Source organism: Aythya ferina (assembly GCF_964211825.1).
Source record: "Aythya ferina genome assembly, chromosome: 23".
Lineage (NCBI taxonomy): Eukaryota > Metazoa > Chordata > Aves > Anseriformes > Anatidae > Aythya > Aythya ferina.
The window spans coordinates 6,299,552-6,509,425 of NC_140321.1; the positions used below are offsets into that span (position 1 = coordinate 6,299,552).

The 209,874-nt window shown below is 48.2% G+C and overlaps 9 protein-coding genes and 4 long non-coding RNA genes across 22 annotated transcripts; 8 read left to right on the plus strand and 5 right to left on the minus strand.

Annotated features, from left to right (window-relative positions):
* The first annotated feature begins 779 nt into the window (after window positions 1–779).
* Window positions 780–22,683, plus strand: LOC311422928. Of its 3 annotated transcripts, none has more exons than XR_014685536.1 (4): window positions 780–1,118; window positions 16,576–16,765; window positions 17,212–17,331; window positions 19,588–22,683. It is a non-coding gene; the product is annotated as an uncharacterized lncRNA (long non-coding RNA). The 3 variants fall into 3 exon arrangements; XR_014685537.1 differs by having other exon boundaries at window positions 17,252–17,331; XR_014685538.1 differs by lacking the exon at window positions 19,588–22,683 and adding an exon at window positions 17,422–19,158.
* A 3,448-nt stretch (window positions 22,684–26,131) lies between these two features.
* Window positions 26,132–30,324, plus strand: LOC311423089. Its single transcript, XR_014685576.1, has 3 exons — window positions 26,132–26,341; window positions 27,919–28,380; window positions 29,046–30,324. It is a non-coding gene; the product is annotated as an uncharacterized lncRNA (long non-coding RNA).
* NGFR (nerve growth factor receptor) lies at window positions 28,718–43,338 on the minus strand. The gene is made up of 6 exons (XM_084496691.1): window positions 43,219–43,338; window positions 39,612–39,753; window positions 35,391–35,750; window positions 33,139–33,382; window positions 31,885–32,045; window positions 28,718–31,808 (listed from the first exon to the last, which is right to left on the minus strand). Exons 1-6 carry the CDS (start codon window positions 43,258–43,260, stop codon window positions 31,507–31,509), a joined length of 1,251 nt encoding a protein of 416 aa, XP_084352817.1. The 5' UTR covers window positions 43,261–43,338; the 3' UTR covers window positions 28,718–31,506.
* On the plus strand, window positions 41,177–45,752 carry LOC311423090. Its single transcript, XR_014685577.1, has 4 exons — window positions 41,177–41,286; window positions 41,582–41,956; window positions 43,820–45,251; window positions 45,375–45,752. It is a non-coding gene; the product is annotated as an uncharacterized lncRNA (long non-coding RNA).
* A 22,334-nt stretch (window positions 45,753–68,086) lies between these two features.
* Window positions 68,087–75,558, minus strand: LOC311422705 (G protein-activated inward rectifier potassium channel 1-like). Its single transcript, XM_084496032.1, has 3 exons — window positions 74,774–75,558; window positions 69,064–69,280; window positions 68,087–68,733 (listed from the first exon to the last, which is right to left on the minus strand). Exons 1-3 carry the CDS (start codon window positions 75,422–75,424, stop codon window positions 68,255–68,257), a joined length of 1,347 nt encoding a protein of 448 aa, XP_084352158.1. The 5' UTR covers window positions 75,425–75,558; the 3' UTR covers window positions 68,087–68,254.
* Window positions 75,559–78,331: 2,773 nt separating this feature from the next.
* MPP3 (MAGUK p55 scaffold protein 3) lies at window positions 78,332–99,402 on the plus strand. 4 transcript variants are annotated; one of them, XR_014685539.1, is made up of 20 exons: window positions 78,332–78,449; window positions 80,889–80,999; window positions 81,980–82,098; window positions 82,683–82,760; window positions 83,202–83,282; window positions 84,023–84,160; window positions 85,129–85,210; window positions 86,714–86,799; window positions 88,329–88,403; window positions 89,465–89,661; window positions 90,494–90,558; window positions 91,744–91,764; window positions 92,712–92,753; window positions 93,107–93,271; window positions 93,925–94,005; window positions 95,204–95,297; window positions 96,077–96,185; window positions 97,016–97,138; window positions 97,770–98,393; window positions 98,846–99,402. XR_014685539.1 is itself a non-coding variant. In XM_084496459.1 (19 exons), the coding sequence occupies exons 2-19, from the start codon at window positions 80,975–80,977 to the stop codon at window positions 97,950–97,952; spliced, it is 1,764 nt and encodes a 587-aa protein (XP_084352585.1). In that variant the 5' UTR covers window positions 78,332–78,449; window positions 80,889–80,974; the 3' UTR covers window positions 97,953–99,402. The 4 variants fall into 4 exon arrangements, 3 of the variants coding, with proteins under 3 accessions (XP_084352585.1, XP_084352587.1, XP_084352586.1); XM_084496459.1 differs by having other exon boundaries at window positions 97,770–99,402; XM_084496461.1 differs by having other exon boundaries at window positions 97,773–99,402.
* A 954-nt stretch (window positions 99,403–100,356) lies between these two features.
* CFAP97D1 (CFAP97 domain containing 1) lies at window positions 100,357–105,692 on the minus strand. The gene is made up of 7 exons (XM_084496466.1): window positions 105,495–105,692; window positions 105,323–105,416; window positions 103,553–103,623; window positions 103,035–103,153; window positions 102,446–102,569; window positions 101,020–101,076; window positions 100,357–100,483 (listed from the first exon to the last, which is right to left on the minus strand). The coding sequence occupies exons 2-6, from the start codon at window positions 105,360–105,362 to the stop codon at window positions 101,020–101,022; spliced, it is 411 nt and encodes a 136-aa protein (XP_084352592.1). The 5' UTR covers window positions 105,363–105,416; window positions 105,495–105,692; the 3' UTR covers window positions 100,357–100,483.
* A 146-nt stretch (window positions 105,693–105,838) lies between these two features.
* Window positions 105,839–112,987, minus strand: LOC311422932 (ras-related protein Rab-18-B-like). Its single transcript, XM_084496464.1, has 7 exons — window positions 112,833–112,987; window positions 112,690–112,745; window positions 112,300–112,361; window positions 110,136–110,208; window positions 109,086–109,204; window positions 108,207–108,273; window positions 105,839–107,330 (listed from the first exon to the last, which is right to left on the minus strand). The coding sequence occupies exons 1-7, from the start codon at window positions 112,895–112,897 to the stop codon at window positions 107,158–107,160; spliced, it is 615 nt and encodes a 204-aa protein (XP_084352590.1). The 5' UTR covers window positions 112,898–112,987; the 3' UTR covers window positions 105,839–107,157.
* Window positions 112,988–113,033: 46 nt separating this feature from the next.
* On the plus strand, window positions 113,034–122,241 carry DUSP3 (dual specificity phosphatase 3). The gene is made up of 3 exons (XM_084496465.1): window positions 113,034–113,234; window positions 118,364–118,590; window positions 120,975–122,241. The coding sequence occupies exons 1-3, from the start codon at window positions 113,113–113,115 to the stop codon at window positions 121,178–121,180; spliced, it is 555 nt and encodes a 184-aa protein (XP_084352591.1). The 5' UTR covers window positions 113,034–113,112; the 3' UTR covers window positions 121,181–122,241.
* Window positions 113,386–133,016, plus strand: SOST (sclerostin). The gene is made up of 3 exons (XM_084496463.1): window positions 113,386–113,694; window positions 129,431–129,644; window positions 132,130–133,016. The coding sequence occupies exons 1-3, from the start codon at window positions 113,671–113,673 to the stop codon at window positions 132,549–132,551; spliced, it is 660 nt and encodes a 219-aa protein (XP_084352589.1). The 5' UTR covers window positions 113,386–113,670; the 3' UTR covers window positions 132,552–133,016.
* Window positions 126,068–128,111, minus strand: LOC311422935. Its single transcript, XR_014685540.1, has 3 exons — window positions 127,113–128,111; window positions 126,784–126,884; window positions 126,068–126,669 (listed from the first exon to the last, which is right to left on the minus strand). It is a non-coding gene; the product is annotated as an uncharacterized lncRNA (long non-coding RNA).
* A 27,023-nt stretch (window positions 133,017–160,039) lies between the features above and the next one.
* Window positions 160,040–166,917, plus strand: MEOX1 (mesenchyme homeobox 1). Its single transcript, XM_084496157.1, has 3 exons — window positions 160,040–160,682; window positions 164,829–165,001; window positions 165,583–166,917. The coding sequence occupies exons 1-3, from the start codon at window positions 160,247–160,249 to the stop codon at window positions 165,703–165,705; spliced, it is 732 nt and encodes a 243-aa protein (XP_084352283.1). The 5' UTR covers window positions 160,040–160,246; the 3' UTR covers window positions 165,706–166,917.
* A 22,445-nt stretch (window positions 166,918–189,362) lies between these two features.
* On the plus strand, window positions 189,363–206,034 carry ETV4 (ETS variant transcription factor 4). Of its 5 annotated transcripts, XM_084496468.1 has the most exons (12): window positions 189,363–189,457; window positions 189,676–189,770; window positions 189,874–189,970; window positions 190,146–190,193; window positions 195,382–195,435; window positions 198,273–198,399; window positions 198,685–198,843; window positions 199,201–199,445; window positions 202,221–202,289; window positions 202,652–202,848; window positions 203,892–203,993; window positions 204,108–206,034. In XM_084496468.1, exons 2-12 carry the CDS (start codon window positions 189,726–189,728, stop codon window positions 204,327–204,329), a joined length of 1,365 nt encoding a protein of 454 aa, XP_084352594.1. In that variant the 5' UTR covers window positions 189,363–189,457; window positions 189,676–189,725; the 3' UTR covers window positions 204,330–206,034. The 5 variants fall into 5 exon arrangements, with proteins under 5 accessions (XP_084352594.1, XP_084352593.1, XP_084352595.1 ...); XM_084496467.1 differs by lacking the exon at window positions 189,363–189,457 and having other exon boundaries at window positions 189,489–189,770; XM_084496469.1 differs by lacking the exon at window positions 189,363–189,457 and having other exon boundaries at window positions 189,489–189,770; window positions 189,877–189,970.
* Window positions 206,035–209,874: the final 3,840 nt, after the last annotated feature.

Consider the following 209,874-nt stretch of genomic DNA (forward strand, 5'->3'; position numbering starts at 1 on the left):
TGTGATGGGAGGAGAAGCTGGCTGCTGGTGGCAGCGGTGACAGCAGGTAAGGGAGGGCTTTGCAGGTACCCGTGGCAGGGTGCTGCTGGGCACCTTCCTCCGGTAACGCCCAGGGGGCTGCAGGCACCCAGGGGTAACAGGGATGGGGTCTGCTGCCCCTGCCAGCCACCCAGCTGCTCTTGTACAAGCAGAGCTGCTGCACGGAAAGCAGCGCTGTCAAGAACGTGAGGGCCAAAGAACAAAAAAAAATAAAATGAAAATAGAAAACACACCGCGAGGGAAGAGGCTCCGGGAGAGACAGCAAAAAGCGCGAGGTCAGAGAGCGGCTTGTGCAAAGACTTGAAAGAAGCAAGGGAGCGTAGCGAGAGTGGGAACCCCAGCCTTCAACAGCCTGACAGCTGCTGGGGGAGGCAGAGAAATGAATTCAGGTGTTGATTAAGAGGCAGACACAGCCCACGATGAATTTGGGTGTTGATTAAGAGGCAGACACAGCCTACGACGCTGCGCATCCCCCCTGTGCCACCCTTTCCCCTTCCAGATGCTCTGGGCAGGAGCCTGCCATCCTTACTTTTATTTCGCAGCCCAGCACCCCAAGGTTATTTGGCCACAGCAGTGAGATTTCAGCCAAGCTTTTCTGAGACACGGTTGGGTTCCCTGCCTCCTCCCCGGGAGCTGCTGCCTGCAGCAGGTGGGCACATGGGGAGCAGGTGGGGGCCTTTAGCACCCAGAAATAAAAGGAGGGTGGTTAAAGTGCCTTTCCCCCCTCACCAAGCCTTTTGTTAGGAGGTGGTAAAGCACATCTCCAGGCTGGTAGCTAGTTATTTTGCATCATTTTGAGCTCAGGAGCCCAGTGGTGAAGTCAGGGAGGAGGGCAGGTTCCTCGGGGTGCGTGCAAGGTGAGATTTCCCCTGGGAAGCTGCTGCCATTCCTGTCCGTAAAGCAGCTCTGCTATTTTGTGTGCAAGGGATGCTGGTGCTCTGGGCTCTGGCACTGTCCTGAGGAAAGGTCTCCTAAGCTCCTCACCTGAATTCAGCTGCCCAAGGGGGGGTTTGGAGCTGCTGCCCCCTCTCTGGCTTCGCTCAACCCTTGCACGGATCCAGCTGAAGCCTCCCGACCAGGTATGATCCAACCAGCTGGGGCTCATCAACCGGGTGCCTCCAAACACCAGTTGTTATTTTTTTGCAGCTGGATGCAAAACATTGAATACTAAAACATAAAATTACATCGCTCCCGAGAAATCCTGCTCCAGCAACCCCCCCTCACCTTCTTGCACCACCTCGGCTCCATTCCCTGTTGTGTATGTGGGTGTTTCCCCTCCCTTCCCCGGGATCGAGGAAGAGCCCTTTCCAAAATGTGTCCTTGAATTGCAGAGCGTTTGCCAAATGCGGAGACCTCTTGGCAAAGGCTGCGAGAGCCTGTTTGGATGTCGGAGTGGGAAAACAAATTAAAAGGTTCCTCCCCGCTTCCTTTTCGCCGCGCTACCTGCAGGCAGCGGGATTTTCCTAAAGAGCAGGGAGGAGGCTGCTTGGCGAGGCTTTTGCTTAAAATAAAAACCTGGGGGGTTGTGCAAAGCTGGAGCCAGCTCTGGGGATGTGGAGCCGTGGCGGGGATGCTGGCCCCGAGGTGTGTTTGGGGTGATGCCAAGTGGGGTAGGGCCCAGCCTGCAGCGGGAGCGTGGGCAGGGGAAGGACTGGGACAGATCCTGCCTTTGGGGGAGGCGGAGGAGGCTGCGAGCCAAGCGAGCCCTTCTGCCTTGTGACTGCAGAGGGAAGCAGGGAGCTGCTCTGGGTGATGGGACCTGGTGAGCAGGGCCAGATCCCCCCCCAAAGCCCCTTGAGCTGGGACAAGGCAGCTGCTGCCCAAACCACACCTCCAAAGCCTGGTGTTGTTCATGACCCGCGTCATGTGTGGGGCTTAAATAACCTAGAGAACTTCTAAAATTCCAGTCTGGAAGCAAAAATCATGGTTAGCCTCATAAACCAGCCGAACCCCAAAGCTGGGGATGTGGGTGAGTGTGTGCTGGGTCCCTCATCCTGTTCTGCTGTGCCATGTAGGGTTTGGATGTCTTTTCATCCCTGTCTCCTGGGGGTTTCTCTGTGTTGGCTTGTTTAGTTTTTTACAGGCCAAGCAAACTGGGGAGAAGAGAAATGTGCTTTGGCTCTAGGAGGATTTGGAGATGACAGTCCCCGTTCGCCTGGTGCGCTGGGAAAACCCACGGTACAGCTCCCTGCTGGGGGCTGCTCAGCTCCGGCGCGAGCAACCGGTGGCTCTAATTTCCCTTGCTGCCCTCTGAGGCTGAACAGCATTTCATAAAAATAACAGGAGAGACAACTAGACTCTCTCTGGGAAAAGAAATAATCCTGGGGAAAACAAAAGGGGCGCCGAGGGAGCTTTTCTGGAAAAATGGGGCTTGGCGAGGGGCTCCCCTGCGTATTGATTTCCCTGCACGGTGCCACCCGACATGGGGCATTTCCCAAGCACCAGGAGGCTTCAGTGCTCCTGGTTTTCTCAAGCGTTTCCCAAGGTTTCTCACTTCCAACCTTGTTTTTTGAGAGGTGGAGGGTTGCTTTGTTTCTGTTGCTAATTCTCGAGCCCACCTCTTAACCTACTCCTGCCACGAGCAGCCCTTCCCTGCGTTTTGGCTGCAGAGCGCGTGGTTTTTCTCAGAGCAAAGCTTTCATTTGTACCTTCAAATCCTCCTGTAGGAAAGCAGAGCACGTGCGGGCTGCTGATGCAACCCCGGTGCCTCGTAACCCCAAAGCCGAGGGTAGGAAGTCATCGCTGCCCGCTCGGGCGATGCCGGTGGATGCATCCCCTGTGGAGGGGCTGGTTTGCGTTGTGCAGCTCCTTCCTTCGGAGCAGGACAGAGATTAACAGCTCCTTTCTGCTGGGCTCAGCAGAAGGCTGCTGAAGGGCAACGACACCGCTTTGCCAGGGCAGATCTGAAATGATAAATTGGAGATGAAAGGGTTCGCGGCCCGGCAACGTTTTAGTGGGTCGTGCCCCGTGTTTATGTCTCGGCCCTCTCGTTGGAAGAAGGCAATACAAACATGCTGCGATTTATTGGCACGAAAGCTGCGGGGTTTGCAGCCATCAGGGTTTCTTGCCCGGCTATCAGAGCGGGGCAGTGCTGAATGAAATTAAAGCGATCAGTAAAATGCTGCAATGCCTCTGGCTGGGGCTGAGATTTTTGCATTCCTTTGAAAAGGATGGGGAAAAAAAAAAAAAAATCCGAGTGCAAAAGGCCCTCAGTGCTATTTCAGTCTGGACAGAGGAGAGGCTGAAATCTTTACAGCTTGCTGCTTGGAAATTCAAGCTGTAAGAAGAGGAAAAAACCTCTTAGCAGTGAGCCTCAGAGGTTCAAAGCCTTGGCTTGGCCCTGAAAGAGCATCTCTGCGTGCGCTCCACGAGCTGCTGCGTTGTGATGGGGAGCTCGGGGATGGACTCTGAGCCAGGGTGGTTGGAGGCAAGAACCTGAAGCATGAAATCAGCTGGAAGCAAGGCCGTGCTTTGCTTTCGGGGATGTGTTCCCACGTGTGCCCTTTCCAGCTCCATCCCCAGGGATTTCTCCCTCCTGAGTGTTTCACGACGCCCGGCTCGCTGCCTCGTGCGCCGAGCATCCAGCAGCTGCCAGGAGCCCGTTGTCTGGGAGGAAACCTTGCAGTTATCCTTCATCGCCTCGGCCTTAATTTCATGTTTCTACTCCATCAGTTGATGAATGATATCAGGCAATGCCGGCCGTCGTCAGCCCAGCTGTGCAAAATGGGCGACGTGGGGTGGTTTTGGGTTGCTTTTCCCCATCTCTCATGTCAGCTGGTGTTTAAGTCGCAGTGGCTGCCGTCAAGAGATTGATGCAGAAATCTTTCTTTGTCTCTTAAACACGCTGGAAATGCCTGATGTTAGCAGGGAGAAAAGGTGACCCGTGTGTGTCCGATGGCAGAGGAAGGAGCTGTCCCCAGCCGGCCCTTAAATCAACACTGAATGCACCAGGTGAACTTGCGAGGCAGGTGGCTCAATTTCTCAGCTGCTTCTTTTGAAGGAGGAGTTTTATGTTTCTTTGGCCAGCGGCGGCCTCCAAAATCTCTTCTTCAGGTCCTTGGCTCTTCTCTAGGTCAAAGCTGAGCCCTCCCAGCTCCTGTCCGGGCTCTCGTGGCTTTGTGCGTTCCCAGGCTGGTTGCAGAGGGGAGCTGAGCCCTGCTGGGAGCTGTGGGGTGATGTCGGTGGTGAATATTTCCTAATGCTGGAGTGGACTGGACGAGTGCTTCCCCTGCCCTGAAAATTTTGCCTTCTGCAAAAAATAAAATAAGGAAAAGGGGGAGAGTGCATTGGGGTGAGAACTGGTGAAAAAAGGAGGGGGTGGAAAAAGTTTTCTTCTGAAAAACCTGGGGAAAAGGACAAAGCTCTTCTTGGCTTCCTCTGAGCAGCCCAGCGGGCAGGGCTCCTGTGCTGGCCCCTGTTTTCCGTGCTGCCCTCTGGTTTTCAGAGCCCCTCGCCTGCAGGCTGGGCTGTGACCCCCACCCAGGGCATCACCAGCCACGTCTCCAAACGCCCCAAATCCCCCCCTTGCTGTCCCCATGCCCTCGGGCAGGACGGAGACCCTCGGCCACCCCCTAGCTCAAAGGCTGCAGCTTCGCCTCGCGTCGGAGCGTGATGAAAATCAAGGCGAGGGGCCCTGGTGCTAATGTTTTACATCTGCCCAAACGCTCAGAGCGCAGCGGGGTTGCTTGCGAGAGGTAATTTCTTCTACGAGACCAGCAGACTCTGCTCCTAGAAAAGGCTCTAAAGCTGATCTGATTTATTTTTTTCTTCAGTCGCATTGGCCTCTCCAGGAAGTAATATCCCAAATTTAGGGCTCCCCTCTGCTGCCTGGCATCACCCAGCCACCGGCTGAGATTTAACAGATTTTGCTAACCCGGTTATTACACGGAAAGGCGGTTTGGGGGGGCACGGCAGCGGCTGATGGTGCCAGCTGTGCTCTTGCAGATTTCTCTAACAACAACCCCAAATTTCTTTATAATGAAAAAATTATATATATATATTTTTAGAAGCCTGCTTGGAGGGGAGCGAGGTGGAGGCAGGTATCTTGTGCTGTGCTTCCAGCACTTGCACTCCATCAGGAGCTTGGGTTGTGGCCAAGGCGGGGGCGGCCGGCGCAGCCTCCCCGACCTCCGTGGGGTGGGAGTGCGGCCGCTTCCGTCCCACAGCTCGGGTTGCCCGCCCTGGGATGCCTCAGCCAGGTGCTTTGGGCTTGCTTCGGGGCAGAAAAAGGGGATTTGGCCATGGGGCTGGGGGCGTGCAGGATGTGGGGGGGAGTGGGGCACGTGCTCGGTGCTTTTTTTTTTTTTTTAAATAAGGAGACTTTTGTGCACGGTCATTTGTCTTTGTGACATCTCCGAGTTGCTCTCCGTGCTGTGGGGTCGGTCCATCATTGGGTGTTCAGCTGGGATCTGGTGTTGGGGGGACCCTGGGGGGTTCAGCCTGCACCTCTGGGTGCTTTTGGGTCAAACCTTGGGGTCCTTTGGTCCCATTCCTGTGGGGGACGTGGGCTCGGAGCAGCCGGATGGGTTCAAATGGGTACATTGAACCCAGACCTGTGTGCTGCTGTGTAGCCTGGGGTTGTGCTTGGTTTATTCCCCAGAAATAAGGCATCATAAGGAGCCATGAGTAAAATCACGGCCAAAATTGCACGTGCCCCCAGCACCCCCAGGCTGTGGCTGGTCCCCAGGCGCACGGGGCTGGATGTGGCTGTGATTGATGAGCGGGGCCAAGGCTGCAGCTTTGCTTGTTCAAGGGCTTTGGGGGAATTTCTATCTGCCTTTAGGCTCTGCCTTTTGGATTTTTAAGCCTTCCTGTTCTGCGTGAGAAGGCCAGAGGGTCAGTGTGGGGAAATGAGGCTTTCCTTAATGAGCAAAGAGGCCTTAAGGCTTTTAACCCCCATTCTTGTCTAAGATTCAGCTGCGGTGTGGTGCAGCTCGGTCCCCTGTGTCCTCAGCAGAGCTTTTTTTTGGTGTGTTCAGGCTGATAGCTCCCATTTTACCCCCCCCAAAACCCTTCTGTTGGCTCTTGCCAAGCCCCCTTCCCGCAGCCAGCAGGAGGCTGGGGCTCGGCGAGCGTGTGGTGACAACGGTGACAAGCTCAGGCTCCCTGGGGAACAACCCAGCTGTGCTTGGGCTAACGAAGCAGCTTCCTAATGAGTCTGACGGCCGGATCCCAGACAGCGTGGAACAACCTGTGGGGTTGCATCTCGTGGAGCGCAGCCAGTTTGCAGCAGCTGAGGCTCTGGGGCCTCAGATCCTCGGATCCAAGGGATGAGGCCACCTCGAACCTTAAAGCTTCCCAGTGAATTCAAGGGTTTTTTTTCCCCTTCCCAACTAACCGAGGCCGTAACCAAGCCTCTGTAGGTGCTGGGGATGCTCGCTGGAGAGTGGAAACCCAGACCAGCAAGAGCTTTGGGAGGAGCGCCCCAAAGCAGCACGTAAAGGTCGTGGGGGCTCTCAGTGCCTCCGCATGGAGGCTCACGGATTTGCCCCAGGCTGGAGGAGGCCCCAGCCTCATCCCTGCTGGCTGGGATCCCACAGGGCTCCCGGAGGAGGCTGCAGGGACCCGGGGAGGCTCTGTGCTTGCAGCCGCCTCTTACCGAAAGCTGAAATCGGAGCGCGTGCCTCTAGGGCTCGTGGAGCCGTGAACCCCGGGGAGAGGGGGACCTGCGTTTGGTTCCTCTGCCAGCGCCTGTTTATGCGTTTTATCCAATTACTGCTTAATGCAAAATGCATAAGGAGCCTTTGGAGCGGGGACAGAAACCCACGGCCTGGCTTTGCGGTCCTCATCGGCAGAGCCGACCCTTTAGGACAATTTCCAGTCTCAGCTGAATGACTTCATGAGAAGATTTCTCTGTCTCCCTCTCTCTCTCTTTTTTTTTTCTTCTTTTTCCAACCAGTTGCCGGTTAATTTTTGCTCTGATTTAGGAACAAAAGCCCTGTCTGGAGGCTGAATTTGCTTCACTTCAACATCCCACTGCTGGGTCCCGGTCAGGCTTTTGCTGCTGCTGGATTAAACGATTTGGGTGCTGGGGAATTAGGGCTGCTTCTAAGAGGTCTTGAGCTGGCCCACCTCAAACACCAAAAATCACGGGGAGGGCCTTTGGAAATGTTATGGCACGGTTGGCACCGTGGCTTCCCGGCCAGCCTTGACACGAGATGGGAGAGAAGCAGCTCGTACAGCCCAGCCGCGTTGTGGCTTTTGAGGTTTCAGCACGTGAAAGCAACAAATTGGCTGTTTAAGTGAAACCTACACTCTGGGCCAGCTCCCAGAGGAGCCCCAGATCCCGAGCCAAAATCTGAGAGAGCGGAGGGAGAGAAATCAATCATTATTATCGGAAATAAAGCAAACTCCAAGGCTCTCTTTCCCTTCTTCCTTTGGCGAATTCTCTTTTTGGCTCAGAATTTTGCATTCTTCTTTCTAAAGCGGCCAAAGAGATGGGGATAGATAACGGCTTTCCTTTCCCCTCCAGCCAGGTCTCAGCCTGGAGGAGATGCTGAACCCGGGACCCGAATCCCTCCACTGACTTTAACAGAGATGCACCACGCGAGCTGATTAACCACAGACCTTTTGCACGCCTGGCAAAGAATTTTTTTTTTTTTTTTTTCCAACCTAATTGGATTTGCTCTCTCTTTCTGCAGCTTTTGTGCTCCTTATTTTGTTATTTATAGAAAACATCTGTCAGCGCGGCAGGCGGCCCATGGGGAGCGTGGGGCCGGGCCAGGTTTGTCCCTGCGATGGTGTGGGGAGGCTCAGGTGTGAGAAGGGGACTTCAGCCCTCGGGGGGAGGGAAATCAGGGCTTGGGGCTGCCTTTCTTTTGCACGTCTTGGTGAAATTCCAGCTCTGCTGAAGGAAATGGAGGCTGGGAGAGGTTTTGCTCTCGATGAGCCACCCCTGGGAACATCCTTGAACCAAAGACTGGGTAAAAACCATGATGGCATGAACAAATTAGTAAATCCTGGCTGCAAAAGCCTCTGAGGAAGGCAGGAGCTTCCTGCACCCAGGTTCTGTCAGCTGGGCAGGGAAAAGGCAGGGATTGCATTTCCAGGTGAGGAGCAGAGCCACAGGAGCAGAGCGTTACGAGTGTCGGAATGCTGACTAAGCCAGTTATCAGAGCAGCGATTAACCTTGGTAATTAATCTCAGGGACTGAAGGTGGTGGAGGTCAGCGTTGTCAGAGCTAGCTGGGAGATGTGGTGATGTAATTGCTTCGGAGCTCTCAGCTCTCCCCATCCTATCCCCCCCTGCTCTACTTCTGCTCATCTTTGATATTTTTGGGGAGCTTTGCTTCGTATTTTCTACTTCCAAGGAGCTGAGCCTGAAGGGTGTTTTTCCAGCCGTGGCAGCACTGCAGCCAAACTCCTGCTCCCTTTCCGTGCCTGATGGGACTGGAACAGCTGTGCGGGATGGGTTATGGGGCCAGCTGGGTGCAGCTGATGGGCCGACCTGCCTGCAAATCCCCCCACCATAAAATTGTCGCAGGCTCGTTGCTTTGCTGGGTGGGAAAGTGGAGGGAACAGAGCCAGGGTGGTGACTTACTCGGGTAAGGTCATGCCATGAATTTCTGGCAGCTGGAAATCAGCTGCACCCTCCCCGGTGCTCCGCTAGCCCCAAAGCATCCTTCCTCCTCCTCCTCCTCCTCCTCCTCCTCTTGAGCAGCACGTGGGCGTCTTGCTGGGAGTTCGTCCCCATGCCGAATGGCAGGTGGGTCAGAGCCGAGCTCCTGAACGCCTCCTGTCCTCACAATACGAGTCAAAAAGCGCTGTGTGCTGGTAAAGGGAGAGCCCAGTTCGTGAACAAAGGATTGGCTGCTGATAGCAACGTGATTTACAGCGAGGCTTAGGCCAGGCAGCTCCAGGAGTGCTTTTATGTGACAGCCTAATGGTTATTAATTTGTCTGGAATTTGCTGTAATGCTATTAATCCTGATAGGCTTGTTGGACACTTAATGCAAATGTTTTAAGTGCTTCTGTGGGATTTTTTCCCCGGAATGGTGTGTTTAGGTGCACAGCCCACGTGCAAGCTCCTGTTTTGATGCAGAAGCCCCCAAATTCCTCCCGTTGCATGGGGGCATCACCTGGCCACGTTCTTCCCCATCCTCGGCAGGGCTGTGCTGAGCACCCGTCCCTGGGCTCATCCCGTGTCCCTGCCCACCCTGTGCAGGCTACAAATTCCTCCTCTTTACAGCTCCAAACATCTTTCATCTCCTCCTCTTTGCTCGAGCCACCAAATTGGCCGTGTCCGAGGCTGGCTGCCCCGCGCTGGTTCTGCCTCACCCAGCGCTCCCAGGGGCTGTTCCTTTCATTTCTCCCTCGCTTTGATTCCTCGCTTTATCGTCGCTGGCTGGCAAGCCGAGCTGCGGCCATGTGTTTCTGTTTAGGTGGCCTGACAGATTGAGGTTTGCAGCCTTCTTGGTGGGAAACGCGGCTCCAAAACCCTGGAAATGTGTGAAGGTTGCAATCCGATTCCGGCTGCTTTTCCCCGCTCCCCCTCCTCCCCGGCCCTGCAGGGAAAGCGCAGCTGATGCCAAGGGGAAAGCGGAGGGGGGGGGCGGTGGGAGGGAGGAAAAACTCCAAACCTCCCAGGGAAGCTGGAAATATATGTAGGACTCGATCCAAAGATTGATTAAATAAATCACAGGCTGGGACTGTGAGAGCGGCAGGTTGCTTCGGAGGGAGCAGCTCCCAACTTCTGGCTGCATGGGGGGGGGGTCTGGGCTGCTCTGCGGCGCTGCTGCCCCAGATGCTGGGGGAGGAAAGGTTTTGGTGTTAGCTTAAATCCAGGCAGCGCACATGTTTCTCATGCAAAACCCTCCAAAGAGGTTTGAGCCTGGTGTGGGCGAGCAGAGCTGCTCGGGGCTTTGCTGCCCACGGGGGGACGGTGTCCCAAAGGGGATGCGCTGGGGAGGGGGCCGGCAGCGTCCCCCGGTGCCAACGGTCCCATCCCCACGGGCAGGTTGACGCCTCCGCTCCGGGCGAGCAGGCTGGTGCTGGTGGGATCGCTGCAGACAAAGAGCCCTTTGAAGGCTTCGGGGATGGGAGTCAAGGGCTGGCCGTGCCCCTGACGCTGACGGGCGAGGGCTGGGGCGAGCTCGCCTCAATCGGCGGCTTTATCCTTCCTTACCCTTTTTTTTTTCTTCCTCTGCCCTGTCTGGAGCTCTCTCGCAGAAAGCAAATCCAGACGGCTGCGTTATCTCTGAACTCATTGCTTGAGATTGAGCTGATCGTGGCAGCACCCCTGCGTGCCACCCCCGTGTGTGGCGTGGGGCTCGGTGGGCACCTCGGTGTGTGGCTCGTGGCCCCGCTGCACCTCTGTGTGCCCACAGCAGGGCTTTCAGCCTCCCCGGGGGGCTGCAGGCGAGCGGGTCGCCTCTCCTGACCTTCTCACGGAGCCAAATCTAAGGGCTTGGCTCCCAAAGCGTCTGAGTGGTGCAACAGCTTCCTTCCCAGCTGAAAAAAAAGCCTTTCTGGCTTCTGGAAGCCTTTCTCTCCTTCTGGAGAGAGGCAGTTTCCACTCATCCCTTCCCGGGGCGTTTGGGAATAGGTGGGTCTGGAAATACCCCCCAGAAACCACGACGCCCATCTCGGCTCCAGCCGGGTGATGCTGAGCCTGTGGGGTCGAGACCTGCTGACACGGCAGCTTTGTGGACCCCACAATGGGACGGGGGTTTTGGGAGAAAGAGGGTTTGCGAGACGGGATTGCTGGTGCTTATAGGGTCAAACGTGCCACAGCCCTGCCCGGGATAAGCAGCGTGAGGTTCCTCCTGACATCATTTTACAAGGAAAACGTCCAGGGACAGCCCTGCCCTGCTGCTGAATGATTCCTGATGGGAGCTGAGCGTTTGCCAGCAAGAGGGTGGCCGGCTGAGTACGTTTGCCCCGGTGTGTGGCTCACAGAGCCCGGCTTGTTCCTGGCAGCCACTGCTTGGCTTTCACGGCCAATTTGGAGAGCTTTGAGAGCTCAGCACCGCGTGCCGTGCCCTGGGCGGCACCGAGCTGCTCCAGGGAGGTGCTGGGGGAAAAAAAAAAAAAAAACAAAACAGGGAGATTTTGGCAGAGGGAGGCGGGATGCTGGCTTTTGGGGCAGAGGAAGGAGCAGGGTCTGCTCCAGGCAGATGTTTTGTGCCTTAATTCTGCTCCGTTCCCAGCGCCTGCTCCCGCTATCAGCCTGGCCTCCGAGGCTCGCTCTCCGCTGGCGGCAGATTCCCCTCCTGCATTCGTAGAGGGGGGCCAAGAATAATACACATCCACCGCGATGTGCCCGGGTCTCCTCCGAAGCCCCCGCGTCTCGTGATTGTGGGAGGACGGGGGCCTCTACGTATGCAGGGAGGAAAAAAAGGAGGGAGAAGCAAACAGCGGGGCTGGGAAAAGAGAGACAGGGCTGCTGGAAAGATGCAGAAAGGGGGTAGGGAACGGTCAAGGGTATTTATAGGATTCCCATCCCTACACGGCCAGCATCTCACCCGTGTGGGCAGCCTGGCCCTGGCCAGAGAGCAGGAACGAGGGGTTAAATGTGCAGGGTCCGTGCCTCTCTGTCTCCAAGTCAGAGTGGGTTGTCAGAGCAGGATCTGCAGTGCCAGGCTGGGAGAAATGGGCTTGCAAAAATAAATAGTGCGGGTCACATGAGTTACTGGCTCTTGCTGGGGGGACGGAGTGTTTACACGAGGGCCTGGAGGTTTGGCTCTGCTTTATGCTGGCGGGAAGGGTCCTGGAGGAGAGGCTGATCTCCAGTTAATTGAGGTTCAGCTGTTGTTTGGGAGGTCTGGCTCTTCCCTGTGACGTTGCCTTCTGCTGAGGACTTTGCCCTAGGAATTGGGTGTTTCTGGGTGTTCTCTGCTTCCCCAGACCCCGCTTTAGCTGCTGGTGAATGGGTCCAGCGTGGCCATGCCCAGAGGCTGCCTGGGTCCCCCCCAAACCTCACCAGGGGGTCCCACACTAGGGGGGTCCCTGCCTGGTGCTGAGGGGAAGACCCTCAGCATCGCTGGCTGGGAGCGCTGCCAGCGTCTTCCCTGCTCTTCCCTTAACAGAATTATTTGGGCTTCCCCCCAGGGGTGCCGGGAGAAGGGCAGCGCTTGTTCCTGCTGCCTGATCTTCCTTTTGAAGCCCTCATCCCCCTGCACAGACATCACAGCCACCGGCCCACAGCTAATCGTGATGCCACGCGGGCAGCTGGAGCCCAGCTCGAACACCAAAGCCTGCCCAGCTGTCACAAGAACAGGGGGAGCAAACGTGCTATGGGGACAGAACTGATTTCCCTTAATGCTTCTTCGGGTAGAGCAGCGTCTCCTCGTCCTCTCCCTGCCCATTGCAAGCTCTGGCCCCAGGATGCTTTTTTTGGGGGGCAGCATCAGTCAGAGAAAGGCTCCCAGGTGCTGCTTCCTTGCAGGAGAAGCCATGAAAACTTTTAATCCCTTTCTCATGGCCGTGGTGTTGGTAAGAAACATCCTCTAGTGAAACAACATCAAGAGAGGTAAAGCCCAGATCTTGCGGTTCGCATCCTCACGCCCTAACCTTCTCCATCCCTAAATCCAACTGAAGGGCTTCCTTTATAGCACGAAGCGAGGCCCCAGGATTTCCTGGCACCAGGCACATTTTGTTGGCCCGGAGCTCGGCAATGAGCCCGTCCGATGGTGTGGGTGATGCTCCACGAGCCGCTGCCCCCCTGCAGGTCGCCCTTTATTCCATCAGCTGTGCCAGCAGAGCTCCGCTCCCTGCCTTGCTCTGCAAAGACAACCGGGAGGTGTTAAGTGCTTATAAACGGAGCATAAACACAGCCCTGCTGGTGTGCAGCCACGAACCTGTTTAGCACTTTCTAAAGTGCTTCAAGAAAGCCACTTCAGCTCAGCGCAAGGTTTTGGGATCCAGGAACCAGGAAGTCTTTAACAGCCCTGACTTCTTGCCTGTTTCCCCCATTAGGATAAAGCTAACGCAGCCCAGGTGCATCTGCGGAGGGTTTGGTTCCCCGTCCCAGAGCAGAGGTTGCAAGGAGGAAGGGATGGCGAGGAGACAGCAAGGGGAGGATGCGGATTTATTTCTTGCATCTTCTGGGGATGTTCAGGTGACCAATTCCTCCCTTATCCATTAGGAAAGCAGCTCTGGCTCGGGTCTGAGGTCCTTTGTGGGGCTGAGCACTTCTGGGCTGGCTTGGAGCAGAGCCATGGTCCCTCTGGATGAGGGAGAGGATGGATGGGGTGGCTCGGCTCTGGTTCTCTCTCCAGGTACCAATGTAGCTGCTGGTGCCAAAACCTGTGTCGGAACCACCTCCAGCAGCTCTGGTTTGGTGTTTTGCTGCTTCCTGTACAGGCACAAAGGTGTTTCCACGGCTTTGGAAAGTTCATCTGCCTGCTAGCAGAGCCTGAAGTTCTAAATGGAGATGTTGGGCTGCTCCCCAGTGATGTTGTTTTATCAGTTTTGAGGACTTAAGCTCTCTTCTGGAAATGCTGGGGCATCCTTAAAGATCCCAGCAAGTCCTGCTTTGGGTAATACACTCATTTTTTAACAGGTTTTTCCTTCTGCTGCGGCAGCATGGGTAAAGCTTTCTCCTTCCCCTGCTCTTTGGTGACTGGTGTGATAATTGGGTCTAAATTGATTCAAACCATTTCCTGTAAGTCCCCAGGGAATAAATTTCCCAGATCAATGGATGCCACTAGCAGTCGCTGGAAGCTCTGCTGCCCTAAGCAGGGCTTGGAGGTGGTTTTATTGAATCTGCCATGCCTCCTGCTTGAAATATTATTCCCTGTTTGAGCAAGGACCCCAGTTTTTCCTGAGCTCTGATGCTTTGGGCATGGATTTTTGGGATCTAGCAAGCAGGACGAGGCTGGGACTTGGGTCGCCACTGGGTGCAGGAGCTGCCAGAACCTCTCCGTCCCCAGCAGGTGGTGGCAAAAAGGCTCCGATTTGGGGGTGGAGGTGCTGGGGCCAGATGCAGGGTGTTTGGCTGTCTTGGGCAAAGCTTTTCTCTCCCTTGGAGAGTTTCTGCTTTCTTCTGGGCTTCCCCCCACGCGTGGCACAGCTTTCCCTGCTCTGGATAGACCTGTTTGGTTGTGGAAACAAACAGGCATCAAGTCCTCTTTTCCCAAAAATGCTTCAAAAGAAGCAAGAGGCTTCTGCCTGCCCTTGGTCACATTTCTAGGTGTTTTTTGCCTGCTTTTGCTGCAGGTATTGTCCCTTTGTTCGGACCTGCTGAGTTTTCCCAGGGATACTTCTTGCCCTCCGAGGTCCCAGCTGGAATCTCTTGGAAACCAGAGATGCTTCTGGGTGCAGAAAAGCTCCTGGCTTTGGCACGGACAGCGAGGGCTGAGCATCACCCCTCGGAAATGCTGCCACTTGGCTGCTCCCAACCACATCCCTGCAGAGGGGAAGGGTCCTGGGCTGCACCTCTTGAGCTGCTCCTGCAGCCGAACACCAGCCCGATTCAAATTAACCTGGGCAGGAAGAGGATCTGGGCAGATTTCCATCCTGGAAAGGAAATAAATCCCCGTATGCTCGTAGCCATCAGCCCCTGTCCAGCTCGATCCAAGGCTGCTCTCTGCCGAGCTCGGACCTGCAGCTGAGATTTATCGGTGCTTGGACGCAGCTCTCTCCTGCTGTGTGTCTTCCAGGGGCTGCTTGAAAATGATTTCTTGCCTTCACCTTCTCACCGGCTCTGCGGATGGTGTTTACTAAGTGTATTTTAATGTGGTCACCTTTCACCTCCTGCCTAGACGGGTATTGATCCACTATAGATCCCAGGGAAAGCTGCGGAGGGGACGGGGGCTGCAGCCACCCTGGGGCTGGGGAGAGGGGAAGGTGGCAGCTGGGACGAGCACGTAGCAGGGCTCAGCACGATGAGGAGGATCAGTTCCTCGTCTCGCAGCCCTTTTTGCTTACGGGATGCTCTGCTGGATGGCAGTGGGCATAGCTGCTTGGGAAAATACACTCGCGGAGCTGGTTTCTCCAAGGTTTTCCTGGAGGGCCAGTGTGCTTCTGTGCCCAAAAGATCTGCTGGAGATGTTTCCTTTATTCCTCAGGCAGCTTCCATGGGCAATATTCAGGCAGAATTTGTGAACTGGCACAGAAAAGCAGCTGTGGGGTGAGGGCAATGCATGCGAAGGTGCGTGGATATGGGGACGCCACCGAGCTGCTCGCTGCCTCAAAGCTGGGCAAATGGGTTCAGTCCCACTGTGTGCTGGGCAAATCATCCTGTAAAGAGCAACAGGCCGGGCTGCGGGAAGCCCTGGCTCTCCCAGCCCTTGGGAGCAGGGGCAGCGAGCAGCTCAGCCCAGCCCCGCACCGAGCAAGAAACATCTGCGGCCGTAAAACCCAGCCTGGGGAAAGGGGACCTGCTAATCTCAGACCCGAAATTGGGAGCGGTGGGAGGCAAGAGAGGGAAAAGAGGGAAAAGCTGAGATGTCCCAGCTGTTGCCTGCTCTTTCTAACGTCACGGGGGCAGGCGTTTGTTTGGGGGAGTGGGAGTGATTTGGTGTCTGAGCTCTTTGCTGTCTGCAGGGGCAGGTGGAGGGGAGCAGCACAGGCTTTTCCTAGGGGATTTTTCCTCTGTGTCCCCTCCAGCCCTCTCCTGCGCCTGCCCTGATGACACAGCTGGATTGCAGCCCCCGTGGCCCATCCTGCAACTAATTGGGGCCGGAGAAATTTCTTTCCTGAGCTGCCTCAGCCCTGCTGCAGGCTCTCACGGCCTCAGCTCCGATCACGGCTCCGTGCTGCAGGGAGCCGGCGGGGAATGCAGAGGGCAACGCTCCACAGCCCGCCCGCTAATCCACCCCAAATAAACAGTGCTCAGCAGTGGCACGGGAGCAAAGCCAGGCTCCTGCGGGGACGGGACCGACAGCCACCCCACAGGGGTCCCAGAGGTTTTTTCCCCAGGGGGTGAGCTCGTGGCAGGGTCCCTGTCCCTGCAGCTTGGGGCACCCCCTCTTGGAGCACCCTGGAGCCCTGCAGTCGTTTTTAACTTCATTGCTCCTCTTCTCCCTGTGGAGGGAGAAAAGGTGGAAGTTTTTTTTTTTTTTTTTTTTTTTTTTCCCCTTTATTTCTATTTTTTATTTTTTATTTTTTTTTTTGTTATTTTTTTTTTTTTTCTATTGGAGCTTTTAATGCTGTTGAAAACACGGGGCTGCAGTTGCCCAGAGGGGTGCTGAGCTGGTTGGGGTGATGGGGAGAGGCAGCTTCGCGGTGGAGAGGCAGCGGAGATGGTTGTGGGATGGAGAGGGAAGGGAAAAGAAGGGATCGAGCACGCCGCAGCCACACACTGGAGCATCCCAGCCAGGCAGAGGTGGCCGCATCCTGCTCTGGCTCCCAGGAAAGCCGGGCAGCACGACAGCTAAACCACGAGGTTGTCGGTGCAAAGGCAGCGCTGGTGGCTGGACTGGTTCTACGTTGGTCAAAAATGTTCCTCCCTCCCTCTTTTTTTTTTTTTTTCTTTTTTCCTTTTCTTCTTGTAAACAGGAAGCTGGGGTTTTATTTCACCCCAAATCTTTGCAGAACGTGTCTGTTTTTATAGCAGCCTTTATTTATTTGTTTCTTCCTTTCGCTGGGAACCAGAGAGTTTGCAGCTGATGGAAAGCAGGGGAAGTGTCGGCGGCTCAAATCCCAACCTCCGAGCATGAGCGGTGACTTTCACTGAAAACCCCAAACCTCCTCCCAAAGGGGAAAGACGGGGAACAGGGACGGAAAAAGGGATAATGTTTCCCTCCGTTCCCACTTGAACCTGCGCTGGACTTTGTTTAAGAGGAGGTGATGATTTACCCGGGGTAATCCCTGGGGCCGGGGGGGTGATTTATGGAGCAATAAAACCACGCAGGATTGTCTTCATCACAGGTTTTGGGTTGAATTTCTCATTGGAAAAGCTCGTATCTGTTATCTTCCTATCCCAGCTGAGCAGGAAAGCTTCTCGCAGCTTCCCAGGCCCTCCCTGGGGGGTTTTGCACCATGCTTGGGGCCGCGTCCCCCCCCAACCTGACCCCACTCACCTGCATCCGCTGCGGGATGGAGCCAGGTGTGGCCAGAGCTTAATTGCTTTTAAATGAACCTGGGGGAGCCCGAAAGGTGAAAGGAGGAAAAAAGGGGGGAAAATTGGCTTTCTTTGGGAAGTGCTCGCCGTTCCTGGGAGGGGAGCAGGTCTGCGGTTTTGCTTTAATTAGGGGTAATAAAGCTGTGTTTTCCTTTCTCCTAAATCCCAGTGAAGTGGGGTGTAACTGGTTTAATGCACTGCTTGTCCAGGTCAGCCTGCTGCCAGCTGAAACAGCCAAAAACAGAGAGAGGATGAGAGAGCAGAGCCGGGAGCCCCGGAGATGCAGCAGGTACAGAGCAGGGGGCTGGGTGTCGGGATCCCGTGCTGCCAGCCAGGAGGGGAGGAAACTCAGCTAATAAAATCCTGCCAAATCTTCCAGGAGCTCTGCAAGTGCATTGATGTCTTGGGGATGAGACCCCACTGTTGTTTTTTTTCCATTTCACCTGCTAAGGCTTTTGGAGGTGCTGTGCTGGGGATGCCCATGCCCAAACCCTTGGGGTCTGCAGGATGCCGCTCAGCCATCAGAGGGAAGGGAGCTGGGGAGCAGCGTATTTTGGGAGCACCGGGAAGGTGATGGGGCTGTTCCCAGGCTCTTCTCACTCTGGATAAAAACCAGGAGCTGTAAAAAGGGAAGATTCTGCTCGGTTACAGCAGAGGGGAAAGCACGTGGGGTGACGTGGTGGTTGAGCAGTGCTGAAAGCCTGTCAGAGCCATGGCGTGGGGAGAAGGACAAACAGCTGCTTTGCTGCTGCTCCACAGGATGCTGCCTCTCTGCCCAGTTTGGGGATAAATCCTCCCCATCTGTAGGACAAAAGGGCAGGCTGTGGGTCCAGTGGGTCCTGGTGCAAGTGTGGGGCTGATCCTGCTGCATGACCGGGCAGAGGATGCCAAGCTCCTTCAATTCAGTGGGCGTCTGGGGGCTGAGAGCTGAAGTGAAGGCCTGAAATCCAAACACCTGTGGATCCAGAGGCAGCCAGCTTGAATCCCTCTTCCAAAACCCTTCATCTTGCAGCTCAGGCAGCGCCGACCCTTTTCCAGTCCCAGCATCACCCCTTTTTTTGCCTGCGTCAACAAGAGCCAGGAGTAAGCAAGCCCCCAATGCAGTCACATCCTTGCGTGGTGTTCCCCTGCAGGCTGAGTAGCCGGATGTGTTTTAATTAACATGATCCCGGAATCACCTCTCAGCACTGAATTTAAGAGGCAGGGTTGGGAGCAAGCTGCTGCTTCCCCGCTGTGCCCAGAGGTGAGCGCTGAGCCCCGGCTTGCTGCCCACGACCTCCCCAGGGCTCTTTGCAGCGGCCGCCGTGGCCCAAAGGGTGGTCAGAGCTCTGGCAGAGGGGGTTTGTGTCGCTTGAATCGTTTCCCATCTGATTAAGGAAAGAGAAGTGTGACGGCGAGCGTTAGGAAATCAGCATCTCTGGCCTGATCTTGAGAAGATTCGCATCCGGAGGCAGGAAGCAGCGCGCCCTTGCAGCGCTCGTGCTCTGCTGCTGCTTCATTCCCCGGCCAGTTGCAGGGGGGGAGAGGAGCCGAGGGGCTGGGGAGAGATTTCTCAATCCCAGATAAAGCTTTGAGGTCATTTTTCAGGTCCACGTGAAATGTGTTTACATTGAACTCTGTTACCAGCACAAAACCCAGGCCGGATTTCTGCAGGGGTGGTGCTGAGCCTGGAAGCCTCAATCAGACCTGAGTTCTTCCCTCTCCCATCTATTTATTCATTACAAACTCCTCGTACGCTTATTTTTGAGAAGCTTTTGGGACCTGAGGCACCTGCCGGATGAAATATTTCCTATAAGACGCTTCCTTCCCTTTGCTTTGCTCCCCGTGGCTCCCAGCTGCTGGTCCTGGGGAAGATGCTTGCTACGACCGAGCGCTGCACAGCTGTTTCTCACTACAGAATTCTTTGGAGGTGGATTATTTGTCATTCCCCAGCTTAATAATAATAATCCGTTAATGCATTTTTGTCATCCACTGGGGAAACAAAACGCTCCCACGTGTTTTTATGGCCGCGGTGTTTTGCATGCACGCACACGGAGTCGGAGCTCGCCCTGCGCACCCTGGCCCGGCTAAAAGCACCGAGCAGCTCCCGCCGTGCCGAGCATTAAGTCTTACAACATGACAGGGTGGGTCAGAAGTGTCTTAAAACCGCCGAGTAACGAGCGTGTAAAAATAGATGTAAAAGGGGAGGGAGAAGTGAACGTTTCCGACGTGCCGGTGGCCGCGGGGACCCCACTCGCTTTGCGCTCCCTGGGAATCTTGTGAAAATATTTGCTTTGCGCTCAGCGCTGGATCCGACGCCGGCCCACAGGCCGGGGGGGCTGCGGTTGGCTCCGTGCACGCTCAGCAGCTGGCAGGCTGATGGAGGCAGATGGCCTCATCCTGCTCCAGATGTGCTGCACGAAGCTGTGCCTCTCGTCCTCCCCCTCTCCGGGGCTGTTCCCCTCCCTGCTCCCTTCCCTTCCTCAGGTGGCAGCTCTCTGTGCCCTCCTGCAAGCAGAAACGGGGTATTTAGCTTATTTTTTGTTGTTTCTTGCCCTTTCTGCAGGTTCTCAGAGCCAGGCAGGGGCTGAGGACAAGGCTTTCACTCCACACCCTGCCGTAGGATGCTCCTTTGCTCCAGCTGCCGCCAGCCCATGGGCTGAAAGAACCACAGCGTTGGGTGGTTACAGCCTGGCCAAAACCCTCCCCAACATCCCAGGACAGAGCAGGCTGCGAGCCCAGCAGTGGCTGCAACGCGGGGAGCCCTGGCAGAGTTGCTGGTGGGAGTGGAGAAGGCTGAGCCAGGGCAGTTTGCAGCTCACAGCGTGCCCCGGGATGGGGTTGGGACCTCGTTTGGGTTGCTCACACGGACGCAGCACCCTGGGGAGCGGAGGAGCGGTGGGTGCTCAGCTCTGCTCCGCTCCGTGCACGCAGCCAGCGCCGTCCCCACGTGCTCCCCACGTGGCCGGAGCCAAACCCTGAGTCACGGCCACCCACGCTCCCTCCTGCCTGGGGACCTGCTTCAATCAGCACCGGATCAGCCTCGCGACCAGCGCTTTGCAGCCAAAACGCTGACTTTCCCGGGGCCGTGGCCAGGAAGGTTTGCGAGCCCTACCTCAAGTTCCTTGCTCGGGCATTTCTTTTAGTGCTCAGCCTTATGCAAACCTCCCTGTGCCCCGTTTTGCTCCCCACTTCAGCTGGCAGCACCAGCAGGTTCCAGCCTGGTTGCGGCGAGGACGCGAGTGTTAAATTTTGGAGGTGCAGCTGGGATTAAAGGAGGGCACGGGATTGTGGAAAGCCCCCTTGGTGGTCATCGCTGAAGCTCTCTCTGTGGCAAACAGCTTGAAATGAAGTCTCAGATCCACCGAAATGCAACCTGCTGGGAGCTGGATGCAGAGCAAGCATCAGTGCCAAAATTTGGGCAACTCGCTGTGCTTCAAGGAAATTAAAAGGCACTCGCTCCGTTTTTTGCTTATCCAACTGCTCGCAGCCTCAGCTGACCCGGTGCGCTGAAGGAATCAGCATTTTCAGCAGGCTTGGGCTTTGATTTGTTTCTTATGGCTTCCTGTCCTGATGCGAAGGAAAAGTTATTTTGGGAACCTCATGAATGAAAACCGAGAGGTGACCGAAGCACCAGCAGGGCAGGCGGGGGCAGCCAGATACAATATTTCTCCTACCCACAGAAGAGATGCTCCGGAGGCTGTTTGCCTTTGATTCCTTCTCCCCAGTGCAATGAAGAGCAATTATCCTTCCCATAAAAGCCTCCTTCTTTCAGGGGACTTGTAGTGACTTCAAAGAAGGGGCAGGTCTCTCTCGGGAACAAAGTCGTCGTTTCAGTGGGTTCCGGGGCTCTGAAGAAGAGCTCTGCGTCGTGCTGGCTGCCCGGACCTCTGCTCCTCTGCTCCTGCCCCATCCCAGAGGGTTTTTTTCAGGGCTAACATCCCCCAGGGAAGGTGCTTTCCCTGCGGTAATCCCACGCCGCAGGACCCCACCTCAGCCAGGCTGGGACCCCTGGCTTTGAGATGCCTGCAGGACATCCCCCAGTCCTCTGCTGTCAAAGGGGTTGGTGGAAAAAGCAAGAACTCAGCCGCTTCTCCAGCTCCCATGTCCCAGATAAGCAGTGCTTCCTTTTCCGAGGAAAATGCAGTGTGCCTGGGGCTGAGCTTGGCCCGGGCTTGGTATGTCAGAGTGAGCAGAGCTTGGTTGGAGCGAGGTTTTTTCTTCCCCAGCCCCTCTTCCGAGCCTCCGACTGTGTTAAGAAACCTTCCCCAAAAGCCAAGAAGCTCTGCAGTGACCAGTGGATGCTTCTTATCCCACTCTGGCAGAGCCCCGGTCCTCCTTCCCGGGGCCAGGCTCCTTGGGTGAGGGCCGAGCAGCATTTTTGGGCTCATTCCCTGCAAACCACAGCAGCGTCCCAGGAGCTGCGGTGGCTGCGGGCAGCAGGCTGGGCTCGGGGCTGGTGGACACCGGGTGGTGGGGGGACAGCTGTGGAGGAAGGACCCTGCATTTAAACACTGCAGCAGCTTTTTGGGCAGCAGCTGGGTTTCTCGAGCCCTCAGCACAGCTCCAGGACCCACAGGATTGGAGCTGCTGCGCCCACCGCCAGCAGCCCCATGGGGATGGAGCGTGCCGGAGGCGGCCCCGTTTCATCCCTCGCCTGCAAAAGGACAACGATCAAGGCTTAGGGGAGCACAAAGAAGCCATGCAATCCTCCGTGGAAGGGGAGCAGCAGCAGTTTTGCTGGAGCCGGAGCTGCCCGGGGCTGTGCTACCCCACGCAGCGACGGGAGGAGCGGCTTGGGTTGCAAACAGGCAGAAGGCACCAGAAAAACGCTCCGGTTTCGGGTGTCCCGAGTGCTGTCTACCTGATCTTATCTCTCCAGGCAGGAGTTATCTCTGCTCCCCAGGCCGGCAGGGGGAAGATGAAAGCACCGTGGGCCAGGCTGGGTCCCCCTTTGGGAGCCCCCCCTGCCGCCAGCCCCTTTGTCCCAGGGGTAACCGAGCTGGCAGGGGGGGGCAACCGCAAGAGACGGTGCTGGGAGGGCGAGATGGGTGCGATTTGGTAACCCAACCCCTGCCTTTCATCCGGACAAAGGCAGCCCCGAGGTGTGGAAAGACCCGTGCTCAATCTGGTGTCCCCATTCCCTCTTCTCATTGTCCCCAGGTCGGGTGCAGGACGCCTCTGCTCCCCCAGCTCGCCCCCGCTTTTGTGCTGATGCTCTGCAGCTTCGACCTGCCGGTCAAAACCCAAATTCCCAGTCGCAGGATTCAACCTCTGCTCCTCCCCCACCTCCACAGTTTAGTCTCCATCCTCAGATTTCAGAGCCCAGTACGTTTGCCCAATACACATTTTTCTCCCACGTCCCATCTCGTTCCCGGTTTCCATTCGCTCCGGGCGTGAGAGGGGGGATCAGGCAACGAGGGGCTGGGATGCGAATCTTGGCAGAAGCCCACAGCCCCTCGTTAGGGGTTTCTGCCTCCCAGCGATGCTCCGATCTGCTAATTGAGTGCACGCAGCCCCAGCTGAGCGCCGGCTTCCAGCTTGTGCATCGCTCAAGCCAGACGCGCGGATGCGGGGGACGCGCAGCATCCTCGGGTCACGTTTGTGGGGAAGAGCCGGGCTGCTGAGCAAAGCCAGCCCTGCATGGGGACACCACAGGCGTCGGCCCCCATCTCCCTCTTTCTCCTCGTGCAGCTTCATTTCCCTGGAAAAAAAAAAAAAATTGCGGGGAAGGGGACAAATAATAACGGAGCTGGTGGCGGAGCCCTGCTGGCCCCAGTGGGATGCTGGTGGGGGGATGGGAAGGGAAAGGGAAAAGGGAGGGGGCGATAGGGCTGGGGAGTGCTTGCTGGAGGGGATTAAGGGCTCAATCTTGAGTGGAGAGAAGGAAATGAGAATCAAATCAGCTTCTAGCGCCTGCTGGACCTTGGGGGAGGATTTATGGCCGGGGTCAGGGCGGCAGCGCAGCTGGCGATGGGACCCTGCCCAGCCCCGGGGCACCCTGCAACGAGGGAGGGTCCCCGGGGGCGATGGGGGGCACGGTCCCTCCTTGCTCCTCTCTCACCCTGCTGAGGGCTGGAGGTGGTGCAGGAGGGATGGAGAAAGGGGTGAGCACTCGGCTGTGCTGGGTAGGGCCACCCGCAGCCTGCTGCACCCTAAGGGAACAGGTACGGTCGTGGGGGGGGCACAGGGATGTCCCGGGACAGCACCCTTGGGTGCCTGGGGGGGACTCCGAGCTGAATCCCAGGGGCTGGAGCAGCGAGATGGAACACGTCACCTGCTCCCTCTGACATTCACACCTTCCCCTTCCTCCCAGGCAGCTGTGTTTGCAAGAGCAGCGCCACGTCCCCCTCCTTCCCCGCTCCCTCCCTCCCCAAATCCCACCTTTCCTGACCCCCATCCATCACTCCGCTCTGCCTCCATCCTCTTCTGCCCCCCTCTGCCCCTTCCCTTTTCCTTTTTCCTGCCCGTAATCGTTCACCCGGAGGGATGCTGAGCTGAAGGATGCTCGTCCTCCCCATCGCCCAGCAGCAGGGCAGGAGACCCAGGCATCGCTGTGCCCCCCCACCAGCATCCTGGGGTGCCCTGGGGCTGTGCCCCCCGCACCGCAGCGGGGTGGCAATGGGGGCGCCTGGCAGGAGCCGCCCGTAAAATGAAGAAAGTTAATCACGGGGATAATTGAAACCAGCGGCCGCGGCTGGAAGGCGAGCGGCTTTTTTTCTGAGCCGAGGGGAGGAAGGAAGGGGGGTGGGAAGCCGGGGCTGGGGTTTGGGGTTTTGTGTTTGTGTTTTTTAAGCCACGGAACAAATCCATATGGTTGCGCAGGCAATTCCCAGGAACCCTTCGCCTGGGTTCAATCATGAAACGTTTCAATCCTTACACTTCAAGTGTAAAATTGAGGTTCTTTGGAAGGAAATTGTTTGTTTGGCGGCGCTTTCCTCGGGCTGTGCAGGCAGCCTGGCCTTGGTAGGGGGGAGGATTTACCCCCCCCCCCCAGGTGTGCGTGGCTGTGATCGACCCCCAGAGCAGTGCCTGCAGGGGCTGAAGAAGTTTCCTACCCCGTCCTGGAAATCAGGACCGTGCTGGGTGCCCAGCCCATGTCCCCATGCATGGTGTGGGTCCATGGCACCCACCACGGGCTCAGCATCACCCAGGAGGGCTCCTGAGCCGTGAGCCTGGCTGGGAGGGCAGGGAACGGGTGCTGGGGACCCAAAGCTGCTTCCCACGGGCTGATTCGGAAAACCCTGGTGGTGCTGGGCTTGGCTAGGGCCGGCTGGGATATCTGCGTGCTGCTCTGCAACTGTTCTACACCTCTGGTTCCCGACCTCGGAGCCGTGTGCGCGCTGCCTTGGGTGTTTTCCAGGGCCGCGCCGGAGCATCTCTGCAGAAAGCCCTGATTATTCCAGGCTGAAAAGCAGGTCTGGAGCAATTAGAGATGGAACAAACCCCTTCCAGCTACAAAGGGGAACGAAGGAGAATGTGCGTGGGCTGGAGCTGAGCTTTAAGACAGATTTTTTTTTTCCCCCGACCCCTGCGCGTGGAGGGTGGCAGGGCTGGGGAAGGGGCTGCTGCTGGCCGCTCCTCGCCACCTTCCCACGGCTCTCCTGGCACCAGCCCTGCTTGAAAAAGCAGCAAACTCCACTCCTGAGAGCTTCATCTGGCAGCTTCGTGCAGCACAAAGCCAGTGACCCTCGGCTGGGAGCAGGGGCTGAGCCCCGCTCACTCTGCTCGGGGAAGTCTCGGTTTGCCTCTAATGAAAATTTCATCCCTTTTTGTTTGTTCTTCTTCTCCTGACTAAAACAAAGAGGAGTTTCCAATCTGTGGCAGCTGGAGATAAAAAAAAAAAAAAAAAAAGGATAAAATATTTATTCTAAAATGAGACAGCAATAAACTAACCTGGGAGCTTGTATTTGAGCAGGATTTACGTTCGCTTTGTTTTTTGGATGGGGAAAATGAGTCACCGACTCCCGGCCACGGGGAACTGATGAGCTGGAGGGAACTGCACACCAGGCTTTTTTTTTTTTTTTTGGACTTTTCAAGGGAATTAAAACCCCTTTAGTCACCTTGCGGCACGGTTCTGGGGCTCAGCCAGGATTTGTCCCCAGGTGGGGACAAATTTCCCAGGACAGGACCTCGGAGCAGCCCCGTCCTGGCTGAGCTGAGGCTGCGGTGGGTGCGGAGCCGGTCTCCGATTTGCCTGGGAACGAAAATCCCCCTCATCTGTCCCATGCTGCCTTTGAAACAGGAGAAAGTCAACTCTTCCAGGCCCTTTGGAGGCTTTTTCCTGCTCTCAGTGATTTTCTCTTCAGCTGTGCTTGGAAGGGAACCAATGCAGCCACTTTCTCCCGGTCTCTGTAAATCATCCCCCCCCCACCCCCACTTTCCCCTTTCATGCTAAAATAAAGGAAATAATTAAAAGACCAGGAAAACGAGCTGCTGGCAAGTTTCCTACGAAGCTGCTCGGCGCTGCGAGGAGCTTGGAGCCTCGCACGGGCACAGGGCAGCCTCTGCTCGCCGGAGGGCTCAGCCCCATCCTGCGCTCGCTGCTCCCATCCTGCGCGGTGCTGGCAGCTCGCTGTCTGCTCACCAGAAGAAAAACAACAACAAAAAAGCTCTGCCTAATGCCCAGGTGGCTCCTTTGCAGCTTCACAGCGAGCCAGCCCTTGCAAACGGTCACAGAAGCGTGCGCTGCCAGTGCAGGAACCCGCCAGCAGCGATTTCCATTTCAGAGCCGCGCTTTGAGGGAAACCAGAGCATTTTTCATCCCCCCCCCCTCCGTTTATCCTCAGGCTCAGCCTGCCCGCGGGGTTACTACGGGGTTTTTGTTCTGTGTCCTTGCTGTCATGTTCCTGGGCTAGACTCGGGATTTCTCAGCGTATTTTGGACAATCTCACACCCCTTACACCCTGGGTCTTCCTGAGATGATTCAATAGTAGCTGTGCATGCACAGGGGTGGCGGCTGCTGCCTTATTTCGGCTGCTGTATTCACTCTCATATTGCCTCCCTTGCTAACTCCCCCCAAAAAGCCTCCATCTGGGGCTGTTTAACCTCTCCCTGCTTGCTCCTGCGAGGCCACATCCATTAAAACCCAGCCCCATCAGCACCTCCCTGGGCTTTGCCCCCAGCTGCAGCGCATGAGAAGCACCTGGGGGAAATTTAGGACTGAGGAAGGGCAGGATCCCCCCCTTCCCCCTGCATCGTGGTGTGGCAGGAAGGTTTTTCCCAGTGCTAAAGGGACAGTTGGGATGTGCTGGGTGCCTCGGTGGCCTGGAGGTGGCTTCTGTCCCTGCTTGTGGTGGCAATGTGTCCCTTCATCCCAGGTGGGTGAGAAATGCTGCCTGCTGGCTGCGGTATTTTAGGGGTGGCTTTGACCCCAGGGGCTCTGCCACCACTCAGATGTCCTTGTCCCTTGGTACCCTGTCCCAGGACACTTGTGCTCCGTTCCCCTGCATCCCCTACCCCATACGGGGCTGTGGGGATGCCCTGAGATGCCTTTATCCCACCTCTTCCCCCTCTTCAAGGAACCAGGGCGTATTGCTTCTGCCCTGCTCCCTTTGCCTTTGGGGCTGGGTTTATCCCACCCCGGGCACAGCCCAGCTTTCTGCTGGAGCTTCTGGGTGCTGCGACAGTATCGAGAACCCCTTGGAGGCACGGACCCCGCATATTTCCCTGAGCCCAGTGGATAGAGATGTGCTGATGGGCCAGCATTGCTGCCTGCTTCCCATTAGGTGGGAATGCGGCTGGCGCACGTGGCGGGCAGATTTTGCCTCGCAGGGGATGAGGAGGGGAGGTGAGGCTGCCTTACAGCAGGGGCTGCGGGGCTGTCTGCAGCTTGGGGTGGCCTGGAGGGGATCCAAGCACCCCAAATCCCCCCTTCCCTGCAGCCGCTGCACCTACAAAGCTGGGTGAGAGCAGCAGGGGGAACCTACAAAAAGCTTTGCTGGGCTCTTTTGGGGAGGGAGGGGGATCCTGGGGAAGGTGTAAAGGTGAGGTTAGGGTTTGGCTGGGTGCTGTGAGCTCTTCCACTCGCAGAGCCCTGCTGCTCCTCTGGCAGCTCCGCTCTGTTCCCATCCTATAAGGGAAGGTCACAGCTCACACGTGGGATGGAAGCATCTCGCCACGTTGTGGGCTTGTTGTGCTTTTTGGTGATTTTTTTTCCCTTTTTTTCTCTGTGACTGGTTTGGGAACAGAGGGATGTGACCTGGTGCTTATCCGAGACCCTGAGCCGGGGTAGCAAGGGGCTCAGCAAAGCTGTGGCACCCTGCAGGAGCTAACGGTGGCTGGAGAGGGTGTTTGAGCCTGTCCTTGTCCCCATGTCCCAGTGCTGGTGGCCGTCTGTCCTCCCTCACCTCCCTGCCCGGAGCCGGCAGCCCGCAGAGCCCCTCCAGAGCTCACTGCAGCAGATGCGAGATTAAGCCTGGGGTCGACCTCTCCCTCCCCAGGCACCCATAAACGAGGGGAAGGAAGTTTTCCAGGGCCTTTTCCCCAGCCCGATGCAAACATCAGGCTCCTTTTCAGGTCTTATTGCTCTTTTTTTTTTTTCATTCCCTCCTGCACTAACCGTAAATCAGGTTGCTCTCCCCCAGGACCGTCTAACGCAGCTGATCCCACACATGAAGACCACCTTGCAGAGCTCCTTCTTTCCCTCTCCCCTCGCTCCAGCTTCACCAAGGGATGCAGGGAGGGCTGGGGGGGATGTGTGGGTGTCCCCCCACCCCGGTCCCTCCTGTGCTTCCAGCTCTTCCCAGGTGCTGCAGGCAGAAACCTCCCAGCTCCCACTTTCAGCTCCGCTCCTCTTCTCCGCTCCAGCCTTTTTCCCAGGGGAGGACGGGGATTAAGAGGATGCAGATTAAACCTAATGGATTGATTGCAATTATTTTCCCCTGTTTATTTGCAGTACCGTGTGGGAGCCTGAGAAGAAGAAGAAGAAAAAAAAAAAAAAAGGGAACGCTCTTTATGCGCGTGTAGCCCTGCTCCTCATTACATTTCCTGCTAGAGAGCTACCCAGGCCAGGCAAAAAAATGAAACCAGCTACATTTGAGCGTCCTATTTCAAGCCCTTATAAACTGCGATGTGTAAATACTTGTGTGTGCAAACCCACACGCAATCCTGCGTGAAGCTCTTGGAGCAGCAGCCCCAGCCTCTCCCCACGTGCCCGTCTTTGGGAAGGCGCCAGCTGCTGCCGCCGGCAGCTCTTTGTTGCAGGAGCCAACCTTTTATTTATTTTATTTATTTATTTTAACCTGTCATGGGCTGGCACAGTGCTGGAGCTCCTCCAAAGCCTGGCCCTTCCACCCCTGTGTTTTGTTTTGTTTTGTTTTTTTCCCCCAAAAAATTTGGCTGCCTACGAGCCGGGTGAGTATCGAGCATCAGAAACGTGCCCCGCATCCCTTTGCCTCCCCAGGAGGGGAGCCCTCCTGCCCCTTCCTGAACTCATGGCAAAAATTGGCCCCTATGCAAATAAATCTGCCTGCTTTGGGGTTTTGTGTAGGATTTCAGGAGCCTGAGCCCGCATCTTGGGTGCCAGTGGCAGTGTTGCCAACAGCTCAAGGTGCGGGATCAGGCTCCTGGTGCCTAAGGCAGCACAAGAAGCCAAGGGAAACACCATCCTTGAAGGCCTTTGAGGTTCTTTCCTATCGTGGAAGCACAAATCTTGCTTCCTGGGGGGGTGGGGAGAAAAAAAACAAAAGCATGCCGACGCTGTGATGCTCTTTATTGGCATCCGACCGATACACAAGGATAGCTACCCACCGAGCTGGCCCCGCGCCCCGCCAGCCCCCGTGCAGGATCCCTCCCACCTCATGCTGCTCGCACCCCTCCCGACACCCCCACAAACTCCTTCTACAACGGCAAACCGTTCGCCACAAACCTCTAATAAATTGGCGTTGGTATCACAGGGGGAGTGGGGGAACAAGTGGAGAAAACACACGGTCTTTGTACAACAGAAACATTAGAAAAGGACACAAAACGTACCGACGAGCATTAACTTTGGCTTGTTTTCCCTCCTTTTTTTTTTTTTTAAAGTTATTATTATTATTATTAGTTTTCCTGCAACCAGGGATTTGAGGCGTCCCGCGGCTTCTCTTTGGATGCTGAGTTTGTCTCCGTTTCCTCAGCCGCGAGGCTCGGTCGAAGGGCGAGGAAAGGACCCCTTGCTATGGCAATAGAAACCTGAGACCATGGCAATATTGTCCTGAAGAAAAGCGATTTGCATCTGGCACGGTGCATCCCGGGTGGCTCGGCCAGGCTCACCCGGGCAGGTTTTTGAGGAGGAGTTGGCAGAACCCAGCGTAGGCGCTCGCTTCGAGTCGCTTCACCAAAAGAAGGGACCGAGGGAAACCACATCATGGTAACCAACGCTTGAGTTCATCCCAAAGCATCCCTGGGGATGGCTCAGTCTGGAAGGAGCTGGCACCCCAGCTGGAGGCTTGCAAGCCAGAGTCAAATTTGGGGTGTTTTCCTTGGATTTCAGTGCTCTTGGTGCACAGCTGCTTTGCGCCAGGGCAGGAGGCGCTCGACATCCCAGCCTGATCCAAAGGCAGCCCGGGCATTTTTATCTTCCAAAACCCAGGGAGCAAAGTTTCCAAAAGCCTTTATGGGATCGGGTGTTGAGTTTCCACCAATGTTGGCTCCAGGCCCCCTCGCGGGATCCCAGAATGGGCGAATTGGGCAGGGACCTCTGGGCCCATCTCTCCAAGCCCTGCTCCAGCAGGACCACCCGGAGCAGGGCACCCAGGACCGTGTCCAGGCAGCTTTTGGAGCTCTCCAAGGATGGAGTTCCAGTTCTCTGTGTTCCAGTGCTCTGTCACCCCCACAGTCCAACATCACCTCCTGATCTTCAGGCAAAAACAGGCTGCAGGGCACCAAGCTCTCCACCAGGATCAGCCAAACCCCTCGGTGTCCCCAAGCTCCTCGCAGACCCCCTGCAGTGGTTTTTGGAGCGAGCACGCGCACGTTTCCCCACTTCTCCATCGAGTCTTTAAGGCCAGAGGCGAGGTGGGAACGAGGACAGGGCTGCAAGAAGAGGAAAGCTCAGCCTGCAGGTGGGAAGCCAGGAGCGAGCAGCCCGGGGTGGCCGAGCAGAGGGTTTGGGGTGGGCACCATCACCCCATGACACGTAGAAACATCGAGCATTAGTAAAACAAGGCGGAATTATTTACAAGTCTTGCTTAGCTCTTTGAAGAGGGAAGGAAAATCTCCTCCTGCGCTCGGTGAGGTTTCTGGCTGAAGCAGGAGGCTAAAGGGGAAGGCTGGAGGCTCAGCCGTACCCGGCTCCTGCGTGGCGTGAGCTCACCTTGCAGTCCTTGCTCTGCAAAAAAAACCCTCCAGGCGAGGGAGATGGCAAAGCTGCCCCGTTTTGGGGGACATCCTCCAGGGCTGTGCTGGCCGGCGGCAGCTCAAAAGGAGCCCTGGGTGCTCACCTGGCAGCTGCTCCTTCTGCAGCCTCACTGAGTGCCAGGAGGGGGGGGTTGATGTGTGAGCTAGAAGGGTTAAAGGACCCCAGTGCCACCAGTCCAGGGCAGGTACAGGCCCAGTATGGGGTCTTGAGGAGGAGCTGCCCCCCCCAGTTGCCAGCCCTGTGCAAGGGGGACAGTGCAATCGCACCAGGGTGGCTTTGCTCCAGGGGCGCGCAGCGCGGGGATGCCGGGATTCGTGCCGAGGGGAGGATGAGCAAAGCCCTTTTGTCGTGTTCCCGCTGCAGGCAGGCACTTTTGTCAGCCCTTTAGACTTTTGGATCCCCCCCCCAGTGGATCTCCAGCACTCCTGGCACTGGCGCAAGGGTGGTGGCACCCGGACACCTGCTCCCCTTTTGGGGCTGTCCCCAGCATTTGGTGGCTGCTCCCCACCGAGGCCAAAAGCTGCCGGCCCCGGGGAGCGCACCCCAAATTTCACAGTGTAGGTTGGGCTGCTGGAAGCTGAGTCCTTTTCCCCAGCCCACCCCCCAGTTGCACAGCCCAGCTTAGGGACCAGCCCCCTCCCCAAATCCCGCCGCAGCGGCTCCGCTTCGCTGTGCCCATCCCAGCCCTGCCCTTTGCTCGCGGTTTGGGGGAAGAGGATGAATTTCAGGGTGGCGGAGGGGAGAGGAAGAGAACAGCAGCATGGGGCGAGGAGAAAGGGCAGGAGGGAGAGACCTGGAGCCCCGAGGAGGACGGGGAAGGGGCTGGAAGAAGAGAGAAGAGGAGAGACCTGAGAGTGGTGCTCGTCCCTGCGCTCGCCCAGCCGCCCTCGAGGATGCTCCGGCAGCAGGCGTGGAGTGGGACCGAGCCCGGCTGGGTCAGGGGCTGCCGGGGGGGCTCGGCGGTGGGAGGGGGCGATACCGAAACCAGGAGCTCAGTGCGTAGAGGGCCGTAAAACTGGGGGGCCCGGGGAGCCCTCGCTTCCTTCCCACCCTCCTCTCCAGGGGTCTCGGTGCCAGGGAGGGGAGAGGCGAGGGGGCGGCCGGGCACGGGGCCCCCGGCGGCACCTCTCCCCCCCGGGCCGCCCTTCAGACGGGCGAGGTGGCGGTGGACTCGCTGTACAAGCTCTCGGCGATGTCCCCGCGCTGGATTTTCCGCAGGGCCACCAGGAGGGCGTCGAGGGTGGCCGTCTCCTTGGAGGACCAGTCGGCCAGGAGGGCGCGGGCGGGCGATTCCTCCCGCGTGAAGGAGTCAATGAGGTCCTCTTTGTAGCCCAGCTCCCCGGCCAGCTGCCTCCACGTCTCCTCGGCCGAGCTGCTCAGCAGCTTCTCCACCTCCTCCTGCTTGCCCGGCGGCAGGTTGGCGTACAGGCTCCCGTCTCCCTTGGGGGCTGTGAAGGGTGAAGGGGGGTTAAGGCGCTGGGACGCGGTGCCCCCACACGCCCCGTGGCCCCCGGCTCGCCCTACCTGGCCCCTGCGTGCCCTGGCTGTTTGGCTGCTGGTCGTGCAGGCTCTGGCTGTCCACCGAGATGCCGCTGTCGCTGTGCAGCTTCTCCCCCTCCGGGGAGGGCGTCTGGTTCACCGGGCGGTTGTTGGCCCCTTGCTTGTTCTGCTTGCAGCTGTTCCACCTGCACGGAGAGGAGCAATGGGGCACTGTCCCATCCCATCCCATCCCATCCCATCCCATCCCATCCCATCCCATCCCATCCCATCCCATCCCTTCCCCACCCCTGGGGCAGCATCCCCTACGTGGCACCCCTGGCTTTAGGAGCAGCTTCGTTGCCTTGTCCCCTGCTGGGAACCATTTTCCCAAGCAGTGTTTCCCCCGTAACCTCTGGCTCAACCCCTCCGCCAGCTGGATCAGGTTAAATCAGCACCGAGTGCCTCTGCTTTTGCAGCTGCCCAGCTCCTGAGCATTGCAAGGGCGTGGGACGGGGTTCCCTCCTGCACAGCCCCGCTGCAGAAAGGCAGCTGCCGGGCGGCGTGCACGCGTGTGCGCACATGGAGCTGCGTGCGGGTCCCCACGTGCAGCGCTGTGCCCACGTGAAGGCGCAGCTGGGGCTTCGGCTGGGTGCACGCACCCACGTCGCCGCCTTCTCGTGGGTGGTGCACGTGGGGCTCGGTGCCCTCTGGGGCTGGAACGGGGCCACTGGGGGGGCTGGGGACACGGCAGGGACCGGGGTGCACGTGGGGCGCACGAGCTGCAGGCTCGCATCTGGGCAGCACGTGTGGGGCTGGGTGGCTGCGTGAGCCTGGGCTGAGGTCCTGGTGGGGAGAAGATGCTGCGGGGTCCCCTCAGGGTGCCTCCAGCCCGGGGGGGTGCATGGGGAGCAGCCGAGCCAGCCCTGACCTGCACGGGGCCAGGTGCACACCCAGGGATGAGCCGCTGAGTGTGATCGGCCACGACGGCTGCCCGTGGCGTGCCAGAGCGAGCGGGGGGATGAGCGGGGGGGTGTTTGTGTTGGGGGTGGCAGGGGAGCACGGCTTGCACCCCCAGCCTGCTGCGATCGCCCTTTTTCATCTCCTCAGCTGCCTTATTTCTCGTGCATTTCTTGGCAATCCAGCTCCTGCCCACCCACCCTGCTCCCCTCCCTCATTTCGTGGCGCTGTCGGTGACTGCTCCAAACGCAGGACCTCCAAGGGGGGTGGGCACGGGCTGCTTCCCCCATCCAACTCCCCCTTTTTCCAACACACCCCCAGGGCTCTGCCCTGCTTCTCTACCTTTTGAAGGCGATGTAAGCCACCAGCCCCACCACCACGGCCGCCAGGATGGAGCAGTAGACGGGGATGAGGTTGTCGGCGGTGCCGCGGCTCACGACGGGCTGCGAGCTGCCCATGACGGTGGTGCCGGTGTCTGCCAGGGTGCTGGCCATGGCCTCGGTGTTGAAGGGGTCCCTGGTGACGGGTTCGGGGCTCTCGGAGCCCGCCAGGGACGGGGTGTGTGTTGTCCAGCGAGGGTGGAGGTCTGCCAGGAGGGGAAAAAACAAAGGGAAGGGTCAGCCACGTAGCCGGCGGTGACTTGTAGCAGCTCTGGCACAGCCCCTTGTCCCCAGGCTTGTCCTTGCAAGCCAACCTGGGCCCCCAGTCCCTCTGGACCCCGAGACAAGCCAAAGCTGTCTCCTCTTCCGAAAGGCTGATGGTGCTTGGTCTTGGCTGGGCTGCTTGGACACGACTTTGAAGGTTTCCCTGTCCCAGCATGGCTTTGCTCAAGCCATTCAGCAAGGGACAAACCACATATCTGTGTGTCCCCATTGCCTGTGGGCATCCAGCCTCGCACAAGCAGGGTTTGTTTATCCCCACTGAGGGTTTGCTCCAGCCCTGGCACTGGGATGGAAGGAGCTCTGCCCCCAGACATGCAAACCTGCTGGCTGAGCCCCGGGCTCCTGTCGCTGATCCCAGAGAGCTGCTATGGGGCTCAGTCCCCAGGCTGCAGCCCCAGATGCCTCCCACCTACAGCACATCTGCACCGAGACCTGCCTAAGGCAAAGCAGCTGCCTCTGCAGCTCGCAAGGAGCTGGGTCTGCCTGGCTTCATCTGCTGCCCGCAGCCTGGATTCACCCCCCCAGGGGGGAGCAGAAAGGAGGAATCCTCGGCTTGTCCCCTTCCCCTGGCCCCTGCCTGCTGGGTGCGCCCCGCCAGCCCAGCCCCGATCTGGGAGTGACCCCGTTCCCACCCATACATCCACACCCAGCAGATGGATGTGCCTCGTCTTGCACTGGGAAGAGCTCTCACCTGCGTGCCCAACCCCCCCGCAGAGCCTGCCTCCCCCCAGACCTGCCCCTGCCCCTCTCCAGGGCCTTTCCCCGTGCCCGTGGGCAGCCTCCAGGCGAGCTCTGCAGGGCTGTGTCCCCGCTGTGCCACACCGGGGCTGTGCCACGTCCCCGGCCACCCGGTGCCCCAGGCACTTTGCAAGCTTGAGGCTGGAGCAAGCCCCAGCCAACCCCTCCTGGGCACAGCCCAATTCCTGCTCCCTGCTGCACCAGCCCCTGCGCAACTGCAGGCAAACAACCAGCCCCGGTGCAATCCCCAGCCCGGTGGTTCCACCTCTGCTCGTGCACCCCGAGCTCTCCAGCACCACGACAGCACAGGGGACACCTCCCCCTGCCTGCTGGCTGTCCCCAGGGGGGGAAGAAAGGGGTCTCCCGGTGCTGGCAGCCCCCCGTGCCGACCCTCCCAGCCGTGGCCCCCATCCGGATCCCGCTGCCCTTTGGGAGCAACGTTTCGGTGGCCACCACGGCCGTATCCGGCGGGGCCCCGCTGGCAGCTAACAAAGCTCACCCTGTGCTCCTTGACTTATGGCTCCATTTACTCGACCCTTCCAAGGGATCAGCCAAAGGGAGCTGCGCTGGCTGCCGCCTCGTGCTGTGAATCAGCGGCGTGCGGGACAAAGCCCCTTTTTCTAAGCCACTGGGCTCAGGGCAGGAACCGTGCTGCTGTTGCCAAAAGCAGCCGGGGCAGCCCTGGTGCCAGCCTAAACCCCCCCAAAAACAGCCCCACTGGGATACGGGGACTGTGCATGGCATGGGGCAGCATGGCCAGGCTGCTCTGTTGAATGATGCTGCGCACCAAACCCTCCCGGGCTGTGGGGCTGACTGCTCCCCAGCTCTTTCTGAGGGCAGCAGCAGTTAATTCCCATTGAAAACCCATCGGCTGCCAGATTTCCTTTTGACGAAGGCTCTGGTGGCAGCGAAAGCAACATCTGAGGCTGCCGGACCTCTTGGCTGAGCATTTGCAAGGGGGCTGAAGGCTCGCAGCAAGCGCTGGCTCCTTAGGAAGCTGCGTGCTGCGATGCCCAAGGGGTGGGGATCTCAGCTGGACACGGGGTCCTCTCTTCTCCTCCACCCCCAGGGCCCTGCACCCACCTCCCCATTGCTGCTGTGCAACGGGAAACCGAGGCACAGAGCACTGCAGATGTCTGTGCTTGCACCACGAGAGCCAGCGAGCCCTGCTCCCCCCTCAAAAGGCAGCGGTACCTCTGCATTCGGCGTCGGAGGTGGCCGTGCACTCCTTCACCATCACCTCGTTCTCCTCGCAGATGGTGCAGGGCAGGCAGGGGTCCACGAAGTTGGCCTCATCCGAGAAGGTGCCCTCGGGGCACTCCTCGCACACCGTGTCCTGCGAGTCCCTGCAGGGGAACATGAGGCCGAAGCCCACCTCGCAGACCCGGCACTCCTTGCAGCTCCCGCTCAGCTCGTCCTGGTAGTAGCCGTAGGCGCAGCGGCACACGGCGTCGTCCGACTCCACGCAGGGCGCCGACATGCTCTGCAGCCCCACGCACTGCGTGCACGGCTTGCACGGCTCCGTGGCGCTCACCGTGTCCGAGTAGGTCACGCCTGGGAAGGAGGGGGCAAAAAGGGGGTGAGCGGTGGGTCACTGGGGTGTCCCCGTCCCCGCTGGCCGCTCTGCGCCCCGGCGGTGGCTTTGCTGCAGCCCCCAGCTCCCAGCCCCATCCTGCTGGGGGAGCTGGGTTTGTGCAGGGGTTGCAGGCTGGGACTGGCGCTTTTCATCGTTTTCCTCCTCCTCTGAGACATGGGGAGAGTTTGTCCCACTGCAGCCCCCCCAAAACCACCGGTCCCCTTCCAGCCCCTGGCGACTTTGTGGCCTCCCCCTGCCTGTTCCCTTCCTGTTAACAGCAAATCCCTTTTTGCAGCAATTCCCCGTGCTGAGGGGGGAGTGCAGCCCCTAACTCGGGTCCTTGGAGCTCCTGCAGCCTGCAGAGATCTCGCTGCTGTCCCCATCCCAGCCATGCCCATGTCCTTGGTGCCCGTGTCCCAGAGCGAGCGTCCCTGTGCACGGCCAGGGCACCGTCCCCATTTCCGACCTGCGGACAGTCCCCATGGCCCACGCTGGCACCGACAGACATCGCATCCCCAAAGCTTGCTCCTCTGCATCCTGCCCGGGAGGTCCCTGGGGACATCTCTGCCCTGTGTCCCCCCCCCCGTTTGGCCTCGTGCTCCCCACCGGGGAGGCCAGGGGATGCGGGAGGTGATGCAAACAGGAGGTTACAACACTAATTGCTGACTCTCCTCTGACCCCGGGGCTCCTTGCTCTCCAGTTTCACCCCGCAGGGCTGACTCTGCCGTGTAAATCAATACCCTCCCGAAGCCCGACGAGCCCCCCCCCGCGTCCCCTCCTTCCCCTGCATGGTCCCCAAGGTGTTTGAGGTTATTTTTAGCCCAGCGAGCCAGGATCAGTGCCCGTCCTGGAGGGCACAGTCGCTCTCTCTCCATCACACTCTTTGCAGTGGTTTCCTCGTAGTCTACGCTGCTGAAACACGGGAGAAAGTCCAATCCCCCAGATTGGAGAAGGTGTTGGGGAATGATGTGAAATCCCTCAGGAAGGCAAACCAGCCACCTCTCCATCCTTAATCAGGAGCTGGGGATTTCCTCTGGAAGCTCCCAGGGCTGCGCGCCCGCCCTGCACCGGCCAAACCTTCCCTGTGGCCTCCCGGCACCTTTGGTGGCCTCCAGCTTCTTGTGGTGGCCAAGAAGCTGGCAGGAGGAGCTGCTCTGGTGCCTCTTTTATAACATTTTCAGGACAGAGGGGAAGGAAGAGCCCTGAGGTGATGGTGACGGGCAGGGGCAGCTCCCCCGGCTGCACCCCAAGGACAGGGGCACCGAGCCAGCACCGGGATGTCCCCGGGGCTCCCCAAACCCATTCCTTCTCCTTCAGGGACGGGGTCCTCTGCACCAGCCACCTCACAATTGTGCCACACATTGCCGTGTCACGCCCAAACCATGCCAAAAACAGTGGATTCAGCTAATGGCAGGGGGGCCTGGGGTGGGCGAGCAGCTCCTGCCCGGCCGAGCGGAGGCAGAGCCGCGCTGGGTCGGCTGCTGGCGTGCGCGGCTCCCATTAACCTGGCCTCGTCCCTCGCATTATTCTGAATTATTGATAGGCACCATTAGAGCGGGGAAGTGGCCAGGAAAGGCATACGGCTGAGTGGGCACATTTTCAGTGGCAGCAAAGGTATCGGAGCTGAGCAATTACAGCTGAGATTCAGCCGGGGCCCCCCTCCCTCCCGCAGCGATGGAGGCTGGTGAAGAGGGATAAATAAATCATGAGGCAGCCTCCGGGTGGGGGGGGGCAGCGAGGGAGGGAGAGAATAAAAATTATAATAAAAAAGCAAGTGGCCATTTGGGCTGCTGCAGGAACCGCTGCCTTCAGGCTTTGGGGGGGGTGCTGCTTTGATAGGAGCAAAAAGTCTTTGCGAAACGATTTGGCCGGTGGGTCGGGAAGCTGTCCAAGGTGAAGCCTCGGAGGCAGCCTGGGCTGGAGGTGAGGATTTTTGTGCCCCTGTTCCCCGTAGCCTGTTTTTTCTGCCTGTTCCGGCAGCTGGGGGAATTCTGCAGGGAAGGGGCTGCCCACGCAGTGACCCTTGGAGCCTGTGGGAGCCCAGGCTGGAGGAGAAAGGTAGAAGCAGCTCCCAAAGGATCCTGTCCCCATCCCAGCACAGGCTGGTGATGGGTTTGCAGGTCTCCTCTCCACCCCCAGAAATCCCCCCCTAGGCTCAGAGGGCAACTGGGGACCTTTCAGCACCTAGCACCCCCAGCACCCATCCCTCAGCCCCACTCAGCAGCTCCCAGCTGATGAATTTTGGGGCTCAACCCCTGCTGCATCAATAACAAACGCCTGCAGCTGGGAGTATAAAGCAGGACGGCTGGCAGGGAGGTTATCTCCCATTTTCTTTGTGGTTTTGGGGTTTGTTTGCTCTTCCCAGTTGATGCAATGAGGGACCAGGCTGTCCCCTTGCTGCCCAGCGGGGCGGTGGGGGCCTGATCCTGCCCTGGGATTTACACCGGCGCTTGGGTGAGTGAGGAGAGCGCTGGGGTGTGGGTGCTCCCAACTGGGGTGTGTGAGGGCTGTGGGGGACACTGAGGCACGGAGGGGTGCCTTTTTGTCTCCATGCTTTCCAGCTCAGCTCCCTGACCCTCCAGAGCTGGTGCCAGAGGTTAATCCTGCTGGGGTGCAAACCGGAGCAGCAGCACTCGCGTACAGCCCCCAACAGCCGTGCCCTGGCTCACGCACCCAGGCCGTGGGCTCTCCGTAACCTCTGCACCCACCGTCCTCCGGGGAGGGTGGAAACTCCCTTCCACCCCCAGTTCCCAGAAAGAAGGTGGGAAGGAAGCCATCCCCGGCCTGGAAACGGAGGGGCTTTGTGTGAGGCGTTCCCATCGGGAGCATCTCTGGGACACGAAGCAGCCCTGGCCGTGCCCTCTGGGTTTGCAGCCCTGGAGCCAGAGGCAGCGAGCCCGCCCCAAGGTTGCAGCCGGTGGGTTGCAGCCTCCCCGGCTGCTGGGAGGGCGAGCGCCCTTCATCGATTTTGCAGGAAGGCAGAGGTATTTTTAGCCCTGCCCTGATGCTGCTCTGTGCCGGTGCCGCTCTGGTTATGGGGTTTCTCCTCTTATAGGGCTTCTCCCCCTCCGGTCTCTGCCTCTTTCACTCCCCCCATGGCCATGCTCTGCCCCTTCCCCCCCTCAAACCACATCCCCGGAGCGCTCTGGGCTTGGCTGGCACAAATTCCCCTACAAAGACTTGTCCCCAGCTCTTCAAAGGCTTTGCAGCAGTAAATTTGAAGGGCAGGTTGCTTACGCCTACCATGGCGTTGTTTAAACACTAAGAGTTGGGCCACTTCGTCTGTACGCATTTACCCAGCTCGCCAGCACAAACCTGAGCGACGTTTACGAAGCGTTTGACATAGGCAATGTGCCTGGGGCTGGCCAGCAGAAAACTGTCCCCCCCGTGCTGTATCAGGAGCCCGTGTGATTTGCTTCTCCCTCCCCCAGCTTTATTTTGCAGCCTTTACAAGGTAAAATTAGCAATGGTACAGGTGGCTCGCTGGGAGGCCGCGGTGTGGGCAGGTTTTGGAGGGCAGTGCTGGGGGGGAGCTGGGGGACAGAGCCCTGGAAGGGGACCTGCAAACAGGTCCTGGAACAGGGCGGTTGTTGGATCTGGGGTTGGGATTTGCTGGGCAGATGGCTGAAGGATTGGGGGGAAATCCTGGAAGAAATCCTGCCATTTGGGTGCGTTTGTGCAGGAGTTGGGCACCGGGAGGCTGCAGCGAGCGGCACGAAGTGCATCCACACAACTCTCCCAAGGGGATGCGCACGGGGAGGACCCCGGTGCCTGCTGGTGGTCCCCGAAGCCCCCCCCCTGTGCCCAACACCCTCGGTGGGGGGGGAGCAGGTACTCACTGTCCAGGCAGGGCTCGCAGACGGTCTGGTTGACCCCGCAGGGCTGCACCACCCCCTCGCCCAGGTTGCAGGCTTTGCAGCACTCCCCGCTCGTGGTGTACATCTTGGTGAAGCACTTGTCCTTGGAGCCCCAGGCGGGTCCCTGGGGGAGAAAACAGAGCTGGGAGGTGACTCTCGGCGCCGGGATTCCCCCTGCAAGGGTGGGCAGAGAAACGCGTGGCATCCAGGCAGGGTTGTGCCACGGGGTGGACACCCGATGTCTGGGCGAAAGGGGAACCGTGTATTAAACGCAGGGCTCGGGAGAATGGGGAGTTAAATGGTTTTCCTAGGCAAAACTCACTCATTTGGAAAGCCCCTCGAAGTGTTACTGATGGAGGCGATGAGAGCCTGGGGCTGGTGGACGTGATGAGGGAAGCAGGGTAATGGCACTGCGTGTTCTCATCTCTCACCTGCTCCCCCCCACCCCCTGAGGATGTTTTGCCATCCCAAAAGGCTCAGCCCTGCCCTGCCTGGTGGGCAGCAGGGCATTGCCCCTAGCCGGGCTGCAGGGAGCCCTGCCAGCCCCCACGGGGGGGTTTTGGAGAGCTGGGGTCCCCACTCCGCACCATGCTCTCGCTGAACATCGTGATTGGAAATCAGCCCCCACGATGGAAATGAAGACTTTAAAAGGAGCCCAGAGAGCTTCAGCCGCCTAATGGGAGTGAGTGGATTTGCTTATAAAACCTGTCATCACACATGGAAGCAATAAAAGTGCCATGAGCGGTGCGGTTTGGAGCACATGCACTTTGCAGCGGGGAGCAGCGCTGGCCGGGCTGTGGGTTGGCCTCGCCATCCCTCCGCCATCAGCCTGAGCCTGGTTTTGGGGGGAAAAAAATCAACGGGAGCCTGGAGGAGCTCCCCCTCCCTGCGTCCCCAAGCATCTGGATGCCTTGCCAGCCACTTGGCCGCCTCTCTTCTTCGCACAATGCGGCGTTATGAACTCACGGGTGCATCATCCGGCATCATCCGGCCCGGCCTGAGACAATGGAGCGCCAATTATAGGCAGCTGAATGACAAAGTGCTCCAATTACCCTGCGCTGGAAAGCATGCGCTCTCCTGGCTGGCGCTGCTTCGCCAGCCTGACCTGGCACCGGGCCCCGGCTGCACGGGTGAGAGAGGGTTTGGCATGGGGGGCACTTCCAGCGCCCCCAAATACCAGCTGGGGGGGGTGAGAAAGGGGCTGGATTTGCAGCAGGGACTGAGCCAGGCAGCAGGGATGTGCCCCGCTGCTTGCAGCGACCCAGGCGGGGCGCAGGGCTGGAGCTCGCCCTGCTGCTCCCTCTGCAACGATCCCCCCCACGCTCGGGCAGGTTTCTGCTCCTCGTAGCAGCGGCTGGGAAGGAGGGAAGCATCCCAACGTGCCTGGCTATAAATAGTGCTGGGAAGGCTGGGGCCAGCAGCTGGGGCCAGCAGCAGCCAGCTCTCCCACGCCGCCCGCGCCCGAGGCAGCTGCGAGCAGCCCCGCGGGGCCAGGACCCGGCTGCGTCGTTTCCTCCGTGCGAAGACCCCGAGCCCCGACAGCTTCCCCCTGCTCTCCTCAGGCTGCTGAGGGACACCCTGTGCTTCCCCCTCCCCGCTGCCAGGTCCTACCCTCGGCGCTTCTAAATGGTGTGGAAAATGCAACTTCCAGTCCCAGGTGTGGCGCCCGCCCCCACCTTCCCCGCCTGCATTTCCCTTTCAGCTCCATCTCGAGCACTGAAACGTTCGTAAAGATTAACACGCTCATGAGGGGGGGCACATGGTCTGCATTAGCCCGCTGAAATGTGCATGTTATTAACACAACTCCTGTTGACAAAGCCACAGGTATTAACACTATAAAGCATCTTGACAGCTGGGCCGAGGAGGGGGGACGCGCAGAGGGTGCGAGCAACACCTTTGTGAGCTTTTAATTGCTTTCTGAGTTGTTCCTGTGTGTTTCTCTCCCCAAGCAGACGCTGCCGGTTGAGGAGATGGCCTTGGAGGAAGAGCTACGTGGAGTGATTTGTGCGAGGCACCATTATCTCCCCAGCCCTGGCACAGAAAACCGCGTTGCGCCGGAGCGGGGAACGGCAGCGACGCTGCAGCTGGAGATGGGCCCAGCGGCAAGCCTGGATCCGAACCGCCTGCGAGCCTGACAGACGGGCTCTGCATTTTTTGGCTATGCACCCTGTCTAGAAAAGGCCAAACCCCTGGCTCCGAGCACTCCCCAAACTTTGGGCAGCACGGAGAGCCACGTCTGAGCTCGCCGGGTCCGGCCAGCCCTCAGCACGGCAGGACGGGCAGGGCTCTGCCTCCTCCCCTGCTGAGCTCCCGTCCCAGCAGCACAGGTAACGAGCCATGAAATTGGGGTTCTTGGGGTTTGGGGCGACCCTGGGGCTGTGGCCACAGCTGTGGGAGCACCTCTAGACCTGTCCCAGTGAGGGATTGGAGGGGCAGTGGGGTTCCCCCTCTCCAGCTCTGCTGCGGGGCTGGGTGGGCTCGGCAGGTGCAATCCTCAGGGACGCATCCAGCCCTGACCTAGGGAGGTGGCTGCAAGGTTTGGGGGACCCCCAAGCCCTGCCTGGCTGCAGGAGGCTGCCTCAGGAGGGAGGAATTTCCCAGGGTTGAAATCATTTGAACCAGTTTGGCTGGGCTTGCATCTTGCTTTCTCTGCCACGGGTCCTGGGGAGCTCAGCCAGCCCGGCCCCCACCCCACGGGTGTCCGAGGGAAGGGGACCCCCTGACACAGAGCCCCCAACCCTGCTCTCCTCCTCGGTCTCTGAATGAAACCGCTGAAGCACGGGGCTTAACATCTGCCCAAAAGGTGTCCTGCTGCCTGCCGAGCCCTCCAGGACACCCCCCTCCCATCAAATCCTCCCGCAGCAAAAGCCCCATTTCTGCCCCAGGTAGCTCCGTCTGTCCTGTGCGCCCAGTCCGTGTGTCCTTCTCCGGGGGTCCCCCTCTTCCCTGTCACCCCCCAGGCTCTGAAGTTTTGTCTGTGGCACGGGCTGAGGCTGTGCCTGTCCGGGGGGGCTCACGCTGCGGGGAGGGAAGCTTTGCCCTTCCTACAGGGCATTGAGTTTGGAGCCGGGCAGGTTTGGGGGAAGGTTTGGGGCCATGGGGTTGAGGAGATGAAGGCACAGGGGTGGGGCTGCTCCTCCCCACACCACCACCACCCTTTTTCCCGGGAGAAAAGGGATGGCAGAGCCCAGCTCGGCGCTAGCGGAACGCGAGGGGCTGCACAAACCATCCCGGCGGGGTCCCCATCCCCACCCACCTCCCCGCTCCCCTCCCTCTGCGCCCAGCCGCGCTCTGCTTGCCCACCCGGGGGACCCTCCAGCCCGGCTGCCCGGTGCCTCCGGGACCCTCCAGCCCTCTACATTTGCCCTCCCCGCCTTCCACTTGCCCGGTACCCCCGGGACCCTCCAAATAAGACGCTGGAGAGCCCCGGGGGCGCAGCGCCGGGGTACCCCGGCTCCTCTCCATCCCCCCTCCGCCTTGTGCCTGCGGGACCCGGGGACACCCCGCGCTCCTTCCCCGGTCCCTCCAGGGTTCCGGGTCCCCCGGGCACCTGCCAGGAGCCCTCCCCGCCTCCCGGCCCGGCACTCACCGCCGGCAGCAGGAGCAGCAGCAGCGGCAGGAGCCCGGCCATGGTGCGCGGGGGTCGCCTCGCATCCCCCGAGCAGCGGGTGCGCGGCCGGGCTGCCCTCCCTCTGCCGCCCGCCGCCTCGGCAGCACCAGAAAAGGGCTGCAAGTCCCTCCTCCTCCTCCTCCTCCTCTCCGCCCCCGGAGCATCACGGCGAGCAGCAGAGCCAGCACCCTCCTCTGTCGGCACACAAAGCCCGGACCCCCCCCTCCACCTCCTCGCCCCCGCAAGAACCCGCCGCCCTCCCACAAAGCGCTTTTGGGGTGCGCTCCCCCCAGCCCCTCCGGTGTTCGTGTCTGTCTGTGCACCCTCCTCTGCTGTCTGTCCGTCCATTCATCCCTCTGTCCATCCATCCATCTATCTCTCTCCATCCCCTTGAACGCCTCCATCCGTCCATCCCTGCACGCCCCTCTCCAGCTCTCCACCAGTCCCTGTCCTCACCACGGGCTCGTTAATGGGTTTTGTTAATTATGCTGCAGGCTCGGAGAGAGGCTCCGGGCAGGTCAGCGGCTGTGGACGGAGGGCTGAGGCTGGGGTGGGCTCACCAGACTTCCTCTGGCTGCAGGGACAAGGCACAGCATCCTGCAGGTACCGGTGACACCCCCAGGACCACGACCCCTGCCAGATCTGTGCCAACCCTCCGGGTGACAAAGGGAAGTTCCCAGCAGCGAGGAGGAGATGTTGCCATGCCCGGAGCGGCAGCCACCTGCTCCTCTTTGTAAAGCCACCTGCTTCCCTTTGTAAATCCACCCTCAGGTGTAAAAACCCATCATGACATCCTTAATTTCCTAAAAATCTCCCCGTGTGATGCTCCCTCCGCTTTCAGCTTATTCCAGGACAGCCCCGTCCTGATCCTGCCCAGCCCCGGTCCCGTGGTGGTGAGCTGTTAAGCTGCGTGTAAGGGAGAGGGAGTTGGAAATGTCACGGCCTTTCCCCAGCTCGGTTTGGCCCCCGCCTTGGTGTGTCAGCACCAGAAACGCTCTTTGTGGGGCTTGTTGGAAAAAAAGCAGTGGGTTTTGTGTGGCTTTGGTGAGGAGCTTTGTTGGAAACTGCCCAGAACCGCTGGCGCCAGGGGCGGCTCCTGGGGCTGGGACAAAAGAGGGGCTCCTTCACCCTACGACTCTGTCACCCTGCCCCAAATGCTTTTACCTAGCACGGGATGGAGCAGGGGGTGTCCTTTATGGGGCCGGGGCTGCTGTGGGGCTGTCTCTCAGCTTTGGGCTGCGTTGGGATGGGGGCTCTGTCACGCCGATGGGTTCAGGCTGGAATTCCTCTTGAGCTACCGACCTGCTGAGGTGTGTGGGGTCAGCAGCTCCCGGCTCACCCCACTTCAACGGGCAGCTGGGAAGGGCTCGGAGGAAAGTCCCTCTTTAAATAGGATTAAACCGAAGCCGCTGTTTGTTCTCCGGCACGGAGCTGTGGGAACACACGTGTGAGCCACATGGTTATGGGTTTGCCGGCCAGAAAGCCGTGCCGGGGACAGGTGGGGCCAGGGCAGCTCTCGCCAAAGCCGGGGTGTGGGGTATGGGAGTGCTGCCCACCCAGCCGTGAGCTCAGCATCCTTCTCTCTATCCCGTGGTTTCAGTGCTTGGAAACGGGGCAAAGCTGCCTGCAGACATCTGGTGAGGCTGGGGGGAGCAGCCCGGGTCTCTTGCAGTTTGCTTTGCCTTTGTTGCTTTGCTGCAGCGCGCCGGGCTGCTTCCTTGGGCCGTTTTACGCATCCTTCCATCCCGGAGCGATTTGGGGTCTGCCCCCTCTCCACAATGGGATGCACTCGCTGGGCTCTGGGGGCTCTGTTTGAGGGCGCAGCGTGTGCGAGAGGAGCTCCCCAACCCCAGCTCCGAGCGAGGGTGTTGCGGGAGGGTCTGACACCGTGGCACGAGTCACCCCGCAGAAAAAAAAACACCATCAGGGCGACACAAACCAGAGCCAGGCGGACAGAGACGGCCGCTCAGCTGGGCCGCATCTGCACGAGGCTGGGCTGGCAGCCAGCGAAGGTAAGTGAAAACTTCTGCTCCCATCCCAGCCCCGCGCGGCTCCTTTGGTGACGGGGCTCGCCAGCACTTTTTTTATTAAATCCCCCCCCCCGCTTCTTTTTTCTTTTTTTTTTTCTGTCCCAGAAAGGTTGTGGCCCTTCCCTGGCTCCACGCAATGACAAAAAGCCTCTTAAAAGTCTGCTGTCGCCTCTCTGAATTAAAACCAAAGGCTCCAGAGGTTTATTTGCTCCGGGATCGTCCTTTTGGCTGCCGGTGGGGGTTGCAGGACAGCCTCCAGTGATGTCCTCCAAGTTTTACCGAGAGCCACATCCACCCATGATCGGCTCCGTGTACCAGCACGGCTGGCCATGCTCCTGGGACAGCTCGTGGCTGTTGGATTATCCAAAATTGGGTCTTGGTGATGCTCCTGGTCCTTTTTGGCCACGGTGGGTCGATGCCATATGGACCGGCACAGGGCTGGGTTTGCCTTCCAGCACGGTGGTGAAGGGCTCATCTGCAAGCTGCCTGTAAGGAGAAAAAGGGTTTTGGGGGTTTGTGCTGGCTCCTGGCCTCCTTTCGGGCTGGGGGAGTCACAACCGGGGGATTTGCTGCCGGAGGAGCAGCGGGGGGCTCCTGGCTCCAGGCAGCCGGTTGGGCTTGCCCTTGGTGGTAAATGGGGGTGAGCAAAAAAAGCGTGGCTGGGGCTGAAACCAAGGAGCAGGGGGGCGAGGTGGGAGAGGAGAGGAGAGGAGGACGGGGCTCGGAGCAGCCCAGGAAACCACGGCTGCTTCGCATGTGCTTGGAGGGGCTGGGGGCCAAAACGCCTCCGCGGGGCTGGTTTGGGACCGAGCCCACGGCGGCCCCAAGCGAAGCATCCCATCGGCAAAAACATCACCCCTGGGAGACACAGCTGCGCCTGCCGTGCCTCCCTCCCCCGGGACGGGAAGGTTTAATTAGCAAGAGCCCAATTACAGCTCAGGAAGTTTTGCATCAAGTCCCTCTCAAGGCCAGAGCACCCGTCCCGAGCTCTCGTTATCTCTCCTCAGGCTCGTCAAGGTCTTCTCCCACACGCTTCAAAGTCCAGAGGTCTCCAAGCAAACACGAGCAATGTTTTCCCTCCTCTCCAGCTGCCCCACCAGGACTTGTGGGGCCCCCAGAAATAGCACGAGTTAAACACTGGGCGCGAGTCCCTGCCTTCAAACTTTTTATTGATTTTACTAAAAAGCACAGGTAATTACTTTCCCGACAAAGACAGCGACGCGGTAATGGTAAGTTATAAATAACGATGAATAAATAATACACGTTGGGAAAAGAGCAGCGTGCTGCCCCAGCTGTTCGCAGCCAGCGTGGAGAGCATAAATAAAGGGAAAGGAAAAGGCAAAGAGAAGCCCGGGCAGGGCGCGGGTGCCGCTGTGTTACGGGATGGGCTTCAAGGGCCGTGGCTGTGCTGGGAGCAGGGAGGGAAATTAGGGCTGGAAATGAGGCTGGGGGCTCGTGCTGCCAGGAGCCACCTCCCCCAAGGACCATCCCTGCGGGGCGGGGAGGAATTCATGCAAACGGGGAACAAAAAGCACATTCTTCTGCAGTGGAAAAAGAAAGAGGAGAGGATTGGTTTTGGGTTGTTTGAACCACCTCGGTCACTTTTGCTGAGAAATCTGCACCTTGAGCCACTTGGCAAGGGCCAAGCCCGCCTCTAGAGAGCTCGAAGCCACGGGTGGAAGCCAAGGGCTCCCTCTGGTTCTCCGGTCGATCACTGGGATTTGGGCACTTGAAAGCTTTTAAGGCTCGAGGCCAAGGTCAGCTCCCGTGCGCTGGGCTCGTGGCCGTGCTGCTCGCTCCCATCCGCTGCTGGGTGCCTCTGGCAGCGTCACAACCGCCCATTTGCTCTCCGCAAAGGAGCTGGCAGGGATCTATGGGGTGAGCAGCTCCATCTTCAGCGGCGATTTAGAAACCACCGAGCACCTTCTGCGGGGAGCTCTGGGTGGCCCCAGGCTCACGCAGCATCTTTTTTTTTTAATTTTATTTTTATTTTTTTACCATTCAGGGGAAAACTGCTCAGGGGGTGCACGCAGCCTGCAAAACGTGTGGAGTGCTCCAAAACCCCGAGCCTGTGTTCAGTGGGGAGTTGTTCCCATGGGATGGGACTCGGATGGTGGCAGCATCCCAAACCTGGGGCTGCTTTCACCCATTTGGATATTCCCACACTGGCCTGGGGAAGAAGCTCCTGCTGTCTCAGCGTGCTCTCGGTGTCTTTTGTACTCACCGGTACCGCCGCAGCCCGTCGGTGTTGGTGGTATGGAGCTGGGTGGATCATGCAGAGATCGAGCATCAGGCTGGGGATGGTGCACAGCAGCCAGGAGAGCTCGGGAAGATGTGGGGTGTGTGGCCAGGAGCTGTGGATTGAGGCCATGGAGCTCCCCGGTGCTGCCTGAAGGTCCTGAGCAGAGATCATGGGTTGATTTTGGCTCCTGGGTGTCCTCCACGGTGGCTTGGAAATGGGGGTGAGGGAAGGGGGTGGGGGGCTGCAGCCTCTCAGGCTGGTGTCCAACATGGGGCAAAGGCTCCAAGCACCCCAACTGCAGGTCTGCAGGGCAGGAGGGATGTGACGTTCCCCAAACTCCCCCAAACCTGATTTCCATTACTATCAAAGTGTCCCAGTCTGGTTTCGATTACGCTCCTCGATTTCCATGCCTGTAATTTCTCCTAATGCCTCTCTCCAACCGTCACCCCCCCCCTCCCCACCACCACCACCCCTTGTCTTTTTCACTTGTTAATCTCCAGCCCCAAGGCTTCCCATCCTCCTTCCCTTCCTTTTTTCCTTCCTCTCGCTGTCTTTCCAGCGTGATCCATCACCCGAGCGCGGCAGGGGGGGACTCGCGGTGCTGGCGGGGACGAATCTCTGGTGCCTTATAAGGGCCGAGCGAAGGAATCTCCTGCGAGCGGAGCCCACGATGTCCAGGAAACTCGATCCCTCCTCGGGATGGAGCGATGGCAAAATCACGAGATGGTAAAAATAGACCGGGCTTTGCCTCCCCGAGCAAGCGAGGCGATTTTGTACAATTTACAATAACGCTCTGCTCAGGGCCAGGCAGGGGGGAGAAACTCTCTCTCCTCGTGGCACGCATAAGGAAGGACATAAATATGTCGGCGGCGGCCACGTTATCAATATTGTTCTGCTTAAGGTATGGATTGGTTCCACATGCCAGGAGCAGGGCTGGCTTTCTTCTCACCAGCCTGGCTTTTGGGAACCGATTGATTCGGGTTTGCTGCTGCTGGATCAGGAGCTCTGCTGTTAGGAGGAGATGAGCGAGCGTCAAACCCTCCACGGCGGTGATAAGGACGGAGCAAGGCAGGGAGCGGAGCAGGGCAGGGCTGGGGTTTCTTCCCCTTGACCCTTAGATGGGCTCGGTGTTTTCTTTTTTCTTCCTTTTTAAAAATCAAAATCTTTTTGGAAGTGGATGTTTATTTTAGCAGTGCTCAGCCTGCTGTGGGCTGCTTTTCAAGCTGCTTTCCAGCACGCACAGCACCCAGACAAGATCCAGGAGCATTTTGCCTCCCTCCTCTCCCATCATCACACCAGGTGGGCATGGAGTTAGGGGACGTGTTAAAAATATCTCCAGCTAACTCTGCCGTGCCTCAGTTTCCCCACATGTGAAGCAGGGAGCGGATCCCTGCCCCTCACAGACACCAGGGAAGCTGAGCAGTTCCTTGCCAAGTGCTCAGAGATGCTGCTGCTCTATTTATTCATAAATTAAAGCTGCCAGCCCACAGATCAGGGGATTTTCTGCCCTGCCCGTCACAGGGCTGCTTTCTGTGTCCATCCCAGTGCACGGTGCTGCGGGGATGGAGACATCACGCAGCATCCTGGAGCTGGCCGGTCCCCCACAGAGCATCCGCGGTGCTTTTCTTGGCCCAAACTTCAAAAAACCCAGCGAGCAGCTGGGAGCTGCCCAGCAGAAAGCGCTGGCAGCGCTTTGCCTCCCCTCCTGCCGTCCCCTGGCTGCCAGGAAGCGGCCCAGACGCCTCCCAGGGGCTGCCGTTCCCCTTTTTCCTCCCTTTGCTGCCAGACTCAGGAACTCAGCCCGCTGTGGCCACCTGCACGCTCGCCCTGACCGCGTCCTGGACCTCTCCCGACAGCAAGATTCATCGCCGTGCTCACCCCGCTGCCCATCGCTCATCCTGCCAGCCCGGGTCGCTGGCCCCAAAGGCTTGGGGTCATTAAATCAGCCTCAGTTCCCATTTCTCCCCCCTCTGTGGGTTTATGGCACGGCCCCGTGACATCCGCAGTGAGCAAGGGGTGGCAGGTTTTGGGGCAGGGGATGGGGAAGGGGGGTCCGAGCCCCAGCCTGGAGCAGGGAGGGGTTCATCCTGTCCCGATTTGGGGTGAGGAGGTGACGCAGCCTGGCTGTGAGCTGAAGGGGATGGGCTGCACCTCAGGAATGCCACCTCCCAGGGACAAAAGGAGCTTTTCCTCTGGGATTTCCTCCAAGCCAGCTCTGGGATCCGAGCCCCCTTCGTGCAGGGCTGTAGCTCGGTCTTTTCGCCCAGAACTGGGGTCAGCACCGGGCTAGGAGAGCAGGATGCAACTAAGGGGGGGTTGGAGCATCCCAAGCACCGGGTGCCAAATCTCCCCCCCTTCCAGCCACCGCTGCAGCTGGAAGCATGAGCAGCATCCTGCGCCCTGCCACGCTTTCTCCACGCCTCGAAGCAGGGGAATAAACCCCATCAGCTCACCAACTCCTCATGAACTCATCCTCGTGCCCATCCCGGCAGCCAAATCCCTGTGTGTGATGGGCATTGCCCTGCTGTCACGGCTGCAGGATGAACCTGAGCACGGGGAGCTCAAATATCATCATTTCTGCTCCTTTTACGTGCCCCAGGCTCGCCGTCCGCAGGGCCGGGAGGGGAGCGTGGGATGCCCTCAGCATCAGGGGTCTCCTGTGTCCTGTGGTTTTGATTAAAATGCAAAATATTTTGGAGCCCTAAACGGGAAACAAAGTGAGCCATCGAGCTGGGTTTGTTTAGTCGGGACAGTGATGCTATCGGTGATGTCAGCTAACCGGGGGGTCTCGAGTAGCCCCCGGCGGCCCCGTTCCTCCCATCGCTGTGTGGTTCCCCCAGACCTGTCCCACTGATGGATGAGCCCTTCCCATTGCCTTTAGCAAGGGCGAAAGGTGCCTCCTCCTGAGATTTGGGGTGGTTTGGGGGCTTTTCGGGGCCAGGCTGGGGGACACGAGGTGTGTGCGTGTGGGGGCAGCTCTGGCTGCTGGGTCTCTCCGGCCCCAAACCTGCTTCTTGTTACTGCCCCCCGAGGTCAGCCCGGTGCCCCCGCCTTTAATCAGCGCGCTGGGGCTGTCTGCTTGCATTTCCCTCCTTGTCACCACCCCCCTGTTTGCTTTCATCAAGGGGTACAGCTTTTTGGGAGCTGTCTGGCTGCATTTCCCTTCGCTCCCCCCTCCATACCCTCCCCATTCACCCCAAGGCTCCCCAGCAGCCGACGTTTTCCTCCCCCAGCCACCGGGTGCCCACCGGTGGCTCCCTTGGCACAGGGGGGGGATTTGGGGTTCACGCCCCTATTGGGCTCCTCGCAGAGCTACAGCGAGGGCTAAAACAAAGGGGGGGAGGCTGAGATTTCCGACGAAGCCCAGGCTGATGCTCGCAGATACGGTCCCTATGGCAACTGCTTTCAACGCCCCGGCCGCAGCATCCTCGCCTTTTCGTCTCCTTTTGTGTGCATCCGTGCGCAGAAGTGGGGCAGGAAACCTCCCAGAGAGGGCAAAGGGGGGCTGGAGGGGGCTGCAAGGGGAGGAAGGAAACAGGGGGGTGTTCCTAGAGAGTTATGGGGGAGCCAGACTGGGGGACCCCCCCCCAGTGACCGCTGCTGCACCCACATGCTGCTCCAAGAGCGCTGGATGGGGACACCACCAAATGCTTCCCCTTCCAGCTCCGGGGTGGGGGAACAGCTTGCTTGGGGGTTTCAGCCTTTGTGTCACCTGATAGGGACCCCTCCCCTTGTTTTTTTTTTCCCAAATCTTCCAGTCTGGAGGATGCTGAGGCCCTGCACAGCCCGTACTGATGCGGGCACTGAGCCCGGCTGGGCTGAGTTAGGGACTTGGAAGGTGGGGGCAGAAAGGGGATGATGCTGGGAGGGGTAAGGCACCGCACCTGCTATAAAAGCAGAACTTCCCCTAACGAAGAGCAAGTTTTCTCGGCGTTATCAGGCTGTTGTTCCTGCCTTAGATTTCTAGAAAGCTTGCAGGCTTCTTTTTTTATTTTATTTTATTTATTTTTTTTGTGCAAGCGTTGCAGGTGGCGGCAGCGCTTCCCAGGGCTCGGCTGGCTGCATTAAGCAGCAGCGATGTGGTCGGGAGAAATGCATTTCCATCCATCTCCCTGCAGGAGGTGGGGGGGGAGCTGATTAACGCCTGGCAGCGAAGTGCTCCTCGAGGTGGAGAGCGCGGGGGCGTGATGGGGAGAGGGAGAGGGGCTGCGCCGCTCCTTCCAGCCTCATCCAGAGTCCTGCAGGGAATAAATCCTTGGGGAAAATCACGCTGTGAGCCGAGGGAGAGAGGCAGGGAGCTGGGTGGGGGTGAAGGATGTGGGTAAAGCCATCTGCCCCCCCCCCCATGGCAGGTGTCCCCAAGCTGTGGGGCTGACACAATTTGCCCCCAGGGAAATGCCAACCCGGAGCGGGAGCCCTCGTAGCTCATCCCTATGGGGTCTGGCAGAAGCAAGCCTATAAATATATAGGGCATGGGCTGAGCCACAGCGGGGTGGGGTGGTGTACTGGTGTGGGACTGGGGAGACTGGGAACGCAGCTCCTGGTCCCCTCGGGCTGAGTCTGGTGCAGCTCCAGAGCCGGTGCCCGGCCGCTGCCTCCCCCAGCTCCCCGCATCTCCAGAGCCTCTTCCCAGCAACTGTGATTGAATCAGAAGGGAGCTAATTTCCCAGCCTGCTGAGACGATGAGGTAAACTAATTGCTGCCTTCATTCCTTATGCAAATGAGCCAGCCGCGGGCCCCTGCAACAAAGCCCAAAGCATCTGCAGGGAGCGGGTGGGAGCCGTGGGGGCTTCGTGCTGCCCCCCCCCCCGACCCTATAGCATCCATAGGGGCCCATCGGTGTGGTGCTGCCAGCTCTGGCCCCTCCGGCACGCTGACCTCCTCAGAGCCAGCTCAGCTCCTGTCCCTTTAGCTCAGTGGGCTCGATTGTGGCTTTTTTATTCTTATTTTTTTTTTGGAAAATAAGAATATTTTCTTTCCCAGTGGGTTCCGGCCAGCTCGGTGGCTGTTCGCTGGGTGGCCCCAAATCGGGGGAGGGAAAGGCAGGGAAACTGGGTGGTGCAAACGTCCTGTGCCCTGTGAAATCAGGTGAGAGCTTTACAAAGGTCAGATAAACGAAGATGAATCGGATAAAAGTGATGTGATTGGGATGAGCAGCGCTGGCTGCGGGAGAGGCAGGCCGCTCGGACCTGCTGGAATTCTCCGAGTAAACAACGCCGAGGACGAGGAGGAAATTGGTAAATGCAATCTTCTCCCGGCTTCTAGAAAGATTTTAATGAGCTCCACGACATGAGAGGGGAAACGCAGCTGCCGAGGTTTGCAGCGGTGACCTGGGTGAGCAGGAGAGGGGGATCCGGGGGGGGATTAATCTCCACGGCACCCCCCCAGCTTGCAGGTGCCGATGCCTCAGCGAGGTCCCTCGGCCTTGCAGGCTGCTGTGGGATGCTTCAACACCCATAGAAATGGTGGTTTGGTTTGTCCCGAGAGCTGCTTTGGCCTGATCCTCGCTGCTGCAGAGGAATCGGGGGGGGATGCGTGGCTGAGCCTGCAGACTCCCCGGGGAGGCTCGAGACATGCTGAAAGCAAACAAACCATTACTGCGGCCGCTGTCGCCAAAAGCTCGCCCCCGTGCTCGCTCCACCACGAGCAAAGAGCACGACGAACCCCCCCGTGCCCGTGGATGCAGGGTGCAGGTGGGAGCTGGGGGCTGCTCCTGCAGTTTTGGGGGGATCCGGGCTGAATTTTGGCCGGAATCGGCCAAACAAGGCATGGGAAAGGCAGGAGGGTGAGGGAATGGTCCCGGAGGTCGGGGATGGAGCAGGGGGGAGCCTCGGGGCTGGGTGTTTGGGTGGGCTGTAGGTCAGAGCGCGGCGCTGCGTTGATGTAAGGAGTCAGAGCAAGGCTCTGCACGATGCTTTGTGCTGATCCAGTGCTTCGAGGAGGGTAAAAGCAGCTCAGGGCGGCTTTTCTTCTCCCATCTCCTGCCCCATCCTCAGCCTCTGGTGCAGGGGATCCCTTTGGCCCTCTCTGGGCTGGCTCTGGGGGTGGCAGAGCCCCCAGACCACCTCCTCTCCATCCCAGCAGGAACAGGGGGACCACGATCCCCACTTATTTTGCCCTCTGGGTTCCTCTGAAGCCCTGGGCAGCCCCAGCTGGGGAAGGGACCGACCTGGCACCCCCGGCTGGAAGGCGAGCTGTGGCTGCTGGCAGTGACGGATGGGCTGGGGGCCGAGGGCCGCTTCTGAAAATCTCCTTGTTTTAAAAGCATTACCGCTCCCCGGCTAATAAAGCGAGGGATTTGCTGAAGCCGCTTGAGGTCCCATTTTCTCTGGAACCCATTTCCATGGCATGAATCACCGAGAGGAATGAACTCAATTAGTTCAGACAGAGGCAGGAGATAAATCAGGGTCCCATTAGGAAACCCTGAGGTTAATTTATGGCCTGAAGCAGCGCTGGCTGTCTCCCTCCTCTCTCTCCCATATGTAACCTGCTCCGAAGCAAGCCAAGAAGCAGGGTGGGATCGCCGTTATCTTCCCCTGCGATGGGAGATGCACCAGAGCTATTCAACCAGCTCAGCCCTCGCCTTGACCAGATGACCCAGATCTGCCGGAGCAGCTTTTTTTTTTTTCCTGCAGGGAGCGTTCATTCATTCGTTTGTTCATTCATTCATCGCGCGTTTCCCATGAAGGGGTGCTCGTAAGAAAGCCGTAGCCTCCCAAGAAATCTGGGTTCCCCTTCCCATCAAAGCCATGGACAGGAGAGAAGTCCCAGGGATGCATCCTGCTCCCCTCACTTGCTCTCTCAGGGTGCTGGTTGGGGTGCTCAGGTCCCAGTTAGCAGCAGAGGGGTGCTGCTCGGGGAGAGCTTTGGTGTCTGCCCCATGCTGTGAGCCTTGGAGCTGGAGCTGTGTGCTCAGCGAGCACTGGGAAGCTGTGATTTTTCCCCTCCGGCACCAGACCGAGATGCTTCCATGAATAATGCAGCTGCCCTGGTCTCCTTCCAGTCAACAGAGAGGGACAGGAATCTTCTGAGGACAATTCCCATCTCAGATGGGCTGAATCATCACCCAGGGTGGAAGAGGCATCTCCATCCATCCCCGTCCCTTGCTGAGGGATCTCCACGCAGCCAGCAGCCTGGAGTGGGCACCGACACTGCTGTTCCTGGGGGATGGCTGCTCCTTGCACGCTTCTCCCCCCTGGGAAGGGCAGCAGGCTTCCTTGGAGGAGCCCATGCAGGTGGGCATGGTGCCTGCTTGCTCTGCGTAATGAGCAAAATTACAAAATAGCTGGTGCATTTAAACCATTAGCATGCAGGAAAGCTGATTAAGGAGCATCCTGCTCCTTTCTTTGCGTGTGCTCCAGCACGGCTGCATGTTGCAGCCCCGAAGCCGAGCCTGGGCTCATCCAAGGGATGGCTTCTGCCTCTCTGGAGCAAAGGAAATGCTCTTCTTGCTGTGGCTGCCAAGAAAGATCCCAAGATTTTCCCCCCTTGCAGCCAGGACCCCAAGGCTGAGCAGCTCCTGCTGCTCAGGGGCTAACGGGGAGCTCCCCTGGAAATCAGCTTTTTTTTCACCCATTTATTTCTGAGAGGTGCGGGATCGCTTGAAAAATAGGAAACGTTGTCCTCTGCCCAACTGCTTAAATTTGGAGATTTCAGTTTGTTTTGGCTGGAGGTCTTTGCTGAGGATGGGAACATGATCCACTGTCACGTCCTTTCTCATCAGCTTGAGCACTTGGCTTGATTATGCTGCATAAACAACTTACCCCAAACTCAGCAGCTACTCCCTGTTCCAGATTTCTGAAATAGCCCTCGCTTCCTTTTCTGTCTGATGCCGTAATTTAACAGGGCAGCTTTTGGAAAGCTTTTAATGATCCTTTGTGCAGGCTCCCCCATGTCAAAGGCTGCCTTGTGGTTCACCATCCTGCATCCTCTGCTCCCAGCAGGTTTTCTTGGGACGTCCAGGCTTGGGGTGGTGGAGTAGTTCTGGGGGTGAGCAGCATCTTCCATGCCTGCCCCATCTCTGGTGTGGTCGGAGAGAAGTTGAACACGGGGCTGGGGCAGGAGCTGCCCTTTGGCATCTGCATCCCAATCCCCATCCAGCATCCCGATCCCTGTCCAGCATCCCGCTCTGTGCCCTGCTGGAGACAGCAGCCCCAGGGAGATGCAAACCAGACGACGGCAGCCTGTGCTGGCCAGGTCAGCTCCAGAGGCTGCATTAATTGTGGGAAGCAGCACCGAGGCCGGAGGGCGCAGACGGAGGAGCTGGAGGCAGCGATTGATCCGTCTGCTGCACTGCCCTGGAGCCCCGCATGGTGCTCGGGCACCCAGGCGGGCTCTGAGGGTGCTGGCTGGCTCTGCTCGAGGCTGGAGGTGCTGTGCCCTCAGGGGGTGGCTGATAGCACCCTGATGGCACCCAACATTTTGGGAGGGGAGGCTGGAGCAAGGTGCTGGAGATGAACTACGTGGCTCAGCACCGAGCTCTGCTAATGCCCTCCCAGAGCCTCCCATGGAAATCGTGTTTTCAGCACCTCCCAAAGGATATGAAAATCAAACCAAGCCACCCTGCCTGCTGTTATTTTTCAGCCTCTTGCTTTATTTTTATTTTTAAAAAAGGAATCTGGGCGCTATTTCCATCTCTACAAAGCTTTGGCACAAGCCCTTGGGCCCAAACCTTCTCCAGCCTGCTCCATCCCCTGGTGTCACACAGGGAGCGATTCTCACCCCTTCCACATTCACAAGGGTGGCTCTGAGGGCAGCAAAGCTGCCATAAAATGGAAAACCTTGGGAAAAAGCTCGTGTTAACGCATCCCCGAAGTAACCGGAGCTGGCCCCACCACGCAGGCACTAGGAAGGGCCTCTCTGCCATGGCGGATTAACCCGCGCTCCCCGGGTAGTGTTGCAGAGCGGGGTGGGTTTGGGGCAATCTGCTCCCAGTGGAGTTTCTCAGAGATGTTAAGGCCTGGCAGGGATTTGGGGAAAAGCAGCAGCTTTGCTCCCTGTTCTTCTGGAAAGAGCATCTCTGCCCTGGCAGCTGCCTGCAACAGGGAGATGTTTCCCTGGGATGAGCTGTAGGAAGGTTGTGGGGTCCCCTATGGGGCCAGACAATGGGGACAGCTTGCACAAAGCCCCCTGTGACCCCAACCTTGGCCAAGCCCTGTATGGGGAGCCCCGGTTTGTCCCGATCATCCCCTCTGCCTTCATTCATCTCACCGAGCTCTGGGACAGGGGCAGCGTGCAAGAGGCAACCCCACCATGCAAGGGGTGCTGCTGCCGAACCGCTACAACCAGGACCCCAAATATCCCCCTCCTGCAGCCCCAATCCCTGCCCAGCCTTCTGGCAAGCGGCGTTTGGAACAGCTACAATCTCAATATTTATTAACCCTCGTAAAACCTCCACTCAAAGCCCCCAGGGAGCAACGCTGCTGCAGCGCAGACTTCCGAGCCCCTACCCAGGGCTGTAGCCCCCCACCGGGGAGGTTTGCATGGGGGACGTCGGGAGTGGGGGGAGCAGCTTCTATTAGGGAAAAAAAAATAAAAAAAATCCCTCCAGCCTTTTTCGGCTTTTATTATTTACTTAGCAGCTCGTGTTTAAAGCTTTTTAATGTCTGCGTAAAGGCGCCGGGGCAGGCGGCCGCGAGCATCGCGCTGCTTTTACGGCACGTCTGCTCCCACAAACCAGAGGGGATTTCAGCGGGGAGCGCTCAGCCTCAGCCTCTCCTTGCCTAAAATCCCACGCGAGGAGGTGCGGCCGTCCCAAAGCTGCTCGGGGCCAGGGCCGAGGCTCGGCTCAGTGCCGCTGTCCAGGCGCTGGGGACCCACCTTTGCTCCCGGCGGGGTGGCGACTGAATTTTCGTCTGCACACCTGAATTTTGGCAGCCGAACCCCCGCAGCCGTGCCTTCCCCCGCTGCTTTGCAGCCCTCCCGGCTCCAGCAGGGAAGGCAGCGCTCGCTCGGTGAGGCTGTAAAAACTCCCCTTAAATCCTGCTGCCGCTCTCCAGCCTGCGAGCGCGGAGAGAAGAGGGGCACCTTCGAGTTTTGGAGAGCATTTTGGTCCCCAGAAAACTCACCCGGAGCATCCCCGCGGTGCCTGACCCTCCTGGCAGGATGCTGCCCCCGGGGCTCTGGCCGTTCAGTGCCACCCCTTTATTTTTTTATGGACCCCTGTGGAGCGGGGCTCAGCCTCCTTCCCCCCAGACCTGGGAAAAGACTCGAAACGAAGGCTCGGCTTTGGGACAGGGGGAGAGCAGAGGTCCCAGCGATCAGTCTGTTTAACCGGCAGAGGCCACGAGGCTTAATTGAATTAAATGATTTAAGGATTTCCCCTCGGCCGCAGGGGCGGTGCCTGGTGCTGGACGGCTGTGACCGCATCCTGCCTTTGGCGCAAGGTGCTAGGGGAGGGGGTTTCTGCTCCTCCCTGTCCTGCCACCCATCCCGAGCACCTTCCTGGAGAATTAACCCTTCAGCCGAGCGGTGAAAAGATGCTTTCCCCTCTTCTGCTTCTTTTGCAAACGGAGCCCAGGCTGCCCGGATTTCTGCGGGGCGCAGGCTCTGCTCCCTGCCCGCCGAGGCTCCTCTCAGCCCCGGGACCACATGCGAAGGGCTTCGCGCCCCCCAGCCCCTCTCATTTGCTCTGCCATTAGCCCGGCAGATTGCTCAATTAGCAACAATTGGAAAACCGAGCTCTGGCCCTAACGCAGAGCCCCGGGCTGGGCTAATCGCTGCGTAATAAACCCCAGCCGCGGCTGGCTCCCCTGCGCCCCTGGCTCCTGCTCTCCTTCGTGGCTGAGGATTTTTATTTTATTTATTATTATTTTTTTGGTCTGTGGGTGTGTGAGCTGCTTCTGGAGCCTCCCTGGGGAGCTGCACCCCAAGATGCCTCTGCTGGGGGCTGTACATCAGCTGAGCCCCCCCCCCCAAGCCGGGGGTCCCGGTGCCAGAGCATTCAAGCAGCGCATCCCGAGCGTGTCCCTAATGTCGCAGCCTCCCCTCGTCGTGGTCCTGAGCTCTGATTCCAGCGGGGACGTGGTCTCCAGCCCCTGTCTCTGGAGGAGCTGATGGACCTGAGCTCTTTTGAGGCCCCCAGAGGGCTCCGGCTCCCTTTGCTCCATCCCCTGGGACCCATTCAGCCCTGGAAAGTCTGGCTCCAATAAACTTCAAAGCCTCCTCCATGCGCAGCCATTAGCCAAAGTGTTTTTTCATCTCCGTTTCATGCTCGGACTCATTATTGCCGCTCGCTGCTGCTGAGGCTCCCCCAGAGCAGCTGCTGAGGGGCCGTGTGGGGCAGGGCTGGGGGGTGCAGGGGCACCCCCACCTTGCCTGGGGCACGTTTTGCTGCAGAACGGGCAATTCTGATGATTTTCAGCTCTGCCTGGGGCAAAGCAAAGGCTGGGGACAAGGCAGGATGTGTCCTCCCTCTGCGCAGCCAGATCTGGGGGGGCAGCAAGGAGTTATCCCACAGATGAGCGTGCTGAAGGGTGCCAAGGGGGGGTCGCCTTCTCCGGAGCCCCCCCCAGGGCTGGATCCCCAGGGCTGCGGGGGTCTTGAGGACCTGAATTTTGCCGTGGGGCTGGCAGCGCAGGACGGAGCCGGGGGCTGCCCAGCGGATGTCCCCCCAGCCCCACAGCGCCCGGCCCCGGCAGACAAAGAGCCTTTTAGACGGCTCAGCCGACCGGCTCGCAGGAGGCAGGGATAAAAATGCTCATAATTGGCTTTCTCAGCATCTTTCGCTTGCTGCTCTGTGATCTGGCTGAGTGCAGACGAGTTAAAGCTGGATTCGCGCAGCCCCCGAGCTGCCTCTTCGCCGGTATCCGCGAATTAAACCTAATGCGTGTCAGCGGGGAATTTGGGGGATCAATTGGCAGACAATTACGGCGCGTTGAGATTTGGGTGTAGGGAGGAAGAGGCAGCAGAAAGGTTTCATCTCGGAGAGGTCCCGGCGGTTCAGCGATGCCAGGGAATGAAGATGCTGGGATGGAGCCACGGGGGGAGTAATACCCGGGGACCGATGGAAATGCATTTGGCAGAGAAAGCCCCGGCCCTTTCAGAAGCTCGAGGAGTTAAAAGGGAGGGCTGCAGGCGACGGTGCTGAGCCAGAGCTCCCGTGGCCCCTCGCAGCCCCACGGCAGCTGCCGAAATTCTCCCCTTGGCTCAGCCGGGCTGAGCTGTGGGGCCGGGGCTGGGGCCGGTCGTGCCGAGAGCCAGGAGCAAAAGCTGAGGGGGAGGCTGAAACTTTCGGGGTTTGCAGCACCGGGGAGTCTCAGCCTCAAAATATCCTCAAAAACACCCCCAAAATGCCCTCTGCTGCACGTTGCCGTGCTGGCCACTGGCACGGCGAACCCCAGGAGCTGCCGGGGGTCCCCCAGAAGGGTCACAACCCCCCCCCTCGATGTGGGTCACGCTGCCAGCACGGGGCCTCTCTGCCTTTTGGGATCCGGGCGGTGACTCAGGGTCCTATTGCTGCCTTTCCCGGGGAGGGGGGCGCTGGGTGAAGGGGCCCTGCGGTTTCTGCCCCCCCCCCAGGCACCCGCCACCAGCCAGGGCCGGGCTGTGCCCGCAGGACAAAGGGAGCCCCGGGCTGCCTGACCCCTGCCAGCATTTTGGGGCCGTCGCTTTTCACGGCAGCCCGAGCTTCCACAAAGCCCCGGATTGTTTCCTCCGGCGCTCCGCGAGCCCCCGAGAGCGTTTCTGCCTTCTGCAAAGGGGGGAGGAAAGGGGGAGGGAGGTTTTATCTTATTTTATTTTTTATTATTTTTTTTTTCAGGGAGCTGCTCTGTCCAGCGACAGGGACTGCCCTTGTGCCCGTCACCTCCTGGCTGCCCTTCGTGGCCGGCTCTTCGCTCGCCCCCATCACCCGGCACGGATCAGTCCCCTGGGGAGGGGGGTGCCGTGCCTGGGACCCCTTCTCCCGGGGGGACACGGGGCCGGGTGGCTGTCCCCAAGGCTGGTATTAACGGGCTCCGTAAGCCACGGATGTGCTGGGCGTAACATTGGGGGGGTTCCAGCGCCGCACCCCCTGCCTTGTCCCTCTCGTGCGGGCACAGAGGGACACCGGGGATGAAATGCCACCGGCAGGGATGGGGGACAGCGCCAGGGAAGGGGGGAGAAGCCACACGCAAACATCGCCGCGGCCCCGGGAGCCGATCGATGCGGCAGCTCGGAATAGCCCAGCAGGGCTGGGGAAGCATCCGTCGGGGTCACGCAGACAAGAGCAAGCACCTGGGACTAATTGCACTAAATAAATGAGCAATTAAGGGTATTACAGGAAGACTAAAACAGCCCAGACCTCTCCCTGACCCCCCTCGCAGTTCCCCTGGAAACAGCCGCCCGGCCAGCGGGGCTGAGCTGCTTCGCCCGGCTGTTTGCAGCGGGATGGGGGCTTCGTGGTCCCCCCCCACTGGATGGGACCTGCTCCCAGGGCCGTGGGGCATAGTTGGGGGGGCAGCTGCTGGCGGCAAGGTGAGTCTTAGGGGCTATGGTCCGAGGGGATGGATGCAGCGGGAGAGGGCAGGATTTGTCCCGGCGCAGGGTGTGCTGAGCCCAGCCCATCCTCATGTGTGCTGGGGACGGAGATGGGGCTGGTGGGACGAGGTGGTCCCGGTCCAGAAGCACCAGGTTGGAGCGAGAGCATCTCCCCGCGTTGCTCCAGGCTGTGCACGATGCGCCAGCGCTTCCCAGGGAGGGGTCATTTCCCCCCTGAGAACACCCCAGTGTCAGAGACCCTCACCAAAGCCCGGCCGCGTCCCGACCAAATGGAAATTTTCTTCTTTTATTTTTTGCTTTAAATGAGCTGGGGACTGCTCCTTCCCTTCCAGCACATTCAGGTAACAGCACAGAAACCCTGCACCTCCCCAGCAAAGCAGCTCCCACCAACCTAAAAAATAAAAAAGGGTCCTAGGGCTTTCCCCCAGCCTCCACCAAGCCTTTTCCCACCCTTGCCAGCGCAGGCTGGCTCCTTCCAGCCCTTCCTGCAACGTTTGGGCTCAGATGGAAATGCTTTTAGAGCCCCTCCGCGATAGGGAGCTGGGCTGAGTGCAGCTGGCAATAAATATAACATGAACGGCAGCGGCACAGCCATCGATCGCCCGCGGCGGGTGCTGCCTTTCGGGTGGGTGCAGCCTCGGGGGAGCCCCAGCTGAACGGGGGAAGTGTCAAAAAAGGGAGGGGGGAAAGAGCAGGCAGAGCCCACCGCGGGCTGGGGTCGGGCTGGGGTCTGCGGGACCCCCCCCAAAAAGCCAGAGGGGTGAGAAAAGGATGAGGATCCTCGGCAGAGGATGCTCCTGCAGCTCAAAGCATGAGCATCCGCGGGGGGGGCACGGCTGTGCCAGGCTTTGGCGAGAGGAACCCCCCTCCCCAGCTGCTCCCCAGCATGTGATAAGGAATTAATGAGCAGTTAATGAGCTGACAAGGAGGAGAGTCCAGCCCTGTCCAGATCTCGTGGCTGCTCTGCTGGGGCTCTAAGGTGGGCGGTGTGCTGGAGGGGGCCTGGGGGAGCTCATTTTGGGGTTTTGCGAGGCTCTGAGCATCACAAAGGGCTTTGTTTCCTGCGGTGCTGCCGATCCTTATCAGCAGGGGATAAAGGAACTGAGGCTGGAGAGGGGCCGAGGCTTCAGGTCCGTGCTGGAGCAGGCTGGGTGCTGGGGGGCTGCCTTCCAGGGTGGGCTTGTCCTGTCGTCCCCCACCTCCAGAGCCCCCTTTGCTCCCCGGGCAGGCTCAGGCAGCAGCCAAATCTCCGGGAAGGAAATAAAAACGCATCCAATTAAAAAGCTGGTAGCCGCAACGAGAAAGGGTCAGTGGTTCAATGCTAATGCAAGCAGATTTTGTTATGATTCATTAAGTCATTAACTCCCTTTTAATTGGAGCTCCTTTATGGAGCCGGCGTTTTACCTTTGCAGGGAAAAGGGGAAGTGAGGAGTGGAGAGAACTGCCCTGGGCTGCTGGGGAGCCCAAATCCCTGTGCTGGAGGCTCAGGATCACACTGAGCCCCTGTGTTTTGGTGTCGGGGACCTCAAGGGACCCTGAAACGTGTGGGGCAGAGGTTTGTGCATGTGAGAAACCCCTAAATAAAAGGGGTCTGTGGGTGGGATTGATCCTAGCAGGTGGCTGCCTCTGTCCTTTTCCTCCTTTTACTCTGTTAAGTGGCCGTAAACCGAGTAGAGGGATGAGGAAGGGGTCGGGCAGCAGCTGGAGGATATGGGGTGATTAAAGTTTTGGGGTTCGGGGTGCTGAGCTCTTCCCAGCCCCAGCCTCCTCAGGCTGCCGGCCGGCAATTCCCAGCCACCACGGCCTCTCTGGGAGCGAAGCGGGGGATTAATGCGGCTGGTTTCAGCTGCCTGCTCTCTGCCAGCGAGGAGAAAACTTTGTTAAGCGGCGATAAGCATCGGGGAGCAGCAGCCAGGCCAGCAGAGCCAGCCTGGCCCCAGTGCCCGCGGCCCTGCCGGGCTCTGGGAGGCCCAGCGCGGGTGGCTTCACCCCAAAGCAGCCCCCTCTGGGATTAGGGATAATCTCTGTTTTCTCCAAACCCTCCAGGATTTTCCAGCCTCCGACCCTGCCCGTGGGCCAACGCTTCTCAGTGCGGCTGCGCCAGCCCTGGGGGGGCTTTGTTTCCCCAGGGTGAGTCAGGTAAAGTTGTCCGAATGAAAGACAGGCTCAATTTTAAAGCAGATTAATTAAACTGCATTAAGGCCCTGTGTGGACAGAGTTCAGAATGAAAACAGCCTTTAACTCGATTTCTCTGACTTGCAAATTGTGGCAGGGAAGTCAGCTGAAATCACATTAAGGCCGTTTCCACTCTGAACCGTGTCCTCACAGGGGTTTAATGTAGTTTAACTAATTTGATTTAAATGCTCATTGAGATTAACTGGGTTATGTGCCCCTGCATGGGGCTCAGATCTGCTCAGGCGCGGGTCCGGGCAGGCGGGAATGCGGTAGCAGCTTGAGCCCTGTCCTGTTGTGTGCAAACCAAAACCACATTTTAGGGCGGAAAAATCTAATTTCTGCTGCAAGCCATTCTCTCATTTGGAGGCATGAAGCAAAAAAAAAAAACCTCATCTGTGGAAACAGAGGTGGTTTGGGGAGCACATTATTCATTAAAAACAATGCAAGGGGAGTTTTTTTTTTTTTTTTTTTTTTTTAATATATAATATTTTTGTGTACAAATGCTCTCTGCTCAATGGTTTCCAACTGCAAGGCTCAGGCAGGACCCATGGTAGCCTCTGCCACCTGCCTTCGAAGCCTTGCACTGGGATTGCACATTCCTGGGGGTCACTGGCCGAGAAGCGCTCGAATTCTCCGGCGTTTGCAGATCTCATGCCGCAAATTTTTTTCTGGGAGCGCTCAGGGCAGAGCTGGCCCAGCTTTGGAGGCTGCACAAGAGGAGGCTTTTTGTTCCCCAGCCTCGCCGCGGCGGCCAGGGCTGGTGAGGGCCGCCCGGCCCAGGCCACTGGGCCTGAGGACAATGAGCCATTTCTTGAAGGCCAGGCTGGTGTTTTAGCCTGCTGAGGGTTTGCCCTGAGGAGGAATGTCCCCCCCAAAACACGGCAGACGGCTGCAGCAGCGCTGAAGACTCAATGAGGGTCGCAGCTCGCAGCCTCGGGAAAGGCAGACGTTGCCTTTGCTGCCTGTTAGCAGGCTCAAGCTCCGTGCTGCTGCAGGGTGAACCTCCGTGGCCTTGTTCACATCGACCCCTGGGGCACATGGAGGTGTCAAACGCTTCTGGCTGCTTTTCTGGCAGCCAGCAGGAGGGTCCGGGGGGGCTTAACGCAGCTGTTGTGTGTTGCGATGGCTATCAGATCCTGCCTTGCGCTGCTGGTGGCTCAGGGCTGATGACATTGGGTGTGTTTTTTTATCAGCCACGTCAGGCTGTTGTTTTTTTTTTTTTTTTTTTGCAATGACTGTGGATTTTCCCTCTGAGTTGCCCTGGGCTAGTTGGTGGCTACTGGCAGTGCAGCCGAGCTGGGGATTGCAGCCTAAAAAGACATGGGTGACCATGTAGCTTCAACCTTCCTAAATACAGAGCCTCCATGCTAGCTTCAGCAGTGTGATTCCTTTTCCCCAGCCAGGTCAACAAGGGAATTTGAACCTCACCCCCCCCCCCAAATTTCCTCATTTTGAGGCTGGATTGGAGGGTTCTGCTTTGACTGTGGGAGATGAGCTGTGTCCCCCATGCCACAAAGCAGTGTGTCAGTTGGTGCCGCTGGTGTCAGCTCTGTCTGAATCACCCTCAGGCAATTTTCTATACAAAGGGCCCATTTTCCTCTGGTTTTGCCCTGGTGGAAAGGGGCCGTGCTGCCAAGCCTTCGCCCCTCTGGGTATCACTGGCTCCAAGACTGTGGCTGCAGGGAGAGGAGACTGCTGTGCTCCCCAGGAGGCTGGGGTCCACCACATGGGATCTTGTGGATCCCCAAGTGGGTTTTGGATGGCCCCACTGTGATTTTAAGGCTTGGGGAGGACCTTGAGGATTATCATTGCTGGCTGATATAACAGCATCGCTCCAGTGATTTGCGGTGTGGTGGTCTGAGCTCAGCAGTGCCTGGGGCTGGATCTGGCCCTTGACCACCAAAACACCATTTCCACGAGCTATCTTCCCTCTCTGCATTAATGGGAAACAATTGTGCTGCATGGTGAGGGAAAGGGAAACTGCAGCAGCAAATGCTCCCGTGATGGTAGTTGTGAAATGTGAAGTGTGGGGCCATCCTGGCCAGGGGGACGCAAATCCCTGATCACCATGTCCATAAATCCTGAGCGCGATGATTGGCTTGTGCCCTGTGTGAACCCCTCATTGAAAGAGTAGAAATCTCTTGGTGTTTATAGCCCCATCTTTGTCACCAGTTAGGATGTTGGTATTAGATTAGATGCAGCAAGATAAGAAGCCTCCTGGGGCAAAGTGATCCTCTGGGGAGGCTGAAGCAGTTGGTGAGGGATCCACCCGGGGAGCAACGTGGTCACCACCGAGCGCCTCCAGCTCATCCTTCCCCTCGCTGGCGTCCATTTTGCAGGGCACCCCTCAAACCACCGCACATGGGAAGGGGCCAACGACGCCTCAGTGTCCCTGATTCGGTAATGCAAAGGGAACTTTGCCCAGCAAAGGACAAAAAATGTGTCCCTGGCTCTCTTGCAGGCTGTGTGCATGCGCCCAGAGACGGCGGTGTTGGGGATGTGGGGCCATTTTGGGGTGCCTTGGCCATTTTGGGGGACTTGGACCCCTCGCTGGGTATGGGCCAGCCCCTTTTCCCCCCGCAGTAGGGAACCCCTGAGGACAGCAGGGGCGCTGTCCCCACAGGAGGAAAAAAAAATAATAATAAATATAATAATCAATAATAATAAAAACTACAATTCCCAGCATGCAACGGGGCGCAGCATGGCGGCCCGAAACTACACATCCCAGCGTGCCACGCGGCCCAACATGGCCGACAGCAAGCCCCTCGCCAGACTACATATCCCAGCGTGCCGCGCGTCTCAGCAAGGGGGACCGCACCCCCTCTTCCCCGCGTACTACATTTCCCGGCATGCTGCGGTGCGCACCGAGCATGCGCAGTGGGCACCGGGCGGCGGGGCCGCCGCCTGCCTCGGCCTGCGGCGGGCAGCAGGGGGCAGGCGGCGCCCGCCTGGAGCCTTCCCGGGCTGCCGGGGGCCGAGAGCCGGTGGCAAAACGCTTTTGTCGCCGTCTGTGGGAAGTGGCAGCACCTAAGGCCCGTTTTATGCCAGTTCTGGCCGTGCAGAGTCATTGCTGGAGATCTGAGTACCCCAGAGTAGTGCATTTAGTGTACAGAAGCAGATTTCGGCGTGTGTATAGCGCTCGAGTTGGTGTTGGGGGCAAAAAAAAACACACCAAGCAAACCCTAACCTGTGCAATGTATCAGTGTGAACATGGGCAGGAGATTAAAAAGAGTCAGTAGTGATTTATCCAAGCTACATGCATCTTCACCTCCTTTTCCTCTGCCTCAGTCACACAGCACACGTTGCCATTGCTGGGGCTGCAGGATTCCCCCCCTAATTTGATCAAATTCTGTCCGTGTAGCCAGGGCAGAATTGGGTGGTTCTGTCACAGAGGGTTCTGCAAGTGATAAGTGCCCCATAGCTGCGGAATGTCGTGTCATACAAAACAAGGTGTGGTTGTGCTCGCTCACGACCCGCTGGAAGAAAGCTGATCGCTTTCACGGGTTAAGACAGGCAGCAGGATATCTGGAGAGAATTGTGATTATTCTGGTGGAAATTTAAGAAAATCAAATTCTAGTTCTCACCGTTTTGTGACATCCAGTAAGGCAAATGGTTGCCATTATGCAAGATTTGCTTTAAAGCCAGAAGAGTGTTTTTCCCTCTTATTTGGGACAGTCACCTAGAAAATGCTGTATGTCACTTTAAAGAAATAGTGAATACCAAAAGCTGTTGTGTAAATCTTCGCTGACATCTTTTTGGTCATTTCATCATATATTTTGTGGATAATCGAAAATATTCAACTATTGGAATTACCATGATTAGCAAAAGCACTTTGAGAATGACTCTCTTGACCACGCACTTAACATGTTACAGACCTGTGATGTCTTTTGTTTCACTATCTTAATATATTTATTTAATATTAATTTACTATTATTGCAGAGTTCTACCTTGCAATAAATTGCATATTATAAATTTCAAATCCACAAAATGATTGAGAATCATACACAAGTAGGGAAGGCAAACATAACAAAAGAGAACGAGCCACATCAAAGACCCTTACTGTTGGTGAAACTCTGAGGTGTGTGCATATTATTGTCTATTCCTGTAATGGCTGAAAGTTTAATTAGTGTTTTGTTTTCATCTACTTACAAGGAGTCTCCAAACTAACAACTCAGGGAGTTGAGGTATGAAACATACCGCTAACTTGAGGTATTGACCTCTGAGCTACTCACCTTGTGTTCCTTTCACAGTGAGTGGTGATACAGCCATTAATATCCAACTTGTAATCCATGCAATCAAACAGTGGGGTCTAATTTTGGACAGAATAAATCATCCTGACTTTTATGAGAGCTTGTGCAAGACCAATGACACAAAGGGCTGTTGCAAACCGCCTCCTTTACCTGCGTGACAGTGAAGGAGGCTGTGGGCAGGGAGCTGGCATGCCACAAACACTGAGAAAGAAGGATGCGTGCCTCTCGGCTTACAGGAGGGCAGCCTTCCAACAGGATAATGCAGGGAACTGGACTACAACTGAGTAGCATCACAGATTCTTCCTGTGTTCAGCTGTTACAGCAGGAACAGTCCAAGATCTGACCAGCACAAGACTCTGTTTTAGCTGGTTTTACACCTTTTTTGCCTTGATCTCTGAATATATTACTCTGCAATAAGGATAAGGTCCTTGCTTTATGAAAAAGCATCTACAAATATGGAAGACGATGTGGATTTGCAACGAGCATGCTGATAAATGACATTAGGGCAGTGACCTCTTTGGCACAACAGTCTAACCTTACTGCCCCTCAAATTCCTATTATGCTACCTAAATTAGATGTGTACAGAACAATTATACAAAAAGGATCATTCTTCCTGAATGTAGCAAAACCAAATTATTTCATTACTGTAAGAAAACTCTTTCAGGTCAGCAGTCTTGCATGTAGTTTATGAACAATGACTCATGTTGATTCTGCTCTTAAGAGAGGTGTTCAGAGTTCATTTTGCAAAGATTGGCAGGCAAATAATCTTCCCATTTCATCTCTAGAACACGTGTAGTTGGAAGCTTCTTCTGGAACTTGAGATCGCTGTTAGACTGAGTCTAAGCCTCAGCATTCATTTTTAAGGCTTTCAGCTGTATCCTCTCATCACCATCTTCACCATTGGAGATGGGACTCATTTCTTGAATATTCAAGAGATCTCCGGTACTGCAAGTCTTCCCTGTGTTACTGGAACTCATTCTCAGGGCTCTTCTCGGAAGGTCTTCCTTTCTCGAGCTGATCTTCTGAAGTTTAAAAGGGAGCTTGTTTTTCTCTCCTGCAATGTCAATGCAGTCAAGTGAACAAACCTTCTCTCTTCTGGTCTTGTTGTTATCAATAGGACTGTTCAAAGAAGATGACAGAGAGAGGTTTTCTTCTTGCTCTTTAACGCTGTAAGGAGGAGTGGGGACTTCAAATGTAGCATGAAACTGAGAATAATCGACACGGAAAAAGCCATCTTCCAGGGACATTACCGGCAGGAATCTGTGACCCCAAAGAACTTCATCTTCTGTATACGAGGTTCTAGCTTGACATGTCATTCCTGTGGAAACAGAGACAAGAGCATGGCATTGTAACACGAGCACGCAGACCAGCAATGGTCCTTAATACAGGAATCACATAAGGGTGTTGTACTCCTCTATATGCCATACTCAAGGAGTGCCAGGGTGCATCTCTTCTCGGCTGTATTGGCCATTTTGGGCACCAGTAATGGCAAAGGGAGGTCTTCTGTAGCCAGGGAATGTCAGTAGCCTATGGCAGGATGTTCTGGAGCATGCAGGAGCCTGCAAGGATTGACAATGGCCTCGCTCAAAATACCAGGACTGAAGACAAAGACTGAAAATTAGAGCATGCGTCTTACTCTAAAGCTTACCGGTAGTCTCAACGATTCCTTCAAGGATGACAACTATTTCAAATTGTTCGCTTCTTAGTGATCTTTGTGAGAGACAGAAAAAGGGGCTCTTTGAGTTAATTTCATGACAGATGGTTAATGGGGAAACTAAAAACAGCTGGTCAGCTCCAGTTCCAAATCCAACATCCAGTTCACACTGGTCTAGTGGCAGAAATTCCCCCTCCGGTGTCTGTCGGGACTAAAGACGAAAAAACAGTTCAGTAAACACTGTGTGAAGCAAAACGCAAGAAGCAATGCAATGAAATTTAAACCTGCCTCTTTCGTGACATTGTTATCTCTGTATCAGGTCATCATACGGAGATACAAGTAATGCTAAAGCCTATGAAGCTAACGTGTATGACTAACTCTGACATTTCTCATCATTCCACCAGATCTCAAACTGGATTATGACATATACGTATTTTACAAATCCCTGACAAAAACATCAGGTACTACATGGCTGGTAACAGATACTTGCTATGCAGCAAAAGTTGTGATTAGTGAGAACACAATTGACGAGCCAGGCATATTTTAATCCATTGTCTGAATTCCCATTGCATTACTTTTATGTTACTCATTTTGGTTTGCAGGAACTGTGATGTTCTCAGGACTCAAAGGACTTTAAGGTAAGCAGCACAGTAATAGTAGAGCATGTCTGGTGCGTCACAGTTCCACAAAATCATCCAAATCACTGTTAGCAATGCTATCATCACTTCCTAATTGGGAATGTACCACCTACTGTTCAGTATTTCTTATGGTCATTATTAAGCTGAGTGCTGTGTTTGTATAATTTCCCAGGTCCATTATAAAATACTGATAGGTTAGCTTTTTCTTTCCTAGCTCCCTACGATTTTCCTGGTATTCAAAGTGTAACTGAAGGCGTACTGCAGTCGACCAGGCAGATCCTCAGCTGATTGCCTTGAAGGTCTCTGGTGGAAATTGCCGGGTAAAACTGATGCTTTGCAGAGCCTATTGAAAATCCCATTTAAATTCCTGTCTGCTTATTGCTTGGTTAGAAAGCACATAACTCTTTGAGAAGCTTATTATTGATGATAAATGATAGCTGATGACATAGTTACTAAATAGTTCTAGCTGTGTTGCATTAGTACTGACAAATGTATTGGTTTCATTGCTTGGAAACTCCATCCATTAGTCACAGGGGACAAGCTGAAGCCAGCAGTTTTGCTGTTGACTTAGATTGGATTGGTTTTCCTCAATGAAAGTTTCTGTCTTAAAAAAAAAAAAAATTAAAAAAAAAAAAAAAAAAAAACAACCTCTAAGCAACTGCCATACTTTCAGATCATCTCTCTGCTTCACTTGCATCTTAAAAATGCTAAATATCTGCCTGCCTGGCGTTTCCTGCCATTACATAACCAGTTAGGTAGCTGCTGGAGTGCTGCTCCTTACTAAATACAATGCTTTATTTCATTTATGTGCTATGTGTCTGCTTTTATGCTCAGGAAAAAAAAAATCTTCCCATCTAAATAACCAAGTTCTCCCTTAGACAAGAAATGGTTTCTCCACTAGCGATGAGGACAGGGAAAATGTCGGCTGCTTGCTTGTAAAAATGTTCTTGAGGATTATTAGTGCTCTGAGAGGTAAAGGAAAGCAATAGAAAGTAATAGGGATCAAATTCACTACTATTTAGCAGTCATGATGTTCTGTTGTACGCAAAGTGTAATCAAACTACTGCAGAAATAGCCCTCCTCTTTCCCTGAGGGAGCCAGCAGAACCGAGCTGCAGACTTCGCCGCGGCTTTTGTTGCCTGGCTACTGTTCAGCAGGTGCACAGATCAGCTGGCGATGGATGATCTTTGCTCGAAGGTAACGAGGCTCAGCATGAACTCTGTGAACCCACGTCTAAACCTCCAGTTCTTCCAAAGTTTTATCGAATACAATTCCCTAGCCAAAGACATGCGTATTCGCAAAAATCACTGCCTGAGTGAGTTAAGACCTGTTTCATCTAGAAACCGTTTTTTCTCTGGGGAATAGTTTTTGATCAAATTCACTCAACAGTAAACAAATCCAGCAAGGATTAGAGGTTACAGATCTGGGAGAAAGCAAAAGGTTGTGCTCGAGGTATTCGGCATCTACACACATGACTGATTTATGCAGGGCATGGAGAATTTTCAAAATAAACTTATTTGTTAAATGAAATGAAATGAACCTAAACAAAATAGTTTAATAGCCATCATTTATTTTTTTTTGGCTTTTTTTTTATTTTTATTTTTTTCAGAGGAGCACAGAACAGGGCACAGGGCTGTAAACAGTCAGCAATATTTTCTCCTGTAGTTTTCTGCCACTGGATTCTTGCTTTATTTCTTATTACAAGGCAGACTTGCATCACATCATCCTTCAGTCTGTTTTTGTGTCTGGCCAAACATTTTATGCCCTCTTACTCTTCACTCCTGTCCTTCATTCATTCTTGGTACTTTTCTAAACCCTGTTTATGCACATCCTTCTTTAACTAGACATGATGCAGTTATATTATTATAATAATATACTATTACAATAAGGTTGGGCTTTTTCAGGCCAAAGAAGAGATGGCTTCGAGGGGAATCTAATAGCAACCTTCCAAAACTGAAGAGGAATGTAATTAATAAGATGGAGCCAGGCTCTTCACAGCACTGCACAGCGGGAGCATGAGAGAGAGCAGGCATAAGTATAAACGCGAAGTTCAGATTTAATTTAAGAAAAACTCCTCCACTGTTTGGACAGTTAAGCAGTGGAAGAGTTTGCCCAGCAAGGCTGCACAGTCTCTTTCTTAGATGATTCCAAAATGAGACTGGATAAAGCCCTGAGCAGCCCGGTCTGACCTTCTAGCTCACCCTGCTTTGAGCAGGACTGGAGACCTCCTGAGGTCCATTTCTAACCTGAATGATTCTTTGATTTTAAAAAGCATCTCATTTGCCCCATCTGCATGCGCCCTGCTTATCGAGTGATTGAGATCACAGTATAATTAGTCTTCTGACTTATTTGCCATGCCTATCGCCTGCCATCTACAAACCTTTAGTTACAGTTCTGTTTGCTTCCTGCTCATTCAAAACTTAATTAGGACAGCTCAAAGAATAGGTGTATGCCAGTCATAACTCACACTGCACAGGCTGTTTGACTACCGTGCCTCACAGTTCAATTTTAAAACTGTTACTTAGCACATACTGAAATCAGTCCATGATGATTTTACATTCCTTGGCTTTCTGAATCAAAATGTCCCATACCACCAGCTGAAATGCTGTGGTGTGAAACACCAACACTATCATGTTTATCAGTGAAATCTGTAGTCTCATCAAGAAAAGATACAAATAGGTATCACGGCTAATTTAAAAAAAAATCAATCACCATATGGTGGATGCTGCTTGTTGCTGTTATCACCAGGCTCCTCAGGCACACTGGGAACTAACAGGCTGTGACACTGAAAAAGCTAGAACCTGGAACTGCACTTTTTCAGCAGCTAGTTCTAACCAGCTTTTTTGTGGTTCTTGCCCCCAGAGTTTGCTTTTCCCCTCTTCTAGAGCACTCAGTGTAAATTAGAAAGACTCAGGTTTCTGGAAAAATTGTTATTGAAACAAGCACACATAGTCTTGTAACTGTTCTCTAACTCTCCACAACAGGGTCCAAAAAGGGCTCCAAACCTCTCTGTGCCATCACTATGCCACATTGCTAGGCAGTGCCCTGGACCAAAAAAGAGCGAGCACTGCTTGATGGCACCAGTGCAATCTGCTGATTATCTGAGGGTGTGTAAAATGCTAGTAGTAAATGCCATTGGGGCAGACTTCGATTGGTGTACTTTCTTTGCAAAGGTAAATCCGTGGGGCTCCCTTGGTCCCGCTGAAACACTATGTTCAGTACAAAATACGGCTTCTGTCTCAAGTGGGAAGGCATGATAAGACATATCCTTTCACATTGTTTCACTGTGACACAAGGAAAAACATCTCGCTATCTAATCGGATGCAGAAGTGTAGCAAGATCAGCTGTCAGCAGCGCTGCACACAGCACAGCTGAAGGCACAGCTTGCAGGAAGGCAGGACTTGCTAGAGAGAAATGGTTTGTGAGCTACATCACATTCACCATCGGTTTACAGGACACACAAAGGAAGCTCCTGCAAGGCAGCTGATGTGAATTCACATGCTGCTGGAACAGCCGCTGCGACTGCTTGGAACAGCGTGTCCAGCTGAAGGAGGCACCTCGACAAACCGATGAGGATTTAAAAAGAGACCTGGGAACTAATAAGAGGCTAGAAAACAACCCGTGTAGTAAGGACTGAGGGTGCAGGTAGTACACAAACATCCCCTTTCAAACCTTCTTGTGTCCATAGCTCAGCTTTGCCAAAGGTCGCAAAGCAGCTTGAAGTCATGGGCATGATGCTAATGTGTAAGAAATCAAATATTCCTCAGTGATCCACTGCCTCATCTATGAAACAGCGATTGTGGGAATCAGCCAAGCAGGTCTCTCGAATGCCCTCATGTTTTCTATATATACCAAGCATTGTGTAGCAACTGAACTGTTAGCACCAGGCTGCGTGCTCAGTGTCTTATTTCAAAAGAAGTTTGCAGTGAATTACTGTCATTGTCAAATCCCAACTGTGGCGCTGCTCCTATTCCACCTCGGCTTGCATTCCATCTTGGATGAGGGCCAGAAATAAATACTTTAGCAGAGGCTTTCTGCTCATTTCTAATGCTAACGATCAGGAAAAATAATGGATTATCTGGCTTGCTGATTCCTACAGAAATGGCTCTTCTATAATTCTGGGCAGTCTGTTTCCATGTACATTTTCAGACTCTTTTTGAATCTTAGCAGATCTCCGAGGTATTCTGTGACAAGCCAAATTCACAGCTAAGTCAAGCATTCTGCACAAAACAGAGGAAAAGCAGCCCTCCACATTTACCACTGTCCTGTCATCTCCTGTATCAGGCTTGTTCCTGCAGATTATTAAAATGGCCAAACAGTTGTTCCAAAAAGAGGATTACCATACAGAATACGGAACATTTCTGATACAACTGCACACAGTATTTTCCTTCCATGCTACTCTTGCCCGGTGTATCTGAGAACTTCTGTGGCTGCCAAACCATCTCCTTTATTTTCTTTATTTTTTTTGGATGTGATCTCCTTTGAATTCCAGTTCTTTCTTGCATTCTGAATTACACTGACCACTGTCAGTGCCTACTAAATGGATATTGGTGACAGTTACAGGGCTTTTCCACTCCAGCTCATGACACAGACCCTCTGCAATGCCGGAGGGCCACTGGCAGGACCCGTGGGGTAAGGAATTGCGAGTTAGAGCTCCCTGAATTTCCCCATGGGAAAAACAGGGTCAAGGTTGATCTTCGTTCTCAGCAAATGCTGAGATCGATTCCTTATTCACCTGTGAAGGGGCATGCCTTGGTATTCCTCCCTGCATCTTCACACATCCTTCCCGAGCAAGCTGGCTTCCCACCAGCCTCACAACCCCCCTCTGATGAGACTGTCTTTTCCTCTCCACCTGCTTGCCTCTTCCCTGGCTCCTGCTGGAGGCAATCACCACAGTTTCTTCTGAAACTCTGTCCCACCCCAGCCAAGTCCCCTCGCCCACGCACCGCCGGGCAGGGCAGCGGGGTTGCTCTTACTGCGTGTGTTTGCCCTCGAGCCGTGCCCTCCCAGCATCGCCCACCACAACCGGGGTACCTCAGCCCTCCTGCTGCCTCGCCGAGCCTCACCTTGATCAGCTTGCAGCGGATCTGGGCAGAAACCATGTGGCTGTTGCGGAGGTTGCCCACGCGGAACATGAGGCAGAGCTTGCCATCCCGCTGCGAGACGACTGCGGCGCGGCTGAACATGAGGGTCTCGGCTCGCTTCTTGGGCTGGGACATCTTGATGAACATGCAGCCGATGAGGAACGCGTCGACGATGGAACCCAGCAGCGACTGGAAGAGGAAGAGCACGATGCCCTCAGGGCAGCGCTCGGTAATGTAGCGGTGCCCGTAGCCGATGGTGGCTTCGGTCTCTATGAAGAAGAGGAAGGCGGAGGGAAAGTTGTACACGTTGGCCACGCACGGGCTGTAGGTGTCATCGTGCGCCCGGTGCAGGTCCCCTCGCAGGTAGGCGATGCCCCACCACATCGAAGCCATGACCAGCCAGGCGACCGTGTAGGTCAGCAGGAAGATGAGCAGGTTCCAGCGCCACTTGAGGTCCACCAGCGTGGTGAAGAGGTCGGACAGGTAACGGCTGCTCTCGCCGCCCAGGTTGCCGTGCTGCACGTTGCAGCGCCCGTTCTTGTCCACGAAGCGCTGCCTCTCTCTGCGGGCACCGCCGCCGCCTGGGCCCACCGCCTGGTACTCATCCCCAAACTTCCTGCGCACCGCAGCCATGCCGCCGAGCCCCTCGGTGGGCCACGGGGGGAGTGCAGGGATCCCCACGGAGCTGCAGCCAGCCGGCGAGGCTGCGCAGCCAGCGGGAGAGCAGGAGCGGTGGGCGGCAGCGGGGCGGAGCGGAGCTCGCTGCCGGTGGCCGGGGGCTGGCTCGCTGAGGCCTGTGGGGTCCGGTGGTCAGCTCGGTGTTGCCCGTAGACAACGGGGTGCTGAGCGTCGCTCCCAGGCTGGGCAGGAGCTGGCTGCTGTGGTTTGGTCCAAGCTGCTCGCAGCCGGCGCCTCGCTCGTCGCTCTGCCCAAATCTCGGCTCACTGTAGCACCCCGGTAGCGGAGTGAGAATAATGATGGGAGCGGCAGCGAGGCATCCGCCGAGAGAGGCCGTGCTGCCAGCAGCGCCAGGGATTTTAAAAGGAATTCCTGAAATAGGTCAGCTTTTAAAGGGATGCGAGCATGCTAATCCTCAGCCTGCATTTAAAAGAAAATAAGTATTCCGAGCAAACACAGGCAAGTCTATCAGAATTAGACTGTGATTATGTCTGGGAGTTATGCTTACAGTCCAACTAGCAGAGAAGCTGCTTGAAAGACAGCTCCCTAGAAGCTTAAGTGATTTTAATGCAGCTCTTGTTTTTTTTATTAATGGACAGAAAAGGTCTGAAATCAGCAGTGGTAATTATTACTTGCATTAGAAGCTCTGCATAGGGCTAGGCTAGTGACTTTTGTGCCTGCCATATTAATATTTGTAATGTTTCTTTCTGAAACGTAATCAGTATTTGAATTTAATTCTCAGTTATATAAGAACAGTATTATTATTCAGGTCACTCATTTCAACACCTGATTTTCAGCAAATCATCTTCATTACAAAGTAGTGGCCTGCAGTTAATGACATTTTTAGAAAACAGTCTGTAACAACGGGTGATGGTGTGTTGCTTCAGTTCTAGACTGAGAACTGAATAAACTATCAGTCTGCCCAAAGTTTAATTTTGGATGTTTTAAATTTTTAATTAATACCGTTAATTTTTAATGGTATTGTTTCCAGAATAATCTGAAAGAACTAAACATGTCAGCCTTACTGGTTTAATGATTCTTAAGATATTGTGGATTTAACACTTCGTTCTCATCCATTCTTTCACTTTTCCTCATTCTTTGTGTGATACGTTGAAAATAGGAATGCAAGTATATGGGAAAGGGACAATATTTATCTGCTGTTAGTGGCACAAATCCCGTCTTAACTAGGCTCAGCTTAAGTAGATGGAGTTTATCTAGAGATTTTGGGTTACGTTCATGAAAGGCCACAGGTACCAAAGTTGAAACTTAGGTCTTTAAAAATTCCTGCCTCAGTCACTGCCAGGTCTGGATACTTTCAGGCTTTTGAAGATGAAATGGGTGCTGTGTTTCAAGTGTTCACCCAGGGTAGAAGAGTACGGTTTCAATTCCCTTGAAGATAAATCTTCAACTTGCCAGGGAAATGCACCATTCAGCAAACTGTCTGCTTGCGCTGTACAAATCTGGCACTTGTTAGCCTATCCAAACAGTAATAAGCTCATTATGACTCTCTGTTTACCACTACAGGTAGCAGTGTTACTGCTACACACAGTGGTGAGGCTGCGTTCCACAACAGCAAGATTACTGTGCAAAGAGTACCTCAGGGTGTGTTTGAGGTTAATTAGCAGAAAACCCATACTGCTTGCCTGTAGATACCATCTTCAGTCATGGGCCAACCTGATGCTCTTTTGTTCAAGCACACAATGCTGGATATGCTCATCACAGCAGCACCTTCTTCTGCTTTCCCTCTTCTGTTTCCCCTTCCCAGGTTGTACATGCATGTGCAACCATACACGTTCCCCATATGTAGGGATCCATCCTGACCTTCAGCTCTAATAGATGCTCTTCATAACGCCAGGTAGAAGGCAGAAGCCTGGGTCTTCCCAGACAAACTCCTGTTGCTTAGTGCCAGAATGGATGGAATTTGTAGACAAAATACAAGACTAGCAGTGACATACAGAGTTGTGTCTTGGGATAATACAGTCTGGGGAAAAGGAGGCTGAGAGGTGACCTCGTTGCTCTCAGCAGCTTCCTGAGGGGAAACAGAGAGGGAGATGCCAACTTGGGCTCCCTGTGAACCAACAGTGGTATGCATGGGGACAGCACAAAGCTGCACCAGGGAAGGCTCGGGATGGACATGAGGAAACATTTCTTTACGATGAATGTTGTCAAACACTGGAATAGGCTGTCTAGAGAGCTGGTTGATGCCCCATGCTTGTCAGCGTTTGAGAGATGTTTGGACAATGCCCTCATTCATATACTTGAACTTTTGGGTAGCCCTGAGGTGCTCTGGCAGTTGGACTTCATCATTATTGTAGGTCACTTCCAATTGAACTATTCTGTTCTATTTTCCAAAGGATGTGTACTGGGGCTTGAATACCCATTGCTAACATGCTGGCCTTTCAAAACAGGAGGGCTTGTGTTTCTATTGAAAGAAGAATCTGGCTGCTCCCTTGATGCCTGGCCACCAAACATCCCCCAATTCATCCTGAAGTATTTTCATGTGTGCTCCACTTCCACATTAACCTCCCCCCGTGAAGAAACAATCCAGAAAGCCACCGCCGGCTCCTCCAAGCCTCCCAACACCCCAGCTGCCACATGTGGCAGGGGCTGGCCGGGGGCCGAGGTGGCATCTCGGTGCCATCGCTCCCTGGGGATGCTTTGGGAAAGGGCGGCTCTGGAACCTGTGGGACACCGGGCAGGGGAGCAGCTCCGGCCCGGACCCACCGGGAGATCTTGGGGAGATCTCCCCCGGGGACGCCGCCACCTCACAACCACCCCGGGCTCCGCCGTTGTCGCCCGCCCAGCCCCGGGCAGCTCGGGGGAGGGAATGAGGGCGGGAGGCGGCGCGTAACCGGCTCTAGGGGCGCATGAGCGAGGCTCGCAGCGGGCTGCAGGGAGGCGGGCACCGGGGGAACCGCTCCGCCGGGGCGGGCAGGCAGCCAGCACCGCTCCGGGCCCGGGCTCGGGCCCGCAGCCGCAGGTAACGGTCGGCCGGCGGCAGCACCGCTCCCGGAGCGCCGCTCGGTGCCCGCTGAGGGGAGCGGGGCGGCGCCATTTTGGGGCCGGGCCGGGCTCTGACGCGGCCTCCGCTGCACGGAGCCGCCGGGGTTCCTCGGGCGAGCTCCGCCTGAGGGAGAGGGCTCGCGGGAGGCGGAGACGGGGTCCCAGAGCCCATCGCAGAGCTTCGGCTTCGTGGCCGGTGAAGCGGTTCCGGAGCTGCACCGCCTCAAACCCCAGCCGTGCCCGGGAGCTCCGGGGAGCGGTGCCGGGGCAGCCGAGCCGCCTGCCTGCCCTCGGGTTATCGCTGAGCCGCTGTGGAAAAGCTCCTGTGAGGGTTCCCAGCTTCTCTCAGCCATCGGAGCAGTCCCTCTGCTAGTGCTGAGGTGGGCGAAGTGGCAGCTGAAAGGCTGGCTCGGTCAGCCCCTGACACTCGGTGGCCACAAAGGCAAGGGAAGAGAAAATCCACATCGTAGCCATCACCTACGAGCTTCTCGGTGTGCAGGTGCCTTTCCTGGCCTCCTCATCACTAGGGTAGTTTCTGGGAAGATGTTAAAGTGTCCCCGCTTTCGGAAATGGGCTTTTACTGCTGTGGTATATCTGGGTTATGGAAGCCTTATGAAGGCTTTGACCAATATATCTGGGTTACAGACGATTTATGTAGGCTGTGAACTGCAGTAGGTCTATTTTCTGAGGTAATGGGGGCATGACGAAGTATATCACATCTCTGTTTAATCTCTGACCCCATGTACAGCATCCATGTGTTTAGCCCTTCCCACACATCAACAGGCCTCTTCCTGGGCAAGGGAGGTGGCTCAAACATCTGGGCAAGGACACACACACAAAATGAATTGTGCTGTAGAGTTTTAGATGAAAGGGATACATAATCAGATTCATACTGTATGGCTGAAAGGGTAGATAAATGATTTTGAGCCCCCCTTTCAAAAGTCACATGCCTGTGGCTGAATTTAGTGCCTTGAAGCCAGCACTGAGTATTGACAGGAGGATGGCAGCGATGAATTATTGAATGTGAATTACTTTTCAGTCTTCTGAGTGTTTAGTCCAAGCAACTGAGTCTTAACATGGATTTTACAGAGCATTTTACAGAGGGAAAGGCCTCTACAGGAAGCCACCATTTTGACTGCTGTGCCTAGCTCATCTAAGTCTAGTGCTCTTGAGTTTTGTGCCAGGTTTTTGAGATCTTAAAACATATATTTTCCATATTGACGGGTAGGATGCTGTTTGGCTAAGAGTCTGGAAAATAACCTGATTTACTTTGGTTTTGGTGCTAAGTGAGTTTGTCTGCAGGAAGCACACATTCTCACAGAGTGGGCAATTAAAGCTCTCTTGATAATCAGAGAATATTTCAAGTATGTGTCAAATTAAATGGAGTAGTAAATGTACCAGAGGAATGGGTTGAATGAATTGTGTGTCCTATACATTTCTTCTGGCATGAAGTGGCAAATAGAGGATGGAATTTGCATATTTCTTCAAAGCAATATGTAATAGGAATAGTCTTGAAAGTTAATTAAATGAATTTTCAGCCTGTGTTCTACAGTGGGGTATGATCCATAAATCAGAACAAAATTTCAGCTGCCTGTGAGCTCACCAGTTAGAGAACACACATAAAAGCACAATATACATCCTTTATTGCGTTCAGTAAAGAGTGAAGTACCTCTCTCTTTCTTTTTGTGTGTATGCTGTTATGGCTGTTTCTTTTTCTGCAAGCAAGAGTTTTAATAATTTTGTGAGCACAAACAAGATTTTAAATGCCAGGGAGGACACAAAATGTTCTATCCTGGACTATTGATTATAAGTGTAGATTCAATTTTGCAGTTTGAAATGAAATATTTCTGGAGTCATTTGCTCTCAAGAGAAATCCACAATAAAAGCATCTAATGGAATTTTTGGTGCAAAGGAGTCAGCCTTATTTGTTGCAGCATCCTTAGTACCCATGACCAAGGCTGATGGAGTGACACTCACACTGGCTTTAATGAGTTGCATCTAATCATAGCACGGTCTGCATTGGAATGCCAGAACATCTTCTCATGATGGCATCTTCCTGCATGCTCTGTCTATTCCTGGGCATATGGTGTTCATTGGTGCTTTTAGCCATCCATTCTGTACTGTGCTTTTTCTTTTCTTTTTGAGAGAATTACTTAGGCCTTCTAAAACTTGAGACTAGAATAGGGAAGCATCTGTTCTCTTCAGCATTAACTCTATCCAAGATATTGTGAAGTTATTATATAACACAGATCTTACATTCTTGTGTGTTATTGCGTATGTAGAAGAATAACCGAAGGACTCTGCCTGATTCATGTTAAACCAAATGCTTAAAAGTTGTACTAGGAATTTGCTATTTTTACATGATTTTCATTTTTCTCACGTGCTCAAGCTTAGATTTTATCTTTACTCACTTCAGGAGTGCCTCTGAATTGCAGTCCAGAAAGAAGAAACAATCGTCTTGATTTAAGTTGAACGTTTGTGTGTAAGACTAAGAACAAAGCCATGCCAGTGCTTTCGGAAGACTCAGGTAACTAATCTGCATGCTTTCAAGAGACTGGTGACTGAAAACTCGGTGTACATTTTTCATGCAGGAAATGAATTCATGTTGCAGTTAAATAAAATAACATTAAGATGGCTCAGCTAGATTTCATGGGAGTTACATGAAAGAATATACAAAGACAGTCGAGTATAAAAGGTGGAATTGAATAAAGTTATTAAGATTTCAGGAAATACCTGGTTTCATAAGAATTCTTGAATCCCTGAATGAGCGTATGCTAGTAACCAGGCTCCTATGGACAAACCTCTGTATAACACAGGTTCCTATGCATGCTTGTTAAATATCAGCCCTTACACCTCTGCTGCTTGCTGTGCCACCTGTTATTTTATTTTTTTTTAATCAGCCATGGTCCACCAGGAAAAAACTAATGTTTGTCTGCCTCTGTACACTGCAAGATTGGGATATTGACGGTTTAAGCACTTAGAAAACTAGCCACAAGCTTTGCTTTCAGCTCAGCACCAGGCCTTTTCTTCTCTGGTCAGACCTGACTTCCTAAAAGTTGCCTCAGAAGTAGAAATGGCAGGGTAACACTTGTAAATAAAGTTCCTTGGGAAGCAGAGCTGGTGGCTGTGCAACAAAGGAGGTGGCTCAGTCACCTTGTGAGTCTGCTGTGATGCTGTAATAACTCAAAGTTTGTTAGAAGGCCAGCTGTTACAGGAACAAAGGGAAATGAACAAAGGGAACAAGGGGAAAACTTCAATTGTAATAACTTTAAAAAGTGCATGGTTGTAGTATTTTTTGCCTTAATATATGTTGTGTCTCAAGCTGTATTTACTGCTTAAGAAGGAAGCATTAAAAATGAGTGGAGGTTAAGCACTAATCTATGTGCAAACTTAATAATAACCAAGATGGTACCCAAGTAAATGTAGTTGACACTTAAGTTTGTAATAGAAGGTCCTGTGAGACGTGCCATTTACAAAAGTTCTATTCTGTCTTGAATTTAAACCTAGGTTTACATGAAACTTTGGCTCTTTTGACATCTCAGCTAAGACCTGATTCAAATCATAAAGAGGAAATGGGATTCCTTAAGGACGTCTTCAGTGAAAAGAGTCTCAGCTACCTGATGAAGGTAAAAGTTTACCAATTTACATTTTCCTTACAGGTTTATTTATTCTCTGTTCCCTCAATTTATCAACCATTTGCTTTGGCAAAGCTAACTTCTTATGGCATAGAACTCAGTTCTGACCAGAGCACATATTTATTTGAGCACAAACATGGAGAACATTCAATGAAAATTGAGAAACTTTGTTCAGACAAAAAAATTTCTGCCTGGTGGTGGGTGGTCATGTTGAATTGTGTAATTGGAATCAGATTGGAAGTGCCATTCTTAAGGTTTAGTTGATAGTTGGATTGAGAGCATTTTATAGGTTACTTGATGTGATTGGGCACTGCACGTGCATTTTTGCAATAGCTAAAAAGCTGTGTGAAATGCCTTCATTTTTCTCTTATGCTGCTGAAGTCCTAACAGATCTTTTGGTCTGTGAAACTAAGATTAGCAAAAAGAAGACTCAAAAACTCCTAGACAAAAAAATGACCTCAAGAGAGAATATTTTTCTGATGCTAGTCTCAGAAAAGTTATACATAAAATATTCCATGTATATTTAGGAAGTTTTGTATCTCTCTGTGGTAATATACTCGAATAATCTTTTTTAGATTCATGAAAAACTCCGTCATTATGAAAGACAGAGTCCAACTCCTGTTTTACATAGTGCAGCGGGATTAGTTGAAGACGTGAGTAAAAATTCTTGTTTTCCTTTTTTTCCCCCTTTCTTCTTTAAGCCTTCTCTTCTAACAAATGAAAGCAATTGTGCTCTGTATTTCTCCTCTCTCCTGCTTCCCCTCCTTCTACCTTCCTCCTCCCTGCCCCTTCTCTATCCTCCTAAGCAATCAGCCTAGTGCAAGAATGCTTCCATTGTTTCTCTCTTGTTTGTTTGTTTGTAAGGATTGGGACTCCAGGGTGCATTTTGGTATCCAGGCTTTGTAGGGGTACAGGGAGACTTCTATTGTGTGATGCATGCAGATAATGCTGCCTGGTTATAGAAACAGTGTTAAACTGCTTTATCACAGCGTAAACACAAGAGTGTTGTTTCACATACCACTTGTGAATTCTGTATTGAGTGTCTAGAATTACGGACACCTTTTATTTTCAAGCTGCTCATTTTTATTTTCAAGGTAATAGAAGAACTGCAGACTGCACCAGTGAATAATGAAGAAAAAGAGCTTCTTCAGCTGTTGTCAACACCACATCTCAGGGTAAAAAAAATACACCGCAGACCTTAGTCAAATTCTTTTGCATAACTCCCAACAGTATTCTGTACAGGAAAAGTTACTTTGGGGAGTCTGTAAGAGAAATCAAAAGCCTCCTACAAACTAGTTCTGTTCCACTGTGATTTCCTGCAACAGGCTTTAGAAAGTGAAGGGGATTGAGAAGACACAGTATTAATGCCTGGACTTACTTTACGGATTGACATATGCCACCATATAATTTACATGGTGGGTAAGATAATCACCATTAAGAGAGTCTTTGACTTCCCTCTTTTTCTGAAGTGTATAGACGCAATGAGACAAGTGCAAAGGTGTGTAGACTAAATGAAAAGAGTAACTGACCGATATGACTGAAAAGCATGGGTCAGTTTGTGAGTGAGTTCCTGTCTTTGAAAGTCCAGGAGAAGGGAAAGGAAACAGGCTGTATTCTTCCACTATGTATATTAGTGCTTTGACAGTAGATTAGCTTCTTATTTCTTTTTATTAGTGTAAAAAGAGCAGAGTTTAACACTAAATACAGGTCTTCTCAGTGTTGTAGCTGGAAGACCAATAAGAAATCACTTATTTATGCTACAGGACTTCTGTGTAGGATTTTCCTTAAGATAGCTTTTTGGGGAGTGTTTTTTTTGTATATTTTTTTTTGTTTTTCAATTTGCTGTAATGTCTGAAACATAACTGGAAAGCTGTGATACTCCATTACATTACTGTTTCTGACTTTCTTTAAACAGGCAATGCTTGTAGTACATGACACTGTAGCACAAAAGAACTTTGACCCAGTCCTTCCACCTCTTCCCGATAACTTTGATGATGATTTTGATGAAGAATCAGTGAAAATTGTTCGGCTAGTGAAAAATAAAGAACCCTTGGTATGTTTAAGATAATCTGTGTCTAGTCATACAATTCTGTAGTGCAAAAGAGTTATTGTAAGTACAGAGGAGGTAGGTGAAAGAATCTGAAAAAAATCAGTGTGCTGAAGCTAGTAAGATAGCATGAGAAGAAAACTTTGGTAAACACACCTTCACATCTTGCATGAGATACTTTATAGATATGTGTTCATACCTTAACTTTGCGGGGAGTATGACCTCTGAGGAAGCAGTATATGTTAAAGTAATTATGCTTATTATACCTATTAATTATTTTATTTTTGTAGCTAATGTAAAATGAATACCTTCATTTACATGAATGTCAGTGATGTATGGTAGGAGTATATTTGATGGCTATATGTAAACCGTATATTGATATAATATTAATTTATACAATTGGAAGTGGAAGAATTGATTTCCTAAGAAAAAATAATTGCACTGGGGAAGGGATCTGCTAAAGTGCTTTTTGAAACTGTACATGACAGTAGGTAGTAGAAGAAAGCAGGGACTTGATTCCTGATTAAAGTTTTATATTGTCAGCAGAGCTCGGAAGGAAAACAAACAAATGGAAAAAAAAAAAACCTAATACTTGGTTTTCCTCCCTTTTATGCTTAAAAGGGCTAGCTCTACTGTATAAAGATTCAGAAGACACATAGAGAAAGCTCACTGCAAGGTATTGCTTTGCACACTTGAGTGACTGATCATGACTATAATGTGTAGGTGTGTGATAAACACTGAGCATAGTGGTCAGAAAAAGAGGGTGCACACATCTTCCTGCAATCATTTGAGATGGGCACTAGCAAAAATTGAATAGTGGTGAAAATTGTCAAGGAGGAAGACAAAAACTATAGTGGAAATGAATTCCAATTTAGAAGACGTACTAGCTTACACGTTATTTTGTTGCTTAGTGTATCCTAAGGAAATTTCTTATGATGGTTTCTTTTTTTGGGGGGGGTTATGTTTTATTTCAGGGAGCTACCATCAGAAGAGATGAGCATACAGGGGCTGTGATTGTAGCAAGGATCATGAGAGGTGGTGCAGCTGATCGCAGTGGTAAATTTCTGAAGAAAGGGGGATTTAAAATAGCATTTATAAACTGTTTTAAAATTCCTAGAATCATGCACACACACATGCATTATATACACATACATAGAGCAGTAACTTCTAGCTAAATCTAATGGTGTTTATTTAAATATATGTAGACTGTTTTGTTTAAAAGATACAACTTGCCTAACTCTTCATAGGCAACTGTTAGAGGTCAAGTCTGAACTACTATGTGGGCTCTCTGTGTAGTCAGTGGAGAGAGATGGACATTGCTGGAGAATGAATCATCCCAACAATGTTGGAATGGGTTTCCACTGCTGGAATTGCCTTTCTTTCCCATTGACTCTAAGGGGAGCCTATGTGGTAAGCTCACCTGACAACTGAATTTCAGGTGTCTAATGGCAGGAGAGGCTTCCCTGCGCAGGCTTCAGCATGCTTTCAGATTCTACAGGGTTAATTCATGCAAAGTTTGACCTTTTGTTTTCTAGAAGGTGCTCATCCAGACTTTATTAAATTAAACTGAATTGGCCTTATATGTGATTCATAGAATCCAAGCCTCATGCACTTCTCTAATATACAGGTAATACAATCCCTGAATTAATGAATTACTGTGATGAAAAAATATTAGCTAATTACAGTTTTTTCTTGACTGTTACCATTTCTCATATTAGCATAATCTGATAAATGTAATGCAAAATGACTAGAGCGTGTGCTTAGCATTTCCGTATTTCATCAGTAATCTATTATTTTAATTAGATACATTTTTGTCTAAAAGAGGCACTAGGAAAAATGCCAACAGAGATGGGAGAGGTAGGTTTAAGCCTTAGAAGAAAGGGAGGAAAAGAGATTTTTTTTTTTTTTTTAGTTTTAATCTTACATCTTGATATGCTTGGTGTTTTCAATGTATCGTGAGTTGTTTTCTGTTTGCTTTACCGACAAAGTCTTATAAGTCACTAAGTAGTAGTTAGACTGCATACAAATGCAATATTTCTTACTTACCTGGGTAAACAAACCTAAAACTCGTAAGGGCCTTTTCATGGCTTGTGTTTTTTGTTGTGGTGCTGTTTTGTTTTGTTTTTTTAAAAAAAAACAAACTCCAACAGTGTTTCAGGGACCATGTGGTGTTGATTTGTCAGTTGACAGCCATGTTATTCCTGCCTTTATAGTCAGCAGCTTGTCTCCTGACCTTACAGAATGTGATCGTTCTTAGGAAACTGTTCCGGTTTTGCATTCTTAATGCTGATCCAAATATAAAGACAGTGACTTTTCCAAAGTATCTCACCACATGTGCTCTGACTCCACATTGGTCTCATATGTGACTGTGGTGCGTCAAAAAAAAAAATGCCATGTGGATGAAGAGCACATTGCCAACAGAAACGCTTGGCTGTAGTAGGAAATCCACTAAGCTGAGGGGGAAAAGAAAGGGAGTTATGTGCTATTGACATAGGTCAGACATCAGAGGAGTGGTGCTTTCTGGTCTGTAGACTTACTTTAATTTACTTGTCTTTTCAGGTCTTGTCCATGTTGGAGATGAACTGAGAGAAGTCAATGGTATTGCTGTGCTTCACAAACGACCAGAAGAAATAAGTCAGATTTTGGTCTGCACTGATTTTTGTTTCAAGATCTTTTCTATTGGGTGATCTAGTAAATACAATAGCTGATGAGATATAACCATGAGTTTAAGCTGTATGTATAGAGCTAAAAGATGGAATCCCTGCTTGTCTTTGCAATAAGAGTTGTTCTTCTCACCGTGGATTATTTAGTCCTCTTCTTTTGACTTCAGAAACTTCCATGGAACTGAATCGGTACCAAGTAAGATACAAATATAAAGTTACATGTTGCATTGTCAAGAAAGTCCCCTTCATGCTTTGTTTATGACAAGCAAATTGCAAATTAAAAGTGTGTTCCTAATACAGAAGCAGTTTATTCATAATATGGTATGTTGGGAACCAGAAGGAAGTCAGCTGTGTGTCCGTTACAGCTGCCAGTCTGTTCTGTATTACCAGATTTCTTGAGGCATTGCCAAATTCGTGCTTCAAGCTTCTCTAACCCACAAATATTGATAGCTCTTTCTAAACCTCCACATCTGTGGTCAGCCTGTTGTGTTGCAGAAAGTGTCATAGCTCTTACTCGTCTCTGACTCCCCTCTTGTGGCTTGGTTCCCCCTTGTCTTGGTGTCAAGTGGGGTTAGTGACGCATTAAGAAGAAAAACAGCCCTCAGAGACAGAAGTATTTGGCAACGGTTCCATCACCTGATTTTAATTTTGATCAAAATTATACTGAATAAGGAGAATGACCCCTTTTAAATCAGGAGGGGGAAATCAAACCCATCCTTTGCAATAATGTATAAAGTTTATTTGTGGGGGCCCTGGGATGGTATTCATCTGTCATGTTTTAAATGCCTGCAATGTAATTGTTTCCTTTTCATGGTTTATTTCTGAGGAAGAACCACAAATATTTATCCAAGCTGATTGTATAGCTTTTTAATCTGTACAGAACAACAGGCTTCTATGGGACACGGTTCATCTCATACAAAGGAATGTATCTAAAAATAGATTAGATAAACCTATTGTAAATTTCCAAGCACCTAGAAGCACTTTTAAATTTACTGTAGCAAATAAGTGAAATTTGTTAGCAAAGATGTTTAGAATGAATGTAGATGTCTATATTTGCACCCTGAGCAGTGAGCAAGAAGAGCTGCTATCTGTGAAAACAAAAATATTTTTAAATGGTGTATGTCAAAAATATTTAGGCTGCAAAAACTTAAGTTTGTATCAAACTTTAAGCCACAGAAGTTTTTCATGACATATGAACTGTAATCCAGAAATTAATTTGGTTGCTAAAAGGAAATGAGGGAATTTTAATGCACGTCTTATTATGTTCTAGCTAAGGAGTTACTGTCGATGAGTGTCTCCAATAGGGAAGACACTGTTTTGGAAGATTCATGGAACATCATGATAGCCTCTATAATGAAGTTAAATAGTAGGTTAGCTTTGCCTGTTAAAGTTCTGAGAAGAATAGAAAGGCACTTACTCCTAAATTGGAAATTGAATGGTTTGCATTGTGTCCTTATTGTGCTTTCAATGTTTAAAAAAACACATAAAAAATAAAAATCTCTTTTTCTCAGGCTCAGTCTCAGGGATCAATAACATTAAAAATAATTCCAGCCGTTAAAGAAGAAGATCGTCTAAAAGACAGCAAGGTATGTAACTTGGTGGAATACTGAAGCACAGTTTTCATACTTGCATTTACAGGGATGCCAGTATTTTCTAAGATTCCTGCTGATTCAGTGAGGGGCAGCACAGAATTAGACCCATAATCTAACTAAAAAGATAGTAGGGCACTTTCTTGACGTAAAAGATAGTGCCATCTTATTCAGTATAATTACTTAGATGACTTCTGTCTTCTTTATCTTGGCACATGCTCATTCGTAGCGTTTCTGAAATCTACCCTCTTGGTTTGGTTCACGTAATTAAAGCCAGTGTTCATGCCAGTCTCCTCTTACCACATCCACTCTTATCTGTCCGTTATCTCTGGGCATTTTGCCACTCACTTGAGATAAAACAGATCTACCCATGAGCAGAGCTGCATTCATCATCTGACCACGTTAGGTCATGGCAAACTTCAGTACACCTCTCTGAGTGCTTCATTTGGCCTCCTTGATCAGCAATGACGAACTGTTCAACTCATCCCTTCCAGGATTCCTCTGTCAACCTCTGTTGCTGCTTCCCTGCTCTCAGTTGATGAATTTTTCCTTGAAGTGCCTCAAATTACTTATAAAAGTGGTTCTGCTTTGATGTGTTAAGTAGTGGCAAGATGCAAATCAAAAGATGAATAGTAGATTTTGATGCGTTAAGAGAACGTTCTAAAGACAGCCTTTATAATAAGGCTACTTTGCCTTGAATCCCTCTTTACTGTTTTCTCTTTCCCCTTAATTTTTTCTTGCTTGTTGTGTTTTGTACTTACATAGACTGTGAAATGTGCTTACTTGGGACTTTGACTCTTGAGTCTCATGTTCCACGGTGCCAATACATAATGACTGGGTAGATGCTTGAAAGTTAGTTTATTTTTCTGCATAGGCAAGTAAGTCAAAATACAGGAGCAACTTGCTGGGATTCAATATTTTTGAGTAGCACAAGGCATAAAGGAGAGATGGAGAGCGTATAGTTTCCTAGTTAAGGATGTGTTAGGAGAGTGCCTTCTAACAGCAGTTTGAAATTCCAAATAGGACAAGAAGAAAGGATATGTTGCTTTCTTTTGAAGGTGTTTATGAGGGCCCTTTTCTGCTATAATCCCAAAGAAGACAGAGCCATTCCCTGCCAAGAGGCTGGTCTGCCGTTTAAGAGACGACACATCCTGGAAGTTGTAAGCCAAGATGATCCTACATGGTGGCAAGCAAAGCGTGTTGGAGACACCAACCTCAGAGCAGGCTTGATCCCCTCAAAGCAGTTCCAAGAAAGGTCTGTCAGTGAACATTACAAGCTTTTTTTTTTTTTTTTTTTTTTTTTCCTTATTTTTCTTTAACTAACCATATGGTGTCCCACATTTTTATGTTGCTTTTGTTCACAGGAAATGAAGGGCAGGATCATTCTAGGGAGAATAGCAGATGCTTAGAGGAAAGTGCTAGAAGGCTCCATCTTCTCCAATTATATAATAAACTTCCTAGCTTTTTGGGGATAGTTTGTAACCGGCTTATGCTTTGTAGCATGACAGAAGCACTTGCGAAACATATTAGAAATGAAATGTGGAATATCAGTCTCTTGAGCTTCTTGCCTAATAGAGACATTGTATTTTGCAAACTTGTGCTTCCATAGTATGAGGAAATACTGATTTATTCTAACAGTTCTGAATTTAATGCATTAAATGCATTAAATAGTTGGTTGTTTGTTTGTTTTTATTAAAAAAAATAAAAAAATGTATCTGGTGTTTCATCTGGCTCCTAAGAGTGTCTTTAGCTTAGACCCAGGTATCTGCAGCTAGAAGCTTTCTCTGTTTTCACAGCAGGATACATGTAACTTGTAAAGCAGTAATATACCCAATGTCTTATATTTACAGTAGTAGGGGATTTACAGATTTAAGAAGGAATCTGATTTTGGCCTCTGGTTTTATTATGTGATTCTTACTCCAAATTGCTGCTTGTATCTTCTCTGGACTGTGCATGTTGAATCAGAGATGTTTTTTTTTTCCAAGGAGAAGTGCCATTTTGTTCTTTATTTTCAGTGCTATATGTATAATGTATAAACTCTATAATTCTGAACATAAATGGCTAAATTGTGATTATTTTCTATTTAGACGACTGACTTACAGAAGAACTATAGGCACTCAGCAGAATCCCAAAATTGTGAAGAAGCCATTATGTAAGTTCCTTAAGCGATGTCTTAGTTGATGCTGACTTAGCAGTAATTTTTTCTGATTTCAATAATGATGCTTTTCAACATGTTTTGTGTAATCTGTCACTGATTGATTTGCATGGATATAAGCTGCCACATGGGAGGATTTAGCTTTGAGCTTTATTCAGTGCTGCGGGTGCCTAGTGTTTTAAAAAATGGTCATGGCTGACTGTCTCTTTCTGCTCTAGAACACGAGTCTGTAAATGTTTTTTTTAGGTGCTGTAAAATTTGTTAGTGTTCACATCTTTCCACAGTTTGAAACTTGAAAGCTGCAAAAATAACCCAGTGCACACTTCTTCAAATTCATACGTTAGTACATGAAATGACTGAGCTCATAGGAAAACAAACTGGGGCTTTAAGGAGGATAAAAGCCATTTGAGCTGTCAATACCATCTGCATTTCAGGCTACAGGAAGAGTTCAGCTTTACTGGTCCGTTTCTTAGCGTTACAGAGATGGTCTTAGGCTTTAAAAGGGTTCTTGTTTACAGCTCTGAAGCCTCTGTCAGTGAATTATTCACACAAAACCTGCCACTTGTGATGAAATTGATAGTGATGAAAGGCAGGAAGCATTCTATTATCCCAGAATACAACGTTACTCTTGCTCTTAAGGTACTTCAGCCCAGCTATTACTGATGTGTGGGAGAGCCATGAGAAGCCCAACTGTGCTAGGAGTGCCACCCTCATGTAGACTAGGAATCTGGAAAGCGTCCCTCTTCAATGACAGAAGCCAGCTTCTGCCCCATGATGCTGGTGTATCTCATGAAGAAATACTCTTATGCTATGATGCTGAGTGAAGATGCTCAACCTAATTATAACATTGCATTATTCATTCGATTGAAGCTTTTCAGTATTAGTTTCCATTACATTCAATGTTAGGAGGCATGTAATGGGGATTGTTACTTAGGCAGACGTTTTTGAGACAATTAAGCAGACAAATGGTTTTAATACTAAATTATTTTTTTACTACTAAATTTTAGCATAAAGGTCTTTGATCAGTTGGTAAGGATATATTACTGCGTGGGTTTTTTTTGAGATATAAAAGCCTGATAAGCAAATCAGACCTAAAGAACCTTCCTTAGCATGCCCTCTAATTCTACACAATTATTTGTCAGTCTGTAATCATATCGACTCTGTCTTTCATGCTAACTGCAGATGATCAGTCTTCTGATAAAGGTGGGTACTCTCCTAACTCATTTTCTCTCTGAATGTAAACAAATCTAAAAGGTTTGGTAAGACCCCAAGCAAAGGGAGTAGTAGACATAGCTTATTCCTACAGCAGTTTCTTCCTTATATATTACTTAAACTAATTTAACTTGGATTGGCTTAGGTAATCCAAAGCTGGTTGTCCTCATTTGGGAATTATAAGCACTCAGTATTGATCTTAGGATTTCAGTATAGTGTTTTGCAGCTAAGGATCATGCTTTCATTTTTCATAATTCAGGGGCCTTGGAGGTAGTAGGTAGTAGTTGGGAGGCATTATTATTTATTTTTTTTTAACCTAAATATGCATCATCATATTATTATTATTTTGTGTTGGCATGTGTATGATAAAAAGCGTGGTATCATTGCCATTTTAGTAAAGAATAACTCAACAGTGATAATTTAACTTAATCAAAATGAAGACATTTAGAGAAGTTATTTTGGTCATCTCTGATTACCCTTCTTCAAGTCCAAATATCTTTGAAAAAGTCAGAAGAGGCAATGTAATCGTATCCATTTATAAATCCGTTCATTAAAATAGAGCTGTGTTTGTGGAGTCTTCTTGTTTTACTTAGTCTGAAAAATACACTTTTCAACAGCAGCACTGGTCAAACATAAAAGCTGAAGGGTATAAATTCTGGAGACCATAAATACCGAGACATACAATAGTATTGTGCAATATTGACATAGAGGTTGTTGTTGTTGTTTTTAATAGAAAATACTAGGTAAGGCAAATACTTCTGTGTGTGTGTGATTCATATTTGTGTTAGAAAACAGTATATGCATATAATGCTGGATATAAAAATTTTCCTTTCCTCACCAACCAGCCAGATGCATACAGAAGGCACTGTTTAAGCTATCTCCTTCCTCTTCTTTCTCCCTCCTCTTCCCTGTGCCCTCCCCACCTTCTTTTGTTGCAGAGGACTGTGACTGTGAAGGATATTTCAATGGACATTACATAGGTGAGAAACCAAAATTCCCTTCCTTTTCCCTGTAAGAAAAAAACCCAAACAATTAAAAAGAAAAATTATTTAAAAAGATATTTTTCAAAAATAATTAAAAAAAAAAAAATAAAAAAAATCTACATACATAAACATTTCATAAACTAGATTATTTTTGTGTGAAGGTGCTTGGTTTTCTACCTGATAAACAGATTTGTCATGGATTAGATTAGCATACGTGCAGTGATTTGATCTTTAAAAAAAAACAAACTATGAGACTAACTCGTATTCAAAGACTGTAGCTACTAACTGAACAGGAAGTTTAGATAAATGAAGACATGGTTTTAGTGTTTCTTATGTTTTTTCCTCTACAGCTGGTTTACGCAGGAGCTTTAGATTAAGTCGTAAAGAGAAGGAGAACAATCTGAATGACACAAAGCAAGCAGATCAGGCAGATGCAACAGAGTTCCTAACGTATGAAGAAGTCACAAAATATCAGCAGCAGCCTGGTGATCAACGGAGGCTGGTTGTTTTGATTGGTAAGATACAGAATTGGTTCAAATTTTTAATATACTTCCTTCTTCCCATTTTTACGCCCACTCCAAGAGATTTTAATTTTTTATCTATTTTTTAAGATACCTATTTTTGGTCAGCATTTGTTATCGTCTCTTAAGTGACAATCCTTTAAAACACAAAAGCAAACAAAAACACCTCACCAAATCCTTCAAGAAATAATGACACAGGACTGTGTAATTTGCCTGATTCACTTTCAGTGTTGGGGTCTGCTTCTCAAACATGCAAGCTTATGCTGTCAGAACAATAATGAAAAGCTGGATGTTGGACAGAATTACCTATCAAAATTTTGCATGTAATTCTAATTCAGTGTGCTTAACAGCTTTTTGCTTAGCCAGTTTTCTGGAGAAAATCAAGCGTATCATACAACACTGACTGCTAGTATTAAAGATTTTCTGATTTACCGCCTGACAAATGTTTGTCCAAAAGCTGTCAAGGATTCGATTTGTTCCTGATAATATTCTTCAAAGTAAAATGTGGCAGGTCATGAGGTGTTTCATGGACAAGTTTCTTCAAGAACTCTCCTGTATTAGATTGTTTGTGTAAAACAGATTTATTTATTTTTTTTAACAGTATTTCATTCCCCACAAAAATCTGTAAGTCATTTCTATTTTATTAGGTTGCTTGGGGGCCAAATTAAATGAGCTCAAGCAGAAGGTTGTGTCAGAGAACCCACAGGAGTATGGTGTTGCAGTTCCACGTGAGTCAAATTTACTGACATTTGTGTGTTGCCGCTTTATCCCATAAATTCTGTTTAATAGTGTAGCGCTAGTTGCATTGATGAATGGTAATTTGTATTTCAAATGTTGATTATATGCATATTTCATAAGTAGTTAAAATTATTTTCTCATTGTAATAAACCATGCTTGCCTTTAATAGCTGAGTAGATGATTATATAACTCGATGCATATGCAGTCTGGAATTTTGTCAACTCAGTTGTTTTTTTAACTGTGTTTTTCCAAATGAATAGATTGCATTTTTCTCAAGGCACATTAAAAAAAAAATAAAATAAAAAAGAGAGAAATTAAACACAGAAGCTAAAAATAAGATTGTAAGCTGCAAAAAAGGAACTTATGTGGAAAAGCTAATATCTTACGATTCAGCCAAAACAATGCAGTATTCAGTATATTTGTTTAAAAGAGGATGATTTTTCTTCAAAATGTAATAAACTACATTTAAAGAGAGCAAAAAACAATTAATATGTACAGGGGAAAAAAAAGTCAAAACTTTTACAAGGTTTTGAATTGTTGATTACTGTATCTAGTCTGTTCATACGAGCCAGTTGCAGTGATAGAGGAACAAGATGCTTTTGAAATTTAAAAAAAAAAAAAAAAAAAAAAAAGACATTGAGGGCATTGTTGATAAAGGACTGTTAGGCAGGTGTTCAATCACGTGAGTAATTTTTACTTGAATCTAAACGTGCACACAGAAAAGACCAGACATTACTTCCATGCCAGGTATAGATTTCTAGAATGATCACCAAAGCTTCTCCTATATTAATAACAAATATTAAATGAAACAATGTCAAAAGCAGGGGATGTACATAATTGTGCAAGTTTCACAGAAGTGTGGGAATGGTGCTGACAGTAAAGGAAGCATTCTGAGTCTGCTGCTGACAGATCAAGCTGCTCTTCTCCTGCATTAGCAGGGAATCAACTGAGCTGTAGCAGGAAGGCTTAAAGGAAACAGTTCAATGGGAAAAACGTCAGGGAAAGGTAGAGATGAAATAATAAAGGTAAATCAAAAGTGGTCTACCTATAATGATTTTCTACTAAATGTGTCATTCTTGGTCTACAAACTAATAATGTTACAGTTTTTGTCTTAATATAAATTCAAGGAATGTAAATGGGTAGGAAAATCTGACTTGTCTCCTATGTTTTGCTTCCTCTCTATTCTAGATACAACCAGGTCAAAGAAAAGTCATGAGAAGGAGGGGGTAGAATACAATTTTGTCTCTAAGCAATCATTTGAGACAGATGTGCAGCAAAACAAGTGAGTTAATTTTAAAATACTGACATAATTAGCAACATTTTTAAAACATGTTCAATTACATTTCGTGTAATACAAATACCAAAATCAGATGTAAACTTGGAGAAGCTGTTTGAGAAGGGTTCCACTTGCCAGTAAAGGTTTTTACTCAGTTTGGACTCTTAGTATGAACCCAGAAATCTAGTAAGAGACGATTCAGAAACAACAAAGGAGTGGTAGGAAGACCAAAAGTTAGAATCATAAGTTATATGATTGGTCAGAACTGAATCTAGTGAAAGTAACAGATAATTAGTTGGTCCTACTCTATCCTCTGTTTAATGTGAAAGATAGCATTGAGGAATTTTATTTGCAATTCCACTTTAAAGTGAATTGTAGACTAAATTTGTGCATGTAAAGGACTTTCTGGAAGATGAATTATGTTTCCTAGAAATGCAGATTTTGGCTAGTATCCCAGAAGAAGCTAAGTCCATATCCTTGTTGGCCTTGCTCTGTTTAATGTGAGAAACAAGTTTCTTCTGTTTGGCTTGAACATCAGTCAACTGAATTAATGCAGCTTCTTCCCCTGCTGTCAGTAGTGCTGATTCACTATTAATGACATGTGAAGAAGACACTTGCTACTAAGCAACCAGAAGGAAAAAAATAATTGGAAAAAAAATGCTTTTTTTCCAGACTTCCCTCCTCCCATGTATTTAACTACTGTGACTTTGGGAAACAACTGTCAAATGATGAAAGTTTAATATACTTTCTGGACAGTATTTAATTATTTTTTTTTAACTTTTTAGATTTGTGGAACATGGAGAATACAAAGAAAACCTGTATGGCACAAGTCTTGAGGCAATCCGGTCTGTGATGGCCAAAAAGAAGGTTTGTTTGGTGGATGTGGTACCCGAAGTAAGTTCTGCAGTTTATTTTAAGGAAAGCAAATGTTTCTTATTAGGCTGCCAGCCTAAGTAACGAATGTTGTTCACTGTTTGTGGCTACTCGCTCTGCAGAGAGCAATGATGATCTTGGAACGTGCATTTCTGACAGGTGGCCTGGCTGCTAGCTGAGCAGAATAGGGCTCTTCAGAAAGCAATGAACTGTGTACAGTTACTAGATGCCTAGATGATACAGCTCACTGTGCGGTTTTATCTTGCTGTAGGAGAAGTGCACATTTCTGTCCTAGCCTGCTGAAGTCCCAGTCCGTGTTTACAGCATGGATGATTATTTTTTTTCCATTCTTGTTCTTTCTTATTACTACTGAAACACTGCTAAAGTTGTAACCAGTATACATACTAAGGCATAGCACGCTAATCTTTCTTTGAAATTCTGATGCAGATCCTGCAACAAGTCAGGAAAAGACTTCTAATGTTATCTCAGATAAATTACAGATTTAAAATAAGTGTTTGTTACAAACAGTAACTTATCTGTCAAACCCATTTTTTGTCCTTTTCTCAATGTTTATGGCTATGTCTTTGTTTTGGAAATTGCAGATCAAAGCAGGGTGTGTGTGCAGTTAGACCGTGCTCCAGGAAGCATACATATGCTTGTAATACCTTACAGGGCACTGACATTAATTTTTCTCTTGAAGAGCAAGAGGTTATAGTGGTCAGATGTATACTGCACAGGACTTAATATCATAGTGTGTACAAGTGAAATCATTGATCCCAGCTTGAGCAGATCATTGGCATTCTATGCAGCAATAAATACAATATGGATTGACAAAAAATATCTGTTCACAGGCAGTGAAACACTTGAGGACTGCTGAATTTAAGCCTTATGTTATCTTCGTGAAGCCTCTCATTCCAGAAAAGAAAAAAAATGTCCTAAAATCTCCAGTGTCAGAAGAAATCTCAACGCCCTTCGTAAGTATTCTAACTTTACCTTTGAAACACGAAAGAGGTATTTGGGCTAGTATTTCTATTGTATGGAAGAGCACCTCTTCCATTACAGGGAGCGTCATAGTTAGGCACTAAGTAGGTCCTGTGGACATCCAGCCTGTCAGATGGAACTTTAAAATGAGGTTTTGGACTCCCCTAAAACTTGACTATATAAGTAATGAGAACACACAAATTAATGAGAGCACATCTTACATGTGGATCTGTGTATGTTGGTGAAGGTTGCAGCCTTGGAAGATGCTACTGAATTCAGATAAACAGCTTTTCAGCTTTAGAAAAGTACAATTTCCAGATGTTAGGTTAGGCAGCACTTCTAATTTTGTAAAATGTTGCATTAGTATCTTACTTCCCTCTTGTAACATGTTTCTTCCCCCTCCCTAACATGTCTTGAATTTTTGAAACAGCCTGCCAAATTCCAGCTGTGGCATACGTCTCCTTAATCTCAGTTGTAAGATTTTTACATACCCTTTCCTAGTGGTAGCAGCTCTTGTTTCGTTTCTTTCAAAGTACTGATTTAGTGTGCTAGTATACTTAAAATGTTGATAATTAATTAAAGAAGCTTACTGAAAACTTTGTTTTATCTTTTTGTGTTGATCAGCAGGATGAAGAACAGCAGGAAATAATTAATTCAGCAACGTTCATTGAAGAGCACTATGGCCATTTGATTGACACTATACTGGTGAAAGAAGATGTCCAGAGTGCATGTAATCAACTTAAAACTGTGTTAGAGAAGCTAAACAAGGATTCCTTTTGGGTGCCAGTCAACTGGGTTAGGTCATAGCTTGCTATCATCTGTTTAAAGGAAAAAATTGTATAAAAAGTATCTTGTAAATATATGGATTAGAGAAGGGAAATATGTCAGATTTGGTTCAAAACTGCCATTCTATCTAGAAAGTAATACATAAAGACTGTGGAAAAAAATGAAAGTCGGAAGCTGACACTGCCCCCTTGAATTGGAATCCTGAGTAGCAGCTGTCATTTAAAAGTGCGTACTCAGCCTAAACAGATGAGTAAAATGGACTGGAGTAACTTTTAGACTGTAAATACTGCATTTTATAAGGTAAAAATTCACAGAGGGTCCCGTGCTTCCAGAGCGTTTAAGCAGGGCCAGGACATTAACCAGCTGGAAGTTTCAGTCTTCGGTGATGCTTTGTGTGGCAAGGTACGTCTGAACAAGGTACTTTTCCAGGAACAAATCTACCTACAGAACAAGCTACTTCAGGTAGGTGGGAGGGATATTCTCTGGAGAGTGCTTATATCCTGTCAGTTACTTAAAAGTTCAGCGGACTTCCTTGCACTTAAGATCACTGGTTGCAAATCCTTTCCAGTCAGGCAAAAAACCTAGATCAGCTATGTAAATTGTATATGTGTTAGCAGCTGAGAAATGGGGTGGTTTTGTTTGTTGTGGGTTGTTTTGTTTGTTTGTGTTTTTTAAGCCCAGCCTACACTTCCCAGTGCTTCTGGCTGTCTTGCAGAGTTAGTAATTAGTATGCTCATCCATGGCTTATGCCCACTTTTCCCAGTCTCTTCCTAATGACACAGGACAAATGTAAAGCAACCTGTAAACAAACCTACGTGACTAATCGATCTCATAAACCAGAGACATTTCTTTAGTCTACATTAAAATCGCATAACAATGTAAAATAGGACTTTAAGAAGCTTATTTTCTACAAGGTATCTTTGCAAATGCCACCTACTTGGGTACCACATGGACAGCAACATAGCAGCTCTGAAGGGCTGCAAAAAGGAAGAGGCAGAAGTACCAAGCAGGTGAGCTACAGCACTGAATAATTATTCTTCCAGCACTTATGAATACCTTTGTTTGAAATCAGGTAAAGGCTTACAGAGCATGTTGTTGTCAACATCAAGTCCTAAGAGGAAATCTTAACTGTTAGAGGGCTTTGCAGGTATTGCAGGAAATGCGAATATGAAACCTGTATAGTTATTTTTAGGTGGGCAAGACGAAGAAAACACAGCAAGATCATTCTGGAAGTGCCTGTACCTTTTAGTTATTTGATGAATGTGTGGGTCTTGTGCAGGTGTGTTAGCTGAAACTTGTTCCTGTTTTCTATTGCCTCTTGAGTTCTGATCTTTCCTATGTACTATGCCCTTTAACAACACCTTCTGGTGCACCAGTCTTATTCTTTTAATCTTAACAGTATGATGTTATTCTTGGTCCAGTGCATTCAGCAAAACTAACACCATTGCTTATTAAAAACGCATTTCTTACATACCAGTGTCACTGAATCTACGTTAACTCCAGCCCGGAAAAGTTGTGCATCCATCCCCAAACCTGTGCGCCCTGGCAACTTCTGTGTATCATCCTGCAAGGATAGTGCTTTTCACAGTCTGGTAGATCTGTTCTGGCTTGTCAGAGTAGATATGCTGCCAGATTTGTGGCCTCTCGCCAAATGCACAAGGATTCCTTCACACACTGGTGGCCTGTCAGCTCTGCCAGTAGGTTGCTATAATCTTGGCCCAGCACAGCCACCAAAGATAATGTGACGTATTAGAGGCACACTGACAAATCTAGTGACAGATGTGCCTTCATCCTGTGAAAATCTGAGTGTAATATTTTAAAACTATTTAAGTAACAGCATCTCAAACTAAGTAGATTTATGAAAGTATCAAATAGGCAGATTGATCTCACCATAGATTTATATTGCAGCTTATACTTGGTTGTTTTTTCCTTTTCTTTACAGTCTGCAAAACATCAGATTGTTTAGAGAACAATTTAAAGAAAAAGAGGTAAGACAAAGGGTCAGAATTCACTTAAAGCAATGTTACTATCTAACATCTTAGCATATTCCAAAGGACTAGTGATAAATAATTTAGTTTATGATCTAACATAGTCTAATAGTGAGATGTGCAAAGAATGCAAATACATAAGTACAGTTGAAGTTACATTAACTGAAAATTTAAGATGTTAAGATATACTACAGCTGTTAAATATAAACTAAAATATTCAGTATGAGTTGAATAATCTTTTTTGAAATCTGTGCAGACACCCCATATTGATGTACAGTCACAGAGGTACTAACTGGAGATAGTGTCAGAAATACTTCATTTTTTTTGATGTAAGGAAGGCTTTTTTAGATTCAAAGTAAATGATGGTGAGAGAATACGTAAGTATCTGCTAAAGCTTGAGGGTAGCTAAGATGAGCTTCTCTCACAGGAAAAAAGAACACATTTGATGCTCTTATTTATTCTAAAAATCCTAGGAAAAGGGTACATGCAGCAGATTGCTGTTACCAGGACAAGATTCCAATCCAGACAAAAACACTGAGTCCTTTCCAGGCCTGGTATGTGTTCCTGCCATTAGTGAGAGGAAAAAAAGAAGAGATTATAAAGAAAATCAGAATGTAAAATGTAATTCAAAGTCCTGTTTTTTAAGTGGTGCCAAAAACCCTAAGTCAAAGCACTTAAGCAAACTGAACTATTTTTCCCTTTCCCTACTTGCTCACACCTAAAATTAATGTAGCCTTTCATATTTCCTGTTAGGATTTGTAGTTACTGAATGATGAGCCTTGGCTAACAGCTACAGTGCCTGAAGTTTTCAGGCAGCTTTCCATCCATACTGGCTGTATTTAAAACTGTTTCCCTTTCTAAAATTAGTTGTGTAGTGTACATCCAGGGCACACTGCAGTCAGCGAACTCAGACGTACTCAGCTGGTTTTAAGTAATCCATATCTCCAGCCAAAGTTCTAATAGGATTAAAATAACAATTTAAAACATACACATTTCACATGACTATGAAATGTGCACAGTCTAGAACCCTGATACCTTGAACTCAGCTTATGATACATGCATTGTTTTTATAAAGTGAAACCAGGTGTAAAACAGCATACCTAATTCACTTGAGAGGAGATACGGCATTTTATAGTCTGTTTAAAGTATCTGGTGGTCTGCCAAAGGGAAAAAAAAAAAGTTACAGGTTTTATCATCAAGTGTTATTAGGCATTGTTACAAAACCACCTAATTTATAGAAATATAATTCATGCTATATTTCCTACTCTTACGCATCCAGTTCTTTTACACCAATTAATAATAACATTCATAGTCAAGTCACCTATGCATTACTTACTCACGCAATTCAGTAGTTATGTATGGCCAAGCTGGGCATAGGTTTTAGGTATTGCCATATCTGAGAACTTGAGTTAGGATATCTTTACCTTAATTGTCAGAGAGTCAGAATCCCAGAAAGCTAGCATAATGGGCTTGCCATACAGAACCTTTTAAAGCAAGCCTAGGCTTGCCTGACAGTTTTCACCAAATATGAATCATCTGTAGCTATTGATTACAGTCAGTGAGTTAACTTCCACCCCCTGAAGCTTACCTGGCATGTAACATGCCCTATAGAATAATCACAGCCATGGTCATTGCCAGGGAGGAATCGGAGATAAAAATGCATTTAATGTAGCCCAACCTCCAGCACAGAGCCATGGCCCTCTGAAATGCTGCTAGTGTGGTTAGGGAAAATGAAATCTAGGACCCTGGTTGAATCACTTAAACATCACAGGACAGAAGCATAAGAACTTGGTCATCGGGGTTTACATCAGCTTCTTTGACTAAAATAAAATGAAAAATTATAGTGATTGAGTTGTCCAAAATGGGCTCACAAATTTACTTTGTTTTAAAAGTTGTTAGAGCTGCACATTAAACAACACGCAAACAAACAAACAAAAAAACCACAACCCTGAGTAGCATGCCTTCAGCATTTATGTTTCTGGGACACAACTTCTTGCACTTGTAAATCAAAGCCTTTCAGAAAATGAGAAGGGACGTTAATTCTGTTGACAGGTAAATTACAACTTTTTTTCTAATTCTGAAAAAAATTAAAAACTAATGTACTTTCAAAGAAGCATGTATGAGAAAAATCCATATATAACAATGTTAATCTGGAATGTATATAATAGCAAATCGTTCTTTATACTAAAATACCGGTAATACTTATTGAGAATATCAGAATAAAATAGCAACAAAATTCAACTTCAGCAAGGCTATTGCCACTTAGACCATGCATGCTTTTTTCATACAGTCAGCACTTTAGCCCAGATTTCTAACTTAGTTTTATTCTAGAAAATGCTCTGCTTGCACCTAACACTTCACTACGTTGATTTTAAGATAGTTTTCTCTAGTTCAATATACAGTTAAATAGCTATCATAAAAGCACACAATATGGTATGTAATATTATTTAGAATATATAATATACACAATATACTTAGTTTGAAGATAGAACATAATAGTATATATACAAGAAGTCAAATACATGCCTGCCACCCAGTATCAGACTTCTTTTGGTAACTGGTAGGCTTACACTCAAGAAGCCTTTTCAAAATTCCCTGATTTTCCATGGTGATTGTCAGTATTTTCCTGTTCTGTGCATCTCTGTTTGATCTGTAAGCAAAAATGAACACATTTGCAAACACAGATTGGGAAGGGGGAGAGAAAGGAAACAGAAAACGTTTTTTAAAAGGAAGGGACTGAAAACAGAAGTCTGTAAGGAGCCTGTAGCAGACAGTGATACAGGCTTTGGTTTCTAAACTAACAGCAGAATAGAACTCTCTTTGCAGGAATTTCTCTTCAGGAGAGGAGGTAGGAAGGTACAGCCAAGTAGCAGGTGCTAATTCAGTGCTTTAGTGTTACAAATGGTTCCTTCCCAAGCTGAAAGATTTCATCAAGGACTCCTACAAGAGCCCATCTATAGCTGTAATTTTGTCGGGGCAGTGCAGCTTTTCAGAACCATTATGAGTGGAAGTAAAGGGCTGGTGGCGACAGTTCTACTTTTGTACACTGTGGATCCATCCCATAAAGTGATGCAACAAGCTTTTTACTCCTGGAACAAAGGATAGCACCAGCTACCTCCTTTGAAAGTGTTCATTCCAACAGTCTACAGTTGCTGGCCCTCGTTGTATCGCAGCTAGGCGCTCCATCAGCTTCTTGTTCTCTCTCTCAATCTGATAAATTCGCTTTTGATCCTCCTGTGCAAGAAATGCCAAGTTTGCAATGTCATTCTCATGAGAATCTACTAGGCTGGCTCTCACAGATATGTTGCCCATATGTATAAAAAAGAAAAACACAACAACACTTCTGATTTCTGCACTCACCCCATCCCAAAATCACCATGTTTTCTTGCTGTGCTTTGTCACTATTTCCTTGCTGTCCTTCTCCTAGCACCCCCTTGTATCTCTCTCTCTCTATATATAAAAAAGGATATAAAAGCAGCATTGCATTCAATTTTTTTATCCTTACTCTTTTTCTCATTAACTTTCAGTTTTTTGACTCTGAAAGGATAAAGAAAGCACCCTTCTCTTTATGTTCCTGAAGACTTCCTTGCTGCCTGAGGCATTACCATGACACAGACGTAGGTGTACCATTACCTGAATCCTGCGCTTGTTAACATGTTGCCAGGTCTGTGCATGTGAAAGTTTTTTACGCACACGTGTTCTTCCTTAAAGGAGGAGAAAAGAAGAAATGTTTTAAGTGAAAAAGTTTTGTGAAGCAAAGCTATTGAGCCCCATATCCCTTCATCCAGCCTTTCCTTTGCCAGCATTCCCCAACAGTGAAACAGCTTTCACTGGGGAAAGCACTGCAGGTCTGCTGTGGTTTTTTTTAGAAGCAGTAGAAACAGAAACAATGCTTCAGACCTGCACAGACAGGAAGGGGAGTAGCCGTTTCACATTTCCCTAACCACTGTTCATTAATTTTTCCTGTTTATGTGCCAGACAAGACATATTGCACCTCAACTCACAGTAGATGAGCTGTGATATTGCTTAAAGAGTTTTCTGCTCAAAAAAAAAATAAGAACACGGATCAAGATTTTTCTTCTAAAGCTTCGTTAGAAGTCAGTTGTTTGAAAACACAGAAATTCAGCAAGTCCTCTTCATGACATGCTAACTAGTATCTAGCAGTGAAGAGGACTGGAATTTCCCAGCAGGATCTCTACAAACCCTTCATGTTGATGGCAACTGCTATTTTTTCCACTTCCGTTCAACTTACAGGTTAAGATGTTTACTAGTATTCAGTGAAAATATCATTTTGTATTAAAAAAAAAACAAAAAACAAAACAAAAAACAAACAAACAAAAAAACCAACACACAAAGTTATTGACAGGAATAGGGGTGAAATAGTTTTTAAAACACGCCACATTGCAGCTTGTTACTGCAATTCAAGCAGTCAACAGCACCTAGATAGTTATCACAGCTCTTTGCAATTTGGACCTATGACAGAATAGGCTAAGCACTGCACCGTGCCCATCTCTGCAAGAACAATTTGTTCATTACAGGACTTCCATTGTGGCACAGACTAGCATCTGATGTTACAGCAAGAGTATAGTAACTTCTAGTGATGCCACCTATCAAATTTATGATGTTGCTTTCATCAACAAATTTAAGGTTAGGAAAACGAAGTTAGACAACCAGGTGATACCCTTTGTACTGTACAGAAGCATTCCGTACCAGGAATAACTCATGCCTAAACACCCAAGTTTACATTTCATTTTGTAAATCTGGGACTGCCAGTGTGTTTCTTGTAGCCTCCATTAAGAATGGGTGTGAATATCTACATTACCACTTTCAGACCTGACCGTTTCAAAATCAAATGAAAGACCAGTTCCTATAGCTTGTTGCCCTCAAGAAGTTATGCTCATGACTATAAATAAGCAGAACATCTCCGTAAACTAATCAAGATGGGTTTGGGTTCTGTTGTTTTTTCCCCCCATCCCTTCCAATACGATAGTGGAAATCTCCATTGAGTGGGATTGCATTTGCAGCCAGCTGAAGCGTGATGTAAAGGGAAATTATGTTCCTTTTAAACAGACTGCCAGCTGTTTAATTCTTTCAGAAAAAGAACTCACTTAAGGGCACAATGTCCTTCTACAGAACGCAGACATCAACTGTAGCACAGAAAAGCTCAGCAATTTCACCCACATTCAACAGGACTACATGTAGTCTTCTCTCTCATCTCTTCCTAAACCCCAGGAAACATAGGAAAGAAGTGACTAACTTGTTGACAGGCTCACTGCAAAGTCATTTCCATCACCAGAACAATAGACAAAGAGCGGAGAATGCACCAGGACCATTTTACAGCCTACTGCTCAGAGGCCATTCATCTCAATCGTCTCATGACTGTCTCCTTCCCAGCCTTCCCACCTGTTTTTGTGGTTTTGTTATAGTTGCCACGGCCTCCCATCTTCTGAACTTGACTTCCTAGTCTTGTCTGTCCATGTTCTGTTTACAGCGATACCTGGAGATTCCAGACAATCTTGCATTATGACACACTCGCATTTTGCTCACAGACATTTGCTCACTGATGAGTCCTTACCTTCTGTGAACTGCTTGCAGAAGGCCTATCCAGCTGCCATAGGTCAAGGCAGCAGAAACTGCTTTTTCTTGTACTTACTCAAAAGTATAAACATCATTCTAAAGGGACACTTTACAGACTGAAACCAGGATGTGGTATAAGAAGCATCCTTCATGTAGCTGCAACCAGATGTGCTTTCCATTGCTAAAGACATTAAAAACCACTACAAATTCTGACATCATCCTCCTCCTCACACTGGTTTCAGCAGAGAGAAATACATAGAATTCATATTCCATCCATGCAGCCATGTATATCCAGTGCAAGACAAACAGACTTACATTCATTGCAAAACAAACAGAAACATGTAAAAACACAAGGCAGGTATTTTATTTACTTACTCCAGAAAGAATTATATGCACATACTTTTCACAGATGAAAACAGCTCCAAAGAGCACTGTATAGAGAACAAGGGCTAGAATAGTTCCAAAGTAAAGCTAAAGTTATACACCTTGTCTTCAACAGTGGTTCAGTAGTGGTGTTAGTCAGGAAAACACTCTTATGAATAATGTAACTTAACGAGATAGCAATGAACCAAGATATACCCATCCTAAGAAAGGCTAACCTTTTCTGTTCCAATTCAACAATGTCCTGTAATAAGAGTGTCTTTGGCTTTGTCACTTGCTTACAAGCAGCTTATATTTTAAATGCTGTCCCTAAATTTTTGGTCACCTTTCGTTTTTGGCTACTTTTACAGTTACTTTTACACTGTTGCAAGCACCCAAACCAGAGGTCTCCTAGAGACATTGCTACCAAGAGCAGACAGAATCTAGGTTAGCATCTTCCATGACTCAAGGCTTGTTTTCAAGACAAGGCAGCGTGTCCAACGGGGATGGAGGGAAGGTAAGAGGCAGCTATCTGGTAGCAACAGACTCTTCCTGGTGGACAATCGATATTAAACACAGTTTTAGCCCTGCAGTTGCTGAATGAGGGCAGAAACACGGGTTTGCAGAAAACTAAAGGAAGGACCCACACTGTAAGCTGGCCCAAAATGATGACTCTGAAATGCAGGTATTTAAGAGCAGCAAGGTATAACCTACAGTGTACTGCAGAGGAAGCATTTTCTTCCTGCAGAATGTTACTGAATATTATAGCGAATACTATAACCCTAAAATTTAGTAGCATCTCAGCTTGTTATCTGGGGGCACGTAGGAATTTCCAGTGCTTAAAACTATGCGAAATAGAAAAGCAAAGTCACTGCTCAGGTTGACTCCTGACTGGTAACTACATTAAAGCGAAGCTGGCTGCCTGAGAAACTCCATTGTCATTCTGGGCAAGATAAGCTTTTCACTGATATTCCAAAATGGAATACTGTTTTAAAGCAGGAATGTCAGGAAAGGAACATGTTGGCTGCTGTACTGCAAAAGCATAATATAAGAAGCACTATGATTTACTAGTGAAAAATCTGAGTTATCAAAAGAGCGTAATACTGGTATCTGGAGGTATCAGAGGCACATAACTGAGAAGTAAATTGTTATGGAATAAAAGAGTATTTTGCTGATCAGCTTGGTTTTCAGATCTACACACAATTGGTGGCAAGTCAAACAAGGCACTGTTTAGTGCCTGAAATTTCTTAGTATATATTTCAGCAGTCTACTCAGCTTGGACAGAACAGGCACCTGTAGATTTAAGAAAGTGGACAGTATGCACTACATAAGCTTTTCTCCTTCTGCGAAGATTCCATCAGCTGGAATCCCTGCTTCTTTGTGTTTTTATCCCAAAGATCTGGTGTCTGCAGGATCTTTATGACTAGTTCCTCAAAGGCATGCTGCACTCCATCCTCTGTTTTGGCACTTGTCTCTGGGGGAAAGGAAAAGAGAGGGGAAAAAAGAACACAAAATAATATTTTTATCATATTTGCAGAGCACTCCTCTTTGTAAAAAGTTCTTTTAGGACCAGAGAGAAGACTGTAACTTTTTCATCTAGTAAACCTCATCTCCTTTATCCCTTAACGGCACACCTACATTGATAATGATAAACAGAAATGTATCCCATCTGTCTGAAGCATCTAATTTTTCCACCCAGAAAACTTCCACCATTCCCCATTCTCTCCTAGAAAACAGGAATTGTTCTTAGGTTGCAATAACATATCTATGAGATGATTATTCCAGAACTAAGTTGGGAAACACAGAAAGCAGAAGGAATAGCAATTTTTTTTTCCCCATGTATTTGCTATAGATCCTTCTCCAAATCTTTTAAGAAACTTCACCTAAAAGGTGCGTATTTTACACAATTTGTTCCCTATCTTTCCACATCATACATTTTACTGTCTAAGCAATATTATATTATTAATATTATAGCACTATATCTGTCTTTTATGTCCCTGCAACAAACTTGGAAATTAAAAAAAATATCCGTGGTCCCTGCTAGCATTACTTAGGAGAGAGATTTCAGTCCCTAAGACTCTGAGTTAAAAAACATTCAAGAAAATATAGAACTCATGCCTACACAGTACATGAAGGAAATCTCACTTTCAGCAAAAAGTATTTTCAATTACAGTCAGTGCAGAGCATCTCTGAAAAAAATAAAACCTACAGCCATGCATATGGAACTGCTGCCACAACAGGAACCCAAATTCACTTCCAAAACAAAACAAAACGATGACCTGAAATCAGCTTATTTATTGATGCCAAAATATATACATGAACTTACCAATTTTTTGGCACAGTTACTTACCTATAAAAAGCAGCGAGCGTTTTCTAGCAAACTGGAGTCCCTCTCTTCTCTCTACTTCACGATCAGGCTGCAGAGACGAATGAAGAACATGACTAAAATAAGCTACATTTGCCAGTTTTAGGAACTCCCTGGAAAAGCACCACTGCAGAACTGAAGTTTGGCTGAAAAGAAAGAGAAAGTCTATAAAGCCATGTAGCAATGGATTTTCAACTGGATCTTCCCTGTTCTACAGTCAGCTTAAAAGCTGCAAAGAACTACTGCTATTAGGCAGAGCCAATGAAGGAGGGTCAAATTGAAGAGCAGCAACATCAGATCAGCAGGAAATAGATGTATTATTATCTTCTAGATTAGCAGGTAGCAAGGTACATGCCAGAAAGGAGGCTTTAATTGTCAAATAGCTGAAGAAGCAGACCAAAGATAACTGAAAAAGATGTCAAAAGAGGATAATGCCACCAAAATCTCAAGACACTAGTAGCGTTAACTACTCGATACAGACATGCAGCCAGATAAAAATTCCAGTTACATAGTTCAGGATAGCTACACTAGAAACCTCTTGTAGTAAAGCAAGAGTGAAATACATTTCACTAAGCTGCAAGCATCTAAGATATGTCAAAACCACCCAGATATATGCAGTGACTTCCCTTCATAGAATCACCCTCATTAATTGCATCTCTCCGGTAGCATTTCCAGGAAGCTAACAAGATCTGCTTCCCAAATGAGGTAGTAAATGGAGCCTGCCTAGCCTAGGTTCCTCAGTTACAGAGCATATCACCTCCTCACTCAAGAGATCTGTTAGTTTCAGAGCTTATCACCCATTTATACTCCATCATGACTGAGCAATCAGTGGAAGAGTGTAAGATGATGCATTTCTAAACTGACCTTATCGGTTTTATTACCAACTAACATCTTCACAGTGTTGCTTTTGTTGGTGTACGTTTCCAGCTCATTCAGCCAGCTCTCTAGTCCTGTGAAAGTGTCTTTTCTTGTAACATCATACACTGGTAACAGAGGAAAAGGAGCTTAACAGATGTAGAACCTTGATCAACGTTTACTTCATCATGGCAGAACTTAGTCCCTACTATCTCATATTGCCCCAAATAATAAGCAGTATTAGGGAATTGGAGAAAGATGCAGCCATATGGTCTTTCCAGAGCTGGAACATATTGGCTGTTCTCACCCAAAGTCACCAGGGATTACAGAACATAAGCATCTCTGCAACGCATCTGTGACTGGAAATCAGGCTTCACAGCTGAAGTCTTTTACCTGTTGCTAGTTCTGAATTGGGCCACACAGAATATTTTAAAATATTCTGTATTTTCTCACCTCATTTAAAATATAATTACATGTATGCACTGCTGTTAATTAACACCATTCTGGGTGTTAGCAAAAAGTGACTTTTGGTCACTTCATAACTGCATTCATTTAATCACTAAAGTTAAAAAAAGCTGCATCATGTCCAGAAAGAATATTTTGTACAGCAGGGTGTTCAGCTGTCACAATCCCTGAGAATAACACTGCTCTCTTTTTCTAAATTGGTAATTACACAGAAAAGGAGTAGCCATCTATAATTTGAGCTGTAAACCTCATGTTTTATGGTAATCACATATTCTAATCACAGTTTCTAACAAAAAATAAAAAATACATTAGAGAAAACAAAATACAAAAAACAACATGCCTTATGACCAGAAATTCACCAGAACAGTTATTACAAAGCTGATAATTCATCCCTTGCCAAGTGACACTGCTGTATTTTTATTTTAAAGTATTTTAAAGAATCATTATTTCTTGCCAGTAGTTTTGCATATTCAGTGTTTGAACTAACAATTCAGAAATGCTGTGAAGAACACTGAGAATCACAGGAACAACATGTACATTTAGGTAGTTAGACCACGCTTCTGCAATCGTGTTTCTCATCCATATGCTTCCTACCTAAAACAACCCCTTGAGCTCCTCGGTAGTAACTGGGAGCCAGTGTTCTAAAGCGTTCTTGTCCTGCTGTGTCCTAGAGGCAAAAACAAACAAACAAACACATATACAAAAAAAAAAAAAACATTTAGAACAAAAAAGGTAACTTAAATTACACAAAATAACATTTTTCTGACCATCAAGGACAAACAAAACCGTAACAGAATGAGGGAAGCAGTCAGAAAACTTCAGCAGTAGCAACAGAAAATACGGGGTAGAAAAGCCTGGAGAGGACTGGATTGAAGGTTAAAGTGAGAAGCACAGATACTTGTACCATGAGTGAGACAACAACTAAGTAAATGGGATGTAAAAGAAATAAATAAAGATTATTCCTGCAAGCCAAGCAGCTGGGTTTAGTCAACTAACAGTCAGCTGAAGTGAACAAGGTGGGGAGTAACTGGTTTTCAAGTCAAGAAAGGAGAAATGGTGGTTCCCCCAAAAAGTAATGCACCTTTTGTTCCTTCCAAACAGGAAAGGAAAATTCAGTTAAACTATTCCAAATTTAATGAGACTGTAAACAGGCAAGAAATTTAAAAGAAGTAATTTTATTAAATTATTACTGCATTATGTCACACTCTCATGAATCTTTCAAATAGTTCCTATGTGCAACATGAAATTCAAAACCCCACAGAACAAACAAGGAGGCAAAGAAGTTACACAATTTATTATTATTATTGTACAGAGAAGAATATATACAGATTACAATAGACAGACTAACAGCTATGTTATCATTCATTTCTACTTTGCTGTATTAAAAAAAAAAAAAAGAAAAAAAAGAAAGGGAGTGAGACTAAAACCAGCAATATATTGACTTAGTTCAGGCATCCTTACTAAGAATATTCCAAGGTATCCATGAACATGTAGATAACAAAGTAAAAGCCTTGATGCTCTGTACATGCATTGAAGTTTTTATTTAACACACACAACTGCCCTGCTTTTTGCCCCTAATTACCAGTTTCTCCTGATGCTGTTACAGACTGCTGCAAAGTGCCTTTTCCAGCTATACGACTTGTGCAGGTTCTGGCCCTGCTTTTCATTGCCCAGCAAGGAGGCACACCCCTGGGTAATTATGAGGCCAAACATTTCTTGGTTACTCTCAGCAAAGCTTCTGCTTTGCACGCAGCATGTTGAGAATACAGCCAACACACATGGTCACTGGCTAGACCAACCGTGACTTCAATACTCTTGCTCTACATTCTGTACAGAGTGTGAATGAAAACAAAGAAATAATGCCCATTTTGATACTTAGTTTCATTAATACCAGCCCAAGGCATGTTGCTGTCCTTTCAGAAGTCCCAATTACTTCATCCTGAATAGTGTGTTCTTTCTGAAATACCTATGACCACGCACATAGTCTCCTCTTTCTAGGGCTCTTTCACTCCATTTAGGAGAGTACACATGGAGGTATAGCAATATTATAAATAAGCCTGAAAATATAGCTGCAATCTGATTTCCCACTTGTCGCATTCTGGAAATGTAGTTCTGGGCAAATGCTGAAGTCTCCCAATAAATCCAGACCAACCTTTACATAGTTCATAATTATACTCTTGTTTCCATCATTTTAACCAAAATAAAGTGTCTGGAGTGTTTCTGATATGCTACAGAGTGTGTATCAGCACAGTCCCTACAGGAAATCATGCAAAACATCCACCAAAACATCACTTTTCTGCAATTGACTCGACCTGAGTGTTGTCTGTCTTGGGTCATACAGGCATGCAATACCTGCCTTTCTTGCAAGGCCACATCTTCATAAGTCTAACAGAATTACTGAAACACAGAGGTGCAGGAATGAGCACTTGATCTCTACTGGAACTGAAGGAAATCTCCAGACCAGAGCAACAAAGCGTTTATCTGTGTTTTATACGAACCTCGCCCCCCAATTCCTGTGTTCAGTCTGACAAACGTGGCGTACATATAAATGCGTGTATAAAAACTCTAAGAGACTAAGAAAACAGGAAAAAGGTGTACTTCCGAGCAATGCTGCGAGTCAAGAGTTGACCTTTTCAAGACTGACTTTTCTACCCCCTGTACATTGGCACAAGTGCACAACCTCAGCATGCAGATGTTAGCAAAGAGGGTGGAAAAAAAAAAAAAAGAAGTTCCCACATCTGTCCTGAACAGAACCTACCCATATTGCAAGCTGCACTGCGTGGCCATCTACCACCATTTTCTTCACTTTGAAATCAACACCTGCGACATGAGAAGAAGGGAAGACCTATGACAAGGAACCGGGTGGATGGCAGCCCCACAGCCAGCCCCCTTCTTCCCTCACAGCCCCCTGCCATCCACCCAGAGCCCCCTGTTCCCCTCATAGCCCCCAGCCATCCCCTCACAGCGCCCCTTATTCCCCCCCATAGCCGCCCCACCATCCCCTCACAGCCCCCCTCTCCCTTCACAGAGCCCCTTGTTCCCCATAACCACCCCACCACCCCCTCACAGCCTCCTTAATCTCCCCTCACAGCCCCTTAATCCCCCCATAACCACCCCACCACCCCCTCACAGCCCCCCCAAGCCTCACCGATAGTGGGCTTCAGGCAGGGCTCAAACGAGCCATCTGTGAACCTCAACAGGAGGCTGCGGGGCAAGCAAAGAAGCCAGAAATCAGCCCGGTGCCCGGAGGAGATGAGGGGAGGCACCCCCCGGACCCCCTCCAGGCCTCACCTGGACTTCCCCACGGCGCTGTCCCCGATCAGGAGCAGCTTGAGGGTGAGGCCCGAGGCCTCCATCTCCCCACCCGAGCCGGGGGGTCGCAGCCAAATGCCCGCTGCCCGCCGGCGGAACCAGCTGACGGGGAAGGGGCGCTCCGCCTACCGGGCGGCGGCCGGTGCCAAGCGGGGCGGAGCGGGGCCGGGGCCCCGGCCGAGCCGCTTTGAGCTCCGCGAGGCCCCGGCGGTGCGAAGGGGGTGAAGGGGGAGGGTGGGGGGGGGACGGTTTAGAGGCCATGTCCGATTACGAGATCTCGGTGGAGGAGCTCAACGACCTCCTGGCTAACGGCAGCGGCTGCTACAGCCTGCCCAGCGCGCACAGCAACGAGGTGGTGCCGCGCATCCACGTGGGGAACGCGTGAGTGCGGGCCCGAGGCGAGGCGAGGGGCCTTGAGGGGCTGCGAGGGGCTGCGGGGGGCTGTGAGGAAGCCGGAGCCGGGGTGGGGGTGTTAGGGCCTGGGGTGAGGTGCTGGGATCTGCCGGGCCTCCGGGAGGCTGAGGGTGCGAGGCCCGGCTGGGGGCTGCTGCTGCTGGTGGAGCCTGGCGAAGTTGCAGCCCCGAAGTGGCACCCGCTGAGGTGGCACCCGCTGAGGTGTTTGGTGTCTCTGAGGTAGCAGAGAGGTGAAGGAAGGTTACGCCAGCACGCCGGGCTTTTATTTCTTCCCGGTGTTTTCCTAACGTTGCTCGCACGCCGTGGTCAGCGCCGCCAACCCGCATGGAAAAGGGAGGAGAGCCGGGATGGCCGAGGTGGACGTGCAGGAGCATCTCCTGGAGCCGTGTCCGAAGCCAGTGCAATGACCCTGAGCCAGAGGAAAGAGGTGGAACGAGAAGAACGAGCCAAGGAGCCATGGGCATGTTAGGTCGCAGTTTAACCATGTGCAAAATGACATAAGGCAAAGGTTTAATAGGAATCGCCTCCCCTCCCCAGGCAGCGATTGGTCAAATGAATGCTTCTGCACTCAAAGACCTAACTAACCTCAATTAAATAGCAATAGACATGAGCCAGAGGCTTACAGATGTGGCTAGGATAAAAGCACTTAAAAAGGGGAAAAGCTTGTTCAGGGTTCACCAACCACTCTTCCCTCAGCCATGTGATGTTTATTTTTTGCACCAAGGTTCTTTCAGTTAGCAGTTCCATTCCCATCGTCTCCTGCTGACTCTCTGCCTGCCTTTGCCCTCTTGATATGTGTCTAGAACAGCAGATTCTCAGTCTTACGTGGAGTTTCTAACTCCTACAGAAACATAAGTCAAACCCATCAGTTTTCATTAACAATCTCCCAAGACAAACCAGACTTGGCCTTGGTCACACCCAGTTGATGTGGGACACACTCATCTAGAGATAGGACCCAAATAATTATCTGCTGACAACCACCTTCTTCATATTTTTAGCAGTTACCTGAAGATACGAAGCCATTGCCCACAGGGTCTGAAAATAAGTGGTTTGTGCAGTAAATAATTAAAAATAATTTTAAGGGTAGCAAGCAACTAGAGGGTAGTTTTCATTGTTCAGTAAATTAGTCTAATTATACACTACGGATTTTAATATATTTAGATTCAAGATTGCATAGTAATGGAGGATGCATATGTAAGTTCCAAGATGGAAAATGTCTGTTGGAAATCCTTAGCTCAGAGAAGGACTTTTTATGTAATAATTGACAATCAAAGTCATCCTGAGCACTAGCGAAATTTCACAGAATCACACAGAATCACAGAATTTCTAGGTTGGAAGAGACAAGACAACAGTTTAACTGCTGGGTGGACTGACAGACGATGTCCGATTCTACTGTCAGGGTTTTTAAAAGGATGCTGAAGAACTGGGGAGGACAGCTAGAGGTAAGAAGTAACCGAAAACGTTTCACGGTGGAAACAAACAACCTACTTCATCTATCGAGCCTTAGTAAGCAATAATATATGTGAAGCATCCACAAAGAGCTAAGATAATGCACTGCTGTAACTGAATGCGTGGCTGTGTATTGCGATTCGGTCACTGCAGGCTGAATTTGATAGCCCCAGATGGGAGATAAGACCAGCTCTTAAGAGGGTTTTTTGTACCAAACGGGGTTGTGCTATAGTAGTTGTCATTCTGCAAAAATTCAAGCTGTGCAGGTCTGTTCTTGTGCCAGTCCCAGCTCCGTGTCCCTCTCCTGTACTCTCCTTGTGTGAAGGCTAACGAGAGAGCTGGTTTTATGACCTGACTCATTCATCCACGAACTGCTGGGGGAGTAAACCAACGCTGCACGCGGCCTGTCAGCCTTTGTGCATATGTGGGCCCAGCAGTGTGCAAGGCATCGAGAAGGCTTTTACTGCTGTGTGCAAGAAAAAAGCCTCAGCTTTGTTTGGGCCCCGTATTTGCAGATCATTAGTCTGTCTTGTTCCTTCCACAGAGCTTGAGGTACAGCTCGTATTTTCAGCCGCCTTGGTGCAGTGTGCATCAGACTGGCACTCGCCTCATATCTCGGGTTTGGCCTTTGTTGCACAAATCTTCTTAGCAAATCTCTGAGGAGCTGTTGGAAGCACTTTGCGTTGTGCTACAGGGAAGTCAGGGAGAGCAGTCCAGCAGAACAAAGTAATGCGGTCATTAGCTCTGACATTCAGATCTCTGCTTTGACTTGGATGGATCAAACGCTTTTGCAATGTCAGGCCCCATTTATGGCTACAGATGGCAGAGATTTTGTAACAATCTGAATTTACAGACTAGCCACATCTGTGGAGAGTTTGAATGTGGGGAGATTGGAGTCCCAATATCTGGCATAAAAGCCATAAAAATTGAACAGGCTTTATGCAGGAATTCATAGGAAGAAAGTAAAACGTCTGAGTGAGATTCAGAAACTTCTGTTCAAAGCCATTTAAAATATTTTGCATTGGGGTGCTGCTGGCTCTCCATATGAGTGACTCATCTTTGGATAAAATTGACAGTGCTGAGACATTAAAGAGGATGAGATTAAATTGGGTCAGAGTGTCAGATGCTAATTTATCTGTCAGGTACTGCATCTTGGCGTGCAATACATAAAAGTTATAATTAATGAAACACAGAGATAAAATGATAAAGTACTTTGAAAATAATGTGTTTGCATCTCACAGTAGACAGTTCTAACCTTTCAAAGAGATTAGACAAGGTTCCTGAAGATGAGTCAAAATGTACTATCACTAAAACAAGAATTATGATATTGGTGACATTAGCACAATTACTTATTTTCCAAGCAACAGCACAGCAAGACAATTCAGAATATGTCAGAAGTACAAATCATTTCCTATTACTGCAAAAGTCAAGATGTCTTTGAGTGTAGCATCTTAATCAATGACTGGGACGGCTGGACAGCATGCATCTTTATCAGGTTGGCAGATGACACACCTGAGTTTTCTGGCTGCTCGAGTGTGTGGGAACGAAGCAATTATTTGTTCTTAAGGGGCATGCTGTAAGGAGCATGAAAGACATTCTCCCAAAATTAACATTAAATTGAGTGACTCTAAGGGAAGAAGTGGTGAGGAAGCAATTTCACATGAACATAGCAGTAGAAATTAAAATGTGTTATCGGATGGTTTTTTATTCCATATTAAGGATTTGGTTTATTTGCTTAGGTTATTTGCTATTTGTTATTTTTATTTAGGTTTATTCGCTTGGTTTATTTGCTTAGGTGACCAGGTGCATGGATAATGCCATATGGCAATCCTTTACAGCCTCACGTACCCTTAATTCCAGATGCACCATTTCCTAAGAATTGTGTTTTGTGGTTGGTAAAATTGTTCATCTCTACTCAAAGAAACACTTCTTAATGCTGTTACAGGGTGAGGAACAGGGAACTTCTGTATTGAGAACAGACAAGGTCCCATGAATTCTCCTGGGGAAACAGAAGAGGCTGATGTTAGCTTCTCTCTACTACCTGTAGGAGCTAGCATTTCACCACTGAACACCATGCAGCTGGACTGAAATGTTAGGGAGAGATCCAACTGTGGGGAAGGAGAAAAAGAAATGGTACACAAATACTCTGTTTTTCACCAACAGCTGCGTAAGGAAATCGGCTATAAATCAGAAAAAATCATTCACTGAGAATGTGGTTGCCTCCAGGTGAGCCAGAACTGTGTTGCCAGACTCAGCCATGTCGTTGGACACAAGCTCCTACTGCTCCCAGCCAGGATCAGATATGTACCCATCTACCTACTGCTACTTATACCAGACAAAACATAGGAACTCGCAACTGAATTAATGCTTTCTGTTTTGGCCGTGCCCTGTAGGAGTTACTTTTGTGTTGCAAGCAGAATTCCCCTGGCACTGGTACTTGTCCCCTGGCACAGATGATGTCCTGCCAGATGGAAAAATCTGTCAACATTTGTTTGGGTAATGAAGTTCTTTGCAGATATTTGGCCCATCGCCATAGTTGTTTGGCACAGAGAGCCGAAAACGTAGGAGCTTCACTTATGCATAAGGATTCGAGTGCTTACATTATAATTTAAGGGGTGAAGAGTCATTAGGAGAAAAGGAATGCTCTAGATGTTCATATAGCCTTGAATTATGTGCAAATTGTGAGCAAACGCACGACACTCAGAGATCCATATAAATGCAGACTAACTCATTTGGGCGTTATATTAATTTTTAAAAAAATTGCTAGGTGTCCAGCCAAAACCCTGAGGTGCATTGCCGTTCCTTAGAAACTTGTCCAAAAATATAATACACAAATGCTTAGCTGAGCTTAATATTAAGATTCCTTGAATTTGCAGCTTATGAATTGAGCCTTGGGGAGATTTTTCTAAGATTTCTCTTTCCATATCCAGTAACACACAGTGAAAGCTGCCTTAAAAAGAAAAAAAAAGAAAACAAACAAACACAAAAAACATTTATGTCTGTTGAGGCTACATCTTTTCATAGAGAGTGCAGGAACTGAGTTCTCTCTGAAATAAAACCTGTCACTTTCTGTGGTGTTGACCAGAGGGCTCACATTTTACTAGGCAACCACACGCTGTGATCAACTAGATCTCCTTTATGTATTATTTTTTATGTAAAGCAAAGTTCGGATAAAATGAACGTTCAGACCATCCGCTAGAGTAGCAAGTACTGCTACCTGGCCCTTGCAGCAGTGGTCGTAGGCAGCAGAGGCTTTTTATAACTGGTTCTTAAATTAGCGTATGTAGATAGTGGTTAATCTTGGGAGTGACTATCCTGGGCTTTCTCTTACCTCCTGTACTTTCTTAATTTGGTCAGAATTTTATGTTTGGAAAGAGTAATAACTTTATGCTCTAGTAGCATCTAAGAGATTTTCAGGTGTTCTCTGCTCAGTTATCAGCCAAGAAAGCAGCCTTCTCTCACGTACAATTAGTGACCGGGGCTCTAAATACTTCTGTGGATGTAGAATATGCAGCTAATTGGAGCACTGTGTATTTAGCATCTATTAACAGAAAAATAAAAGCTTTTGGTTAGCTTCTGGGGACATCATAAATACTGAGACCATTCACCAAGTTCTAATCATTTTCTTGACACTTTTTATCGTACAGGTTCATAGCCAAGAACATTACGAAGCTGCAGCGCCTGGGGATAACCCATGTTCTGAATGCAGCAGAGGGGAAGTCGTTCATGCATGTGAACACTAATGCAGAATTCTATGAAGGCACAGGCATCAGATACCATGGCATTAAAGCTAACGATACACAAGAATTTAACCTCAGTCGCTATTTTGAGGAGGCAGCTGATTTTATTGAGAAAGCACTTTCCCAGAAGGATGGTAAGGCAAACTGAAATGTCTTTCTGCCGTGTTTTCTGTGCACTGCATATGTGTTAGTCATTTATTTCACTGTTTAAAATGGTTCGTTGCTCAGATTTTCAGCTGAACAGGCAAGTCAGTAATTCAGATCAAGACTTGGGATCAAAGACACCTGAGTACACAATAAAACAATCTTCTGTCTGTATTTGTGGACGTCCAGTATATGTTAAGTGGAAGTCTGTCATTGTAGGGGTGACTTTGCAAAGTGAAACAGCAACTGCATCCTAAAATAGCACCTGTCTAGGAAGACGTGTCCTTATTTTTCCTTAGACATGGTAAATCATAGGAAAAATCCAGAAAATAAATGCAGGATCTAAATGTTGTTTAAGAACACTAGAAGTTAGAGACAAAAATGATACAGGTACTGCATTGTTGTAGAGTACTCACACAACCTCTTATGTGCTTTCTTTCCAAATGTACAGTAAGCATGGAGACTCTAGCCTTAACATTTTTTATTTTATTATTTCGTGTGACAATTACCTCATTATTCCCTAGCATTCCAGGAAGCTTGGAGATGATATTTGCAGTGTTGTTGATTGCCACATTTTTCTAGAGTTTCCTCAGAGCAGAAATCTGAGGACATAGTGCAGTGGGCCAGACAGTGTTTCGTGTCTGACTGTTTCAGCATACCACTTATTTCTACATATGCTTGATTTCTTTCTTGCTTCATGAGTGAATGTGAAAGAAGAAAGTGGGCAAAAGAGGAGCTAGAGATGTGATGTGCTTTGGACAGATTGAGAGAAGTTTTACCTCCAGTTTGGTAAAGTATAAAAATTCTGAGAATTAACATACAGCTCTTGCAATTTGCTTTTTGACCAAGTGATACAGGCTGCAGCAGGAAGAAGAGTTTTAACAGTGCCAGCTGTGCCATGAGTGTTCCCACTGAGTTAAACTCATCGCAGTCCTCTGAATAGTTGCAGAACGGATCTGAATTTACAGTACCGGTTCTACTTGGTGATTCTTTCAGCCTTAATATTGTCTACAGTGCCTGCCACTATTTTCTTACTGCAGTAGACAAAGAGCAAACTTGTGGCTGGGTGACGCTGGAGCCAGTTTTAAGATTAACTCCCTACTGAAATTGGATAGTCTTGTTTGACAGTGAGGTGTAGAGTAAGGACAGCGAAGCAATGAGGGATGCAGTGGTGTTGTCTCCCACAGTTTTGTTTTAGCAGTGTAGCTGCATGAAGTTTGGGAAGGTAGCTAAATGAAGGCAGGTCTGCTCTACTAAAGACAGCCCCTAAGACTCGCTGCCTTTCCCAGAGGAAGGTTAGAAACCCTTTTGTATACAGGAAATAAATTCTCTTCTACAAACCTGCTTAAGGATCTCTAAAGCTTGCTAATTCATGGCTACAGGCCCTCAGGAAATATAAAGAATAAATTGTTTTAGCTGTTTGACTTGCTTCTGATTAGAGGTTTGCCTTGAGCTGCAAAGCCTCTGCAACTCAGAGCAAATGTGGTAACAGGCTTTCTGCTAGTGTGGTTCAGAGCAAGTTGTGGTCATCATGAAAAAGTGTATGTACAGTTCATCTGTTCTCCTGTCTCGGGAAAGAATTTGCCCTGGAGAGTAGCCTGGGACTGTATTTTATGTCTGGAAAAGCAGGTCAAAGAGGACACAGCTGAGAAACAATAAAAATGAGTTAAATTTCTCAAGGGGATTAGTGGCTTGCTTAATTCTTGTTGGACACCAACCTACAGCATTTCCCCAATAAATATGAGGAATGATTTCCCTAATCAGTTAGCTGGAAGCATTTTATTGGTGCTGGCAGTGGTGTGATTAGATACTTCTGGTTCTTGTTGCTGCATAATCAGTGGTTTCATTTACAAGAGTGTTAGTGTGACTTCAGAAACAGCCAGAGAAGTAGCCAGGTAGGATCCAACATGGCGTTAGCATAAGAATTGCCAGCAGTGCACCATAAAGGCTGGATGTCTTTGAAGAGATGCAGAGTATGACAAACAGCATGTTGCTGTCTTCAGCATATTTTAAACTGCATTATTTATATATGCTCTTTGGTACTGGTCATCTTTAGGGGCAGGATTTGTTTTCAGATATAAAGATAGGAGAAAAATGGACAGGCAAAGGTTGGCCTTTGTAATATGGTAGCAAATACATTTTAGTAGAGTGATGTAGAACTAGGTTTTTCTGCATTATTCGTGATGACAGACAGTAGCAACCAACTATGATAGCCCCTTCCTTCCAAGTTTTACATAGCTTTGGCAGCATTCTGAGTTTAGAGTCCTCAAGCTACCGAAGAACTAATTATTACGCCTTACATCCTAGCTATTTCATGTTGCCTTTCAATCACATACTCCATTATAACCCACCTTGTGACCTGTCTTCCCTGCAGGACAAGTGTTTGTACATTGCCGTGAGGGCTACAGCCGTTCTCCTACCCTGGTCATCGCCTACCTCATGCTTCGCCAGAACATGGATGTCAAGTCTGCTTTGGTCACTGTCCGGCAGAAGCGAGAGATTGGCCCTAATGATGGCTTTCTAAGGCAGCTTTGCCAGCTAAATGAGCAATTAGTGAAGGAGGGCAAACTGAAGCCCTAAGACAGAGCGCTCTAGTATTTTTGAAAGTTTCTCAAATCGCCAGAGGATGTGTTAAGTGCTTTAGATTCCCTACCCCCAAGCTAAGCCACAGAATGTGAGGGAGACAGACAGCCTGCTCTTACCTAGTGAAAGTATCTTTCTCAAACCGTAGGTCTGTCTTTCAAGATGGCACCAAATGGTGTCACTTGAGTCTTGGAGCTGTTGCAATAAAGAGGTGTGTTTGGAGGGGCAACTCCCGTGATAACAGCTGTTTTCTCAAGTATTTCAGAGCCCCCTTGCAGACTGTATAACACGTGCTTTGCATTGACATTGCATTGCCTCATTAAGCTTTGTGTTTTCTCCCACCAGAGCACCATTTTCTGAGAGCCACAACACATCTCTCACTCTTAATTGAAGTACTGTGTTTTCCAAAGCTTCTTCATGCACACAGGTGCCTAAAGTTTGAGTGTAGGAGCTTCAAGGAATGGAGAAGCATATATGCAAATGCACAGGTGCACTCTTGTGAAATGAAGTATGCAGTGTTGTGTTTAGTGTGGATATATGCAATACACAGTGTGTGGTAGTAAAGCCATGTAGCGCCTGATCTTGATGCACACTGTATTTCCAAGACTATTTGTACCTCTTGCTGTTGTGATTGACATGAAAGTCTGATAAATGCTTTTTTAATCTTTGTTTTAAACTCATACTAGAAAAAAATGTTGAGTAAATGTTGAGGATCAGACTTCAGCAAGGAAGAAATAATGTCTGTATTTAGGAGTGCTTGCACTGGGTGTGTGAAAAAGTCCTAAGTATCAGAATAGAAGGGCTCCTGAGGTTTGTACTGAACTACAGTCTCTCTCCCTCCTTTGCTGTTGCTGTTTATTAATGCAGAATGGAACGATCACATACATAGATTCCTTCCAGTATTGCAGTACAGATGTGCTTACAGAACAGTTTGTTGGTACACTCTGACTTGTTTCGTTGTTTGCATGGTTCCATTAAATAGAAATGAACATTGTTACGTACCACGTGGAACAGGAAACGTTTCCTTTTATTAAAATAAATCATGTCTTGATGCTGTTTGACGTGGAGATAAAATGAGTCATTGCAGTGATGGGAGAGGAAGCTTTGTTTACAGTATGCCTGACTCGGGGTGTGTGTGCCTGTCAGTTAGTGTAGCACTATTCATGCAGAGGATCTCCCACTGCAAACCTAGAATTGTTGGTTAAACTGACAAAACCCTGAGATGTTTGTGTTCCTTTCTTTTCTGTGCTTTTATGTAGATCTAGATTTTAAAACCTAAACACTATTTTAACTAGAAACACTGTTGTATTAGTAATCCATGTAAGCCCAGAGCCAGTTTTGTGCACTCATTTCACTAAACAACGAATCACAAAGGACATACATTGTTTTTCTTCTAATTGATTTGTTTTTTTGCTACCTATATAGCTATATAACTTGCTTGAAATTAAACTGCAGATGTATTTCTTCTGGCTGAAGACAGGACTTATTTCTTTTTCCTTGCATAGGATGGGAACTGCCAAATCAAGAAGCCCTTTGCCTTTTGTGGCCTTTAAAGGGGCAACTGGAGAACATTCTGCATACATAGGGTTGTTTTCTTTCACCTTCCTACAGTCAGCCAGTATTTAGTGCTTGCTTTGAAGCAGAATGGCTCAGTAATAATGAGCTGTAGTAAATTTCACTGGCTAATTACATACCTGATTGCTTTCTCCCATTGTATTGGGATTAAATGATTTGCTGCTTCAAAATTCCTGGTTACTACTTTCATACGACATAATTTCTGGAATAGGAATACTGGCCTTACCTATTCTATTCTATTTCATCCATACTGTAGTCTTATTTACAAATCACACTCTTAATTTTTTTTTACTGTGGGCACAGATCTTTTTCCTGTCTCATCTCACACCATATGTTCATAATGCCTGTCCACGCTACAAATAAAAAAAAAAAAAAAAAGGAGATCGATGTGCATGCACTGTGGCTTTGAGCTGTTACATAGAACTCAAAAATTCCAGTCCATTAAAGAGCTAAGAAAATATTAGGCATTAGATCTTTTGTTACCATTGCACAGACTACAAGAAGGCCTATAATTGTCTGAATAAAAACAAAATGGTTTGTTGAAGTGGAGTCTGTTTGCTATGTGGTGATGTTTTTGTACAGTTCTACAAGTCTATAATGAACTGTATGAAGTGTTGACAAATCAAGAAATACTGCCACATCAAAAATAAAGGAATTTGTTCTTATGTTCATTATGCCCTTTTAATTGGGAGGTCCCTGCTTACTTCTGGTGGTAACTTTGGTGATACTCTGGCCCATTAATCTGAGTCTAACAAAGCTTATTTAACAAACATTTTGGAATAGTTGGTGGATTTAAATAAAGAAAACACCATTTCAATTTGATTTAAAAACCCGAGCTCTGAGACCGTATATCCTATTGTGTGTTACTGATGGATGACTCAGTAATGAAACCATTTCTAGCTTTGCTTTTAGAATAGGCTAAGTAGGGTCTCTGTAAAATTTGCATCTGTCATAGAACAAAGATAGCTACCGTGTCAAATCCAGCACAATGCAAGAAAATGCAATAACTTGGGGTTTTTGTACTTAAGAGTTAGAGAACTTAGGAAGTGGGGAACAGTGGGGGCGAGAGCTATTGTCATTTTATAGCAAGGAACAAAGAAGAAAGTTCAACTACGTAATAAGCCTTCTAAAATGATGATATGTGTAAAAACAAATCCGCCCTGTACCTCGTGCTGAGCTAAGTCTTTCAGCCATTGCATAAGCTCAGGAGAGAAGTTTATATCCTAGAAATAAAATTCAAAGCAAGAACAACATTTTCTGAGTGCATCCTCACCCTTTCTTTGGTCCTGCAGCTAGGACTACACCTACCCCCTTGGCAGCAACCATGTTGCATGTAGCATGCTCCTCTGAACTGCAAAAGGAGAGGATGTTGCAATGGGGCACTGCTGGAAAGCACACATTTTGCAAAGTCCTTTCTAAATTAGAATTAACAGCACCCAGAGTCAAGACTAGCAGCTGTGACACATTGTATTCCAATTCCATTTTTCAGCCGTGAGCCTGTGTTAGCATTGGACACATTTTTCTCCCAGACAGGAGTATATCTGGCTTACCTCTCCTGGTGCCAGGAGAATTAATCTCCATAGAAGGCTCTGAGGATGAAAAGCACTCTGTGTGACAGCACTACATGGTCCTGGAGCTGAAAGACAAACTTGTGTCAGATGCTTCCTCCTGCTGAACAAGAAAAAAAACACAACAGGATATTCGCAATGTTTATTATCATCATTTAAGTAGTTTTACTGAGCTCTCTTCTTTTGGCCAGAACTAGTTAAATCTCTGATGCTAGTACTAGAACTTTTTTTTCCTATTTTTTTTATTAGTTTTGCTAGTTTATTTTAACAGTTTTAGCACAGAGGGACTGACTATCGGAATCTCACTTAGTATAGCACAGAGGTTTCTTCTAAAATTACTTTCTGGGCTCTGCCAATGAGTCGATCTGAAAATAGAACAGGCCTGAGGAGGTAGCTAAAAGGACTTATAAGTAAGCATTCGTGGCCTTATTCCTGTGCTAGCTGAGGCATCCTGTGTATGGCATTACAATTCGGAACCCGGATGAGCATTTGGGACCCAGTAGTTTTGTTTTGGGGGCTATTTTTTCATGAGGAGTTGGATTTGGAAGACTACAATATCATTCTCAAACGATTATTAAAATCTATAAATCATATAAAGGTCAGATGGACATTAGCAGAGAGAAAAAGCCTGCCTTTAACTTGAAACAGATTTTATTTTCCATGTCATTCATTTTTGTCAGCTGTTCTACAGGATTCTCACAACCCCTGTTCTTTCTCTGATGTATTCTCATATCCCTGGAGCTCTAGAAACACATTTAAATGTAAACCACTCTGGTAAATAGAAAAAAGAAAGAAAAAAAAGCAACAAAAAATGTGGGACAATTATGATGGCATTGACCTAACATTAAGTTGGTGTCAGAGAAACTGCTGTATGGAGACAGTCGTATTTCCTTTTTTTTTTTTTTTTTTTTTTTTTTGGTAACTTCTGAATAGGCAATAATTATATTCCAGTTCTCATTCTTTGGACAAACTATTCATTTCTTCTATTTTGGAAATAAGCCCTGTAAATGCAGGTTGTGAGAGTAATTCTGTTGAGGGATTTTTTATTTTTTTTTTTTAATGTATTTTAATTCCAGCATGCCAAGGTTGCTGGCCAGCTGACTCACCAGATGGAGCTGTAAGCTTGCTATTCATTCTGCAGACATCACTCCATCCCTGAGCAGAGCTGTTGTGGGAATCTGATGTACCCTTATCAGAAAGGCAAGCTGCTGGAATGATTTAGCAGTGCATTTGCTGGTCTCTGGTGGGACAATAATAAGATTCCATTTATTCTTGGCTACTTAGAAGCCGTATCACAGCGTCTGGGCTGCTGCATGCAGAAGGGACGTGGCTCAGCTGAATTCCTGGGAGACAAGAGTTACGTGGGCAGGGTGACTTAGCAGCATCTTAGGAAAAGAAGTGTTTGAGAAGCAAACGAGCTCTTCAGAAACAGAATTGCTGGGCAAAGTGTAAATGAAGAGCCAGAGTTCAGAGATGAGCTCAGACTGTGCGTGGATGCCTAACGGGACCGTGCACCCCCATTTCCTAGGCCAGGAATAGGGAATGGGGGTGCTTGGTGGGCACCAGGAGCTACATGTGGACTGAACCAATTGCAGAAACTGTTTCTTCTGGGCATGCCTTCCCAGGACAGCAAGCACTTTAGGACCAAGGCTTGAGTCAAGAAAGCAGCAGCAAGGGATTCAGGCTGAATACGGGATGTTAATTCCCTCCTTGTATCCCTTAATAACTTAGAAACGTAGAATCACGTATCTGATTCTTTATTAGCAACACTAAGGATGGTGTTTTTCCAGCTCAGAAAACAGTATCCCAGTTCTGATTACAGTGGATCCAAACTCAGGTCATTCTCAAAGTGTCCTTTGATATAAGTCACAAATATTTTGTGGTTTTTCTCCTGCGCTTCATTAAAAGAGCAAAAATCAATTGTTCATGGGGGCCACAGCCCGGACTGTTCCCCTTGCTTTGGTGCAGAAAGTGCTGTGAGCAGGCAAGCAGCTACAGGATGTGGAAGAATGTGTTTGTAGTTAAGGAATCTGAATGTCTATGGGATTTGGATTCTTTTCTTGCCTCTATTAGGCTGCTCTCCTGGATCGTGGACAAGAGGTTTTAAGCCAGAGGCTAAATATAGCTTCTGGTTTTGACTTTCATAGTTTTCGTATTATTTCCCCACTGGGTGATACAGATAAATGTTAAGACAGTTAAGAGAGGGGATTGTTTAAGTACTTAGAGAAACTACCTGAAGAAACTTTTTATGTTTTATCTGGGAAGAGATTACTGTGAATTTGCTCCTTTGTAGTAGGATTAGGCTGACAGTGATAACTTCTGGAAACATTCTCCATGCAGACACTACATGAAAAGAAATTAAAAGAAACTGAGCTTTGACAGGCAAAGACATACAGTTTCAAATACATTTAAATAAGGTAACAAATAGCAAAGTTTCAGTGATTGTGAGTACTTGACTTTCTCGTGCTCCCCCGTTCTGCGTTTTGGCCGTATCCTGCAGATCTGTGAGCTGTGTGGGGCCACTTTGGAGAAGGTCACTGTCCTGGTGGTGTTCCTAGCTGACAAGAAGAATAACAAGTTACAAACCCTGTTAAGTTCCTGGTCATTCTTACCTCCTTATTCAGTACAAACAAAGAAAAAGATCACATATCTATATTATAAGGCCTGAAAGCAGAGCTCAAGCAATCATCATACACGATTTCAAGTATAACTTGAAATATATATAACAGTCTAGCCTGTTCTTGGAAGAAATAAATAAACAAAAATAGAAACCACACAAATCCTACAGGGCTGATTCCACAGCTTTCCAGGCTGCTGTCTGTCCTTCAGAAACCCTTTGATTTGGTGGGCAATCGGGTGATGCCCCATGAAGCTGTGTGCCACTGGCGTTTAATTGATTTCACCTGTAGCTCTAAGCCAAAAATACTTATTTGGAAGTGAGGGAAATTATACTTGGAAAAACCTTTGCAATGGCTCAGTATTCGGGCTTGTCAGACCATCATTAACTGTTTAGAGTAAAAGAGGAAATTAATGAAAGCTCATCAGTGCTGTTGATGTTGACTATAGGGAGAAAGGAAACAGCACATCTGAGGCAAATTGTGTGACAACAATTGTGTTAAAGAATCACATTCTGGCTGTTCAGAAAGATGTTATGTATGAAGAAAACTGTGTGCTGCATGCCCCCTAACAACAGTGTAGTGCCTGAGCTGGTAGGGTAAGATTTGGGCTGTGGGAAGGGGAAAGGTGAGGAGAGACAGTGAGTGCACGCAGCTGTAAGCACCGCAATGCCCCACTGCTTTTAGAGACTCTATGGAGGATTTGGAAATGAAGACTTCTCCGAGACTTGCTAATCTCTCTGATCTTGGTCAGAGAGAAGGGGTAGGAGAGAAAGCATGCCACAGGATATTTCAGATGCTGGTATTTTAGGAAAAGACCACCAGAACAGGTAGGCTAAAGCTCATCCAGCGCAGTAGCAGCAATGTGTCTGCTCTGTGTGTGTCTGTCTGTGAGTGTGGAAGGCCAAAGAGGTGAAATGTCCTCCGGTCATTACTGTTGTTTGTATTATTTATCATCAGGGTCACACCAAGGGAGAATCCACCTCCACTTTAAATTTGGTGACACCTGTTTTCCCTGCCGGGTCAGGGAATTGTCAGAATGGAATGTAAGCCTTAGGTAACGAGTTCCCTACAGTAATAAGGAAAAACCAGACAGCCCCAACTGTTTTCAGCATTCAGAGAGAGAGAGAGGAGAAGTCAGAGGCTGTTATTGACATTCCGAGTAATCTTTAAAATTACTGAAGCTCAGTGAATCACTTTGGAATCTCTCGTACATGAAATATTTTCACGAGGATGTATGTGACAAACATTGCAGTAACATGCTCAAGTGTCCCTTTACTGCTCTAAGCACACATTTGCTTTCAGGAGCTATGAGGAGCTCGGTATCTAATCTTCCTAAAACATGAGGTTCTTTCTGATTTATGTATCTAGCCTGCCATCTTTTGTAAATACCTCGGAAATGTTTGTGCTCTTTAACTGCAGAAGTTATGCAACTGGCCGCATTATCATCTTATTTCTGCAAGGAAAAAGAATACCATAGATGAGATTTTAAAACACAATACATTAATAAAGCTTAGGCATAGGTGCCTGAGGCATAAGGTCACCAATTCCCTCTCCTTTTTTGTTTGCATCATTCACAGAAATCAGTCTGGCTGTGTTCTTGTGTTTAGAATAACCAAATGTCCTGTATTCAACACTTGTGCAAAATGTCAGCAGAAGTAATAGTAAGTAATGATATTACAGCCAATGCATTAAAAAAAAAAAAAAGGAAAGAGGAAAAAAGGGAGAGCACCTCAGAAAGCATGGTGAGCACCATCCTGGCTGCTTACCCTGACAAACACACTGAAGCTAAATAAAACAACTTCTCATTTTGAAAAGAAGCTCTTTCCTGTTTCTTCCAGTACATTTATGACACAAAATGTAGAGCTCCTTTTTTGTAAAGGAGGAAAAAAAAAAAGCAATTCCCCAATCCTTTGCCTGCAGGGACTGAAAAGCATAACTCCTGAGCTACTGTTTCTAGGTCTGCTTCCTCTATACCTGGAGGTGGAGGGGAGAAGAAAAAGAGTTTAAAAAAAAAAAAAAAAAAAGTCTCAAAAACCTTTGCAAAAGACAATAGCCAAAGATTCAAATATGGTGGTAGAAGCAGGTTTTAGTTATAACATTGTTTAAACAACCAAATAAAACAAAACAAAACACAACAACAACAAAAATACACAAAACAAACATAGAAACCTGCAGAAAGACTTGTCAGGCTGCAATTCACCCTATCTTGTCAATTAGCATCGTTGCCAGGCACAAAAATGAAGAATATGAGAAGTTTTCATGTCAAAGCTGTAGAATACTGTCAGTAAGCCACCCCCACACACCCATTTTATTTCACACTGACAAAAGCTGAGATGAATGAGTTGTTGTCTGGCCCTTCCCACTTTGTATAGTCATTGGCTGGCTTGCTTCTAAAAAGGATTTAAAAAAGGGGAATAATTTGCCTTTGCTAGGAACTGAGGCTGTCAGGGTGCTGAAAAGCTGATCTGTGGGCTGCCACCATGCAGATCTCTTGGGCAGTGTGCTCTGTCTGCGTCCTAATCCAAATCGCCTTTCGATCCGTGGAAGGGTGGCAAGTGTTTAAAAATGATGCTACAGAAATCATTCCTGAGATCACCGAAAATACAGAAACACCGATGGAGCAGGCTTACAGCAACAACAACACAATGAACCAGGCAAAGCATGGGGGAAGACACATACAACAAGCTCCAGACCCTAATGGTAAGAAAAATAACATTACGTTGCTGTTTTGGACCCTAGCAGGCAGTTGTAAGAGTGTACTTGTTATCAGATTGTTGTTATTTATTAAGGAATTTAAGTAGGAGGTGAAAATAATACTATGGTTTCTAAGTGTTGAGGTAGGTTCTGACTAGGGATGTTGGAGATCACACAGCAGAAGAGGCACAGGGAGGTTGCTCTCAGCCAGTTGAGAGGTGTGCTGCTTGCTGCCCTTTGCTAACAGCCAGATTTTCAGCCACATTCACTGGAAATGTGGCTGAAAAAAAGCCAAAAAAGAGTTAAAGCCCTCCCAGTGGGAATTCATGCCCAAATGAATTGGAGAGGATCCTGGTTTGCAGGGGTGTGCAATTTTGGGAGCGATTTGGCTACTTTGAAGGCACCAACACACTTCAGAGATAAGCTGGTGCTGCATTTGGGCAAATGTCTGGCATTAGCAATGGTGCAGAACACCAGCTTTGTGAGGAGGGATGGAAGGCAGGGAGTTAACATCAGACAGGTGGTTAGAAAGAGAGCCCTCCTGGCAAACTGGGCAAGCTTGGTCCTTCAGACCAACACATTTGGCTGCCAAATGCACGTAGCAGCTCATCAAACATATGGTTTCCACCACTGTGCGTTGCAAATCTGAGCTAGCTAATTTTTTTTTTTTTTTTTTTTTTGAGGACAGTTGGAAGGGAATTGTGGTTTTCTGCTCTAGCTGTCAGTTAGGGTGTTTATAGCATAGCACTAATTTAAAAGGGAGGAAAAAAAGAGTAATCTTTTTGAGAGTGACACTTGATAAAAGTCTGAAATCCCCAACAGGGGAGCACTCTGCTTCCCACCAACCGCCAGGTCAAGGCAGGTCGGTTTGGCAGTGACATCTGAAAACCTTCATTTTCCAGCCTCTGACCACTCTGGCAGCAACTGGGGGAATCTGTGCCACTGAAATGTGCATGGGTTTTCAGGTGGAAAAGAGCAAGAAAAGGGGATTGGACATTATTCAGGATATGCAATGGTCTCACATGCTTACTTTAACCTCTTTAAAGAAATCAAAACAATCCCCCAAAAGCAGCCAGACCTTCCAGGGACACATGAGGTTGCAGAACACCATAAATGATTTTGCAGCTTCTGGAACCCATGCACATACAAGATAGGAGGTATATGCACAGAAAAGAAACCTTCATAGCTGAGGCAAATACCCTTATATTTAACTGTATCTGCCTATGTGCTATGATGGTACAAAGCACCTGATTCAGACATGGACCATTTCATTTCATTAACACAGTCCTTAAAACTTCTAAAACATCCGGTCTTGCATGCTGTACTTTGATGAATATAAACCTGACCACTAAAAACATGTTTCTGCTCTCCACGGGAGAAACAAGAATGAAAACATCTGTATAAATACTGGTCTGCTGCTCACAAGTCAGGGTCAGAATTCTCTTTGGAGGCACAAGGGAGGGGGGGGAGCACCTTGTGCACAGCAAAGAGACCAGGACTGACAGACACAGCCTTCCATTTGTAAGCTGACCTTGAGGATTTCCATCCTAAGCGGTGTTCCGGACTTAAAACCATCCTTTTCACCAACAGAAGAACATCACCGTGTGTTTATCTAGATAAAGTTCTTTGATAAACACCTTCAAAAATCAAATTCTGTGTCTTGCAAACATGTCAAGAGGCAAAGCATCCCAGCTGGCAAAAGAGACCCCTCTGGAAAAGGGGCCCTACAATAAAAAACTTTCTTAATCTTGCATGCTAAAAATGTAATATTTATTTCCTAATGTTTCATTTGCCAATAGATATCCATTAAGGAAAAAAAAAAAAAAAAGGAAAAAGAGGAGGAGGAGTAACCACCATAAAGCTCTTAATCAGCCAGGAGATGCCTCTAGCTGTCTGAAGGAAATTATGTGGGTTGTGGGATTATTAGAGAGCAGTAAACTTAGAAAACATAATGCCTGAAGAGTGGGAATCCCATAGCACTGCTGTTATCTGCTGCTTTCCCTCACCTGGAACACGTTACACTAACTAAAGCTCACTTCAGGAGCACTTTCCTTGTTGCAGAAGAGTTTAAATCAGGAGCAAACCTCTGAGGTCAATAACGTGACTTCACGTGGTGCTGTAGGCCTCACATGAGGAGCTGTAGGGAAAGGTTTTGCCTGTTGGTAAACGAAGCCAGCAGAATCCCAACAGAACCCCCTCAGAGTGACCACTGCCACTGGGGTTGCACTCAGAAGCTCAGCTGCCCACTGGCACGGCCTGGCACAGAGCTTGCCTGGTGGCAAGGGCATGATCTTGGTGGCCACTTGGTGGTCAACCTGTACTCAGTGGGTCACAGCTGGAGCAGCCAGACACCCCAAGTGGGTCTTTGGGCTGCCCCCTCCCCAGATCCATCACTGGGGATGTCTGAGCTAGGTGCTGCAGACCCGAGAAGGCTGATTTCTGGGGGATGGGGAACGAAGTAGCCAGACATTAACGGGCTTCTCGTTTTCAGATGCTTCCGACTTCAGCTGCAGAGAAATGCGAACCACCCGCTACCTGACGGAGGGGCCGTGCCGCAGCATCAAGCCCGTCAAGGAGCTGGTGTGCTCGGGCCAGTGCGTCCCTTCCCACCTCCTCCCCAACTCCATCGGCCGGGGGAAGTGGTGGCGGCAGAACGCCCTGGATTACCGCTGCATCCCCGCTCACACCCGCACGCAGCGCATCCAGATGGCTTGTCCCGAGGAAGAGACTCGGACTTACAAATTCCGAGCTGTCACGGCCTGCAAGTGCAAGCGCTACACTCGCTTCCACAACCAGTCTGAGCTGAAGGACTTTGGAAAGGAGACCGCCAGGCCGCAGAAGAACAAGAAGCCCCGTCTGTCCAGAGCCAGGAGCAGCAAGTCAAACCAGCACGAGCTAGAAAATGCTTACTAGAAGGTCGCTCCGAGTGGGACAGCCCAGCAGCTCTGGATATTTTACAAAACGTCAACCGGCACTCACAGGCCGCAGAATGAGGTTCTGACTGCAGTGGGTTCCAATTCCTTCTGCTAAGCTGGGTCAAAGGCTCACATAGTCAAAATCTGTCAGATTACAGCAGTCACGGTCTGCTAAGAGAATGAGATAAACCGAGCTGGTGGTAGCAACACCTAAATTCAGTCTGAGAGGAGAGGTACACCTGGGAGATTCGCATGAGGCCTCGCGGCTTGTGCACGTAGGGAGGTGGAGGAGGGCGAAGCTGTTACGGTGACAATCACTATCACACTTTGTTAGGGGTCGTTCGGCTTCCCTGTAAGTGAAGGGAGCACCACGATCCCTTTCCCACTTTTCCAAGTGCCATGATGCAGGACAAGCATGAGGCGGGGGGAGCACCGGGGGAAGCACCATGCTCTGAATTTGCTGCAGAAAGTTAGCAGTGAATGTGACTCAACCCTAGCTGTTGGGAAGTGAGCAGCTTGCCAGGTGTCCTCATGCCCCAGTTGCTTCCTCTAGGGAGGAAAACCAAAATACAACACTTGTTTTCTCAAAATGAAAGTGTGACAATTCTATTTCACACTTTTAATTAGAATACTCCAGGGTCAACAGATTCAAAACTGAAACTTGGCAACTAAGCCTCCTTATTTGTTTTAGGGGCAAGAATTTGTTTTAGGAACAATTACACAAATTTTATTAAGCGGAGCAGTTTTATGAAATGGATGCTCCCCTCAAACCAGATAACCTCACTGATGTTTGTCCTGTAAACAGCTAATGATGTGCATAATTTAACATAAAGAGATGTTGCTTATTCCTTATTTCCTAGCACACAATTGACTTTAGTGTCAACCTAGATATCTCAATTTATGTTTTCTATTCTGTAGTTTGAATTATCTGGCCACACACTTCGTAGAGCTAAGACCGTGCAAGCCAAGTTCTGGGAGTAAGGTTCTGCATGAAAAGTGAGCCTCTGCTAATTTGAAAGTTGTGAATTCCTCTAGAAAAGTCTTTGGTATGTGCGGCTTTGGTAAGTCTTTAGTTTGACAGCAACTTTACTTTACTTAGCTTCTCAACTTTCAGACTAATGTTTGTGTTTTACGTTAAAGAATATTATTGGGAAGTGAATAGTCTCGTGCTGTATATATCCTGTAGTAGTGCTAGGCCTAGTATCAGATCAACACAATTTGGGATAAAGACAGTTCCCCACTGTTCTTATTTTCTATGTAGAATATATGCTGAAATCATATAAACTATGGAAATTTGCAATGTTGATAGAATTTTGCAATAATTTTATGTGGGACCAGAATCTAGAGAGAAAAGCTATTGTTTCACAGAGTGAATTACGTATTTATTTTTTCTCAGAAATTATTTATGCAATGTTTTTCCTTGTAGAAAATGAGAAGTAATACTGCTTTCAAAATATCAGTCTGTTATTTTGAATTTTAAATACATTGTTAATAAAGTAGAAACAATGATTAATTATAGGAGGTCTCATTGATTTTCAGCTGGTTTGCTGTAAAGCAAGTGACTTACAGAACAGCCTGGGGCTTGACTCCAATCAGGGAAATACATATCTGTGATAGAGGACATCAAGGTCCTTAATTTTCAATTAATAACTTACACATTTCTAACGAAGCTCTGTCCTGTAACTTCTCACTCATTGCATGACATTTGTCATGAAAAACATCCACTCGGGCAGCTCTGAGCTCCACATCAATATTCTCATTTCTACTTCTCCAATGACAACAAAAAATCCTCAGCAGATTTCAGCTCTCCTTCTCCTCCCAGTGACTCTGATTCAGATGCTCACAACCTGGTGAAGCCACAGAAAAGGAGAAGTCCATCAACTTTCAGTCAAGATTTCTTAATTGAAATCTGATTGCTTCATATTTGTCTCATTGGGAAATAAAAATACAGAATTCCCTTTCAAGAGTTGCAAAGCAAATGTCGATTTTTTTACAATGTAATATACCTATGCCTATCTTCATCTGTAAGGCCACTTTCTTTGAGACAAAGGCCTCTTGCCATGAGGTCAGGAAGGGCTGAGGATGCACTACACACTGGGTTAGCACTTTCAACACTGCTGCAAAGATGAAGAGCCTTTCCAAGACAGCCAGTCCATAAGGTGTGCTTTCACTACCACTCATCAACATCTTGTGCAGAAACCTAACACGAACACTGCTCACCACCAAAACTCTAATACAGCTATGCGTAATTTTGGGCTCAGATTGACACATATTATGTGTTCTATCCAAATTCTACCAAATCTATACACTTCCAGTTCTTTCAAAAATAAAAATAAATACTGTACCCAGAGAAATAATTGTAAACAGAGTAACTCTGTAGATTGTCCTTACATGAGAGAAACATTAATGAGCACAAGACATCCTTGGGACGTTGACATGGGACACAAACTCCAGAGGGGTTTTTCTAAGGGACACACACTCCATTTATACAATCATTAAATTATTTTGCTTCAGGACTATAAACTCTTCAGGCCTGAGCAACTTTCTTCAGCATCACTTTTGCAATAAAATAGAACAATGGTACGTCATTTAGGTGCTGCTGAGCTAAACCAGCAATATGTGAGTCAGTGATAGCAGCTGTCCCAATAGGCAGTCCAGAGGGAAAAAAAATCAAGTTGCATTTTCAGACAGGAATCGTGATATTTCTCCAAACCAGCTTTGAGCATACATTCGTCTCCCCTTTTTACTGCTAACTTGTGTAGACAATGAACCACGCCACATTGTCTATGACATACAATAAATGGTCAGCATTCCTACTTCATTCTTTTTTTTTTTCTCCTGGCAAAAAACACCAAGTCCAAGTGATTTTACATGAGATTCAACTTCATAATTACAAATTGCAGAGCAAAGAACATACCTTTATCTGGTGGGGCCCTGGCCCAGCAAGCACGGTATGCATGAGTTCTACAAGGGCGATTGAGAAAGTCAGCATCATGAAACACAGAAGGAATAAACATGTATTTCTTTCAGCCACATGACATCAACTTGTAATTAGCTTGTTACACTCAAACTAGTGCAGTATATGGAAGCACAGAACTACTTTTCTATACTAAACATGCTCAAAATTCTTAATTTTTCACAGATTTATATGTAGTATGGATTGAACATACCATACAGCTGAATAGACTGAAATCCCTGTGATAGGCAGGTATTGGAAGCCCACCCTTGAACCAAGCCATGATTTGAAGTAAAGCCAAAACTCTCAAGTAGAGCTGCAAAAATTGCAGCTCATATTACTCCGGTACAGAGAACAGTGCTACTTCTCCCCTTCTGGTCTTGGGAGCAATCAAAGGACAACTCTGCACAAAGTTGTTCCAGTTATATAATAACCATATAGCTCTCTTCTCTTCCCAGATTTGTGGGAATAGTTTTCACTCTGAATGCTGGAAAGCTGTAATGTCCAACTGCACTGTTCCATTGCCTCGTTGTCTTTTCACTGAATTGGGCATCTGGTGCTTTTCTGTATTTTTTTGATGCCAGATTGAATTTTGTTCGCACTAGAGCATAATAAACACACTGCACCTGAAGACCAGAGGGAAGGAAGTGATGTTGATACCTCTGTCTCTGTTAACTATTCCTGACCCTGTATGATGAAAAGCTGTTTCTTTCAGCTCTAAAAGCTCTCTGCCTTTTATGAGGATCAGTCAGTACAGTGATAAAAGGAGACTAAAACTAATCTGTAAAACCCAACTCAAGGCAAAACTCATTAGCACAAGCCTTGATAAGTCTGAAATAAAAATATAAAAAGCACAATCTTCAAAACACTATCTCACCACTGCTGCATCACAACGTATGGCTAAATTGTACTGTAATGCTCATAGGAAAGGGCAGGGTTATTTTAATTTGCACATAAAGTGCTCTGCAGTGTTGTGGTGCTACAGCAGTGTAAGAAAGGAAAGGGTAAGAAGGCTTCACTTGAAGATCAAACAATACCACATAGCATTTACACAGCATTTTTCACAACCAAAGCACATTACCATTAATTATTCTTTACAAACTCCCGAGGAAACAGGTTACAATTAATATCAGGCTTTATAGACAGAAAAAAATACAATAGTTCAATGAGTCAGGTCAAGTCACAAATGTCGTTGTGGCCAAAGATCAGCTTAAATTGATCCTTTCTTAAGAATTTAAGGATGTAAGAATATATTTGTTTGTTTTTGGTGTCTGAAGAAGTAACACCATCACCTCCATCTCCAAGGGAAGGATCCCCAACTCTTCGACCAAGTTACATACCCAAATTCCAGCATCCCACATCAGGCCAAGTTTCTGGCATTAACCTTCAGGCTTGAGCTTTTTATTTTTTCTTCATTGCCTTGCAGGCAACTTAAGATGCACTCTCAAACCAAGGAATTAAAGCATATTTATTTAGTGGTTATCAAGCCCCTAAATTAAACAGACATCTTTATCACTTTGCCAACAATTTAATGCCTGTGGCATGAGGTTATTTCAATGTCTTAAGAAAACAGCTTGGCTCTGGCTAAATAAATAAGTGAGGTCATTCTTCATTCAGGCTACCAGATTCTTTGGTGCAAAAACTTCCCTTTGGAGAGGCCTTGGGACATAGTGGCTCCTCTGAGACTATTTCCATCTGTCAGATTCTCTAATCTCTTCTTCCTTCCTTCCTCCCTTCTATTTCCTTCCCTTTCACTATAAAATGGCCAGTATTTAACTCTAATGTCTCCAGTCTGCACAACATGCTTTTAGAATTGGATGGGCATTTTTTTTTTTTTTTTGTTAAACCAGAAATAAGGCTTAATTTAAGGTAATTACTCCCCCATTTGGAGGGTTTTGCTATTTGCAGGGCCTTATTTTATTTTATTTTTTTCTAGTCAAACTAGCAGGAGAAGTTAGTTCTAAAAGTGATAGTTTTCTTCCAAAATTGTTCTTCAGATTAAGGATGGTGGTCAGAACCAGAAACTTTTCACTCATTATGAATTTCTGGGTGTCTGGAAACAAAAGTAGCACTCTTAGGAAATAGTTATTGAGGGGAGAAGGCTATTATACAGCCTTCCAATGAAGGGATGGATTGCATGTGAAATTTCAGCCTGCTCATCAGTTCATATGGGCCTCAGAATAAATGTGCCTTCAGATCAGAGGGGTGAAGGTCCTCCTAGGAGCCAAAAAATGGAGAGACAGATTTTTCTAGAATGAGTTTTGTCATTAACATCTGCCATGTGGCATCAAGAGCTAGGAACTGGTCCTAAGGCTTATTCTTTGCACTTGCAAAAGTGCCCGAACAGCAGCGCTTTGAGGAGAGACTGGTGTTAATAAATGGAAACTCTCAGTGGAGCACACATCAGTGACAAGAACTGGTGAAGAGGATGATATCTTTAATGTGAAAACTGGCGCAATTTCAGAATTTGAGCATCATATCCTTGAACATGTCCCCTTTTTCTAGTTGGGAATGCCACCTGTCTTGAATTGAAGGGTTCTAGCTACCTTTCTGTGATCTGGGGATGCTTGGAACCTCACAGGCAGATGTGGAGGCAACTGATTTGTAGTAGAGGCTGAGCAGACGGTCTGTACTGAGCAATAAACTCTGTCCACGTACCATGTACTTTTAAGCTACGTGTCCTTCAAACATGTAATTCTGTCTTGGTCAGCAGTACTGTCACCCTCTATTTACTGAAACACACCATCATCATTTTGAAGTACATGTTTCATACAGACAATACACTCAGTTACTTGAATTTGCTTGCATTTCTCTGCAAACAGCAGTGAAAATATAACTTTTAATAAAGAGAGATGGTCTGCTATTTAGCAGGCAAACAGGTGGCCCAAGAGCAGTGGAAATGTCATGCCGGGGGGCACTCCCTTAACCCCACTGACTTAGTATAGAAAATGTATGGATGGTCTTTGGGGAGGTGGCAGCTCTATTAAACTACATTCAGTAGTAATAATATAGTGATTCTTCACATCTGCAGCACCTGACAATCTAAACATTCAAGAAAACCATCTAACAAAAAAAAATTTTTTGAGAATTTCTGGAGTCCATGGGCTACGAACACCTGGACTCCAGGGATTGCTTCTAAGGGGCATGAGGGCTGGAAACTATGAAAAATAACCCTGCACTGAGGATGTTCACTACACAGCAGAGCACACTTCCAGTGGAAGTTTCCAGGTGTGTGGAAAGAAGCATTTTAGTCCAGTTACCTATGTGGGCACGACTTGCATCTCTTGAGAGCCAAGCCTGAGAATTCTTGGTAATGTTTCATCTCTAAAATAAAACCTTGACACACATAGCAGCTAAGCTTCAGCATTAAACCCAAATATTCTCAAAGGCCTCTCAGAATATGAACACGGAAGGATGAGCTTGCCAGGTGGTTTGAGCTGAGCTCTGCTGTCTGACAATTTCAATAACATTTTGGTATCTGAGCAAGGCCAAGGCCAAGTACCCAGTTTACCTTAAAACACAAACAACCTTCCTACAAACTTTGTAGGAAATCATCACATAGTTGTGTTATTTTGCAATAATTTTACTCAGATCTGATATTAAACTCTACACAGACACCAGGTAAGATTTGTTTCATTTTCTTTTATGATTATATTAACAAATAAAGCTCTTTTCCTTTGCACATCCAGTATTTTACTTTCTAATTTTCATTTGGAAAAAAGTGTGGACATTTTTTTTCTGATTGAAACTGCAGGAAGACCAATATGGCATTTTCTTAGGCACATGGTTAACAATCATAGAAAATGTGGCAACGTTGTACACATTGTTGTGTATTGACAACCATAAAACTAACCTGTGTCTCCTAATTGCAAAATAATTAATTAAATAAATAAATAAGTTAGAACTTACTGACCTGATTCACTGGTTTGTTTCTTAAGAAGAGGACCCTGGTCATGAGCTGCCTTCCAGGGGTGTGTTGAACAAATGTGCTTTAAAAACTAAATAATACAGCAGCAGGATTTACCCTTGAGGTGACAAACAACCTATACGTCCAGTATTGCTTTTTGTCATACACGTTAAGATGCCACCACTGTTAAAAGTTCAATTCATTCCAGCCCGGTAGACAAATCTGAGAGGTCTAAAACCAGCCGGGATATTTTATGTGATCTTAGTTATGGAGGTCATAGCACTCACCTGTGAAAAACACCAGATACATAAGGCATTTGCTTTGCTGTAGATAAATTACACTAAACACAGAACATGGTAAAATATAGCCTTCAGGTATTTCAGAAAAACTTTCAGGCTGCAAGTTCCTTGTGTACCCAGTGAAGGTACGGCATAAATACAAAATAATAACAGAAGAAAATAACGAAAGAAAAGCAAGTTAGACATTCTGGCACTTCCAAGAAAAACCAAAGCCTTAGCCTGAGAAAGGCACACGGTGCCCTTCCAGAGCGTGTCGGTGCTGCCGCCAGCCTGAGGGCTCTGCAAGATTTAATTGCAGAGTGGGTTGTGAGTCAGGAGCCCATCACTGCAAGGGGGGGCGACGTAGGTAGCAGCTACTTTTTGTTTCTGAGAACATCCAGTTTTTTTGCTTGCTTTTTTATTACATGGGGGACAGTTTGCCTTTTTTTTTTTTTTTTTTAATGTGCCATTCTGTTTTCAAATAATTTTGCCTTTAAAAATATTGTTTTTTAACAACTGTGGAAGTGATAAAGCTGTGAATGTATTTCTAGAAGACCCTCTTTGTGTGAGTGTCATGGTGAGTGCCAAAGGCTGCTGCTCCGGAGGAAATCATTTTTCCATTTCTATACAATTTTCATTTCCATTTCTATACAATACATGTTTCTCTATACAATAATATATATATATATATATTTATTTATTTATTTATTTATTTTGCATTGCCTACCATAGATCTCATGTTATTTTTCACGCAGTGCCTGAATCCAAGCCTCCTTAGTCAGCCATGGTCTTTTCCCTATTGACAACATGCCTGGTGGTGCTAATTCACACACACACAGAATCGTCTAGGTTGGAAGAGACCTCCAAGATCACCCAGTCCAACCTCTGACCTAACACTAACAAGTCCTTCACTAAACTATATCGCTAAGCTCAACATCTAAACTCATTGCAGCTCTTTGGGAATGCCCATGCCCAGATCCCATGGTGGCTTCCCCACAAAGTCAGTGCTCCTCCTGCACAGCCTGGCAGCAGCCCATGGGTACACGTGGTTATTTCCTACCTGTTATATGTTTATGGACAGGACAAGCCTGCACGGTCATTAAGGTTTATGTGGCAAAGCACTGCCTGATGGCAAGTCACTGTGCTCCAGTGCTGCAGGAATAGGATGCACAAGGGGGCCCTTGCTATGAACACCTACTCTCCTGGTGTTCCAGTGCTCCACCTAAATCATTGCCAAAAATCTTCTGTCAAGCATCACAGACCAAATCCCTCCTCCCCCCATTATTTTTTTTTTTAAATTTGCCATAGCAAAATGACATCAGAATAAGGGACAGCAAACTTTCAACGTAAGTTTAAATAATTTCCCAGAAAGATGGAAAGTTTATATTCCATAAAGATACTGATCTGGTGAGAGGCTTGAAGCCGTATATCAGTCCTTAAAAAGAAAAGGGCGCATAGATCTCAATTTTTAACTCATCCGATAGCATGCAGAAGACCTAAATTAAATTATACGTTTGAAATGTATAAACTTCCCATTTAGAATATTTCTTTTTAACTGGGACAGGTGACACAGAGAGGTTGTGGGTTCTCCATCCATGGATAAATTCAAAACCTGGCCAGACACTGCCCTGGGCCACATGCTCTGGCTTACCCCACTTGAAGGGAAGCTCCTGTTATTTTAAATAGTTTTTAATAATATTAAATATTTAAAATATTTTAAATATTTTAGATATTTTAAATAGTAATGATTCATAACTAGTAGCTACAGCACCAAGAGTTTACTTATTGCTTTAAGTGGCAAATACAGACAAAAATCAGCAGTCTGTTTAGGTAGCTCAGCAGGCTGTTCTTATACAACAGTTTTCTTTTTAGAGTCCCTTTCAATTTCAAGACTTTGCTAAGTAAGCAAGCTGGTGAAAAATTAGGTACATATTAAATTCTGAGTAATCAGGCAGGATATATATATATATAAATCTGCAAGTAGAACACACACATAAAGGATATAGACATGAAAGATAGACATGAAAGTAGAATAAGATAAATGCATTGCAGTTATGGGGCAATGATTTTTTTTATTTTTATTTTTATTTTTTTTAAGGAAACAAAGCTGGGATACCGGCAAGTCAAATCAGACAACCTGAAATGGGATGTAACTTATTCCTTGAGCCCATTCTGTTTGGCTGACCAAAGGCTGGATGCCTGCATATGCCTGGTGTTTTGTATCCTAAATTACAATATCTGGCAAGAAAAAATAAATAAATAAAACAATATATATATATATATAAATTGCCTTTGATCCTTAGTTAAAGCAGACTGAGAAAATCCCTTTATAATTACTTAATGGTTCACGGGGCTAAAATTGTTATTGTAGCTCAACCTGTGGGAACAACACAGGAGAAACTTTTCCTGCAGAAGGAATGCCGAAGTTTAATTACCGCACATCGCATGGGAGAGGATTTCAATTTTTAGGGCCCCGTGCTCAGGCAGTTACTAGGTAGCCAGCTCATGCAGGAATATTGATGCTTTGGTCTAATCTCTGCTGTGCCCGAGAACAGCGGAGGGGCCTCATTCTCATGATGGGGTGGGAGGAATGCTGCACATTGCGCCTGCCTGGGCCTTATCACCTACATTGCTACGCCGGGCAGTTTAATTAATAACTGTCGACATCTTGTCATTTATCATTACCAAAACAGGAGGTGGGGACCCTTCCGTATGCATGCTGTACAAATAAATTAAAGTTTTCTCAACCAGTCCCACGGCGTTGCTGCTGTCAGTCACCGGTATTGCTCTCAGGGCTGTGCACCAAGAAGCAAAACCACACGCGTGCAAGCCTGGTGCACAGCCAGCCTCAGCCAATATCATCGCAGAGAGCCCAATTACCAAGTGCAAGATAAGCCATTTGCTATTAGATTGAAACAGACACCAAGAAAATATGTTTCTGGAACGAAAACATGTGCGGAGATGGGTCCTCGAGTCATGGGAAATGCTGTGGACAAGAATGAAGCCACTGTAGGCTTTGTCACCAACTTCTAATTCATTGCAGCCACATCTCACTTTCACATCACACAGCTCAATACAAAGTATTGCAGTATATGTAAATCCTTCAGCTTTCTCTGAAATCGGATTGCCGTTCTGCACTTGCCTAAAGAAAGCTCAGAGCGGCTCTGGGGTCTGGGCAGGATTTCATTTCTCATCCTCTGCCAGAACCTTCTCATGAATGCCAATTCTCAGTGGCATTTCATAGCAAAGATGGATGCACAGGTGGACATAGGTCGAGTAGCAATGTAACACACTTCCAAACACACCCCGTCTTTAGAAAATAAAACTAAACTTGTTAGAGGTGCTGCTGTATCTCCAGGAGCACAGCATAGCAGGGGTTGCACAAAAAGATCCCACAGATCTCCTTGTTTGAGGTAGAAGACGTTAAACCGATTTTTTTTTTGTACAGAAAACTAAGCTGTGAGAAATTTCCCTGTTGATTTGTGGATGCAGACAGAACTCCCCGTGTCTGCTGGAGCCGTGATGGAGCACCTCTGGGTTGGTTTTTGGCTGTCGGAGCCTATGGGAAGTGTTGGATTCAGATTCCTGTAAGGGCTGCCAGTATCTCCCTTCCAGGGGAAGCGTGCTGGCTGCCTTTAAAGAACACATTAATCTGCAACTCCCTAAAGGGTGCATTAAAGCCGCTGGCACAACTCGGGTCACACTGGCACTTTTTCAAGAAAAGAGTTAAGCAAGACATGGGGTATGGCAGTTTGGCCATACTGAGTGTCCTGGCTCCGGCCTTGAAGGGCTTTTGTGTGGGGTGACCCCACGTAGCACTGGGTGACCTGTTTCTTACAGAAACTCTGCTTTACAGTGAGACATCATGAGGAGCATATGATCGAAGACCCCAGCATACAGCTAAGTGCAAAGAAGAAAATCCTGCACCAGGGCTCGCGTATTTCCCCTATTAAGAAAAAAAAAAAAAAAAAAGTCAAAGGCACAAAAAGGGCCAGGCATTCGAGAGGCCCAAAAGAAGGAGAATTTCACATGCCATCTGTTGCAGAAGCCCATGCTAGAGCTCCTGCTCCGGGGCCAAGTGGCTGAACTAGGAGAGCATTTTAATAACGTGACAGGGTTGTAATGCTGGCCCCTCCTGGCCGCAGCTAATTGCCCTGTTTGGCTGGAGCCGAGCTGAAATAGCACGTTGTGCATGCACCAGGAAATGAGCTCATGATCTACGGAGCCTCGGTCTGTAGGTGATAAGTAAGGGCCCAACAAATTAATCTCATCAACTGCATTCATCTTCGGCTGACACTCGGTGCCAGGCCACAACGTGTGGGCTGGAGGCTATTTTTTTCATTTGTCTGACTTAAACAGGTAGTTTGAATGACTATGATACAACTGTTCTATTCTGTGCTGTCTGCGTCCTCGAGCCTTCTTACAGAAGTGGGAAGAAGTATCAGGTCATATTTTACAGACAGGGAGACCAATTATTGTGCTGACAGCTTGCTTTTGTCCCTGTATTTTGGATTGCACACGCTGTAAATCTAACGAAGTGAATTTATTGTTTTCCTTAATCTTTTAATTTTAATGGCAAGATTCTTTATTAATAATTGTAATTTAATTATTTATGAAGCCATTCAGAATGCACTATGTTTTTTAATTGCTTTCCTCACCATATTATTAAGTCCTTGCAAGATCAGAAATCACATCTATGTGAAATGGGAAGGAAGAGTTGCCTTAGGCTCAGGAACGGGATTTATGAGTTGGTATGCTAGTCAAAAAACCACACCAAAAAACTCACATTAATTCAAAGAGAACAACCACCCCTGATGTTAAAGAGCGCATTTTTTTTGCCCTTTTTTTTTTTTTTTTTTCCCCAAATACACAGCTAAGCTGTCAGTAAATTTTGCTGTCACAGGAATGCTCTGCAGCAGAAGGAACCAAACCCTTACCTCCCTCTCCTTTTTCCCCAGCTCACGCAGCAGCCCTGTCGCAGGCACAAGGCAGGCGGCAGCTGACTGCCTTCCCTCTTTCTGGTGTTCATTTCACAGTTAGCAATGAGAAGATTTTTGCTTCTTCCAAACATATTATTTGTTCTCAAACCCAACCATTTTTAGGAACATGAAAACCAAGCCTGTGTGCAGAGTCTAAAGATAAATTTATGAATATGTGCGCGACACATGCCCAGACCACACATTGCTGTGAGAAATAACCATTTTACTGCAACATCGGAGTGCTTTCTGATGAATTCCTAATCCTTGGCAGATGAGAAAAAGCCTGACAGCAACCAGAGAAGAATATCTGTGATATCATTTGTCTTGCTAGCTTGGATTCTTCATTTTGTAAACAGCAGCAAACAACATTTAATAATCATAGTATGCATGACATATAGCAAAATTGCCCACAACCAATGTATGCACAACACTATTTAGTCCAAGATCCCCTGATAACTGTGTCAGCCTCCAAACTAGAAAATGCAAAGGTGATGATGGAGTTGGACAGCTCGTCTATCCACCCAAGTCCATAGCTCTGCAGTACGGCGGTTGCCTCTATGGTGATTAGACCGGAGGCAAGAGCATTTATTCAGCTCTAAGAGAAAAGGGGAGAGAAAGGCTCAGGAGCTGATTAGTTCATTAGCAGGTAATGACATTTTGAAACTGTCACTGAGATAACAGACCGCACGCAGGGCAGCTGGAATTCAAACATCAGGACAAGAAGCTTGGTTTTAATTCTATGAACAAGGAAAAGAAGTTCAGGTTCAGCATATGCTTGCTGTTGTTTTGTTTACACTTTTTCCTGCTGCAATACATGGCATCAGCCTTGTGTTGGTCTGGCTTTTGGTCGTCTGCCTGTTATCCACTGGGGACACTACATCGTGTTGGAATTGGTGAAACACCCCGCGGTCTGCTCCTGGTGGCAGGATTGTAGCAGGAGAACCCTCGGGGGAGCAAATTCCTCCTCTGCATTGTCCCTTCTGCACCCTCGGGTGCTGCTGAAGGCGCTTGCAGCTCCTCTTGCATGACAAGCCAGCCAATTTAGCTTCCGCAAAAATTCCTGTCTTCAAACCCTAATTATTGCGTTGGCACAGCGTGCTGAGTGGTTTCCTGATTGTTTGTATTTACTTGCAAAGTCTCTCCTGCACAGGGCTCTGTGATAAATATAATTCCACTCCTGGCTAATTTGGTGTTTTTTGGAGGGAGGGGGGGAGAAGGGAGGGTAATTTCATGGTAAACCATAATTACCAGTACTACTAGTACCTTAATTGCCAACAGGGGGTAGCTGAGGCTCAAATCAGCTTAATTTGAATTCTACTTGTTCATAATAAATAAATAGTGATTGCTAATTGGACCTAGCCTACATTGTTTTAAAATGGAAAACCATTGTCAAGTGTGAAATTTTACGTCCGTTTGTCTTTATTTTTGGCCTTCTCCTAATGGCGTTGTGCTGACAGCCCAGCTCAGAGCAGAGCAGAGCAGAGCAGGCATCCAAGTCCTCCACGGCTGCTCCTGTGAATAGCTCCTGATGGCATAGAGCCCTGGCAGGACCAGGGACCTCAGCAGGCAGCCTGTGCCCTCCTCCTTCTCTCTAGGAACTGCAATAGCTGGTAATGGGAACGTTATGCCGGCCCTATAAACGCATTCTGGCTGCTGCTCAGTACATGCGTTCAGCTGACGTGAGTCGCAGCAGCTTTATGTTGTTATGAATCCCCTAAAAACATACAGCTAAGGAGCGAGGTGGAAAGTAGCACAAGCAGCGTTTTGTGGCAACAACCTGAAGACTTGCGGCTCTTTTTAATGAGTAAGGATAATGCTAACTGCAAGAGCGACTGGCCAAAAGACAAAATATGCTCTCCAAGTCCTATCCCGTACATTTGCCCTTAATATAGTCTAGAATCTTTAATTTATTAACATGTTACACGTGTCTTACAACACAAGTGAGTCCTCTGATTTCTAAGTACATCTGATTGCACAGAAGATAGAGAAAAAAACCTGCATCAGGGTGCATAAACCTGCCAGTGGCAATACACGCTCCTAGCCACTGATAGCATGGTAGAATACACACTTTGGATTGGATAGATCAGTAGCTCAAATTAGCCCCATATTTAGCTTATTTATTTATTTATTTATTATTATTATTTGTTTTTGAGTAAGGGATCCTTCATTTGGAAGGATTGCTATTTATTTACTTATTTATTTATTTTCAAGATAAGGGTCTGTTCTCATAGCTTCTGGGCAAATACCTCCTCATCTGCAAGAGGGCTCGGGGCCCTGGGAACCCAGCAAGGGGCAAGCGGAGGAGCTGCTCGCGCTCTTTCTTACCAAGTTAAAAATCACTTCTATCAATCAAACCCTCCATGAGGCCTCCTTCAACTTGCAGCCTCCTCACCTTTGGACGATTATCCTGCCAGCCACTGTCATGGCAACTGCAGAGGCTGTTCCAGCAAAGAAAACGGCCTCGGAGATTAGGGCAGAGCCCCCGGACCAGGACAAAGCCTGCACAAAGATCTGATCCCTGCCCAGCCAGAAACGTGCCCTCCTCACTGCACAAGCCTCCCTGCTCGGTAGCACCTACTGCATTCTTTGAAGCATCCCCAAAGATAACTGTGCCCTTCGCCACGTCCCTCCAGCTGCCTGGTTTGGTCCGTAACAATTCTGGGGTAACAAATACTATTGTCCTAGAAAGCTCACACACCTGGTTGGGCATTCAGTCGAAGCTCTGATTTAGATGAGGCTTTTATCAGACACTTTCCCATAGTTAAGGCAATGGCTGTACTTGGCTTTTTTGCATCTTCTTTTCACTACCCAAACTTGTATTTACTTGCCCTTCTCTTGGGAAGCTCCCAAGAATCAAAGATAGCTTTAACCCAGAGAAATTATGTTCTCTCTACTGTTTGGGGAGTTTCAAGAGACAAATGTCTTCAGGAAAAGAGAGAACTTTGGCATGAGCAAACACTTCACAGCACTGTAGATAATGGTGCCTACTTTGCCTTCATTGTCATGGCCAGCCTCACTACTTCTGTCCTTTAGCCCAAGGAGGACTAATAGCAACAATTGCAAATCAGCTAATTCAGCAGCCCAGGCCCCTGCAGAAAATGCCCACTGTGTCTTTTGGAGTGCACTAATTGCTTTTTCTTACTCTTTGCTTACAGAGGTCACTGGCAACAGCAGGACAGTGTCCATAATATCTCATTTGAAGTTTCTGCAGCACTAGAACTGATCAAAATTTCCAAAAAGCTTTGTAAGCACAACGTAGGCACACCTATGGTCCTTTATGTAAGATATTAAACTTTGAGCATTCGGGTAACAAATGATGCAATGCGGCAAATTCTGAAGCAATAAAACCCAGCTCACTTCCACTCAATGTTTTTCAATGTTTTTGCTTGTATTGCTTCTTCGTGCATTTTTATTCTCCTCTCCCGGGCAGAGAAGGGTTCTGTGCATTAATGAGAAACACTTTCAGTGTTAGACCAAGACCTCAGCACCTCAGGCTTGATTTCTTGTTTACAGACACTTCTGCCACTAAGAATTCTGCCACAGAAGCTGATATAGCCATTTTTTTGGCAAGAACCTTGGCTAAATCAAGGGATTGATACACAAGTGTCAATTCGGTATCTATTCAACCTCTTGCATTGGTTCTCTGTCAAATTTAATAGCGATTCCTTCCCTCAGTGGCCAGTCACAGCAATCCCTCCCTGGGTTGCTCCTTGCTCTGGCCCATCTCCTGCAGTTGCCCTGCTCTGGTGTAAGAGGCTTTTTGTTCTAAGCTATCCCACAGCATCATTATCCTGTACACTTGGGCTTTTTCTGCAATTGCACCTTAATTTCACCGGTCTCATAATTCACAGGCTTTTTGGGAACCAGTTGCTTACGCCATTAGAATCATTTTTCCTTTTTTTTTTTTTTTTTTTTTTCTTCATACAGGGAACTAAAAAGAACAAGACATGTAGTGCTCAAGAAAATGTGGAAATCATTTTTTTTTTTTTTTTTTTTTTTTCCTGCATTAACCATAACAGCTACATCCTGAGTCACAGCAGAAACCATGGTGCCTTGCTGTCTTCGAGCAATGAACCACAGGAGTGACTGTCGCGGTCACCTTCTAGCAAAGGATTTTGTTCCTCAGACACATTTTTCCCACAATAGCAACAGTCCAGTGACAAGAAAAAAAATAGCTGCTTCCCTTAGGCCCAGACAACAATCTGGCAAACACACTTATAATTTGCAGAAGGGGCCTAGAGCGTAGAAGCTATAAACATAAAATAAAAACAAATGAGGCTACAGCCATGGGGCAAAGGATGGAGCTGGGGAGGGGGGGGGAGCACGAATTCAGCAAATCTGGGCCCAATGGCCACACAGGATGCAAGAAGCCAAAAAGCTCAGCAGCTCAGGAGTTTGCCCTCGCCCTCCTGTTGCAAAAACAAGCCTTGACATTTCTGCTTTGAGAAACCCAGAATAACTGCCTTGCCTGGAGCTGTGATTTCCTTCACCCTTCACCATGAGCTGTTGGGGCTGAACTCTCTCACTTTTGCTAGCTGATCACCGAGGCATTCACTTAGGGTTTTCTGAGCTACTCTACATGCTCAGGGTGGGCTTCTTTCACGGCTTTGGTTTGCAGGTCCACAGCCAAGTTTTGCCACTGGGGTCGTGCAAGGGCCCTGCAGCTCCTGGGACTGTTCCCGGAGGCTTTTCAAAGAGCAAAACCAAATAACGTGCAATAACATAGCTTCGTAACACAGCATCTGCAGGCTCTGTGCTCTGCTGCCTTCTTAGTTTCCAGCAGAAAGAGGGAGGAGGAAGGCTGCGTTTTATTTAAACCCTAGCTCCAGCTTTACTGTTGAAAATCGGGGTCATTTAACCAAGACTCGCAGGTGGACATCTCCACCTGGTGGTGGGAAAGGAAGTAGCTTTACAAAAATCTGAAACACTGTTTTATCCAAAGGTGAAAACATAATTAAAATTACCTTTGTAAATGATCTTACAAAGCAAACTATGCTCTTTAGCAGCGTGCAAATGCAGAAAGGGAAAACGTTCTGTGGAAAACTGACCTCACATCTGTCTGACAGTGCATCGTATAACAAAAGGATGCTGTGCTCAGTTTTCCTTTTTATATACAATATATCCTGCACAGCATTAATAACTTCCTAATTTCTGTGTTCAAAGCATCTCTCTCTCTCTTTTTTTTTTTTTTTTTTTATCTATTTCTTAGACGCATTTAAGATAGTTCTGTGTAATTCCATACAGAAAGCAAGGCCTAAGTCCTTGACTTCTCCTCAAGCCACTGTTACTTAAGTATTTAGGCACTTTTAAAGCATTAATAAGTTAAGCACAGCCTATTCAACCTGGTTAATTCTGTGCAGTTCTGCAATGTATATGATTTTTTTTGTAACTGTATTCTAGACAGCTCACATCCCTAGGTCCTGTACCCTTGGCTCCACCAGCTCTATTAAAATCAGTTAAAATTATATATATATATTTTTAAGTGATTAAAAAGTCTTTAGAAAAAGGATATTTTGTAATTTTGAAAGACCTCTAACTATATAAACAAGACATTGCTGGATTGGCTGCTCATTCTTTTGTTTATTGCCCAGCACGAAATGGAAGCGAGCTGGAAGGCGTGGCGAGGCCAAGGGGAACGACTCAAAACCTCTTTAAACTTATTTAGTCCTGGAACCTGATTTCTGCACAGCAGAACTTCCACCTCACGTTTCCTCCACGCCAGCAGATCTCCAGCCTGGGGGCTCCCACCCTGAGCAAGGACGCGATGCCCCAGCCTCAGCCCACCCTACCCAGGGCAGTTCCCTTGCTTTTGGTAGGAGCTCGTGGAAGTTGTCTGCAATCATTTGAGACAGTAAATTCCATGATTTCATCTTTATTTAGCCTCAGTTTTCAGACTTTCGGATGATTTATTCTGCAGCATGCAGGAAGCTATAAATTGCTCTTTTATGTGTTAAAAAAATTTAAAAAAATCAATTGCCATTTGACATTTTACCTTACTATTACCAACTTCTTTCAACTGCAATAAAACACCCGTCTGCTTTTTATTTTACAGGCAATTAGTAAGTCACCTTTTAAACATTTCTTTCCATTTTCTATTAAACAGCTCCAGAATTAAGAGAAAAGAAAGCTGCTTTATGGCATTGAATTTACTGAAGAGATTTACCTGTAGCCTTGCAGAAACTTTCAGCTGACAGCCCGTCTATGCCTGCTGGTTCGACCATATTACCTCAATCCTTCCAAGTGTAGGTCATAGACAGGCTGTCACACTGATTTCTTTGTTATTGAAACTCCTATGGAAATTCTCACAAGTGTTACTGGTGCTTTTCACTGAAATTTTCAGGTGTCAAAAAAAACTTTTTTATTTTTTATCTGACACAAAAGCGTATCAGCTATGTTTCAGATTCTCTGAATTTTCCAAAGGCTTGAAAAGACATCACCAACAGTGAGGGAAAAACCCTCCTGCTTGATTTCTCGTGGCACTGGCTGTATGTGCAAAAGAGTTTCTATTTCCCTGTCCATGCAAAGATTTATTTCAGACCCCACACCTTAACCTTTCCATTTTCCATGTTCTCAGTCTTAATCTCTTTCAACACCTTTTTCCACGCAAAGAGAGAGGCTGAAGAAGGGTCCCACAGCATCGCCTCATTTTCTGCCTGATGCTCTCCCAAAGCTTGGTGGAACAATTAAACTTGGGCACGTTATTAAACAGACACCACTCAATTGCATTGACAAGAGCTGCCAGCGGAGGGAGGTGCGGCACCGCTAACAATTAATTCCAGAACTAATCAGCAGCCTCAGGTCCCGGCTGCTCCAGCCCAGAGGCATCCAACAGCACAAGGCAAAAGCTGCGGGGCTCTGCACAATTCCCACAGGGAATGCCAAGGGCTGGCTGCACTCCAGCTGCTCTCTAGGAGTCCACGGGATGTCCTTAGCACCAGAATTTATGCTGCTGTCTTCCAAACCATACCCCCTCCCCCCTCCAAATTTTCCAAATAACAACATTTTAAAGAATACTTTTGATTTTTTCCTTTTAATTTGCCTAATTTCAATGCCCAGAACAGTCATTAAGATGAATTCCTGCTCTTCTGGGAATCTTTTCCATAATTCTCATTTAACTGCATTTAGTGCCACGTGCTCCAGCTCATGGAGCAAAGCAGCTCCAAAGGAGGGTCTCAAGAAAAGCTGTGCACAAGTCTAGCACTGAAAAATGAAATTAAAAAGCCTATAAGTTGGCAGACAATCTGCTGAAATTTATTTATGCTTGAGGCTCTCCAGAAACATATGGGATTCCTCTTACAACAAAAACTCCAAATGAAAATGTTGCACTCTGTCCCACCTCAGAACACATGAACCATACACTGAAAAATAAATATAGGTTTGTTAATCTATACCCACAAAAAAAAAAAAAAAAAAAAAAAAAAAAAAAAAAAAAAAAGGCTCAAAAAGTTTGAATGTTCCGTTCCTATCAGTTCCTTGGGGATACCATGGTTCCTGTTTCTTTAGTGTGGTCTGATGAAAACAACAGATGAGCTTTGCAATCTGCCAAAAGCTGAGCTAATTTTGTGTTTTTCAAAAAAATTCTCTGTCAGAATCTTTAACTCTTCCTTTGCTGACCCTCTCCCTTCCCCCAAATATTTGTTATTTCATAGAAAGCTTCTGGTGCCTTGGACTTCGTTCAGGACATTCAGCTCTTTGTGAAATAACCACAACAGCATGCACAGTGTAAGGGCAGGACTTTTATGTTAAAAAAATAAAAAATAAAAAATAAAAAAAAATAAAGTTTTTGGTAAATGGTCTTTCCTGTCTTAAGAATTAATGCTGAAGCTGAGACTCTGCTTGCTTTTATGACCTTTCAGGGAAAGGAAAATCCTCATCTTTACATGGCACTAGGCCTCAAATCCAGAAAAAAATCCAGAAAAAATCCCACACCACTGAAGGCGGGGAGGGAAGCAGGGAACCCAGGAGCTGGTGTCTGGACTCCTCAGCAGAGATCTCTGCTCCCTTAGCACATGGCTGCTGAAACAACCAAATACGCTTTGCTCCCAGTGATTGCCAGGTCTCAAGGCACATACATGTATATATATATATATATATATATTTACCTGTTGTCATTCATATTCATCCCATAACAGCAGAGAGAAATCAAAAGATAATGTTTTAAGCAACTAGTACATAAATTCCAGTTAGCCAGGGACAAATCCAAGGTAAAAAAAAACGAGCTGCATGCCTCTACCCAGCCTAGAAGTTACTGTGTCCAGTTCCCTGCTTTCAGTCATAACAGCATCACCGACTTTTTTAGGGTTTCACATCAATGTTTTGGAAACAAGACATTGCCAATGTCTCTGCCTGAGGTTTTTCCCCAGAGCTCAAGTAATCCTGCTAGTTGCTTGCTTGTCTTCTGCAGAATTTGGGTTTTGATCATCGGCTCCCGTGTGTACTTACACAGCTGAGTGAAGCAGCAGCTCCTCCAGTGGGAAGAGCTGGGGGCTTTGTTATCACCCGGGTACATGAGAAGCACCGGGGAAAAAAACAAAAACAAATTGAGAAGTGGCAAGGCCAAGTTGGAGCTCATTTACACAGTATTTTTCTTGCAGATGCAAGTGAGTTTTTGCTGTGTGTGAATTCTCTGAAACTCGCTAACCCGAGCCCGCTGCCATTTGCCCATGGCTCATCATCACATCTTGCATTTGCAAACCACCCACCCCCCACTGTAGTAAAAGCAATAATAATAGCAACCAAAAACAGTCATCTTTCAAACAAGAAGGTTAAAAGTGACAGATTATGCATCACGTAACGTGATTAAGCAGTTTCCAACTAGTGTTTTTTTTCCTTTTAATATTCCTCCAAATTTAGAGCTGGTCGCCTGTCTCTTCTGCTTTTTGCTTCTCCTGCTCTCTGCCCTAAAATAAATTATCACATAAGTGTCTCTGAACATATCTTGGTGTTTCCTGTACCTGAAACTTTTTTTTTTTTCACTACTGTGAAGCCATCAGATTTAATTAATACCGGAAATATTGACTTAGGGCTAAGAGAAACATTATCATTAAATGAGAATCCTTGCAATAGTGGTGCCAGCTGTGGAGCAAGTCAGACACAGCCTCTGAGAAATATTTGATAGGACAGGTAAGGAAGGAGCATGGCAGGAAAAAAGCCTCCACGGCTCCACAACTCTGGCTGACTAACGAGGGCCGAACCCTCAGAGCACACCAGGAATCCTACTGTCAGGGCCAAAACACGTTTAGGGGAAAACCTGAGAAAGTTAAAGAAAGTGAAAATTTCAGCACAGATGACAAAGTAAAAAAGCAGTAGCAGAAAGACAGAAGTTGAAGACTGAAAAGAAAAGATGAGCTGAAACAGAACAGTAGGGGATGAAGAGATAAGCTGAGGAAAAAGCAAGGTATTTTAAAATACCTTCCTTCACATTGCCAGGGTCTTAACCTTTTTAAGAGGTTGGAAGTTACAACCTCCTTTGAATAGCATTATGTTCAGTGTGAGCATGTTATCACATGCCTTAATTTGTAGAAAACTAAATAGAGAGGCTGACAAACACAAAATGTACAAGCGCTTTTAACAAAAAGGAAAATTAAAACATTAATTCCATGGCTGTTCACTTTGAATTACCTTCACATGCCAAAAAGTCAGCAGTGTTGCACTATGTGACAATTAACTCAAAACTCAAGAGGTGCAACAGAAGCCTGGTTTAATCCACTTATTAATTTTGCAGCTGAAGCAGAAGCGTGATTTTTGTGATGAAAATGTGGCCAACAACAGATAACAGGATTTTTATTTTATTTTCTGGACTTTTGGCAAAGTTCTTCCAGGTTAAAACCATGAATTGTCCACATAACCTAGGGTATGCGTTATACTACCTTAGCCTGAGAAGCTGGGTGTTTGGCATCTGCTCTCCAACATTTTTTCCGACATCACATGTAATTGCTGCTCAAACTCTCCCTACAAACTGACTGAAAAGCTGTTCCTAGAGGCTTGGAGAGAAGAGAGAATTATATCATAAAACTGTGACAAAAAGTCACAATTATTATAATTAATATAATTGTTATAATTTATAATTATATCATAAAACAGTGACTTTACAAAGCCACTGCCTTTTTGAGGAGTGACACGGACTTTCTCGCTCTCTGCATCTCCTCCCCCAAAATCATCAAAACCCTAAAACTGGTTTCCTGCAAATACAGGCCTTTTAAACCAGACTAATTTGCCATATGGGATTACAGCAAAATGCAAGTTAATGTTTCCTGACATTTTGTCCAATACCTAATGTCCTTTAACACAGCTCTTTAACCACATAGCTCTTTAGCTTTCATTGGTAGGAGATCATCTTTCCCTTCTAGGTACGCTGCCTCTATTAGCCCGAGCTCTACACTTTTTCTGTTCTTTTATCCCTTCAGGATACTGAGAAAACTATTAAAATGATGGATAGACCCAAAGAGCCCATCTCTGGGCCTGGCATTTCCTTCCAGCTGGGTCCCAACCCCTTGCAGGTGCTCGCTGCATCCCTGGCCCCACGTTCTCCAGGCTCCCCTGCAGCGGGGTGTGCACCATGAAGCCCCCAGCACCCGATTCTCCCCTCTCCCACCTTGTGCTTCGCCTTTTTGCACGCTTCCTATCACCCCTACCAATTACTAATTTCCCCAGCAGCACTGTGCATGCCGGTGCAGACGTCCCCGTTCTCAACACCTGCAGCCCGCCGGTTGCAACAAATGCGCCAGCAATTTTTAGCACATGCCGTGTTCTGCAAATCCAGCTGCTGTGGTTTCTATTCCTGTAGATGTGTGTGTCCAATATTAAACCCTGCTACTGCCAGTGGCGTATCCCAGGACATCATATGCACTGCAGTACTTATATATATATATATGAGGTAGAGAAGGTTGTATATGTATGTCCTCAGCAGCTACTTAGGAACACAAAATGAAAACCAGACACAGAATTGGAGACTTCTGTCTCCTAGGGCCCAGCTGTCATTGCAGGTCACCTCCTCTTTAGTAAGTGGACCAGATCTTGGTATTTGGGAGTAAAGCTTTCCTCTGTGAATCGCTTGATGTCTCTGTGCCTCAGTTTACCATCCCCAACTTTACTGGGCAGTTGTTTCCTCTCAGAAGTGAAAACACCCAGAGGATGAAGCAAACCCAGTGCCAGTTCCAGCCTTTTATTTGGCACACTCATCCTCCTCCTTCCCTGCTCACGTGCCGACACCAACACATTATTTAAGTTTTGCAGACTCATGAAAGCAGACCAAGTTTGAGATTGCCAAATGACCACCCTGACGTATGAGAACAGCTCGGTGAACAGGCAACAATGATTTTTCCTCACAGCACAGTGACTTACCCGTGTGGCAGGAGATGACTTCCTAATGGAATATTGAACTGTCTCCAGGAGCATCTGCCATGCCAACAAGTGTGATGTTAGATCAGTGCCAGCGCACTTATCATTGGGTCTTTGCTGATACAGCAGCCTCAGCTGGCAGGATCATTTTTGTTCATTTCTATTTCTGAATTTTCTGCAATGGATTTACAACTGCTGTAATGGATTTTGAGCATATCGCATTCTTTTTCCTTTAGGGAAATGCTGCTGTTCAGCAGACATAGGATATTTGGGAGTATTTTCAAGGCAGGTGCCAGGCACAGGAGAGCAGAACGTCTCACAGATAAGGCCTGTGAAACTGAGCTGCATGATCCTGGGTTTTCCTTCTTCACTAAGAGAAGCTGCCCCGGGGGTCTCAGCTCAGCACAGGGAGCTCTCATTCCCAGCACTGCATCTTGGAGATAATTCAGAGCTCAGAAACGTGATTAAGAGGCCATGGTGATTGGCTTAGAGGAAAGATGAAAAGTCTGAAACACGTCTGGCTTGTGTTTAAGATGACTTTACATAGGTATCAAAAAATTTAAAACTGTCTTGAATAATTGCTCTCCACCCGTGTAGTGCCAATAGGCTGTGATTCAGAATGACGAGATCGTCAAAAAACTGAGAACTGGGTCTAGACACTAGGAAAGAGCAAAGAATTGTCATCCCCAAAGGAAAAAGGAAAGACAAACTGGGACACTTTCTTGGGTCTGGGCAATATCCTAGAAAATGTCTAGGAGAGAACAATAAAACCACTACCTGTGGGGAGACTAAGTAACAAACTTTTTCCATCCTTAATTTCTGCAGCTTAAGCACCAGCTTCCTGAATTTAGTAAGAAAATCATTGGCCATTTGTTGCTCTCCAGCTTTCTTCCATCAGTGCTAAAACAAGCAACAGAGTTCATTGCAAGGGCTCCTTCATGCAAGGGGGAAATCCCAGTTTTGGTCCAGGGTCCACATTGAGGAAAATTAACTACTTCAGTGCATTCATTGCAGGCCGTGCCATGGCTTTGTTTAGTTTTTGCTTTGTTTTGTTTTTCCAAAAATGTTTGGAGAACACTTTTAAAATGAAGGGTTTCAATAACTTGCAATTTAGTAGCTCATAAAAGTTCAAGCAGAAACCTCCATGCCTAGAGTTTTTTCCATGACACACATATTTATTTATTTTTATTACATATTTTATATGTAATATTTATTACATATTTTTCTTAAAATTCTGCTGTGATAAAAGTACCGTTGGCATCTCTGCTGCAAAGGAAAACCTTCCTTGGCCTTGTGATCAGGGTAAAAATCTTTAATCTAAGAAATCAGTTTGGATTTTGGGTGCAGGAACACCAGACAATGGCTCTGGGTCAGGTGCAGAGCAGAGCAGGATGCTGCCCCAGCGAGCTCCGTGCTCCAAGCAGCACAAGCCTGGAGGTGCCTTAAAGGAGGGCTGCGTCTGCGTGGCATGAGTTGGTTTGGGTCTGTCTTCGTTAGGAAAGAAAATCGCCTTGCCAGAGAAAGCAAGTGAAGGCACGGCACGACCTTTGTGGTTTCACCCTGCTGAAGTTATGCAAATTGCTGTGCAAGGTCTCGGGGTGAGCCAGAGCTCGGAGGCTTCCCAGTCTGGGAGATGGCGAGAAATGCTTTCCTGGGGAAGTCACAGCCTGACCTGACAGAGAGCTCAGAGAGAAATCCTCACCTCCCAGCCTTCGGCTTGTTAGGGGGGCATTCATCACAAAAAACGGTCTCCATCCATCCCATTTTTCTCGCCCAGTGCGGAGTTTGACAGAAGAGATGTTGACTTTGCGGAGGTTAAAGGTGGCTGCCTTGTCCAACAAATGGGTTTTAGCAAGAGGGGAGGATTGTTGTTTTTTCTTCTTTCAGGAATGAAGTGTCAGGAAGATGTAGAGGGCAAACAAGCCCCCGCTGAGCCGCTGAGTGACAGCACCAGCTGCAGAGGGTGCTGGAGCAGTGCAAGACCTGGGGGTTCCCACATTTGGGGAGGGTTTGCCATCTCCTTTTCCCACATCTGAAGTCAGAGGAACAACAGAGAGAGCTCCGCTGGGAAAACGGGGTCCAAGCAGTTTCGGTCAGAGTGCAAAGTGATGCGCAGGAACAGAGCCGTGCCCTACGGCCAGACCCCTGCTTGGGCCCCACGTGGCTTCCTGAATGGGAACCTAAACCTTGTCCTGCCTGAACTGAATACAACATCAACAGACAATCTCCCTTTCCTCCTATTCCCCCAAAGACGTGTGTGTGGACAGGAATGGGATATAGATGATTGTGTGAATAGCTGGACCATGAGTAGGATTGGAAAACAGAGCTAGGCTGGAGTTCATATAAACTCCTAATAACCTCTGTGACTTCAGTGAGTGGGCATTTTACATACGACAGCACACACAGAGGATGTCAATGAAATACTTTGCATTGGCAGAAACTGTCTGGACGCTGCCTTGGATTCTGCCAGCACCCGGAACAGTTGCAGCATTCATAAATTCCTTACAGCCTGGCCTTTTGGACAGAGCAGTCTGGGGCTTTTCTCCTGCCAGTCAGTGGGAAACTTGTGAATGTTTCTTCTCCACTACGACACAGCAACTGATTTAATTATTTAAGGAGGGATCTTCTGAAAGGGTAAATCAGATATGCAGCATTTTGCAAGAAAGTCAAGATCCATGTGAAAATAAAACAGAGTTTGAGGTTCTTGTTCAGAAAGATCTGAACTAAAGCCCACTTCTTTGTTTGGAAAAGCCCAGGCTCTAAGACCCAACAGGTATCCAGATGAGTACACCTTTTTTTCCCCAATTCATTGAAATTTTACAATTCTGGATTATACAGAAGCCAAATAAAAGTAGCACTTAAAGCCCTGGGAAAAAAAAAAAAAAGGGGCTCCTCGTCCATCTGGTAAATCTCTCTGTGTGTAGGAGAGAACACAAACCCCAGCCCAAATGGTGGGAGGAGAAGGGAAAGACGTGCACACCGTGTAGCAAGGCGTAGCGGAGTAAGTGCTGGAAATAGTTGCAAGAAGGTTATGGAAACATGGAACACGTGCATATAGAAATTATCATCAAAAACACGGAGAAAAGCCTTGCGAGAAGTTGCAGTAACCCTCGTCTGGCTCTTCAGCAGGGTTTGGGGCATTCCCAGCTGCCACACCTCTGTGAAAAAGGGATTGGGAGCAGCTTCCCCGCTAACGCCCTTCCAAGTGCGACGGCTCTACGATCTAAGAATCTGCTTTCTGTTAGGAAAAACTATAAAACTTTCAACAAAAGATGAAAAACATACCTCGCGTTGGCATAAAAGCAGGAGATTTCCTTGGAGGAAGGAGTGGCATACTGAAAATTCCCTGGAAAGTAGAATGCAGAAGGAATAACCGCCAGAGGCAGCAAGCTCTGACTATCAGCAAATACAAGGGTTATAAAGCTAACAACAACAACAAAAGAAATCCCTCCAAAATGTGCACATGTGTACAAGCCAGACTCAATACTTCCTTAAAACTAATGATTGGGCCTTAAATCATTTACAATCAATGAAGTACTCTCTTACTTTTATTTCCCACTTTAGTTCTTGAAATTTGGCATCTGTTGAATCCTGTATTAAGGCTTTTTCCAAATGCAAGACCTGGGGAATTTTGTTAACAGTGCAATAAAAATAACTTCATAGCGTTACAGGGAAACATTAAAGCCTCTTTGTGTGTGTGTGTGTGTGCGTGTGTGTGCTGCTCTTTCCTTTTTTTTTTTTTTTCAAAAAAAATACAGACATTGTTTCTTTAAAAGTCTCCATCTGCAAATCCCATTAGATGTGCATATAAGGTTTCGGATGATTAATAGGTGCCTGCTTTGCTTTGGTTGGAGGGAGCGGGTGTGTGTACGTTAACCCCTCCCTCCCCTCTCTCACATTTCACTTCACAAACTTGTCACTCTCTCCCCAGCACAGTATTTAAAAAGTGTTTCACTCATGTCCAGCACTTCACAAGGAAGCGAGCTTCAGGCCTTGGGAAATAATTCAGGGCAATCACTGCCTAGGTCTGGTTACTCTTTTCCAGTCGGGACAATGAAGACTTTTAGAAGAGTTCCCAAAATAACAAGTCTGCAACAGTCCCAAACCCACAAACAAACTGTTGTTTAGAGAGGAAATCTATCCCGTAACATTGGAAAATTTCCCCTCTTCCGATTGTGAAGCCTGAGCTGCAACCAGCCCCGAGCATCAGAGCGTGGACGGCGCTGGAGGCGAATGGATCCCACCATCAGCAGCTGCATGCGCGGTCCCCAGGCTCCAGCCCCGCTCTGGGGGTGCCTGCGGAGCACCCGTGCGGATGTCCCCACAGCTGCAGGGCTGAGCCACTACCCGCCGGCACCCTTCTCCTTCCATCAAAAGCCAGATTTTGCTGCCTACTCTGATTTCTCAGCCTCCTGCCTGGTGACGGCTCCGCAGAGTTTCCCGCCCGAGGAGCAGCACCCTTCTTTCCACCACCCCGACTGGCACCAAGCGGCAAGCGAAGCCCGAAGACGGCCGAATCCGGGACTGGCCTTGGCTTCTGGGGAGTCAGAAGGCAGCAGCCCAAACCTGGTGAGCGCGGCGATGGGCATGAATGAAGAGTATGAGGCGCCAGTAAGCGCTGTGATCGAGACAGAGAAGAAGACATCCAAAAGAAAAAAGGAAAACTCAGGTAGGTGGCGTGAAAGCAGGGATGTGGGATGGTACGGGCTGTAGCATGAGAGCACCTACAAGATTAGAACTAGAGCTGATGAAGAAAGCATTTTGTAATTCTTGACTAGGGAACCCGCACAATAACACCATCGAAACGAAGTTGCTTGTTCCTTGATGACCTCCGGTGTTTGTTTCACTCCTGCAGGTCTTGTTAACTGACTGAGGTGTTTTATGCACCAGCACATGGCAAACTTGCTGTTACTAAGCAGGAATCACAAGGTGCGTGGACACTGAGCTCAGAGTCCTAGGTCGTGGAGTTGCATCTTGGATACCTGCCATTTGCCCAAGTGTGAGAGAACGGGAATCAAAGGGCAAAGATCCCTCATCTTCAGCTGCCTGGGCCAGCTGGAAATACAGCACCGGGGTTTTGACATCTCAGTTCATAGCATGAGACGCACCAAAGTCTCCCTTTAGATACGAATTCTGTTTGGCCTCACTGAAAATTGAATGTTTTTATTGCAAAACAGGAGATACCAAAAGCTTGCCCATCCGTTCAATGTCTAACCATGTGGAAAACAATGTAGATGGTTTTCATTGCGTCATCCTAGTTAGCAAAACTCTTTCTACAGTACCATATTCAAGAGTTTCAGGTGTATAACCTCTGATTTGCTGCTATTTCAAATCCAGAAATGCAAAATATACATAAAGTTGTTTTCCCTTAAGAAAGTTGTTCAAAAATACGACGTTTATATGCATTCATTTGCTATAGTATTCATTTACAAACCAGTGTGCTTTTCCCCACAGCATTGTTATGAAGCAGGGAATATTTTCCAGCATCCCTATTTTATGGTTAGAGAACTGAGACACAGAGACATTTATTTGATGTAAAAATAATAAAAAAGCTTGTCAATCCTTAAAACTTTCTTTGAAGCAGGGATAGATTCAGAACAGTCAGAGAACAGCTTTGTTGTGGCGATAGCAACAGTGGTCTACTACAAACACGCATATATGAACGCACACACCCCCTTCCCTTCCTCTACAAGCTTTAATTATTTAGATGCTATATTCAGTCCTGACTTCCCAGGCTCAGCAAATGGCCTGAAGACAGCAGATAGCCTAGGGTGAACTTTCACAGCTGCCCCTGCAGCCCTGCCACAAGCCACAGCTATTAGCATTCACAAATCTTTTTCTTGCAGAGGGCTCCAAGTATTCAATACTGTACAACCTAGCAAATAATTTATAGAAATGCCTTTGTTATTACAACATTAAAGAGGCCAGAAGGCTTTGTAATGACTTCGGGTTTAATACATCTGTCATATACTACAAAGTAAAAAAACATAAGTCGATCAGTAAGGAAACTCCAAAGCTCTAAATTAATCTTTGAAACCAAAAGATAAGCATTAAAACCTTAGCAAAAGTCACTTTAGAAGTGAACTAGTTTTCAGGTGAAAGTTGGGTCTAAAGAAACACCTTACTTTTTTTTTTTCATGCTAAATCTTTTTTAGAATGACCAGTTGCAGATAGTCTGGATATCCCAACCTTCTCACCACATAAGCTGAAGAATAAGGCAGCAAGAAATAAATAAAATAGTAGACACCTTTACTATTATGGGAATGAAATAATACAGAACATTAATCAGAAAGTGGTGCATAATTACTCCCTTCCTTAACCACAAATAGATGTATGCTGTTGACTTTCAGCCATTGACTGAAGAATTCTGGGGGAGAAAAAACAAGGGGAAAATGTGTAGAGCAGAGCTGAATTCTGGCCTGCCATTCTTTCTCCCTCATGCCACTGACTAAAGAGGGTTTTCTAGGCTTGCAATACCCATTTACAGTCATGGAGGTGTAAAAAGCAATATGTAAGAGCAAACAGCAGCAGGTAGTAGCTGAAAACTTGAGGAAGACAGAAAAGGAGAGCACAGGCAGGTCCCTGGGCAATGTAAAGGGACAGATCTTCATCTGTCCCAGCCCCTGTGCACACCCTCTGCCGAAGGGTGCACATCTCATCCTTCCAGGAGGTGCTCGCTGAAGTAACTGCTGGTTACTTTATCATCAGCTGCCAAACGAATCAGCTATTCATGAAGTCACTTCACTTGGCCAATGTTCCTGAGAGCTTTCAGAATTTTATGTTCCTTGACAGCAAAATCCATCTTACCACTTGATTTAACCACTTCCAATAAATATGCCCTCAAAGTCTTTAGTATGGGGAAAAAGTAACGTTGTGCAGATGCTTCAGATTTTTATTACACTTTCTTCTACTAAGGAAAAAATTGCAAGCGCTGGCAAGAGTTTGCAGGACAACAAACACCACGTGCCTTGCTCAGGGCTGTGGATCACCACAAGCATTACCAAGCAGGCAGCATCCTGTGTTGCAGGCATTAGTCAGTCCCATGCTTCCAGGTTTAAGCTGCTGTGAGTGATACAAACACCATCTCTGGTGCCCAAATCCTGCACATGCACAGCACAGAGTCCTTGTGCCTTCCTTGAAAGCACTTTTTACCAGCCAGCCATAAGACTCTCTACCTTATGTCTCTGCAATGCCATGTGGGGCAGAGCATGCTCTGGTCCCACAGACATTTAGCTATTTAAAATGATTCATATAATTAATTAGAGGTGAAGAGCAGTGATACCCTTAGAGAGGGTGTCCTTTGCAGAGGGGCAAGCAGTGAACTCCCATTTGTATCCAGCATGGGATCCATGCTTCAGCTCTTGCATCGCCACTGCCCTCCCCAAAGCCCCATTTGTTTTGGGGAATGCAGTGAGGCTGGTGTTTGGTGAGAGACTGGAACCAAGAGGATCGGGAGCCAGAACAATCCTGATGTCCCTGCCCATGGCAGGGGGGTTGGAATTAGATGGTCTTTAAGGTGCCTTCCAACCCAAACCATTTTATGATTCTATGTAAACAGGACTAATTGCCTCGAAACGGAGGGCAGTACAGCTGCAGCACGTGGTGCACTGCTCCTGTGCACATCATCACAAACTTGAGCTATATGCAATTTCTGTTTCTGGTGGGCAGAGCTAAGATCAGATAAGTCACAAAGTCTTCAGCCACACCAATTTTTTCATCAAGGAAAAGGACACCTAGAAGGTGCTCATTTCATGCTCATTGCTACTACTTTCTATACCATTTCTATGTAGAAACAGTATGTGCCAGGATGTGTGGTAATACTAGGACATGTGAAACTTCATTGCACACTAATTACACACAAGAATTAAGTAATTAGCACCCAATATAACAAAAACATTACTAACTCGTTCCATGTGGGGAGTCTAGCCAATTGCAGGAGCAAAAGAGGAAGAAGAAGAGGCCAGGAACTTATAACACCAACTGCCTGAAAGACTGGCACAGCTTGGGTTTTGCTCACAAAGCAAGGGTGCTGCAAGGAGATTCTTCACAAGCATTTCTTTAAAAAACAGGAGAACATAATAATAATAATAATAATAATAATAATAATAATAATAATAATAATAAAAAGACTGCCACCATCTCAGGCAAAGTCAGTTTGTGTTCACTTTTTGGCATAATTGGTGCCGCATCCCTTTGGCTATGGCTTGAAATTTAGCTTTAGAAACACAGCTCCTAACCCCAGGGATGGTTCTGAAGCCAGTCACACTGGTGCCAGCTCTCCTTCTGGTGGTTGTTCAGCACGGACTTGAAGCAGATGGGTGCCTGCAGCTCTGTGCACAGACACTGGCTCTCTGGAGTTGCTCATTTTCCCACATTCTCCCCTCCCAGTGTTCCCAGGCCGTGTGCTTCCCACCCAGGGTGCTTCCTCAGCAGCTTCACCCTACCCCTTGCACCACAGGAGGTCACCGTGCACCCACTGCACAGTGCCCATCCTGCACGAAGTTGCCTAGCAGTCTGCAAAGCCAAAACTGGGGGAGTGATAATGCACGCATATGGAGCAAAAGAGGTGAGGAAGGAAATTATTGATAGCGCTGCGTAGATGCAAGGAGAGCTCCTATCCTATGGCTGCTCACTGCAGATCCAGCCTGTGCTCCTGTGCTTTAGGCGATGCTCATCGTCCCACCTTCACCCCTTAAACCAAAATGCTGACAACACCGTGCTGAGCTCAGGAGGCACAACTTTTACACCCGATCTCTGCAATGCACGTGCTCACACGGGTCAAGGTTACTGCAAATTCTCTGTGCTTGCCCCTTAGAAAACCAGAACTCGAGCAACAAGGCAGAAAGCAGCAGCAAGTCACGGAAGGAAAGGACGGCTTTCACAAAGGAGCAGCTACGGGAGCTGGAGGCTGAATTTGCCCACCACAACTACTTGACAAGGCTCAGGAGATACGAGATAGCTGTGAACCTGGACCTCACCGAAAGACAAGTACTTCCCCAACCCCTTCCTCCCCACCTTCTTCCTCCCCCATAACTTCTCCCTGAAGCTATAAAGCAGACTGGTTACTCAAGGGGGTATAATGCAACAACACAGAGGTATTTTAATACAAAACTTCCATGGTCTTTTGAAACACAAGTTAAAAAATCCTGTAAGTTTAGCGGAGGCAGATATTTCTCCCCTCTCACTGGGATCTCAGTCAGGGTTTCCTTATCAAACTTGGTGCAGAGGAATTGCTCAGTTAAGTGAAGATGACTGCAATTTCTGAAGGATTAGACTGGTTGGGGTGGATGTTAAAAGGTGCGCTGTACCCATTGGAGTGGCATGTATAGCTGACAAAGATGCCAGGCAAAGCACTTGTGCTACCTCTGCTGGTCTCAGCAACATCCTCCTGGAACAGCTTAGAAAGAACTGTTCCTGCCTTTGTTAGAGGGAGAGCACTTAAGCTTGTGAGGTTCCTTCCAATTTTTCTTCCAGAATTTCACGAAACACCTCTGTTGATATGTATGCATAGGTCTGCTGAGACAGCTCAGCCTGAGGTCATAATTTATCATCTGCTTTCCATCACCCAGGTCAAAGTATGGTTTCAAAACAGAAGAATGAAGTGGAAACGCGTTAAGGGGGGACAGCCCGTGTCCCCCCATGAACACGACACAGAGGACATGGACTCCGCTGCCTCCCCCAGCTCTGACTAGTTCCTGCAGCAGCAAGAAGAGCACGGGGAGAGGAACTGGACAGAAAGCGGGCACGACAGTGCCACGGGTCAGCTATGGCACCGTGCCACGGCCCCGCCTGCAAAACCCGTAGTGCTGAGCCTTCGAAAGGAGTACGATGCTGTAGCTGGCAGAGGCAATCAAAGGGCACAGGGGGAAAAAAGCCAAAGGAGAGCAGGACTTTGATTTTCATCTGAATGAATCTAGCTCTCTGGACATGTCTCGCTGCCACGGGTCTACCTTCAGAATAAAAGCTAAGAACCACTGTATATAAAGCAGGAGTAATGTTGCTTAGGCTCTCGAACACTTAGAAAATACAGGCTATCAGGCAGAAAGAAAGGGTCCAGCTGGTGACAATGCAGCTGTGTTGTCATCCAGCCTCTCCCTGGCCACTTCTACTCATTCTGCACTTGGACTTGGCAAGGCACGTTCTGTTCTCCCTGTACCTTCCTCTAAGAGAAATGGGTGCTTGATGAACTGAAACCAGAACTAAAACCAGTTCTGGTTTGGGACCAGAACTATACACACAATTCTGCTGACCAGCCTGAGGAGAGCTGGCTTCCCACTCACAGCCCGAGAGGACAGGTGCCTTGCTGATGGTAGCGATTTGCAGAGGGACATTTCTTCCAGACCTACTGTAAATCCTGAAATCAAATTCCTAGATATCCCAGATATTCCCAGATTTAAGCCTGAAATGTTTTTTTCAAAGCAGCTATCTCCAACTATCACAGAAGGTTCTCTGAATGCGATAGCTTTCACTGTTTTATTTTCCCCATTCACGTCTGTTTAAATGCAGGAAAACTGCTCCTTAATGCTGCATTTCTTTTGCATTTAGGAAGTCCCTCTGGATACCCAGTTTTCCTTGTGAATCCAGGATTGTCAGAAGGAGCAGAAAACGTTTTCTGGAGTGATTTAGCCAAGTTTTCTATCTACAAATTCTTGTTTCATTTTCCATTGGAGACAAAACTTTCTTCAGAATAAACATGCACACGTGTATATTTAAACTGCATACAAATACATCTGTTAATCCAGGTATCATGTGGATTTACACTTACTACTTAGACTTCTAAATCAATATCTGCTTATGAAATTTACAGTTATGTGACCAACTTAGCCCTTTTTGCAAACTGTCTATAAATAGGTTATTTTTGTGATTTTTCTTTGTTAATGTTTGCAACCAATCAGATACGCCATACAAATGAAAAGTAGCTGTGCTCTTCAAAACATGCCGACTTCTTGTGTCTTTTCTGTCCTTCCATTTTGGTTTTAATTTGTGTTTGGTCACCTCCACCTTTCAAGGGGTTTGACCAACCCCAAGACACTTTACTAGAGATCTTTAAAGCCACTAAAGCTGACACAGCCAGCTGCCCCTATTTCTTGTGTAAATAGAAGGTAAAAGCAGCTTTCCAGTACAGGATCACAAATTGCCATGGCACCATCAGATGACTGAACACCACTTCCACTTGAAATTGCCCCCCTTCCAACCAAAACATGTAATACCACAAAATATGAAGTTCTAGAAAAGCATAGTGTCTGCTGCCATTTCTTTTGTCTTTTTGGTTAATGTGTTCCAATGCAATTTTTCCATATTTTAAACAGAATTTTCCAATGGCATACCATATAACGGCTATTGAGAATACCAAAATTTGTGCTTAAATATTTGAAAAGTAATCACAGCTTGCAGCTGTGGCATCCTGTTATACTATCTTCCCTTCACCTTACTCTGAACTGCTGTTAGGCTTTAGCATGGTTTGAAGATATGCTGGGTATAAAGCTGCATAGCTGCATGATATACTTGTAAAGTAAACCATGGTTGTCCCACTTGTAAAAGGCCTCAAAGTAGATTAATAAGAATATTTCTTTTGTAACAGATGCTGGATTCTTTTCAAAGAACTGAGAATTACTGTATCTAGTACGAAAATCGGAGTTGGAGCTGGTGATGCTTTCTTTTAATGCAAACTAATGGTAAATAATAAGATAAACTAATTAAGAGCATACTTTTCCTCTCTGGGGGCTATATCTATTGGATAAAATCTTCAGATCTTCACAGAAAGGTGAAGAAAGCTACAGAAGCAGCTTCTTTGGGGATGAAAACTTCTGGGCTCTTGGCTACCAACATAAACTAAAGTCAGAAAGAAGGGTAATAAATCTTCCCTCTTGCTGAAGCTGCTAACAGTAGCTTATTGCATTATTGCATCCTAATTCACTTAAAAGCAAGTCAATGGGACCTCAGTTGGTACCCAGAACTACAGCTTGGACACAGTTCTTGTGCTGGCAGTGGGGCTGTAAGGCACAAGCCACCTGTGAGAGCATTTTACATTAGGCGGTTTCCACATCAAACCATCTGCTTGTCCTGAGCCCTGGGTACTTCGGGAAAGAGAGCTTTGCTCCTGACATCAAAGCCTCTGACCCCTGAACCCTCGGTGCCAAGAAGCTCTCAGACAAAGTCTGTCAGGGAGCAAAATCTCTGACCTGCAATTATTTCTCCCAGAAATCCACCCGGGTTTTATTCTCCTCGCGGAAGGGAAGGCAGCTACCTGGGGATGTCTGACGATGCTTCCCATGCCTGACTCGCAATAAATCTCTCACCCGCCTAGCTCAGGGAAGGGCTGGCGGGTTTTCCACAGAGCTGCAAGACTTTCCTCCCATGCAAGGCCAATGCAAGCTGTCCACAGGGACCAGAGAGATCTGTATAAACCCGAAAATATGTGCTGCAGCCCTTTATGTCTGCGTTGCCCCTCCTAGCTGCAGGAAGAGAAGCACCTTCCTTGCAGTCATAGATTTTACAGACCTTTCAGCTACCTAGCCAGATGCCAACATAGCAGATGTTCTAATTTGGTTTATGTGTCCTCTGTCACTAGCCCTCGGTTTCTTTGTGGCTTTTCACAGCACTGAGCAGGCAGTTTCCAAGTCATGGATCTGCTTGGGCAACCCCAGCTGCTGCCCAGAGGTAGGTGGGACTAACTCAGGGGCTGCCCCTCTGCAAATGTGAATTCCTGAATGATGGTAGATGCTCACCAAAGGAACAACAAAATATAAAGTCTACCATTTGTAAAAGTCCTGTTTATTTTTATTTACTGAGGCTAATTTTTAATGCTATTTTTTTAATGTTTATGTCAAAATGTTTTCAGACATATTACAGCTGATTCAAAGAGATGATGCTATACACTGTCCAGTTAGATGCTTCAGTGAAGATTTACAAGAGGCTCTAGTATTGATAAAATAGATATGAAACTAGCAGTAATTAACTGTCGACATAGCTGAACCTCATGTGCACAGCTATGAGATTACTGTGCTATCAAAGAAAACTGCTGAAGCTTTTGTACTGGCCTCATCTGTTAACCCTCCAGGAGTTCTTTCAGAGCTGAACAATAAAGGTCATCTTTAGCCACCTGAGACAAGTTTATGTGCCAAATACCTGTTTCAAAAGAAAAGATTATAAATCATTCCCTAGCAGTCATTACCACTCTGCGGTAAACGAGCGGAGCTGAAGGAAACACCCGATTCTTATCTTGGAAACATTTGTATTTGTTTCCCCAGGGAGCAGAGCTTTGGAGATCTGTGGCAGTTTTATGTCAGCAGGCCCATGGCCAGCCTTGGGAAGAGGTTCTTCCTTTGAAGCATTTCACCTCGCAGTGCTTTAGCATTTGCTGCAGACAGAATGAACTCTCCCCAGTGATTTTCTGCCATCACAGGGCTCAAACACCTTGCACATGCCACTAGAAGCAGCAAAGCACCAGCCAGGGATGGTGTTTGATTATTTTTATTCACCTTGTTTGTTCTTTGTTTCCACCCCATATGTTTCTATTTGTCACTTACTGATCACAAACATCTCATCCCAGTTTAAACCAGACTCTCCAAACCTCTACCCAAACTGCCTTAGAGTGAATAGGATCCTAGGTGAGACCCTTGGAGAGCTCTCCCTGGGTCCAACCAGCAGAGCGTCATCCTTCCCATGTGCTTCGGCTCAGAAACGAGCTTCCCAAGAGCATCCTGAAATTGCTGCTGTGACCAGCGATCACTGGAGTCCAGGAGTTAGCACCCTGGTGGGGAATTTCCTACCATTTTGTCATGTCTTGCAAGGAGAGGGGAATATGTTGCAGCTAGATGGGAACTCGTTTGCACTAAATGAGCGACTTGTCCTCAATCGCAAGCTCCACCTAGCGAAAGGCTCCTACAGCACACGGTGGCATCAGCCTTCATAAATTATTGCTGTGCCTGGAGCAGCCAGACCTTTCCCATATACCATACCTCCTGCTGCTGCAAATCTCCGCCTGCCCGAGAAGGAGCCTTTCTCTGTCAGGATTACAAGCTGGTGAAAGGCTGGAGGAGCGGAGACTTGCTCACAACTGCACTTTTCACCGAGGCTGGTAATAAAAGGTGTCCAATAAAAACACGACACTTCCTTTTCCATAAGGTATTACTTAAGTGGATATGACTGTATTTCATCATGGAGACAGCAGAGTGAAAAATTGGAAGCAACAGCTCCATTTCCCTTCAAACACTTTTTTAAAGCTATGACATATCCTTGCTAATGTTTTCTTAAACCACCTGCTTGGACTTTTCCCTGACAGCATAAAAGGCAAAAATTGTGGAGAGAAGAGTAGCACAGCGCAACGGTGAAGCTGTTTGAATCACCCATTTGTAATTCAGAAATGCTGTGATGCCTCCTGCAACTGCTCCAGGAGACTTATTGCAAGGGTTTGAATATCCATGTTTATATAGGTAGGTGTATAGATATGTGTATCTGATAGGGCCATGTGAAAGCATTGCCTTGAAACTCTTAGGGTTGGCATTTCCTTATTAATTATGATAATAATCCTCCAGTTTCTTACAGAATTAGGAGCTGTCCCCTTCCACCTTTCTAAGGCCAAGTACGATCATGTCTTGAACTCAGTTTCTCCTGTGCATTTTTGACTTCTATTACAAATATTTAAGCCCATTACTTCCTGGGCCTAGGGGAGTCGCACCAAGGCATTAATCTCTGCTGAGATGCTGCTGTGCTGTAGAAGCACTCTGTCAATGCAATGTGAAAAAAAGAAAAAAAAGAAAAAAAAAAGAAAAAAAACTAGCTTGCCATTTTTCTCTTTTCACTGGATACACCTTATCATATGACTAGCAAAGCCTAATGTTTTGCTAAGGAGTGCAAAGGTTAACGCACACCAGATGGCAGAGAACCGTGTTTCTGGGGAAGCTGGAGAAACGCTCAGCTGAAAATGCATCAGGCTGCAAAGCTGAGGCAAAAGCATCAGAGGATTCTCAGCATTTGACACAGAAAAATCTAGTCTGAATTGAAATCCCTGAAAGTCCAACTGCCTCTTCAACACCTCTAGAGCTGCCCTGTCTCATGGAGCACCATATTTTGCAAAACACATTGAGACCAATGGACAGCTTGAGCATTTGCATGCGCCAAATTACTTGCAAAGCCCTCTACTAGGTCATGGGCAGCGTATGTGGTGCTGAGCTCACAATGCTGGTTTAGCTTCATGACAAGAGCAGTGGAAATGGCATGCTACCAGCGTGAAAGCAGAGGTCTTGGGGATGGCCTGAGCTCCAGTCGATCACCTTTATACCATGCTGTTACCATCACCCCAACCACTCTGCCTTTCCTAACCCAGAACTCATTCTCCCAAGGATTCAGTATTGCTTCACACCCCAGCCACTGGGAAGTGACTCATTTCAGAGCCTTCAGCAACAAAGCAGTGCCTGGGGGCACAGAGATGTCACAGCTGCTCCCAGCCAGCACGCAGGGTGCTGAGGCACGCATGTGCCCAGCAGCTGGTGCAGGTTTCTCCTCCAGCAATCCTGCAAGCTCCCAGCCCTTCCCAGACTAACGAGGGCAGCCCTTGAAACCCCAAGGACAGGCACGGTGTGACTAACAAACCAAAGCCTGGAAAACAGAACCATTTTAGGAACCACTTTATAGCCAGAGACATCGACGGATTCATATTCTACATGAGCAAAGCTTCCAAATCCTACTTCCAGTAGAGTTTCCTATGCAGGGAGCCAAGCACACACAGTGGATCAGGGCAGCTTATAGAGCAGACGCATGATTTTTCTGTTACTGTGCTTTCTTCCCCCCCTCTAGCTGCACTCCTATTGAGTTTCATCAGCCACTATCTCATATTTTGGGTAATTCCTTTCCCCTGGGGATAGCACACTGCCCCTTCAAGAAATATTATATGTCTGCATTAGCGACTGGACTCCGAGTACTGGATCCATGTAAGACTTCTAAGCAGATAGACAGGAAATCCATTTTCTTTCAGTGATTACAGTAGAAGGGCTTCTGTCTGACTGGAACTTGCCTGGTGTGGCTGTAAAACAATCTGAGCACCAGGCTATCACCTTTCAGACTATATTTGTGAATTACGACGGGGCAGTTTCCACTGCAGCACTGGGTAGGGGCAGGTGTCTGCAGAGCCCTCCGACTTCCTTTCCCCATCCTTCCCTGCACAATGCCACATTGTTTTAATTTGTGCGTGAAGGAAGGGGTTTCATCCAGGACCAGACTTTTACACCACTATTCCATCCTTCTGTAGTGTAACTTTTTTTTTTTGTATTTTATTTTTTTAAATAACTTTTACCCAAGGGTAAGCAGCTGGATGTCTGGAAGCCCCTTTGGGAACAGATTGCAGAGATAATGGGAGTGAGTAACAGAGAGGATGGTGACTTCATACCACAGAGGCTTGAGTCATGTTTCTTTTTCTTTCCTTTTTAGAGAAGAAAACATTTTTCAAGCCTCCCTCTATCACACTGTGGGTCCCCTACTTTGGAGCAAGAAACAGATGAATTGACACTGAGGCTTCCTTACAGTTTATAATTTTTAATTCACTGAAAGATTTCAATGCCCTGTACTCGTACCATGATCACCTGCCATCCAGAAACCCACATGGGGAGTATTTCCTACACATGGAAGTTTGTCACCAGCTGGGTGTAAGCCCAACAATACTATAAAGAAGTTAAAGTTGGAAGAGACAACAGAAAATGATCATTTCTTCCTCTTAGACCAATAAACATCCTTACAGTTTTACACTTCTGCCTACTTTTCATTTTATACTACTGGTATTTTGACTCTTTCCTGTATTTCTACATTCCAGCCTTTTCCTTTCGATATTTCTTAGATGAGAGAAGATCAAGAAAAGTGATGCAGCTGATGTGGACCCATGTGGCAGACAAAGTTCAGACAAAGAAAATCCATCATGGTTTGATTTCATGCTCCTTAGCTGCAGGGAAGGAGGAGGACAGACCTCTGGTCCTGGAGTTGGGCACAAGGGACTCCGGACATTCAGGGTGCTCACAAATCTGGCCAGAAAGCTATTTTCCATGGAAAATAAGCATCACTATCTGTGATATTTATTTATAATTTGTTCTATTTGAAGTTAATTTAAAAGGAAATTTGAGGAAAAATATGGCCCAAGAAACTGAGCTCCATTAAAGTGCTTTGAGATTTCTTGCTCAGTTCAAGTCTTGCTCCCACCCGAGGTCAGCATGACTCTTCTTTCCTTCACTGTGACTATTTTAGGCTAACCTCAGTCTATGCTTGGATATCACTCACTGATTTTTACTCAAGGGATCTAATTTCATGTACTCTGATCAGCCTGCAGTCTCCAGCTTTGCACACTGCAAAGAGGGAAGAACGCAGCGTTCTCACCGAATACATGGCATTTTCAGACAAAGCTGGAAGCAGGCCTCCAAACAAGGCGAGAGCAGGTGAAATTGAAGAGCACCACGTTCCTAACAGGACGGACCCAGCAGCCACACTCCCTGATTATTCCACTTTCAATGCTGTGATGGTCACTGTCCTTATTTTTGAGGGGTAAAATCCAGAAGAGAAGCCAGCCACCAGGAGGAGAGGTACCTACGGCTGCTTTTGCTCTCAGGCAGGCAGGTTTCTATGCACTCCTTGGGGCTGCTTTGAGCTACTTTGCCACCACGAGCACTTGAAACACAGCACAGCCCATCTTAGGCACTTGCTGGATGTGCTCAGGCATTGGCAACGACCAAGTGGGCTACGTACAGCATGTGCAGGATGCACACAGCAGGTAACAAGCCAAAGGGAACAGCCTGATCAGACCTGGCAGGGTGCTCTCACATGCTGGTAGAGAGAAAGAAAAGCTGGAAAGGATCCTAACACTGCATGGCAATGAGGGAAAAAAAAAAAAAAAAAAAGTGGTCGCCCTTTTAAGAGCTTCCACTCCAGTACATCACAGCTGCTTTTCCATATTTCTGCAGCAGCACTAGCTCAGATGCTCCCTTCTGTCAGATTTCTCATGACAGAGCATCAATGCATTCTTTACTTGTGTGTGCTGCACAGCAGATTTTAAATGTGGTGGAATTGGTCTTATGGACAAGGAGCAGAGAAGGACAAGGGTGCCTTTCCTCCACAGGGTACGTCACTCAGCACAGGGCTGGTGCCTCCTGCTTGACCACAGCTGATGGAAACCCCTCACTGGACCTGCTGGGGAGAGCAGAGGCAGGGCAGCTGTGGGCAGCTCTAGGAAGTGTCTGGCGGGGCATTAATAGGGAAAAGAGTGATGTCACACCACAGAGGAGACTTGGACAGGAAGGGGGAGAAACTGCATGAAGGATTTTGCAAGGAGAAAGTAAAGAGAAAAGGAATTCTGTGTCAGAGCACGCTTTCTGTCATGGGACAGTTGATTTAAATATTTGCCAATGCATACGTGTATGTACCCTATACTCTATATTCTACCAGAAACATAACCTGTAAAATAAGGCTTCTCATTCACAAGGACTAGCAGCACAGACTTGGATCGGGCTGCTGCAAGAGCCCTAATTTGGCAGGACTGAGTTAAAGCAAAGTCAAAGATCTTTAAAGCTTCACCTGAAAAAAATAAAATATATCTATTAAAAAAAGAGAATGAAAGAATGAGATGAGAAATTGTCTGTCTCAGAAGGAAACATTTTAAACACATCTCTGCCTTGTTTATTTGCAGAAGAGAAGACAGACACAACCGGGGTATGTTTTACATTACATGACATAAGGGTTTGTGGCATTCCTGTCTGCACTGAAGACATGTTTATACTGTTGGGTTCCATTACGAATCTGTTTAATATCCTGTGAATGCTCGGAGTCCTTTGCACACTCCAGGCAGGAAGTCTTTAATGCACATACTGAGAAGACATTTCCAACCATTCAAACGCTAGACAAATAAGCATGGAAAAAAAAGTCATTCTACTGCAAGAATCAAATTCTTCCTGCTCTTGTGCTTTTGCAAAATTTCTTAGAAAAAGCTTCCCAATTCTAGCAGAGCATTTATAAAGTCGCATTTATAAAGTCAGAGAAAGCCATAATGGAGACAAACTCAGTGGAAAGTATTCTCAATTATTTATCCTTGGGTTCGGTAGCACCAAGAGACTTCAGCTGAGATCAGAGCCTCGTAGTGCTCAGCTCAGAGCAGGTCTTGCCTTAAGGCACTTTGTCATTTCAAATACCAAACTTCCAGAAGAAAGCAAAAGTGGTCCCCTGGTGCCCTCCTTTTCCAGATGGAAAGCAGGAATTTGGGAAATGCTGGCAGAGCACTTGTAGGGGAACCGAGACTTCTGGAGCCCCATTCAGGTAGATCAACAGCAGCACCCTACTTATCCTGACAGCATTATAAGGAACAACTCCACTCATCTGGAAGATTGGTCTGGCCCACAGCATCTCACTGTCACTGGTACATAACCATTCCTACTGCAATTCTTTTGTATTGAGTGTGTTTCTCTACTGAACAAAGCAACAAGCTGAGAGGCAGCTGGAGAGGAGATGGCACCTGAAGCTTTCTAGAGCTGAGGATGGGCACAACAAATATTCTGAGGCCAGTCAAAAAGTTGTCCTTTGGAGATCAGCCTCTGGATGCTGAAAAAAACAGCTGCACTTGCTTTACTGTCTTTTGTGCATCTGAAGAATATAATACCATTTGGAAAACAACACAAGGGCAATAATGTTGGATTTGGAATCTGCATACAGCTTCAAATATGAAACTTGGCTTGGATGTTCACTTTCCTTTCACAGTTTTTAGGACTAACTCAACTAGCATTATTTTTAGGAGAAAAATGAGCTTTTATTACTGTCTTCTCTCTGCTGAAATCTCATTCTGTCTCTGCCAAAATCAAGATGAGACGATGCCAAGAAATAGGATGAGCTCATCGCATTTAACAGTATGAGGTTTCACAGATAAAAACCAATGTTACTCCATCCAGAAGTAGACAGTGGTAGACAGGGTTAAATGGCAGGTAGCTTTTAATGGGGATTTAAAAAATATATATAATTATTCTTCAGATGTGAAGCTGGCTAGCATTGAGAATGCATCTCATGCAGCACTAAGCCCACCCCATGCCAGCCTGGCACAGCACTCATCAACAGCCAAACGTGCCTGCCCTATAGCTGTGTGTATGGGAGCGATGCTCAGATGTGCTGAATATTGGCAGCTCCAACTTGCTTTCATGGCATTCATCGTGCATCATGTAGTATCAGGCCATCATTCATAGCCGGTTAGCCCTCTAGTCACAGTGAACACAACAATTTGGGCAGGTGAGGAGGCAACACGTGGTGAAAAATACACCTGTGTACTTTACATGTATATACAGATGAAGCCTTGCAATTTAGCCTGGGTAGCTCAGCCCCTGCTCTCTTCTCATGAGATACCCCAGCCGTGCTCACTTGCCCCAATTCCAGTTTGTAATGAACCATTCTCCATCCTTTTTTCCATGCTTTGCAATGCCTATGCCATAACAAATAATATATTATTGTGCAGCTGTGGTTCAATTCTGCATCTCTTTTCATCTCATCATACAGGCATTTTTAAGGAAAAGGATCTAGGCTTTCTAAGAAGTTTCTCTTGCTGGTAGTCCTTACAAAATGGATCCAACTGCCCTTCCACAGAGAAAGAATTTCTGATCATTCACCATTATTGCATTGTTACTGCACTTTTACGCCCCTTCAGATGCCTCTGATGTGCACCTGAGCTCAAGACCCAATTGAATGGTCAGCTGGAGCACAAGGGCTTGGATGGGTTCACCCAAGACATTTCTTGCAAGCTTGGTAGCCCTCAGCGTCAAAGATTGCCTCATTCACTACGTTGCCAAAATTTAAATAAAACTTAAATAGTTTTCATGTATCCTTATAAAAAAAAAAAAAAAAAAAAAAGCTTTAACTCTGCTGCTGAGCATCCCATGGCTCCTATTTAGGAAGCAATGGGAGGATGTGGCCCATTCCTTCTCCTCTACTCTTCCTGCAGCATAACGGGATCAGAGTCCCCTGTGACTTCCTCAGTGGTGTCTGCTCCGATGTCTCCCTGACACAGAATGACCTCATTTGTTATGGCTGGTAAGAACCGAGAGAAATGAAACCCAGGGCCTGTAATTAATTGGGGTCAGGTTGAGATGATTTATGATCCAAGGAATGTGCTCACTCTTGACACTATCATGCAAACAACAGTATCAACCAGGCTTTGGAATCAAATTTAAGTTGGGATTTCCAGAAAAATGAGAAATAGCATGGCAAGTCCTGAAGGAGGAGGCAGAACGGGGGCAGATGAGGCCGTATTTGAACTGCGAGGCCAGACACCTTCCCTTCCTAGCCTGTCAATCAGCAAACTCAAGTCCTGGCAACATCTCTGAATCGCGATAAATCAGGAGTGAGCCCACGCCAGGAAAATTTCATCTGTCTGGAATCTGACAGGAAAAAAGAGGCTTGGAAGTTTCAGAGGAAGGTGGGATTTGGGCTGGTTACAGTGCCTCTGTTTGTGTTCCCTCAGCTGGCTCACGTTAGCAAGGCAGGCTCGCAGAGACATTGTGTCAAACGGTTTTTCCATCACTTGAGAACCTTGAGCTTGATCCCGAGCCGGCTGCGCACCACGACCCGCGACCCTGTGCAGCAGGAGCCTCCGGCAGGTTCCCCCGCACCTTCTGCTCCACGTCCTAAACCAACAGCTTTGTTTTCTCTGCAGGCTGGAGAAAAGGATTACAAAAGAGGCACTCTATTTGCAAGCCCAAGGCACTTTAACACTTTGGAAGTTAAATATAACATGAAAATAAATGGATTCGATTTGGTTCTGATTTCCTTTCAAGAAGGATATCACCGGTGTTTTCCTTCCTAGTTATACCTCCTCGTCTTTCTTCTTGCTACCTTTGTTTCCCGTTCTTAATTGCCAGCCACGAGCCCAGTGCCACCAGTGACTGACCACAAACTGGAGCCTGGCAGAGACCCTTTTGCCCTCTGACACCAAGAGGTGCTTCGACAGACTTGGAAAACCCAGCAGGGAGCCCAAGCCTTACAGCCACTCCTACAGACACCTTACTCCAGGCAATTGTCCCTAGAGCAGCTACCGTGACAAAGCACAGCCATTTGTATGTGCCAGAGGGACAAGGTCGGGGTTGGAAACAGTCAGGGATGCCGTTCGCATGGCTCCATCTGCTGCTCAGGATTCCCTCAGACTTCAGTGCAAGTTATAACCTTTGTGTCCCCCCGTACTGGCCTGGAAATGTGTGGGATATTGACTTTGCAGCCATTGGGAATCAATATTCCACGTTCTGCCTTTTAGAAAAACCTGGAGGGGAAGCAGTCGTCTCCTGCTAGCATGCTGCTGCTGAGACCCAAGCACAGTACACATCTTGAAGACTTAGTTTTGTTCCTTTCTCATTTCTTTGCTTTAGTTTTGTTTTTAATCTGTTTTTGTTGTTGACAGTCAGATGAAAGTCTATGAAACAACCCATAGGGAGCAAGAGCACTAACAAAGATTGAAAGCTTTGGACAAAACTTCCCTCCTCTTTCAGGAACCCATCTTATTCCTGATGGCTGGGAGGTGTCATACTGCAGGTCTTGTACTTACCCTGGGCTTATTTGGCTTTTTGATAAAGAACTAAATACCTTACAGAATATGGCACTGAGTTTTGGTGTTCCTCCAGTCACCATATTGACTGAGATACAGAAGAGCATCTTTTATAGGTTCAATAACTTCATGTTAAATAATACCAGCCTAAGCTCAAAAGATTTGATGGTATCATTCAAAAAGACAAATTCACTGTTATTCTACATACAAAATGCAGAGGAGCACCTTGAACTGGCCAAGAACAGCACCAAGAGAAAAGACAGGGGTCACAGAAGAATACAGGCTGCGTGGAAGGCTGGTCTGCTTGAAGACAAGCAACACAGTTGAACTTACTATTTTTGAAATCACATTATTGAATAAAAACATGAAATGAAAGCAGATTCACTCCAGCAAGCCTGCCTTTTTCTATGCTACCATCTCCCTAGCTACAAAATAGAAAATTCATCAGCACAGAAGTCCTTTCACAAAAAGCTCTTCTCCAAAGATACTAATTCTTTTTTAAGTAGCAAAATCAGCTCTGTTCTGCCAGCATTTACCAAAATAGGCACAGGAGTGGAAGGAGGAAAAAACTGCTGCAAGCTCAGGAGCAGTGGCTATAAGAAGTCTCCATAAGACCTCGTGCTTCTGATTGAACCCAATCTCAGCTGCTGGCTAAGTGTGAAAAGCATTAACCCTTTCTCAGCCTGTGTCCTAATGGGGACTTGGCACGCTATCTCACAGGGGCATGAACCCCAACCATGTAAAACTTGTTGGGAAAATGAATTATCAACTTTGGAGAGATGCAAAATTCTGTATAAAGGGCTGAGAATAACCATACAAAAACCAGCCTGCACTAGCTGAGCTATGGTATGCATCAAACAAACAAGAAGGCGCTTGCTAAAAGACCAGAAGAGCATGCAGTCGAGCCACTTCATTCCCCAGTGGATGCCCAGAGCACTCCAGTTCCTGCACAGGGAGAGCTTGAAATACCACTTGGTCCTTCTAAACCTCTCTGACTCGCCCTTATCTGCAGGACTGTTGGTGGATGCAGTGTGGCAATAAATACATTTGGCAGTGCTCTTGGCTACCTGTAGTTTGACTTCCAACCAAGCAGACCACAATAACATGGGGTATTTATTCAGCTGTGCCTATCTGCGGATCCTGGGGAGAAAGATATGTTCTGGCCCCATTAATCACTTCACTCTTTGCTGGAGTAAACAGAAGGAGCCACAGGGGGTTGTCTTTGCTCAGGAGGAGCTGCAATGCATGGGGTTTGCTGGAAGGGACTCCCTCACTAGAAGACCATGAAGGTCCCTTGCTGGAAGATGAGCTGGAATAACTAGTGTCTAACCTCCTTACAGATGAGAAATGGAGCTAAAAATAGGAATGAGCAATGGCCCAAGCAACTCCTTTCTGTCCTTCCCAACAGACCAAGCAGCATCTTGCTTAGCACACCACATGCTGTACCCAGGGTGTGGGATTAGCAATGCTTCTTAGCACACGGTCATTAGAAAAAGCATGGTTCAGCTCCCACTGCTCCTGCACGATTTGTACCAAAGGAAGAAGGACATACCTGGGCTGCAAGAGCTCCTGGATCCAGGGGCTTGGGGATTTTTGCATTCCATGCTCTAAAATGCATACCTTCATCTATGAGGCACAAAGCAGTGCCCCTTTTCACCAAGGCTTCTGACACAGATGAGGACATTGTGGAAGCTTGGGTTTTCACAGCCCAAGCACGCTGCAGCATCACTTTTCAGACAGATGCTGCAAGATGGGAGAGCCACAAGCCTCTGAGCCTCAGCTCTGCTCTGCTGAACGTCTGAGACATGCCAGCATGGGCATGGGCAAGGCGGCTCCATGAGCAGATGAGATGACAACATTTCCTGAGCACCACTAGCCCCAGCCCCATTTTAGGTGGAAGCCTCTTAAAGCCAAAAAATATACACTTTTTTTTTCCTTTAAGCCTGAAAAAAAAAAAAAAAAAGAAAAAAAAGATTGAACACCACTACCAGGCAGATTTAGGCTGAATTAAAACAGCTTCAGAATAATGATTAAAAAAAGGTATTTCGTAATGTAAATTATATTTGTATACATTGAGATTTTTCAGTGCCAGCCAGGCTAGTATGTGGTGTAAAGAAGCATGAACCATACCCCACCAGGGCTTCATTCAGAAAACACGTAGTGCTGTAAAGGGATGACTCACTTCTTCCCCTCACTAAGCACCAAGGTCTCTCTGGCAAGCAAGAAGCTTGGCCAAGCACCAGGACTAAACAGTTTATAAAGAAAACAAGGTAAAATCTGATAAAGTAGGAGCCTCTTTCAAACTTTCAGGATCTGGAGTTTTAATATTGCTCTTACTGCAGGCAAAAAAAAAGTCTCGACTCCTGCAGCTCTGACGTTCCAGTCCCAAGGCAGCTTCTTTAGAAAATACATTTCCTCACATTGTAATTCTATGGATTTTCTTACTGCTTTTTAAAAGGGTATGCAGAGGTTAAACATGTTTTTCACCCAGTCTCCTGGTGTTTACAAGTCTTTTTTTTCCTCCTTTCTGCTTACATGTAATAAAAAAGTCAGAGGCACCAAGTGAAGAGAAGAACAAAAGGGATGAGTGTCCAGGGGGCAGATGTGTTATAGCACTTCCAATACTTTTTTAAATTGAAATTGTGGAAACAGATCTGACTGATACTTCTGCTTCCACATGAATGTTTTCTCTTCCCTACCACGTGATTCATGTGCAAGAATCAACTCTGTAAGAACTGATGACAATAGAGCTCTGGATAGCTAATTTTCCCTTATGCCCAACTTATTTTGAAACAGTGACTTTGTTTCCAGCTTTACATAGTAAATGGGGACAGCGCATGAACTAGCACTTTTTGCAAAGTACTTTGCAAGTTCATTGAGCCCAATTAAGTTTAGCTGGAATTTAATGCATAGCGAAACCTGAAAGATTAGATTTTCAGGAGGTCTACGCTAATAACTTCTTTCAAGGTACTTTCTCTTTTTTTTTTTTTTGATGTGTGATTTAATTATGTTCCCATGTCTGTTGGATCTCTGTTTAGTTTCTGACATAACAGAGCAATTTCCTGAGAAGGGGCAGTAGCAAGGCAGATTCTGCTTTTTGTCTTCTGGCTGTAATGATCAATCACTACTGTCTAAAGCTAGACAAAGGAGAGCTGCTTTGGGGACCAAAAGAAGACCCCAATGAGAAATCAAATTAATGTGTGTGTTGTTTTTTTCCCCACTTTCTAGGGGCTGGTTTATTTTGAATTTTGGTGCCAAAAGACCCTTTACTTCGCAATGCTCTTCTGGGTCTGCCAAAATCACCTTTCATACTGCCCCAGGCAGAGGATGCTGTGCTGATTGCTGGGCTCCTGCCAGCTCCCCAGTTTGAAGCAGCTGGCTGATAATTCCAGGTACGCTGCGGAGGGACTCCTTGGCATGGGGAGAAAAGTCCAATGCTCGGCGAGATGAACCCATCACTGGACCAGGGCTCCCCATTATCACCACCCACACTGCTGGGTTGTCAACTCCTCAGCTGAAGCCTGAAAAGCTGACTGAGTGCCCTGGTGTTCCTGCTGCATCCCTTCTCCAGCTGACAGGCATCGCTTTGCAGAAGCAGGAGCTGGGCTGTCTGTATTGCCCTCTGCTGGGCTGCAGCAGGACAGATGGCTCTCCTCTGGCACGGCAGGGTTTGGAGGGTTAAAAAGTCTGCTGCAAGTTTTGTGGCTTCTTTCCAAAAGGTTTCAGTTAACACCAAAGGTCTCCTGATAGCTCACTCACTTTAATAGATTTTTCCCATTGACTTCTCACTTTATAGACTATCATTTCCTTTTCTGTAGGGGAGCTATTTTCTGGGTCACTGATCCAACCAACTTAAAAGGGATTTCATTGATTAGGTTTTATTGGTGGTTACTTCAACCATAATGGGGTAAGTTGCTAGTACCTGCTAACAGCTGCGTGTCTTGCTTTGGTACCCCAGCTCCATACAGCGACAAGTGAAGTCTGGGATCCTCTCCTGCCTTGATTGAGTGCTCGGTAATTACTAGCACCTTCTTTACCAGCTCAGTTGCTTTTGTCCTCTTTCCCTTCAATACAAGGAGACATTCACACGGCCAAGTGCTGCTACCAGCCTCCTCCTCACTGCACGTGGCCCCCTGTTCCAGCAGCTCCACACATCCCACAGCCACACCAACATCCCCCAGCTCCAGGGTTGCAGCCCAGTCGGCTCCACCTCAGCACATGAACCACCTCACCCCTTTCAAGATGGAACTGAGTGGGGGATTCTCAGGCAGAAAGTTGGGTTTAGAATCCATAACTGAGGAGCAGAGCAAAGAAAAAGGAAAGAGCAGAGCTTGCAGACATGACTGCTCTGGGACTGACCCCTGGTACTTGTGCTTCATGCTGCTGCTCTGTCCCATGTGAAAGGAAGGTTGGGAATCTTAAGGTTATACCTGTTAGAAGCATAGCTTGGTAATTAAGGCAGGCATTTGTAGAAATGCCTGACAATGAATGTATAACTTCTTTTTGACTGGACAACACAGTGTCCGTGCTCTAAGCTCCTCCAGGCTTTTCCTCAGCATCATTCTTGCAGCTCAGGCTGAGCTGACTCTCTTCCAGCCTCAACTCCATAATGCTTTTAAGAGTGACAGCCTATGTAAATCTTCTACTTGAATGTACCTTTCAGTTTGAGTGATAACATGTAAACATTTAAGGAGAAGTTGCAATGATTTCTGCACTTAAAACAATGGTACCAAGCTGCATTATAAGAAAACAATTGCTATAATTGCTAAATGGGATCTCACAACATCTGGCCTTGGAAGCTGAAGAAGGGGACAGGGAAGTTCTCTACTTCGTCTCTCCCCCCAGGATACAAGGAGGAGGAATCAAGGGTAGGTGGCTGCTGCTCACCCCCATTTCCCTAGAAGACATTCCCCTTTCTCTGCACTTAATCTCCATACATCCTGAGCACAAATTCCTCTATTTGCTGTCACAACCGCCCTGGTACATTACAGCAAGATGACAATCAATTAACTGCTCACTCTATCACAATAAAGAAGCCACCCTACCTTATATAACTCTTTTTAATTGTTTTCTTACATTATAAGATTTTGCTAAACTTATTCTGCCATAAGTTATATCATCTAATTTCTCAAAGTGCTAATAATTTAATTGCTTCCTTCCTGCAGACAAAGTGCCTGAGCTGTCTTCTCTCATTCAGAACATTATAAAAAGTAGCTGGCATGAATACTTAAGAGGGGCATTCTGATCACAAAACCCTATAGAAAACTGCTGTCGCCAGAGTCTGTTGTGTTCCAAACAGCTCCCAAAGAGCAAAAGCCTGCCGAGATGCTTTCTTGCACACTGGGACTGCATTGACTACAGAAAGTCACCCATAAGTGCATGGTAAGTCTCATAAGCAAACCTCTATGGGCTAGTGGAAGACTCCTGTTGTATTGCTCCTATATAATATATTGAAATTAAAATGTGAAATTCAAAATAACTCGTTCCCATAGAGCTTCTTGCAGGTTGCAGAAAGCCTGAACAAAAGTCATCCTTGTAATTTAAATATTCATGCTTGAGAAAGAACTTGCTAGCAAGAAAACACACTGTGCATTTTAAACCCTGATCAATAGCCTGTGTCTGCCAATTTTATCCACCTGTTTCTAGGAATATGGACCAATTGTGCCAGATCAGCTTCTGGGCTTCCTTGGGCACAGCCTTTCTTTCACTTTGTCTCAAGATGAGTTATGATGGGGTCACTGCCAAACATCCATCTTTGAAGTCAGATGACATTGTTCCTTTTATTCATTCTAGCTAGTTTTGATGTTACAGCTTGCAAAATAAAAGGACGAGGAGCAGACTGACTTAGCTGATGATGCTTCTGATCTGTGGACATAATGCCAGGCAATTATCAGATAACACTGTTAAAATGAAGTTATGCTGATGGAGGGAGACTCACTCTAACAAAGAGCCTTACCACTTTTTCATCTTAGTTTGCCAAAAATAGAAGTTCAAGGATATAAACAGCCATTCCCGTTACTAAAATGGGTCAAGAACAGCAATAGCACCCCAAAATGCCCATTGATGAATGCCTTAGGAAGCACGTTGCAGAACAGTCTACACGTTACAGAGCCAAAGCTCTCCAGTTCCATTTCAGTATGGATGTGGTCAGATGGCTAGCTGCTAAGCCCCACACTTTTAATGCTTCCTTCCTGACTGTGTGGACTTGGAAAACCCCCACTAGGATTCTTGCCTGAGTCACTCCGTCAGCCTGGCAGGAAGACTGCAAGTACTCCAAGGCAAACATCTTTGCCCACATATTCACCAGCTCTGTAGGCAAAAGCTTCCATAGCCTGAAGAGTGTTACCAAGAGGCTGCTGCAGAGAGAGTAGAATGCAAGGGAGCCATGACAGGCTGTAAGGGCTCAGCCCCCAAGCCGTTCTTGTCAAGGCACAGACCACTACCACGCATGCTACAGGAGAAAAGTAGGCTAGCCAGCAGTGCAGACAAGGTATTTCCCCCTGGTGAAAGAAACAGCAACAGAACCCACATGTGTAATGCCTTTTGGACTGTCTGTTAAAACACAGAGTCTTTCGCTCTAGGAATACTCTGTAACTGATGCTCCCTCCAGTTAGCTGCCCCTCACTGCTTCTCTGCAGTGTAAGAAGCCAGTTTGGTGTTCCTGCCACCTACCTGACAGCAAGAGGCAGAAGCAGGGGCTGGACATAGCTCAGGGAACATGCTCCTTCTCTCCAGGCTCCTTCCTGAGCACTGTCATTCACGAGGCTAAGTTAGAACTGCACACAAATATTTAGCAAGTGTTTCCTGCGTCAGGATTTCTGTGTTTTCTCAGGTATTACAAACGCTTGCTAGAGAAAGATGGCTAATATCAACGGGCAACGGGTAGACTCAGCACTTTATTCACAGTCCTCCTGCCCAGGGAACAATGGGCTATTGGAGAGCGGCTGGGCTGATTTCACTCCTGATGGGAAGAAACCTGAGCTCTTCATCCAGCTGTTTCTTTATTCTGTTACAAAGGTACAGGTCTGTTCATGCTCTTTTCTACAGCACAGAGAGCTTCCCCCCCCCCCCCCCCCCCCCCCTTCCATCTTGCAATTTACCATGTTCTAAGATGTACTATTTGTTTCTGTTGGTGTCAGGATCTATGATTGGGAACTTTATGTTGCACTAACCATAGCTGGTGTGGACCACAGGGAACGTATCTGAAACTCAGGAATGGGTTTTCTCAAGCCTATACAGTAGATGGAAACAGTTAAATCATGGGGATTGACACAGGATTAGACCCAGCACCTAGTTAGCACTTAAAGAAAAAAGCTATAAGTCCAGGGACTAAACATCCCAGGCAGCATGAATTACATTACTAGAGTAAATCTATTACTAATACTTAACAAGAAAGAGACAGCTTCCCTCTGGTTTGTATATCACTTCTGAACTCTTCACACACTCCACCACACAAAGAGAAAACTTTAGAAGGTAATTAATGATCCTGAATGCCAGCTCTTGAACGTATAAACAGAGCCCTATCCCCCCTTTTGATCAGTCAACATCTGAAAACACATAACATATTTATGCAACAAGTACATAAGAACAGGAGAGAAACCATCAAGCAAGGAAACGACACAATCCGGTACCTATAACTTCCACTAACCTTTTGCTTATCCTGAGTGCTTCCCAGCATGAAGTCAGCAGTCTTTTTAGGAACCCACACCTTTCTCTCCTGTTGCTTATAAACCCTGCATCCTCCATGCTACTAATCAACAACACTTTTATAATTTTAATAACTTGAAAACAAAAGGAGGGATCCATATGCTTGGACTGGCGCACGCTTCGTTGGGTTAGAAACTGGCTGGATAGCCGGGCCCAAAGAGTCGTGGTGAATGGAGCCAAGTCCAGTTGGAGGCCAGTCACTAGTGGCGTCCCCCAGGGCTCGGTGCTGGGGCCGGTCCTCTTTAATATCTTCATCGATGATCTGGATGAGGGCATCGAGTGCATCCTCAGTAAGTTTGCAGATGACACCAAGTTAGGTGCGTGTGTCGATCTGCTTGAGGGTAGGAAAGCTCTGCAGGAGGATCTGGATAGGCTGCACCGATGGGCTGAGGTCAACTGCATGAAGGTCAACAAGGCCAAGTGCCGGGTCCTGCACCTGGGGCGCAATAACCCCAAGCAGAGCTACAGGCTAGGAGAGGAATGGTTGGAGAGCTGCCAGGCAGAGAAGGACCTGGGAGTGATGGTGGATAGTCGGCTGAATATGAGCCAGCAGTGTGCTCAGGTGGCCAAGAAGGCCAACAGCATTCTGGCTTGTATCAGGAACAGCGTGACCAGCAGGGCTAGGGAGGTGATCGTCCCCCTGTACTCAGCTCTGGTGAGGCTGCACCTCGAGTACTGTGTTCAGTTTTGGGCCCCTCGCTACAAGAAGGACATGGAGGTGCTTGAGCGGGTGCAGAGAAGGGCGACGAAGCTGGTGAGGGGTCTGGAGAACAAGTCCTACGAGGAGCGGCTGAGGGAGCTGGGCTTGTTCAGCCTGGAGAAGAGGAGGCTCAGGGGCGACCTTATCGCTCTCTATAGGTACCTCAAGGGAGGCTGTAGCGAGGTGGGGGTTGGTCTGTTCTCCCACGTGCCTGGTGACAGGACGAGGGGGAATGGGCTTAAGTTGAGCCAGGGGAGTTTTAGGTTAGATGTTAGGAAGAACTTCTTTACCGAAAGGGTTGTGAGGCATTGGAACAGGCTGCCCAGGGAAGTGGTGGAGTCACCATCCCTGGAAGTCTTCAAAAGACGTTTAGATGTAGAGCTTAGGGATATGGTTTAGTGGGGACTGCTAGCGTTAGGTCAGAGGTTGGACTCGATGATCTTGAGGTCTCTTCCAACCTAGAAATTCTGTGATTCTGTGATTCTGTGATTCTGTGATATGTACCACTGAGGAGAGTACAGAGCAGAGGAACCAGTAGGTGGCCAGGTGAGCAGATTTAAAGCATAACTGACCCCCAAAGGCATTGTTGTCATCATGGTTAAATGAGACTGGCCTGGGAAGCCTCACGTTCATGTTGACCTCACTTAACTCACCATCAGGACCAGCTATACCAGGATAATGACAGCCCCATTCTAGTACTGCACCTCTTGTATTGTTGATTAATGTTTTTGTTTGTTGGTTGGCTGTTTTTCGTTGTTTGGTTGGATGGTTGTTCTTTGTTGTTGTGGTGTTTTGTTTTTGTTTTTTTTTTTTGTTTGTTTGTTTATTTGTTTTTTCCTTTTAAGGTGAGGTACTATGTGCACCTATGAGCTCTCAGTTAACAAGGTCTGAACTGAGACAGAAATTTTATGTATTCTAAAGTAAAAGGCTGAGTCTGCTTGATACGTCATTGTTAGATCCTTAGATTATCTGACGTTAACAGAGTCAAGTTCCAGTGTGTCTATACAGCCTCTTGTTCTAAGTGTGTCGCTGCACTTGACAGCAATAAAGAGTGCTGGAAAGGTTGTTTTTGTGTTACAGAGACAGGGAGGTGAAAAGAATCATGCTGGGACACAAGGTCTCTCCTACAACAGCATTTCTGTTGCTACCTGTTGAATGGGAAATTAGAATGTCATAAAGTAAACAAATATTGCAGTAGAAAATCCCATCCACTTCAAAGCACAGCCATATGTTGAAATCAGACCTGAAATAACAAAGGTTCCATTATCTGTTAACCAGGAAACGCAGCAGAAATAAGCAAGAGTCAAACTGTTGTTTTGCAATGATCAGTATAGGAAAAAGTGCAAAGCACGAGTATCTGATGACTCGTAGACTTTGCAGAATAATTAAAGTATAAATCACCTAACAACAATCTAACTGGGAGAAATATTCTCTTGTGGCTCTCCAATTAAATTAAATTTAAATTAACAGCCTGAATAGATTGTTACAAAATATATAAACAGAAACAAAGTCAGTAAAATTCAAAAGTCAAAAAATTAACTCATATGCTTTAGTGGCCTTCTCAGGCCAGAGTAAGTTAAATTTCCAGTGCTGTATTTATCTACATATTTGCAACGTGTGGGGATGTGGGAAGAGTTAACACAGTTTCATTCTGCTCCAATGCACCGGGTAAAATGGCATTTTGGTCAGGTTCTCTGACAGAGTGGGTTCCTGGTAACAGCAGATCTGCATCTTGGTAGCAGAAAGGTTAGGATGTATGTTGACTAGATGCTTAAATGTATTGCTTTCTATAACAGATACTCCTTTCGTCACAGGCACATCAGTATATGTTAACTGTAGAGAAAACTTGTCAAAAATGCACAGTTTCCATTAAGTGTTAGGGATAATTTAGGCCTCTTGCCCTTTTAACATTTGCAAGTCAAACTGTTTTCGTTAGCTCAGGCTTTAGTTATTTTAACTCCAGATAGATGAGTGAGATTTTTCCAAATCTTGTCGAAACTTGAAGAAATTCCTGAACAGAACAGCGTCTGAAGAGAAACAACCTCAAGACTGTTTCAAAATGACTGCTGCGTGGGTGAGAATTGGCAGGCCCGGTCGTGTGCCCCGCTGGGTGGGAGTCAGAGCGCAGGCTGAGCACGCTGCCAGGCGCAGCTCGAGCTCCTCCGCAGCCTTTCATGAATGAACTTCGGGAGTTTTTTTATGAATGGGCGCTCCGTCCTTGAATGAACACCCGAGCGCCGCGCGCTGATTGGCCCCGGCGGATAAAGCCACGCCCGCTCCCCCCTGGCTGAGGCCCTGCGCGAGCTGCGATTGGCGGGCGTGCCCGGCGCAGGGCTTCATTCAGGGAGTCAATGAAACAAAGGAGCGGGGAGCCGGGCCGGGCGGGCGGCGATGCGCCAATGGGAGCCCGGCCCCGGGCTCACGGCGGCCTGAGCGGGCGGGCGGGGCTGCCCCGGGCTCCGCATGGGCCGGGAGGCGCCGCCGCCACCACCGGGTGAGGCTCGTCCCGGGGGCTCGTCCCGTTCACGCTGGGGGGGCTCGTCCCGGCCAGGCGGCCTCGCTCCCGCCCGTTGATTCAAGTTTGGGGAGCGGTGAGGAGCCCCCCCACCGGGTATAGGGTTCCCCCCACCCGGTGTGGGCTGGCCTCGGCAGGTGCGGGAGGCTCGGCTCGTTGTTAGTTTAACCCCCGCCGTGCCTCTGCCCCCCCCTCAGGTGCCCGCCGAGAGCAGGCAGCTCCGCGGAGGTAGCGCACGGGCGGCAGGATGAAGGGGTACCTGGACCAGCAGGTGCCGTTCACCTTCCCGCAGGTGAGTGGCGGCTCCGCAGGGCGGGGGGTGGGAAGGGTTTTTGGGGTCTGGGACGGGAGAGCCCCCGCTCAGAGCCCCCCGCACTGATCATCTCCACCCGCAGCAGCCGCCCGGCCATGCGGGGCCCGGGTGCGGGGCTCCGGAGGGCGCTGGGAAGAGCCCCGTGGAGCCGGGCTTGCCTCCGGTGCAGGATTCGGAAGGTAAGGGGGGAGGTGGAGGGGAGGTTGGGGGTGTTGAAGGCTTCTGGGCAGGGAGCAGGTCCTCCCCCTGCGCCTCCGCCCCCACCTCCCCGTCCCGCCCGGCATCTCCGCCGCTGGAGCATCCTGCTGTCCCTCCCCAGCGCTCCACTGAGGAACCCTCTCGCTTTTCGTGCAGACCTCTTCCAGGACTTGAGCCAGTTCCAGGAGACTTGGCTGACAGAAGGTAGGCTCCTTCCCCTCGCTCTGTTTTGGTTTGTTCGGCTCTCGCTCGTTCGTCTTTCGGTGTTTGTTCTGCTCCTTCGCTTCGTTTGCCTAGCTCCAAACGCTGAGTGTTTTTTTTTTTCAGACTTGCCAACCTCTGGGCTGTGTAAATGAAGAAGCATGAATCACACTATTGTGCTGGGTATTTGCTTATGAATGGAACTTGGCTGTTAGCCCGTTTTCCTGGTTACAATTTTCGTTTCAGCCTCTACTTGTTACTGGTTTGATTTTATGTTAATTTTTTGCTTATCTTTGTTAGTTGCCAAAATATTGATATTTTCTTAAACAAACAATAATCTGTTATTTTAATTTGGGGAACAAGGTGCTTTTCTTATTTTTTTTTTTTTTTTTTTTTTTTTTTTTTTTTTTTAAAGATAATTCTCTGAAAGGACCTTCCTGGAGTTTGTCTTTCTACATGCTGCTCAGTTTGAAGTCTAAATTGTTTTGCCTTTTGATTTCAAGGAAGAGGAAACTTCAAGGTCCAGGGAGTGCCGTTAATTCAAAGTGAAAGTGGTTCTAAACGGCATAATGAATTTGTTCTGATTCCAGGACTACAAATGATCCCTTTTCTAGAAGAATTCAAAATGTATCCTCAAGTACAGACTTTTGATAAACATAAGAGAGCTTAATGCATCTAGGTACTTAACAAATATTTAACAATAGTATGAAAACATGCATGGCATTTTGAGCAGGTTTTTTTCCTTGAATTCTTCAACAAGTGAGGGACAAACCTGTCAAACAGTTTTCTGTATTTTTTTTCTAAAAACCTTCAAAAAGGTAGTAACCTAAGTAAGGTTAGTAAGAAAAAAAAAAAAGTGTTTTACATTCTTTTCAAATTCAAATGAAATGTCATTGATCAGGCAGCATTCAAGGGTGTGAGGACTGTAAGGATGCAAAAGGAATTATCTGGAGGCTCCTCTGCGATTTAAACAATTTGCTAATTTGGAGCAGAAAAATAGGTATTAATTGCTGATCATCTATAAGATCTGCAGAGTGTGCATGCTTGCTTGAGACCGGTTTCTCTTAAATCTTCAAAAACCTTGAGATGCCGATGAGACTTTTTTGCCTCAGTCGGATTCTGGTAATCTTTCAATTTTAGGCTTTCCAATATTTTTAAATAGCTTCTTAATCCAAACAATTTGCACACGATCACTACGATACAACTGTCAGTAGCAGAGTGTTAGTAGAATGAATTCACCAGCACCCCGAGTGAAGAGAAGGTCATCCCAGGGTCTTGTAGCACCGAACGGAGAAAGGGAACCTGCTGTCCTGTGACTGAGAAATTGTAATGCAAACCTTAGAAGAAAAGTAGCAGCACAAAACTGTATTTCCTATTAAATACCTTCCACTTCTGGGAAGAAATCTTTAGTGGCTACTGGAGTGGAAGGAACTCTGGATTCTCCAAACAGCTCTGCTCTTTGCTTCCTGTCAGTGAATGGACTTTAGCTCCCTGAGTTCCTACCTTCTCGCTTGATCTTTAGAAGTATTAATGCTTTGTAGCATCTTTTGTTCAAAGGATTTCAGGAACTTTGCCACTTCCTGTATTTTTTTTTCTTTGCAATACATCTGTCAATTATGCATTGCAGTCTTGATTTTCCGATTGGGATAGCTGAGTCCCAGAGCATCCCAACAGCTTGTCAAAATCACACGGCTCCAAATGGGCTCCAGGTTTCCCATTACCTGCTTTTGCGCCATAAACATGAAGAGCAATACCCTCCCCACAGCAGTCAGTGCTCCATAAAACTTAATGAGATTTTTTGATGAAAATGCAGAGAGATTTCTTGAAATTACTAATGAATCTTCAGAGCTGAGAAGACAAGATTTTAATAGGGACAAAATTAAATGAGGGTAGGGTCCAGAAGTAATGATCGTTAAACTATGGTAGATACAGAAGACTTCAGAGATGGTTTTGTAGCAGGGGTTAGTTTGGAAAGGTCACAATAGAATCTGGATAAAAAAAACTTGTGGAAGGCTATTGTTGTTTTTTTTTTTTGTTTGTTCGTTTCTTCTGTTTTGGCAAGTAGAATTTCCATTCCCATATCTTTTTGTCTTTATTAGATTAAAAATCCAGGGTGGCTGCAAGAGAAACGCTTGACTTTCTAGAAACTGGCTGTTGCAATGCAAGAAATGCCCAGTGATGATAGCTGTTGCGTGCTTTCAGAAAATAGCAAGTGGGTTTCTTATACAGCTCATCGCATCCGGTCATAGTCAAAGTGAGATTTTTGAGGAAATTCAGTGTGTGTTTTAATCATCTGATTTATGACTTTAGACTGCACGCATAGGGACCTATTTTCTCCCATGGTGATTCCCAGTTGCAGGATTTTAACCAAAAAAAAAAAAAAGCCTTTTGAAGCAGGGTATTTAGCTTTTTTGTCTATTTTATTTTATTCTATCTTACAGTTACTTTTAAATTAAGGGGGAAAAAATAGGAAGGAAGCAAATATTAGATACAAATTTACAACAAACATTCAGCCATATGCAAAATGTTAATAAAACTTCAACCATGTATACACTTGAGTATATATGTATGAATATATTTTTGTGTATATGTGCGTATGATTTCATTCTTGGGGGTATCTTTGTTAGCTTTTTAGAGTATTTTAACAGTAGCAATTAACACCTGATTTCACCTTTGCATAAAACACTATCTGCAGATAGATGGCTCTAAAAAGAAACAGATGCTTAGAAAACCCTAGGCCTTGTTACTAAAATTCTGAAGTCCTCATCTACACCATTTTAAGCAGAATCTGTTAGAATGTGATGTGGAGCTGGCAGCTGCACAGAAGTGATTCTTTGAGTGAGGTTGTCAGCAATGCAATGGGCAGTAAGCTGAGAAATCCAAACTCAGCTCCTGTGATGTGATCCCTGTTATTTCTCCTATTTTGATGTCACTTTTTCAAGGTAGTTCATAATTCCTTTTATGTAGGTTTGCTTCTGTTCCCCTCCTTTTACCACTTATGGTTCCCATTAGTTGTCATATAGGTTATTTTAAGGAGCAGTGAGAAGAGCTTGGCTCCTTCCATTCCAATCCGCAGCCTGTCGTTAGTGCAGTATTATTCCCTGAGGTTTATTTTTGGCTTGTCTTGTCTAGCTCAGCTTCACATGACTGAGATTACTGGGCTTCCATTCCTCATCTCCCCTTACTTTGACTACCTCACCTTTGCTTTAGAGCTAAGTGCAGTATTTTTGTTTGCATTGCAATATCCCAAACTGGCTCCGCTATGAACTAACAGCGACGTTATTTTCAGCCATAGTTTCTGAGAGATTTTGTGAAATAAGCATCTGCTGCAAAGTTCTCCCTTCCCTGCAATTAAAGGGACATAAAAGTAATTGTTGGAAGTAATAAAATATTATTGTAACGCGACACGTGCTGTGGTTAAGGGTTCTCTCTATGGCAATTTCTCCCAGAGCCTGCCTAGGTGCTCAGTTCTTTGTCAGGTCTGAATTCACCACGTCAGCTGCTATCTCTGGGTAGTGGAGGGCTGCTCTGGGGGTGGACTGAAGCCATCTGAGCTAAGGAAAGAGAGGAGCAAACCATCTTGTAGGAGGGTGTAAGCGTGCTTGGTTGTATTTACGGTTGAAAAATCTGCAGGAATTGTTTCCTCTGCAAATGTGCAAGGGCAGAGCTGATTAATGCTTCACTTGGCAAACGAGGGAAGCAGAAACTGGAGAACATGCGTAGCTGGCTTCTGTGAAACCAGAAGAGCTAGTAACCAAAATAAACAGACCAGCACTAGCTGCATGTACCAAAATGACTTAATTCCTATTCTAGCATTTGATTTTGCGTTAGAATAATCTGTCAAGGGCACCTGTGCATCTTGCAATAAAACTTTTCCATCTTCTGGGCTGTTCCAGTATGTTTTAATTCCCTGTTCTGAAATGGCTTCAAGGCAACCCAGGCATGGGCTAAGGCCACCTCGAGGTAGGTGATCCATGAACAGGCTGATCAAAGCTGGAGCTGAGAAAAGGCAGGCAGCTGCGTGTAGGCAGGTGAGCAATTCCATATTCCAGTGGAATATGGAATTCCAATATTTTAATTCCAGTATTTTAATTTAAAATAAGTATTTAGTCCGAAGAACGATGAAGTACACAGGGGAAGACTTCCCTCGTGTCTCCGATGTCGATGCTATGGGAATCTCTCACCAGCTTTTTTTTACAGCTTTAGCAAAGTCTAGTCGTGGAAATCAGAATTACTAAATGTGAACCCCTGGCTCACCCAGTGGCATCAAACTACAGAAAGCACGCTTGTGACTTCATGCCACAAGCCTCTCCAGTTTGGCTCCAGGAGGCTTTAGGCCTGAAGCTTCTCAACGTCATTGAGATGCTAATGTTGTTAACGATTTATCACCTTCAGCAACATCTTGTAGGGGGTGTGCTGCTGCCAGGTGAACGGGGCCTCTGCAGGCTTTCAGCTGTCTTTTAGACAGTCTTGGAAATACCAGCAAGGTTTGAGAAATCTGAGTGTTCTTGGAGTGGTGCTACCAGTGCTGTCGACAGGGCAGAGGCTTTTAGAAATAAGCTTTACAGCACTGATCACTGGGAAAATAGCAGTGCTTTGCAGTCAGGCTTACTCTTACATTTCCCACTTACAAAATCATACACACATGCAAGGCATTTTTTATAATTCCTCTCTCCTGGTACCAGGTTATATTATTATTATTATTTTCTTCTGAAATATTCTCTTTCTGCTGATCTACATACTGTAGCCTATTCTGCTAGTGCCAACCTATCCACTGCTTCTGGAGCTACTGAAAGGATTGTTTCTGTTGAAGCCATAGATGTTCCCCATGCTCAGCGCTTTGGCATAACCCTGCCAAATCTATCAGCTGGTAATTATCTTCCCCCTGCTAAATGCTTAAAAATCTCTGCATATTATGTTTCTGAGGAAAAATGTGAGCCTTGAGCTAATAAACTCGGTGTCCTTTTTCTCTCCAAGGTAAGAGACCAAGAAAGTGGCAGGCTGATGCAGCACAACTGCAGGCAGAGGAATGGGATTCATTAATCCCAGAGGGAAAGTAGCCTTAGTCACTAAAGTGCATCCCCGCGGAAAGCTCAGATCTTTCCTGCATAGACTTATTTCTACCTTACTGTTAATTACACCGCGCAAAGTGCCAAATCTAATTCTCCTCTCTCTCTCCCTCCCCCGGCAGCTCAGGTTCCAGACAGCGATGAGCAATTTGTGCCTGACTTCCATTCAGAGAACCGTAAGTAGCGCAGGGGCGACGGGCGGACGCTGCATCTCGGTGCATCTCTGGGGAGAAGGGCAGGAGACACTTCACCCAAAGGGATATGTAAATGCAACACGCAGGCATTGAGGCTGCAGTGCTCCTTCCTGCATTGTTGTGACAGACAAGACACAAAAAAAAAATGCTAATTGTCCCCACCTAGACAATGTAAAGGTATGTGTGTGGTGGGAGCTACCAGTCCCTTATGCTGAGTGCTTCCAGCAGATGTCTTGGTTAGGGTGTGTGTGAATTATTAGCTATCCCTGAAGAGCATAGGAAGTGCATTAGTATGATATTCCAAGGCAGAATTTGAGTGATTACCCCCCAGAGCAAAAGGAAGGGGGCTGTACGTGGAATTCCAGGTGCTGTACATGGGATTCCAGGTGCTGCGTGTCCCCGGGTGCTGCTCTGGGGCTCACCTGCGTGGCCTCTGGCTGAGCTCATGCTGCCAGCACGGCCTCTCCCTGCCCTGAGGAGCCATCTGTTGAAAACACGGCACATGTTTGCACAGGGGTGTGCGGAGCACACCGCAAACATTTGCTCTGAGAGCTGGGCAGAGCGTTCACCTTGCAGAGGAGCTGAGCGTTGCGCAGGTCCAGGCGTGGATCTCGGAAAGTTCCCCACTGGGGCTGTGCAACAATTTCTGCTCTTCTCACGCTGGGCCTGCTTCAGCCGGTCCTTGCAGGGTGCTGCCAGCTCAGCTGGAGCCTGGTGCTGAGCTGACCAAGCCTACACACTTGAAATTAATCCAGACCGTTCGAAATAGCTGCGGGAACCCAGAGCCTCAATTTCAGCGGCGTGTCAGGGCTGTGAGAAGATGCTTCCCCATCCTCTGGGCACGCATGCCTGGCAGCACAGGGAGCAGAGGTGCTCCTTTAAAGCTGCTGCAGTCAATTTTGCTCTCCCATGCCAATGCCCCTCTCTGCCTGGGGCGCTTTTCCCTGTGAAAACCAAAATGAAGCACTTTGATGCGGTGTTCTCGCCTACCTCCTTCCCCGCCTTGGCTCTGGCGTGCTCTCTGAGTCATGCAGCTTGTTTCTTCCTCTCTTTGACCTAGAACTGAGGAGAGGGCTGCTCCCATGTTTCACTCCGAATGAATGAGCCAGTTGTAATGCGATAGCCTGTTCCAGCTATTAGGGGCCGGAAAGAATTGGCTGCTCCTAGCACATTTAGCTTCTCGAGGCTTCAATGGAGCTCAGTGTACTGGACAGAGCTTTTTTTTTTTTTTCTTTCCAAAGCCTCAGCCAAAACATCAGCATTTTTAGATGGGTTCTGTCCATCCCTTTACTCTGCATGCTGAAAAGAGCTGCTCAGAGCTGGCCGTGGGAGCCCCTTGTCCCTGAGGAGGAGCAGGAGCCAGAACCAGGATGAGGCTCTGGTCTCTTATGGACGGATTTATTCCTACTGATTGTGCTGGGCTGTTTGGAGCCGTTTGGGTCCTGGTGCGACGCAGAGAGTGAAGATGGGCTTTCCTGGGGTAGGCTGAATCCCAAGGCAGGCAAAAGGAGTCAGACTTGTGGTTTGTTTTTTTCCTTTCTTGCTGAGAAAAAATATTTTGGGGAGGTGTGTTGGCAAACTGAAGTGGCCAGACCCTCCTGTGCTGAGAGAGGCAGCAGCATTTTTGCTAGCAGCCTGCTACGGCGCTTCTGAAGGGGCAGAGTGGATTTGCTGGGAGCAAGAGCTGTCCTGATGGTGGCTGCTGCTCATACGGCTTGGGTTAGTGCTGAAAGAAACCCAGCAAAAGTATGAGGTATTTGCAGCTCAGGATGTGACCTTCCACCCTTGGAACTGTAATCACAGCTCTGAGCATCCCACTCCTCGTAAGCAGCGTTGTGTCAGCTCGAGAGGTGGGAGTAAACTGGCAAACGGGGACTGCAGCGAGCCTTAGAAAGAGCTTACGGTTTTGATTTGGAGGACAGACCTCTCCCTTGTTTGAGAAACAAGCCTAGACCTGTGCACCTTTCTGGGGTTACTCTTCTTTCCTTCCCAAGTGTCAGCAGCCTCCTAACAGCAGTAGCAGAGCCCAGAGGCAAAGGCAGAAGATGCTTACCGTGTGCCCTGCAGCCAGGATGAGGTTTTCTGATGAACTAGTGAGGGAAGTTTTGCTCCCTGCTGGATTTAATTAAGCACAAGAAGTAACAATACCCACATCCTGGTGCTGTAAACTGCAGCCCACGTTTGTTATTCATGAAATTCTAACCAGCCCAGAAATATTCCTCCTCCTTGCACCAGGAGGGAGGCTGCGGAGAGGACCTGCAAGCCGCTCTTCCAGCTTGGAGGTGGCTTCTAGTGAAAGTAGGGACTTGGAAGTCAGGCTTCTGCTTTGTACTCTGCTCTAACACTGATGCAGCTCTTCTGGAATAGCTAATATCAAATAACGTATAATAATATATCTGTATAAATTGGTTAGTGCTTCTGGAAATGCTACTTTTGTGAAGTGTCTGCATGCAAGGCGGTCTGGTGACAGCCTGTAATAGGATGCAATGTATATAATGGTATTTTCCCATGGAAGGCTTTCAGCTCATTAGCTTTGTCTGCAAAAACCTTCACTTATTGTCCTACAAGACGAACTATGCTATCAGGAAATCTGCAGCGCAACATCATAGAAGTATGTTGTACCTTAATGCGGCGTTCCGTGGTAATGCTGCCCACAAGACGTGATTGCCAGGTGTGTTAACAAAGGAGCACTTTGCATAACACAAACCAAAGCTTTGCTTTTGTGGGCTCCAAAAAACGGATATAGGCACGCTACCCCTCGGGACTCTCTCCGTAACCAAGAAAAGCTTCAACTGGATTTTTCACGTCTTCCCCCACAGTAGCTTTTCACAGTCCTCCTGCTAAGATTAAAAAGGAGCCGCAGAGTCCCTCCTCGGACCCCACGCTGTCCTGCAACCACAAGCAGCCATTCCAGTACCGCAATGGCGAGCAGTGCCTTTATGCCAGGTAACGCCGCTCCCCCAGGCGCCTATGGGGAACTGTTTCCTAAAACAAAGAGCTACCACCTTATCTGATGGGGTGGTGTCACCACCATCTGACCTGGCTGCTGGGTGAGGGGGGTGCGGTGCAGTACAGATCACCCTGGGGTTGGTATCTCCATTGCGTGGGGTAGCTCGGAGCCATGGGGAGGGGATCTGGGCCAACACCTTCTCTTTTCCCTATTACTGTCCTGTTGCTGAGAGCAATGTTGACTGCAGAACTGTAACGCTACAATATGTTTGACTGTCCCAGTGCCTATGATCAGCCCAGACAAGTCGGAATCAAGTCCCCCGACCCAGGAACCCCGATACAGTCACCGCTCCAACAGTTCCCTAGACAGGACCGGAGCTTCCTGACCCCTGCGGGGCCACCCCACCCCACATCCAGCTGTGGATACCTCATCGAAAACAGGTGAGTTCCCGCTAGGAGGAGCAGCTGCTGGCCAGGCTTTGGTGGTTCAGAACAGGAGGGGCTGCAGCATCTGGATCCAAGTGCTCAGCTTTCAGCAACCTCAGGATCCCAGGGAAAAAAAAAAAAAACTAAAGCACCTGGGACCCACAGCTGCTGCTGCTGCCTGGGGTTTGAAGAGGAAGCCTTCAGCACTGAGCCCACCATGGCAAATGCCTGCTGCTGGGTCCCTTCCTTGCCCCATGCAGCTCCTCCAGCCCTCGTAACAAGCAAAACAAGGCAGCTTGCCCCCTCGAGCAGACCCCTTGCAGCTCAGAGGGCCAGGCAAGCAGCCATCCCATGGCCTCTCCCCTCTTCCAGCTCTGCCTACCAGCCGCCCGTGGAGATGTGCCGCTCCTTCCCCTCCTCGCAGGGCATGGCCCGAGAAGCCCCCGTTGGCTACCAGCGCCAGCTGTCCGAGCCCGGCCTCCAGTACCCTCCGCAGGGCTTCAAGCAGGAGTACCACGACCCACGGTACGAGCAGGCGAGCCAGGCAGGCAGCAGCTGCCAGTACCCAGCAGCTGTGGTGGTCAAGCAGGAGCAGGTGGACTACGTGTACGACTCAGGTATAAACCGGGTTTTAACTTATGGGGATGTGTGGTCTGGGAAACTGGCTGTGGAGTAGGAAATGCAATTAATTTGGACTGCTCAGCCTGCCCAAGAGAAGCTTGGGACGTTCACTCTCCATACAATGTTTGCAGATAACGAACATGGAAAATGATCATGCAATGCCATGCCTCATCTCAGCCAGGCTGGATCGCTGTGTTAATAAATAATGGCAATTCCATTTCCATTAATGGAACCAGCCCTGGCTTCTTGGCTGGAGCCCTGACTCCTGCAATCTCTAAAAACACTTTGGCACCTGGCCAGCCCAATGCATTTGGGAGGTTTGGACAGAAATCTTGCGTTCTTAGATATATTTTTATCTGGTCAGATAATGCTGATCGTTCTGGTTGGATTCCAAAGATGAGCCCTTAAAGGAAAGGAGCTTGTTCATGGGGGTTGGCTGAACTTACTGAAGGACTGGCAGAGAAAGTGGAGTTCGGGCTTCTGCCTCAGGCACATGAAAAGGTACAGCAAAGGAACCAGCTTGCCCTATTAACAAGAAAACCTGGAGCAGAGGCTCCAGGTTTGTGTTGCCCAGTTCCACTATTTGGATTATGCCTGGTGCACATTACAGACGTGCAAACAAATGCACAGGAATGGACATAAGGAGAGAAACTTTCTCCTAGCTCAAGGTGGTTGGAGGACAGTTCATGCCATGTAACTTAGGAGCTTGAAACTCCCTTATGCATTTGTATTTAATCTAATGTTATGGGGTGGTCTCATTATTCATGTAAATGTCAAAAGCTTATGAAGGACTTGGATTCAGTAAAAACACCCCCAGGGGAGTAGACTTCACAGGATACTATGCAGTGTATAAAGGACTTTTTTCTTGCTTTAAATTTACCTTTGTATTTCTCCCCGTTCATGTCTCATAAGAGACCTCACAAACAGAGGAACACAGAGATGAATCTCAACACTATTTCTCCTCACTTCATATGGATGTCAGTCAGAAACCATAGCAGTGACTAGGTAAAAGCCCCTAAACCTGACGAATTAATATGCTGGAGAGCGCTGTGCAGTGAGCTCCACCACCAGCCACTGAAGTTTCTCTCTTATGACACTAGAAACGGAGGAGGGTGTTCTGGTTTTGCAGAGAGTTTTGGCCTTGAGGGGGTTGTGTGGGCCGCTAGGTAGCAGAAAGAGAGAAAAGTGAGGTCAGCTTTAAAGGATTTACACTGAAAACCTTCTGTAAATGACAGCAGAAAGGAAGGAATCAAATATCTTGGAGCTGGTACAGAAAACCCATCTCGGATCCCTGCAGCAGGAGGTGACCTTCGAACCCCAGCAGAGGAGAGGGGCGCTGGGTGCAGGGGTTGTGCTGGGTGACCCCGAGCTGCGGCTCACGGAGCTGCCTGGCCCCGTGCCTCTTCCCTGAATCCCTGAATGGAGGCAGAGGAATTTCATTCACAAAATGGAGGCGTCGGGAGATGCAGCGCTTCCAGCCCGGCTGCCCGGGGATCAGCTTTCACTGCTGACAGCGGCTGCTGCTGGAAACCCGAGTGCTGCTCCCTACAGCAGCTCCCTGAGGGAGCTGGTGCCCCATGTGAGATAAACCTGCTCTGTTCTGACAAACAGATCCTAAAGTCTAAAACCAAAAGAGGCTGAAGAGACTCGGGTGGCTAACAGGAGCCTGGCCCCTTCCAAGGATGGGTGAGCATGGAGCTGGGGCTGAGCTGCCTCGTGCCGAGCCAACCTCCACCTGCTGCTTCCCATAGAAACAGGGCACACAGAGCAAATAGCAGAGACTTCAGAGGATCACAATAGAAATAAAGTTTATAGTTCCAAAAATAGCTCTCTAGACACCAGAGCAATCAGGTAATTCTCTTACATTCCACGAGGGATAAATCTTATTTTTTTTCTGCAGACTTGTCCAAAGACTTGCTGCCCTGACATCACTCGCCCAATAAGCTGTTCTAGAGGGAGCGTTGCTTCTGGTGTCCCGGTGTTTTAATGGACACTTTGAATTTGGTCACTTTAGCAGAAATAAATACTTAAAGAAAAAGCTCCCCCGAGAGTAAGGAATACATCGCTGCTGATACTACACTTTCACTGGGTCCTTCTGCCCAAACAGGGGAAGAAAATGTGCAAACCCCAAAGAATGCTTTTTTGAGAGTAGTTTATGATTGCAATAACGCACAGTCTGTCAGCTCAGAGTACCCTTCCGCCCTTAGCATCAGCAAAATGTCTGCTGAAGACAATGGCTTTACAGAGGAGCATAAAGGGTACGAGGTAAATCTTTCCAAAGCTCCCTGATACAGCTTCCATTTTGGCTGTGGACAGAAAATGGGTTTGTTTCAGAAAATGTGGGATTTGGAAATGAGATCTAGAGGATATAAATTACAGTGCCCAGGCAATGATACATACTGCACAGAGATCTTAAAAAGATCTGCTCGTTTGCAAACTTAGCTGAGAAAACGTACAGGCAAAAATAATCTGTCCGGGAGAACTCCCTGTCTTGATGGGAAGAAGCCAGGGAGATGTAAGATAGGAGATTTCTGAGCCGCTGCCTGTAGAAAACATTCAGATGCTGCTGGTCTCCATTAATGCCTTTATAACACAGAGATGAAGCTTAGTTTGAGGTAACTGAGGGAGAGGAGTCATGCAAACCCAGCCTGCTGAATACATGACTATCTGAATACGTGAGGAACTCAGCAATTGTCATCCCTTCCCTGTGCCTCACTGCACTCTGCTGCTCCCCTGGCCCTGATGCCCTGTGTGGGTTTTTCCTCTTTCAGGCTGCAGCTACGACAAGCAGATGAGATCCTTCTCTGATGACATCTGCGTGGTTCCAGAAAAATTTGAAGGTCAGAGAAAGACTAACTTCTAGTTTTGCTGTAAGACAGGGTTATTCGGCATCCCTGCTAGCCGCTTGGCCGCTGTCCATGTGGTTCATTGCGCTGTGTTTTTGCAGGTGTGTTAGCTGTGGTTCATACTGCCCTTTTGGCATTTTGTGCTTTTTTTTTTTTTTTTTTTTTAAGCAGCAAAGGCCTTCTGGCATCCGTAGCTTAATTGTGAGGGGCATCAGAGCTCCTCCTAGAAGAGCTAATGGTGAATTTGCTGCTCTGGTTTATGTGAACTGAAATGTTCTGGGTGCGTTTTTGTGAAATACGCTTTCTTTGCAACTTTTTTTTTTTTTTTTTTTTCCTCTCCACGCTGTTACCCTTAGAAACAGCTTGTTTCTCCTCCTCAGCAGGAGACATCAAGCAGGAGGTCGGAGGGTACCGGGAAGGACCTCCCTACCAGCGACGGGGATCTCTCCAGCTCTGGCAATTTCTTGTGGCTTTGCTGGATGATCCGACCAATTCCCACTTCATTGCCTGGACTGGAAGAGGGATGGAGTTCAAGCTGATTGAGCCAGAAGAGGTGAAACCTTCTAGCTTCTCCGCGGGCTCAGGGGAGCAGCTGCTGGTTCTGAGCATGCAAATTCCCTGGTGGTTTTCCTCTGTCCTGCGAAGGCTCCTGCCTCCCAGGGGTACTGGCTAAACCCCGCAGCAAGCCCAGGTTTTTAGAAGAGGTCCAAACACCTGGGTGACACCCGTATCAGCTTGAACAAAGGCTGGCTGTAGGTTTAGGGTCTTGGCAGTGCAGTGAGCCAAATCACCCTGTCTCCACTTCCCAACACACAACACACTTCAGTCCCCAGCTCGCAGTGATCTGTGCTGTCTCCTCATGCTCCATGCCTGAGGCTGGCTGGCATTGAGGTTTGGGGTTTTGAACCCTACTGATCATGGAAGCTTTCATGAAAATCTGAAAGAAACCACGGCCTAGTCTAACGGTATTTCGGTATCAAAACTAATGTTAACTAAGGTGTCATTCTTAATGCCACCATGTTTAAAAAAAAAAGAAATCCACCTGATGATGTCTAGGAGACTTTTGGAATTGTTTGTATCTGATCAGAGCTGCTTGTAGCCCTGTTCGTGCTGCATATCACCTTTTTGGGCACTTACCAGTGCAGATGAGTTGTTTCGGTGGGCTGACCTGCTTACAAGAGATTCTTCGGCCTCGTGGACAAAGCTGAGCTCCACGTAGTGGGAGTAAGAGGCACGTTGTTCTTCCAGTGGAGGAGGGTTCCTGGTGAACTCATCTGATTCTTGCAGATCAAGCGTAGCACAGGATGAAGCAGTCCTTCAGCATCCTCAGGCTGTCAGAGTGCTGGAGGATGAGAAGTGGGGGCAGCAAAACCGAGCTCTGCGATGGCAGGAAAAATGTCTCTGCTTCAGCCTGAGTTCTGCTCTCCCTCTTGAAGAGCTGCTAGACAAATATTGAGCCTATTACTGAAATGTTAGAAGGGTTGCTATGTGCTTTGGCGTGGTCCTGCTCCTCAAAACAGAAACAGCTGGGTAATGGCCTTATGCCCTTGGGCTGGGCTCTCAGACATCCACGTGCTTTGTGGCTTTGTCCTGCAGGTAGCCAGGCTGTGGGGGATCCAAAAGAACCGGCCAGCCATGAACTACGACAAGCTGAGCCGCTCCCTTCGCTACTATTACGAGAAGGGCATCATGCAGAAGGTCAGTTTGCAAAGCAAAGCCTCTCGTGAGGCTCTGATGGGTTTGCCGGGTGGTTTTGCAAGCTTGCTCTGGTGCCACCCGTGTGCCTGCAGGATTCTCCTCTCTTCCCTGCAGGTGGCTGGGGAGCGCTATGTGTACAAATTCGTGTGTGAGCCCGAAGCCCTGTTCTCTCTGGCCTTCCCCGATAACCAGCGGCCGACTCTGAAGGCAGACTTTGACCGGCAGATCAGCGAGGAGGACACGGTGCCTCTGTCTCACCTGGATGAGAACGCCGCTTACCTGCCGGACCTTGGGAGCCTCCCCCCGCAGCTTTATGGCAAAGGCTACACCTATTAGTGCTGCTGGGAGCCGGCTGCCACCCCTGCTTGTGTATATAAGGAGATGTCTGGTTAGTATTCAATCAGTATAGGCATTTTCCCAGGCCAGCCTGAGGCTGCACTGAACGGTGAATACCTGCCACGGTCAGGAAAAGGGTTGGGGCAGATGCGTGGATAAACCAGCTGGCAGCTGACAGGGCTCCTGGGTGCTTGCAATGCCACCCTGGTGTTTGGCAGGATGGGACCAGGTCTCAGCGATGCAAACGTCTTCCGAGCAGGGCAGCCCCAGCTTCAGCAGCACCTCGGGTGGTTGCTGCCTTCTGCCAGAGCAAACTCTCCTGCTGAGCCCCTCTCTTTGGCGAGATGTTCTCCTGCTCAGCTTTTTCTCAGATGTGAGGATGCTACAGTGCTGCTGCTGGCTCTGCTCCTCCGGTCTTGAGCCTCTGGATGCCCTGTCCTCAGCAAGGGATGGTTTGGACCTGCACGGACTCACCTCTGCAAAGCCAGCCTTGCCTTCACCCCAGGGGGCTGCGCCACGGATCCGACGCCTTCCCTGTGGACTGCTCTGTGGGAACGGGGAATGCTCATCCTGTTTGTGCATGCTCCTGCCTCGTCACCTCCCTGCCCGTAATACTCCCTGCCAGGGCTGTCTGGTATGTTGGTGCTCTGTCTGAGCAAGGCAGCTGGAGACAGGGGCCAGGATGAGAGCGGGCATGGAGCACACAGCCCTGCTCCAGCACGGGGGAACTGCAGAGCTGCCTCGTGGTGTGTTTCTGGGGTGCAGGTCAAAGCCAACGTCACCGTCAGGTGGGGGGATTGCAGGAGGCAGCCAGCCCTGGGCCACCAGTCCCTCTGAGTGGCATGGTTATTCCAGCCTGAACGATTTCTACAGCAGCCCTCGGGATCTGTGAAGACCTGGCAGGCTCCCAGGCTTGGCTGGAAAAGCAGCTGAGGCGAGAAAAGAACCTGGTGGGGCAAGTTAAGAAAGAGCTATACAAAGTGACCTAAACCAGAGTTCTTAAAATCTCAATTTAGACTTCACCACTGCAGGCGGTTGCCTGTTTGAAGGAAATTCAGCTGCGTCGGGAGGGCAGATATCTCTGCAGCCAAATGCAGCGTGTGCAGCTGAACCACTCTTTGCCCGTTTTTCCACAATAGTGAAAATTTACAACGGGCACCACATCCCCAGTGAGATGTGCCACGCTTTTTAATTAGGTGCTCCGGCCATGCGCCCAGCTAGACAAGGAGGAGTACACTAAACCCATACAAAAAAAAAAAAAAAAAAGAAAAAAAAAAAGAAAAGGAAAAAAAAGCTTTTTTTCCCTCAGCTTTGGATTGGCATCCTCGCTGCTGAATACGGAGCCTTGCCAATGCCTGGAGAGAGAGGAAACTGTGTGTTGAGTGAAAGCCCCATTTCCCCCACTGCCTCACCCCTGCATGGCTAATGCCAGCCCTGCCAGCCTTGCTCCTGGGCCCGAGGCCAGGGAAAGCAGCTCTCCCTGCCCCAGACGAGGCCAGGGACGTGGGGCAGCCTCCTCTGCTGCTGCCTCCCCGTGCTCCTGGCAGCTCCTGGCCCTCCTCTGCCTTGCCCTGCTCCCACCAGGTGCCTCTGGTGTCCCAGAAGTGAGTGGGGAAAGGAACCCTGCCATTGGTATAATCTGCCTTTACTATTTATGAGTGTAAAAATACTATAATTAATAAATTGGTCTATGTCTTTGGCCAGCGGCCCTTCATTCAGCCCCTGGCTGGTCCTCTCTTCCCCTCTGTGCTGGGTTTGCCCAGCTTGCAGCCCTGGGCAGCTAAGCGAGAGCATAGGGAAGGGGGCTTGCTCCTGTATTTTGGGGGTGTTCCAGAAACAAACGGTTCCCTCCCTGGATATCCTCCCAGGATTAACCCCATCCTAGCTGAAAGCGGAACGGGGGCAGTCACCCTCACAGCCCAGCCTGAACGCTCCCCCGAAAACCCAACCTCTGGCTGCAGTGAGCCCACGCTCCCACCCTGACCGCGCACCAACCACCGAGACGAGCTCTGTGGTTTTAATTAAAGCAATTGTTCCTTGCACATTGTCTCTGTCTTGAGCCCACAGTTACACAGGCGTGGAGGAGCCCTGTCCTGCTGCATCTGCCTCCTTCCTCGAGGCAGGCAGATATTTCCGAGGGAAGCGTTCGTGGTAATGAGAAGCTGACCTGTAGCTTTGGGATGGGCCCTGCTGTGTTACTCTCAGTCTCCAACAAATGCAGTTGGTAGCTTGTTTTGATCTGGCAGCTCTTTCTGCAGGATTCCCAGAGCATTTTGTGTTTGTTGTCTGCTATTCTTCAGGCTACCCTCTTGCCCAGCCAACCTTCCTTCCAGAAAGGGAATTTGAGGGGCTGATCCCCCTCTGCCTGAAATCGGAGCCCCACGTTTTGCTCGGATCTGTCAAGTCAGTGCTCAGATCGATACCGCGTGGAGCAGTTCTGGGAATGGGTGAGATCAGGTTCTCAGAACTGAGGGGCGGTGACCTCGGAAGGGCAGAGATTGATAACAGCAGCTCGGAGAGCACAGAGCCTCCCAAAGCACCCTGCTCCCCGTTCAGCACGCCAGAAAAGGCTGCTGCTGAGGGAGAGGTGCCGGTGGTGGCAGCCAAGTGTCACCAGGTCTTGTGCTGCTCCTGGAAGTGCTGGCCCTGTCTCACCACATGGTATACAGCGTCGTCCCCCCAGTCACTCACATTCATGTCCCAAAGTTGCAACGACTGCTGCAGGCAGCGCTGCCCTTCCCTGACGTGTGTTTGGCACATCTGTGGGGAGAGGCACATGTGGCAGTGCCAGCACAGCATGAACATCGGTGTCCCTTCCCCTTACAGATTCACAGCACAATTTTACTCCACATCAGACAGGGGGGAGAGGTAAGAAAGACAGCACTCTTCACAGAAAACCCTACAACGATGGGGTGCTGCTCCTAACAACACCGACACCTGGATGCAAACATACCAAATATTCTCACTTTTTACTACAGTTCACTGATCATATTCAAGATTTCTCTGAGTGGCTTATTTCTCTCTGGTGCTTTGGGACCAGCTGGAAAAAAATCCTCAGCAGTCCTTTCTTTCTAACGTCATTTTTTCTAGCTTTTTTTTTTTTTCCTTATCCCAACATGCTTGCTGTTGTAACCGTGGCCTCGCTGTTACTCCACCGACAGCCACAGCGCAGAGCCCAGCAGGACGAACCATAAATCCCTTACCCAGAACACGATGTAAAGTTCCTTTCTGGTCACAGTAAATAATTAACATGTAACATTACAGCACGTCCCAGATGGACCCTTCGCATCTGCTGTCAGGGGCAAAGGAATTAGCCCTAACAGGTTGCAAGTGGAGCTGAATCGTTCTGTGAACCACATCGACAGGATTTTCTGATGCAATTTGTTGAGGCTGACCCAGGAAATATTTCTATTGACAGATTTCATGCCCTGAAATAAGTACGAGTAGTGATAATGAAGGACGAGGGCAGCAGCAATCCTCCCCTTACAGGCTGAGCGCTGACCAGGAAGGCAATAGAGTCAGCTGGAAGTGTTTTATGCAGAAAAAACTGAAAACAGAGCCAGCTGCAGCAGATATTCTTTTGCTGCTTTGGTGCTGGTCCTGTCCCCTAGCACAGAGCATCAGGCACCGTGCTGGACAGACACATTTCACACCATTACACCAGCCATGGCCAAGCACGGGTAACTCTAGGGGCAATAACGCCAGGACATTTGACTCCTTGGAATGTTTTATGGAGGTATAACACTCCTGAAAAAGATATTGGCATTAATTTTGCCAATATGCTCGAGAGAGCCGCTCTGATAAATGAGTCGGCCCTAATGACACCTATGCACTTCTCCCCATCCTCCCCTGCGTTGGTATCAGGGGAACGGTGCAATCTGCCACCACACCGGAGCCCATTTCACACAATTAATATTGATCCCTCAGCACCTCGATGGCTGAGACACCACGGAGACGAAGCGCCCGCCAGCATGCTAAACACAGCGGTGGAGGAGAGCAGAGGACACAGCCCCAACAGGAGGCTGCCCCTCGGTCCTCCCCACCCAAAATTTGCTGCCCCAGAGCCCCGCGTGCCCCTCACTTGGGGAAAAAATCCCCTTCATCCCCTGCTCCCAGGGACGGCCACATGCAGCCTGCTCCTCTCCCAAAAAAAAAACCAACACTTTAGCAGATCCCAGCCTCCAACCAACAAATATCCACGCACCTCAGTGCAAGAACATGTAACAGGAACATGGGAATTATGAAATCCTCCCACTTCTGTTAAGAGAATTACAGCAAGAAATCAGCACAGCAAACCTCACGAGCATCCCAGCAGAGATGAGGAGTGCCTGCGCCGACCACTGGTGCCTGCAGAGCTTCTGGGAGGTCTCCCAGGTTCTGATCCTTCAGGGGGTCCCTCAAGGGGCTGTTCTGGGGCAGGGCAGAGCCCTGCCAGTGCCAGGCTTGGGGGCTGCACCAGCAGGAGGCTGCTTCAACCCCCTTCAGCACACCCTGATGCCACCCAGCACCCCGGCTTGGCCCTGGGCTGCAGGAACAGTGGCAGCGAGGTGGCTTTGGCCGCCCCGACTCAAGGCCAGCTCTTCTCCATGAGTGTCACCCCCACTTCCTGGCCACCTGCATGCAGTAAATTGAGCTCTGCTCAACCACAGTGACCTGGGCTTTTCAAGGGACCCTGAGGCAGGGCACACGCCCTTGAATCCCGAGGCTAACTTACCTCAGAGACGATCCTGGAGACCCAGCAGCCCCCAGATGAGGTGTAAAGCAGCCTCCCCCCTCTCGTTTGCAAGCCAGCGTGGGGCAGAGCAGGCTACCTGCGCTCCTGTGGGTGGTGGCAGCCAGGTGGTTTCCCCTCAAACCCTAAATCCTGGCTGCAAAAGCTGCCAGGATAATCCCCACCGAGCCCCAGAGCTTGCAGATGAGCCCAGCCCAGAGGGGAAGGGAGAGAAACCCGGGGTCCAAAATGCTTCAGGTGGAAACCAAACCCCCCCTGGGTGGCTGTGAGCACACCTCAGCTCTTCAGAGAGTGAGGTTTCTGTGCCAGGGGTAGAGCAGAGAAGGAGCCTCCAGCACATACAGGTTTAAGTCTTAAATGGACGCATTAGAGAACTGATCAAAGGCAAGAGAGGCACAAGAACTTATAAGGATTCTCTCCACACCCGATAGACTTTTTTTTTCCTAAACTTGAAGTCTAACACTGGATTTCCACCCGCAGGTTTTCCAGATGCTGTCACTTGCAGCAGCTCCAGGTGGTGGAAATTAAAGGTCCCACTCCGAAACAGCCGGGATCTGCCACCGGTCATGAGCCAATTCGCTCTCACCTCCTTGACCTTTTTCCAGTAAAAGGGGACGATTATTGAACGCAGACAGGAGATTTTTCTCCGTTCCACAGAACTCTCCTTTCCACACAGTGTGCAGAGCAGATCTTTGTTTGACGGACCCACCAGCTACGAGAACTCCCCCATCGTTTTCGATCCAAACCAGGCAGCACCACCCCGCATCACCACCCCGCGGGCACCGACGGCCCGGCCCGAGGATTTATGGAGGC

What these genes read in the sequence shown, in the direction of transcription:
- MEOX1 (XM_084496157.1), top strand. Translation starts at nt 160,247, where the DNA reads ATGGATCCCACCATCAGCAGCTGCATGCGCGGTCCCCAGGCTCCAGCC. An exon ending in AAGAAAAAAGGAAAACTCAG is followed by an intron (nt 160,683 to 164,828) that starts GTAGGTGGCGTG and finishes CTTGCCCCTTAG; the next exon opens with AAAACCAGAACTCGAGCAAC. An exon ending in TGGACCTCACCGAAAGACAA is followed by an intron (nt 165,002 to 165,582) that starts GTACTTCCCCAA and finishes TCCATCACCCAG; the next exon opens with GTCAAAGTATGGTTTCAAAA.
- LOC311422932 (XM_084496464.1), bottom strand. Translation starts at nt 112,897, where the DNA reads ATGGAGGCCTCGGGCCTCACCCTCAAGCTGCTCCTGATCGGGGACAGC. An exon ending in CAGTGCAGCTTGCAATATGG is followed by an intron (nt 110,209 to 112,299) that starts GTAGGTTCTGTT and finishes TTTTGCCTCTAG; the next exon opens with GACACAGCAGGACAAGAACG. An exon ending in ACGCTCGCTGCTTTTTATAG is followed by an intron (nt 107,331 to 108,206) that starts GTAAGTAACTGT and finishes CCTTTCCCCCAG; the next exon opens with AGACAAGTGCCAAAACAGAG.
- DUSP3 (XM_084496465.1), top strand. Translation starts at nt 113,113, where the DNA reads ATGTCCGATTACGAGATCTCGGTGGAGGAGCTCAACGACCTCCTGGCT. An exon ending in CGCATCCACGTGGGGAACGC is followed by an intron (nt 113,235 to 118,363) that starts GTGAGTGCGGGC and finishes TTTATCGTACAG; the next exon opens with GTTCATAGCCAAGAACATTA. An exon ending in AGCACTTTCCCAGAAGGATG is followed by an intron (nt 118,591 to 120,974) that starts GTAAGGCAAACT and finishes TCTTCCCTGCAG; the next exon opens with GACAAGTGTTTGTACATTGC.
- MPP3 (XM_084496459.1), top strand. Translation starts at nt 80,975, where the DNA reads ATGCCAGTGCTTTCGGAAGACTCAG. An exon ending in TGAAAAATAAAGAACCCTTG is followed by an intron (nt 84,161 to 85,128) that starts GTATGTTTAAGA and finishes GTTTTATTTCAG; the next exon opens with GGAGCTACCATCAGAAGAGA. An exon ending in ATCGTCTAAAAGACAGCAAG is followed by an intron (nt 88,404 to 89,464) that starts GTATGTAACTTG and finishes TTTCTTTTGAAG; the next exon opens with GTGTTTATGAGGGCCCTTTT.
- LOC311422705 (XM_084496032.1), bottom strand. Translation starts at nt 75,424, where the DNA reads ATGGCTGCGGTGCGCAGGAAGTTTGGGGATGAGTACCAGGCGGTGGGC. An exon ending in TCCGCTGCAAGCTGATCAAG is followed by an intron (nt 69,281 to 74,773) that starts GTGAGGCTCGGC and finishes TTTCGTCTTTAG; the next exon opens with TCCCGACAGACACCGGAGGG. An exon ending in AGGAATCGTTGAGACTACCG is followed by an intron (nt 68,734 to 69,063) that starts GTAAGCTTTAGA and finishes CTGTTTCCACAG; the next exon opens with GAATGACATGTCAAGCTAGA.
- SOST (XM_084496463.1), top strand. Translation starts at nt 113,671, where the DNA reads ATGACCCTGAGCCAGAGGAAAGAG. An exon ending in CCCTGAGCCAGAGGAAAGAG is followed by an intron (nt 113,695 to 129,430) that starts GTGGAACGAGAA and finishes GCCACCATGCAG; the next exon opens with ATCTCTTGGGCAGTGTGCTC. An exon ending in ACAAGCTCCAGACCCTAATG is followed by an intron (nt 129,645 to 132,129) that starts GTAAGAAAAATA and finishes TCTCGTTTTCAG; the next exon opens with ATGCTTCCGACTTCAGCTGC.
- NGFR (XM_084496691.1), bottom strand. Translation starts at nt 43,260, where the DNA reads ATGGCCGGGCTCCTGCCGCTGCTGCTGCTCCTGCTGCCGGCG. An exon ending in TGCTGCTCCTGCTGCCGGCG is followed by an intron (nt 39,754 to 43,218) that starts GTGAGTGCCGGG and finishes TTTCTCCCCCAG; the next exon opens with GGACCCGCCTGGGGCTCCAA. An exon ending in GCTTACATCGCCTTCAAAAG is followed by an intron (nt 32,046 to 33,138) that starts GTAGAGAAGCAG and finishes CTCTCCGTGCAG; the next exon opens with GTGGAACAGCTGCAAGCAGA.
- ETV4 (XM_084496468.1), top strand. Translation starts at nt 189,726, where the DNA reads ATGAAGGGGTACCTGGACCAGCAGGTGCCGTTCACCTTCCCGCAG. An exon ending in GGAGACTTGGCTGACAGAAG is followed by an intron (nt 190,194 to 195,381) that starts GTAGGCTCCTTC and finishes CTCCCCCGGCAG; the next exon opens with CTCAGGTTCCAGACAGCGAT. An exon ending in AGAAGGGCATCATGCAGAAG is followed by an intron (nt 203,994 to 204,107) that starts GTCAGTTTGCAA and finishes TCTTCCCTGCAG; the next exon opens with GTGGCTGGGGAGCGCTATGT.
- CFAP97D1 (XM_084496466.1), bottom strand. Translation starts at nt 105,362, where the DNA reads ATGGGAGGCCGTGGCAACTATAACAAAACCACAAAAACAG. An exon ending in TAACAAAACCACAAAAACAG is followed by an intron (nt 103,624 to 105,322) that starts GTGGGAAGGCTG and finishes TCCTCCTTTAAG; the next exon opens with GAAGAACACGTGTGCGTAAA. An exon ending in AGTCTGATACTGGGTGGCAG is followed by an intron (nt 101,077 to 102,445) that starts GCATGTATTTGA and finishes TCCCTTTGGCAG; the next exon opens with ACCACCAGATACTTTAAACA.